At 40.9% G+C, this 288,358-nt stretch overlaps 10 protein-coding genes and 1 long non-coding RNA gene across 17 annotated transcripts in view; 3 read left to right on the top strand and 8 right to left on the bottom strand.

Annotated features, from left to right (window-relative positions):
* Positions 1–85,825, bottom strand: part of LOC137294749 (TNF receptor-associated factor 3-like) — a 136,567-nt gene extending 50,742 nt beyond the window's left edge. The window contains exons 1-11 of one of the 5 annotated variants that reach the window (XM_067825849.1): positions 85,745–85,825; positions 85,349–85,487; positions 69,976–70,003; positions 14,232–14,343; positions 10,370–10,432; positions 9,434–9,530; positions 8,426–8,530; positions 6,123–6,290; positions 2,970–3,050; positions 2,444–2,518; positions 1,828–1,947 (exon numbers count right to left, since the gene is read on the bottom strand). In XM_067825849.1, coding sequence (XP_067681950.1) covers positions 1,828–1,947; positions 2,444–2,518; positions 2,970–3,050; positions 6,123–6,290; positions 8,426–8,530; positions 9,434–9,530; positions 10,370–10,432; positions 14,232–14,335 — 813 coding nt within the window. In that variant the 5' untranslated portion in view covers positions 14,336–14,343; positions 69,976–70,003; positions 85,349–85,487; positions 85,745–85,825. Of the gene's footprint in view, positions 1–1,827; positions 1,948–2,443; positions 2,519–2,969; positions 3,051–6,122; positions 6,291–8,425; positions 8,531–9,433; positions 9,531–10,369; positions 10,433–14,231; positions 14,344–14,523; positions 14,610–55,930; positions 56,045–61,667; positions 61,803–69,975; positions 70,004–85,348; positions 85,488–85,744 lie in introns of those variants that run through there. The other 4 variants (XM_067825852.1, XM_067825851.1, XM_067825850.1 and 1 more) reach the window with 4 other exon arrangements.
* Positions 7,121–11,381, top strand: LOC137294755 (uncharacterized). The gene is made up of 3 exons (XR_010957536.1): positions 7,121–7,272; positions 8,029–8,155; positions 11,044–11,381. It is a non-coding gene; the product is annotated as an uncharacterized lncRNA (long non-coding RNA).
* Positions 22,596–28,085, top strand: LOC137294751 (uncharacterized). The gene is made up of 4 exons (XM_067825856.1): positions 22,596–22,913; positions 25,327–25,759; positions 26,168–26,431; positions 26,681–28,085. The coding sequence occupies exons 2-4, from the start codon at positions 25,579–25,581 to the stop codon at positions 27,670–27,672; spliced, it is 1,437 nt and encodes a 478-aa protein (XP_067681957.1). The 5' UTR covers positions 22,596–22,913; positions 25,327–25,578; the 3' UTR covers positions 27,673–28,085.
* Positions 27,778–30,762, bottom strand: LOC137294748 (uncharacterized). The gene is made up of 3 exons (XM_067825847.1): positions 30,278–30,762; positions 29,814–29,940; positions 27,778–29,603 (listed from the first exon to the last, which is right to left on the bottom strand). Exons 1-3 carry the CDS (start codon positions 30,748–30,750, stop codon positions 28,344–28,346), a joined length of 1,860 nt encoding a protein of 619 aa, XP_067681948.1. The 5' UTR covers positions 30,751–30,762; the 3' UTR covers positions 27,778–28,343.
* A 10,104-nt stretch (positions 85,826–95,929) lies between the features above and the next one.
* Positions 95,930–181,393, bottom strand: LOC137294747 (ninein-like protein). Of its 2 annotated transcripts, XM_067825844.1 has the most exons (32): positions 181,216–181,382; positions 168,321–168,497; positions 167,885–167,969; positions 166,610–166,809; positions 124,334–124,415; positions 121,679–121,836; positions 120,833–121,131; positions 120,184–120,256; positions 119,308–119,447; positions 118,569–118,709; positions 116,442–116,474; positions 114,455–114,629; positions 114,104–114,220; positions 113,672–113,758; positions 112,613–112,796; positions 112,096–112,194; positions 110,937–111,094; positions 110,296–110,468; positions 109,525–109,797; positions 108,849–109,143; positions 107,082–108,408; positions 105,988–106,166; positions 104,528–104,725; positions 104,135–104,314; positions 103,258–103,362; positions 103,003–103,116; positions 100,790–100,903; positions 100,136–100,243; positions 98,548–98,604; positions 97,527–97,719; positions 96,579–96,700; positions 95,930–96,203 (listed from the first exon to the last, which is right to left on the bottom strand). In XM_067825844.1, the coding sequence occupies exons 2-32, from the start codon at positions 168,489–168,491 to the stop codon at positions 96,006–96,008; spliced, it is 5,838 nt and encodes a 1,945-aa protein (XP_067681945.1). In that variant the 5' UTR covers positions 168,492–168,497; positions 181,216–181,382; the 3' UTR covers positions 95,930–96,005. The 2 variants fall into 2 exon arrangements, with proteins under 2 accessions (XP_067681945.1, XP_067681947.1); XM_067825846.1 differs by lacking the exon at positions 116,442–116,474 and having other exon boundaries at positions 181,216–181,393.
* Positions 152,365–157,119, bottom strand: LOC137294752 (galactose-3-O-sulfotransferase 2-like). Its single transcript, XM_067825857.1, has 2 exons — positions 156,860–157,119; positions 152,365–156,313 (listed from the first exon to the last, which is right to left on the bottom strand). Exon 2 carries the CDS (start codon positions 156,296–156,298, stop codon positions 154,958–154,960), a length of 1,341 nt encoding a protein of 446 aa, XP_067681958.1. The 5' UTR covers positions 156,299–156,313; positions 156,860–157,119; the 3' UTR covers positions 152,365–154,957.
* A 7,974-nt stretch (positions 181,394–189,367) lies between the features above and the next one.
* LOC137294111 (retinol dehydrogenase 12-like) lies at positions 189,368–200,549 on the bottom strand. Its single transcript, XM_067825065.1, has 8 exons — positions 200,289–200,549; positions 198,145–198,245; positions 197,277–197,417; positions 195,388–195,579; positions 194,455–194,613; positions 193,776–193,895; positions 192,355–192,577; positions 189,368–191,174 (listed from the first exon to the last, which is right to left on the bottom strand). Exons 2-8 carry the CDS (start codon positions 198,227–198,229, stop codon positions 191,069–191,071), a joined length of 1,026 nt encoding a protein of 341 aa, XP_067681166.1. The 5' UTR covers positions 198,230–198,245; positions 200,289–200,549; the 3' UTR covers positions 189,368–191,068.
* Positions 200,550–202,514: 1,965 nt separating this feature from the next.
* Positions 202,515–210,298, bottom strand: LOC137294753 (retinol dehydrogenase 12-like). The gene is made up of 7 exons (XM_067825858.1): positions 209,996–210,298; positions 208,028–208,168; positions 207,291–207,479; positions 205,949–206,107; positions 205,072–205,191; positions 204,660–204,879; positions 202,515–204,309 (listed from the first exon to the last, which is right to left on the bottom strand). The coding sequence occupies exons 1-7, from the start codon at positions 210,087–210,089 to the stop codon at positions 204,084–204,086; spliced, it is 1,149 nt and encodes a 382-aa protein (XP_067681959.1). The 5' UTR covers positions 210,090–210,298; the 3' UTR covers positions 202,515–204,083.
* A 5,463-nt stretch (positions 210,299–215,761) lies between these two features.
* LOC137293529 (N-acetylated-alpha-linked acidic dipeptidase 2-like) lies at positions 215,762–237,193 on the bottom strand. Its single transcript, XM_067824132.1, has 19 exons — positions 236,819–237,193; positions 232,857–233,189; positions 231,236–231,521; positions 230,791–230,916; positions 229,637–229,820; positions 229,224–229,320; positions 228,951–229,040; positions 225,679–225,764; positions 224,685–224,804; positions 224,211–224,296; positions 222,911–222,974; positions 222,557–222,624; positions 221,797–221,909; positions 220,859–220,949; positions 220,205–220,294; positions 218,261–218,426; positions 217,650–217,731; positions 216,865–216,957; positions 215,762–216,301 (listed from the first exon to the last, which is right to left on the bottom strand). The coding sequence occupies exons 2-19, from the start codon at positions 233,144–233,146 to the stop codon at positions 216,094–216,096; spliced, it is 2,340 nt and encodes a 779-aa protein (XP_067680233.1). The 5' UTR covers positions 233,147–233,189; positions 236,819–237,193; the 3' UTR covers positions 215,762–216,093.
* Positions 237,194–242,167: 4,974 nt separating this feature from the next.
* Positions 242,168–285,854, top strand: LOC137293527 (N-acetylated-alpha-linked acidic dipeptidase 2-like). Of its 2 annotated transcripts, none has more exons than XM_067824131.1 (19): positions 242,168–242,445; positions 272,714–273,023; positions 273,491–273,776; positions 274,450–274,575; positions 274,771–274,954; positions 275,188–275,284; positions 276,149–276,238; positions 277,602–277,687; positions 278,627–278,746; positions 279,675–279,760; positions 280,136–280,199; positions 280,385–280,452; positions 281,047–281,156; positions 281,652–281,742; positions 282,283–282,372; positions 283,363–283,528; positions 284,170–284,251; positions 284,823–284,915; positions 285,056–285,854. In XM_067824131.1, the coding sequence occupies exons 2-19, from the start codon at positions 272,725–272,727 to the stop codon at positions 285,261–285,263; spliced, it is 2,346 nt and encodes a 781-aa protein (XP_067680232.1). In that variant the 5' UTR covers positions 242,168–242,445; positions 272,714–272,724; the 3' UTR covers positions 285,264–285,854. The 2 variants fall into 2 exon arrangements, with proteins under 2 accessions (XP_067680232.1, XP_067680231.1); XM_067824130.1 differs by lacking the exon at positions 242,168–242,445 and adding an exon at positions 270,197–270,498.
* On the bottom strand, positions 243,488–262,231 carry LOC137294142 (N-acetylated-alpha-linked acidic dipeptidase 2-like). Its single transcript, XM_067825121.1, has 18 exons — positions 261,903–262,231; positions 260,152–260,437; positions 259,701–259,826; positions 258,144–258,327; positions 257,747–257,843; positions 257,438–257,527; positions 254,277–254,362; positions 253,195–253,314; positions 252,715–252,800; positions 251,466–251,529; positions 251,098–251,165; positions 250,418–250,530; positions 249,825–249,915; positions 249,188–249,277; positions 247,073–247,238; positions 246,465–246,546; positions 244,836–244,928; positions 243,488–243,942 (listed from the first exon to the last, which is right to left on the bottom strand). Exons 1-18 carry the CDS (start codon positions 262,190–262,192, stop codon positions 243,735–243,737), a joined length of 2,340 nt encoding a protein of 779 aa, XP_067681222.1. The 5' UTR covers positions 262,193–262,231; the 3' UTR covers positions 243,488–243,734.
* Positions 285,855–288,358: the final 2,504 nt, after the last annotated feature.

Raw genomic sequence — 288,358 nt, 5'->3', positions numbered from 1 at the left:
TACAATCCTTAATCATACAACATCAGTGCTGTCTCACACTGTTCTCTAGGAACATCCTTTACGGATGGAACCCCTGAAGGTCCCGGGGCAGAATAGCCATTCAGCAATCCATGCTTGCCATAATCGACGACTACGCTTGTCGTAAGAGGCGACTAACGGGATCGGGTGGTCAGGCTCGCTGACTTGGTTGACACGTCATCAGTTCCCAATTGCGCAGATCAATGCTCATGTTGTTGGTCACTGGATTGTCTGGTCCAGACTCGATTATTTACAGACCGCCCCCATATAGCTGGAATATTGCAGCGTAAAACTAAACTCATTCACTCCCTCCTTTAGGGATGATGAAAAGACTCCTTTGTCCATGGCATGACAGTTTTCATTAATGGCTTGAACACTGTGTGATCTGAAAGTCTGTATCACGTCAAGGGAATTTATGGGCATTCCACTGCTTATGTTAGTGTCATATATAATCTGATAAAATGAATTAAAAATTTTACCATTGCTTGTGAGACTCCTTGTATTGCCAATATGACGGATGATATTTCTTAAGTGACATTTGCTCATATCCCAAGGAGCATATTTGCACTGTCTTCCAACAAAGCTGGTTATGTTGTGAATTATGTCAAACTCCCAGATTACAGATGACTGTGATGGAAACATATGAATACGTGTGGTAAATATTTATGGTTTTGGTGAAATAAGCTTCATATCTTCTGTGCATGTAAAGTCTCTCAGAATTCCTTAACACTGACAAACTGGAATGAAGTTGCATCCTTTCTGATAGCCTCTGACTAGGTCCACTTAAAAGTAGCTTGGTTGTATCTGTGCTGAATGTCAGCCTGCTACAGTACTGCGGCAACTTGAAATCATACACCAGTAACATGACACATTATTCAATGAACATGTGTGTCCGGTTTTCAGTCCCAGCTCTCCACTTCTAGGAGACATTATTCATTCTGCTCGCTGAAGAAGTGCAATTATAGAGACATCAAATACTAGAAAATGACTTCTTTCATATCAAATGTTATGAGTCTATATTTGTCAAATTTTAAAAGACAGTATAGACTGTATGGTAGTGGTGGTAAATCAAATTTTATATAATCAAAGATTGGTTGCTACTAGCAATGACTACATGACCAAGCAATCAATCGTTTTCCCATAATCTAACACAAACAATTCTGGAACTCTTGTTTGCATTAACTATAATTTGGTTTTGTCTGTTACATTTCATGAGTACTACAAGATCATTCCAAATCATGTTGAATTTGTTTTAATGACTTCTGGAAATTAATTGCCTAACATACTAGTCATCCTTTGAAAATGTGAAACTTGCAAATGCATTTTGTGAAATTTGCAACAAACCCCATCCCTACCCCCGAAGAGTGAGTGAGTTTTAGTTTAACGCCGCACTCAGCAATATTCCAGCTATATGGCGGCGGGCTGTAAATAATCGAGTCTGGACCAGACAATCCAGTGATAAACAACATGAGCATCGATCTGCGTAATTGGGAACCGATGACATGTGTCAACCAAGTCAGCGAGTCTGACCACCCGATCCCGTTAGTCGCCTCTTACGACAAGCTGAGTCGCCTGTTATGGCAAGCATGGGTTGCTGAAGGCCTATTCTACCCCGGGACCTTCACGGGTCCTACCCCCGAAGAACTAAATTTTTTCTCCTGTATTTTTTGTGCATTAACACACATAACCTGGAAAATTTGATAAATAATACAAACCAATTATTTTCTTTGATTGCTTGATTATAATGAAAAAATCATCAATTATAAGATTCTAACCAATTCCCAACACTAATTCAGACATGTAACTTACTCCAAGTTCAGTTCTGATCTGCATGCTCTGTAGGTCCATATTTCCAGTATACATTGTCACAAGTTCCAAATGCTGTGAAATATCCCGCTTTTCATGCTCTGCAATGTCTTGTGCACTGCCCTGAAAACATGAAATGACAAGTTCATCACAATCACATATTTCAGATGGTGTTCCAGGACCGTATTTATTTTCATAGATGACCGTAGATAAGGGTTCTTTTCATGTTTATCAAATTCTCAAGCTCAGTTTAAAAAGGGACAAAAAACTAGAGTTTGTTTTTGAGAAATCAAAGAATGGGGTTAATTGCTGCTCATGGTATTAACCTTTTGGTCCATCTGTGAGGCAGTCTGATGTGCTCACTGCAACACACATTTGAAGCTTCTTGACTTTCAGTATACATACTTCAGGGTTTTGTCTTTGAATTCTACCTGAACACTCAAATTCCATGGACTCATATACATCCTGGTCATAAATTCACAATTTCTTGAAAGTTTTTTGTACTTGGGCATAAAAGTTAATACTTGCTGTTTATATTTAATTGTGCATATAAGCCAGTGACCTGAATGTAAGTACACTGCATCACAAAAAGGATTTACAATTGCATACATTTACTTACAGCAAATGTACACCCAACAGACTTGAATTTGCATTCCTGCGGTTTCTTCTGACAAACATTGAGATGATGCTCCAGCTGAAATTAAAAAACAGCAATTAAGTGTCTGAGATGAACTACCAAGTGAAAGTATTCAGAAGAATCTTGGTCTAGAAGCGTCAACTCAAAACAAAACATTGCAATTAACTTACAAAACAAACAAACAAGGACAGGAAAGATTACTGAAATGATTATTTGTAAATGACCAAGTACTGTTTATTTCATCAATATATATTTCTGTAATTTGTCCCAGAAAACAGACTGAACCCAATGTGTTGCTCACAGTGACCTTTCTGGAAAATTGCTGATGCATGTTGCAATGTCATTATACATCAAAGACCATGAATTTGAAATGAGTCTTAGTTTCTTGGAGGTTGAAACAGATTCAGGTGAACTTACTGTTATATACAAAACAGGTGACATGATGGTGTGTTTTATCACTATTTAGCTGTTAATGTTAGATAGTTGAAGTCAAGTGGTAGCTACAAACCTCCTTCCTCTTCATCTGAGGTGCACCACACTTGTAAGGACATGAAATAGTTGATTCTGGGCAGTCCGACTCCTTGTGTTTCTATTCACAGACAATCAAAAATATATTTAAGATCCAGCATATGATTAGCAGTTAAATCAAAGTTCAGAATCAAGAATAGTTACAAAAGTTACAAATTATGTGGTAATGTTATACACACACACAACAAAATACAAAAAAGAAACCATATGACAAACCAAGAAAGTACATAACAGAACAAAAAATATGCATATGAAATACTTCTTCTAAAACAGCAAATATTCTGTATTTGTAAATGGTGGGTAAAAGGTGGGTGGGTGGAACAAAATTCTTGTGAAAATTCGTAATCCATACAATGAATAATAACAATGAAGAAACCCCTTATCCTACCCATCCCCAACCATCCTTATTCATATGTTTACTTTAACTCTTATACAGCCACTATTCGTTAACAATTCTTGGTGACCATTATCTCTGCATTTGAATTAATTCGAACAAACCTGCAGAGGTTGATGATTATCTGAAGAGAGTTCTCCTTGGGGTACTTAAAATCGTTTTCATGTCCATTAAAAATAACTACAACAATTGTAACTATATTTTGAATAAAATATCTACAAAAACAAAAACTACTTTTTTGCCTTATTGGACCACCCCAATAACCTTTGAATTAATTCGAACAAACCTGCAGAGGTTGATGATTATCTGAAGAGAGTTCTCCTTGGGGTACTTAAAATCGTTTTCATGTCCATTAAAAATAACTACAACAATTGTAACTATATTTTGAATAAAATATCTACAAAAACAAAAACTACTTTTTTGCCTTATTGGACCACCCCAATAACCTTTGAATTAATTCGAACAAACCTGCAGAGGTTGATGATTATCTGAAGAGAGTTCTCCTTGGGGTACTTAAAATCATTTTCATGTCCATTAAAAATAACTACAACAATTGTAACTATATTTTGAATAAAATATCTACAAAAACAAAAACTACTTTTTTGCCTTATTGGACCACCCCAGTCTAAGTATACTTCGTCTCAGTGTATTTCGTTACACTCCACCACTGAGTCTAACAAAACCTAGTAGAAGGTCGCGTCAGGTAACCTTTGAGCAATCAATGACAGTCCAATCAAATGCGAGACGGTTAAATAGATTTAACCAATCAGACAACGGCTACTATTTAGGGATCGGAGGGACTTTCAAAATATTCAGGTCACCGACACAGATCTCTCCACAAACAAAAGTCAGCACATAACACAGTTATTTGACCTGCAGTATATATGCTTTGGGGGTTTCTGTTGACATGGTTACCATTAGCTATTATTTCCACAAGATAACATCCTTGAATATTGTCAAAAATACTATTTTCAGCGACTGTTTACTCACTGTTGTCATGGCAGTATGTACGCCATGTGCATCACCCGGAAGCGATCGTACGCTAAATATCATTCGGAATTGTTCGGGTACGAACTCTAGGCATCTCTTGTGTCAAAACAGAACCAATGGTAGAGAGAATGAAGCTTATCCACCACTGGCCTCCATATAACAACATATTGTTAATAAAAGACAACATGTTTTCAAGGTAGCAATGAGTAAGTGACCGATCATAATTCTTGGCTGCAGGTGGTGGTGATTTTAAGTGGGGTCACCCATTTTGTTCTTGGGAGATGAAATGCAGGGGAGGTCACATACTTTGTACATAAATTTTCGGGGGACTATTAACATTGTACATGCTTCTCCACAAAAATCATCTTCATCCCCATAGCAATAAATTATGAATGGTCCCTAAAGGCAATGCAAATATGAATGCAACATGTGCAAAATGACTTTACACAATGATTGCACAAGGAACCATGTAATACATCTTACACCTTAGTGCCATGTGGAGCATTGTGTGCTTTTAATGAATCATCATATCTACAGCAGAACAAGTCAGAGTGTAATTTTTAAGAGTGCAAATGCTCTTTGTTTTACTTAACCTCTTACTAATTGCTTATCACTCATTGGATTTAAATATTTTGTCAAGAAAATGATCTTACTGCAAGACTGCTGAATAGGAAATTTCACCCTTTTCATCTTTTAGACTGACAAAAAATCAGAGAAAATCCACAGAATGTTGTTTTGCTGAAAACAAGTCTTTAAAGTAATACTGTTGAAAAAAATCACACCCATCACACCTTATGAGAGATGAGCGACAGAGAGGGTATAGTACCCCAGTTGCACAGATCAATGCTCAGTATGTTTATCACTGCATGTTCAGGTACACACATAATGATAAACAGACTGACGTCCTGTTGTTCAGCATTACCTAGTGTGGTGTTAACAATGAGCAAAAGGACTTCCTGAATCAAACAGGATGTGAAGTTGGGTGTCACTATTTTTAGAAAAGTATTCAAGTGATATCATGCCATGTCAGTTACAATGGGAGGAAAATTCATGGTGATATTTTATCTCACATGTTCACCTGTACTGACCTAGAAGCTCTTTCTTGGTATCATAAACTCTTAGTAACTATGTACTTCCTGGTTTCATTTTACAGCGTAACAGCGTAAGGCTCTATCTGACAAACTGCTGATACTGGTATACACTACCCAACCACAATAACTTTCATAATGTATAATACTGATAACAATGAAAAGTCATACTGACACAGAGATTGTGTGCAATGATTACAGTAATTATTATTACTAACACTGCGTCACAGTGACGCTTCATGACCAGATGATGTGTGATTTAAGTGATAATAATCATAATACTTTTAGAACTCAAAGTAGTCGTCAAACATCAAATATCAGGCACCATTGTACATGCCATAAGGTGTGCCCTCAAACAAAGTGGGCATGGACAAATTAAAAACTTGGTTTTGCTGAGTGTTGGTAGGAGGTTAGGCATTGGAGTGTGATAGTATCGTTACTTGGGTCCTGTCTGCCACATAAGGTAGAGGAACAGCTTGACACATCATACCCTTTGTTAATATGTATGGGGGTGCGGGTTAGGATCACGGCTTGTTGGACCATCTGCATCTTCAACACAGTGCCCAATATATGTCACAAATCTCAGTTGCTGTTGTTGTGTATCTTTACTTTCATGGCCGTGTGGCAATAAGTACTCTTTATTTCAACTGCAGCTGCATACCTGTGCCATGGCTATTGGGATGGGCTGTCTACACTGGTCACACTGAACTTGGCGATATTGACACTGTTTCACGTGGGAGTCTAGGGATTTCTGGGGGAGGACTTCTTTACATCCATTGTGCCTGTTTGGGCATTCAACAGGCTTGAAGGTACATGCACTCACATGTTTCTGTAAAAAAAAAGAAAAAAAAAAGAATAATGAACAATGGCTTAAACAATTCTGAAAGAGGCTGTGACATTTTTTGTCAAACATCATTGTTCACATCAATCAACGGTTTTATTTCTCTGTCAGAGCTGTTTCATTCCAGCTATATGGGTGTGGTGTCATCACAGGTAGATAGGTGTGGTATGATCACAGGATACTTCAGACAGTAATGTTTACTGACTTAAAACCTATACCATTAAAAGCACATCTACAAAATTGTGGAATGCTACTACATACACACACACCAAAACAAAAAAGCTTTCATGAAACTTGCTTAAGCACAGCAAGTTCTGCTTGAGCACAGCTTTGAATCCTACATCATTAATATCACAGCATGTCAGCTCAGTTTGAAAGTGATGCTGGAGCAGACCGGCACAGGCTGTCGGAATGCGTCAAGCATGACTGTATCTGGTGCATTGAAAGGTGAGCTGTGAGCTTTCTTTTTAACAGAAACTTGACCTTTGCCTGACAGGTATCGAAACTTCCCCCACTCTGAATAGTTGTTTTCACTATGTATTCAGAGGTAATTGAGGATAGTGGATAAAACACCCAAGTACTGACACTGGCTATTGAACAGTATGTTGCAGCCTGCATTAGCCAGTAATTCATAATCATAACCTATATATTGATATTGCCCACACTAATTATGTGTGATAGTCATTCTAAATGACGTCACTGATACAGCTGTTTGTAATGTTGATCAAACATCATTCGTTTTTGTTGAGGCTGCACGGGAGAAGGTCCTTTAGCCAAATGAAGAACTTTTAACATATGGTTAAGATTTTATAATGCAGGGATTGCACGGATCTGGATGGACAGTAAGCTGGCAACAGTTCCTGAAGGTAGAAGGATGGATCCAAGTCATGGCAGCACTTGTAAGCAGTTAGAAGGATTGTGTAGTCTGCTGAGAGTGACTGAGAGCCAGTGGAGATCATTCAGTGGTGGAGTGAGTGGATTTGTGCATTAAATGTTGGTGATATAAATATGATTCTAGCAGTGTAGTGGAGTTCTGTATGGCGTGACGTCTGCTGATACAGTCTTTGGTTATGCTGGTGGATCAACTGTTATGATTCATTCTGGATAGAATTATGGACATGTCAACTATTATGGTGAAATCTCTATTGAGGTAGAACTTGCATTTTCCTAGTTTGTTTTGAAAGGAGACAGTCTGCTAAATGGCAGGCCCAAGTAACATGGTGATGAATGGTCAAACTAAACTTCTGGGGTCTTTTCTGTGCTTGATGACTGCCTGATGGATCCTTCTGTGTTTAGATGTCCTATGTCACCAAGGGCTTCTGAGGCTCATTTAGGACTAAATACAAACATTTCTCGTCCTGGTTTAGCACGGACATATATACTCAGAGAAATAAATAAAGGAACATATGAAACTACAGGTGTTCCTATATTTATTTTCAGAATTTTACTCACAGTGCAATACATACCTGGAAACCTGGAAAAGCATAAAGGAACACTTGTACTTTCATGTGTTCCCTTATTCGTTTCCATGAGTATCTGAAGTCAGACTTCCCTTAATGAAAACAAACATGCAAGTGACTGGGTGAAGCATGATCATCCTCAGCCTTGACCATCCTTCCCATCAGAATAGTAATATCAGTTCATGTTCATACTGCATTAAATGTAAAAATCATACTGCCATAATCACTTTGCAGCATATAATAACATGCTCATACTTTAATTATAGCTCATGAAGAGGCCATAAAGTTTCTGAGTTCTGTGCTGGAATTCGAACCCCAGACCTTCTGATCATCTGAAGTTGGATGCCTTGTCCACATGACCACAGGGGTTAACCCCGTCAGCAAACTAACAAGGTAAGGATGTCATTTGTAGGATGACTCCACGTCCTGTTCATTCATACGGAACAAAATGCTGTCCACGAGATACAACCCTGAGAAGTTAACCAATTTCCTTTACCATAACAGCAGTCCAGCGTGAAACTTAATCAAAAGAACAACTACACAAACACTCCCTAACTCCCTCCCAAACTTGATTTGATTGGAATAATCAGATATGTGACATACATATACACATAAACACTGTCAAAATGTCAGGCAACATCAGTGGCTTTGTACACTTCTTACATTAAGATCTTTCCATGGCACCTCTTTTCCACATCCCAAGTTCTTGAACGGACAGTAGACAGGCAGGCTTCTTATCTCTCTCCTGGCACTAACATCAGGGAAAATCTGAGAAATAATGAATCAAATGAAGTCAATATTTGAGCATTTTTATTTAAGGAAATTAGCTGCAGGCTCAGGATTCAAAGTGACTTCAAAGGTCCTCTTTATCCTCAATGGTAGGAAATCGGACCTATAAAAACATATTGCTGTTCTAGGGATGGCTATCTATATAGATAATAGAGACAGTTAAATAAATTTTAATCATAATGTGATAGATATCGGAGAATAACTTTGAGCAAAAATGAAAATATCTAAAGAAAGCAACATATTTCACATAACTGGTGAAAATGAATTGTGTCACATTTTAGATTACTGACAAACACCAGCATTTAAAATTCCTGTCTGCCTGACCATTCGGGATGGTCTATTTTCATCTCGGAAATTTTCAAAAGTGGTCAGTCCGGCGCAACAGATTTCTAGTTCCTAAATCAGGCTATGTACTTTAGGTTTAACATTACAGGGCATGCAGTAAAGTATTCAGAAACCTGATGTTTTGTTTATTTATTGTTGAAAATTGGGCAGGCAAGTTTGTATCCAGATTGGTAATTTTTGAAAGATTGGCTTGGAATTTGGGAATTTTGAATGCTGCAAAAACGGTTCCGAACATAAATTTAAAAGAACCCCAAGAATACAAACCTAACTTTGTACATTGTCTGAGTAAATTAAAACTCTATTTCATGACAATAGTTTGTGTATGATGCTATCCATGCCACAAATGTCATAAGGACAAACATTAATCATTTTTTCCTATCAACAGCATTTCCTTAATCCTTTTGGCCAGTCCTTGTTTTTTCATGTACCAAAGATTTATCTAAAATTCCAAGCAAACTGCTTTTGGCAAGCAAAATATTTCATCAAACATTAACCTATTTAATTTACTATCTAAATTCATGAAAAGAGTTATATTACGTCATTTTTCATGAGCTTTTCACAGTACTCATCAGCTTGTGGACAAGTTACTGGCTCGCCCGGCCGGAAAAGTACTTCAACGCAACCTTCACACAATCTGGAAGAGATATACAAAATTGATCAGTTAAAATCACACTAACATTTGTGTAGAGGCGTTTGCATTTGAAACTGAATCTTCCCTACCTTGCTTCCTTTTAACAGTAACTCGATCATATAGCATACAGTAGGTGTCTGTGAATGACAAGCAGGCAGTATTCACTGATGTTGTAGATGAACAAACATGCAGCAAACCATTAGTTTATGGCCCAGAATCTCAATGTTCTGTCACTTAGTGGTATATAATCTGATAGATTCATTGCTCTCAACTGAAAGTTAAAGCCACTGGTTACAAGACATATGGATAAGAGAGAGTGAATTAAGTTGTACGCTGCACTCAGCAATACTCCAGGTATATGGCAGCAGTCTGTAAATATTCGAGCCTGAACCAGACAATCCAGTGATCAACAGCAGAAGCATCAATCTGCACAATGGGAACTGATGATGTGTCAACTAAGTCAGTGAGCCTGACCACCCAATCCCATTAGTCGCCTCTTACGACAAGCACATTTGCCTTTTATGGCAAGCATGGGCTGCTGAAGGCCTATTTCATGCCCTTCATGGGTCTCATATGCATGAGAAACTAAAAATACATACTATACTACCCAGACAAAGTCAAAGAATTATTAAACTATTATGATTAAACTGTTGTTCAACAACAGATTAGTCATATATAAATGTCTTGTATAATTTACCATCAACTGAATTTGAGTAGTATTTATATTGCTATTGTTTCTGAAGTGTTATCTTTTTCTGGTCTCAAACTTTAAGGAAATCTGCTCATATTCTTCATGCAAAAAATGAACCAAAATCAAAATAAACAAGCTTTTTCTCACTTACCTATGACCACATTTTGTCTGAACAGGATTCTTTAAGATGTTATGACAAACAGCACATTTGTACCTGAAATGAAATCAGTTGTTTTGTATTCCTCTTCTTGTGTTTTGGTTACAAACTGAGAGCAAGATAATATAATAAGATGCCAACTTATGCTCCAGAAATCTGTAATGGAACATTTGCTGAAACTTCTTCATAGGAACCATCCTCTTCTGAAAACAAATGAGACACTCTGTGTGAGTAACAAAGGCTGAACAAAGGGCAGTGTTGTCAAGAAAAGTCTGCAAAATCATTTGCTTAAAAATGTGCTTATCCCCTAAGGCTCAAAATGATCTGTGACCATCACGAGTGAGTGAGTTTAGTTTTACACCGCACACAGCAATATTCCAGCTATATGGCGGCATTCTGTAAATAATCGAGTCTGGACCAGACAATCCAGTGATCAACAACATGAGCATCGACCTGCACAATTGGGAACCGATGACATGAGTCAACCAAGTCAGCGAGCTTGACCACCCGATCCGTTAGCCGCTTCTTACGACAAGCATAGTCGCCTTTTATGGAAAGCATGGGTTGCTGAAGGCCTATTCTACCCCGTGACCTTCATGTGTAGACCTTCACGAGCATGGTGACATGGTTAACAAAGGATTGCTATTCATAGGAATACTTTTCTCCAGTTTCAGATAAAGCAACTGAATCATCACAAAAAGGACAAATATCCATTCGCCGGACACATTTCAAGTTCAAGCGATGAGTAAGGACATATGACGATAAGTAATATTTTCTTGGTTTCATCAAGGCAGCTAGCACACGAGTGGATTTTTGTATCAAGTTATGACTTCATGAGCTGTGAGGTGTGTGACAGTCAGTGTTTCTTAAGTGGTTACCTGAGTTATTACTTGAATGGCAAACAAGTGATTATTAGATGCTACTGTCGTGTAGCTTTCACAGTATCACTGCATGAATCTGGTCATTGTACACAGCTTTTCTATCAAAACATGTCGATCATTCCAAATATTACTTTTGCTTTTACATATTCTGCAAGGCATATTATTTCTTTTACTAGGAACCAAATGCACCCGCCGAAAAGGTTCCAGGGTAATTAAGTGAATATGACATCAGTCCAGCTATGGTACAGGATGTCTGGAAGCAAACTGAACGTGAGATTGCTTCTAGATACACTTCAGAAAAGTACTGGAAGAGTGATGTTTACTATTTAATCCTGTCTGATCACATATCCCAGAACATTTCCTCATTTGTTCCAGTTTAGAAGCACAGTATTCTGTGTAAGTTCTTTCTTGAATCTGATGGATTGCACAGGAAGTACATGGAACTGCAACGAAATACATCTGAGTAACATATATCTGAAATCACAAACCTAATTGTAAAGACATATGACAAGGCATCATGCCTGTTAGCGAATGAAGAAAAGAAAGATAATATTCAAATATTCATGTTGTGTCTTGCACAACTGCTTTACACTCATTCAGTGCAGTGAGACATGTCAGAACTTGTCAAAGTCAACAATCTTAAATAGGTGTGTTTAAAATTGACTTCTGTTGATAACAATACTGCTGAACTGCCAAACAAGTGAGTAGCAATCTTTTTTCAGTAGACCTACTTATGAACAACACTGATGCAAACTGATTTTGCTTTCATACATTGTCCAACACGGTTAAAGTTGCACTTTAATTTCTTGTTCTGCTCTGGTTTAAGTTTTTGTAAGATGAACTGTTTTTTAATTTCATGGTGTATCAGTCATGCCAATCATTTTCCTTAGTACATGCAGAGTGGAACAAAAACAAATTGATATCCTCTTGCATTTATTTCCAATTGGCTTGCTCAGGAAACGAGTTTAACTGGTTGCTATCACATTTCGCCCCTTAACATCCTCAGCTACCCTATTTACTGCAGTTAACTTGACCTGCCATTTGTACCATTCAACCTACAATACTGTAGAACTGTCAGTCATGCATATGCAGAGTAGCTCAGGCCAAGCTGAACAAGCTATAAAGATGGGCATGAAAAATGGGGTGAATTTCAGCCAACAATTTTATTGTTGAGACCTTGCAGACTGAATGTGTGGAGCTCGAAAATCTACTTAAGTTCAGTGGAGCGTTTAGTGGTGGTCTTACGCTCGGGGTGTGCCTTGAGTTGAGTGATGACAGTGTATCTTAAGTCACACTTGTGGTGATTTGGAAGACTGAAATGGTGAGCGACAGGTCTGTCGCTCTTGTGTGTGACATCTGCAAAGTGTTCAGACAATCTGGTTCTGAACGCCCTTTTAGTTTCACCAACATATTGTTTCTTGCATGAGTTGCAAGTGAGTAGGTACACCACATTGCGACTTTCGCAGTGGTGCTCACGGGTCCTGTACCTCCGGCCCGTGTGGGTACTATAAAAGTACCTGCTAGAATTGATATTTCTGCAGACTTTGCACGTATGATCATGACACGGATCGTCAATGAACTCGACTGTTTTGCCCGTGACCTGAGGAGGTTGAAGGGGATATGTGATGGCAGCTCCGACTAGGATGTCTTTCAGAGTTTTGTTGCATCGAAAGGCTGTAATTGATGGAGAGGGGAAGATTTCATTGCATGTTTCCGCTGAGTAGATGCCAGCGTTTCTGGATAATGCATATAAGCTCTAGGTTCATAGGATTGTAGTTGCAAACTAGCACTGGTTTCGTGTGTGAAACTGGTGCCTTCGTCCCTTCGAACTAGATATATGAATTCCATATCCTCTTTTAAATTTGTACACACACCTGGTCTTGTTACAAGATCTTATACTTTCGATGTTTATTCTAACATTTGTGCCTATAACTCCATACATTCAGCCGCCATATTGGCAACCACGATGCCTAGCTTGATGCTACTGCTATAGCATCACCATTTTTCCTTTTATAACGCCCACTTTAGGCTCTGCCGGCACACCACTGGCAACCACCTGCTACAACCAGCCACCACCAGTGATGCCAATGGCTACCACCGACTGCCATCCACACTTTACAGGCAGCAGGTGGCGTTTACATTGTTCCTTGACCAAAACACCAGACCCACCTTGAACTGGCGACCAACCCCTCCAGCTCCACTACAGTATGTATATACCCCCAGTCACCGCTAGCTTCTCCGTCTGATGAGTCCAAACTGGACAAAACTAGTCACCTTAGTGCTAGCCTCACAGCCCCTCCTCGCCCACTCCGGTCTCTATCACTTCTCCTGTTAAGCTATAAAGATGCTCCAATATTTAAATGTTTTACTTTATTGCATACATTGTGTGAACAGATGTAAAATAAGAAGTGAGAATTTACATATCTTAATTATTCCTGTACACCTACTTACACTGTACCTTTCCAAATGTATTGCAACAGTTACATTCCCATACCAAACAAATCACTCGTTTTTTATAACCAGTTGTTGACATTTGGATGAGTGAGTGATTTCAGTTCTATGCAGCACTCAGCAATACTCCAGCTATATGGCGGCAGTCTGTAAATAATCAAATCTTGACCAGACAATCCAGTGGTCAACAACAGGAGCATCAATATGTACAGTTGGGAACCAAGTCAGTGAGCCTGACCAACCAATCCCTTTAGTCGCCTCTTATGACAAGCATCGTCACCTTTCGTGGCAAGTTTGGGTAGCTGAAGGCCTTATCTACCCAGGGACCCTCACGTGTCTGTTGACATTAGGACATGAAATATTGTCAAAATATACTTTTAGATTTACTTTTCACTTGAAATTCACTTGTGTTTAATCTGGCAGCATGTGGAGCAGATAATGGCTTGCTCAGCAAAAGAATATGTTGGTTGCTATCCGTTTACTACCGGAATATTACGGTGTTGAACTTTCAGTTTTTGTCTTACCTTTCGTCCACATTTATGAAGTTCGGCTCATCTTCGGGAGGAGTCAGGCTGCTCTCGGCCAGAGATGAAAAGGGGCTACTTGTACCTGAAGACGTTGATGCCATCTGCTCGTCTAGAAAACACTGCCTTATTATAGCTGGGTTTTCCAACCACGTGTCATCATTAATCATTTATCATGATGAAATGGATGTAAACACATCGTTTATCGTGTTTAACGTTGTCTAGCGAACACTAGAAGAGGTGAGTAGCCAGTACAGTATCTTAATATAACATTTTCATTCAAATACTTTACCTACTTTTCCCCAAATGTATAAACACTACAACATGACCGTGGTCTATATTTCTATATCCTGTTTCAACTAACGGCCATCATGAAAACTTGGAATGGAGCAGAAGCGAAAAATGTGTTAATACATCACAGTCTTAAAGGTCACATGCAACGTAAAACACAACTTTACGGATTCTGATACCATTCGGCATACACGTACCGAAACACCGAAAATGCCAGTTCAAGGTATAAAGTTGAAAGAAAACCGCGATGAAAACGAACCCGCGAAATTCAAACTGCAATGATAACGTGGTCGGAACCAATTGTAAGGAGCTAAGATCATTGTAGTCAGTAGCAAAATGGCGTTCACGTTGGTTTCAGTTTCACGCAAATAATTAGGTTTACGTTTGGGCATTGCTTTTATATTGCATAAAACTGTAAAACAGGTCTATGATTCTTTTCGATCATAGACCTGTCAATAATCTACTGTTTGTTAACGTACAAATTTATGTTTCTTTCTGACGTGAGAATTGAGTTTTAATCTATGCATTTTAAATATAATACAAGTATTCTTCAAACAGGAAAATACACTTGCTGAGGCATGTGAAATTTGCGTAAAAGGTTTTTAAACAAAAAGAAAAAAAATAATTATCAACAAAATAGAGTAAAGCAATTAACATACTGTAGATAAGTATTTAACAACACATACAAAACACACGGAATAATAACGTTTTCATATTTCCCTGTCATGCATTTTCCACAACACTCCCACTTTCATGTCACACTTTCATATCTTTACACATCTAATGCTTGTGGGATATATTTGGGATTTTACTCCAAATAACAGCGACAAACTCAGATTCATTGACAGCCATTGACAAATCATGGTACATATAGGTGTTCTATCATAAGGACATTTTGTTCATAATTTATGTTATCTTTTAATTTTCATGAGTACTAGGTCAGTAAATTTGTTAATGTACTTGTTTGTATTTCAATATTTTATCATAAACGTGATATTTCTGTTGTTGCAGTATGACATTCTTAGCTCATAAATAATATAGAAAAATCAGAGAATAGCCCACGAGGTACGAGTTACCATACATGTTATTTTCCACGTTATCATTACAAAGATATGTTGGGTTTTCTTGCTTGTTTTCTTTTCTTTCTTTTTTTTTTTTGCTTTGCTTTGTTTTGTTTTCATGAAAAATCTGCAAGGTGCGATTAAGGAAGAAATGTCAGTTGCGTGCAGTAACCAGTTCCACGTTTTATTTGCGCTGCATGCTATGCGCACTTGAAGACAACTGTAGACAGGAGTCGAGTTTAAGAAATTTCTTCCTCCAACGTTGAAGAGTTCGATCTTAGTTAAGATTGCGATCTTAAATCCATGCTGTCTTAAGATCGTGTTTGTGCAAGTGGATTAGAGCAATTGTATGGTGATTGTAAAGTTGATTGTAGGGGCCTAAGATTGATTGTAACTAAGATTGCTCTGTGCAAGCGGGCCCTGAAAAACATCGTTATTTGCCGAAGTGATCAACATCATTTTCGAGTCGATATCATAAAAGTACAATTCTCACCTGATTCAGTGTTGGAAAAAGTATAGTAACGAAAGGTGTCTGCATGCGATTAGCAGTGGCCATGACCTTTTCAATAACACAAGGGCAGCTAATCTTAGTTTTTACACAATATAGGAGTAGTTTCCCTTTGCGTATTATGCCGTTGCCGTAAAATTTGTCATGCCCAAATACAATGTATGTTATATTGTGACATCGCAGATCTCCACATATGTTTCTTTTCGATCATAGACGTGTCAATGGTTTATCATTATAATAATCTACAGTTGGATAACGTACAAATTTATGTTTCTTTCTGACGAGAGAATACAGTTTTAATCTATGCATTTTAAATATAATACAAGTATTCTTCAAACAGGAAAATACACTTGCTGAGGCATGTGAAATTTGCGTAAAAAAGTTCTTTAACAAAGAGAAAAAATAATTATCAACAAAATAGTGTAAAGCAATTAACATACTATGGATAAGTATTTAAAAACACATACAAAACACACGGAATAATATCGTTTTCATATTCCCGTGCCATGCATTTTCCACAACGCTCCCAGTCATGTCACCCTTTCATATCTTTACAAATCTAATGCTTGTGGGATTTTCTCCAAATAACACCTACCAGATGCCAAACTCAGATTCATTGACAACCATTGACAAATCATGGTACATTTATGATATGATGATGATATGTGTATTTATAATGCGCTGAATTCCACACATAAAGCATGCTCAAAGCGCTACATTAGGTATTTTCCCTCGATCACCGGATGTCAATCTCAACAGCACATCGTATTTCAATCTCAACTCCATTTATGTGTTGTATCATAAGGAAATTTTGTTTATAATTTATGTTATCTTTTAATTTTCATGATTACTAGGTCTGTAACTCAAAACCCAAATTTTTTAATGTATTAGTTTGTATTTCAATATTTTCATAAAACGTGATATTTCTGTGGTTGCAGTATGACATTCTTAGTTCATAAATAATATTAGAATGTAGAAAAATTAGAGAATAACCCACGAGGTACGAGTAATCCCACGTTATCATTACACAGATTTGTGGGGGTTTTTTTGCTTGGTTTATGTTTTGTTTTGTTTTTGTTTTGTTTTCATGAAAAATCTGTAGACAGGAGTCGAGTTTAAGAAAGTTCTACCTCCAACGTTGAAGAGTTCGATCTTAGTTAAGATTGCGATCTTAAGGCCATGCTGTCTTAAGATCCTCTTTGTGCAAGTGGATTAGGGCAATTGTACGGTGATTGTAAAGTTGATTGTAGGGGCCTAAGATTGATTGTAACTAAGACTGCTCTGTGCAAGCGGACCCTGTTCATTACTAATGTAAGCGACCTGTCGGTGTAGGTGCTGATGCATTAACACGCAGGTGATGTACAATACTGAAGGCAAGACTTATACACAAGGGATGTTTATCACGCCAACTACAACTCAGCTCCTATATTTCCACTTAGGTATTTTTGTCACCAAGAAAGCATGTAAAATGGGCCCTTTATTGAATAAAATCTGTCTGATCTTCAGAAGTAATTAAAGAGATTACATATTTTGTCACTATTACTATATAAATTTCCCTAAACCAGAAGTGTGTGTAGTCGAATATTTAAAATATATATTTAAAGGAATGTATTATTATATTTTCGGTTTATATACTTCATACTTATGGACAACATTTGAAAGCAGTGAGTAATTTCCTCGACTGCGCCCATCACCAAAATTCTGTAATCCAAAACTGACATAGCTTGTTTTCGCTTGTTTGTTGCTACACTATGCAGTATTTTAGTCATGGTTACTACCATGATACTTGTAATTCTACCATGCCTATGTGAAATGCTCGAATTTGATTGGTCAATCAATAAAATCAGACAGTGTCATTACTATCAATTTGGATGGAAAATGCGTCTGATTTCACGGCGCTTCACTGCCGCACTACTTTAGTTTGATCACCATCATGGCTAAAAATATCAACACAACACACGTAAGGTAAGTGTTTATAAAACATTTATTAAATTCGAGAGCAATGTCCACCACCTACATTATTTGGCTGTCCGGCAAGATCATAGAATACCGGATATCTCCTGCCATCTTTGCGTTTGAAAGCAAGCAAGTTTACTTTTGGTTAGGGTTAGGGTAAGGTTTAGGGTTAGGGTTTGTCATGAAGTTTGTCATGAAGAGAAGGATCGAGTAAACCTATGTGAGTATAGAACCTTGTGTCGAGTTATTTTTCCTTGTATGTCAGAGTGCCAGTACATGACGGCTATGTGCTAGTTCGGAGGTCCGGTCGTCAGACCACTCATTCCTAGATGTAGTAGCCCCGATGGATCAAGCGGGCGTGCAACCAGAGCTTACATCACCCCCGACAAGGCAGAACGGCCATCGTCACAGGTAACTGGTAATGGGGTCTGCTAACAGACAAATCCCAGTTACGACAACTCTAACTGCTAGTTAGTCCAGGAATGTTGATGCTATTGATGACAGACAGAGCATGGAATAACGAGGTCAAGCTACTATAAAGGGTTCAGTGAATTTCCCATCTCTTTCGAGCGGACTAAGAGGAGGATTTTTAAGTAAGCGAAGGTTCGAAAGATCATTAAAGAAAAGTTTTTTCAATAAGTCTCACACCATCATTTACCATCATAACTATAGCCTTCTGAGATTAGGCACAATGTCTCAAAACCTTTTTTTCATTCTTAAGTATATGCGCCTTGTATGCCTACTGCCTGTTACAAACACTACCCACATTTAGGCATCTCATTTCTTATTTAATAATTTGCACAATAACCCGATGGAAAGCAATAAATGATCATTACTGGCAACTCTAATATGATAATGGCAATAATATTAACACAACATTACTTGGAGGCCAACATATTGTAAAAAGCAACCCACTAACTGCTTAAGGGAAAATGAACTGAAAGGGGAGAGAACTTGAAATGGACCTGTTAACTCTGACATCATCAGCATGGTATTGTTTGAGATGGTATGTTACTGAAAATACCTCACCATGATTTACAGATCATCGCTCTATTTATAATGTCGTGAGTATGTACATTATCCTGTATATTTTTCTTGCATTTCAAAAGATATATTCTCTGAAAAGTATGAGCAATTAACGTACAAGTCTCTTACAAACTCTAACATGTATCATAACACACACATATTATCAAAGTTTTAGATCCACAAAACAAGTTGAATTATTATACTTACATAACCACCCAGAATGGATATAAATTCATGAACAAGCTGATTATGGCATGAATCAATTTACCATTATCCTTTGTCATTTTAAAGAAACTCTTTACTGTATTATTACATAAAACACTGTGCAGAGACGGCCAGTATTGCCCAAATTTAGAAACAAGTTACTATATGAAAATTACACATTTTAGCATAATTATTAAACTGTAAACTCAAATGCAATTCACATCATATATTATATGGTTCTTTTTGTATACGTGCACATATCTTGTTAAAAGGAATGATTCACTATATTATAAAGTATCAATCAATCAATCTTTATGAACAAAAAATATCCTTGAATGACAGACACTTGACACATAAATCCAGCAACAACAAACAGGGACATTTATTGGCCTCTTCATTATGGTAAGCGGGAACCCGCACACACTCAATGCCAAGATATGGTAATTGCAATAAAGCGCATGAAAAATAGTTCTATTTCGTTTCCGTTTCACGTGTTTTATTTTTTACGCTGCTGTGTTTAGCTGTTATGGCGGGCGTTAACCATGGTCGTCGCTTAGTAGTTAAAGCAAAGGACACCAGCTGTGCAGCTGGTTTTGCTCTTAATAACTGTTTTTCGATTAAATGCATAATTGAAAGCAACACGTATAATTCTCGATGGTAGTTATTCCACTTCTGGACGCTACAAACGCCTCCGCTGTTCATGCTGGAAGTACTGGTCCGATGTGTCAAGCCCATTTCTTGTGTCCCACTTAGCCAGCGAGTCAACATTCAACATGCCGTCGTTATCGACTGCACGGGTTGTGATGAACGGTTATGTTTAGTCAAATCCTATTTGTTTTATTTTTAAACCTCAACAAAACCATGCTTGAATGACGAATATATGACACTTTGTAAATTTAGATCCGCACGTTTGTGTTCTGTTAACTATAGATTGACTGAAACGGACTATATACGTAGAACCTAGGTGATTTCCCTTGTAGCTAAATTTAAACGGGGAAAACCCCGCTTGCTAAACTAAACTGGGGAAAACCCATATGTCCGATCCGAGCATTGTGAAACACGCCACCGCTAAAAATAATTGCGATCCGAGAAATACAAGAGACACGATCGACGTTTTGAACTCATTACAGCGAAGTAGATACACGCAGGCATGCAAATTATAATATCCCGGATCTTCACGGATATTGTGTTACGTATTAGGTGATGCATTTATGTAAGAAAAATGATTATCTGCATCACAAAAAACATGCACAGTAAAATTCGTCACTGACATAAATGTATACTATTCGCTCTTTTAAGACAAACCTTATTTATGCCCTTATTAAACACCTATACACTTTTAACATGAAGAACAGAAAATTGTTCCCCGGTGTCCTAGTAATCGTACGATGTTGTGCTAAATATAATAACACGATGTGTCATATGAGGAAAAAGAACAACCGAACGTCGGACCTATAAATAGTTGGTTTTCCAGTCCAAGAATAGTATTTTTCCTTTCTCTTCGTTGTTGCGGGGGCTTCGTGCGTCCGTGCGTCCGTATACTTTGTCCGAAGCATATCTCCTAAACTATTCGTGATAGCTACCACACTTGGTAGACATGCCAAACATAATCCCTAGATCTGCCTTTTGGAGATTAGGCTCAGATATAATTTTTTTTTTTAGGTTTCTATGAAAACATGACCTAGGCTCTCTCTATTAGAGTGCCATCTTGTCCGGAGAAGATCTTTACAATACTCTCCTTCCAATCTGCCATATGTACACCAAAGCACTGACATGCTGTAATCATAACATACTGCAGACATAATCACCCCCTCTCTGAATTTACTAGAATTTACTTCTGTGAGAGGCACTTTGACTTCTTGACATCCTGTCAATAGCATACTGAGCATAAATATAAGTAGTGTAGCGAATGGTTGTGCTCACTGGGTGATCTAGCATAACGTGCCTTGGACAATATGTTTACACATAATTTTAGATCCACATCATGTTTTGTTCCTCCTCGTAGTTCAGTTATATGGCCACGTTATTGTTAAATGGCAGCATGTCCGAGAAGTAATGACGACTAAAATAGCCCCGCATCATGCATTTTCATTTGTTCACTCACTGTGCACTTGTGCATGTGATCACAACTGTCACGTGTGTTACACAGAGCCGTAATGACATCAAGGGCATGTGGATCCACCCCTGCGTTCATGTCTGATAGTTCCGGTCCGCTGAAGTCTGGCCGTTCCCGTTTGCACAGGTAGTCACCAGAAATAGCCTTGTTGTGGGAGCTATAAGAATAAGCACTAAAAGCACAACCCTTACTTTCTATGGCCCTTACTTTATACGGCAAATACTTTCGTGTAATGTTGTGGTGGATTAATAACATGAGCAAGTATGACCAACAAGCCAACATAGAATGACGTTATGTGATATCATAGTCTTGTGGCAACTCCAAGGTAAAGGAGGCCTGCAACAGAGTACATGTGCAGACTAAATAGGATTGATCAAATACCAAAACGGTCTAGATGACGTCTCTCTCTCTCTCTCTCAAGATAGTACATTGAAATTTCAAGATAAAAAAATAAATCTGATGGCCCTAAAAGGCTTCCGTAGGTAACTGTAAGTATCCCATATGGAATAATACCCTACTGTTCCTTCACTCCATTGACCTGGAAGGGGGAATGCAGGCGAAGAACGGTCTGATATACCGAGAGTTGCGCTTAAAATGTTGAATAAAAATATTGCACGTGAGTAATTGTTCATCATAGGGTTGGAGAAGAAGTGAAGTGTGAAGAAATGGGTGCATACCTTTGATGGTGGCGATATCTCATTTTGACATGAAAAATATTTTTCGACCCGAAGCGAGGGAAGTGCGTTGACAACCTTTGCTCGCTTCGCTCGCATGTAAGGAGACTGGTCATTTTCTCTATGCTGCGCAACCCCACTTTCGCTACAGTTTGCATATGCTTTACGAAACCTGGGCCTGCTCGAAGATGAGAATTTGCAAGAATTTCCAAACTTTCGCACATGTGCAAAATCATTACCAATTAGATGACAGCACACAGTAGTATAACACTTCGCAAATGTTACAAACACTAAAACAGGCATTACTGGAAAAAAACACACTTTCTATTTGGCATCTTCACACAGAGCACACAATGCATTCATTACCATCTAAACTAGAACTCTTCCGACAATATATCGATACCGACAATCTGTTCGACAATCTCAGTAATATCACAGCCGATTACACATCGGACAACAGTTATACTGTCAGTCCATGTAGACAACTGTCATTCAGAAATGACGTCATCATGCACACGGGGATTACCCAGTGTTCAAAACATGGTTCGTCTTGAAACATGACAGTCTTCTGTTGGACACTATAGGAGACAGACGCACGCAGGCCAAACGGTGCCATATACGCAGGCGGTTAGGCACTGAGGAGAGGTCATTCCCCATGAGGCAGGCCTCTTATCTGTCTGTGGATACTCACGATCAGTTCATCATGATTCTCACCGCTTTGACAGTTGGACAAGAAGATCTGTGAACTGAACAAGCAAGCCTCGAGCTTCTCTATGTTGGATTTACATTTTAAGTAAGCGCAATTCTAAAGGGATGTTACCTGTGTAGCCACACAATCACCAATAGGTAAGTGAAAGCGATTTCTTTGTTACTACATTGCCTTACAGACCTGAACTCCCGATCTATAACACGTTGCCTCGCATTTGGCAGAGAATTATATGAATTATTTCCATCGGTGATTCCTCAGTCCCTTATCACCCATTCTCCTTCCAAAAATACACCCACTTTGACAGTGCCAAAATCATCCTGTATCAGCCGAATATTAACAACGATAAGTATTTTATGAAGACTAGAGATAGGCCAAACGACTCGTAACATTTTCCCAGATTTATCATGTGCGGGGGGAAGGAATGTTGTGTCAGCTTTTATACTCCACGGAGTGATCGGTGAGTCATAGTTTCGTACACAAATAGAATCAAGTCATGTTCGTTCATCTATATTGCATGCATATGTGGTTCTGAAAGGTTACACTCATGCTAGAAGTTTTGGCAGTAGTGACAATTCACAAGGCCACGTCTATACCAAGTCATGTTGGTTTCTATGCGACACCTTCCTGTAACTCTTGTAGCAGGAAAGTTCCTCTTTTTATAATATTTACTTGACAACAACTACTAAATTGTTAGACATATTCAAAGTTATGCTAATCAGGTATAACGTCAATGCCCTTCCGTTTCATGAATCTATGGTCTGTGACTCTTCGAAGGCATTCCATGGTGGCAAATGCTGCATATTCATGACGCCACCGTAATATGGCCTTTCGATCATTGTAGGTCGACACACTTGACCCATTGTATTGCCGTTCACCTTTGTATCCTAATCCTGTACATTCCAAAGGTTGATTGTTCTAGTCATTGTACTTTATTTTGCTTGTTACTGATCCTGTACATACAGATTTTAGGTTAACTTTCAAGGTATCTTAGTTACACATTCTGACTGCAGGGTTCGTGGATATTATTCTATCTAAGCCAAGACAATTGAAATTTTTCAATTTGACGGTTTTTCGAGTTCACATTCTGCCAACTTTGGCTTGTGAATTTTCCATTTTTCTGTCCGTCTTGCAGTTGTTTTCTTGACCACATAATTTGATACATTGTAAGGGATTTCCTTGGCAGATGAATTGCTCTGTTCCTTATTGTTCTTATTCTGGTCCCTGATATGGAGCCCTTGGCACCCGTTGACAACTGGTGGAGAATCCGGGTATCTGGAGAAAAGAATATTCATATTCTGACTTCATTCTGTATCTATATAAGTAATCAATGTTCACATGCTCGAAATACAATATGGTATAGACATAAAACGGTAGTAATGTACTGGTCTATGATCAAACATGCCTTGGTTGCACTTAGCAACAATAACACATTGTATATCCTGCACTCAGTTCATTTAAGTACACACAGATAAGTAAGTCCTAATGAGCTGTCTTGTACACAATGTTCATGTTGAAGATGTTCATAAGGTGGCTTCTGGATGACTACACGATCTCCATGGGAGAGACGCACCTACTTTCTTGGTCTGTCATATCTTGCTGTTCCATCCTTAACTTGTGGGTTGTCCATTAGGTGGTTGCTGTATGGTGCTCCATTCAAGATGGCAGTGTTGAGGGACAATGCTCGCTGGCAATCTCTTCGTTTTGACGTAGAACTTGGGGAATCGTCCTTGATACATGATGTTAATGGTAGGCACATAGAGAGGTTTCAAGATCGGGAGTAAGCTAAAAAGTTACTCTACCCGGATTCTCCACCAGTTGTCAACGGGGATCCTATGTCAACGCGTAGTATGTGATTGACGTGATTACATACATGCAATACTTTGACGAAATGATGAATGAATACGTTGATGAAGACGAAGGCATAGTTTAGTTCGAACTTCTTTAGTTGCTTTCAGAAGACATGACAAACGAGTATACATGAATGAGGTGAGCGGACTTCCAGCTCAACCCCAGGGCCTTTCCTGCGAGCGGCATAATCCTGCTCGCGGTCGTCCCCACAAAGACTGTCGGCAAGCCGGTCTCCACACTCACATCTAACTTCTCATCTCTCACGTCCAGTATAGATGTGAGCATACATATATATAGTTTTTAACAACAATAGACAGGCAAACATTCAACAATGGACAGATAGAGAAGCTAATAGCACTTCCTTCTACAGCTGATGTGATGACAGACACAGCCAAGGGGGATGACCAATAAAGGCCATAAATGTCATATACAGTAATTAATGGAAGTGACAAAGAGGAACAAGGTAGCTGACAAAACAATGTACTCTGCGGTAGTGATAAAGATCGAGATTGCAGATTGAATAATAATAACTAAATATCATATAGCCTGGCCACATAGTTTTTGGTCAGTAGAAATATTTGGACATGGCTGTCCTGAAGTAGACACTATAACACTATTATCAGCAAATATGTCTTATAATTAGTGGGCCGCTCGTTTCTGATAACATGCGGTCGTTTTAATGATAATTTCTATCCATTTTAGCTATAACACGAAGCAACTCGCACCGAATGAGTTGCTATTGGCAGCGGGGTGTATAGGAGCTGCCAGCGTGACGTCATTGTTTTGATCACGTGGTCTCTAAAACTTCCGGTAGGCAGGAAAGTGTCAATACAACAGCAGACAACGCACTAGCCGAGAAGACGAGAAGACGTTCTAGCATTATATGCGAATAAGATAAATTTTCGTGAATTATTTACCACTTACACGATTCGGGGGCCACGATTCTACGTAGCGATGGTCGTGTCATGCGTGGTAGTTGGTTGCACGAATAGATTTAAAAAAGGTTCAGGCTTGAAATTTCATCGAATTCCGACTGCCGATGAAAGAAGACGCAAGTGGCTTCAGGCGATCAACCGCAAGAATTGGACGCCCGATCATGATGGTGATCGAGTTTGTGGAGTTCACTTTGCATCAGGTTTGAATATATATTAAATATATGTACATATTTAGGCAATCCTCACCCCTAAAACTTTATATTTTCATCATCGTGATAATCTTGGGTAGACATTGTGCCAAATGGGTTATGGTTTCATACTCATTATCTCATGTGAACCATTTACAAAATTACGAGGGAATATAGTAATGAAATGATAATGACCTTTCTCTATTTATTTTCTAAACAAGGTTATATTTTGTTTCTAATTTAGCCCCCAATGCAGTAATATGTTTGATGAAACTGTCTAGTTTTCGATCAGAACAAAACTCTTTAATTTGATGAGCAAGTACAAGGCTATATTTTAGGAAACCTAAGTGAGGTCAGCTCAACGTTTTCTCTTTTATATAAATGTGTGATTTTCAGTGAAGGTTATAAAATTATTTCCAGGATCTGCAAGCAGTGATCCAAGTGATCCTGATTATGTTCCTCATGTCAACATGGGATATAAGACTACAGCCATGATGACACCTGAAGGAAGAAGGGATCGCTTCAAAAGGGCACAGTGCAGAGAAAGCACCAAAAACCAACAAGCCAAGGATAACCAAGAAAGGAGTAATGCTGCCTCCATTCTGCTGGAGCTGTCCCTCAGGTCCTCTGCAAATGAGCAGAGTGAACAATGTGTTGAAGAAGAAGAAAATCAGCCAGCTCGAGGTATGTGAATAGTTATACTTCATGAATGGAAATAGTTGTACATAAAGTTTTGTTCTTCATGTCTTATTTGATACAAAGAAACCTGATATAATGGCCTAAAAATTTAAGTTTATTATCTACTGTTCACTTATTATCTCAGTTCGCTCTTTTCCCCAGTGCGTTATAAACACTGAAAGTAAGTGAACTGATTGGATTCTTATGAAACACCCTCCCGTGAATGGTCACCTTATCATACAATTTGTTTTCTAGACTTACATGGCCCCTGCATTGAAGTCATCATGAGATTGAAAGCTGAAAAGAGACAGCTCCTCAAGGAGATAGAAAACCTACAAGCAGAATTACAGGAGACAAAACAACAGCTTCGATCTTGTAGGTTCAGTGACAAATTTTTGGACGGAGACAAGAAGGATGCAAAGACATTGTTTTTCACAGGTATCCCTAATCATGCCACCTTCTTGTGGCTAGTCCAGTTTTGTGCACACATACTTCCTGTTTCAATGGCTTTAACTCCTGCCAGCGTGCTCATGATGGTGTTGATGAAGCTTCGTTTGAATCTAGTGGACCAGGACTTGGGCTACAGATTTGGAGTGTCAAGACAAAGTGTTAGTGACTTGATAAGTAAGACCCTTCCACCACTTGCCAACCAGTTAGCAATGTTAATCCATTGGCCTGAAATAGACGACATATCAAGAAATATGCCTAAAGTGATCCAACAAACTTACAGAAAGTGTAGGGTCATTATAGACTGTTGTGAAATATTTATTGAGAGACCTGGTAATTTCACAGCACGAGCAATGACATGGTCTAATTATAAAAGCCATAACACTATCAAGGTTCTGGTAGGAATTGCACCATATGGAGCTGTCACCTTTGTGTCAAGAGCCTTTGGTGGAAGGGTTTCGGACAAGGTCATCACACAACGCTCAGGATTTCTTCAGCTTTTGGAACATGGGGATCTGGTACTTGCTGATCGTGGGTTCCTTATTTCCGATGACCTGGCTGCGTGTGGTGCGCAGCTTGCTATACCATCATTTACAAGGGGGAAATCTCAGCTGAGCCCTAAGGAAATTGAAATGGGAAGGAGACTGTCACGGGTCAGAATACATGTTGAAAGGGCCATAGAAAGAGTTAAAAACTTTAAGATTCTGAGCACCACCATGAAGATCAACCTTGTGCCTAAGTTTGACAGTATTATGACTGTGTGCAGTGCTCTGTCAAACCTCCATCCCAGTTTGTTATAATCAAGATGGTAACTGATGCTTATTGTTTATTAACTGGTCAATATGACCTGTCAAGCATGGTGATAAGAGTAATAATTGTCTCTCAAAGTGAGAACAAACACAGAATTAAGTGGCAACTTTAGTGTGTATTTTTTTCTATTTGAAATGGCATTATGTTTGAGTTTAGAACAGCTGCTTTGAAATCCAGATATGACATGCATATTATGAAATACATATCTTATTTAAAGACTATGATATACCTTCCTACTAAGATAAACTTTTACAACATGACACAAATTCTATTTTCAAAATATTTTCTGTTGACATTATTCAAATTATGTAACAAAATAAAAGCGTTAAAACAATTGTCATCCATTTTGTAGTTCATAATACAATTCAGTGAATTAGACATGACACATAACGACATCCCATGTTGTGAGCGAGTATACTGTTACACATCAGTGTGCAATAATCCCTCTATATAGAGGTGGAAAAGTGTCATAGCCTTACATAAAACATACTGTGTTTGTGGAAAAGATCATGTCATCACCATTATTTAATGCCTAGCAAGATAGGTATAATGCAACATTCAGAGCACACAGGCATATACACCTAACAATCCAACTCATTTAAGCAATTCTAGCTAGACTGATTTAAAGTATGGTTCATAATCACAACTGCTCTGCAACACTTCACAGAAAGTTCTCATGTGAGGTTACTTTGTTACATGTGTATGGTAATGTGAAGTTTGGATTCCATGAAAATGTTATTAAATTTATCCCATTATACAACTTGGACAATGGTTTTCGTCGAATGTTGACACACTGATAATGGAACCAAGTGTACGAACAATTAGCTCCTTCACACATGATCATGCGACCATATTCCTCCTGCTGGCACAGGCACCATACATCTGTGTCAACAGTGTCTGTGACAGCTTTGCTTGAATATGGTTTTGTATTTTCAAGTTTCCTGGAAATAATCTCAGGCAAAATGTGCATAAAGAAAAAGCTTTCACACTTTGTAATAAGTGTTGCACAGAAAGTATCGTCCCTTGGCACACGAACAATTGCCATGTCCTTATTTGTGAAGATGACGAAATCACAGTAACTGACATCATGCACATACATTTGAAGCTGAATCTGAGAGAAATATTTATGTCCTCTCTTCAGCTGTAGGTCCTTGCCCAAGCAAAAAGTGTTATCCTCTACTGCTGTAAGTATGTCATGGTCCCTGTGCTTGTATGGACACTTTATTTCTAAGCATCCCCTTCCACAGCATGTGCACACAACAGTTCCATCACTAGATGCTGCTACGTAAGGTCTTTGACAGCTTATCAATAAACCTACTGCTCTGCACGCAAACTGAGTATGTTGTGTTGACTGGTGTTTCACATACTGTTTACGTGCCCTGGCCTCATTGTCATTGCCCCAGGCAACTGCAGATTTCTTGGAGATGTCCTTAGTGTTGTAGCCCATTACCTTCATGATGGTGTTCTTTGGATCAGTGGTTTTCTTCATCACCAAGATATCATGGGCTTTGGTTCCTGTGATTCTCCCTTTTCGATGTTCAAACCAAAGTGGGCTGATAGCTTGGTTCTTTGTAGCTTCCTCCAAGTTATTTATTTGTGTTGAATCACAGTGATAGGCCTGCCACTGCTCTTTGCACACAGACTCAAGATCTTTCTCAGTGATGCTGTCCTCACACACAAGACTAGTCATTGTTGGGGGAAACAAATATGTCTCTCCATCTTTTTCAGCACTGTCAGTTTCCTCATCATCCAGGGCAGGAATACACTTGAAAAAGACTGCATTAGGACATACTTCTTTCAATGACTTGAGGGTGGCAATATCAGGAAGTGGAGCTTTTCCTGTCCCTGCCATAGCTGTTGTGGTTGTTTTCCCACGTCTGCCGAACAGGTGCTGAACCTCACTCAGTGGTGTTGGCTGGAGCTGAAATATTAAGGTAAAAGTGAGTGACTGTGTTTTATGCCCAGATCAGCTGACGCTTAATCCAATAGGCTACCCCATCATTCCTATAAATTTCAGAGTCAAATTGATAATGATTGATAAATCCCCTATCTGTAATTTCACAAGGAAAGTACTTAAACCTACTGAACAGTATGATAAATAAATATGTTACATAAAAAGTGAGAACATTACTTCTTTTCTGTAAGCAGCATTCCACTTGCATGCATCACTGGTGCAAGCTTTTGAGGTTAATCCTGCTCTCACAGCAGCATCAACCTTGAAGAGTAGGGCTGCAACATGACTGCATACCTCTCCAAGTCTGAAATATCCACAACATCTTGACATTTGTATAAACTGAGAAGTACGTTCACACTTGAAAATCGTGAAAAAATGTTGGACTGAATAGATTTAATTGTAAACAACACCTTTATACAATCTGAAAAAGTAGTAGCACAATGATATTATTAATATCAAAATTAAATAGAAACAATGAAATATGGTATCTGGCACATAAATACAACCACTGCATTTATACTTTAATCTACATGTTAGACATTTCAATCAGAAAAATCTCTATTTACCACTTATACACTTTCGTTTGGGTAAAAGTAAAATTTATAGGCCCCTGTATATATGTTATAAAAAGCCTTACTTACCCCGCCATACATGTGCAGTGTGCACAAAACACTGTCCCATCCGACTTCTTGACACAGACCCATGGCCGATGTGGTTTGTCACGAAGGCGCTGGGATGGAATCACCTTCGTTTTCAGAAAGCAGTAAGGTGACTTGTCGTTAATTGCATTGTAAAAGATAGGGTGCACATGTCCACTTTCCACATAATCGTACGCTTTCAGGGATTTGTACGCTCTCAAGCTGTCGTGCGTGAATTGTCCCGGCGTATCCACAAGATAGAAATAAATGTCTGTAAATGTTATGGCCGGCCACAAGGACGGGTCGTCAACCCAGCCGCTCGCCAAACAATAGGGATCTTGCAAACTACAAGTACCCACAGAAGGTGTTAGCTTTGTAACGTACCGCTCACGATCTTCAACTGATAATTTCAGCACATAATCTGACCATTGTTGAACATCCACGGTAGAGCGATTCGCATTGTTGCTGGTGGCCATTGTTCCTTTCTGCCTACCGACGCGAGCGCCACCTAGCTTCGTGATGTCACTTCCGAAAACAACTAGCAGTTCCTATTGCAATACACCTCGCATGTACACGGGGTGCATTGAAAATAATAGAAGGACGTTCAGCCAGTCAGACAGCGACATTTATGTGTGAGGTAATATTATAACTCTTGCATCTTCTTCAAGACTCTTTTACTTTGATGATTCATTGTACAACGAATCTATTATGCGTTACTGTATGGTTTTTTACAACTGGCTGATCCGATAGGGCATCGGACGTATATTTTTCGGCAAGTCAGGGTGAGCGAGTTTAGTTTTACGCCGCTTTAGCAATATTCTAACAATATCACCGCGGGGGATACCTGGAGTGGGCTTCTCACATTGTGCCCGTGTCGGGAATCGAACCCGGGCCTTCGGTGTGACGAGCGAACGCATTAACCATTAGGCTACCCCTCCGCCCTCTGCTAGTCAGAAAACAGTGGTCAATTGGTCAACGTGTCCTAAACAGGTTTTAATTAGGCAATGAAATACCTTAGATGCCCAGTAGTATAGGGAATGACAGTCCGAAAACACTTTTCAAAAAACCCCTCTAAAAAGCCTCATTTACTAAATGAGGCTTTGGTGGGACCATTAGCTCTTGCTACTATTGCCCCTACTACAAAGCCACGCCATCACGTTTACCGTGACTTGGCAGGCGGTAATACTGTGCCGTACGGTACGATCAATAATTTGTTGTAAGTTTTGACTGACCATATAGGATCGGTGGCTCGCTTACGGCTATGTTATGTTTATATCAATGAAACAGTTTAACGTGAACCGCCTACGATCTCTTTGGTGTTCATAATAAAGGCTTGCTGGGCTTTTTGTATTCCCTGTTCTATGTACTTTTTTTTCTCGTCCTCGCTGATAGCAGACTTACGAGACTTGGATCGAATATCTTGTTTCATTTCGTTATATTTTTTGAGTTCAAATAGGATTGAACGAAACTCCTCTTCTGAGATTTTACTGTCAGAGAGTGCCGTGGAAATACGCTCACTAACTGTGTTCAGCTTTGCTTCGGCCAGAACCCTGATCTCATCGTGTTTCAATGCCTTACGATGCAGTCTGCGTGATACCAACTTAAGCGTCAACCCTAACACCCCCGCTATCCCAGCTGTTATTTCAAAACCTAGAACTATAGGTGCAGCCACGATGGTGGTTAACAACACAACTCCTGCCGCCCCTAGTCCCATGCTGGTTGTCATAAGGGTAGTGTCAGCCCCGTCCACGATATTGAAAGCTCTATTATATTTTTTACATAATGCTTTCCGCGTGTCACGGTCTTGTTCTAGTTGACGTTTTACATCACATAACTGCCTCAAGCGGAACCCATCTACGGTTTCCAACGTCTTCGCTACTTCCTCTACGACTGGGTACAGACCCATCCTATAATATATATTTTGAAAGATATTTTAATTGGGTTTCAGTTAATACTCTATTAATGTATTTGAAGTCTACAAGATCTAGACTACTAGTCAGGGTAATAGGTGAGAGGTAAATAAAATTTCCTGTTGTAATAGAAACCCCACGGAGGTTTATTAAGTGGTTTATAGTACCCCCGGGGGTATCCCATTGTATAACAATACGGCAATATTGGTCTCGGTGTTCATCAAACCATTGTATTGACACCCCGGGTAAAATTTGGTGTACTAGTGAGGTGTTTTCATCGCCTGAATACTCAAAGAAGACTTCTATGATGAGTGTGCAAGGGGATGATATGTGAGGAAGATATTCGCTAAATGTTAATTTATTGTTTGGATAAGCACCTAACCTTTTTTTTATATGACCAACATGTGGTAAGTGTGCTAATTCCCTCTCCGGAATGAAATCCCCGATCCAGATGCCGTTGTTCCTAATCTTAGAGATTGATTTATATTTATCTCCTTCTATTGTGATATAAGGTGAGGTGAGTGTTAAGTTGATCAACCATTTAGGCTCTTTAAAATCTGATAACGACACCCGTTTGTACACGTTGTCTTTGAAGTGTAGGATGTATAATTCATCTTCCTCACCAGGCTGATCGAATCCATCTGTATCTCCCAGGTCGTTAAGTGTAGTGTTGGGATGATGATTAGTCATTATTATACTATTATGATATAATTTCCAACTGGTTTTCTGATAATAATTCAGGGGTTAACTTTATACCCATGAAGTGTATGTTGTCAGGCAGGAAGATATTGATTAGTGATATCTTGTTTTCTACGATCACGTTGACCCCCTGCAGACTGGTCTTGGAGTCGACACCCACCCGCACGTAAACGTTGCAAACTTGAAACTGGTGTCGTTTCACCCACCCGAGTTTGATCCCCTTCACGATCTCGACATCATTCCCCGATGGTTCCCCTAGGTAGACTTTGATGAACAGTGTTGAGTTTGCCGGTAGACTCTCTAGTATCTTAACCACGCCTTCGAATTCAGACACCAACTGCAATTTCACGTTTTGCATGGCCGGTTTACTCGATAGCATGTGGGCTGCTATAGTGTTGACTGGGCTGACGACTATACTACGTCTCTGAGTTGGGACGTAAGCCACGAGCAGGGTTCCATTGTTTACGACTTTGTTTAGGTGGTTGTCTTTGTTATCCGTGAACACGTAAGGGGAGACGAGTCTAATATTGAGAAACCATTTGTTATCGGGTAACAACACCCACTTGTCATCTTCGGTGAAGACGAGCATATATGGTTTGTTTTTGACGACGGTAGTGCTCTCAAAATCGTCTAAGTCGAACAGTTTACCTCCGAATGATGGGTATATTCTCCAGTTGTCATCACCGGTGTTGACGAGGGCGTACTTAGTGTTGGCTGTTGCTCCTGTGGTATCTATCATATCACTTAGGGCTCCACCGGAGGGGATTTCAACGCGTTTGTAAATGTTGTTTTTCAGTTGCAAGGCGTACGATTTACCATCTACTCCGGGAGCGTCGAAACCGCGTGTGTCTCCGAGGTCGGAGATCCCGATATTGACGCATTTTTTCACTCCGGGCCCTTGTGCGCTGGTCATGTTACGTGAAGCGTTAAGCTGAGGTATCCTATATTTACAGGATTATGATTTATATCTAACACCGATATTGTCAGCTCAGGTATGTTGCCCTGGGTTAATCTCTTATACTGCCGTGGTGAAAATGACTCGGTTCTACCGTCGTTGAATTTCTCAGTTTTCACCGGCACTGCTCTCAGTATAGTGGAAGGGTGACCTCCTTGAATGTTATACGTTGTGCTCACCTGACCGAGATGAATGTATAGCTCTCGGTACGGTACTAGGTCGGGTAACTTCGTGCCTGTGACGGTTGTTGTTGGTTTTATCTCGTCAGGAGACATACCGAGTATCCTCGCTAATGGTCGGCCGAGCCTCAAGGAGGTTCTTCCGTTGTTGATTAACACCACTGTACCGTTTGAGTCGTTTATTTTGAGTTCGGCTCCCAGGGGTTTGAAGACCTCGTCGTTTAGAGAGCACACGCTGTAGTAGCCGTCAGTTATTTGACTGCGAGTTCCACTGACGAACAGCTTATTGTTGCTGATATTAATGTTAGTCCATTGTGGTAGGTAGGTGATATCGCAGAGTGCGACTTCGAGTTGACCTGACGTGTTATCGATCGCGTGCGTCAGCTGAACGGCCTCACCGCTCGTTATTCCAGGAAGTGTTATGTACATATTACATATATATTTATTTATATAATAGTTTTAAAATGTATTCCCCTGGTGTGTTTTACCCTAAACTGGATGTAGATTTCTCCCCCATGAAGATCGTGGTTGCTCCTGAGTTGTATTTCAATACCCAGCTTTTAGATGTGTTCGATAAGTATAAGCTTATGGTGACTAACATTGAGGCAGTCCACGCGTGGTTCAACAACCCTATGCAGTTCTGGCAGAATCAATTCAACTTTGCTGTGTGGTGCGCTACAACGGGGTGTGGTGTGGCATTGGCCGACACTCGGCGTGGACCGCTGAGTCAGTCTGTGTTCAAATTCCACGTGTACTACCAGGTCAGACGTATCCTTAAAGAGATCAGTGCCCCCCTCCCACAGGATAAAGCGTGGGACGCAACAAACAACCCATACGATAGACGGGCCTATGAACGTATTTGTAATGAATTCGAAATAAACCCGAAGACGGATTGGCGTTTGCCGGGGCCGAACCACGGGTTGGGTATTCCTTCTGATGGCGTGCGATCAGTGAAAGAACTCAGTGATCTTATACTGAAACAAGGTAAACTACGCCCGGACTTTGCTTTGTCGAGTAATGAATGGAGGGATGATCGTATGAACTTTAAAGGTGGTGTTGCTTTCACAGTCCAGAAAGTGGAGCAGTCAACCGCAGACGGGTGGAAAATGTTCATGCTGGACACGTCGAAAGGATTCACTCGTGCTGGTACAATACGCTTGAACGACTCGATTCGAACGTACGTGTGGGCGCTGTTGGGTGCGCAGTCGATGACGCGTTCCAACATCCTCGGTAAGGGAACTGCTTACGACGCTCAGAAACAGTTCGTTTCCAACGTTGAGGATGCTATTAATTCTCCAGTTGATCTCCCGCGGGCCATCGAACGCTACCAAAACGTGTTAGAATACGCCAGATCGAAAGTCAATTACGTGTTCGGTGTGGGGCTGTATATGTCTCCGAGTGATATGCAACTGAGAGTAAAAAAAGTGGTGGGTTATAACAACGAAATAGTCATAGCCACGAAGGATCAAAAGTTGGGTATCAACCCCGATATTAACACCCCACATATCCCACACATCCAACCACGTGAAAAGGGTATAGTGGCGCCACCACCGGAGCCTAAAGTTCATGTGGAGGTGCCCCCGGGGGTTTCCACCACCTATCAGCAGCATATTGATAATAAAACAGCCCTAGTGGTTGGCGGGGTAACTTTGGGACTTATTTGGTTAAAGATTTCTTAGCCGCTACGTACACCAGACCCGCCACGGCGACGATGGCTGCCCACAGGTTTTGACTGAGCCACATGGCAGTTTTAGACAGAGCGCTCAACAACCACGAGACGATGCTACCCAGGATGCCGGGAAGGGCTTCGGCGGCTTTACCAGCCAGTTTAGCTAGGCCTTCCCCGAGTTTTTTGATCCAGTCTTTAACACCACCACCACTTGGAGTTCCCCCGCCGGCACTTGGGGGTGTGGGGGTTCCTCCCACCAGTGACACCACCAAGGTTGATATGATGAAACCCAATGCAGTTAGAATGCTGGCGATGGTGATCCCTTGCTCCCGGAACAATATCCGAATCCTGTTGGCTAAAGTTGTATCTTCGTTCAGTATTCTATCGATTGTTTCCCGAATGCGACTGATCTGGGATCGAAGATGTTCACGATTCGAGGAAGCGGCTTCCAATCGTGTACGTTTCTCGTCTTCTAAATCGCGTAGTCGTTCATTGATACGACGCTTCATATCATCGTCGTCAGTTTCGGTGAGTTTGGTTTTTTCCCTAGCGATGTGCTCGTCGATTTCGTTCAGTTTCCCCATGTTGTTCACGAGTTCTCCACGCACGCGTTTCACGGCTTCGTCTAAGCCGCGCAGTTCCCTTACTGGAAAGTCAAATCCCGGTAACGGTTTGTCCCAGTAGGTGCTCAACAGTTTTTCTATGCTGTCCGAGGCTTCTGTAGCACGCTGTGGTGTCATTTCATCTATAGTGGTGAGGTGGGATCTGGTAGCTTGCAGATCTTCTTTAACGGTCTTAGGTATTGCACCACCGTAATCACGCATGTTTAGATGTTCACGGATAAATTCAGCACCACCATTGCGGCTGGCTAGAGTTGACAAGGCCAGTGGTTTTTTAGTGATCTTGTTAAAGAGGTCAACCTTTGGGGCAGACTTAAGACGTAGAACACCCTTTGTATCAATAAAAAAATCCTTATGGTATCGACCCTGGGGTTCAACGTAGTTTTTATCACTTTTTAAACTTTCGTAATAATCATTTACCGTTGTTTCTAAAAGTTGTTGGCTCAATGGCAAACTAGTAAATGAGGTCTCCTGCTCATCATCGAATGCCTGGGCACTATCGCCCCACATATCATCCATAGGTATGTCTTCATCCATTAGTATTAAAAATATATTTCTTTTATATAACAATGTACGGTAGAAAATTAGATCCTTTCAGAAAATTGAGAGAGCCATTAGGTGCCAGAGCCGTGCGACAGTCGGTGACCATCACCAACAATCCCAGCAAGATAGACCAGAACCAAACTCTGTTGGTTAGATTTCCAAACCTTGGTGAGAATGACCTCATTGTACCAGGCACTGTTCGACTGGCGTTCAATATCACGTTGACCTCCGACAACGACAAACGCGAGCTAGTGCGGAACGTGGGTCGAGCTATCATCAAGAAAACGACCGTCAAGATCAGCGGTAATGAGGTGCTGAGCATCGACGACAGCGACGTGTTTCACTGCTACAAGGATCTCTGGAAAAGCGAGAGAGAACGAGTCAATGATGTGTACCAGGGTATCAGCAAATCAGCCCGGGCGCGCATAGGGTATGTCTTCACGACAGACCAACAAGACAAGCTATCGGACGGTGAAAAGGCCATCGCTCTAGCATACGGAAATCGATTCTGCGTGCCGCTCGACTTCGAGTTGCTCACGGGACACGCGCCGTTTTACCAGGCCGCGCTGGGTGATAGGCTCGAATACGAGCTCACGTTTAACGACTATAGCAAAGTAGTGCGTACGCCGAACGGTGATGAGGCCAGTTATGCCATAGACAACATCTCTCTGGAGTTCGACATGGTCACTAGCCCGGAGCTGGCCAGGCAGGTTCGAAGCCAGTACTCTGGGAAGATGGCTATCCTGTACGATCGCGTACTGAGGCATAGATCAATCATGCGAGATAAGAGCGACACTGTGTGGAATATCAACCTGAACGTGCCGGCGCGATCGATGAAAGGTATCCTGGTCGTCCCCGTGGAGGATTATGATCCATTCCGGAGGGACAGCGAAAAGTTTTTCAACCCCGAGATTGAAAAGGTGGAAGTGACTATCGAGGGCGTGCCCAACCAGCTGTTCAGTCATGGTATGAGACCACACCAGCAGTGGGATGAGATAAAAAAGCTACCAGTGGGGGACTACATAACAAAGGACCTGGACCTCGGCTCCGTGCAGATCGGTGAATACCTGACCACCAAGTACGCCCTATGGTTGGACATGCGATCCACGGATGATGATAAACTGCACGGTAGCGGGCGTCGTATAGATAACGGTAGCGAAGGGATAACCATCCAGATTAATAAGAAGGCCCAAACCGCTGGTAAGTTGAAATTATATCTGTACGTTATTATGGACGCGCAACTTAATATAGACAATGGGAGATTCGTGCAAGCCATCTACTAGTGGGGGGTACCCCCTCAATAAACTACCAACCTCTGGGGGGTGTGGGGGTCTCCCCCTCCCCACTGACCCACACTGCGCTATCATATGCGGGCAGACTGGCTGTGGGAAGACCGTTTTCGTGTTGGATATGTTGGAGGGTTACTACAAGGATGTGTTCGATAACATCGTTATCATGTGCCCTACTCTGAGCATGAATAAAACGTACGCGCGACCTTGGGTGATGACGGACCCGGACGTACACAAAATCGACCCTGGAACACGCCTGCAGGACTGGTTGAAAGCTCTTCACGAGAAATTTAAAGGGGAACCGACGCTGTTCATACTGGACGACTGCAGCGCTAATCGCGAGATAACAAAAAAGAGAGACATGCTATCGTACCTGGCCTTCTCCGGCCGGCATGCAAATCACAGCGTTTGGGTGCTAACGCAGAAGTTCAACTCGGTGTTGAAAGACCTCAGGGAGCAGACGCGATGGGTGGCCTTATTTCACTGCAAGGACAGGGATTCGTTCGAGGAGTGTTTGAGAGAGAACGATGTGATGAGTAAATTAGAACGGGAACGGGTGAAGAAACAGCTCGCTGAAACTAAACACGCTAAGCTCGTTCTAAAGACAGACCAACCAGTAGCATATATAGTTTGCTAAGCAAAGCTAAGCTAAAGCTAAGCAAAGCTAAGCAAATGCTAAGCATAGCTATGATATTTGAAGTATTTGTCGTGTGCAACTTAACTTTCATTTCTCTGTGTTTTGTTTGTATCGGGTATTATATAGTTAAAACTAAATCTTACTTGTTATATTATAAGATGGAGTGTGAGGAATTGCTCGAACAATTGTCTGTGGAGGGTTCCCCAACTGGGGATTCCCCCAAGCGAGAGAAACTGGTGGCGTTGGCTGTTGGTGGTAAAGCCAAACATTACTTTGGAGACTACACCCCGGATAAAATTCACAAAATATCAGCCGAAGAAATCGATAAGCTGTACGCTAGATACGAGGCCCGGCTCGGAGCAGAAATGACAAAGACAATAGGATCGGCTATGACCCAGATATACACCGGTATTGTATCACAATTCCTTCCCATTCCACCAGAGCGCCGACTTTACCTGTGGGAGGACCTAGATAAAGACCCTTTTATCGAACACGCCGTGAGCTCTATCAGCTGCGGGCTGTACCACAAATATGGTATGTTGTTGGCTCCAGTGACGGCGGCGATTATCACGGCAAAACATTGTCAATTTGAGAGAAAGAATAATAATAATAGTATAGATGTCCGAGGTGACGGAACCAGTGAGTCCCGAGGTGACGGTGGAGACCCCAGTGGAGGAGACCCCACCCCCACCAGTGACGGTGGAGACCACTTCAACAGTAACCAGACAGAAGAATCCTAAGAGAGTAGCTGCCGGTAAAAAACGGTGGTGTAACCAACATAAAGTGACTAACCCAACCCGACTGTTGTTGGCTGTAGGCGTAACTGCTGCCGTGGTTATAACATGGTTATACACCTCCCACAGTGAGCCACAACCCAACAGTGAGAACAGTGAGGGTATGGGGGTATCCCCCACTATTGACCCGCATATCATGTTATAATTTAAAATATTTTATATCATATACATAATGTCTGAGGGGAAAACGTTCGTCAACGACGCATACCACGCCACAGTGGTAGCCAGTCTAGCCGTAGGGTACGCTCGGTTAACTAAAATGGTGCTTAAACAACCAACTATCAAGCTAGATTTCAACCTGCAGGATATGGGTATGCTCATAATGAACCTTGGTATGGCGATGGCCACAAAAGACATCCTAGTAAAACAAGGAATAATACCTGATAATATAATGAAATAAATATAGGGATGGCCACGATAGCTATGATGGTTGGTGGGGCGTTAGTGAATGCCCTGGCATTTTCCGGGAGTAATTTCCTCTTCTCGAAACTACGAGATGATCACGCGGCTGAAATACAGGAAGAAAGGAAGCGACACGATCTCGCTACTGAGAAATTACAAAGAGCACAGGCCGAGTACGCTAAAAAACGCCTCCAGAGGATCGATTTTATTAACGAACAACTCACGCGTGAAAACCATGCCGTTCAAACATTCAACGATGTTGATGAAGCAATGAAAGAATACTATCTACTAACTGGTAAACAATTGGAACCGCTCAATAAACCCACACTCGCTCAGTACTACACACCATCCAAGGGACAAATGAATCGTGAACTGGGCTTCATAGTGTTGGGTATAGCAGCTACTGCGTTGGTTGCTAAGCAATTAAACTAAAATACCTATATAAGTAAACATGAGACCCGCTCCATACCGATGTGAATATATACTTATGGGGAAGACCGAGGCCTGTGGTAGGAAATGCAGGAATCAGGGGTTCTGTTGTTTCCATATGGGAAGTCCTAACTACACGTGTTCTGTGTGTGGTATCGGGGTTAAAGGGCACTACTGTTTATGTAAAGCTCACGGAGCGAACGTAGTCAGACATCAACTCATATACGAGAATAAAAAAGACTACATAAAAGAACGTAGGCGACTGCTCAAGATAAAATCCAATTAGAGATTGGTTCTCTTAAGTGTAAACATGTCTAGAATATGGAAGCCTATCTTACGGTAAAACAATTAAAAGCTATAGCAAAACAGCTTGGATGCCGGCGTTATTCAAACCTGGGGAGAGCCGGGTTAATCGAATTGTTATCAAATAACCAAACACTGATCGATGCCTACATAGATTCACACAAGCTGTTGGAAGACTTACGAGAATTGTGGCCAACAAACCGAGTTTGGTTAATAAGTGATTAAAATATTTTTTATCAAGAGTGGAGGAGTTACCTCCCCTTACTGTGAACCAATTAGACATTAGTTCTCTTAGGTGTAAACACAATGACTACTGTGCGCGAGCTCAAGAGGGTCGCAAAACAGAGAGGTGTTATCGGGTATTCTAGAATGCGGAAGCCAGCATTGTTGAGATTACTAGGTTTAGAAGTCCCTCCTACGGTAAAACAGTTAAAAGCTCAAGCGAAACAGCTTGGATACACGGGTTATTCAAAACTGGGGAAAGCCGGATTAACTGCATTGTTATCACATACCCCCGTAGCACGTCCCACTGTAAAACAACTGAAAGCCGAGGCACACGATTTGGGTTTAGGCGGGTATTCCCGTATGAGAAAACCACAGCTTGTAGAATTATTACGACAGAATAGAGCTATTGACCTACAGTTCGTGCGCACTGAGCACGCCGTAGGCAATTATTTGAGAGGTTGGCGCATGCACATTGATAGAAACATAGACATTACAGATATCAAGCCTCTGATAGCTGATAAGGTCAACCAGGAACTAAATAATCTAGGAAGTATCAAGTTTCAGATCACAGTGAAAATGTCGCTCGATAAGCAGGTTGGGAGTACCACTGAGTATTTTCAACCTTACTTCCGAGGTAAACAAGAGGTCGTCACACATGCAGAGACCATTGACGCATCAATCGATACAAGTTTTCAGCAGATACAAGAATACCTAGAACGCTACACGCACATGGGGTCCGGGTGGGTTGTAGATAAAATCGATAACGTCTATCTAGACATAGCTAAATACGTGCCGTTCAGAGGTGGGTCATACCTAGACTTGCCTCCCTACTATAAGAACAAACAAGCCATAGTAAACGTTAAGAATAGAGGAAACGATTGCCTGAGGTTATCTCTCAGGTCAGCCATATTTCCAGCTGCCACTAATCCGAACAGGCCTTCTAATTATCCACAGGATGATGGGCTCAACTGGGATGGTATAGATGAACCAACCCCAATAACCCAGATTACTAAAGTAGAAAAACAGAATAATCTGGCTATAAATGTTTTTGGTCACGAAGGTAATACAACAATAATACACAGGGTCAGCCCGGTGAAGGATTGTCAAGTTATTAATTTATTCATGATTCAAAAAGGTGAAAAGTATCACTACACGTGGATAAAACATCTCAGCCGGTTGTTACACGACCAGTCGAAACACGATGGGGAAAAACACTTTTGTGTACGATGCCTACACTGTTTCAGTCGGGCCGATTTATTAGAATCCCACCTGGAGGATTGCCAAGGTGTTGGGCAGACGGCCATACGAGTCGACATGCCTAAGGAAGGTGAAAATATCCTAAAATTCGACAATCACAAGAATCAAATGTCTGTGCCTTATATTATATATGCCGACTTCGAAGCCTTAGTGGTTGTGGAATCATCCACTAGTGGGAGTTTCACACACAAAACACAAGAGCATAAAGCCTGTTCGTTTGGATACATTGTCGTCCGTTGTGACGGGGAAACGAAAGCTCCGGTAGTGTATAGGGGTCCTGACGCGGCTGAAAGGTTTCTAAAGTGCTTGCAGGAGGAAGAAAAAATTATTAGGAATGCATTGTATAGAATCGCTCCCATGCGTATGACCAGAGCCGACAAGATAGCTCACACCAGTAGCACTAACTGTCATGTGTGCGACTCGCCACTTAACGGTGATTCGGTGAGAGATCACTGCCACATAACTGGTAAGTATAGAGGCGCCGCTCACAACGCGTGCAACCTCAAGCTTAAAATCAATCCTAAGACAATAAACATTCCCGTTGTCTTTCACAACTTGAGAGGATACGACTCTCACTTGATCATGCAGGCCATCGCGAAAATCGATGGTAATATAACATGCATCCCCAACAACATGGAGAGATACATCTCCTTCAGCTTAAACGGACTTAGGTTCATTGACTCGTTTCAATTCCTCCTGTCGTCACTCGACAGTCTGGTCAAGGCCAACAATACCTTCCCTATCACAGATCGATACACAGACGCCGAGACTAGACACCTGCTCATGAGGAAGGGTGTGTACCCATATGAGTACATGGATAGCTGGGCTAAGTTCACAGAGACCAGACTACCTCCTATCGACTGTTTTTATAGCAAGCTGAATGAGGCGTCCGTCTCACGAGACGATTACTCGCACGCGATTAACGTATGGAATAAACTTGGTTGTAAGAACCTTGGCGATTATCACGACCTGTACTTGAGGACAGATGTACTGCTGTTAGCCGACGTGTTCGAGACGTTTCGGCAAACATGTTTAAAGCAGTATAAACTCGACCCCGCATGGTATTACACCAGCCCAGGTCTGTCGTGGGACGCCTTGCTTAGAAAGACCGGAGTTAATTTGGAATTGCTCACAGATTACGACATGCACCTATTCATTGAGAAAGGCTTGCGAGGTGGGATTTCCATGGCATCCAAACGATACGCTAAAGCAAATAATCAATACGTGAAAGGTTACGATCCTAACAAACCAACCAATCACATTCTATACCTCGACGCAAACAACCTGTACGGCTGGGCCATGAGCCAGTATCTACCTACAGGGGGATTCGAATGGGTACCAAACGTTGATGTTATGAGCATTGCACCAGATTCGAATAAAGGGTATATCCTCGAAGTTGACTTAGAGTATCCCAAGGCATTACACGCATCGCACAACAGCTATCCCCTTGCACCCGAACGTATGAAGGTTAACACAGACTGGATGTCTGAGTACCAACATAACTTGTCAGGTGGTCGTGTGGCGGACGTTGAAAAACTCGTGCCTAACTTAATGAATAAGACCAAGTACATAGTTCACTATCGCAACCTACAGCTGTACCTGTCATTGGGTATGAGGCTGACCAAAATACACAGGGTGCTCATGTTCGACCAGAGCCCATGGATGGAGCCCTACATCAGAATGAACACAGACCTACGAAAAAAAGCCACCAGTGATTTTGAGAAAAATCTCTACAAGCTCATGAACAACTCGGTGTTTGGTAAGACTATGGAAAACCTTAGGAAACGTGTAACCGTGAAACTGGTTAGATCTAGTGAGGAAGACAAGCTCAGGAAATTGATAGCCAGTCCGGCATTCAACCGTAATAAAATATTCACAGACGACCTAGTTGCCATACACATGAAGAAAAGCCACATAAAATTCAACCGACCTGTTTACGTTGGGATGAGTATCCTCGATTTATCCAAACACCTGATGTACGACTTTTACTACAACGAGCTTAAGAAACAGTACGGCGACAGGTGCGAAGTGCTGTACACTGACACGGATTCCCTGCTGATGGAGATTCGAACCGAGGATGTATACGAGGATATGAAAAAACACATCGATTTATACGACACCAGCGACTATCCTAAGACCCATACCATGCACAGCACGGTAAATAAAAAGGTCCTAGGTAAGATGAAGGACGAGTGTGCTGGCACGCCAATAGCTGAGTACATAGGTTTGAGACCTAAGATGTACTCCATATTGAAAGCCGACAATAGTGAGATCCGGAAGGCTAAGGGGGTTAAGAAGTATGTGGTGAAACAACACATCAAACACGCCAGATTCAAGGAGGCTCTGTTCAAGACCCGTACCTTTAGGCATAAGATGAACACGCTTAGAAGTGATGGACATAAGATATACGGACTGACTATAAACAAGACGTCCCTATCGCCTATGGACACGAAACGTTGGATAGCTATTGATGGTATAAACACATACGCGTATGGACATGAAAAAATTTGAGGCTATTTATTACAGCCCGCGTGGATATTGGAAAGGAGCTAGCGCAGTAGATAAGCTATCTAAAATGGCACGAGTATCACCAGAGAAAACCAAAGCGTGGCTTGAAAAACAAGCCCTGTGGCAGATCTATTTGCCGGCGCCACGCTACGTACCTAGAAGAAGTTTCGGAATTAACATACCTAATAGCATTCACCAGGCAGACCTACTGTTCCTACCTCATGATAAGAGGTACAAGTATGCCTTAACCGTAGTGGACGTAGCCAGTCGTTACAAGGAAGCCGAACCCTTGACCACGAAAGATTCGGCCAAAGTAGCCAAAGGATTAGAACGCATATACAAACGCAGCCCGCTGACTTGGCCAACAGAGCTGCAAGTTGATCCCGGACGGGAGTTCATGGGTGCCGTTTCACAACTGCTAGCCAAACACGATACAAAGGTCAGACGTGGCACGGCCGGAGCCCATCGCAGCCAAGCTATAGTTGAGAGATTTAATAGGACTTTGGCTGAGCGCTTGTTCGGCCATCAATATGCTAGGGAGATGACAACCACTGGAAAACGATCGACCGAATGGGTAGCGAGGTTACCCGAGGTGGTGTCGGCAATCAACCATGAAGTCACCCGTCTCACCGGTAAGAAACCGGCAGACGCTATCAAACTAAAATCAGTGTTAGCAGAGTCGTCTGCTCCATTGCGTGGAAAGGAGAAACAGATACCAGATAGGGCCTTAGTTAGGTATCTATACCAGCCGGGGGAACACGAGGGCGATAGCCGTAAGCGAGCCACCGATCCTATATGGTCAGTCAAAACTTACAACATAGATAAAGTGGATATGAAAGCCGACGAACCTAACTTGTACTACTTGAGGGATGGGCCGGGTAGGGGGTTTGTAAGAGAAGAATTATTGATCGTGCCGTACGGCACAGTGTTACCGCCTGCCAAGTCACGGTAAACGTGATGGCGTGGCTTTGTAGTAGGGGCAATAATAGCAAGAGCTAATGGTCCCACCAAAGCCTCATTTAGTAAATGAGGCTTTTTAGAGGGGTTTTTTGAAAAGTGTTTTCGGACTGTCATTCCCTATACTACTTGCCCTTACAATTTAGTTATTTATGTGATCATTGCTTGAGTTGTATATTAAAATATATTTTCTTTAGGACACATTCTTTGTGTGTTGACGGTGGTTCATTTGTATCAGCATGTATACTTGCTCATTTATAATATAGCAAATGTATAGTTTCTATGACTGAACTTTGTTATGCGTTTGTAATAATTACATACTCACCGCCAAAAGAAACTCGAAATGCGTCAGTATCTACTGTGACGTAAATCCACAGTGCTGAATAGGTTTTTGATATGTAATTGATTCCGTATAAACTGTTTTTCACGGCAAAAAAGATATTATGACGTCACACAGATGACGTCACACATCACTAAAATGTGAACTCAATGGTTTTCAGTTTGCACGTGTAGAAACAAGTCGTGAAGTTAGAAATGCATTCTTTGCATGATATTTATGCCCTTAAGATGCTGCTTAAGGAACGGATTCTGCTTAACGTCTGCGCTCGCAAGAATGAGCATGCCACGTTTAAGTGCTAACGAATGTCAGAGAGCAAAAGGGAATATTGAGAAAGGTTGGAGCATCCAACGCTACGCCTAGCATGATGGAACATATCAGTCTACATCTACAGACTGCTTGACCGCTATCAGCAGACAAACACCGTCTCTGACCACCCTCGTAGCGGACATCCACGTATAATTATATATAACATCATACCGACAAGAACGCTACATTGTGAACTCTCATTTGCGAAATCGTGTGGGATGTGATGGGATGACTTCACCAACAGAGAGTACGTCCACATAACTTGAAACGAATGCAACGGAGTGTTGTTGACGGCTAATCAACAACATGGGGAGGAGATGTGCAGCTGTTGCTGATGCCAATGGAGGTCAAATCCGTTAGTGCACATTAATGTTTGCTTACCTTTTAAAGAGAGTACCTAAAAGCGTGCGTTATGCGGTTTCTATATTGACTGACTGGATTTTCATGTCATGTTGAGAATAAACACTAAGTGCTTTCTTTCAAGCTATTGTTGTCTCTTTAAAAAGTTAGTAAAAAAGGTCAAGTTTTCACTCATTGTCAGTATCATCATATACAATGCAAAACTTTTTAGGAGAAGCTACAGGATCTAACATAAACCGGTGTCTGACAGTGAAAGTATTTGCATCATATGGTAAGGAACCGTGAAGTTCCGGGTTAGAATAGGTCTCCAGTAACCCACGATTGTCGTATGAGACGACTGACGAGACAGGCTGGTCAGGCTTGCTGACTAGATTGACACATGTCATCATAACATATTTCATTATATCGATGCTAATGTTGTTGACCACTGGATCGTCTGGCCCAGACTCAGTTATTCACAGACCTCGGCGTTACACAACAAACATAAAAACCCCAACAATTTGAATGTCACGAATTAAACTTAGTAAATGCCTCCCTCATAATCCTCGTGTTCTCCATATGAAGCACATTATGACGCAGCAATGATTCATTTTTCATATTTATATAGACATAGACATAATGTATATTCAACAGCTATGAGACCTATACAAATAACAGCACCACTTGCATAAAGTATGTAGACGTTCCACCAGCAACCTGACCCCTCAAAACCCAACTGAGTAATCATTCGAGATTGGCAAACATCGGTTGTCAAGGGTTTTTAAATAGGGTATTGTTTATGCGTTCGTGTTATCAGGTGTGGTGAGGTAACATCCTTTAAGCTGCATGAGTGTTATACTTTTATCTTTATGCTTCTCTATCCTTCGGATTGTATTACTACCAGTCATTTTGGCTAGAACAGAGTTTTGTATGTATCAGATACAAATGCTATTTTGGGGTACACATCAGGTCTCTTTCAATGCATGTGATCATGACAAAGTCGCTCTAAATAGTGAAGTTATTGTTGGGTCAAGGTCACACCAGTCTCACGGTGATATATAAGTTAACCTACATATTGTAAACAAATCGTTCCATGGTTTCACACTCCGACCTCTGACGTCGTGTCTTGTTCATGATATATATGTTCAAATATTACTGTAGAAATCGTGCAACATGCAAGGGAAAATACAATATGCAACACATGTTTGTTGTGTAAACAAAACATGGTGCGAACTTTCCTCCGTGTCTGATATATTTATAGGCATTGATTATTTCACCTCCAGTCTACAATCCCGTTATTTACTTCTTACAAGATAACAATTGCTGAAGATCATTCTGACCCGGTTCTTCATAGGATGGCCAAACTCACACGCACTATCATGGTGATATATAACTTAACGTACATGTTGTAAACAAATCTTGTCCACTGTTTCCAGCACGTATGTTCACCTCCAGTGCACTGACGTATGTACTCGCTGGACAGGAAAACGACGCGGTTTCTAAAAGGAGTGATGTGATCTCAACTAGAACGCAGTTCATCACGAATAAGAATATTTTCCTGACAAATGCATCCCGTATTGCGTCAGTAACCACCAAGCGAAACCACATTTTTGGTGGACATGGAAAAGTCATTGTGGCAGCTATTTTCGCAAATAGATATGTTTGAAACAATGCAGTGCATACTATTTAGCATAGGAATAGCTTAACTTAAACTTTGGGTATAACGATGATTTGATATCGTCCAAAGTCCACTAAATACATACTTCCCTTTCACCGACTTATCCACCTAAATTTGAAACCAGTGAGACAAGTTAGACTGGCTCAATTGTTTCCTATTTAGATCTATCCATAAAGATTCAGAGTGATAAAAAAACGAAAACTCTCCACAAGGCTGTATGACAAAAGGGATGATTCCAGTCTCTGGTGTTTACATTTCAAACATTTTCAGAGACAGTGGACCACACCATTTTTACAAAGCTTCAGAGACTCATGCTACTCTTGCTTAGAAAGGACATTTCGATTTTTAAGCGCCAGTGACAAAAATGATGTCATATGCAATTTCGTAGTTTGACTCCCACCACAAATTCCCCAATAGACTGGTCCAGTCTGTCAATCAAACCCGGCGCATGCGTCAATTTTGGCCAATCAGCAGTTCAGGCTCGCTTTTTGTCAGACTTATTTCCCGGGTCAAACCATGCCTCTGAAGTGATGTATTCGAATTACACTCATTATATCTATTATACATCGCTGCGATTTGATGTGTACCTTCAACAAAACCAGTACGATCAAGACAAAACCGGACGGATCAAGAAATGCTATAGGCCTCACGATCAGTTAAATATCGACAGCACCCTTCACGCACAGGCAAACTGTAGCGCAAATAGGGTTGCGCAGCATAGAGAATATAACATGTCTTCTTGCATGCGAGCGAAGCGACCGAAAAATATTTTTCATGTCAAAACAGAATATCGTCACCATCAAAGTTACACCCCTATTTCCTACTCCATGTGTAATAATTTCGTGAAATATGTTTTATTCAACATTTTAAGCGCCATTCGTGTTATTTAGATCGTTCTTCGCCTCCATAACCCCTGCCAGCTTCCGGCTGAACAGAGTGACGGAACAATAATAAGCAGAAATTAAAAAGAAATACCATATTGCCTAATTTCATCACGAACCTGTTGGAGTGTATTTGACATATCTGTCGTCTCTGTTGGTAGAATTTTCGTAACATTTATTCTATGTGAAAACACTTCTGGCGTAAAGAGCGAATGAAGCAGATAACTGTAAGTATTCCATATGGAATAATACCCTAGTGTTCCTTCACTCCGTTGACCTGGAAGGGGAAATGGAGGCGAAGAACGGTCTGATATACCAAGAGTTGCGCTTAAAATGTTTAATAAAAATATTGCACGTGAGTAATTGTTCATCATAGGGTTGGAGAAGAAGTGAAGTGAAGAATGTGTGTATACCTTTGATGGTGGCGATATCTTATTTTGACATGAAAAATATTTTTCGACCCGAAGCGAGGAAAGGGCGTTGACAACCTTTGCTCGCTTCGCTCGCATGTAAGGAGACTGGTCATTTTCTCTATGCTGCGCAACCCCACTTTCGCTACAGTTTGCATGTGCTTCACGAAACCTGGGCCTGGTCGAAGATGAGAAATTGCACGAATTTCCAAACATTCGCACATGTGCAAAGTCATTACCAATTAGAGTAAACCAGTAATTAAAACTGACATTATAATTAAATAATTGGAAATAACAGCAAGGCATGTTTTCAAGAATCTTGCATCCTTTAATAAACGTAGAAAAGTCATAAGATGTATAATAAACTATTCAATTATAAATAATTATACTTACTTGACTGATATAATAGATTCACGTGGTTTTAAAGCAGAGCTAGGCATTCAAAACCCACATACTCATCATGGCAGAACAATCACTTGGTACTGACTTAGTTTCTTGGCTCCAGATTTCCTGCTTTAAGATATCTCTTTTTTGAAATAATAATAATAATAATGATATATGTACTGAAAATCTTTCGGTGAACATTACTAGTATCATTACACATAAAAAATATTTCAACATCTAGAGAATTTGGAACCACAAATGGTGTCCTGGTCACACCCTGGTATGGCATTATTCAGTCTTGGAACAAAATAATTTACAAAATTCTCAGTTGACTATTCATGTCACAGGAATGAATATTGAAACATATATTCAACCCAAATTTGATCTGACACGTCTTAGAAATCATCGCCTTTTGAGGAGGAGACCAATGTTTGAAGATTGCGGCAAAGTAGTGTCTATCAAGATGTTGGGTTTTGGAGAAATTGTTAAAGTTTGTTGATAATTAATTGGAAAATGACCTCCATATTGAATTAAACAATGGTTTGCAGGAGTTGAAAGCTTTAGGGCATTTTCATGTGTGTTTCCTAAACTTTTGTTATGACTTTCAGCACATTTTGAAACAACTTTGATATATTTTTCATGACACTAGTAGGTATCTCAGAAAAGGAAATAGATCAGAATTAATGTTTTGTCCTCCATGGGTATGGTCTCAGATCTAATAAAACAAAGATTACCATTGATTAATATAAGGGTAACGCTATATGGAAGGAGGGCAGTTGAAATGACAGAGTCGGGCAGTTAATGAAAGACCTTGGGCTTCTGCAAATGATAATGCCCTGAAAAATATAACGTATTCGTTATTATAGCTTAAATGAAGGCCTACCTTTAGCACCACGTCATAATACTATTTTACGTAATTGCAGGTGATTTTGTTCAAAAGCACGTTCTTGAAACAATGCCCTATGACGCTGTCATAGCAACAAGATCGTCAAGCTCAGCGAGTGCACGTGCGTGTAAGCTCCGCTCACTGATGTTTCATCTCTACCAGCCATGTCATTACAGAAACCCAACGATGTTGCAAGTAGCCAGTAGTAGTTCCCGGCGGATGCGCAATTTTTCGCAAGCACCAGTTTTAATTATATATTTTTTTCTTTTTGGACTAATATGCTCATATGTCTTTGTATTAAGAGGTGCTGGGGTGTTATAATTTGTGTATTTATATATTTTGTATTTTTAAATATCTTTAAGTATTCTATATTTCGGTTTCAAACGTAACTGTTTGGATCAAATGAATTATAACTGTAACCTAATATACATGCATATCTTTGTCATTCAGTAATTTGCACCATTCCAAGGAAATATTTATTTTTCGAAGCGGTAAGAATTCATTTCAATGGATACGTCAGCCATTTTCGTTCCGGTTCGGTGAGCGTATTCTATTTATTAGAATTATTCCAAGGATTGGGGTTGGGGTTAGGGTTAGGGTTAGGTTTGGTTTTCGGTTTAGGTTTAGGGGTAAGGGACCTAATCCAGTATAGTAGCTACATGCATGAGTACCAATTGTTTTCCTTTTCCATTTTTAACACTTTGTTTACAAAGAAAAACGGGAGACCAAAAACGTCAAAACTTAAATAAACGTTGAAATGGTTTAATGTCGAAATTTAGGGCTGATGGAAATCGGCCTTCAGCAACTTTCACCTCTAGATCTACATATTTTCAATAATGATTCGAAGTCTAACTCACCCTCGTGCCGTCACCAAACATGCACATGTCTCACACATTCCTTAGCGCTATCCATATTATCCTTACTGGGTTCCCTACAACACTTTTCTGTCACGAAAGCACAATGATTTTTATACAAGTACGTCATTCATGCGTGCACTGTGAAATCAACGTCTGACGCCTGACGTCAACAACCGTTTTCAGTTCGAACCACACCGGCTCATTCAACCACAGGCAAACTGTTGCGCAAATGTGGTTGCGCAGCGTAGAGAAAATGACCAGTCTTAATATATGCGAGAGAAGCGAGCAAAGGCTGGTAACACACTTCCCTCGCTTCGGTTCAAAAAGTATTTTTCGTGTCAAAATAAAATATCGCCACCATCAGAGGTACACTCCAAATTCCTGACTAGTTTGTAATCTCCAACCCCATGATTAACAATTAGTCGCGTGAAATATGTTTTATTCAACATTTTAAGCGCCAGTAGATTGAAAGCACGAGGCACCAAGTCTACCCGTAACCTTCGTAATTGTCTACAACCAGTTCGACTCTCTCCGTTCATTTCCGTGACGTCACAGGAATGACTAGCTAAATTTGCACATAGTGCAACATTGTGGACAGGCTAACAATCCGAAGGTCGCGGGTTCGCGTCCTATGTGACCTACGGCTGAGAATGTCCTCACGAGAAATTATGGTGCTGAATCCTAAAGGTGTTCCGAAATGAATAGAGGTTTTAATAAAACATGAATAAAAACAACGGCATCGGTTCAGAAGCATGTGAGTGTGAGAAGAATGTGAGTCAGATATATGGTCAAAAAATGAACCCAAGTTCAAACGAGCCGTAGGTGATTGAACTTCAACAGCTGAGCTACTTATGACGTCACCTATCAACGGGCTTGATAATGGCCCGTCGTCAAGCATTTTGCGGGAGTTATCAAGTTACAGTGATAACGTGCGGTCGTTTTAATGATAATTCTATCCATTTTAGCTATAAGAAGCAATACTGACCATATGCAATTCTATTGACAAAATGCTTTGAACTTAGTAAATATTCTTTGCACCATAGGTTGATAAGTAAATTAGCAGTTAAATATCTCGGAAGAAAAAGAAGTTTAATTTATTCAATGTACTTTTATTTCACACCTATTAATTGGGTAACCTATTAATTGGATAACTGTGCATCCTCTGTTCAAAGAATTTGCATCACAGATTTCCTATTTCTGGAAGGTGGGTCAGTGTACAGGTGCAGATTGTATAAAACGCCTTTATTACTTAAAAGAATGTTCAAATTTAGTTAAATCAGTAATGTGAAAACATGGGTTTCCACCTTTTAATGAACAAAGCATATATGTATATGTATATGTATGTGGTTGTAAAATTACGATGGGAATTTAAGAGGAACAACATGATTCATTTACCCTTACCCAGCTGGTATCTTAGACGGGCGGGAATTGTCAGATTTTTTAGTTCGTGAGAAAATACGCTTCCCACTCTCAGGCAGCAGCTGGTAGGGACGATTTTTCATCGGGCATGTAACTCCAATTACAATTACAATTTGTCAGCTAAGTTATGTTAGAAATAAATTAGGAAGAACATTCATCTTTAAATATCACTCACAAACGAGGAATACCAAAGTACCACCAGCAGAATTCATCAACACCGTTCTCAAGAACGGACGTTTCGACGGCGGTGACGTCATTGTGATTAGTCAGTGGTTGCCCTGCTAATGTCAAAAACGATGCGGGTGGGGCTTATCCGCCCGGACTGGATCGGTCTAAGTAGTATAAATAATGGTGGTTCTGGACCACCCTATATAACCTATGATATGAAGACCTATCCTTCCCTCACTCATCTTAATTTATAAACATAATAACATAACCACTTTTCATCTCCCATGTAAAAGTTTACAATTATTGATAAAAATGCACTATGAGCGGTTCTGGATCACACTATATAACTCATAACATATATAAGATCAATTTAAAATGTTGACTTCAGCGAAACAGTTTAAGGTGTATCTTCTATTATGTCGTTGGTTTTTGTGATAAATGTTTGTTGAGTTTGTTGTATCCCAAGTTTTATAAAAAAAAAATTCTCGTTCTCTTTTATTGCAGAACTTTTTTTTATTAATCTTTGACGTAATATCTTCTTTCATTTTCTTGTATTTTTTTAGTTCATCTAGTATCAAACGAAACCCTTATTTTATTGTTATTGGGTGCAGTGGAAATATGATCTTCTATAATGTTTAACTTTGTCTCAGCAAGTATTCTAATTTCATCGTGTTTCTTTGCTTTAGATTCAATTTGTGTGATACAAATTTGAACACCTTCCCAGGTGTTCCTGTAATTATAGCTGCAAATTGAAGTCCTGACACCACAGGTGCGGCTACAATTATTGTCAGCAACCCAACTCCTGTTGCTCCTACTCCCATACTAGTTGTCATTAGTGTGATATCAGCACCATCTATATAGTTTAAAGCTCTATTGTATTTTTTATGTAGTGATGCTGGAATATCACACTCTTGTTCTAGCTGTCATTCTATTTCACATATTTGTTTAAGTCTAAACCCCTCTACACTTCCGTTTACATCTAGGACTGGATACAGCCTCATTCTGTACACCTATAATATATTTTATATATTATATTTAATTATCTGTCATTTAATTTTTGATTAATATATTTAAAGCTTATGAGGTTTAGATTATCGTAAAGGTAAATGGGTGAAATATTAATAGATGTGTTTTTATCTACAGTACAAACCCCATCTGGCTGTATTAATGGCTCATAGCCTTGCCTTATTGTGATTCGGCAATGTTTATTCTCATGTCTTTTAAACCAAATTATTCTCAGTCCATCTAAAAGTATTTTTGGCTCGGAAATCTCTGCGAGATATACGTCTATAATTAATGTGGTTTTTTCTTTCATACCATAATTTGAATCCCCCCAAAAATCACGTTTGTGATCGTAAATACTGCAAATGACTAAACTGGTATTCAAGTTGGCTGGAGCTAAAACTTCAAATGCTGTTGTGCGTACATGTCCTCTTTGAGGGACAATTAGTTTATGCTATTTCAACCACCCTAGAGGGTACATTTGCTAAAATTCTAAGAAGTTTTTATATTGGGACTACTATGTATAAACTCGTTCTATGTACACCACAACCTATTAATCAGATCCATCGCTTTTAAAACCCCAATGACTAAATGTCACAGTGAATCATCTCCCCAAAGTATACAGTGAACCGGATTTAGTGTGCTGTGCATTCGTGCTTTGGTTGATACATATGCCATCTGAACAGGTATGCTGGATCCTTTATTTAAAGGCAAATAGAGTATACTATCTCAATCAAATAGGCTACTCTACAACATTAGATAACATGTTGCTGACGGTTTTTCACCTTTTAGGCATCAAGCCAAATTTTATAATGTGTGTATCAGTTTTCATGAATGTGCGGTTTTTTTGGTTATAACCTTATCAGTGAGTTCACTAGAAACAATGAAGCATCACTATAGGGGAATACAGCCATTATTGTTGGAATAGCTAAATAACACCCTGACTGAAAAGTGGGCTTTAAATTTGACATTTTGGACACATTCAGCGTATGTATTTATTGCACTACTATATCTTCATAGTATAAATGCTATAGACGAATTATAACCCTTCAGATACGCGAGTTCCTTGACAGGCACCAGAAAGTTCCCTTGAACAAATTTAGCCCAGTTCTCCCAAAATGTCTGGTAACCTCGCTGTATCTCATCAGCACGGTGCTGTAGAGTGAATACCACATACCACTTCAGAAAACAACATGAATGCAATATTGGCCATGGGAAATGAATAATAAATTTTTGAAGGGACTATTTGTGTGGAGTTAAGAAACGTGACCGACTCCTTTAAGTTATATAAGGCAAATAGAAGCGAACCTATCATTTATTTTACTGAACCTAAAGCATGAATTGACAATAGATGATAAAACGGTCCTTTGAAAGTACCGTCTATAAACCATTGCTGACTCCTGGTCAGCTGTTTCAGTTCAATACAATAGAAGGATGTGCCTCTTCCCTCGCAGGAAGCCAGTAGGGAGGAAGTCTTCAGCAATAACAATTGACGTTACCAAAATGTTCATTTAGAAGGCGCTCAATCCAAACGTGAACTTTAAAGATATATACTTGCATTCATGGCATACCGCGGAAAGCACTGTAACTGAATAATAATAATAAAGTACCTGAAATGACAACTCCTTGGGCTCCTTTGGTTTGAGTTTCTCTCGGGTTCTGTTTGCCATCCTGATGAGTGATGTCAGTTCTTTATACAGTTCTTTAACAGCTTGGCCTTTTACCTTTTAAAAGAAAAAGACTAGTTACTCAATGAGATGAGTAAACGGGTAGCTAATCAATGCAACGAGCTGCTACTGGCAATTAGAACATGATTAGGTAAATCAGTTTACTCTCCTTAGGTAGTATCGGTAACTAATCAATGCAATTAGCTAAACAAACAGATCATAACAGCCTCAGCTCTGACCCTAATGGCTGTAAGTTGACCAGGTGTTGAAGGATCACAGTGCCGATGGATGTCATCTTCAAACCTCTGACCAGTCTATATGACAGAGGCTGAACAGGTGGATTAGACACAATATGGCGACAGGGGTAAAACGCATGAAAGACAGCTGCGTGTTGCGGTGTGATTTATTTGAAACATACAAACCTGAAACTTGTATGCTTTCTTTTGTGAACAGAACATTCACGTACGTGATGTCCAACTAGATTTCGAGAATTATATCAGAAATTATGCCTTTGCAAAGAGGAGGACAGAATAGGAGCATTAACTCGAGCAAGCAGAGACCAAAATGAAGTAACAGTGAGAAGAGAAAGCCATCATCTTCTCCACTTGATGCCATGTCGCCTGAAACTCCAGAGAACCTTGTCCAGAGGACGTTGCAACTGCCAGAGGCAGCTCACGTATTCACACTTGGAAGTTGCAGCACTCCAATATCAACAAACAAGTCAACATCACAGGACAAGATGGCGGACACAAGGCAAAACGGGTCAGGTCATAACATCTCATATCCTTCAGCGATCTTCAACTACATCAACGAAGTATCGGTAGATATACTCATCGCTAAGTTGGCAAAGGTCATGATGATGCCGGCACTACAGGACAAGTTCAACGAAATGTTCACAGTCATTGCGAGGGATATTAATAAAGGCATTGTAGCTGACGTCGTGACCCAGCTCAACCAGGAGATTCAAGATTTGAGGCAGGAATTGGAGGAAAAGACTGACGAACATGAGCAGTATAGTCGGCGGAACTCCCTCAGGATCAGTGGTATCATGGAAACTCCAGATGAAGACCCAGAAGTTGCAGTCTCTCCCATTCTCAGGAAAGTGCACTCGACTATTTGCACTGACAATATTGACAGATGTCACAGAGTTGGAAAGAAAAAGCCAGGAAACAGTCGACCCATCTTAGTGAAATTCGTCAGTTACTATGACAGGAACGAGGTTATCAGAAACAGGCGATTGTTGCACTACAACCAGGAGACTGAAAACGTGTACACCAACGAGGATCTCACACAGAGAAGGAGTCTCATCTACAAGAATGCCAGAGATCTGAGATATCATAGGAAGATTCACCCCACATGGACAACGGATGGTGAGGTCTACATCTTTGAGCAGCCAGGGGGATCGAGGGATCAAGTGTGATTCAGATGTGGACAAGTATAGAGAGTGATTTGAGCGAACCCAAGTAAAGAGTTAGTATACTGAAATATTTGTGTTGTTCACAAGGAGACACCAAGGAATGTGTAAGTAAAAATGTGAATATATGTATAATCTGAGGATAATACCAACTGTACCACATGAACACACAACTAAGATTTTGGTCTCGTGTTATCCTCATGTTTGTGCCATATTGTATATATTGCTTGTACAGATTCTTGTGTATCTAACAACTATCCTTTCTCGGTTACTACTGTTTATACTGTGTGTATTGTTTAGACAGCATCAGTCAATGCTTTCATGTAACAGAGACAACTTACAGCCACTCGTTGCTATGCACATTTTATCCGAAATATCCAAATCACCTCATGTTAAAACTACCCCATCGCTTTTCACGCGTTGCTTAATTATTTGCATTGTAAAACATCCCCGTGGGTACCGACCGTTGTCAATATCGTGTAGCGATTTGTTTTGTTTTTTTATTTTAAATTTTTACATGAAAGGAGTCTTTAAAAATTCTACTACAACACTTTCATTTACTTCTCATGATGTAATGACTTTGCTGCTGAACGAAGGAAAGGTCGTATCTGATATATTGTTAGTTAATCTGACTGCATGTAATGTAATCGTGTTTCTTTGTTTTCTTCAAGCTAACTCAGGTAATCACAACGCTATGCTCACTATGTTATTGTTACTTCGGCTTGCGGGTGATGTTGAAACAAACCCAGAGCCAGATCATGAAAAATGTAACAATAGTTAGGACTCCGGTATTTCCATTTTTCATTTAAACACTAGGAGTGTTAGAGGTAAGCAGCAATTGCCAGACTTTGATATCATATGTTTTACTGAAACACATTTGGATCAAAATGTCAATGATGTTAATCTTGAGTGGAGTAACTATCACTTGCCAATTCGTAAAGACGTTTTGGAGGTGGATTAATGGTTTATGTGGCCAAGAAATTAATTTTCAAAAGAATTATCCATCTGGAAAATTTATATGATGACTCAAGTTGGTTAAAGATATTTCTTCCACAAAAGACACTTATGCTTTGTACAGTTTTATAGACCAGAGCACAACTCAGTTCACTTTTGGAATCGCCTAGATCCAAGTATTGAGAGAGCATTGGACATATCCCACAAAATTACAATAATTGGTGATTTGAATGAAAAATTATAACATGAAAGAGTTGTCATTTGAAGAATATCCTTGAACGAAAACAACTAAAAATGTAATTAAAGACCCTTCAAGAGTAACTGAAACAACGAGCACTCTGTTGGACCCAATTATAGTAAGTGATGATGTAAATGTCAGTGATTGTGGGGTGACTGACTTTGATAGAAGCATACCTGACCACAAGGGAACCTTCATATCAATCAATGAAAATTTAAATGCAAAAGAGTCTTACAAAAGAGAGGTATGGTGTTACAATCAGGCACATTTTGCCACTTTGAACAGTCTAATAGATGGTTTAGATTGGGATGAATTGTTTGACTGTTATGGTAATGTAGATGACATGTGTACTATTTTCTATGAGAGGCTAGATGAGATGATTAGAAAGTGTACTCCAACAAAAGTAGTTACCATACGACCAAACGACAAAGCATGGTTTGATTCAGAACTTCCATGTGAATGTAGACGTAGGGATAGGTTAAGAAAGCACCCAAAAGCACTCGTAAACGAAAAACAGAGAGACCGAGTAAACAAATGAAGTATTATGCCAAGGAAAATGTTTATGGAAGTTTAGATGAATTACTCACAGAGTTATACAGTTAACAAATCATCATATTGCAAAATTCTACACAATGTAGTTAGAAAATCAGAAGTGACGTCACATATTTCACCTCTCAAAAACAAGGACAATGATGAAGGGCCATCCCTATTCACTTATTTTGAAAAAGCAGCCAGGTTGAATGAATATTTTAAGTCTGTATCCAGGTTAGAGGATGGCAATAGAACTTACTTTGGAAAACGCACTGATGATGAGTTATGCGATATCGTTTTGACTCTAAAGGGAATTTCTGATATTATTAAATGTTTAGGTTAGGAAAAGGCTTGTGGTCCAGATAGAATAAGCCACAAGCTAATCAAGAAAACAGTTAATGCAACAAGTAAAGTTTTATGTCACTTATTCAATTACTCATTGCAATCATCTACTTATCCTACTTATGGGAAAGTAGCACATGTTATGCCATTATTTAAAAAAGGTGATCTTTCCACTGTTTCAAATTATAGACCAATAGGTACGTAAGTTATGAAGGGAAGTATTTGAAAGGGTAGTCTATAAACATCTGTATAATTATTTTCATTGTAATATTTTACCAGTTTTCAAAAATGCCACTCAAGTGTACATCAATTGCTTGAGTTGTATAATCAAATATGTCTATATGTGGATAATAAGGAAGTATTTTGTATGACGTTTTGTGATGTTTCCAAAGCCTTCGATCATGTCTGGCATAGGGGGCTTATATGTAAATTGTAAATGTATGATTTAAACGAAAGCACACTCCCGTGGTTATCAAGTTATGTAACCAATCGTAGTCAGTCAGTTTGAGAATGAAACAGTATACAAGTCGGTATATTTGACAGCTGGTGTTCCCCAAGGATCAGTATTGGGTCCGTTTCGTTTTCTTGTTTTCATAAACGACATTGCCGATGAATGAGATTGTTTGACAAGGCTGTTTGCTGATGATACATCACTTGGATTTTCGTCAGTTGACTATAGATTGCCTGAGTCTACTTTAAACTCCAACCTACAGAAATTGAGCTCTTGGAGAAAATATTGGTTGGTTAAATATAAGCCAAATAAAACAGAATATGTCGTTTATACTCTCAGGAAACAAATTGATAACATAACTGTATACTTTGATGGTTGTGAAATTCGTAAAGTAAATGAACATAAAGACTTAGGTCCAACGTTTTAGGCAGATGGGAAATGGAATAGGCATATTGACCAAATAGCAATATCAAGTTCTAAGATGATAAATTTCATGCGCAAATTGAAGTTTCTACTAAGTAGGCAAATTGTGAATAAGATTTATATTACGTTTATCAGACCACATTTTGAATATGCCTGCGAGGTTTGGGATGACTGTAATTATGAACAGTCATTGAGACTAGAACACCTACAACTAGAAACAGCCAGTATTGTTAGTGGTTTACCAAAATATACACCACATAAACATCTCTATTTTGAAACTGGATAGGAAAAATTATCTGTACGTAGAGAAAGAAGAACCTTAACATTATATGCTGTACATTATAAAATGAAATGTGGTAATGCGCCTTCATACTTTACTTCTTGAGACTGTTGGTGAGTCTACAACTTGTGATCTTAGAAACTCTCAAAATTTTGTAAGACCATCGTATAGACTTAAACACTCCTGTCAATCTTTTATCCCATCAACTGCAGTATTATGGAATGATATTCCATTAAAATGTTACCATCTGCAGAGACTTGTAAATCATATTTGAAAAAAACCTATTGACATGGCACCATCATATTATGTTACAGGTATCCGCAAAGGAAATGTTCATACTCGTTTATGATATCATGTAAGTGAATTGTATAACCTTATATTTAATTTTGTCATTAAGTCAGATTCAAAATGTATATGTAGCTATATCTGTGAAAATGTTTATCACTTCATGCTTGAGTGTTTCCTTTATAATGAACACAGAACGAAAATGTTTATCACTTCATGCTTGAGTGTTTCCTATATAATGATCACAGAAGGAACATGTTTATCACTTCATGCTTGAGTGTCTCCTATATAATGAACACAGAACGAACATCTTTATCACTTCATGCTTTGAGTGTTTCCTATAATATAATGAACACAGAACGACCCTGTTTACCACCTCATGCTTGAGTGTTTCCTATATAATGAACACAGAACGAAAATGATTATCACTTCATGCTTTGAGTGTTTCCTATATAATGAACACAGAACGAAAATGTTCACCACTTCATGCTTGAGTGTTTCCTATGTAATGAACACAGAACGAAGATGTTTATCACTTCATGCACTTCATCCCTTACTTCACTGAATAAAATATGTTTAAATCATAAATCACAGGTGGTGGTGGAATTCCGGACACGACAGCGCCAATACACTTTAGGTCCATAGATTTTCTGAAAGTTGTTGTTTGAGTGGAATCAGTGCTAACAATTAATCAATGGCCGAGAACTGAACTAGTGAGTGGCTCTTATATTCAGACATGAAGCAATAAGGCATGACTAATACCTTCATGAGAGCCCACCAGTTTCTCCTTTCCCTTTTGTGAGCAAGTGTCAACCAGTATGTAAGTGCCCTCGGTGATGTCAGATGTGGAGGATACCTATAAGGTACCATCACGAAGTGATCTGCAAGCAATAATATACCATACAGTAGGGTTCACAAAGTGTTTCCACATGATTTCATTTCTTTCTTACATGTGAGTCAGTATTAAAAACTGTTTAGGCCAATACATATCTAACAATGTTACTGTTGAAGAAAATACAATTTACAAAAATCAGTATTCGTGTAATGTTTATGGCTTACTTCTCCAGCTCATTCAGTTCATCTTCAGAAGTGCCGGTCAGGAAGATGTTCCCCTCCCTCTGGTACGTCGGATTCAAGACTTCTGTTCAAATTGCCGAATGTCTCATTCCCACTGATTGACTGGTCATCCTGTGCCATGGGTCGTTACTCTGGTGAACGTGACCATGGTTCAGATGTGAAGGATATACCTTCTTCTTTTTCATATTTCCTTGTACCCAAGTGCTGAAATCCCAGTGCCGCAAAGACGGTGTGTCCTTCCCAGCTAATAGCGTGCTGTTTTCTTTCCGGATGGTTTTGTCATTGTGAATGTACAGTAACCATCTATTTCCATCAATATACACTGTATATCTTTGACACAGAGAACACTATTCCATAGTCTTGAGTTCACAGACTTATATTTTACCCTGTTCATTCATGTACTATTGCTAATGACTGTCAAACACCAGCTCTGTCAGGATTCACTCGACAGAGCAAGTGCTACTTCAGTGTTGTTTCAATGACTGTATGTGCGACTTCATGGTATGGACATGTTTTAAACAATTTGAATTCTGATTCTCCACTGATTTATTTGTCAAACTTAAAATCTAGTGAATGTTGTTACACGATCTGTACATTATTCACTTCGTTTGATTCATATCTTCCACATATATTATTGACCTCATGGCCATTTAAACAGAACAAAATCACGATGAAAATGTCAAAGTTAATTAATTTCATAAGTAATTGAAAAATATGCGTTTTGATCTATCATTTATGACTAAGGACATGCTTTGAAATAAAACTGATTATTTGGGGGCCATTTGGGCATATATGGGGCCGTTGTCATAGGGACCATTTCATTCGGGGCCGTTTTAGCCAATTTGGACCCGTTCTGCAGTGAGGTCGTTTCAGCTATAACCCGACCAAACACACTCCCCTTCCTATCACATTTATTCTTTTTCTTAAGGGGACTGAATACTTCAATATCTGAATGCTTGATGACTTTTATTTTGTTGTCATTACAAACTACAATGCGCTTTCCTTCCTTTTCCTGGTATAATTTTTGAATGTTTTGTTTGTAGATAAGATTTTTGGATTGTGTCGTCATGATTTGTATTTTAATTCACTGGATGCTTGATTGCAGGAAAAAAAAGTCCTCAGTTAAATGGTCCTCTGTTGAAAAAATCCCTCTGTAAGAAATGTCCACGGTAAAACAAGTCCTCAGTACAAAAGACCTCCGTGAAAGAATCCTCAGCAAAAAACAGTCGTAAGGAATTCCTCGGTAAAAAAGTCTCGGTTTAAAAAGTCCTCGGTAAAATACAATCCTCAGTCAAAACGTCCACAGTAAAAATGTCCTTAGTAAAAAAAAGGCCTTTTGTAGTATAAATGGATTTTCTCTTATTTAATAAAAACAGGAAGAAATCTCATATAATAACAGATAAAGTTTTTAAGTTGTTGTTTGATCTTTTGAACGACATTTAAATAAACACGATGTGCTCACGGATTAAGTATCGAAACTGACTTCTGATCTGTAGCAAACAGATCACAGTGTGTCTCAGTGTGTAAGCATCTCACCCAGAGCCAATTCCTGGTATCCTACACCATTAGTACCAATTCCATCAGGAAGTCATTCAGACCAACAAACATGCAACTCGAAAATCCAAGATTGTTTGAAAATGCAGGCGCAAGTCGTCATGTTAGAAGATGAATAGGGGACCTTTTCCCCCGAGGACTTTTTTACCTACACAAATTTTAGACTTTTTTAAGCGCTACTTTTTGTATCAAGACCTTTTTAACCGAACACCGACAATAATACAGTGGCCATTGATACTTTTGAAAGAAGTAGTCCGCAAATGACAATAATAGCAAACTGAAGGGTCCATTTTGTCCACCTGATCTGAATTCAGCAATGTCTTAAGAAAATAACGCAAAATGTTTAATCAAGAACTTTAATTAATTTGAAACTAATGATGTCATGAACTAACTGGAAACCGTACAGTGACTTACTTTAAAGTCAACCAAATGTATTAGCCACTATCAGCTTGTATAGTGATGATGTTTAGGAGGGTAACGTTCAACTCTCGTGTAAAGAAATGAATTCTCTATGTTGGGAATATTATGCACCATTTGAAAGATTATTGATAAAATATTTCATATGTTGTAAGCTTTACCAAGAAATTGCAAAGGTATGGAATAAAAGGCAGTATTTTCGAAGTTTTCTGGGAAAATACAAAGGAAGGAAAATAAATCGGTGATGTGCTTTTTATATTTGAAAGAACATAGAGGTTTATTATTCAGACTGACAGAGAATAGTAGACTATATTTGAAAATGTATTTCCCTCATTTTAGTACTTACATTAATATCAATAAAAACAGAAAAAAGGGGGCTATAATTTTAATCATTGCTATCAACCAACACACAAACGTGGGAGCGATGTCCGGTCTGCACTGTATGAGTTCATACACTGTGAATGATATGGAATATTGTTACAAAGATACTTCATGGTCGAACCGCTGAAATATATTGATCCACTGTGTAACTGCCTTCTCTGAACCCAATATAAGTTTATTGTTGCATCCGCGCTGCACAATATGATCAATGAGTGTATATTCATTCGTTCGTGAGTTGTTGACATCAGTGGTTCTACATGCTGATGGAGCCTTCTATTGCCGTACTTTGGGGACATGAGAAAGAATCTGCCTTGAAAGATATGGCCAGGAAATTAACTGTCTCTGATGGTTTGTAAAATGGGTATACTTGTGAAAATTACATTCATCTTCTTATGCTGATAAATCACAGCTTACCTCAAAACAGTAATTTAAAGTTAATAACCTGTTTGCTAAAAAGCTGTTTTTGTACTTGTTAACCATGTGTTAAATGTCAAGATCACGTACTTTAAGCATTTTGTAACAAAGAAAAACGAATCCAAATGCGCTAGTCTAAAACAATACCAAACACATCCGCTGAAATATTCAACAAAAAGATAAAATAACTGACCTCACCAAGAAAAGTACGAGATTATGTTTTCTTGCTGGTTAACACACATATCCTTCGAAAATGACTTTCGTTTCATATTTTCTCTAAAAATACATCCACACAAACATTACCATCAAATATGGAAACGCGTAACTAAGTTTGGATGAACAATGGATGAACATTTTATAATACAACAAGGAAAACATATTAATCTGGCATGCGGCTAATTTTCTACATGAATAGAATTTAACAATCCATGGTCATTAAAAACGATGAAAGTTTGAAAAATCAGAGTTGCTCTCAGATATCGACTGATGGATACTCAAAGTTGGACGCACGCATTTCAGAAAAAAATACCCGTCAGAATGTTTTTATACAACACGGAATTGTGTAGAGGAGAGCAAGAGACGGAATTTCCAGTCATAACATACTATCAAAATAATTTCTTTTCAAAATAGAATTGATAGAGGAAAACTTCTACACATTTTGCCAATCAGAAAGGGAAACAAAATCCATCCTAAGATTGATGGATACACCAAACAACTGACAGTGTGTATTCATAGATGAGAACTGATATCAGTGTTTTATGAGGTGCCATTCTAGTTCCAGCGTAAGTTTAGATCTGTACATTCAGCAACGTCATACCCAGAGTTCTATGCGGCCACAGGGATTCCTGTGATCTTTTAACGGATACCAATGGTCACACAACCAAACTCAACCAAACAGCACTGAAGAGAAAAATATAGCGGACAAATGATTATAGATTCGACCACTGCGCATAGCCATCAGTGTCCTTAAGAAGGAAATTGTAAAAAGTCTAACGAAAATATCTGACACTAGTGTTGGACTGTTACTCTCAAACAGTTTATGTCAAACAAAGTTTGTTCGGTCATTGCGGGGTCAAAGATCGCTGTAAATTCAAATTGTAAATGTTCATCGGATTCCTTAGAGTCGATCGATCACAATAACAGTCCAACACTTATAGTGTTTAACCGACCTTCCTTGAAAGACTCTAACTCATCATTTGTCAATTTATATGTTCTCAAAACAACTGAGTGATAATAAAATGTGAATGATAGTACCAAGACATTGAACAAAACAGGTGTTGACTACAAACTTTCGGTGCAGGGCGGTTTATGTCTGTAGAAAAGACAAAACACCTCCGACAGTTTGCCTGCGTGGGACGCAGTAACGCTACCCGTTCGTAGGATGTCATTAATGAGTTAGAGTCTTTCAAGGAAGGTCGGTTAAACACTATAAGACCATTATTTGTGGCAATCTTATTGAATATGCTTATAACGCAGAGGTTGAACTGTCCACATAGTCGTAGATATACGAAGCAGCAGTTTGTCTAACATAAATCAACTCATTGTGAACACGTAAGAAAGCAATTACTAGTATTCAAATGCCATCACCAGTATTGCCCAGAGTGACAGAAGGTACCCGTGGTGATCTCACCGTCAGTCTGTGAATTGCTAAATAATGATTCACCAGTCACGACAGAGAGTTCATGAGGAATACGTTCAAATCTACAAAGGTTTCAGCATTGTTCGAACAGTCCGTCAGTACATCAATGGGCATGTCTACGTGGGCACCAGGTACAGGTAACGTATTAACCTTGTTCCACTTCCCCTTGTAAATCTTCATGAATTCATGGCTCTGATGGTTGATTTTGTCAAGGGAATGTTGACATAATCTGTTCAAAGATGATCGTCAAAATTAGTGGTCTACAGTGATTTATCGACCTTCGTGAAAACCATCAAAACCAAGAATGACACTCTATAAACATGTATGGGGCTACTGCGTTGTGCGTTGTGTTTTGGGCTTGTGATAAAAAGAACTGCGTTCATAAGATATCTGTCTTTGAAACGTTCGTTAACGCTTATATTTCATATCCAAATTACCAAACTACCGGTATAAGTGGAAAAGAAGCCAAAGAGACCTCATTTCCACTGCACAGTACGTTATGTTTTGCTGCGTGAGTTTCCGTTCGCGACCGACAAATCACGGATGTGAGCCGAAAAATCTCTGAAGACGGCCGAGTGTGTTTCAAGTATTACCCACATTGCTTCCGATATGGCCGATGTGTTTCAGTTATTACCGCTAAATTGCCGATATGGCTGCAATTGTTTCGCGAGTGGGCTACGTTTGTTTACATTTGAGATGCAATTCTTTCAGATTTGCTGTAATTCCTTCAATTACTTAGGGGGGCCTGTTAAAGACAAATGTGCATGGACGCACGGACGGGGTCCATTTTAATACCCATGCAAATCGCGTTGCGAGGGATAAAAATGTTTCAGTGCCAGATATAAATTTACTTTTGATAAAAATCTTTGACAGTAACCTTTAATGCAGAATGAATGCCCATACCCTTGTTTTCCGTATCCCTAACTTGACCCTTTTAGGCTAAGGGGATTTTCCACGAGTATACATGACCTGGTGTTTTCTCCTTGATGTGTTTTTTCCATGCGTCTGTCCGTTATCATTTCGTTTTCTGGAGCATAGCTCTAAACCGGTTATTACTTTTCAGCATAAATTGGAATAAATATGGATCAGAGTCTAAAGTGGTGCCTTTTGCTATTTGCTGATTTTTTTAATTTTTATTTTTCTTGGTTTTTACGGAAACGTTTGGACTAAGTGAAAAAGAGCAGGGTTAGTCAGTCTAACTTGGAAACGAAAGTCTCCACACAATCCTTTTAATTTTTTAAGATTGTATGAAATTTTGTTGTAAACAAACAGCGAAGTGTGGAACACGTGTGTTACTATTTTAGGGAGGAAATCCCTTCGCGTGACGTGATTCAAAATGGCGCCGCTCATATGCGAGTGATCGCTTGAGATGTTTGATGGCTTGCAAATATTTATTTTGGAATATTTTGATAACGAAACTAGGGCGCACATGTAGGTATAAGTACAAAGAAGCCATTCACATAAGTTTGTCGTGCGCTATTGTCGTCACGAGTGCGCGAAAGTGCGACAAAGGATTTCCACCATTGCGGCCTATGGAGGTGCGGTGAACGCTATGTATCTTAGCTAGGACATTGACTACCACTAGAAGCTAACGTTAAATTCAAACTGATGATGATGATGATGATGATTCAAGTGGAGTCGTTGCACGTTGGTGTCGAGTGGACATGACGGGTGGATGAAGTGAGCTGGAAATCACTTGGACCCGAGACCCTTATCATAATAGTATCGTGAAAAGTATTACTGAGATGGTGAATTGTATACTGCCACAGACCGTGAACCGCTATTCCACCTTCACTATAATTGAAGTTAGAAGTACTCAGAAGGAAACAACAATTTAAATTTGGTATGGAATAAATGTGGGTTTGGGAGGGGTGGTGCGTACGTGCGCTTAGTGTGTGATTGGTTATTTTTGTGACGTATATGAAGGTATTTATAGTATTCCCAGAAATTATTGAGAATTATGTTGCGTCATGTAACTCATTACGTTTAACTTCTGGCGTTTTACTTACATAAACATGTTAAAACATCATCCTTTTACAGTCTCAGTCTTGTTTTAGTACTTTGTTAGACCTCCTCGCTCAGCAATGCATGCCGGAATACGCCTAGGCACACTACCCATCAAAGTTTGTAGGTAATCGTGTGACAGGGTATCCCAATATTGGACCACCTCGGCCTTCATATCTTCAATATTTCTCAGTCCCTTTTGGTTTATTCTGTCCTTCATGACTCCCCACACATTCTCAATTGGGTTCAGGTCTGGGCTGTAACTGGGCCAGTCTAAAACTTGAACATTTTCGCCCGACAACCACTGTTTTGTGTAGCGCGCAGTGTGTTTTGGGTCATTATCATGCTGGAAAATCCAATCATCTTCATACAATGTTTGTGCTGTCGGAAGAAGGTGACCATTTAGAATGTCAACGTATCTTTCTTTTGTCAAGTTTCCCGTGAAAACACACAATGGCGTCATTCCGCGAGCCGATATGCCACCCCACATGTGAAACTTCGGGCTATGTTTTGGTCGCTGGTAGATAGGTTTGACAGTATCTTTGGTCCAAATTTTCACACAATTAGGGAAAAGCCAAACAGAACTTTCATCCGAAAAGAAAACATTATCCCAATCTTGATTTTCATGAGCCCGACACCAGTTTAAACGTTTTTCCTTTTGTGCATCTTTCATCAACGGCGAGGGAATTCCACGTTTTTTCACCCAATTAAGTCTCTGTAATTCCTGCCTAACTGTTTCATTGCACACCTGAGGACTTCCTCTGCTAATCATTTCATTTCTGATGTTCTCAACACTTTTCAATTTGCCCCTACTCACAATCTGCCCAGGTCTTCGGCGATCCACAACACTGAATTTCCTAGGCCGACCTGCCCCTGCTTTGTGCTCTATCCCGGTTCCTGTTTGAATATTCTTCAAAGTTCTGTATACTGTAGACAGAGGAATACCATGTCTACAAGCTAACGCTTTAGCATCAGCCTCACCCCTTTCAAAATCATCTAGAATGAGCTTTCTTTTCTCTCTTGCTGTAAATTCTGCCATGTCAACACAGGAAGCCGTCTGCTCGGACAAGGGAGATAACTCTTGACGTAATGAGCTGCCTTCTAAGCCTTCAAGAGTTGTCTCCCTTATTTAGTATGCTTAGTGCATAGTGAAAGCCCTTTTTCCAATCTTAGCATCATTAGAAAAAAAACCAAAGATTTTCTCAATAATTTCTGGGAACACTATACATACAGAGGGGTGTAATAATGTAATAAATTGTTTTTGTAATCCTGCATCTGTTCTGGTTTGTGAAAATAAGTCATCTGTAGGTTTTCTGAAAGGTTATGTATACAACCAGCTCATAATGATTACGCTATGTATACGCTCAGCATTGCAAAGAAACAATGCTAGTTCAATGTATACCAGCGTTTTAGATATTCTGATACGTGGACGTGTGATACGTCCTTAATGATTGCCTCGAGACTCTCTCCTTAGCCCTGAGCCCAAGTTGCTGTTGCTGAGAGCCGAATTTGTCTTTAATATAGCTAATAGTCACTGCCATCGTGTGAATTTGAACTGCCGAACATTTTACAAAGGTCACTTACCTCACAGCTCTGTAGTTAATGGTGAATCCTATAAAAGGAATTTCGAAAAAGTTAAATACAATACACGACTAGGTAATATCTCATCACCTGAATGCTTCATATCCAGTACATGATTGTGTTCCATCCTTTGTAAAGTATACATGGTATATCTATGCCAGCGGGGGTTATAGTCAAGCCAATGCGAAAAAGTATTGACAAAAGTCGTTGCAATGACCCTTTTGTTTCAAAGGTGAGGATCCCTAGTTTTGTGTCATCTGATAACTGAATCACTTTCAAGCAAATTTGCTCGACTATAGTTTGGCATGAAATGCATGTGGACCCGGTTTTTTTTTGCAAATAACTCTTCATCCAAAGATCCAGTCGATCCCAAACTTTGCAAGTGGATGTTTTGTCAGACAACCTAATCACATTGAGTAGTATAGGGAATGGGGGTTTTAAAACACTTTCAAGAAAAGTCTCTACAAAGCCTTATTTACTAAATAAGGCTTTGGTTGGGTCCTTAGCTCTTGCTACTATTACCCCTACTACTTAACGTGTGTTGGAGGTAACACTGTGCCGTACGGTACGATCAATAATTCTTCTCTTACAAACCCCCTGTCACGTTTATATCGATGAAACAGTTTAACGTGAACCGCCTATGATCTCTTTGGTGTTCGTAATAAAGGCTTGTTGGGCTTTTTGTATCCCTTGTTCTATGTACTTTTTTTTCTCGTCGTCGCTGATAGCAGACTTACGAGACTTGGACCGAATATCTTGTTTCATTCCGTTATATTTTGTGAGTTCAGAGAGGATTGAACGAAACTCCTCTTCTGAGATCTTACTATCAGAGAGTGCCGTGGAAATACGCCCACTTACTGTGTTGAGCTTTGCTTCGGCCAGAACCCTGATCTCGTCGTGTTTCAATGCCTTACGATGCAGTCTGCGTGATACTAACTTAAGCGCCAACCCTAACACCCCTGCCACCCCAGCTGTTATTTCAATACCTAGCACTATAGGTGCAGCCACGATGGTAGCTAACAACCCAACGCCTGCCGCCCCTAGTCCCATGCTGGTTGCCATAAGGGTAGTGTCAGCCCCGTCCAAGATATTGAAAGCTCTATGGTACTTTTTACATAGTGCTTTCCGCGTGTCACGGTCTTGTTCTAGTTGGCGTTTCACATCACATAACTGCCTCAAGCGGAACCCATCTACGGTTTCCAGCGTCTTCGCTACTTCCTCTACGACTGGGTACAGACCCATCCTATAATATATATTATGAAAGATATTTTAATTGGGTTTCAGTTAATAGTCTATTAATGAATTTGAAGTCTACAAGATCTAGACTATTAGTCAGGGTAATAGGTGAGAGTTTAATAGAATTTCCTGTTGTAATAAAAACCCCACTGAGGCTTATTAAGCGGTTTATAGGACCCCCGGGGATATCCCGTTGTATAACAATACGACAATATTGGTCTAGGTGTTCGTCAAACCAGTGTATTGACACCCCGGGTAAAATTTGGTGTACTCTTGAGGTGTTTTCATTGTCTAAATATAAAAAGAAGACTTCTATGATGAGTGTGAAAGGGACTAATATTCTATCAACAATGCTATAATGATTATTGCTAAATGTTAATTTATTTTTTACTACAGACTTTAACCTATTTTTTTCGTTAACAATAGTTATCATGCGTAATTCCCTCTCCGGAATGAAATCCCCGACCCAGATACCGTTGTTCCTAATCTTAGAGATCCATATATCTGCGCCTAATGTGATATAAGGTGAGGCGAATGTTAAGTTGATCAGCCATTTGGGCTCTTTAAAATCTGATAACGACACCCGTCTGTACACGTTGTCTTTGAAGTGCAGGATATATAAGGTGTCTTCCTCACCAGGCTGATCGAAACCCTCCGTATCTCCTAGGTCGTTAAGCGTAGTGTTGGGACGAATGACTGGCCATTGTTATAATACTACGATATAATTTTCAACTGGTTTTCTGATAATAATTCAGGGGTGAACTTTATACCCATGAAGTGTATGTTGTCAGGCAGGAAGATCTTGGTTAGTGATATCTTGTTTTCCACGATCACGTTGACCCCCTGCAGACTGGTGTTGGAGCCGACACCCACCCGCACGTAAACGTTGCAAACTTGATACTGGTGTCGTTTCCCCCACCCGAGTTTGATCCCCTTCACGATCTCGACATCATTCCCCGATGGTTCCCCTAGGTAGACTTTAATGATCAGTGTTGAGTTTGCCGGTAGACTCTCTAGTATACTGACCACGCCTTCGAATTCAGACACCAACTGTAATGTCACGTTTTGTATGGCCGGTTTACTCGATAGCATGTGGGCTGCCATAGTGTCGAGTGGGCTGACGACTACGCTACGTCTCTGAGTTGGGACGTAAGCCACGAGCAGGGTTCCATTGTTCACGACTTTGTTTAGGTGGTTGTCTTTGTTATCCGTGAATACGTAGGGGGAGCCGAGCCTAATATTGAGAAACCAGTCGTTATCGGGTAACAACACCCACTTGTCATCTTCGGTGAAGACGAGCATATATGGCTTGTTTCGGGCGACGGTAGTGCTCTCAACATCGTCTAAGTCGAACAGTTTACCCCGAACGATGGGTATATTATCCAGTTATTACCGGTGTTGACAAGGGCGCACTTAGTGTTGACTGTTGCTCTTGTGGTATCTACTATATCACTTAGGGTTCCACCGGAGGTGACTTCAACGCGTTTGTAAATGTTGTTTTTCAGTTGCAAGGCGTACGATTTACCATCTACTCCGGGAGCGTCGAAACCGCGCGTGTCTCCGAGGTCGGAGATCCCGATATTGACGCATTTTTTCACTCCGGGCCCTTGTGCGCTGGTCATTTTACGTGAAGCGTTAAGCTGAGGTATCCTATATTTACAGGATTATGATTTATATCTAACACCGATATTATCAGCTCAGGTATGTTGCCCTGGGTTAATCTCTTATACTGCCGTGGTGAAAACGACTCGGTTCTACCGTCGTTGTATTTCTCAGTTTTCACCGGCACTGCTCTCAGTATAGTGGAAGGGTGACCTCCTTGAATGTTGTACGTTGTGCTCACCTGACCGAGATGAATGTACAGCTCTCGGTACGGTACTAGGTCGGGTAACTTCGTGCCTGTGACGGTTGTTGTTGGTTTTATCTCGTCAGGAGACATACCGAGTATCCTCGCTAATGGTCGGCCGAGTCTCAAGGGGTTTCTTCCGTTGTTGATTAACACCACTGTACCCCGGCTCCCAGGGGTTTGAAGACCTCGTCGTTTAGAGAGCACACGCTGTAGTAGCCGTCAGTTATCTGGCTGCGAGTTCCACTGACGAACAGCTTATTGTTGCTGGCGTTGATGTTAGTCCATTGCGGTAGGTAGGTGATATCGCAGAGTGCGACTTCGAGTTGGCCTGACATGTTATCGATCGCGTGCGTCAGCTGAACGGCCTCACCGCTCGTTATTCCTGGAAGTGTTATGTACATATTATAATATATAAATTATATATTATAATATGGACTTAGCACACTTGAAAATCGTGGTGGTAGGTAGTACGGGGTTTAAAACAACCTTTATTAATATCTTTGAAAACTATATCGTGACCGTTAATAAAGCGCAGGCGGTGGTAAACTGGAATCAAAACCCAATGCAGTTTTGGCAGAACCAACTCAACTTTGCTGTGTGGTGTGCGACGACAGGGTCGGGTGTGACACTAGACTACGGTATAGACGAACTGAGTAAGGCAGTCATTTTGTTTCATATTTATTATGAAACGAGACGAATATTGAAGGAAATAAGTGCTCCTCTTCCCCAAGATAAAGCGTGGAGTATGACGAATAACCCCTATGATAAACGCGCTTATGAACGTGTTTGTGGGGAGTTTGAGATTCCAACGAATAAAGACTTTCGCCTTCCTGGTGTTAACCATGGTCTCGGTATAGTTTACGTGTACTTCTACAGGTCCGGAACATATATAGCCGGTTCTGCAGATGGTACATACAACCCACACCGTCATACATTTACAGGCCCCACAACGAATGAACAGATCCATGTCAGCTACATAAAGCAAACCAATCCTGATGCAGCCACAGCCTGGACTAAAATGATCTCAAAAACATCGAAAGAATTCACTCGTGCTGGTACAATACGCTGTTGGGTGCGCAGTCGATGACGCGTTCCAACATCCTCGGTAAGGGAACTGCTTACGACGCTCAGAAACAGTTCGTTGCCAACGTTGAGGATGCTATCAATTCTCCAGTTGATCTCCCGCGGGCCATCGCCCGTTACCAAAACGTGTTAGAATACGCCAGATCGAAAGTCAATTACGTGTTCGGCGTGGGGCTGTACATGGCTCCGAGTGATATGCAACTGAGAGTAAAAAAAGTGGTGGGTTATAACAACAAAATAGTCATAGCCACGGCGGATCAAAAGTTGGGTATCAACCCCGATATTAACACCCCCTATATCCCACACATCCCACCACGTGAAACGGGTATAGTGGCGCCGCCCCCGGAGTCTAAAGTTCAACCAACACCACAGGAGGTGGCCCCTCATATTCAGGCCTCCAATCAGCAGCACATCGATAGTAAAACGGCCCTGGTGGTTGGTGGGGTAGCTTTGGGACTTATTTGGTTAAAAATTTCTTAGCCGCTACGTACACCAGACCCGCCACGGCGACGATGGCTGCCCACAGGTTTTGACTGAGCCACGTGGCAGTTTTAGCCAGAGCGCCCAACAACCACGAGACGATGCTACCCAGGATGCCGGGAAGGGCTTCGGCGGCTTTACCAGCCAGTTTAGCTAGGCCTTCCCCGAGTTTTTTTATCCAGTCTTTAACACCACTTGAGGTTCTGCCACTTGGGGTTCCGCCGCCGGCAGGCCCCACAGTACCCCCTGTCAGTGACACCACCAGGGTTGATATGATGAAACCCAATGCAGTCAGAATGCTGGCGATGGTGATCCCTTGCTCCCGGAACAATATCCGAATCCTGTCTGCTAACGTGGTGTCTCGGTGGAGGACTTGATTGATGGTTTCCCGTATACGGCTGACCTGGGATCGAAGCTTTTCTTTGAAGGAGGATGCTGTCTCCAGCCAGACCTTCTTTTCCTCTTCCAACTTACGTATTCGTTCCTCGATGGTGGCTTTCATAGACTCGTCCTCAGTTTCACCGAGTTTGCCCTTTTCATAGGCGATGTGGTTGTCTATCTCACCAATTTTGGCCGTGCTTTTCCAGAGCTGTCCATGAAGGGTTTGCATCAACCGGTCCAACCCCCGCAGTTCCCGAACGGTAAATTTGAGCCCCGAGAAGGGCTCGTTCTCGTAGTCGACCAACAACTTATTAATATCATAAGTCATGTTTTGATCTGATGTGGCGTCCCTGATGTCTTGCAGAACTTGACGGACATTCGGAGGAAGCTTAGGTCGCGCGCCACCGTAATCTATGAAGCCTAGTTCATCGCGGATCAAGTCACTCCCATGTTTACTGCCCAATGTTGATAAAGCAAGCGGTTCTCTCGTGCGTTTATTCACGAGATCGATCTCCGGGCGAGCCTTCAAACGCAGCTTGCCATTGCTATCGATGGTAAACTTGGAATAGTCCCTTACCAACGGCTTGAGTTTGGATTTATTTTCAACTGCGTTGTAATAATCGTCGACGGCGCCCTTCATGAGTGAGCCACCTTGCGAGAATGAGGTCTCCTGGTCATCATCGAATGCCTGGGCACTATCGCCCCGCATATCATCCATAGGTATGTCTTCATCCATTAGTATTAAAAATATATTTCCTTTATATAACAATGTACGGCAGAAAATTAGATCCTTTCAGAAGATTGAGAGAGCCATTAGGAGCCAGAGCCGTGCGCCAGTCGGTGACCATCACCAACAATCCCAGCAAGATAGACCAGAATCAAACTCTGCTGGTTAGATTTCCAAACCTTGGTGAGAATGACCTCATTGTACCAGGCACTGTTCGACTGGCGTTCAATATCACGTTGACCTCCGACAACGACAAACGCGAGCTAGTGCGGAACGTGGGTCGAGCTATCATCAAGAAAACGACCGTCAAGATCAGCGGTAACGAGGTGCTGAGTATCGATGACAGCGACGTGTTTCACTGCTACGGGGATCTCTGGAAAAGCGAGGGAGAACGAGTCAATGATGTGTACCAGGGTATCAGCAAATCAACCCGGTCGCGCATAGGGTATGCCTTCACGCCAGACCAGCTAGACAAGCTATCGGACGGTGAAAAGGCCATCGCTCGAGCATACGGGAATCGATTCTGCGTGCCGCTCGACTTCGAGTTGCTCACGGGACACGCGCCGTTTTACCAGGCCGCGCTGGGTGATAGGCTCGAATACGAGCTCACGTTTAACGACTATAGCAAAGTAGTGCGTACGCCGAACGGTGATGAGGCCAGTTATGCCATAGACAACATCTCTCTGGAGTTCGACATGGTCACTAGCCCGGAGCTGGCCAGGCAGGTTCGAAGCCAGTACTCTGGGAAGATGGCTATCCTGTACGATCGCGTACTGAGGCATAGATCAGTCGTGCGAGATAAGAGCGACACTGTGTGGAATATCAACCTGAACGTGCCGGCGCGATCGATGAAAGGTATCCTGGTCGTCCCCGTGGAGGATTACGAGCCATTCCGGAGGGACAGCGAGAAGTTTTTCAACCCCGAGATTGAAAAGGTGGAAGTGACCATCGAGGGCGTGCCCAACCAGCTGTTCAGTCATGGTATGAGACCACACCAGCAGTGGGATGAGATAAAAAAGCTACCAGGGACAGTGGGGGGGACCCCACATTATATAACAAAGGACCTGGACCTCGGCTCCGTGCAGATCGGTGAATACCTGACCACCAAGTACGCCCTATGGTTGGACATGCGATCCACGGATGATGATAAACTGCACGGTAGCGGGCGCCGTATAGATAACGGCAGCGAAGGGATAACCATCCAGATTACTAAGAAGGCTCAACCCGCTGGTAAGTTGAAATTATATCTGTACGTTATTATGGACGCGCAACTTAATATAGACAATGGGAGATTCGTGCAAGCCATCTACTGATGGGGGGTACCCCCCACTGCCCCACCTCCCCACTGACCCACACTGCGCCATAGTGTGCGGGCAGACTGGCTGTGGGAAGACCGTTTTCGTGTTGGATATGTTGGAGGGTTACTACAAGGATGTGTTCGATAACATCGTTATCATGTGCCCTACTCTGAGCATGAATAAAACGTACGCGCGACCTTGGGTGATGACGGACCCGGACGTACACAAAATCGACCCTGGAACACGCCTGCAGGACTGGTTGAAAGCTCTTCACGAGAAATTTAAAGGGGAACCGACGCTGTTTATACTGGACGACTGCAGCGCTAATCGCGAGATAACAAAAAAGAGAGACATGCTATCGTACCTGGCCTTCCCCGGCCGGCATGCAAATCACAGCGTCTGGGTGCTAACGCAGAAGTTCAACTCGGTGTTGAAAGACCTCAGGGAGCAGACGCGATGGGTGGCCTTATTTCACTGCAAGGACAGGGATTCGTTCGAGGAGTGTTTGAGAGAGAACGATGTGATGAGCAAATTAGAACGGGAACGGGTGAAGAAACAGCTCGCTGAAACTAAACACGCTAAGCTCGTGCTCAAGACCGACCAACCAGTAGCATATAGGGTGTGCTAAAGCTAAGCAAAGCTAAGCTAAAGCTAAGCTAAGCTAAGCAAAGCTAAGCAAAGCTAAGCAAAGCTAAGCTAAAGCTAAGCAAATGCTAAGTATAGCTATGATATTTGAAGTGTTTGTCGTGTGCAACTTAACCTTCATTTCTCTGTGTTTTGTCTGCATCGGGTATTATATAGTTAAAACTAAATCTTACTTGTTATATTATAAGATGGAGTGTGAGGAATTGCTCGAACAATTGTTGGTACCTGGGGGTGTGGGGGTCTCCCCCACTGATGATAAGCGAGAGAAACTGGTGGCGTTGGCTGTTGGCGGCAAAGCCAAACATTACTTTGGAGACTACACTCCGGATAAAATTCACAAAATGTCAGCCGAAGAAATCGATAAGCTGTACGCTAGATACGAGTCCCGGCTCGGAGCAGAAATGACAAAGACAATAGGATCGGCTATGACCCAGATATACACCGGTATTGTGTCATACTTCCTTCCCATTCCACCAGAGCGCCGACTTTACCTGTGGGAGGACCTCGAGAAAGACCCTTTTATCGAACACGCCGTGAGCTCTATCAGCTGCGAGCTGTACCACAAATATGGCATGTTGTTGGCTCCAGTGACGGCGGCGATTATCACGGCAAAGCATTGTCAATTTGAGAGAAAAAATAATAATAATAGTATAGATGGATACTGCACAATCCCCCAGGGAGGAGGAGGAAACCCCCACAGTGAGGGAAACCCCCACAGTGAGGGAAACCCCCACAGTGAGGGAAACTCCACTGGAGGAGACCCCTTCAGTGGGGGTACCCCCAACAGTAACCAGACAGAAGAATCCTAAGAGAGTAGCTGCCGGTAAAAAACGGTGGTGTAACCAACATAAAATTATCAACCCAACCCGACTGTTGTTGGCTGTAGGTGTAACTGCTGTCTTGGCTATCTCGTGGTTATATACACGTGAGGGACGTGGGGGAAACGTGGGGGTACCCCCCACCCCAACACAATTAGAGGTCGACCCGCATATCATGTTATAATTTAATATTTTTATATCATATACATAATGTCTGAGGGGAAAACGTTCGTCAACGACGCATACCACGCCACAGTGGTCGCCAGTCTAGCCGTAGGGTACGCTCGGTTGACTAAAATGGTGCTTAAACAACCAACTATCAAGCTAGATTTCAACCTGCAGGATATGGGTATGCTCATAATGAACCTTGGTATGGCGATGGCTACAAAAGACATCCTAGTAAAACAAGGGATAATACCTGAAAATATAATGAAATAAATATAGGATGGCCACGATAGCTATGATGGTTGGTGGGGCGTTAGTGAATGCCCTGGCATTTTCCGGGAGTAATTTCCTCTTCTCGAAACTACGAGATGACCACGCGGCTGAAATACAGGAAGAAAGGAAGCGGCACGATCTCGCTACTGAGAACTTACAAAGGGCACAGGCCGAGTACGCTAAAAAACGCCTCCAGAGGATCGATTTTATTAACGAACAACTCCAGCGTGAAAACCATGCCGTTCAAACATTCAACGATGTCGATGAAGCAATGAAAGAATACTACCTACTAACTGGTAAACGATTGGAACCGCTCAATAAACCCACACTCGCTCAGTACTACACACCATCCAAGGGACAAATGGATCGTGAACTGGGCTTCATAGTGTTGGGTATAGCAGCTACTGCGTTGGTTGCGAAGCAATTAAACTAAATACCCATATAAGTAAACATGAGACCCGCTCCATACCGATGAGAATACATACTTATGGGGAAGACCGAGGCCTGTGGTAGGAAATGCAGGAATCAGGGGTTCTGTTGTTTCCATATGGGAAGTCCTAACTACACGTGGTCTGTGTGTGGTATCGGGGTTAAAGGGCACTACTGTCTATGTAAAGCTCACGGAGCGAACGTAGTCAGACATCAACTCATCTACGAGAATAAAAAGGGCTACATAAAAGAACGTAGGCGACTGCTCAAGATAGACTCCAATTAGACATTGGTTCTCTTAGGTGTAAACTATGACTACTGTACGCGAGCTTAAGCATATCGCAAAACAGAGAGGTGTGACCGGGTATTCTCGAATGCGGAAGTTGAGATTACTAGGTTTAGAAGCTCAAGCGAAACAGCTTGGATACACGGGTACACATGATACCTCGCTGAAAGAAGACTTACGAGAATTGGTGACGAAAATCCTCACCTAGTTTTGATTGGCGGCTCTCTTAATACCAAATAAAATATTTACAATACTATATCCAAAAGTGCGAGTACTGGATTCACTATATTTTTTATCAACTCCCTTTACTGTGACCCAATTAGACATTGGTTCTCTTAGATGTAAACACTATGACTACTGTACGCGAGCTTAAGCGGGTCGCAAAACAGAGAGGTGTGATCGGGTATTCTCGAATGCGGAAGTCAGCATTGTTGAGATTACTAGGTTTAGAAGCCCCTACGGTAAAACAATTAAAAGCTCAAGCAAAACAGCTTGGATACACGGGTTATTCAAACCTGGGGAGAGCCGGGTTAACCGCATTGTTATCACATGCCCCCGTAGCAAAACCTCCCACTGTAAAACAACTGAAAGCCGAGGCACACGATTTGGGTTTAGGCGGGTATTCCCGTATGAGGAAACCACAACTTTTAGAATTATTACGACAGAATAGAGCTATTGACCTACAGTTCGTGCTCACTGAGCGCGCTGTAGGCAACTATTTGAGAGGTTGGCACATGCACGTTGATAGAAACATAGACATTACAGATATCAAGCCTCTGATAGCTGATAAGGTCAACCAGGAACTAAATAACCTAGGAAGTATCAAGTTTCAGATCACAGTGAAAATGTCGCTCGATAAGCAGGTTGGGGACCTCACTGAGTATGTTCAGCCTTACTTCCGAGGTAAACAAGAGGTCGTCACACATACAGAGACCATTGACACATCAATCGATACCAGTTTTCAGCAGATACGAGAATACCTAGAACGCTACACACACTTGGGGTCCGGGTGAGCTGTAGATAAAATCGATAATGTCTATCTAGACATAGCTAACTACGTGCCGTTCAGAGGCGGATCATACCTAGCCTTGCCCCCCTACTATAGGAACAAACATGCCATAGTAAACGTTAAGAATAGAGGAAACGATTGCCTGAGGTTAGCTATCAGGTCAGCCTTATTTCCAGCTGACACTAATCCGAACAGGTCTTCTAATTATCCTCAGGATGATGGGCTCAACTGGGATGGTATAGATGAACCCACCCCCATATCCCAGATCACTAAAGTAGAAAAACAGAATAATCTGGCTATAAATGTCTTTGGGCACGAAGGTAACACAACAATAGTACACAGGGTCAGCGAAGTGAAGGATCGCCAAGTTATCAATATATTCATGATCCAGCGAGGTGACAAGTATCACTACACATGGATAAAACACTTTAGCAGGCTGTTGTATGACCAATCGGCACACAGAGAAAAGACCCACTTCTGTGAACGATGCCTACATGGCTTCACACGAGCTGATTTATTAGAATCCCACCGGGAGGATTGCCAAGGTGTGGGGCAGACGGCCATACGAGTCGACATGCCTAAGGAAGGTGATAATATCCTAAAATTCGGTAACCACAAGAACCAAATGTCTGTGCCTTATATCATATACGCTGACTTCGAAGCCTTGGTGGTGGGGGATTCCCCCACACACCCCAGTGGTGCCGCCGGCGAGGCTCCCAGTGGTAGCTTCACCCACAAAACACAAGAGCATAAAGCCTGTGGGTTTGGATACATTGTCGTCCGTTGTGACGGGGAAACGAAAGCTCCGGTAGTGTATAGGGGCCCTGACGCGGCTGAAAGGTTTCTAAAATGTTTGCAGGAGGAAGAAAAAATTATTAGGAATGTATTGTATAGAATCGCTCCCATACGTATGACCCGAGTCGACAGGCTAGCTCACGCTAGTAGCACTAACTGTCACGTGTGCGACTCACCACTTAACGGTGATTCGGTGAGAGATCACTGCCACATAACTGGTAAGTATAGAGGTGCCGCTCACAGCGCGTGCAACCTCAAGCTTAAAATCAACCCTAAGACAATAAACATCCCCGTTGTCTTTCACAACTTGAGAGGGTACGACTCACACTTGATCATGCAGGCCATCGCGAAAATCGATGGTAATATAACGTGCATCCCCAACAACATGGAGAGATACATCTCCTTCAGCTTAAACGGACTTAGGTTCATTGACTCGTTTCAGTTCCTCCTGTCGTCACTCGACAGTCTGGTCAAGGCCAACAATACCTTCCCTATCACCGATCGATACACAGACGCCGAGACTAGACCCCTGCTTATGAGGAAGGGTGTGTACCCCTATGAGTACATGGATAGTTGGGTCAAGTTCACCGAGACCAGACTACCCCCTATTGACTGCTTTTATAGCAAGCTGAATGAGGCGTCCGTCTCACGAGATGATTACTCGCACGCGACTAACGTATGGAATAAACTGGGTTGTAAGAACCTGGGTGATTATCACGACCTGTACTTGAGGACAGATGTACTGCTGTTAGCCGACGTGTTTGAGACGTTTAGGCGGACGTGTTTCAAGCAGTATAAACTCGACCCCGCATGGTATTACACCAGCCCAGGTCTGTCGTGGGACGCCTTGCTTAAAAAGACCGGAGTTAATTTGGAATTGCTCACAGATTACGACATGCACCTATTCATTGAGAAAGGCTTGCGAGGTGGGATTTCCATGGCATCCAAACGATACGCGAAAGCAAATAATCAATACGTGAAAGGTTACGATCCTAACAAGCCAACCAATCACATTCTCTACCTCGACGCAAACAACCTGTACGGCTGGGCCATGAGCCAGTATCTACCTACAGGGGGATTCGAATGGGTACCCCACGTTGATGTTATGGGGGTTGCACCAGATTCGAACAAAGGGTATATCCTCGAGGTTGACTTAGAGTATACCAAGGAATTACACACATCACACAACAGCTACCCCCTGGCCCCCGAACGTATGAGGGTTAACCCAGACTGGATGTCTGAGTACCAACATAACTTGTTAGGTGGGCGTGTGACAGACGTTGAAAAACTCGTTCCTAACTTAATGAATAAGACCAAGTACATCGTTCACTATCGCAACCTACAGCTGTACCTGTCGTTGGGTATGAGGCTGACCAAAATACACAGGGTGCTCATGTTCGACCAGAGCCCATGGATGGAGCCCTACATCAGAATGAACACAGACCTACGAAAAAAAGCCACCAGTGATTTTGAGAAAAATCTCTACAAGCTCATGAACAACTCGGTGTTTGGTAAGACTATGGAGAACTTGAGGAAACGCGTGACCGTGAAGCTGGTTCGGTCGAGTGAGGAAGACAAGCTCAGGAGATTGATAGCCAGTCCGGCATTCAACCATAGTAAGATATTCACAGACAACCTGGTTGCCCTACACATGAAGAAAAGCCACATAAAATTCAACCGGCCTGTTTACGTGGGGATGAGCATCCTCGATTTATCCAAACACCTGATGTACGACTTTTACTACAACGAGCTCAAGAAACAGTACGGTGACAGGTGTGAAGTGCTGTACACTGACACGGATTCCCTGCTGATGGAGATTCGAACCGAGGACGTGTACGAGGACATGAAAAAACACCTCGATTTATACGACACCAGCGACTACCCTAAGACCCATGCCATACACAGTACGGTAAATAAAAAGGTCCTAGGTAAGATGAAGGACGAGTGTGCTGGCACGCCCATAGCCGAGTACATAGGTTTGAGACCTAAGATGTACTCCATACTGAAAGCCGACAATAGTGAGATCCGGAAGGCTAAGGGGGTTAAGAAGTATGTGGTGAAACAACACATCAAACACGCCAGATTCAAGGAAGCCCTGTTCAAGACCCGTACCTTTAGGCATAAAATGAACACACTTAGAAGTGATGGGCATAAGATATACGGACTGACTATAAACAAGACGTCCCTGTCGCCTATGGACACGAAACGTTGGATAGCTATTGATGGGATAAACACATACGCGTATGGACATGAAAAAATTTGAGGCTATTTACTACAGCCCGCGTGGGCACTGGAAAGCAGCTAGCGCAGTAGATAAGCTAGCTAAAATAGCGCGAGTACCCCCGGAGGAAGCCAAAGCGTGGCTTGAAAAACAAGCCCTGTGGCAGATCTATTTGCCGGCACCACGCTACGTGCCTAGAAGGAGGTTCGGTATTAACATACCTAATAGCGTTCACCAGGCAGACCTACTGTTCCTACCCCACGACAAGAGGTACAAGTATGCCTTAACCGTAGTGGACGTAGCCAGTCGTTACAAGGAAGCCGAACCCTTGACCACGAAAGATTCGGCCCAGGTAGCCAGAGGATTCGAACGCATATACAAACGCAGTCCGCTGACGTGGCCAACAGAGCTGCAAGTTGACCCCGGACGGGAGTTCATGGGTGCCGTGTCACAATTGCTAGCCAAACACGATACAAAGGTCAGGCGTGGCACGGCCGGAGCCCATCGCAGCCAAGCCATAGTTGAGAGATTTAATAGGACTTTGGCTGAGCGCTTGTTCGGCCATCAGTATGCTAGGGAGATGGCCACCCCTGGAAAACGATCGACTGAATGGGTCACGAGGTTACCCAAGGTGGTGTCGGCAATCAACCATGAAGTCACCCGTCTCACCGGTAAGAAACCGGCAGACGCTATCAAACTAAAATCAATAGTTGCAGAGTCGGCCGCTCCATTGCGTGGGAAGGAGAAACAGATACCAGATAGGGCCCTAGTGAGGTATCTATACCAGCCGGGGGAACACGAGGGTGATAGCCGTAAGCGGGCCACCGATCCTATATGGTCAGTCAAAACTTACAACATAGATAAAGTGGATATGAAAGCCGACGAACCTAACTTATACTACTTGAGGGATGGGCCGGGTAGGGGGTTTGTAAGAGAAGAATTATTGATCGTACCGTACGGCACAGTGTTACCTCCAACACACGTTAAGTAGTAGGGGTAATAGTAGCAAGAGCTAAGGACCCAACCAAAGCCTTATTTAGTAAATAAGGCTTTGAAGAGACTTTTCTTGAAAGTGTTTTAAAACCCCCATTCCCTATACTACTCATTGCAAACCATCGATTTTATGCATTTGTATGAAACAATCTGCCTATGTAACTGTCAACGAAATAAACAGCAGAACGCTGAGAGCTTGCAGAGGGAGGGAGACAATGACCTGTAACAGCGGCAGTGTTGGGTCAGAAAGGTCAACGTTTGTCAATGTAGGTCAGCTCTGCACATGACAGGTATGCAGAGGTATCACAGATCGTGAATAGGGTAAGGTGGGTGCCAACTGTTAACCATCATACAGAGTTTGTTTCTCAGAGTTGTTCGACATGAACAACAAAACCCACAATGTTAATGTTATGTTTTGGTATGCAGTACCTAAGTGGAAATGCACTTAAAGAAAACAAAGTATATGTACACTAAATCATTAATCGGACCACCTATGGTTAGACCTCAACAACATTTAAAGCCCCGTTCCCTCGGACACAAGCACACACAGTCATGCACATGTATTGAAGAAAATATACAAAAGACAAAAGTGTTATGTTTTGATGTCGTTCACATTCCAAATCAAGTTACTATAAAGAATATAAGTTCTTTTCACAAGGTATATCCAATGCAGTATCAAAACACTTACCTTTACAACTGAACAATGATATATCCATATAGTTTTCAATTGTAACTGTAGTAGTTACACAGAACGATGTTCATGCTGTTGATCCTTAGATTGTCTGGTCCAGACTGTATGACGGTATTTACAGACCGCCGCCATGTAGCTGGAATATTGTCGTGTGTGACGATAAACAACAAACAATATCAAGTTCGTTGTCTATACTACCAGTTGTCAGATTTATACTGCGGCAACAGAATGAGTGTGGGTTCAAACCCTGATAATTGTACTCGACCCAAATCAGTTATCATGAGTTGGCTTTCTGACTAGGTATGTTATTACAAAGAGGGCTTTTGTCAAATTTACTTCGTTAAAGGCAATAGTGAATGTCTGTTACATTCCGTAAATATAGCAAACAATTACCTTAGGGCGACTTCATGAGTACATCCGTATGCCTGGAATATCATTCAAGCTGTGCTAAACGAATCATGCACACGCAGTTCTAAACAACACATCATATATCACGTGACGCAGTGGAGCAACATTTCAGGATGACCTATATGAGAGATTTTACGTGCGCCCGTGTACCACGAGTGTCAATCATTTCAAACTTTAAACCCATTCATACAATACATATTTTCTGTCGATAACTGTTGTCATTCGTAGCACCAAGATAACACAAAGGTTGAAGTTTATTGTTTTGAAACATTTTTTCTTATATAACCGTGTGTGGTCACTTGATGCATGTTATTAAATGTTTTCGAGAATCAATAGCCTCTTCTCTGGATCCCTAAGAACGGGACATCTTTCACTTGATTAGACAAAGGATCCCATGTAAGAGAAGAGGAGTGTGTTTTGCCCTCCTAATCACAACACAGCAGTAAATCACCTCAGTTGGGTGCCTTCCTTGTATCAATGATCTATCGATTCATGGCACTTTTTCGTCACTATTTTTAAGGGGGCACCTTGTCGGTCGTTTGTTTGCCTTCTGTCTTGGAAAATTAGTGTTCCTTCTTGGATCCATCTTTTATTAGTGTCAGGTCACCTCGAATTACAACTACCGGTCTTTTATCCGATTAACCCGATCAATGCTGGATCTCTACTGGATTTTACCGAAAAAGGGGAACCCCCCAAATAGATGTCGGCTGAATTTCCATCGGAACACTGAAATTTTCGCAAAATTGGGATCAGATGGGCTTGAGATGAGGTTCCGATGGTTCACGGAATGGGTGCAACACATGTCGGGATTATTAAAATATTTTACTGATGTTTAAGTACCATTTAGCTGCAAATATGTTGGACATTTTATATCAGGCCATGATATGGCGTGATTGAAAAAGAGTATCACAACTTTACAAGTCCGAAGATGGGCAGCTTAACAAATCCCCATCCGGAGCATGTGACAGGCTCAACTACTTACCCACGTGACTACGTACCTGTGTGTCCGGCAACTTAGCAGCCAGAGCGTAACGAATTCCACTGGATTCAGAATGACACACTTCACTGACGTAATTGCTCCGTGGAGTAGATGCCCGCAATCGTCGAACACCTCTGCATCACAATACAAGACGGTCCCTCTAAGTCTACCAAACCACAGCTTGGTGACAGTATCCTAATGCCTTGGTAATGATACCAATGAAATTGTTCTAAACCCACAAGAATAGAGAAACAAAAGACTGACATAATGTTTATGAAGACATTGACATTTATTCGGTATATACTAGGAAGCAGTAACCCAAACGCGGTACCGTCCTTCATCTGCATTGGTGGCCCAGTGTAAGCTGCTGAACCAGTAAGAGTGGTACAAACTAGTGTAATCCTTGGACATCCGTGGCAGACATATCTCGCAAGTAATATGAAGACAAGACACATGAAGCAACCCTCCATGAATAAAGTCAAGGAGCAGTTGTTTTGGGGAGCCATGCTCGAGGCTAGTGCGCGAACTTTATATAGCTTGACCAGAAAATATTGAGAATTCAAAGATTGAATTTTTTTTTTTTTTTTTTTTAAAATAAATCACTCTTTACATGTGAATATTAGCAAAACATAACTCCAGATTCAAAGACAGGTGAACAGTTAGTATTTTGTCAAGTCACCATGGGCAGCAATAGAGACTTTACTACGGCGGGGCATACCACTGATCAAAGAAGTTAGAAAGTCGTGGTCCGTACTGTCCCAATAACCCCTTCTTCCATTTCAGCAATATTTGTCAGATTCTTCTTATTGACAATTTAGTTCATAAGTCCCCTAACAATTTCTATTGGATTTAGGTCAGGGCTATAGCTTGGCCAGTCTAAGAATGTCCTATTTTGAATCCAAAACAAGGCCTGTGAATGCTTTGAACTATGTTTTGGGTCGTCATCCTGCTGGAAAATCCAAACATTTCCATAGAACCCATGAGCATATATCGAAGTATATGTCCCTTTAGAATATCGGTGTACAGCTCACTGTTCACATTCCCTTTAAATTGAGATGGGCGTTGCCCCTAACACAGTTATGTCACACCACACGTTAAATTTCGGACTGCACTTTGGGTGCTGATGCAAAGGTTTTTCAGATTGTTGGCCCAGATTTCAGTGTGTTAGTAAACAGTCACACAGAACTTTCATCTGAGAAAAAGACATTGCCCTAGTTGATAGCTTAACGTTCGCTCCCTCTGTGCAGGTTTCATTACCCGTGATGGACTTTTCTGGCAACTAACTGCATGCAGTTCAGTTCTAATTGTCTCCTTACAGACAGTCACAGTTCCTCTATCAATCATGTCCAGCCTTAAGTGTACTAAACTCCTTCGTTTGTTTTTTAGGAACAAGAGTACCAAGCCGCCTCCTCTCACCGACAATTGATTTTCTGGGCCTACCTGCGCCTGTTTGGTGCTCAGTGTGCCATATCCATTTGCAACATTCTTCAAAACACGATAAACAGTGGACAAACGGATGCCAATTCTATTTGAAATCACTTCAGCTTATCTTTTGTCCTTGATATAATACTCTAAAATCAACTTACTCTTCTCTCAATCCGTGGATCACCTAAAATATTGTCAGCAAGCAAGTACACAAAGGGAATAACTCTTCACAAACTAATGAAAAAGGATTAACGGTGTTGTATCTCTTGAATGAAACCAAGCACAAAATACATGATCAAAGTTGGTTATACGAGAAATCCAATTAAACATATTCCTAAAATTTTCAATATTTTCTAGTCATACTATATGAGGATTAGGGGCGGCTGGAGAAGGTAAACGTGCAAAGGTATAAGCTCACGGGATCATGGAAGGCAACCAGAAGAACAGGATAGCCCGGAAAACCTCAGACTTAGAAGCAGTCAACAAAGGTATGAAGAAATAATTCCTTAACCTTTGACGGTCTTTCGAGGCAGCAAGAAACAATGCATAGAGCCCTAACATGGCAGACAGTCAAGTCTTTGATATCATCAAGGGGAAGGATTGTGGACAACAGGTGTATGATGAACAATTGATGCGGTTGCCCTGGCAGCTAACTTCGCAACGAAGACCACGCCATGTTTCTTCTGCTTAAATCTCACACGATATTGAGAAATAGGAGTAATAGTAGCTAAGGCTAACAGGAAGGAAGTCTTGAAGGTTCCTTGGTCTGAATATTTGTCCTCCAGATTGACATCAAGCGTGTGAAGTATGTAAATATGAGCATCAGTAGTCAAAGCTACAAGGAAGAAAGTGTTGACGGTCCCTTGCTCAGAAGGCTTGTTCTCCAGAGGCTCGTAGTCTCTGGAAACAAGATGATGAAGGACAACACAGAGGTTCCAGGCCGGAGGTCTGTAAGAGCACATCATGTACTGGAGCTAGCGATTGGTGGAGAACTTCATACTCGTAGTAGACAAAACCTCAGGGTATTGCCAGTGCAATAAGATCCCATGCCAGAGGATCTCGGATGGGAGAACCACCTTATGACGAACACTGAGTGCCCAGCCCCTGACAGACGCATAGACGAACAGATAATGAGTCAGTGCGAAGGGCAGCACACAGACTGTAGTGCAGATGTTGCATACGCTCAACCACCACTTAAGGTCTGTACAAATCACAAACAGAAGGCAAATGAGCTCCTTGCAGATACGGGCACAAGAATCGCTGGAGTTGGACTGTATATTAGGGCTTGAGCTGACATCGGAGCAGTAGAAGCCTGGTGTCACAGGTGACAGACTGAGGGTCAAGATGGCATGGTTCTCTTGGAGTGTACCCAATGTGACCTGCAAAGTACGGAGCTGGTCCAGAGGAAAGCTGCGGCAGGTATAACATTAGAGGCAGGTTCATGGTAATCTGGAGACAGGAGAGCAGCGTACAGGTCGTTGAGAATGGTCCAATTCTGGGCAAAGATAGCACAGCCTACTTACCCCTTCCGCAGTTTGGGGGAATAAAAAAGGGGTCTTTGATGGGCATTTAGAAGTGAAATACATGAGAATGAAGATTTTTATGGATATCATAATAAAGAAGTTGATACCCATAAAAATCTTCATTCTTAATAAAAAAGGGGGTCCTCTAAAATGGTTCTTATATAAAAAATGTTCATACAAGTATATATGTAACATGTTCCATGAGTGAAAATAAAAAGTTCAGCTAGGTTTTAAACTTGAAGAAGCAGTTGCACTAATTATTTGAGTCGCATTCAGAAGTTAGGAAGTATAGACAGATTTTAGTTATAACGACTTTCTTCTACTGTTTAAGTGGGATGTTTCAGTACATATTTGTTCCATTCAATGTAACCTCCTCTTCTCCTCATGTTACACTCCTACTCCGCAATGGTACAAGAACCTGTATCAAAATGTCACTCTTAAGAAATTCATTAATTTGTTAACCTCACAGAATTTCATTTAAAATCTCTTTGAAAGACATATTCAGAAAATGTTTCATTCTACGTTCACAAACTAAATTTAAACAGGAGTCACATAAATTTGATGATACGTGATCAGACACATTCATTTCCTTCTTAAATAAATATATATGATATGGCAGACTATACATAAACAAATGACAATTCATGTCATGCTATTATAAATGTATAATTTTAAAAAGTCATCTATGATTCTGTATCAGCTTCTTTCACACATTACCAAATTATATGTAACTCAATTCTTATGCAGAAAATGTAAATCATGAAATTAATGCATCACGCAAATGATTGAGTGTTAACTTGTAGTCTAAATGTTTAATGAAATCAGTGTGATTAACAGTGCCCCAGTACAAAACTAATCAGGAAATGGCAACACCAACTTCAACTGTCCAACATGAAATCAATAACTTATTAACGAACTCATATTCAAATGACATTGAGATTTGTATATTCACCAACACAGCTTCGGCTTAATGGGCATCATTACTGTGCAGGTGAGTATGATTAAAATTATGTGGCAAATTGGTTGCTAAAAAGAGGCAAAAGTCACCCACAGTCAAAAGCTTTAGAAATTTGTGTACAGTGATTACACTTGGTAAGGAAGCTGGTGAAGAGTGAGTATTGTTTTATCTTGCTTTTATCAATATTCCAGCTAGAACCCAGTCTTCAGCATGATCATCAAATGCTAAAACAACTTGGCTACCCTACCCCCTCACCTGATGAAGACCACTGCTTAAGTCTGACCCTCAAATACTTTACTTAATGATCATGAGACTTTTATTTTATTTACCACAGTTCCCTGCTATGCACTTCCCTTATGAAAGCAAGAGACACTTATATTTGTTGCCTTAATTTCATGATTTACAGTAAGTGACTTACAATCATGTAATGTATATGATTATTACATATATTTCATGAAAATTATTAAAACAAGACAAGCAACACAAGGCTGACAAGAAAATATAATTTATCAAACAGGTAGTAACTTGACATATAAATAATCTCCATGACATTCCACTTCTGTTGTTGTAGTAGAAGCAAGTAGCCAAGTGGGCCAAATCGCTGCCTTTTTTGTTCCCTGGACCTCCACAGGCCTATCACAGAAGTAACATCAAAATGCATGCAAGAAAGACCACCTTTTGCGTTGATAAGCATAACAAAGCTTACACATAATTAATTCACTTTTATTTTGTTCCTTTACAGGCTTTGATTACAGACGTAAAATCAACAGCAGACATCACAGTCAATTTACAGAGTGGCTTACCAGCATAACAGACTCAACACTTGATAACAGAGAATGGATGAAGAAAAATTTGTGCCAGTTCCTTGTTAGTTTATCTTATCTTTTTCATACATAAATATATCTCAAACTGAAATCCTGACATCCTGTTTGAGTAAATCATGGAGACAATAAATATACTCCATTTATACAACTCTTTATTTCAAAAATGTCCTTACAGGTACATATGTAGCATTTTCCATGTATGAAAATATAAATTCAGCCAGGTTTGTTACTCGAAAAAAGTAATTGCACTAATTCTTTGAGTGGGATTCTAGAAGTTAGGAAGTACAATAATGACAAATTTTAGTCAAAACAACTTCTTTTACTGTTTAAGTGTGATGTTTCAGTACATATTCTTCTTCCATTCAATGCAACGTCATCTATACCCTGCTCTACAATGGTACAAGAACCTGTATTGAAATGTCACTATTACGAGATTCATGAATTTGTTATCCCTACAGTTTGTCATTATTTTAAACTTCCTTGAAAAAGATTCTCAAAAAGTGTTTAACTTTACGTTCACAAAGTAATTTTAAACATGAGTCACAAAAATTTGATAATACATGATTAAATACATTCATTTCCTTCCTTCATAAATAAACATAAATGATATGACAGACTAAAAACATGTAAATGCCTGCACAAGACCAACACATATCATGCTAGTAGCAAAACGCAATACCCTATAATTATGATCCATACATACGATCCATGCCATGCTAACATAAATGTATAATTTTCAAAAGTCATCTATGATTCTGTATCAGCTTCTTTCACACATTACCAAATTATACTTAACTGAATTCTTATGCAGAAAATGTAAATACTGTAAATCATGAAATTAATGCATCACCGAAATAAGTTCAGTGTTAACCTGTAGTCTAAATGTTTCATGAAATCAACGTGATTAACAGTGCCCCTGTACAAAAACCAACTGTCCAACAATTAACAGTTACCAAACTCATATTCAAATGACATTGGTCAGGTCACCCACAAAGATAGAACAGATGCAACGCATTGCTACAAAAGTTCACAAAATCCACATGAATGAGATTTGTGTATTCACCATCTCAGTTTTGGCTTAAATGGGCATCATTGCTGTGCAGGTAAGCAGTGTTTTGCATTCATAAGTTATCAGATTATGTGGCAGGTTGGTTGTTAAAAACAAAGACAAAAGTCATACATGGTTGTGACTGTCAAAAGCCTTCAAAATTTGTGTTAAGTTATAATACATGGTAAGGAAGCTGGTGAAGAGTGAGTGAGTATTGTTTTACATCATATCACTTTTAACAATATTCCGCTGTATCTTGGCAAAGGACACAAAAAATGGGACTAGAACCAGTCTTCAGCATGATCACCTAATGCTTAAACAACTTGGCTACCCACCACCCCAACTGATGAAGAGCAGTGCTTAAGTCTGACACTCAAATACTTTACTTAATGTGACTTTTATTATATTTACTATGGTTCTCTGCTATCCACTTCACTTATGAAAGCAAGAGACACTCCTATTTGTTGCCTTAATTTCATGATTTACAGTAATTGACTTAAAATCATGTAATGTATATCTATGTTACATATATTTCATGAAATTAATTAAAACAAGACAAGCAACACAAGGTTTACATGAAAATATAATTTATCATATAGGTAGTAACTTGACACATAAATAATTTCCATGACATTAATTAAATTCTTCTACAGTGTGAATTCAGCTGTACTCTAAATTCAAACTTTCAAATTGTTACATACATGTACAAAACATTAAAACAAGGAAATATAAAGATAGTTATAGCACCATAACATTTTGATTCTCAAGGTTGATAATTGCTTTTAGAGATTCTGTCAACAGATAGCAGTTATAAAACTGCATCATGAGAAGATGAATTATATTCATTTTAACCATTTGATAAATGCTGCATCTGTTCTCATTTATATGCGGTTCAATTAACAATGTGGACAAGCACATTATACCTGTGAAAAACAACTTTTTAGCCACAAATGTTCACTATGGAGCATTGTTAATTTGTGATTCTTTCACAGAGATAACCAAGATACAATATGTGTCAAATACATTAGCATCTAAACAGCAGTACAGTGAACATATAAACTTGAGTGAAGGAGTACAGTTTTTTTCTGCTTTTAGCAATATTGCAGCAACATCACGACCAGGGAAGCCAGAAATGGGCTTCACACATTGTACCCACCTGGGGAATCAAACCCAGGTCTTCTGCATGATGAGCAAACACTTCAACCACAAAGCTACCCCACAGCCTCATAGAAACTTGAATACATCTTGGTATCCACAGTTAAAGGACAAAGTGAGTGCCAGTTTGAGATATCCTGCAGGTGCTATGAAGCCAATGTGGCAAAATTCAGTTTAGTGTTAAAGGTGCGAAATGCCTAAGTCTTTCAGATGCATGAGTCTGCTTAAGCCACTTCTGCCTTTGGCAAAAGATGTGGTTTACAAATAACTCCATTATACTATAATGTCTTGAGTGAGTAAGAATGGTTTTATGACACTTTTAGCAATATTCCATTAACCTACAGTGGGCAACTTCTCTTAACCAGCTGTGAATGTTGTTTCACACGTGACTGAAATACAACGTTCTATTAATGTTAACAATTGAATTACATGAAACAAGACAGTGAGACCTCATTTTAATGAAGCCTATGGAAATGAATGGTAAACAAAACTATTACATTAGTGAAATTTTGAAACTGAACATTTAATTTTTTTCTGATTGTGTGCCGTAAAGGTCAGCAAAAAAATCAATTCCGAATTTGGACTGATGCATAGAAGCATACATAATGGCAATCTAAAAGTGAAACAAATATTTAATTTCTGTACCCTTTGCATGCTGACTTGGAATGTAAAGAGTCATAATGACTTGAGTGTGTACAATGAGTAATGCTTATATAAGTCCAATAAAGGAATGCTGTCAAACCAGAGAATGATATAGCTAAACTTTACTCACGCACACTCATCAAAGGTGTATAAACTACAATTCAAAATTAATCACATCACCGCTGATGATATGTCACAGCAAGTAATTTGTTTTAAACATCTTTCACACAAGAGCAAGCAGGGGTTAAAAATCCCATTGCCTGACACCCGAGACAAGTCAGTTTTCATTACCGGCAATAAAATAAGGGTATCTTACTTGTCTGTGGGCTACTACATAATTTCCAAACTTCAAATGTACCTATTAAATTTCGCAATATCATGACATTGTGGGTTATCATTCTTTGCTATTTATCACTTTTCGATAAATAGTCTAGTAAACATTAACATCAAATACCAGGTTGATTCATTCTTCCGGAACTACATCATCATGATTATGTCATAAAAATCACGGCAAGTGGAAAATGAGCCAGGACAAGTTACTTTCTTAAGTCTTCTGGCCCCTGGCAAGTGGCTTTTATAAAAACTATCTGAATCCACCACAAATGTTTATAGATAGTGACAGATGGATACGGTAGTTGATGGCAATGACTCTGCTTTCAAATGTGTACCCTTAATTAATCAAATATAAAATACTTCAAGAACGATATACTCAGATCTATTTCAAGAAGCATCAGACTGGAAAATAAAATTTACCTACTCATATGATTCTTCACTTATCATTGAGAATATATTATTTGCTTTAAAAGACCCTGTGTCTTCTTTTTGACATTGAGGCAGACAGTGACTGTAACTTTTGCACAGTATCCAAAGACGTTATCCAAATACAGACCAAAATCACAGATTTTCAGAAATATACAAACACTATGAGTGGAATGTTTATCACACCCTGTAAAGACATATCTACCCTTGAACGCGAATGCACGAGTGAGTGTCGGGTTCTATCCTAAAGTGTAGCAGTCATGGTGCCTAGGCACGGTCTTCAATTACGAAGTCTGAGCCTGTTCTGCTGGGAGTGGTAATAATCTCAATAAAAGGTACACATGATCAAGGAGCACTAAAATTATTAATCTGTAAAATGGCAGGCAATGGAAGATCAAGGTCAGGTACAGCCCAGAGGAAGAAGTGACACATAACAAACCACGCACATAGACACATGCTGGAATGGATGACATCAGGATGAATATTCCACTCATCAATCGGTAATTGAGGTATTCAGGACAGATTAAAGTTAGCACTACATAATACTACAGAAGGCACAAATCCTCAGAAACAAGAAAAACATCTGCTGAACAGGCAGGTCTTCCTGAGGGAAGTCATTACAACAATACTGCACATAACACAAACAGTCCACTGTGCCAGTGGTAATCTCATGTATCACTTATGGTCATCTTGAGGCAGGAGCATCCAACAGCGGAGGCTGCATCCAGTGACAAATGTCCCTGCATCCATCAACATCTTGTATGAGGCACATTCACTTTATCACATTTCATGGTCACAGCCAAGGTCAGTAAGGCATAAAATGTCTTTCCGTTAAGAAAGTAAAAAAGTATCTGTCATCACATTTCTTTAACAATAATCTCTGGAAATGAACATTTCCATTCTCAAAGCCCACATATTTCTGTAGAGATTTAATCATGCATAGGCATGTGTAATGTTTTGACAAGCCTGGTTGATTACTTTCTGCAGTGATGCACACTTCCGCTCTACGTGTAGACACCGCTTTTCTGCTTGTCGATGCCGCTCTTCGGTGACCTTCACCTTGCTGACAAGCTGAAGGTTCTCCATGTGCAGATCATTGACCATCATGTTCCTCTCAGACAGAGACTCATACTGAAATGATACAAATACATACATTAGGTGACCAATATCAAAGACAAGGGGATTTCCTAGTGAGTGAGTAACTGAGTTCACTGCCTTGGGAAATATTCAAGTACTGTCATGGTGCGGGAAACAAGAAATTGACCTTACATTTTCCTTTCCTTTTTTCATGATTCCATTTAGTTCTTTGCTACCCCATCACTGAATGATTACATTTAGCTCTTAGCTACCCCATCATACTGTTTCAAAGGTAAGCGGGCGTGCAGAAAATATACCACCAATCACCATGATCTAGAGTAATACCTGAAATGAAGGCAGTCAGAGTCAGTGTAATATCTGTTTTGTCAGGTATAACTGCCCCAGAGGGTGACAACAAGACAGACTTACAGTGGTCATGAGTTTCTCGGCCTGTTCCTTGAAGAGGTTGTGATAGTACTCCACCTTGGTGTGGAGGTCCTTCTTGTCAGCCTCAAGCTGCTTCACACGTTTCTTATGGCCCTCCTTCAGGTCTGTGCAGTCAAACAGTCAGTGTTAGCTTCAGCCCAATCATAAACATCAACCAGGGATGATGTAAACAAGTCCCTCTTTTATGAATCATCCATACTGCTCAGGCATTCAGTTGTTACTTGCTCATCAAATATTAATAGTAACTGCCCTCTTAAACAAACCTAGACAACAGTGACATACTGTGTCCCAAATCCCCAAATATTCTAAAAATCCTTTCTGATAATTCCATCATTGAAACAATCAACACATACCCAAACCTTAATGATGTAAATCTGTCTGAAGTTCACTTGTGTCTGACATATAACTTACTTCCATAAAAGTCAACTATTTTTAGAGCAGATTCAGCTGCTGTTTCAGTTCAGGTCCAGCTTCTCCTGTATAGTTGCCTGAAGTTTGTTCATGTGCTGGGTATACATTTACCTTCTATTAGGTCCAGCTTCTCCTATACAGTTGCCTGAAGTTTGTTCATGTGCTGGGTATACATTTACCTTCTATTAGGTCCAGCTTCTCCTGTATAGTTGCCTGAAGTTTGTTCATGTGCTGGGTATACATTTACCTTCTATTAGGTTCAGCTTCTCCTGTATAGCAGCCTAAAGTTTATTCCTGTATCTGGTAGACATTTACCTTCTATTAGGTCCAGCTTCTCCTGTATAGTTGCCTAAAGTTTGTTCATGTCTCTGGTAGACAGTTACCTTCTATTAGGTCCATCTTCTCCTGTATAGCAGCCTAAAGTTTATTCCTGTATCGGGTAGACATTTACCTTCTATTAGGTCCAGCTTCTCCTGTGTAGCAACCTGAAGTTCGTTCATGTATCTGGTAGACAGTTACCTTCTATTAGGTCCAGCTTCTCCTGTATAGCAGCCTGAAGTTCATTCATATGTCTCTGCTGCTCCATGAGCCCAAGCTGAAGATTGGTGAACTGTTCCAGATCCACCATGTTCTTTGTGCGGTCTTTCCATCGACTGATCTCCTGTAGATGTCGAGACTGCGCTACACTCAGGGCGGTGCTTGCTTCCAGTAGCTACAAAAGTAATTCAACATTCCAGACACCAATCAGACTCCTCATCACCACCTACAGGGAGCTTCTAAAGATATCCAAACATAAAACAAGGCACAACCACCTTGACAGATCAAGCAAACAACATAATACATACTACCGCATACAGAAAAAACTAAAAAAACACATCTATGCCACATTCATATGCATTTTGCCTGCCATTATAACAAGGGTTACGAAATGAAAAGCTATCATTGCACTGATTGCCTACACTTGATAAATGTGCAATGCAAGATACAGGAAGTTCCAAATTCGTTCACTTTGATTTAGAGTTGTCAGCCTGTTACATCTTAAACTTAATCTGGGTTTCAAGTTTCTTGTCAGTTATTAAAAGCGACTGAAACTACATCAGCTTGTTTTTATTTCATATACACCATATGTTACGAGAAATGACTTCAAATGAGACAATTCATGATGAAAACACCTATTGGTGTATTGCAATTGTATTGCAATAATCGGTCACAAAAAACTATCAGTATCACAAGTGTATGTTGTAATAGACTACTGCTTTTGCTTCAGCTGTCACCTCCAGTGAAAATTTATATTGTGAGTGGCATAATGAGTGTCATTGATTCCCTTAATTTCTGACTTACAGTAGCACGTATTAATAAAGTAGGATGCAAATAGTTGCGAATGGGACTGGAGAATAAGGTCAAGACCTTTGTACATGGTCCAAGATAACAAAGTTCCACTGTACATCAAATGGTGTTACAATTAACAATCAGGATGCCCTCACATATAACCTTCATAAATCTGAAGCTGATTTGTTTTGTACTCATATCACATCTTTACCTTGTCAGACACCTTCTGTAACTTTTTCTCAAGCAGCTTTTTCTCCTCGTGAAGCTCCTTCAAAACACAGAAGACAATATGTTCACAAATATTCATCAGTAAGAATCATTTCCTTGAACCACCAGGACAGTCAGTGAATGAATGCTGCTTAATGCCCCTGTCAGTAGTTACAGTAGTCTAACATTAATCTTTTCTGATTAGGACAAACAAGCGATTGAAAGAATCAGAGGTGCTATCAACAATATTGGCAATTGCCCTGTGGCAGGGTCAGATGGGCGATCAACAATACTGGCAATTGCCTTGTGGCAGGGTCAGATGGGCTATCAACAATACTGGCAATTGCCTTGTGACAGGGTCAGATGAGCTATCGACAATACTGGCAATTGCCTTGTGGCAGGGTCAGATGAGCTATCACCAATACTGGCAATTGCCTTGTGACAGGGTCAGATGAGCTATCACCAATATTGGCAATTGCCCTGTGCCAGGGTCAGATGAGCTATCAACAATACTGGCAATTGCCTTGTGACAGGGTCAGATGAGCTATCACCAATATTGGCAATTGCCCTGTGCCAGGGTCAGATGAGCTATCAACAATACTGGCAATTGCCTTGGGGCAGGGTCAGATGAGCTATCAACAATATTGGCAATTGCCTTGTGCCAGGGTCAGGTGAGCTATCAACAATACTGGCAATTGCCTTGTGGCAGGGTCAGATGGGCTATCACCAATACTGGCAATTGCCTTGTGGCAGGGTCAGATGAGCTATCAACAATACTGGCAATTGCCTTGTGACAGGGTCAGATGAGCTATCGACAATACTGGCAATTGCCTTGTGGCAGGGTCAGATGAGCTATCACCAATACTGGCAATTGCCTTGTGACAGGGTCAGATGAGCTATCACCAATATTGGCAATTGCCCTGTGCCAGGGTCAGATGAGCTATCAACAATACTGGCAATTGCCTTGTGACAGGGTCAGATGAGCTATCACCAATATTGGCAATTGCCCTGTGCCAGGGTCAGATGAGCTATCAACAATACTGGCAATTGCCTTGGGGCAGGGTCAGATGAGCTATCAACAATATTGGCAATTGCCTTGTGCCAGGGTCAGGTGAGCTATCAACAATACTGGCAATTGCCTTGTGGCAGGGTCAGATGGGCTATCACCAATACTGGCAATTGCCTTGTGGCAGGGTCAGATGAGCTATCAACAATACTGGCAATTGCCTTGTGGCAGGGTCAGATGAGCTATCAACAGTATTGGCCATCACCTTGTGGCAGGTTTCAGACAGACTGTCAACAATACTGGCCATCACCTTGTGGCAGGGTCAGGGGGGCTATCAACAATATTGGCCACTGACTCTGGGCAAGGAGAGATGTAACAATGAAAACCTCAGATCTACTGAGGATGAAGTAAAAGACTAGGCTGTATTGCACCCATTACAGTGATTTGCTATTTCTTCTGGGCAATATCTACAGATACATGTGGTATGTCCTGATGCCTGCACTAAACATTTGTAACTACTTCTAATGAAGTGTTCTATGATATACATAGACAACCATCAAACGTCCACGACCAGCTCATGCGGTACCTTGTCCTCTCTGTGTTTGGAAGGTCTTGATTCCTGGATGTGATCCTTCAGTGAGTTCACCTTTTCCTGGAGCTCAGACTTTTCACGTTTCATATTGCTCAAATCAACCTGCAGCAAAGGGGAAGTCTTATCATGTACTGTAATAGCTCAATAGTTCTACTTTCAAGTCAGGTTTATCTTTGAAAATAAAATGTTTAAGGTGGAGGTCTCATTCTGACACACTTGTCTCCATCTGCACAAGAGTGAGTTGGGTTTATGTCGCTTTTAGCAATATTCCAGCAATAGCATGCAGGGGACACCAGATATTGGTGGCACCCATTGCACCCATGTTGGGAATCAAACCCAGGTCTTTGACATGACAATATAACACTTTAACCACAAGGCGACCCCACCACACATTATCCACAAGAATACTTCAGTGGAGAAAACTATGTGATTCTTACACCATAACAGGTGACAGGATGTGCATTTAACACTTAAAAAAAGTATGTGCAATACTCCAATTCCAGACACTTGATCTTCCAGAGCAATGCCAGGGATTTTCCTATAAGAAAAACTATAAAGAAGACGTTATATTCATCTTTCTAATATTAAAGGTTCACATGGAAATTTTGTCCATCAGGCTCGGATAAGACACCACACACTGAAGCTCACCTTCAACTTTTCAGTCTCTGTGCAAGCAGCATGAGAGTACTTGAGTTTCTCCTTCAGCTCCGTGACCTTGGATTGAAGCTGGTCCCGTTCTTTCAGCAGTTGGGTCTGGGTGCTCTATATGCAACAGGCAGAACATGGGGATAACAGAAGTGGAAGCACAGACTTGGACACAGTACTGTTACTATGTGTCCCAGTTGACTCAGGTGTGAATGGGTACCTCAAAGACACATTAACTCAATGACCCTAGTGGCTGCACAAGTTGTATGATCCTCAGGGAGTTGAGATTTAAAATATGTGCCGTTGAGATTGACATCCAATGATCGTGGGAAAAACAAAGCACTCTGGGCATCCATGATGAAGCAATGGACAATAGCACTATATAAATAACCATATAATAAAATAAACATCATAAAGGAGAGGTCTTTGGTGTCTGGATACTGAGTACACTACAAAGAATGTGGCATAAAAAACTGGAGAGAAATGGGTGCAACTGCAACCAGCACTAAAACAACATAAGGACAACAGATATTTAAATACCAGTCAGTTGATAAAACCAGTGATTGATAGTGTGATCAATATCTTGTGATCAGTTCTATTGCATACTCACAACGATCAAGACTTCACTTTGTACCAGATATTTACCCTCAAAGATGGGTAACCAGAATTTCGACAAAACTCTATCTCAGTGAAATTAGTATAGGTCATTTACTCAGTTTTCATCATGTTTTCTTAAAGATAGTTTACTTTTCTGCATTCTGAAACCTGTACACTTGCTCACAGGACAACTTTTTTGTGAGTGAGTTCAGTTTCATGCCACATCCAATAATATTTGATCAATATGGCAGCAACCAGGTCTGGACAAGACAATCCACTGATCCACAGGCTGAGCTCAATCTGCGTAGATGGGAGCCATTGACATGCCAACCAAGTCGGCTAGTCTGACCACCCAATCCCATTAGTAACCTCTTACAACAGTCGCTTTTTGTGGCAAGCATGGGTTGAATGAATGAATTTCCCCCAAACAAGGAAGGATAATCAGCACATGTCAAAAGGACATAAAAAGTTGTTCTCTCTGCTGGGAGGTTTCATGAAAACCAAAGGAATAACACACTCTGCAAGGCTACATAGAATCTCTGGTTATTTTAGAATATTTCCATAAAAAAATCTCTTAACGGAGGACACCAGAAGTGAACTTCTAAATCCAGATCTTTATCATGCTCATGCTTAAACCATTAGGGTAGCCCACCATCCCATGTGAACACCAAAAGGTTTATTAAACCTTTAATCTAATCAAGTACTCTGAAAATTAGAAATCACCACTTCTTGTAACACAATATATCTAGGATTACACTTCCTCAGTAAAGTACAGATTCTAGTACTTTTGTTGGGTTTAGTTCTGACCAGGATTCAAAGTCACCATGGATTCCCTCTTTGTTATGTCATGATGATGTTGCCGTTAACAAACACAAAGAAAACCAAACAGACTTAAAAAGTAAAGCAAATCTATGAACAAAACAATGAGTAAATGTATGAACAAAACAATGACTCATGTCTCGCACTCAAAATGATCATTGTTTGCCAGTTGGACACACAGAAATTTGCTGAAAAACTTATTCAAAACCATGCAAAGTTTTGATTCAGTTTAATGCTTCACAAACAAAAGGGGAAAAACCATTTGCAAATATCGCTACACTTCACAATATTCCAGTAAGATGGCGGCGTTCTGTCAATAATCAAGTCTGACAATCCAGTGATCAACAGCATGAGCATCAATCTCTGCATATTGCACTATGATGACACATGTCAATGAATTCAGCAAGCATGATCACAACCCCATTCCTTTTCATAACCTCTTTTGGAGTGGGTGGGTGGGTGCATGAGTGCATGTATGCATGTGTGCATGATGACATGTGTCAATAAAGACAGCAAGCATGATCACAACACCCCATTCCTTTTGATAACCTATTTTTGCATTTAAGCAAGATGACATGTGTCATAAGTCAGCATGCTTTCTGGTTTGCGTGATGAACATCAACTCTACACAGCCACAGGTAGCATCTGATTATCTCAATTCATGACTCTAAGTCCACCCCAACACACACACCAAACTCCATGTTTCCACAAAAAAAACGTGAATCCACATACCCATAAATGAATCACAGCATGTTGGGTGTCTTCTCAGTGGTAAGATTATTTCAAACATGCAGTCTCACCTCAAAGTTTTGTATCATGCTCATTCTTGACTCCAGTGTTGCCACTGTTTGTTTGAGGTCTCTGATCTCAGCTTCACAGGACTCCTTTGCCTCAAAACACTCCTCGTACTTCACCTGAAAAATATAATACTGAAGCAGTGAGAGAAAAGACAGTGAGTCATCCATTTCTGGCTTTCTGTAACAAATTCCTCAGAATACTGTCAAAGACCTGGAATGTCATTTTGAAGATGTTCCATCATCTTCTCTTCCACGTACCTTGTATTCGAGAAGTTGAATTCTCTCTTGCTGAAGCCTGGTCAGCTGGTCCTGCAGAGAGTCCATCTTAGACGTCATCTGGGTCATCTCTTCTTGCACCTTTTCCTGCATACAAAGCAAATGCAAGGTAGGTGAGTAACTGGCTAAAAAAACATAGTAAGGAATCTTCATGTGAAACCAAGTCTTGAAGAGACAAGAGGCAAGAATACACTCTTCCATACTAGTCACTTAGTCCTGACAGTGGACAAATACTGGCACAGGTATGAGAAGTGTTTCCAAATTACAGCTTCTTCAGCTTGATCTGAGCTACTCTACATATGCATGCCCCAAATGGCACAAACGGCAGGTCGAGTTAACTTTATTAAATAGGGCAGCAGAGAATGTTATTAATGTTGCGTTCGTGCAAAGCCTGCATACATCAGAAACATTTAACCAACTATAGAAACTGCAAGAAAGTTAGGACATTGCTGATTGCTTCTGTCTCTGAGATTTACTGAGTTTCAGTGCAATAAAACATTGTCAAAAACAGCGAAAAACAAGGGTGCTGAAAGATACCAGCATCATGTTTGATTCTAACTCCCAAAGTGTGGTAAAAGTGCCCATTATCCACACAAAACACTGCACTTACCTTCGAGCATAAGTGATGACCTCATCAGGTTAACATATGGCTATCATATTTTAGAGTGTTCACATACATTCTATTTGCAGCATATTTAAGTATCCACCATCTGACAATTGATGTGATGAGCATACATCACTTTGAGCAATTTGGGTTTAAAACCACTTTGATAAGTACTAAAATATCACGCAGATAGCTTGAAATGTAAGGAATGACCAAAGTGCAGCAAGTCTTGACCTTTAGTGAGATTTTTCTGACCTTCTCCATGGAATGCGTCTTATTTGTCGTTTCTACCGCCTCTGCTCTCACAGCTGTCACAGCCATCTCCCTGTCTGACAGAAGCTCGTCAATCCGTTTCTCCAGATTGCTCTGTGTGGCTGCCTTTTCCTGTTCCACCTCTGTCAGTCTCGTCTGGAGACTGTCTCTCATGTCTTCAACCTGCAGTACCACCACGCAAATACTGTACTGACAGCAATCCTACCAAACATCACTGTTTATATTTACCCATCTGGACCTATGGTCTTATTGATGTGTACAAACATTAGCGCCATTATGTACTGTGCTGATTGTCAGGATCAGGATGCCCTCACAAGTAACCTTCATAAATTTATAACAAGCAAGCCTTAACTCCAGTAAGCATGGAGATCCTACCTGCTTCAGCTGGTCTTGTAGTTGGCTGACAGATGACTGGTGTCTGTCTTCTGTTTGCTTCCCACGATCCTGTTCAGCCTTCAGTTCTAACTGCAGATCAGTTATCTCCCCTTCCAGCATCTGACTCTTCTCGTTTAAAACTTGGCGCTCAAGACCAAATGTGTCCTGTAGTTCCTCAATCTGACGTACAAAGTCCATCTAAAAACACAACAGTAAATAAATTAGTGAAAAATTGGGAAAATGTTGGAGTTGTTAATGGCTCGATAAACACAAAACCTAGTTTTAACTCTGTTTGCAGATGCAGCGTCCAAAATATCTGTATGCCTGTGTGTGTGCCTGCCTGCGTGCCTGCCTGCGTGCCTGCCTGCCTCCCTTCCCACAAGTTATTTTCAACACACAGCTTCTCAAATTCAGTTTGTTCTTTTTTCACACTAATTTTCGACTGGCTCTGCAAGACATGGTTCTATGCTTTAGTGATAGAGTAAATATACTAGAGTAAAGAAAACTAAAATCACCACTGCCCTTCCTGAGCATCCCTTTCTCACGAATAAATATATGAGATTTTTTATGCAGTTCCCACGAAAATCGGACATCAGTTATTGAAAATATGGATGCAAATGGATGCATATATTCAGCTTTGAACAGTTGTCAGACGTAAAATTATCTTTATAAAGCTTTTATCTAGAGTGTATTTACAGTATCAATACATACACACCAAACTGGAATTTGGCCAGAGAGTATTTTACACACTCTGTGCATGTACACAGCAAGTAATGTGAAACCACTACACTGACCTGCTCGGAGTTAAGGTAAAACAGACCTGTATATTAGTATGTCTTATTTCTTATTGGCAGGTAAGTTTTGGTCAGGAATGGCAAGTTTCACATGAAACCGGCCCAGTGGTCTGGCTGAAGGTTTGGGGAGTTTCATGCCGTGGCAGATCTGTATGCATCACAACAATCAGGTCCTGAGATATGTTTGAAGGCAAATGGTGACATATAAAATTAATGGCAGCATTGGACTTTACCACACTGATATGTCTGTCTGTCAATGAATTTTAGAGATCTTGAATATTCAAAGAAAATACATAGTGCAGATACTAAGAAGGCAAATCAGTGAATTGATAATGTTAAGAAGATACAAAACCAGGTTGAATATCGAAAAAAAAAGATGTGACTAGGATTTTAAGGGTTTACTATCTTCCAAGACAACTACTTTTATGTGTCTATGTGTCAGTCCAGGTCAACCTGCTGTGTCAGCACCTGTAGCATCTGTCCAGGTCAACCTGCTGTGTCAGCACCTGTAGCGTCTGTCCAGGTCAAAATGCTGTGTCAGCACCTGTAGTGTCTGTCAAGGCCAGCAAGTATATGAAGTTTGAGTCTAACAGAGGTTTCTATATTCCACCTGTCTGATTTGCACGGGCCTGTCAAGGCCAATCCATATAAGCCTTGTGCATGTACCTGCAGCTCCTCCCTCAAGTCCTGTTCCCTTTCCAGCTGGTCCTGCTGATGCAGTTGCTCAAGCTGGATCTTCTCTGCCTCCAGCTTCTGTCTGATCACAGACATCTGCTTCTGCATGTCAAGAATCTCATCTTGGTACCGCTCTATCAGAGCTGTCTTTTCTTTCTCATATGATGAGCCTTGAGAAACAACAACAAACTACATTACCATGTTTCATGTGAACAAACAAAAACTTGTACATGTATTTATAATGCACCTATTCCACACCCTCAGACATGCTCAAAGAAGTGCATAATATTCACAATGGAGTATTTGCCGCTAAAATATGAAGTTGTATGCTGTAAAAAGGTGGGTTTCAAGTCTGGATTTAATAATAATTGCTATTTATGCTGCGCCTTTTCCACACACTTGTTGTGCATGCTCAATGTGCTGACACATTATTACTCCCGATAACCCAAGCTGCCTGTGACGCACTAAAAGATTATTAGTTTCCTCCGGTAAACATTTTCAGATGGGTGAACAGAGGCAATTGTGAAGAAACTCATTTGGATGAGGCGAGACCAAATGTATGTCACATGTGCTTCGTTGTGAGGCAGGACCGAAGTCCTAGGAACCCTCAGGAGCTGCCAAACAGGGTCACCCATCCAAGAACTGTCCTCACTCAGCTTTACTTAACTTTAACCTGAGCTCTATGCAGAGTACCACACACCACCACAAACCTAAATATCAATTGTGCAAGTGCTTTTAATGGCACAAGGTAGAGAGTTCAAAAAGCACAGATGCAAAGTAAGAGAACACTAAGTATCCAAAGGATTTCTGATTTTAGGATGGTATCACCAGTAGATTTTGTGTGTTTGAGCATGAGTTGTGTATGGGAACATACAGAAAAGTTGGGGGAGTCAAACTATAGCAGTTGTGAAATAATTAATGATTTCCTGTCAAACAAATGTAAGTTAGTTGTCAGACACACCATGTGGTTCCAGATTTTCATGGTCAAGTTAATACCTCTGCTCAACATCAATATACATTTAGCTTTAGAAATTACATCTTATGGCTGTTTTCTAGTCTCCATGTAAAAAAACAAACATACTCACACAAGGTGTCCTTTTGCCGATCAAAGTCTTCCTTCAGTTGCTGTTCCCTTGCCTGATGCTGAGCAGTAAGGGTCTCCACTGACAGCCTGTCTCTCTGAACATCACCCTCCTGCACTTTCAGTTGGTTCACAAGGGTAGAGTGTTCCAACTCCATCTCTCTCTGCCTCAGTATCAGTTTCTCCTTCTCAACCCGCACCTCCTCCTTTTGGGAATGAAGGTCCTCCAGGAGTGAAGACGTAGCACTGTCAAACTCCTCTCTACTTTTATCCAGCTTCTCCTTTTCTGCCTGAAGGGCTTCCCTCTGAGTCTGGAACTCCTTTAGAACAGCTGCATGTTCCTTTTCAAAGTCTCTCTGCCTCTGGAGAAGATCATCCTTCTCATCACTTAACTTCTGTTTTTGTTCTTGTACCTCCTTGAGGGAAGAGGAATATTCCTTCTCAATGTCTCTTTGCCTCACCAACAAGTTATCCTGCTCCTCCTTTAGCAGGCTTCTCTCCTTATTCAGATTATTAAGAGTTTGCTCTCTCTCAGATTCCAATGCCACTTTCTGTTCTTGTAAGACAAGCATTGATGCTTCAATTTCCTTTTCTTTCACTTGCATCTTTTCCACTTGTTTCTCTTGCCATGACTCAAACTTATCCTTCTTGTCATTAAGAAGGGCTTCTTCAGCTTCTAATTCAGTCAGTCTCTTTCGCATGTCTGAATTCAAACTGTCCTGCTCCTGACTGAAATTGTCTTCATACTGTTCCTTTTTCAGTTCAAATTCAACTTTACTCTGCTCTAGAAGATCATGCTCTGCCTGCAGCTCTTGCTTTCTCTGATGGACCTCCTCCTCAAGCCTCTCCTTTTCTTCTTCCAACTCTTCCTGTCTCTTTCTTACATCTTGAAGACCTCTCTCCAGATCTTGTCGCTGAGTCTCAAGATTAACTTCAAGTTTCTGTTTTACTTCCTCAAAGTCCAGCCTCCTCTGCTTAATCTCATCTCTAGCACGCTCACACAGAGTTTCTTGACGATCTAGCTCATCAAGGATATTATGACTCTCGACATCAAAATCAGCCTTCCTTTTCTCAAGAGCTACACTGTCTTCCTCCAGAGCATCTCTTTTCTGTTGCAGTTCACTGAGTATCCGCCTTCTCTCACTTTCATTCTCACTTTCTCTCTGTTCCAAAAGTTCCATCTTAGACCTCCACTCTGCCTCCAGCTCACCCCTCTGCCTACTCAGGTCTTCGTACATGGCCGCCCTTTCAGCTTCTGTAGCTTCAGTCTTCCCCTGTTCCACCAGCATATCAAAGTCCTCCTTTAATTTGCCTTGCAACCCACTCACTCCCTGAATGAATGAATGAATGAATGAATGAATGAATGAATGAATGAAAACATTATTTAGGGAGCTGTTCTTTCTGCTTACTTGTGGATGACTGTTTCACTCTCTACTCTTTATATCAGACATATCTCTCCCAAAATAAATGAGACATGTATGCATGAACCTCAACCTCATACATGACACAACAGGGTAGCCCAGTGAATAAAACATTCCCTTGAAACACAGACGTGTGAATCCCATTTCTGGCATCCCCAGCCATGATATTGTCCTAATATTGCAAAAGGTGGCTTAAAACCCACCTCATTCACTCCTCATACAAATTTACATGTTATGCAAAGATAAAGGTGATATCATTTCCAAGAAGCACTGCACTATTGAATGAGCAGTTCAGCAACATTGCAAGGATCCTGCTCTGCTCTTCCACTTTCTTCCCCTTTTCCACCAACCTGTTCTAACATATTCTCATACTCCAGCATCTCTAGCTTGTGTTTAGTCTCCAGTTCCTTCATCTCCAGCTGGTGCTTTTTCTCCAAGTCATCCCTCTGACGATCACACTCAGACTCAATCTCCTCCTGCTGCAACTTCAGCTTGAGGTCAAGGTCAGCAACTTTCTGTTCAAGGTCATGCACAAGTGACTGATCCTTCACAGATGTACTCAGCAGACTTGAAGTCTCCTTTGCATGATCATCACGGGACTTCCCTAATTCTTGATAAAGTCTCTCCTGGTATTCTGCTTGCAAGCTAAAACAAAGTAAAACTAATTCAAACTACCATGTTAGGGTCATTTGATGAGCCAGTTGTTCCAGTTATGCATGAGGTCTGAGAGATCTGAACCAAAGATATCTCTAAGACAAGGTTCTAAGCTCGCTATGGTGATTGTAGGAAGAGAACTACATCGTTCACCAAACATTTCAGAAAAATAGAAATTCTCTGGTTTTTACTTTATAATCTTATTATCAGAAACACCAACTGCAAATGTTTCTCAAGAAAAGTCAAAGCATTCAATGCAAAATAGATCTAAAATTTCCAGAATGGTGTAATAAACTGGATACTGCATCACATCTTGTACGTTACAATCTGCATGTTACTGTGACCCTTGCACAGTTGCATCTACAGTCTCACCGGTGGGTAAGCTTTTCCCGGTCCCGAACCTGAGCTTTTCTCATTTGTTCCTTCTCCTCCTCATGTTTCTCGTAGTCCTTCTCCCTCAGAGCCTCAGCATCCTCACGCTCGGTCTTCAGTCGTATTTCAAGGTCAGTACACATCTTCTCAAGGTCACGAATACCTGTGCGATCTATTCCACGATTTTCTTCCAACCTCGATATCTCCTTGTTATAATTCTCTTTAATTTTACCAAGACGTAACTCAAGGTCCTTTTCATACTCTTCCTTTAACCTATGATAAATATCAGAGAGATGTGATATCAGCATATTAAAGTTATTACGTTAAGTTATCGAAGGGAAAATGATAATAGAAGTACTGCTTGACAAGTATTAGATGACCTAGCGCATTGAACAAGCAGGCAGGGCAAGTAATCTGGACGGATACACTTGGTTGCTACAGATAGATTGGCGACTAAGCACATGCAATACATGGTGACTGTGGCATGAAATCAATACCACTACTGTTTAACACGTGTCTCGAAGAACAATTTAGTTCAGCAAAACACCATCACAACACGATTCACACAAGGAAATTGAACTTTTCAATATTTAGATGACAACCTTTTTTTTTTCAATATGAAAATATCAGCCTCAGTAAAGACACGGCACATACTGATTTACCTAGACTCGATCGATAATTCCCATATTAAAAATCACTTGTGATGAATCCTCTATTCAGCATCATTTCAGTCAGAGTAGCAGCCTCATCACAGCATCATTGTTCACCCACCTTTTGAGTAGTTCCTCCTTCTCCTGGTCATGTTCCTGGTTCAGCAGATTCTTCTTGGACTCGTACTTCTGGAGAAGGTCCTGTTTCTCCAAGGTGAAGACATTCAGCAGCTCCTTCTGTTGCTCTGCTAGTCTCTCCTGTTGGCTCCGCTCAAACTCTGCTCTCAGCTTCTCCTACAAGGGGTGGAAGTGAATGAACGAGTGTCACCAGTGTGACCAGCAGACGCTTTAACCACTAGGATACCCATCCAAAGGGGAAAGGATGGCATTGAATAGTATCAGCTGTAGCACAGATGCCAACAAAGGTTAACAGACCAAATGTGTAAGAGCAGATCAACACTATAAGGGCACAGGTCTAAATCAACCTGGTTATTTGTCAGAATTGTCCCTGCATTCAACCCTGAAGAGTCCCTATGGACAGCCATTTTGTTGTACCCCTTCCATACTTTATGCAACCACAAGATTTAGGTACATAAACCTATTTCAAACCATACATGTAGTTCCTAGAGGCACTGTCACATTATACTGAATATTTACTCAGAATAGCTCTGTCAGTGAGCATTTCTCCCTCAACATTAACAGAAAGAATGATTCTGAATCATTAAGATATTTACTTTTTTCTCGAACTGACTGAAAACTGACCTTTTCTTTCTCAAAATTGGCCATGATTCTTTCCTTCTCTGCCTGGTGGCTGTCCTCCAGCTGGGCAACCTCTAGCCTGAATGAGTGCTCAATTTGCTGGTGGTCCTTCTCCAGCAGGTCCAGTTTCTGCGAGTTGGACAGGCTGTGCTCACTGCCACCTGGAACACACACATTGTAGACACACACACACACATCCCAAGTGAATGAACTTTATCAGCACCACCTTTATCAATGAGCGAGCATACTTTAAGCACTACTTCGGTTAAGCACACAAATTTAATTTGAATGATTATGAGTTGCAGGGTCATTGTGAGCAAATGGCTCCACTAGCGCCATCCACACATCTGCCTTGTGTTGACGTTCATCAGATATGCATGGCATGCTATGGCTAAGGCCATTCTCATATTATCAGTACTAAAGGCGAAAGGTCTGTATATAAGCCAGAAATATCATGGCATGGGTACCTGAATTGGGCTTCATATATTGAACCCGTATGGGGATTCGAACACAGGGCTTTGGCATGATGAGTGAGCACTTGACCCACTAGGCAACACCACCACTTACCACCTTGAACAGATTCTTACATAAATGACATTGTCAGCTTACTATGAACTGGAAGATATTGATGCAGAAATCAGATGATCACACAATTAGCCCATGAATGTTTGATTCCGGCACATCTAAGTGACATAGTTCGGCATAATGAAGTGCAGCAGCATTTATATGAAGGGAACCCAAACATTTGCAGTGGAGGTAAAACACAACATTCTTTTAATCAGACAGACTGCCTCAACAGTGCAAATCCTTTAGGCTGAAGCTCTTCTACTTGCCTGACATCCACGTTTAGCGCTTGACATGTGGCACAAACTTTAATTCACAAGAAGAAAATAACCATTAAACTAATAAACTTGAAAAAAAACCCCAAAACAACATACTGATATGTGAAACTCTGACAAAGAATGTAATTCTGATAATCTAAAATGGAAGAACCCTGTTATAATCACCAATCTAAATACCACTGGTCAGTCATACTGACAAGATGATGGTCTGGGATTCAAAAGGGGTACTAGGCTGGGCAAATAGCACAGAACCCACCGACTCAACTGCTTCACTTGAATTTTACTTCCTGCTGAAGCTTTTAACATAACTCAACACTCACTATCATCTTCCAATGAGGATCTTCCAGGCGGTTTTCTTTTAGCTAGTTTTGATCTTCTTGCTTTTGTCTTTGAATTGTCCAGATCATCCACCTCTGCTTCTGAAACACAATACAAAGAATCAGTGAAACATTCAGCAACCTTTGTAGTATGCAATGAGTAACAGTCATGTACCACAGTTCAAAGTGATAGTTCCATGGGCGCCATGATGTCAAACACAACACCATATTGTATAGTATGCTTATCCAAAACACATTTACTACGCATCAAAACAGGTACACTTCACACAGTCATACTATTCAGCAAAACTTATCATATGATTTTAACAATATGTCCAATCTTTAACCATGCAAATAATATACAGTGATAAACGAGCGAACGCTTTAACAACTAGGCTACCCCACCAGCTCCTCCATAAGAAATATTCTCCTGAAGTTAAGCATGCAATAACACTGTAGCTTAATTTTGATTGGTTGATTTATCAAATTTTGTTCCGATAGTACACCACATAAATCCTACCAGTGGATGACATGGATGCCAGGGATGACTTCCTCCTGGTGGGGTCATTCAGCTGGCTGCCCTCACGGATGGGGATCTTGGACTGGGAGCTGGAGCTGCCCCGAAGTTTGCGTTTACACGAGGCCAGCTGCTGTTTGAGATTCTCTAGTTCAGCTGTCAGTTCATCCACTTTATCTTTAAGATCCTGAAATAGAATGCGGGTCAGCTGACATTTTGTGGAAGAATTTGTAGTGTGTTAAATCCTGTGATGGCTTGTAGACTGAGCAACTGGGTAGAAGAAACCTTAGACTGCTTTACACAAGCATCATAAGTATGTCCGAGCAAATAGTACTGAGAACCTGTTCTAAAGTGAGTGAGTGAGTGTGAGTTTCGTTTTACCCAACAAGATCCCGGGAGACACCAGAAATGGGCTTCACACATTGTACTCACTGTTCTACAGAAAGAGCATCATACTACTGGAAATCTGTTTTACAGATGGACTATCTTTGTGAAAAACACAGAATAATGGAAACCTGTTTTACAGACGGACTATCTTTGTGAAAAACAAAGAGTATTATGAGACAAGCACAGACGTTTAATTTTAGTGAGTCAGTGAGTTTAGTTTTACTTCACACTTAGCAATACTGCAGTTCTATGTCAGCTGTCTGGAAATAATCAGGTCTGACCTGACGATCAAATGAGCACTGATATACACAGTTTGATATATGATGACATGTGTGAGCAAGAATCACCAAGTGATCCTGTTAGTTGCCTCTTATGACAAGCATTTTTTACTGAAGATCAATTCTAACCAGGATCTTCATGTGTCATCTTAGTCTATGAAGCCTTTACACTCACAAAATCTTGATAAAACAACGTCTTTTCTTTCAGACATGGCAATATTCATCAAATGACAAGTCAATATTCATAATCTGACGAGTCAAATCTGACATGATTTGAGAGTTTACCATGAAATGTATTGTTCTGTCACATGGTACCCACTTACAAGTAACTGCAGCATTCTTAACAAGGGTGTCTCACAACACAGAGTGTGACTCTGGTTGTCCAATAAGACAGTACCTTGTTGACTTGCTCCAGCCAGCTGATTTTGCCAAGATAGTGCTGTCTCTCCTCACTCATATCTGGCGTCTGCTCGTACTCAGTCAGCTGCAACAACATCACCTCCATTGCATAGTCATATGTACAAGTTCGGGTGCAAAGTGACACGTAACAAAGAAGCAACAATTAGTTGTGTATGTTTGTCTTTTGTTTAACAGAGTATTCAGAAATATTCCAGGTACACTGCACCTGAATAAGATAATCCTATTATTGATCATGTGAAAATGGTCATGTTTTTGAGAATAAAATCAATTTGGCCACTTCAGGTTGCTGGGGACCTATTCCTGGCTGTGATTCCGAACTGGGTTTTTGTGTTATGCATTAAAGTGTAAACATCTTGTCCTCCTAAGATTACATGAACTGTTTGTGACATCAATGAAGACATTTCCCTACCTTCTTGCGGAGATCATCAAGATTGCCTAGCTCCTTCTGCAAGCGGATGTTGTGTCTGTGAACATCATCGATGTTCTCGCATGACCTGGCACACTCTAGCTGGAGACGGTCCACCTCCTGGGAGAGAAAGGCACCAGTTTAACATCACTGAATATATCTTGTCATGGCTCACCATCTTAACAGAGACAAATGCCTGGAAACTTGGATGCTTGGATAGGAGGTTTAAGCTGCTGCAGATGAAAGCTGTTATCTTCTATCAAAAAGACATGAGGATGTGATTCTATCTATCATCCAAAATCAATCTTCCTACAGTTTTGAGTTTGTAAACAGCAATAACCACCCCCAACATACCTCCTGTGCGAGAGCAAGGTTTTCCTTCAGTTTGGTCTCCTGCTGTCTCAGTCCCTCCATCTCGGTCTCCAGGTTCTGCCGTAGCTTAGCAGTGTGGGCCGAGTGGGTCTCACGCTCTGACTCCAGCGCCCCTTGGAGGCTGCGTATCTGATCCTGATACCTCTTCTCTATTGTTCTGGACAAGAAGACAACTAGAGATGTGAACACGGAACAGATTATGGAAGAGCTTCTGAAAGTGTTTCTTTAATTCACTGGTCTGGAATTCAGCTAAATAGTAGTTTAGGGAAATCAAGGGAAATGTTTTATCAATGTTTTCTGCTACAATATCTTACACATCTTCAAGCTTTAACTTTAACTTTATAAATTTGATCGAATGGATGTTCACTTTTTTTCTTAGACATAACATCTTCAAATTGGCATCATATTGCCAAAAAAGCTCCCCAGGCTTCAGCTTAATGGCAAAAATGGAGGACAAAAAGAGTCTATACCCACAGACATGCGGACCAATGGAGCTAAAAACTCTACACTAGATCTACAACCACGATACCCAAAGCATACTTGAAAGAAATGGTATTAGACCCACTATCCACAAAGGTGGAATAAGCAAAGCCATGTTTAATGTCTCTATAGTTACAACTGTAAAGAAAAACTTATTTTTCAGTAGTAAATAATAAAATCCAAACAGGCACTCCCATGTGTCTACAGTCCATGGAGGTGAGATGTTCAGATTCAGCTACACAAGTAACACCAACCACCAGTCTTCATATAAATAAAGATGATTTTAAGGGAAATAAAAGTGGAGCAAGACCTGATAATAGTGACCACCAGATGAGTGAGTGAGTGAGTTCAATTTTACGCAGCACTCAGCAATAGTCCACCTATATGGCGGCAGTCTGTAAATAATCAAGTCTGGACCAGATAAGCCTGTGACCAACCACATGAGCATCAATCTGCTCAAATGGAAACCGATGACATGTGTCAAGAAAGTCAGCTAGTCTGACCACCCGATCCCATTAGTCGCCTCTTACGACAAGCATAGTTGCTTTTTATGGCAAGCATGGGTTGCTGAAGGCGTATTCTATCCCGGATCTTCACAGGTCTTACCACCACATGAACTTTGTAAAGCTACATAGTTCATGCAAATATCATCATCATCATCTTTTCATTGATTGCTATTGTGATATACTGTCTGTGGTTCAGCTAGGATTGTTGTGAGTATTGCCATTTGGCAGCTTACTACCAAAATGAGTTCCAATGCAGTCACGACTTTTGCCATCCATGGAAACCATGGCATAGAACATCTGTGGATTATGTTGTTGTGCCAATAGGTACACACTAGCATTGAGAAAAAAAAGCATATTTTTTAGCGTGAGTGCACAATGGCGCTGTCTGGTTGAATTACTGTACTGCACTCAACAATATTAAAGTGTCTGAGTGAGTTTAGTTTTACGCCGCACTCAGCAATATTCCAGCTATATGGCGGCAGTCTGTAAATAAACAAGTCTGGACCAGACAATCCAGTGATCAACAGTGAACAACATGAGCATCGATCTGTGTCAACCAAGTCAGCGAGTCTGACCACCCGATCCCGTTAGTTGCCTCTTAACAATATGAAATCTATATAATGGTAGTCTATAAGTGTAGCAGTCACTACCAGACACACCAGTGTCCATCTGATCCAATATGTTGGTACGATAAACACATGTTTTGTGGAACACAGGGTAATAACCAGCATGAATGTAAATTTACACTGGGTATTACCGTCACTTTGACCATGAATTCAGCCTACTACTTCTTACATCCAGCATGAAGAAATTCTACTGCCCAGGAAACACCACAGGGATATAAACACAACCCAGGAAGTTGATAAATGGGTTCCGTACTGCACCCAAACCATACAATAATCTGAAATCCTTCTCCATTATAGAACATAACATGAACCCATAATCCCACTTGGAGTGTGTCTACATCAGCCATGAGTACTCACATGTAGGTGTCTTTAATGGCACAGATTATGTCACTGTGGGAAACAGGGTGTTTAGTACATCAAAATATTTCATATTAACAGCGAGAAGGTAAGACTTTTGGCACTAAGGTTAAATGGTACACACAGACCTCTTTCTTTAAATAACATGATTATTATAAGAATATGCTCAAATGGTGGAGAAAGAGCCTTTGTTTTTCAAAATAATTCCAGCTGTGACAGAGAATGTTTTTCACAACATGTTTTTATTTCCTTTATCTTTATCTTTCAAGAAAATCAGTTTGAGTGTGAGATTTAAATATTTAAAAAATGTTTCTACTCAGCAATGTTCCAGCTATCTAGAGGCAGTTGGAACCAGGCAAAGTGGTGATCAACACCATGAGCATCAATCTACACAAATGGGATATGGTAACGTATCAACCAAGTATGCCAGTTTGACCACTAAATCCCATTAGTTGCATCACACGATAAGAATGGGTTACTGAAGACTAATTCTCACCCTGATCTTCACATGTATATTTCAAAAGGAATTTAATCTTACTTATACATCACAAGTTAGTGTGAGTACAAGTACTGCAAAAGTTGAACTTTAATAACCTTCCCATTCCTGTGAACACCTCAACTTCTAAGGCAGTGCCTGCTTTGATTACATCCATTTTTCTCATGCCAATTAACACTTATCAGAGGCCAAAGCCTGCTGTCTAGACTACCACTTGTCCAACTTTCATTTTTGTGGAAGTCGTGGTGGCTGAGCGGGTTAGGCAGCTGAGTTTGTGTGCTGGCGATTAGGTACCTGACTCGGAGGATGTGTGTTTAAATTCCTGATGGGACTCAACTCAAAAAAGTACTAGAATTTGTACTTTACTGTGTAATCCAAAATATAACATATGTTACATGTGCCTGCTTTGCTAATTTTTTAAAGTATAGTCTTTGGGCCAAGTTGGGTCTATAGAACACTAAGTCCCTTAAGAAGTAGAAAAACTCACAATTTTTATCATTCATTTTGTCTCGTAGAGGTCTTCAATTTGGAATCTGAGGTAAATATCTATCTCCTATGTACACTGAAATGAGTGAGATAATATTTAATGTCACACTGGCAATATTTCAGCCATATTGTGACGATCTATGTACACTGAAAACATTAGTAGGTGCACCAATATGTGATAAGTGACCATATAACAACAACACAAATGACACTACTGCCAATGAAACTATCACAGTCCTCTTTTACTTCAAGCTTGGCCATGAGATTCAAATGAAGAATGGTGTTAAAGAGTTCACATTAGATGCAGAGGCAATTGGTCTTTTCATCAAGAAGCAGCTGTTTCATGCATACAGATGCTCATTTTCACATAAATGGCTGCCAGTGCAGACAGTTTAGATATCAATATCATAAAGAGGCAGGTGCACAAAGTTTTCAAGGAAATGAATTATGAAATGGCAGTTAGTACAATGTCCAACTGAGTCTTTCATGAATCCTTGTGACTGTTGATATTGGGACATTTCTGAACACAGATTTGAGCAGAGCAACTTGCGGTAATGCTCTCTTAACCAACATTCTCATGGCAAACATGTTCAGTTAACTTGTTGGAGTGTGTGAGTCATTTTAACTTTACGCAGCCCTCAGCAATATTCAAGCTTTATGGCAGCGGTCTGTAAATAATGAGGTCTGGACCAAACTAACCAATGGTCAACAGAATGAGCAACAATCTATGCAACTGGGTTACAAGACAAGTGTCAACCAAGCCAGCAAGCCAGACCATCCAATCCTATTCTACCCCGGACCTTCACGAGTCTGAACTTGTTAGAAATATAGGGAGTGGTAAAAACTGCGAATGATGTACTATGAATACAACTCTTACACCAGTTGTCTGCAGGCTGAATATACACTTCTGGCTGTAATTCCCCAATCTTCAAACATTGTTTCAGGTTACTTCATAAGCTATTATGTTTGTGGTATAAGGATGCATCCAGCGGCATTCCATCTATATGACAGTGACCTGTACACAATCAAGTCTGGACCAAAGTCAGGGGCACCTGTTCTAATCTGGAATCTATATGGGCTTTTATAATCTGAGTTAACCAGACAAGAATCAGCACAGGAAGTGAATTCTGGTCATGTCAACTCACAACAACTTGGATTCATTTGATTTCTCCATGTGTGCGTGCCTCTCGTCTACCTCCTTGGCCAGCAGTGCAGCTCGGGCATTTGACTCCTGCAGATCCAGCTTCAACTTGTCCCGTTCACTCGTCAAAGCATCCACACAGGACCTGAAAAGAACAACGCCAGAAAATTCAACAATGAAAAATAAATACACTGGCCAGCAACTGCTTGAAAGAACTTAACCTCCACAAAGTTCATTTATAAATTACCACATCCAAATATATGTGAGTTGTTTTGTTTGTTTGTTGTTTAACACCACACTCAGCAATATTCCAGCTATATGGAGGTGGTCTGTAAATAATCAAGCCTGACCAGACAATCCAATGATCAACAGCATGAGTACTGATTCACACAACTGAGATATGATGACGTGTCAACCAAGTCAGTGAGCCAGACCACTATCTATATTAATACTATTTAACTGTTCTACAGAAAGACAAACATGTTTCAAGTAGCATCTGTGAAAAATATGACAAACACAGACACACGGACATGCACTCACAGACACGCACTCACACACACTCACAAAACTCTAAACTGCACTTGATTCCCTGTAACTAACTCAATCTCAGAGTCCTGTTACCCTATAAATGCCTGTTACAAGCTTACATGACAAACAACATCCTGTAACCTGGGTCTGGAATATTCAGACAAATCAATAACATGAGCATGCATTCACCAAGGACGATTGATGATGAAGCTGACCTTAGATGTCTCAGTTCCTGTTGGCATGAGACCAGTGCAGCATGGGAGACATTGTCCAGATTCTCATTGGCTAAAGCCTGCTCCAATGCATATGACAGCTCAGAGAGATTCAGTTTGGTGTCATGGTCAAAGTCAAGAGCCTAGAGAACACAAAGTAGTCAATACTATCACATGCAATATTATCTCCTGTCTCATGAATAGAGTCTGGTTCGGGTGTTAACATTCAACCCAAGGGATTCAAGTGCAAGAATATTGTCATATTAAAATAACAAATGAAATATATTGATGTTTGGGTTTACTTTGTAAGAACAGCTAGTTAGGTCTATGTATCATGGAGTCACAGGTTTTCCTTTATGACTAAAGGGAGACAACTCTTGAAGCAATACATGCCATATGTCTTGCATGCAAAACGAAACCTATATATTAGAGAGTACCTGTACTGACAATCACTCCTTCAGCCTTACTTGGCAAGTTGTCATATTAATTTTATGGAAGTTAACAATACATTACAATACATTCTTTTTTCAGATGAATAACATTTTTTAAAAATACATAACCAGTGAGTGAGTGATTTTAGTTTTACGTCGCACTCAGCAAAATCAACGCTATATGGCGGTGGTCTGTAAATAATCGAGTCTGAACCAGACAATCCAGTGATCAACAACATGAGCATCGATCTGCGCAACTGGGAACCGATGACATGTGTCCACCAAGTCAGCGAACCTTACCACCTGATCCTGTTAGTCAAAAAAATACATAACCAGACTCACTATAACATGTATGACATTTTTTCAAATAAATATGAAAGAGAACAGCTGACTGTCATTTGCAACAGTTTCTTGTCAGAACAATCTCTTGCAGCAACAAAAAACATACCGAGAGAATGTCTGCTCCATTCATTATGTTGTGCTTCTCCCAGAGATCGATGACATCTTCTGGCTGGGCAAATCTGAAACATCATATTAACAAGACTAAGAACATTGCTCCTTTCAGCCAGCTTATTTCCTCAGTTTTGAGACACTCAGTGTACACAAAAATACAACAGTTAATTGTGGTATGGATCCTTATAAGGCAAAGCAGCTGCTGATCCCCATTTTGGCATCTGTACAAGAATGTCACAAAGTGAAGGGCATCTATTCTGTTCCGGAATAACAAGGGGTAAATTTCAGCTGTTTGTTTGCTGTCAAACAACCCAATCACCAATATTCCTGTTATACGAAGGAGTCCTGCAGTCTGGACCAAACAATACTGTGATAAACATTGAGAACAAAGGCGCATGTTAAAGTAAGAACAAATCTATAGCTGTATCAGTTGGTTCTCTCAGCATGCAGGGGAGATGAAAAAGGTTTGTTGTATGATTGACATGGAGTGGAATGCATAGCAGCATGTTTTCACGATTTCTGCATGACACTGACCAAACAACCAGGTAAGCACTTTATCCAATGAGCCAAAGAAAAATATCAACAAGAATTGTGAGATACTGGCAACTCACTCCAACACCAAGAACAACTGAAGTACCACATACCCAGTGTGCCATGGGTCCAGAGCTGTGAAGAGACCTGTCACCTCACCACTTGTCAGGACCACTGGAGTGACACTCCGCTCAGCAGGGGTGGAACCAAGTCGCAGTTTCCGCTGAGCTGACAGAGATCGGATTGTTGGTGTGCTGACAGGCCTCTGGGACCGCTGGATGCTCCTTGATGGACGCGGGGAAGGGGTCAGTGATCGGGCACTTGAGCTCTGGCTGAAACTCTTCAGTAGTTCTTCAAAGCTGACTCGGCCATCATTATCATTATCCAACTTCTTGAAGAGCTTCCAGACCTCCTGAGGAAATCATTACCCAGATTATTACTTCTTCAATTCTATATCAGTTATTTCACTTGGGACAACCAATATCATTTAGATTTTCATCTTTGCAAGGTACTTGAGGAGATATAAACATGACAAAATATACACATTGTTGGGTTATTTGAGAATAATTATCTAAAATTTTTACAATTAAATCTTTTTTCAACAGGACATTACAACGTCCATAACACATTAAAAAGATATTTTTGTTGAATTTTTTAATGATTAAAAAAATGATGTTTATTGAGTATGAGGCAAATGATTAAAAGAAAAAAGGCACTGGTTCAACGTTTGTTATTTAATGCTGTGCTCAACAAATATTCTAATTGTATAGCAGCAGCCTTTGAACAATTGAGTCTGGAACAGACAATCCAGTGATCAACAGCATGAGCAATGCTACCTATGCAACTGGGACACAATGAAATGTGCCAACCAAGTCAGCTAGCCTGATCATGCAATCAAGATCAAGTATGGTTAGCTGAAGATAAATTCTAACCTGCATATTCATGACACCACAACTCACCTCTTCATCCATCTCCATCTCAATGTAGTTGCAGACAGTGCGGAGCTCAGACAGTGTGAGGTAACCATCTTGTCCCACCCCAAGTGTCCTCCACACCTCCAGCAGCTTGTCCTGCCCTGACTCCACGTCAGTGTCAGTCATCGTCTGGTTCATCTGACCTGCAATGGAAGAGATAGAGGTTTACACGAAAGTGTTTTAGTCATACGACAAGCATAATGATGCTTAAACATTAACAAAGATATTAAGGAACATGTGGCTTCAAGGTTACTGTTGCTTGATTTAAATAAGAAACTTGACAGTATAACAATGTGCACAAGAAAGGGAAGGTACCCCCAACATAATTCACTCCTTGTAAACATGGGACTTTTAGCATGCCAAGCATTAACTGCTTCACTAATCAACACATGAGGACACTATTGGTAAGAGTTCCTCCCATTCCCCCAAATCCCAAATAATATTTACTAATTGATATCTACTAGAATTATTAACACAACACAACACAACAATTACTAGAAGACTCACAAAAACAACTAAAAGTAAAAAATTAAGTACAATATATAGGGTTGAGCCACTTAGTGTTACCTCTGTTAATCTCAGGAAGGAAGAGTATGGGGGAATAGAAGTAACTCTTTCAACACTATCTTGTGGACAAAATACTTACAGTAAAATGTTTTTAAAGTTCCAATAAAAAATTAAAATTTCCAGTAGTAAAATATCCCAGACATGGTGCATGTGGCCTAGTCCTCATCAGACATGAGTGGAGATGTGCTCCAGCCATGTTGATGTAACCTAAGCCAGCTTACATAACACAGACACCAATTATCTTACCAGTATTGTTTGTGGGGGTTACACAACCCAACAATCAGCCAGCAAGATAATCAGGAAGCATTATGTCATCACTGCTTTAATGAGATTATAGTGACACCATAATTGATGCTGAACAAGCATTTCTTCCCTTGCACACATTCATGCTTCTACAGACACGCTCTCACTTTCAACCTGCAGCAAAAGGAAGACATCTGACCATGTCTGATCACTTCACCACTATTATTGATGAAAACCCTTTTAATTAAATACGGTGTGACGTTAAATTAACTCACATTTAATTAAAAAAACTTCAAATATACCATTCAGCACTTATTAACTGGTAGTACTGACTTCCAATTGTAATGTTGTTTAACCTGCATCTTTGTTGTCTTATTACTTCTGTTTTCTTACATGTACACACACATGCTCTCTGCCAAATTCCATTTATTCACCTCATGAAGGAGAAAGGATATACTCTGAAACGTTGTGTTCCTCATAATAAAGAAGTTGACATCCATGAAAAATCTCTTCCTTATGTGTATCACTTCTAAAAAAGATAACCATTCAAAGACCTGAATATACTATTTTTTCCAATTACAGATTAAGTATGTTAACTGGCGGTTCATCAACTCCCTTGGCATTAGACAATGCCAACATAAAAGTGTGATCGGGTTTGTTTCTTGAAGTTCGTGAGTACAGAAGAGAAATTACAATTTCTGAATGATCGTAATAGCAATACAAGGTCTGCATGGATTGCAGCATTATCACTGCAGCTTAATATGGCACTTTCCAAAAAACTGCTATATTATGTTGCATAAATGAGATAAAGTTGGTCGCAAAACGTGGGTATATTTTGTCCGGAATACCTCGTTATGGTTTTGGTTTTGCTTGGGAAGCTCAAGGAGTAGGCAACAAGGAACAGTTTGTGAAAGATTTACATTTAAGAGTTAGTGATTGTCAAAAGCAATTCATATTTTCAGAAATGCACAAATGCTCATCGCTTGATGTTTATTCCAGTATTAAAAGTGTATTTTGCATTGAGACGTATTTAACAATTTGGAAATCTAAAGATGCGAGGCATAGAATTACAATGTTAGGAATCGGTGCACTTCCAATATATAAAAATACCGGTAGATTTGATGGAGTTCCGAGGCACCAAAGACTTTGTAATATTTGTAATGATTATTTTGTTGAAAATGAATTTCACTTCTTATTTGAAATAAAAATGTATCATGACTTGCGCTGCAAGTATTTTAAAGCACTACCACACTACATAGATCAGCAATACTTTCTCAACACATTATCATGCACTAACTTCTCAACAACAACTAATTTGTTCTTCCTACAATATGGAAGCATTGTCATTGCGTTCTTTATATATATACATATATGAATCTGACTGTCAATTGCCACTATCTTACAATTACACTTATTTATTTTGTATTGTGCGTGGGCCTAAGGTCTTACTACGAAATAAACTTGATTGATTGATTGAATATGGCACTGTGATATACATCAAAACATTGCCAAAAAAGAGAAGTAGCTATCCATAAAATTAAATGTTTTTTCATGTCTGGTCTCAGAAACAAAGTGAGTAGGTTCAATAATGCTTATAGCAATATTCCAACAATGTGACATGGGCCACCAGAAACTGGAATCAAACTCAGGTTTTCTGCATAACAAGTGAATGTGTAATCCACTAGGCTGCCCTATCGTGTCTTGTGGAAACAGAGCCTTGGTGATGGCAATACTAACTTAGGGTACACAACACATAAAAACTACATCGCATGTCCTTCACACCTTGCTAATTGCCATCTCATTCAGATAATCTCACTAGACAATGCCTACCTTCAGCCTCAAAGGTCTCATCCTGAATCCCACGGGACCGAGGGGCATCTTTCCGTCTTCTTTTGATGTGGAACTCATTGTCCTGTAAAACAAACAACAAAGGTAAGCTTTGAAGGAACAAACAGCTTTATGGACAACTTCTGGTTTATTGTATCATAAGTCGCAAGTCAGGTTTGTAAAACTATCACTCCAGCTGAAAAACAGTGTATAATGACAAAGGTAAGCTCACAACTAATTCATTAGTCCCTTCATATTGAACAGATCTAGCATGATGCTTTGAAATACATAACTAACAGAGGTTCCGGGGGCCAAATATTGTTAAAGACTTTGCGTTTCACAGAACACAGTTGTTTCACCTTGTTGCCAGGATCTACTAATTTGATAGGTTTTATGATGACTTGTCAGCACCAAACTTATCGCAACTATAGATGAGACAAACATCTATGACCTGAGTCACGTTAAATGTTTGGCTCAAATATATCAAATGTAAAAATATAATATAGAGTAGTATAGGGAATGATAGTTTTAAAACACTTTCAAGAAATGTCTTTACAAAGCCTTATTTACTAAATAAGGCTTTGGTTGGGCCCCTTAGCTCTTGCTACTATTACCCCTACTACAAAATTACTGTGCCTTGGTAGGAGGTAATACTGTGCCGTACGGTATAATAATTCTTCTCAATAATTCTTCTCTTACAAACCCCCTACCCGGCCCATCCCTCAAGTAGTATAAGTTAGGTTCATCGGCTTTCATATCCACTTTATCTATGTTGTAAGTTTTGACTGACCATATAGGATCGGTGGCCCGCTTACGGCTATCGCCCTCGTGTTCCCCCGGCTGGTATAGATACCTCACTAGGGCCCTATCTGGTATCTGTTTCTCCTTCCCACGCAATGGAGCGGCCGACTCTGCAACTATTGATTTTAGTTTGATAGCGTCTGCCGGTTTCTTACCGGTGAGACGGGTGACTTCATGGTTGATTGCCGACACCACCTTGGGTAACCTCGTGACCCATTCAGTCGATCGTTTTCCAGGGGTGACCATCTCCCTAGCATACTGATGGCCGAACAAGCGCTCAGCCAAAGTCCTATTAAATCTCTCAACTATGGCTTGGCTGCGATGGGCTCCGGCCGTGCCACGCCTGACCTTTGTATCGTGTTTGGCTAGCAGTTGTGACACGGCACCCATGAACTCCCGTCCGGGGTCAACTTGCAGCTCTGTTGGCCACGTCAGCGGGCTGCGTTTGTATATGCGTTCGAATCCTCTGGCTACCTGGGCCGAATCTTTCGTGGTCAAGGGTTCGGCTTCCTTGTAACGACTGGCTACGTCCACTACGGTTAAGGCATACTTGTACCTCTTGTCGTGGGGTAGGAACAGTAGGTCTGCCTGGTGAATGCTATTAGGTATGTTAATGCCGAACCTCCTTCTAGGCACGTAGCGTGGTGCCGGCAAATAGATCTGCCACAGGGCTTGTTTTTCAAGCCACGCTTTGGCTTCCTCCGGGGGTACTCGCGCTATTTTAGCTAGCTTATCTACTGCGCTAGCTCCTTTCCAGTACCCACGCGGGCTGTAGTAAATAGCCTCAAATTTTTTCATGTCCATACGCGTATGTGTTTATCCCATCAATAGCTATCCAACGTTTCGTGTCCATAGGCGACAGGGACGTCTTGTTTATAGTCAGTCCGTATATCTTATGCCCATCACTTCTAAGTGTGTTCATTTTATGTCTAAAGGTACGGGTCTTGAACAGGGCTTCCTTGAATCTGGCGTGTTTGATGTGTTGTTTCACCACATACTTCTTAACCCCCTTAGCCTTCCGGATCTCACTATTGTCGGCTTTCAGTATGGAGTACATCTTAGGTCTCAAACCTATATACTCGGCTATGGGCGTGCCAGCACACTCGTCCTTCATTTTACCTAGGACCTTTTTATTTACCGTACTGTGTAGGGCATGGGTCTTAGGGTAGTCGCTGGTGTCGTATAAATCGAGGTGTTTTTTCATGTCCTCGTACACGTCCTCGGTTCGAATCTCCATCAGCAGGGAATCCGTGTCAGTGTACAGTACTTCACACCTGTCGCCGTACTGTTTCTTGAGCTCGTTGTAGTAAAAGTCGTACATCAGGTGTTTGGATAAATCGAGGATGCTCATCCCCACGTAAACAGGCCGGTTGAATTTTATGTGGCTTTTCTTCATGTGTAGGGCAACCAGGTTGTCTGTGAATATCTTACTACGGTTGAATGCCGGACTGGCTATCAATTTCCTGAGCTTGTCTTCCTCACTAGATCTAACCAGCTTCACGGTCACGCGTTTCCTCAGGTTCTCCATAGTCTTACCAAACACCGAGTTGTTCATGAGCTTGTAGAGATTTTTCTCAAAATCACTGGTGGCTTTTTTTCGTAGGTCTGTGTTCATTCTGATGTAGGGCTCCATCCATGGACTCTGGTCGAACATGAGCACCCTGTGTATTTTGGTCAGCCTCATACCCAACGACAGGTACAGCTGTAGGTTGCGATAGTGAACGATGTACTTGGTCTTATTCATTAAGTTAGGAACGAGTTTTTCAACGTCTGTCACACGCCCACCTGACAAGTTATGTTGGTACTCAGACATCCAGTCGGGGTTAACCTTCATACGTTCGGGGGCCAGGGGGTAGCTGTTGTGCGATGTGTGTAATTCCTTGGGATACTCTAAGTCAACCTCGAGGATATAACCTTTGTTCGAATCTGGTGCAACCTCCATAACATCAACGTGGGGTACCCATTCGAATCCCCCTGTAGGTAGATACTGACTCATGGCCCAGCCGTACAGGTTGTTTGCGTCGAGGTAGAGAATGTGATTGGTTGGTTTGTTAGGATCGTAACCTTTCACGTATTGATTATTTGCTTTCGCGTATCGTTTGGATGCCATGGAAATCCCACCTCGCAAGCCTTTCTCAATGAATAGGTGCATGTCGTAATCTGTGAGCAATTCCAAATTAACTCCGGTCTTTTTAAGCAAGGCGTCCCACGACAGACCTGGGCTGGTGTAATACCATGCGGGGTCGAGTTTATACTGCTTTAAACATGTCTGCCGAAACGTTTCAAACACGTCGGCTAACAGCAGTACATCTGTCCTCAAGTACAGGTCGTGATAATCACCCAGGTTCTTACAACCCAGTTTATTCCATACGATAGTCGCGTGCGAGTAATCATCTCGTGAGACGGACGCCTCATTCAGCTTGCTATAAAAGCAGTCAATAGGGGGTAGTCTGGTCTCGGTGAACTTAGCCCAACTATCCATGTACTCATAGGGGTACACACCCTTCCTCATAAGCAGGGGTCTAGTCTCGGCGTCTGTGTATCGATCGGTGATAGGGAAGGTATTGTTGGCCTTGACCAGACTGTCGAGTGACGACAGGAGGAACTGAAACGAGTCAATGAACCTAAGTCCGTTTAAACTGAAGGAGATGTATCTCTCCATGTTGTTGGGGATGCATGTTATATTACCATCGATTTTCGCGATGGCCTGCATGATCAAGTGTGAGTCGTACCCTCTCAAGTTGTGAAAGACAACGGGGATGTTTATTGTCTTAGGGTTGATTTTAAGCTTGAGGTTGCACGCGTTGTGAGCGGCGCCTCTATACTTACCAGTTATGTGGCAGTGATCTCTCACCGAATCACCGTTAAGTGGTGAGTCACACACGTGACAGTTAGTGCTACTAGCGTGAGCTAGCCTGTCGGCTCGGGTCAGACGCATGGGAGCGATTCTATACAATGTATTCCTAATAATTTTTTCTTCCTCCTGCAAACACTTTAGAAACCTTTCAGCCGCGTCAGGGCCCCTATACACTACAGGAGCTTTCGTTTCCCCGTCACAACGGACGACAATGTATCCAAAACCGCAGGCCTTATGTTCCTGGGTTTTGTGGGTGAAGCTACCCCCACTAGGGGGTGTGGTGGAATCCCCACCCACAACTAAGGCTTCGAAGTCGGCGTATATGATATAAGGTACAGACATTTGGTTCTTGTGGTTACTGAATTGTAGGATATTATCACCTTCCTTAGGCATGTCGACTCGTATGGCCGTCTGCCCCACACCTTGGCAATCATCCCGGTGGGATTCTAATAAATCAGCTCGACTGAAACCGTGTAGGCATCGTACACAAAAGTGTTTTTCCCCAACGTGTTTCGACTGGTCGTGCAACAACCGGCTGAGATGTTTTATCCACGTGTAGTGATACTTTTCACCTCGCTGGATCATGAATATATTGATAACTTGGCGATCCTTCACCGGGCTGACCCTGTGTACTATTGTTGTGTTACCTTCGTGCCCAAAGACATTTATAGCCAGATTATTCTGTTTTTCTACTTTAGTGATCTGGGATATGGGGGTGGGTTCATCTATACCATCCCAATTAAGCCCATCGTCTTGGGGATAATTAGAAGGCCTGTTTGGATTAGTGTCAGCTGGAAATAAGGCTGACCTGATAGCTAACCTCAGGCAATCGTTTCCTCTATTCTTAACGTTTACTATGGCATGTTTGTTTCTATAGTAGGGAGGCAAGGCTAGGTATGACCCGCCTCTGAACGGCACGTAGTTAGCTATGTCTAGATAGACATTATCGATTTTATCTACAGCCCACCCGGACCCCAAGTGTGTGTAGCGTTCTAGGTATTCTCGTATCTGCTGAAAACTGGTATCGATTGATGCGTCAATGGTCTCTGCATGTGTGACGACCTCTTGTTGACCTCGGAAGTAAGGCTGAACATACTCAGTGACCCCTGTGGAGCCCTCCTTATCGAGCGACATTTTCACTGTGATCTGAAACTTGATACTTCCTAGGTTATTTAGTTCCTGGTTGACCTTATCAGCTATCAGAGGCTTGATATCTGTAATGTCTATGTTTCTATCAACGTGCATGCGCCAACCTCTCAAATAGTTGCCTACAGCGCGCTCAGTGCGCACGAACTGTAGGTCAATAGCTCTATTCTGTCGTAATAATTCTACAAGCTGTGGTTTTCTCATACGGGAATACCCGCATAAACCTAAATCGTGTGCCTCGGCTTTCAGTTGTTTTACAGTGGGAGGTTTTGCTACAGGGGCATGTGATAACAATGCGGTTAACCCGGCTCTCCCCAGGTTTGAATAACCCGTGTGTCCAAGCTGTTTTGCTTGAGCTTTTAATTGTTTTACTGTAGGAGGGGCTTCTAAACCTAGTAATCTCAACAATGCTGGCTTCCGCATTCGAGAATACCCGATAACACCTCTCTGTTTTGCGGCCCTCTTGAGCTCGCTTACAGTAGACATCGTGTTTACACCTAAGAGAACTAATGTCTAATTGGTTCACAGTAAGGGGAGGTAACTCTTAAGTGGCTATCTTGAGCAGTCGCCTACGTTCTTTTATGTAGCCTTTTTTATTCTCGTATATGAGTTGATGTCTGACTACGTTCGCTCCGTGAGCTTTACATAAACAGTAGTGCCCTTTAACCCCGATACCACACACAGAACACGTGTAGTTAGGACTTCCCATATGGAAACAACAGAACCCCTGATTCCTACATTTCCTACCACAGGCCTCGGTCTTCCCCATAAGTATGTATTCGCATCGGTATGGAGCGGGTCTCATGTTTATTTTTATAGGTATTTTAGTTTAATTGCTTAGCAACCAACGCAGTAGCTGCTATACCCAACACTATGAAGCCCAGTTCACGATTCATTTGTCCCTTGGATGGTGTGTAGTACTGAGCGAGTGTGGGTTTATTGAGCGGTTCCAATTGTTTACCAGTTAGTAGATAGTATTCTTTCATTGCTTCATCGACATCGTAGAATGTTTTAATGGCATGGTTTTCACGCTTGAGCTGTTCATTAATAAAATCGATCCTCTGGAGGCGTTTTTTAACGTACTCGTCCTGTGCTCTTTGTAATTTCTCAGTAGCGAGATCGTGTCGCTTCCTTTCTTCCTGTATTTCAGCCGCGTGATCATCTCGTAGTTTCGAGAAGAGGTAATTACTCCCGGAAAATGCCAGGGCATTCACTAACGCCCCACCGATCATCATAGCTATCGTGGCCATCCCTATATTTATTTCATTATATTATCAGGTATTATTCCTTGTTTTACTAGGATGTCTTTTGTGGCCATCGCCATACCAAGGTTCATTATGAGCATACCCATATCCTGCAGGTTGAAATCTAGCTTGATAGTTGGTTGTTTAAGCACCATTTTAGTCAACCGAGCGTACCCTACGGCTAGACTAGCGACCACTGTGGCGTGGTATGCGTCGTTGACGAACGTTTTCCCCTCAGACATTATGTATATGATATAAAATATTAAAATTATAACATGATATGCGGGTCGACGGTGGGGGTACCCCCCACACCCCCAACAGTGGGGGTTACCACCTCAGGTACCACCTCACGGTGAGGGTTTCCCTCACGTGTATATAACCACGAGATAGCCAAGGCAGCAGTTACACCTACAGCCAACAACAGTCGGGTTGGGTTGGTCACTTTATGTTGGTTACACCACCGTTTTTTACCGGCAGCTACTCTCTTAGGATTCTTCTGCCTGGTTACTGTTGAAGGGGTCTCCACCGTCACTGTTGGGGGTGGGGTCTCCTCCATCACTGTTGGGGGTACCTCCACTGGGGTTTCCTGTGCAGCATCCATCTATACTATTATTATTATTTTTTCTCTCAAATTGACAATGCTTTGCTGTGATAATCGCCGCCGTCACTGGAGCCAACAACATACCATATTTGTGGTACAGCCCGCAGCTGATAGAGCTCACGGCGTGTTCGATAAAAGGGTCTTTCTCGAGGTCCTCCCACAGGTAAAGTCGGCGCTCTGGTGGAATGGGAAGGAAGTGTGATACAATACCGGTGTATATCTGGGCCATAGCCGATCCTATTGTCTTTGTCATTTCTGCTCCGAGCCGGGACTCGTATCTAGCGTACAGCTTATCGATTTCTTCGGCTGACATTTTGTTAATTTTATCTGGAGTGTAGTCTCCAAAGTAATGTTTGGCTTTGCCGCCAACAGCCAACGCCACCAGTTTCTCTCGCTTGTCATCAGTGGGGCCTGCGGGCGACAATTGTTCGAGTAATTCCTCACACTCCATCTTATAATATAACAAGTAAGATTTAGTTTTAACTATATAATACCCGATACAGGCAAAACACAGAGAAATGAAGGTTAAGTTGCACACGACAAATACTTCAAATATCATAGCTTTTGCTTAGCTTTGCTTAGCTTTGCTTAGCTTTGCTTAGCTTTGCTTAGCTTTGCTTAGCTTTGCTTAGCTTTTGCTTAGCTTTAGCATACTATATATGCTACTGGTTGGTCGGTTTTTAGAACGAGCTTAGCGTGTTTAGTTTCAGCGAGCTGTTTCTTCACCCGTTCCCGTTCTAATTTACTCATCACATCGTTCTCTCTCAAACACTCCTCGAACGAATCCCTGTCCTTGCAGTGAAATAAGGCCACCCATCGCGTCTGCTCCCTGAGGTCTTTCAACACCGAGTTGAACTTCTGCGTTAGCACCCAGACGCTGTGATTTGCATGACGGCCGGAGAAGGCCAGGTACGATAGCATGTCTCTCTTTTTTGTTATCTCGCGATTAGCGCTGCAGTCGTCCAGTATAAACAGCGTCGGTTCCCCTTTAAATTTCTCGTGAAGAGCTTTCAACCAGTCCTGCAGGCGTGTTAAAGGGTTGATTTTGTGTACGTCCGGGTCCGTCATCACCCAAGGTCGCGCGTACGATTTATTCATGCTCAGAGTAGGGCACATGATAACGATGTTATCGAACACATCCTTGTAGTAACCCTCCAACATATCCAACACGAAAACGGTCTTCCCACAGCCAGTCTGCCCGCATATGATAGCGCAGTGTGGGTCAGTGGGTAGTGGGGGGTACCCCCGGGGGGTGTGGGGGTCTCCCCCACTAGTAGATGGCTTGCACGAATCTCCCATTGTCTATATTAAGTTGCGCGTCCATAATAACGTACAGATATAATTTCAACTTACCAGCGGTTTGAGCCTTCTTAGTAATCTGGATGGTTATCCCTTCGCTGCCGTTATCTATACGACGCCCGCTGCCATGCAGTTTATCATCATCCGTGGATCGCATGTCCAACCATAGGGCGTACTTGGTGGTCAGGTATTCACCGATCTGCACGGAGCTTAGGTCCAGGTCCTTTGTTATGTAATTCCCCACTGGTAGCTTTTTTATCTCATCCCACTGCTGGTGTGGTCTCATACCATGACTGAACAGCTGGTTGGGCACGCCCTCGATGGTCACTTCCACCTTTTCAATCTCGGGGTTGAAAAACTTCTCGCTGTCCCTCCGGAATGGATCGTAATCCTCCACGGGGACGACCAGGATACCTTTCATCGATCGCGCCGGCACGTTCAGGTTGATATTCCACACAGTGTCGCTCTTATCTCGCACGACTGATCTATGCCTCAGTACGCGATCGTACAGGATAGCCATCTTCCCAGAGTACTGGCTTCGAACCTGCCTGGCCAGCTCCGGGCTAGTGACCATGTCGAACTCCAGAGAGATGTTGTCTATGGCATAACTGGCCTCATCACCGTTCGGCGTACGAACTACTTTGCTATAGTCGTTAAACGTGAGCTCGTATTCGAGCCTATCACCCAGCGCGGCCTGGTAAAACGGCGCGTGTCCCGTGAGCAACTCGAAGTCGAGCGGCACGCAGAATCGATTCCCGTATGCTAGAGCGATGGCCTTTTCACCGTCCGATAGCTTGTCTTGCTGGTCTGTCGTGAAGACGTATCCTATGCGCGCCCGGGTTGATTTGCTGATACCCTGGTACACATCATTGACTCGTTCTCCCTCGCTTTTCCAGAGATCCTTGTAGCAGTGAAACACGTCGCTGTCGTCGATGCTCAGCACCTCGTTACCGCTGATCTTGACGGTCGTTTTCTTGATGATAGCTCGACCCACGTTCCGCACTAGCTCACGTTTGTCGTTGTCGGAGGTCAACGTGATATTGAACGCCAGTCGAACAGTGCCTGGTACAATGAGGTCATTCTCACCAAGGTTTGGAAATCTAACCAGCAGAGTTTGATTCTGGTCTATCTTGCTGGGATTGTTGGTGATAGTCACCGACTGGCGCACGGCTCTGGCACCTAATGGCTCTCTCAATCTTCTGAAAGGATCTAATTTTCTACCGTACATTGTTATATATAAATAAAATATATTTAAATACTAATGGATGAAGACATACCTATGGATGAGATACCGGGCGCTAGTGCCCAGGCATTCGATGATGAGCAGGAGACCTCATTTACTAGTTCATCATTGAACCAAGAACTTTTGGCAACAACGGTAGATGATTATTACGAAAGTTTAAGAAGTGATAAAAACTACGTTAATCCACAGGGTCGATACATTGATAATTTTTTTATTGATACAAAGGGTGTTCTACGCCTTAAGTCTAAACCAGAGGTTGACCTCATTAACAAGCGCAATAAAAAACCACTGGCCTTATCAACTCTAGCCAGACGCTATGGTGTTGAATTTATCCGTGAACATCTAAACATGCATGATTACGGTGGTGCAATACCTAAGGCCGTTGTTGAAGATCTGCAAGCTACCAGATCCCACCTCACCACTAGAGATGAAATGACACCGCAGCGTGCTACAGAAGCCTCGGACAGCATAGAAAAACTGTTGAGCACCTACTGGGACAAACCGTTACCGGGGTTTGACTTTCCAGTAAGGGAACTGCGCGGCTTAGACGAAGCCGTGAAACGCGTGCGTGGAGAACTCGTGAACAACATGGGGAAACTGAACGAAATCGACGAGCACATCGCTAGGGAAAAAACCAAACTAAACGAAACTGAAAACGATGATATGAAGCGTCGTATCAATGAACGAATACGTGATTTAGAAGACGAGAGACGTACACGATTGGAAGCCGCTTCCTCGAATCGTGAACAGCTTCGATCCCAGATCAGTCGTATTCGGGAAACAATCGATAGAATACTGAATGAGGATACAACTTTAGCCAACAGGATTCGGATATTGTTCCGGGAGCAAGGGATCACCATCGCCAGCATTCTAACTGCATTGGGTTTCATCATATCAACCCTGGTGGTGTCACTGACGGGGGGAACCCCTGTGGGTCCTGCCGGCGGAGGGGGAACTCCCAGCGGTGGTGGTGGTGTTAAAGACTGGATTAAAAAACTCGGGGAAGGCCTAGCTAAACTGGCTGGTAAAGCCGCCGAAGCCCTTCCCGGCATCCTGGGTAGCATCGTCTCGTGGTTGTTGGGCGCTCTGTCTAAAACTGCCATGTGGCTCAGTCAAAACCTGTGGGCAGCCATCGTCGCCGTGGCGGGTCTGGTGTACGTAGCGGCTAAGAAATCTTTAACCAAATAAGTCCCAAAGTTACCCCACCAACCACTAGGGCTGTTTTATTATCAATATGCTGCTGATTGGAGGCCTGAATATGGGGGTGTGTGGGGGGTACCCCCACATGAACTTTAGGCTCCGGAGGTGGCTCCACTATACCCGTTTCACGTGGTGGGATGTGTGGGATATAGGGGGTGTTAATATCGGGGTTGATGCCCAACTTTTGGTCCGCCGTGGCTATGACTATTTTGTTGTTATAACCCACCACTTTTTTTACTCTCAGTTGCATATCACTCGGAGACATATACAGCCCCACACCGAACACGTAGTTAACTTTCGATCTGGCGTATTCTAACACGTTTTGGTAGCGTTCGATGGCCCGCGGGAGATCAACTGGAGAATTAATAGCATCCTCAACGTTGGCAACGAACTGTTTCTGAGCGTCGTAAGCAGTTCCCTTACCGATGATGTTGGAACGCGTTTGCGACTGCGCACCCAACAGCGACCACACATACGTTCGAATCGAGTCGTTCAAGCGTATTGTACCAGCACGAGTGAATCCTTTCGATGTGTCCAGCATGAACATTTTCCACCCGTCTGCGGTTGACTGCTCCACTTTCTGGACTGTGAAAGCAACACCACCTTTAAAGTTCATACGATCATCCCTCCATTCATTACTCGACAAAGCAAAGTCCGGGCGTAGTTTACCTTGTTTCAGTACAAGATCACTGAGTTCTTTCACTGATCGCACGCCATCAGAAGGAATACCCAACCCGTGGTTCGGCCCCGGCAAACGCCAATCCGTCTTCGGGTTTATTTCGAATTCATTACAAATACGTTCGTAGGCCCGTCTATCGTATGGGTTGTTTGTTGCGCCCCACGCTTTGTCCTGTGGGAGGGGGGCACTGATCTCTTTAAGGATACGTCTGACCTGGTAGTACACGTGGAACTTGAACACAGACTGACTCAGCGGTCCACGCTGAGAGTCGGCCAATGCCACACCACACCCCGTTGTAGCGCACCACACAGCAAAGTTGAATTGATTCTGCCAGAACTGCATAGGGTTGTTGAACCACGCGTGGACTGCCTCAATGTTAGTCACCATAAGCTTATACTTATCGAACACATCTAAAAGCTGGGCATTGAAATACAACTCAGGAGCAACCACGATCTTCATGGGGGAGAAATCTACATCCAGTTTAGGGTAAAACACACCAGGGGAATACATTTTAAAACTATTATATAAATAAATATATATGTAATATGTACATAACACTTCCAGGAATAACGAGCGGTGAGGCCGTTCAGCTGACGCACGCGATCGATAACACGTCAGGTCAACTCGAAGTCGCACTCTGTGATATCACCTACCTACCGCAATGGACTAACATTAACGCCAGCAACAATAAGCTGTTCGTCAGTGGAACTCGCAGTCAAATAACTGACGGCTACTACAGCGTGTGCTCGCTAAACGACGAGGTCTTCAAACCCCTGGGAGCCGAACTCAAGATGAACGACTCAAACGGCACAGTGGTGTTAATCAACAACGGAAGAACCTCCTTGAGGCTCGGCCGGCCATTAGCGAGGATACTCGGTATGTCTCCTGACGAGATAAAATCAACAACAACCGTCACAGGCACGAAGTTACCCGACCTAGTACCGTACCGAGAGCTGTACATTCATCTCGGTCAGGTGAGCACAACGTATAACATTCAAGGAGGTCACCCTTCCACTATATTGAGAGCAGTGCCGGTGAAAACTGAGAAATTCAACGACGGTAGAACCGAGTCATTTTCACCACGGCAGTATAAGAGATTAACCCAGGGCAACATACCTGAGCTGACAATATCGGTGTTAGATATAAATCATAATCCTGTAAATATAGGATACCTCAGCTTAACGCTTCACGTAACATGACCAGCGCACAAGGGCCCGGAGTGAAAAAATGCGTCAATATCGGGATCTCCGACCTCGGAGACACACGCGGTTTCGACGCTCCCGGAGTAGATGGTAAATCGTATGCCTTGCAACTGAAAAACAACATTTACAAACGCGTTGAAGTCACCTCCGGTGGAACCCTAAGTGATATAGTAGATACCACAAGAGCAACAGTCAACACTAAGTACACCCTTGTCAACACCGGTGATAATAATTGGGTAATATACCCATCGTTCGGTGGTAAACTGTTCGACTTAGACGATGTTGAGAGCACTACCGTCGTCAAAAACAAACCATATATGCTCGTCTTCACCGAAGATGACAAGTGGGTGTTGTTACCCGATAACAAATGGTTTCTCAATATTAAACTCGTCTCCCCTTACGTGTTCACGGATAACAAAGACAACCACCTAAACAAAGTCGTGAACAATGGAACCCTGCTCGTGGCTTACGTCCCAACTCATAGACGTAGTATAGTCGTCAGCCCAGTCAACACTATAGCAGCCCACATGCTATCGAGTAAACCGGCCATGCAAAACGTGAAATTGCAGTTGGTGTCTGAATTCGAAGGCGTGGTCAAGATACTAGAGGATCTACCGGCAAACTCAACATTGTTCATCAAAGTCTACCTAGGGGAACCATCGGGGAATGATGTCGAGATCGTGAAGGGGATCAAACTCGGGTGGGTGAAACGACACCAGTTTCAAGTTTGCAACGTTTACGTGCGGGTGGGTGTCGACTCCAAGACCAGTCTGCAGGGGGTCAACGTGATCGTGGAAAACAAGATATCACTAATCAATATCTTCCTGCCTGACAACATACACTTCATGGGTATGAAGTTAACCCCTGAATTATTATCAGAAAACCAGTTGGAAATTATATCATAATAGTATAATAATGACTAGTCATCATCCCAACACTACGCTTAACGACCTGGGAGATACGGAGGGATTCGATCAGCCTGGTGAGGAAGATGAATTATACATCCTGCACTTCAAAGACAACGTGTACAGACGGGTGTCGTTATCAGATTTAAAAGAACCCAAATGGCTGATCAACTTAACACTCGCCTCACCTTATATCACAACAAAAGAGGGGTGGAGGTTTATCTCTAAGATTAGGAATAACGGTATCTGGCCCGGGGATTTCATTACGGGGAATGAAGCAACAGCCGAGGTATATTTTTATGAAGGAAAAATTGGATTAATTTCTGGAATAGAAAGTAAATTAACATTTAGCAGTAGTTATTTACACGAAAGGCAGCTTGAGATATTCTCCCCCTACACAATCATCATAGAAGTCATGTTTACGTATTTTGACCAGGAAAACTCCTCGAAAGGACGTCAATTTTTACCCGGGGTGGTATTACACTGGTTTACCGAACACTTAGATCAATATTGCCGTATTGTTATACAACGGGATACCCCCACGGGTTCTATAAAACGTTTAATAAGCCTCCCTGGGGTTTTTATTACAACAGAAAAGTCTATTGGCTTAACACCTATTATCATTAGTTATGATCTACTCCTTATAGGCTTCAAATACATTGATAGACTATTAACTGAAACCCAATTAAAATATTTTTCAAAATATATATTATAGGATGGGTCTGTACCCAGTCGTAGAGGAAGTAGCGAAGACGTTGGAAACCGTAGATGGGTTCCGCTTGAGGCAGTTATGTGATGTGAAACGTCAACTAGAACAAGACCGTGACACGCGAAAAGCATTATGTAAAAAGTACAATAGAGCTTTCAATATCGTGGACGGGGCTGACACTGCCCTTATGACAACCAGCATGGGACTAGGGGCGGCAGGCGTTGGGTTGTTAACCACCATCGTGGCTGCACCTATAGTGCTAGGTATTGAAATAACGGCTGGGGTGACAGGGTTGGTAGGGGTGGCGCTTAAGTTAGTATCACGTAGACTTAATCGTAAGGCATTGAAACACGACGAGATCAGGGTTCTGGCCGAAGCAAAGCTGAACACAGTGAGTGAGCGAATTTCCACGGCACTCTCTGACAGTAAGATCTCAGAAGAGGAGTTTCGTTCAATCCTATCTGAACTCACAAAATATAACGGAATGAAACAAGATATTCGGTCCAAGTCTCGTAAGTCTGCTATCAGCGAGGATGAGAAAAAAAAGTACATAGAACAGGGGATACAAAAAGCCCAACAAGCCTTTATTACGAACACCAAAGAGATCATAGGCGGTTCACGTTAAACTGTTTCATCGATATAAACATAACATAGGGGCGATAGCCGTAAGCGAGCCACCGATCCTATATGGTCAGTCAAAACTTACAACATAGATAAAGTGGATATGAAAGCCGACGAACCTAACTTATACTACTTGAGGGATGGGCCGGGTAGGGGGTTTGTAAGAGAAGAATTATTGATCGTACCGTACGGCACAGTATTACCTCCTACCAAGGCACAGTAATTTTGTAGTAGGGGTAATAGTAGCAAGAGCTAAGGGGCCCAACCAAAGCCTTATTTAGTAAATAAGGCTTTGTAGAGACATTTCTTGAAAGTGTTTTAAAACTATCATTCCCTATACTACTTATAGCAAAGAAAATTACTACATAAATGTAAGAAAGAGCTTCACCATTTACTGAGAAAGGGTGATATCCTAAATATATCACATGCTGTAGGTACAGTATTCTCTCCAACAAAAATCTTTGCACTTATTACATGAACAAGTGGATGCCTAGAGGTAGAGAGACTACAGACTGATGTGATAAATCAGGACCCTTTGTTTCTAGGCTTTGAAAGATTCAGTGGATACTGGTAAGTAAAATAAATCCCACACATCCAGTGCTCATAACAGAGCTGGTGCCTGTAAGAGATCCATGGCTTAATGTCTTGTACATGACTGTTGTTTATTTAACGTCAATGCCTTTAATGGCACAGCAGCAACTAGGTTAATTTAGGGGACCTTCTCAGATCTGATATCCACACTGGGTAAAATGCATGAAAGACCTCAGCTTGCCTGGAATGAACACATGGAGACACACAGAATATAGGGGGATATCCACAGAGCGAGTGGGTGAGTTCAGTTTTATGCCACACTCCGCAATATTCCTGCTGTATGTTGGCTGTCTGTAAATATTATTGAGTCTGGACCAGACAACCCAGTGATCAACTCAGGCATAAGCACTGCTCAAAGCAAATGGGAACCCATGATATGTGTCAACATAGTCAGCTAGCCTGACCACCCTATCCCATTAGTCACATCCTACAACAAACATGGGATACTGAAGATCAATTCTAACTCAGATCTCTATGGGTTGATATCAACAGAATGTACAAACATGAGGTATTGGGGATCTCCACTTCCTTGGCATCAGCACAGGGGTACAAGCAGGGCACCCAACCCCTTCTCCGCCCTGCTATCCAGTGAGGGTGACAAACAACAGTTATACAAAACACTCTGATGTATTTTAATCCAGTACAAACAAACAATATCCTTTAACAAAGGACAGGGTCTGCTGAGAATGAACTACAACCTGTAAGCTCAGGTAAATAATTAGAAGTTCATTTACACCATACAATAGGACTTTAGCGTAGTCTCTGGTTCAGGACACAATTCTGACATGTTATTTCAGCATGTTTGTTATTACATCTGTTTTCTCAAGTACTCATTGTCATTTCAAGGCCCTAACCTTGACAGATGTTTGATTATCATCTATTCATGAAAGTCAACAGCATTTTCACAAAAACAAGATCATTCATCTGCGAACCGTAAGTTACGTACTGCTGAACTAGGGTGACGGGATACAAAAGCATCTGAAAAATTCAAATATTAATGTTTAGAAATAGACAATGATATCAATATTGATTCCTAGAGATAATATTGACTCAACAACAAGTAGATGCAACACGTGCACTAAGAAATCTAGTACACTGGTGATACATACGGAGCCACGTGAGCCTTTCTTCATTTTACGATGCATTTTAAAGTAATTTCCAACTCAAGGAATGTGTCAGCATTGATTGGCCTTAAGCTGTTGTTATTTGTTGGTTGTTTATTGATTGCACCAACATGGATGACGATATGGCACAGATGGTCATGTTGCCGGAACGTGTTTGGACAGTGATATATACTAACTTTATAAATCATTATCTACATCAATACATTTCAAATGTGCACCTTCTTGGCCTAGTTGACAAAACGTTTCCCTGCAGTGCATATTGTTTGCGGTTCAGTCCCCAGCCTCATCTTAACACCATGGTTTTCGGAATCAAAATCAAGAATCAAGCCAGAGTTAAAGTGAGAGAACAAGTTCAGTTTTACACCGCATTCATCAACATTCAAGCTATATGGTTCTGGTCTGTAAATAACTGAGCCTGGACCAGACAACAGCAAGAGTATCTATCTACACAACGGAATACAAAGACATCTGTAAACCAAGCTGGTGGGCCTCACCACCCAATCCCATTTATAAGTCGCCAAGTTTGAGACCAGCATGAAGAGTCATCATCAGTTCTAACCTGGATCTTTATGAGTTGCGAGGTAAATTAAGCTACCACAAGAAACATACATGCCTACAGTATAACCCTAAAACAGTAACATCTGTCCAGGAAGATAATGTCAACCAGGGTGGTGCTATATGCACAGGGAAACCATTCTGATTAATCAAACCCAACTCATATGTAATTACATATACATCATAGGAACTACTGTAACAGAGATCTTGATCCATTCAACAAGCTCATCAAGTACAAGGACATTGCAAAGTACTTTGTAAGACATCGTCATCCTGGATTTTGTTGTGATGATCATAATACATTATAACAGTGACTGAATTACAATAATATTACAACAGAGTAATAATAATGGTAATATTTAAGTGTCTTGGACCCCCATTTTGTAGTCCATGACTCCAGGAAATTAAGAGTATGAGTAACCAGAGACCCTCCAATGCTGTTTTCAAAGTAAATCCCTGAGTCACACTACAGTTTGAGTCCTGCCAGTTGCATGCCAAAACATCAAATGATACACACACTTTGGGTCTGAGTCAGACCAATATTTTCTCTGAATACACAATTAGAATACGCGATTTAGAAAGTGGTTAGATTTAAACATGACTAGACAGAGGAGTGTTGCTAACGTTTCTTGTCTACCCTACCAGAGAAGGGTTGTTAGCCTCTCCGATAAGCCCAAAAGACGGAGGGATGTTAGCTTCTTCCATAGCTCAACCAGACAGAAGAGGGGTATCAGTCCCTCCTATAAACCCTACTAGATGGAGCAAGACAGGGGACAGTTGTTTGCCTCTCCTTCCTACCCTAACAGACATAGGAGGGTGTTAGCCTCTGTTTCCTACTGTACCATGCACAGGATGGCTGTTAGCCTCTCCTTCCTACTCTACCAGACAGGGGATGGTCGATAGCCTCTCCTTTCTACTCTACCAGATAAGGGATGGTTGTGGATGGTTGTTAGCCTCTCCTTCCTACCAGACAGGGGAGGGCTGATAGCCTCTCCCAAGGGCTATTTTGCATAGAACATCTACAATAATCTAGTCTGTACAAATTGAAAACCTTTGGATGTTGTTAGTCTCTCCTTCCTACCCTACCAGACAGGGGAGGGTTGATAGCCTCTCCTTCCTACCCTACCAGACAGGGGATGGTTGTTAGCCTCTCCTTCCTACCCTACCAGACAGGGGAGGGTGTTAGCCTCTCCTTCCTACCCTATCAGATGGGGGAGGGTTGCTAGCCTCTCCTTCCTACTCTATCAGACAGGGGATGGCTGTTAGCCTCTCCTTCCTACCCTATCAGATGGGGGAGGGTTGCTAGCCTCTCCTTCCTACTCTACCAGACGGGGGATGGTTGTGGATGGTTGTTAGCCTCTCCTTCCCCACCAGACGGGGGAAGTGTTGATAGCCTCTCCCAAGTGCATATTGCACAGAACATCTATAATAATCTAGTCTGTACAAACTGAAAACCTTTAGATGTTGCTAGCCTCTCCTTCCTACCCTACCACACAGAGGACGCTAGTTAGCCTCTTCTTCCTACCCTACCAGACAGGGGAGGGTTGATAGCCTCTCCTTCCTACCCTACCAGACGGGGGATGGTTGTTGGTCTCTCCTTCCTACCCTACCAGACAGGGGGATGGTTGATAGCCTCTCCTTCCTACCCTACCAGACAGGGGAGGGTTGATAGCCTCTCCTTCCTACCCTACCAGACGGGGATGGTTGTTGGCCTCTCCTTCCTTCCCTACCAGACACGGGATGGTTGATAGCCTCTCCTTCCTACCCTACCAGACGGGGGATGGTTGTTGGCCTCTCCTTCCTACCCTACCAGACAGGGGATGGTTGATAGCCTCTCCTTCCTACCCTACCAGACGGGGGATGGTTGTTGGCCTCTCCTTCCTACCCTACCAGACACAGGATGGTTGATAGCCTCTCCTTCCTACCCTACCAGACGGGGGATGGTTGTTGGCCTCTCCTTCCTACCCTACCAGACAGGGGAGGGTTGATAGCCTCTCCTTCCTACCCTACCAGACGGGGATGGTTGTTGGTCTCTCCTTCCTACCCTACCAGACAGGGGGATGGTTGTTGGCCTCTCCTTCCTACCCTACCAGACAGAGGAGAGTTGATAGGCTCTCCTTCCTACCCTACCAGACAGGGGAGGGTTGATAGCCTCTCCTTCCTACCCTACCAGACGGGGGATGGTTGTTGGCCTCTCCTTCCTACCCTACCAGACACGGGATGGTTGATAGCCTCTCCTTCCTACCCTACCAGATGGGGATGGTTGTTGGTCTCTCCTTCCTACCCTACCAGACAGGGGAGGGTTGATAGCCTCTCCTTCCTACCCTACCACACAGAGGACGCTAGTTAGCCTCTCCTTCCTACCCTACCAGACACGGGATGGTTGATAGCCTCTCCTTCCTACCCTACCAGACGGGAGGGTTGATAGCCTCTCCTTCCTACCCTACCAGACGGGGGATGGTTGTTGGCCTCTCCTTTCTACCCTACCAGACAGGGGAGGGTTGATAGCCTCTCCCAAGTGCATATTGCACAGAACATCTATAATAATCTAGTCTGTACAAATTGAAAACCTTTGGATGCTGATCATTCTCTAATGTATCGGCACAAGTCCAGAACATTTTTCCAACTGAGTTGAAGACTTTTACCATCAGTGATCCAATTCAAACATCAGCCCTAGACATTCTTATTCAACTAGCACCGAATGTGCTGGTTATAAAAAAAAAATCATAGGAAAAAGAGTCATGGAAACAAAGTCATGGAGGAAAAAATAGTTATCAGTAAAATAACTAACATAAAACATCCCGTTCTCAAGTTATTTCCTTTGTTTATACTGTATTTTGTGAATACTATTGCACTTCATTCTCAGAAATATAAACATCCTGGGGTTTAATAAATACTATTTCGCTTTCATCACAAAAACTAACTCTACAAAAAAAAAAATTTAAAAACAGTCCTGTCCTCTATTTACATGTACTCTGCTCATACTATTTGTATGGCCACTGGAAAGGTGCCATCATGCTTCAAAGAGGCAGTTATCAAGCCACAAATCAAGAAACCAGCTCTTGACGCTCAGACCTTGAGCAACTACCGCCCGGTATCCAACTTGACATTCATGTCAAAGATTCTAGGAAAAGTTGTTAAAGCACAGCTCGTGGAACATCTTCAAAAGTCTAATCTGATGGACAACTATCAGTCCGCATATAGAGTGGCACACAGCACTGAGACGGCTCTAAACTGTGTTATGAATAACATAAAAATGTCTGTCGATTCTGGAGACATCGCCATGTTAGTCCTGTTAGACTTATCAGCCGCTTTCGACACCATCGACCACGCAATGCTCCTGAGTCGTTTGGAACACGACTATGGCTTGAAGGGCACTGTCTTGGAGTGGTGTTCATCATACCTTACAGATAGGAAACAGTTTGTCCAAATAAATAAAGCTATGTCCCACAGTGAAGTTCTGGCCTGTGGTGTCCCTCAAGGGTCCGTGCTCGGTCCGATCCTTTTCACCATGTACACAAGACCTTTGGGACACTTGATATCAGAGAAGCATGTGGCTCATCATTTCTATGCTGATGACTCGCAGCTGGTAGACAGTTTCAGACCCACCTTAGCAAGTCAGATGGAATCTTTGCATAACATGGAAAGTTGTCTCAACAATGTCAAATCCTGGATGTCAACCAACATGCTTAAATTAAATGACGAAAAGACAGAGGCCATCATCATCGCTCCACCTTCTAGACAGCTAAAATCCCGGCTAACCCACCTGCAAATTGGACAGTCTCTCATACCTTTCTTGCCTCATGTAAAAAATCTTGGTGTTTTTATTGACTCTTCTCTTACTATGGATAAGCAAGTGGACCATCTCTGCAAAGTATGTCACTTTCATTTGAGAAACATAGGATCAATCCGTCATCTTCTTACAGCTGAAACCACAGCCACTCTGGCTAGATCGCTCATACTTTCTCGTCTGGATTACTGTAACAGCTTACTGGTGGGAATATCAGGAGATCAGCTGAACAGATTGCAGAGGATACAGAACAGGGCTGCCCATATAATAACCAGGACTAAGCTCCATTCTCACATCTCCCCAGCCCTAAAGTCACTGCACTGGCTCAGGATCCGTGAAAGGATTGACTTTAAGATCCTTTCTTTAGTCTACAAGTCTTTTCAAAACACTGCCCCGTCTATCTTCAGGACATGTTTGCCCACTACAAGCCCTCTAGAAATCTCCCATCAGCTGACCAACTGCTCTTGACTGTACCAGTATATAAACTGAAATCTATTGGGGCTCGATCCTTCTCACATGCAGCTGCCTCATTATGGAACTCTCTCCCATTTAACCTCAAGAGTGCATCTACGCTATCTTTGTTTAAATCTGGACTAAAAACATATCTCTTCCAACGCTACCACTAACTGTATCCACTGTTGTCCGCCCTGTGCATATGCACAGATGTCATACACGCTTTGAGCATGTCCCTCAGTGATGTGGAACTAGCGCTTTATAAATACCCTTATTATTATTACTATTTCACCTTCAGGGCAATTATTCCCTTTGGTATAATGTTGTGAGCAATTGGATCTTAACAACAAAGAAGAAATGAATATTTTATAAGAAATTTAGTTCTTAAAGGATTATGGGTTGATCTAGTGCTATTGTAGATGATAGTGTTGTGGTGTGTTCATTCAATGATTTCACATATGAATACATCAATTTAGGATACGGTAGAATGTTATGATAAGGGTCTTGGATCCAGGAAGTATCTGGTGAAACCCCTATTCTAACTGGGGTGCTGGTCTGCTTGGGGGAATTAGCTCAGCAAAGAGTCCGTGTTTGGACATAACAAACACCAAGGAATTCACAAGACATGCATATGCTGAGTCTACAAATCTCTATTCTTGTACACAAACATAACATTAAAATTCTGAGTTTATTACAGACATTAGCTAGAACAAGTTTAACAATCATAACAATCTCAACAATGTACAACTTAAGAATATTGCAATTAAAATCTAAATAACTTAGATGCCAATTAATCTGCCTTAGTCATCAACATGGGGCCATTTAAGGGAATGTTCTCAACTGAATCTACACCTGAATTATCTGAAGCTTGATTTCAAGGTGATAGTTTTACATTTACCTTCCATAGTGACGAGAGTGAACTGAAGACCTGTATACCAGTCAAACTTTTAAACATGATATGTTTGTTTTGTTGATTAATGACCATCAAACAATGTTGATTTGCAGCTAAGAAGGTTGAATCAACCAATCAGTGGCTGAGCTGACACTAAGTGAGTTCACTAATCATGTTGTTAATTGGGTCGGGGGGTGTAGTAATTCAGTTTGCTATGTCTAGTAATTCACTACTCACGAGTTCATTATTCGCATATAGTTTTGATGATATTATAAAGGACTATTGACGGGGCTTTTAAATTTGTTCGTTTATAATACCTGTGTTCGCTATATCCCCTTGTACGCTATATCCAGGTTCTACTGTAGGTTCAGACCCGTGAAGGTCCCGGGGTAGAATAGGCCTTCAGCAACCCATGCTTGCTATAAAAGGCGACTCAGCTTGTCGTAAGAGGCGACTAAAGGGATCGGGTGGTCAGACTCGCTGACTTGGTTGACACATGTCATCGGTTCCCAATTGCGCAGATCGATGCTCATGTTGTTGATCACTGGATTGTCTGGTCCAGACTCGATTATTTACAGACCGCCGCCATATAGCTGTAATATTGCTGAGTGCGGCGTAAAACTAAACTCACTCACTCACTACTGTAGGTTCAAATGTGGTTCGAGGATATTTATGAAGTGCTATTGATGCTAATACCGTTATGAATGAATATATTATCAATACTGACTTTTTTTCCCCCCATGACTTTTTGTCCCATGACTTTTTTCCTACAATCTATGTTCCACGTACGCTTCTCTAACATGTACTCTCCAATCTCCCTGTAACATACATGTGTATGGACGTATGTGTTATATAAGCAACCATATAATTATTATTATTACACAGGGATTTATGATGTACATTGTTCAGAAAATCTGGGTCCCCAAGACAATTTTCATTTGCAGTATTTTCAAGATTATTTCTTCCACACAATTATTTTCCAAACTCCTGTAATATATGTCATATTTGGGATAAGCTATCAGTAGGGTACACAGTGTATGTCGCCGACACTTCCAGGTATCCGACTTACATTTTTTATTCCAAATATGAGTGAGTGAGTGAGTGAGTTTAATTTTACGCCGCACTGAGCAATATTCCAGCTATATGGCGGCGGTCTGTAAATAATCAAGTCTGGACCAGACAATCCAGTGATCAACAACATGAGCATCAATCTGCGCAATTGGGAACCGATGACATGTGTCAACCAAGTCAGCGAGCCTGACCACCCGATCCTGTTAGTCGCCTCTTACAACAAGCATAGTCGCAATTTGTGGGAAGCATGGGTTGCTGAAGGCGTATTCTACCCCGGGACCTTCACGGGTCCCAAATATGACATATGTTACATTTGACCACTTTCTAAATGGCATTGTGTAATCACATACTCCTGTAGTCATTTTGCTCTCAGCAAAACATTCAAATGTAACAACAAAATTTGATCCTATTTGAGATATTTCACCTAAGTTTATTATACAATATGAAACTTCAGACAAGAGCGATGGAATATTAAGAATGGTCTCGAGCTCATTGCACACAACAAGAGCCATTCCAAGTGTCTACTTCAACTCAAATCCTGTTTCTTTTCCACATACACTGCATGTTTCGATCATTCATGGGGGTAGACGATCAGGTGAGTGTTGAGTGTTATGTCACACTGTACTGACCAATATTACAGATAGCAATATATCCTGTATACAACCAGCCCTGACAACACATACCCAACACTGACAGCATGCCCACAGGGTACACCAGTTGATTCATAATAATATCTAATTCTCATATCTGTCAGCTCTAACAACTTGCCAGGGGAGATATATGCTGGTATACTCAGCCCCAGAATCTCTCAGGGTGAAGTAATGGTTGGAAACTACAGCTGCCACTCACAAACCTCAGATTAGGATTCACATGTCAAACCTTTAGTATTGACATAAAACCTCACATCACACAACCACACAATGGTCCTGTCAGTGAGATGGAAAAGAAAACATTATCTTGATTATCAATATATGGACATTTTGATTTCATCTCTGAGTGAGTGAGTGAGTCTTCTGTCAAACTGCAGTCACAATTACGCTACTCAATGGATGTTAAGACCCATACAATTCATCAATACTACTTGAATATTATTAAGTGATTACTACATGAACGAATCAGGTGGTCCTGACTATTTACAGCAGTACATATGTCAGCCCATAAATCATAGGAGACAAACAGCTTCACACTTCAAACACTTATAAGTATAGCATTTTCCAACAACATCTCAAATTACTGGAGGTCTCTTCTGTCCAGGAATCACAGAGAAAACCACAAATCACCTCCAATAATTGACAGATCTGCCTATAATATCATTGTTTTTTCATACTATATTTATATCTGCAACTATTTAAGATCAACTACAAAGTGTTCATGATTCCCTTCAGAGAATACTCACAACCCACAGTGTCTTTACAGTTCCCCTGGAGCCTCCCTTATCTGGGCCATGGTGTCATGAATGAAGTAGGATGTTGTTACACACACCGGAAGCTCATTAACAATGCTTCCCCAACATGCCCTGCTCACAACACAACATAGGAAGTCATCTGCACCAATGTCCAAAGGTTGTTACACTAAGCAGTCATGCTATAATTATCACTGAAACCTTTGTGGTGTTTAATAAAGTGAAAACGGAAATGTTACCTTGAATTGTTTCTGTTTTGACACATTTCATTAACATGTCTAACAGGACAGTATAGAGAGTGCAGGAGAGTGGGGCTTATGACTGCTGTAAGGAATATTTCACTTACATCTCAGCATGTATTGGCTAATGTCAGTGGACAGCCTATGGGATACAGGTCTTTTACCTTCTTGAACAGCTACAACTTGGACTTGTGAATCCAGTTTTGAAGTAGAAGGACAAAGGAGCATATTATAAGCTGTTCGCTTTTCCTGAGGTGAACATAGGTTCATGTACCTTCAATTCATGGGTCCTGAGGGACCAGTGAACAACCTATTTATCTTATTGAACATCTCAATGTTAATTTTGAATTGTTTGCAGCACAGGTTCAAAACTTTTTATAGCCATTGCTTGATTTTGCTGACAAGAAAAACAGATTTAGAGTTATCTCCCTTCCACAGATTTGCATTGCACAACTGGTAATTTATGTATATCATACATGAATCAGTGTTATTCGAGATAAAGAATAGCTATCATGAGGTTACTAACCAAATGAGTTCAGCGTTCCCAGCCGGGTACATAGATATACTGAAAACAACAGAAGAGGGCTCAGCCAATTAGAAAACAACATTTATGTGTGAGTTTAGATAAATATATATATATATATATATATATATATATATATATGCCTTGGTGGACAACATAGCAAACCAGAATCAGAAATAAACATGACAGGGAGGACAATCTATATTATGCACATTCAATGCAATTCTCTGCTCTCCAATCACTCTCATAACTCATCAGTACTATTTACGTTACATTCTGTATCACACCATTTCCCTTCACAAACATTCTGAGATATGTGCTTGTCATACTAAAACCAAACTTTCAATAATTTTCAAAAGGATGTTTGCAATTTGAATTTAAGTGTTATTTATCAAAACAAAATATGGCAAATGGTATACAACTGGATCAAAATGGCCTCCTTGGATTTCCATATCAGTTTTGTTACGCAAATAAACAAAATTTACTACCTTGGACCCACTACATCAGTAATCAGAGATCATACAACAATGGTTACAGTTACATATCCATTTTAACAAGAAATACAAAAGACCAGAGTGACCGCCTTGTTGGTTTCACATGTAGATCTAAAGTTCATGAAGACTGTGACCTAAAAAAGTGTTCCAGACTGTATGACAAGAGTGAGAGTGAGTTTAGATCTACTTCGCACTCAGCGATATATCCAGCTATATGGCGGGAGTCTGTAAATAATCGAGACTGGACCAGACAATCCAGTGATCAACAGCATGAGCATCAATTTGTGCAATTGGGAATCACTGACATGTGTCCTAGTTACCGCTTTGTATCAATTAAAACTGCCTTGGAAAATTCAACTTCACAACCTTGAAGTGTAATCAAGCATGTTTTGGAAGTTTTCAGAGAACTCTTTCTACAAAACTGTATGAATAAGATTACAATATGTTGAGATAATTTTAAACTTTGATGTCTTACGCATTTCTCTATTAACTTGTACCAAGACATTTATTCTATGAATATTTAACTTTGCAAGTGCTTGTATAGCATGCCACCAGCAGGGTTGGATACACATACGTTTACAAAACCTGCTGCAATCACCACTGTATGCTGATGTTTAAGCATTTCAGACAATTAGTTCTGCTTGCTAGCATTCTCTTGCAATTGTGTGACATCTGTTAACAAAGATCAATTATTTTGAAAGATCTATTAAGTGACTATGTGCTATCTGCTGATAAGATCGATAATATTACATAAAGTATTGTGTGACATTTATAATAATCTGCACAGTATTACTCGCCTGTGTGCTACCCCTTGCCGCTGAGGGAGATTGACGGTCCTGTACAAAATGCTATGTGACTGTGATACCTCTGCTGATGAAGGATATCGATATTCCTGTACAAAGTATTATGTGACTGTAAAACTGCTGATGAGGGAGATTGATACTCCTCTGTAAAGTATTATGTCAGACTGTGTGATACTCTTGCTGAGGGAGATTGATACTCCTGTACAAAGTATTATGTGACTGTGATACCTCTGCTGATGAACGAGATCGATATTCCTGTAATAAGTATTATGTGACTGTAAAACTGCTGATGAGGGAGATCGATACTCCTGAGTAAAATATTATGTGACTGTGTGATACTCCTGCCGATGAGGGAGATTGATACTTCTCTGTAAAGTATTATCTGACTGTGATGCCTCTGCTGATAAGGAAGATCGATACTGTACAAAGTATTACGTGACTGTGTGATACCCTTGAAGATGAGGGAGATCAATAGTCCTGTGTAAAGTATGATGTGACTGTCTGAAACCCCTGCTAATGAGGGAGATCGATATTCCTGTACAAAGTAATTTGTGACTGTGATATCCCTTTGATGACGGAGAGCAATACTCTGTCTAAAGTATCATGTGACTGTGATACCCCTGCTGATTACAGATCAATACTCCTGAATAAAGTATTATGTGACTGTGACATCCCTTTTCATAAGGGAGATCACCAGCCCTTTACAAAGTATTATGTGACTGTGATACCTCCGATGATGAGGGAGATCGATACTACTGTATAAAGGTTTATGTGACAGTGTGATACCCCTGACAATGAGGGAGACTGATACTACTGTATAAAGGTTTATGTGACTGTGTGATACCCCTTCTGATGAGGAAGATCGATACCACTGCATAAAGGTTTATGTGACAGTGTGATACCCCTGCCAATGAGGGAGATTGATACTACTGTATAAAGGTTTATGTGAGTGTGTGATACCCCTGCCAATGAGGGAGATTGATACTACTGTATAAAGGTTTATGTGACTGTGTGATACCCCTGCCAGTGAGGGAGACTGATAGTCCTGTATAAAGTATTAAGTGACCGAAGGGAAATGGGGTTAAATGTTGATTTTAAATATTATTTCATTTATAGAGTGATGAGTATTAGCACCTGACTGGTAACACTGTTCTACCAAAAACTGGTCTGTCAACACTGGTCAGCTGACACAAGTCTGCCAACACACTTATATTCCATGCTGCAATGGGTTATAACCATTCTGACATATATAGACCAGTGAGCCATTGATGCTGAGTACAGAAAAGGTAATAACACATTTTAATACCTTTTCGTATGAAGCAGCTGATTTCTGACTGCCAATCCTGGAATCTCTACCTGATGTAGGTGACTTGTTGACAAGCAACATAAAAAATCTCATAAAATGCATTATGTGAATTCTGCAGACATGGGACACATTTACTGTGTCAAAACAGTCCATTGTGTGTTATGATGATAGTGCTATATGTACTTAGTGACTTACAGTTAGCTTATTACCTTAATGATCACAATTCTTAAACTGGAGCTGAAATTGGAAACATATGAATTAAGAATAACAACATACTTGATATGTTTTGGTAAAATCAGACATTTTATTCCCTTATTGCACTTTTTCAAATGGCTTCATTCATCGATAAACATATTGAAAGAAAAACATTCCAAACAAAAAGCTGACTGTAAATTTCATTTAGCTGTGAACGAATCACAATGAACATTAAGACTCCATCACCTGGACCATGTCAAAATCAGTCATGCATGATAATACATTTTTTTTTAAGAATTGATTAATTTTATTTGCATCCACAGAGGCATAAACTTTAATCTGGTGTGTGCGCACTTTGTTTAGCAACATGGTGCATGAAAAATCAATCCAAAAGTTGGTAGCCATTTTGGCCATGTCATTCCAGCCTGTAAGTTGAAACCTGTTTTAAGAGCACCTTAATATTTTGATTCTGGTTCGAGCCCATCCAATGGTAGCACAAGGTCACCAAATGGATCAGATGATGAGTGACTTAGTTTAGTTTTACACTGCCTTCAGCCAATATTCCAGCAATATCACAGTAGGGGACACCAGAAATGGGCTTCATGTAATTTGTACTCATGGGAGGAAATGAACCCAGGACTTTGGTGTGATGAGTGAACATTTTAACCACTAGGCTACCCGACGACCCTCTCCCTCTACCCCAACCTCAGATCGAATGATAAGGTGCAGAGATTTGATTACCCCAGTATGGAATTTTGTTCACAATATCGATCACTATCAATGAAATACATGGTCACCCATTCATAACATTAGTTATAACCTTATCAATATAAATGGGTCAACTTTTAATCTAAAACAGGGGATTTAAGTAACTTTTGCTGCAGATTTGTACAATATGACAAGAAACAACAAACAGAAGATTCAAGTGCAGTCTCAATACTATTAAAAACACATAACCAGGCCCTGATTTCTCGAAACAAACTTCAGTTTTTACTCATATCACCAACTGAGTTTAACAATTTGAAACAGCCCAATTTTGAACTCAACTGTATTTTTAAATATAAAAGCCCAAACAATTTAAGCAATCTCTATCCCCCAACCTCAAATTGTCTGCTACAGTTTGAGTTTTATACCAGTTCATTCTGTGAAATGCGTTCTCTCACATTTGAGTAAAAATTCAAACTTAAGTCAAAGCTCAGACTTAAATTTGTTTCCAGAAATCGTGTCCTGGGCCCAGATTTTCTAAGCTCTCTTAGCACTAAGATAGTCGTAAGTTAATGTTAATGTATGGCACATACGACTATCTTAGCGCTGAGAGAGCCTCGAAAATCTGGGCCCTGTACTTTGGAATTTGAATTTGACACAGGTCATTGCTACTTTGGTGAAAACCATGAGCATGTGAATGGAGATGACAAACTGAGCAATATTTTCATGGAAAATCTAAAATTCGTTCTGTCAGTTGTTGTTCTATAACGACTCTGACATGTAACTCAACACCATGAAGTGGCACAAGACAGCCACACCCTTTTCAAATTAACAAGGTTTCGCTTTACATACTGAACAGAAAATTCAGGATCATTTGAGGACTATTTTTGGTGCTCAACACTGAGTACCTGCACTTAACTTCATAAAATCATCATAAAAAATATTCATGTTCACTGACATTTATGTGTCTATTAATAAAACCCGAACAAAGCTTAACACCATGAGTGAGTTTACTTTTACACTGTTAGCAATATTCCAGTAATATCATGGAAGTAAACACCATGACAAATTTCACACATGGTTTAACCAAGACCAGCACAATAATACAATACTAAAAGAAAGGTTAACACTTTCAGGCGTACCAAAGACAGCTTTCCCACTGTGCAGAAAAAACACAGAAAAGTCCACACCATTAATGGAAATAGCAACATAAAGATATTACCTCAGTACTGAAACAGTAAAAACAGCAATGAAAGACATGAAAATACATTTTTACATCAGCAAATAGACTAACAGCTAGTCTCTGAAATGAACATATTTTACTGAAAAAACGTCCATAGTGAAAAAAAATAATATAATGAAATAGAGCCCTGAGACTTTCTCCTGAAGCTATGGAAATCTAGACTTGCCACATTTTCTAGACTTGCGTGGGCTTTCTTGGATATTTATACTTCAGGGTCTGTACGACAGATTAATCAGCAAACTTTAATCTCTACTGCACATGCGCATTACGATCGATGTTTCTGTCAAGTTTCCGAGCAGCCAGGAGTTACCTGACTTGAAAAAGTATTGATTATGTTGAAATAATTACTGTCAGACATTTCAAACGAATGGAAAGTAAACTAAACAAGTGTAGACACAAGCATGATAATGATAAATGCCAAATAAAACAACAGTAATATTTTAAAAACGGAATGTAACATTTGTACAAACTAGGAAATAGCAATATGCGGTCAAAATGGCGCAATTTGCGCAAAACTGAAGTTGCAGACTTTCCAGTTTTTTATCCAGTTTTAGCAATTAAAACTGTCCATATTTACTGTTTCAGTAGAAAGGTAATATGTTTCTGTTGCTATTTCCATGATTACTGTTGACTATTCTGCATTTTTCTGCACACTAGCAAAGTTTTCTTTGGTAGGCTACATTTACTCCAGACCAACACAATGATAACACAATACTAAAACACATTAATTAAGACTAACACAACGCTTGAGGCTTATGGAGATTACCGCCCGCCATATGTTCCTTCTTCAGGAGCACCTGCTCATCTTTATTATGACGTGCTTGGATCCGTCTGAGCAAGTCTGGCCACAACATCTTACAGTCATGTCTGACCATGCTAAAGCCTGGACTCCACCTACTCGTCTCAATCTTCAAGACATTAACCCCTCCATAGTCACAGAAGGAACTAACTTGTTTCTGCACTTGGTCAAACGCAGCTACTTCATCAAAGAAATCGCTACTCTGCTGGTGAACAGTTTGCCAGAATGTTTTGTTAAAATAATCATAAAGCTTATAGTCTGCAGGACTCCACTTCTTGTAAATGGCCACCAACTCAGGGTCAGGTTGCGTGTCCTTGTAGGTATAGTTGCCGGTGTTGACAGACTTGTAAAGAATATCCTGGAATGTCCAGCACATTTTACGTTTCAACAGTACAAGCGATTCATGAAAATATTCGACAAGCATCATGAGGTAGAACTCCTTCCCAAGGTCCTGTATGTACTGGTCCACAGCAGCAGGATCCCCCGATATGTCGTCCCTACCTGGGGGAAAACCCAACGGCATTCCATGACAATGAGACATCAGGTTCTTCGTCATTGAAAACCCATCAGGGATACAAAATCGGGGTTGATGTTTTTCAGGACTTTTATAAATAACTTCATATTTTTCTAAATTATGTAAATATTCACTTATTCCATTTTTACTTGTAATGTCTAAAATCTGCAGCACTTTGAAATAGTTTATCGTTGACTTGACATGACTGAATGGCTCCCGTACGATGGAGATATACACAGTGTCTTTTGGCATTAGTTTCTGCATGATGGTCCTATTGTAGATTGAATGTTCCATGATAATGTTATAACCACGACTAGATGGACGATAGTCATACTCTGTCATCAAATATGGCCAGCCAAGATATAACTTATCCCTCACTGGCGTCACAAAAGAAAGATTTCGGGTGTAACCAAACCGACGAATAATGGTTGCCATGGTTTCTGTAGCACATTTCATGCACTTGATGAACACAAAGTTTGTTTTTTCTTTGCAAGTTTTTGAATCCAAATGTAAATCTTTGACATTGTCCACTTGAGCCCCACCATCATTTTCTCTCCCATTCTGTGCAGCAGCTCCAGGTTTTCCATCTGCATGTTCACCATGACCATCATTGTTGGCAACGTTGTAATCTTCAATGGGGAGAGCTACCTTTTCCTCGGTTTTCAAATTTGACGTCACAAATGTAAGTGTCAAGTACAAAGTCACAGCAATGCCGCACACAAAAAACAGACGGAATCTGCACCACTTACGCCATAACCTCATGCTGCTGATCTCAATCTGCAGTTATCAAGGAAGATATAACTTCAGTTATTCCTGTATACACGGGCTGGTCCTGCCTTATCACAGAGGTGTAATATAATGCTCTTATTCATATGATTTTTATCTATTATGAACAATAACAACCAGTGCAGGACACTAATGAAAAAATATCTAAAAGTTCTCTTCTTTCAAAGAGATAAAAGTGACTGGTCCCTCTAAGCTAAGTAAACGATCAAGTACGAAATCCAAGAGACTGTGAAACAATTTCTTGACTGCTTGTAATTTTCATATAGACAGTTTCATGTTTTAGTAATAAGATACATCACAAACAGCTGTAGGCTTACTATTTACACATATCTTCATTCAAAACAGGCTGTGAAGCTCCTGTAGCTCTAATGACAGAATTCACAATAGAGATGTGTTGCAGCTAAACCTAGATGATTGAGATCTCACGATACATTTCTCAATAGCACAGAATCAATTTTCCTATTCCATTCATGATAAGAGCTTCATTGAGAGTTTCACCATTGGACATATTACCCAGAAACACAACTGCGGGTGTACCTTTAGACTACAGAAACATCAGCCACTGCCTGTCCTCACAGCACAATCCTCACACTTGATGAGGAAGTAAGTCAAAGTTTCAAGCAGGAAAACAGCACAGAATTAACCCTTAATCTCCTGCAAGATCCCTGGTACAAAGTCTGAGGGTCACTTGTGTCTTCACACCATACAGTGTTAATCACTGAAGTGACCGTGACACACTGCCTGTGATAAAGGACCTCGATGCACACCTCTGCTCTAGTCCCTCACAGCCCACTATTGTTGATCACTGGACACCTGCACGTTGTCACACACGTATGAAGACGGCAATGTCTGAAACTATTGTTATGCAGGATTTTGATTACCCAAAACATCCATGGCAACAGATGTCACTGTGTTGATCAAAATTTATTGATCTGGAATAAACCAAGCAATGAATTCCTCAAGTATGGTGTCGTGTCATTGGTCTCACATGACTAGTCCGTTTCCTCAAGCTCGGCTCACTGAAATGATTACCTGTAGCTTGTACCTGTAGACAGGTGTTGCCTACCTGAATTATCTCAAGGCACACTTCTAGGCATTAGGCTAGGGTTAATTTACAGCACCTGTAAAGCTTTGACACGGGTAATTGCACTCGGTACCCGACAACTAGACTTCCTAGAAGTTGTTTACACAAATATACTAGGGATAAACAAATACCACATCATAGTCTAAACCATAAGTTCCAGACTAAAACCTTCAGCAAATTTTCAAATTTACTTCTGGTATTAATTCAACTGGGAGTGCACACACTCAAAGTTTGGGTTACAAAAGGTAGATGACAAACAGCAAGTCTAGCATCCCCCGTAAGCAAGCTGAGTCTTGTGAGCTATTTATACTCAATAATAAGCTGGGGTTGACACAGCTACCTGCTGAAAAGAAGACAAATAAAGGCGGTTCTCCCCTTACGTTCTGGGTTTTACAAATACATCAGTGCATGTCACTATACACTGGTTGAGAATTACATCTATATGAAACTTTGCATGACAGTAATATTGTCTGGATGAATATTTAGTCAATAATTACATAATTTTATATTTTGTATACTTTACAGATATTTCCTTAGTCTAACAAAGGGACATTGTTTATACACAGTTGTACTTACTGAACTTAAACTTGATTAAACTGAAATTACATATTACATACTTCAGTCATTACAGTTCAGCAAAGCATCAGTATAGGTGACAACTGAATGTCATAGTGTTTATTCCTAATTGATTCAGCTCTACAATGTGTCTTCGAAACAGAACAAACCAAAAGGGGCAGCAAGGTGTGCAAGAAAGAACGGACATAGCACACCACCGGTTAATGAGTCAATAACTTTGTCAGTTCTAGTGCATGTGCTTCTCGAACAAATGACTGTCCCTTTATCTGCACTCTCAATCCCTGGTAACTAATCATAAGTGAACTGTGTCAGTATCACAATGAAACTATTAGGACATAAATTCTGCAAACCCTGACAGACTTGGTCAGATGTTTTGATTATAATGAGCTTCTCATTTAGTATTACATATGTATTAGTTTTCGAGTTATGATGGCAATTTATCGGGCCACGTTTGAGCCAAACAGACTTGAAGTTGTTTTTTAAGACCAGGAGACAGATTTCTCAAAGCAAAACATGATCTTATGACCATGGTATCATGACTTGACATTTAAATATTGTAAGGTGCACATGACTGTACAAGTTGGATGCTTTGATACCTGTGTTTATGCATGAGCCTGAAGCCGACAGTGAATGCATGGGTACATAGGATTGCAAAGCTTCACTTGCAGCGTTTGAAATAACCGTCAACCCGCAGACCCAGCGTGCCGGATGTTGCTGCATATGGCCAGCGGTTTCAAATATTTGCAGGCCCTTGTGGCATTCAGTAAATTATCTGTCTGTTTTTAAAACTGGAATCTCTTCCTATAATTGTTTTCTTTATTTTTCTTCATTACCGTATGGGAATCATCCATGATCCATGATGTTGAAAACGGTAACTTAGTTTCACATCCTGGTATTTCACTGCTTTGTGCATATGCTTGTCAACACCAGTCTTTAACAAATAAAAACGTGTGTGTGTCACAGGTTTCATTAACTGATCTTGTAGAAACAATGTGAAACTCTGTACAATGCAGTCTGTTGGTTTGACTTTAAAGGTTACAGGCAACTACAAAATCAAAAAATTAAAACACAGTTATCACTTAATCATGATATATAAAATGCACTTCTGATTAAGTAAAACAAATGAACAAAATAATAATCGCAAATCAAAAGTGCAATATTTTGTACTTGGGTTTACATCCCTTGACACAAAGCAGCCACAATACCCAACCCTGTCAGAGCCAGTGGGTATGTACTCAAGTGTAACGAAGCTTTTTTCATTGACCACTAGTTCATTTGCCGAAATGCTTAGCCGGCTCTTTGTTCATGGCTTATAAGCCCAATAGGTGTTAATTGCATGTGGTCAGTGATTGAAGTTGTGCATTGCACACTGTCATTAGCACACAGGCAGGCAGGCAGACATGTAAGTGTCAATAAACCAGACAGTGAGTTGTAAGAGTCTGCTTATCACAATCAGCATGTTTTTTTATGTAACAAGTAGATTATGTACTTGTTTGTGTACACAACCAAGATTAGACTACTGCTCACAACCTCTTACTCCAGGCAGGCATACTGTTTCAAGCTTCGCGAACCTATTCACTGTACATGCATTATGAGTGCAGCACAGAATAGCTGTTGAAACCAGTTTTTTCCCCTAGCACACGGTCAAACTTCACATAATATTGGAGCCATCTCATGCATGGAGCACTCCTTTCAAACATGACCATTCTAATCCACACTAGCACCTGACTATACACGTCTTTGTCTCTTTATCATGAGGCAGTTGTGTTGACATTACTACTCAGAATGTAGTTCAACTTGATTTTAATTGTAAATTTCTATTGGTTTGTATGGTAAAATAACAATTGTCATACACTCTCAACTAAATAACCTCATGTACTCACACTTCCTGACAAGGCCCTAAATTAAACACCTGAAGATAATCTGCTTTTGTTAGTTGTTTAATGCCACACTTGGCAATATTTCAGTGTCTGCATGCGACAGTCTGCAAATAGTTGAGTCTGAACCATACAATTCAGAGATCGACATAATAAGAATCAGTCTACACAATAGGGATACTGAAACGTCTCAATCAAGACAGTGAGTCTAAACGCACAATCCCATAATTCCCCTCAGATGAAAAGCATGGGTGGATGAAAACCAACTTTAACCTGCATCTACAAAGATATACAATCACAGTTCCTACCAATAGCTGGTGTATATGCTTCACAATTAATTCACAAACATGCCTTGTTTGTGTTGAAGAAATGCTGTTAATTAAACTGTTCTCTGTCCATGATATCAGGTGCACAGAACATCACTCAAGGGAGATTAGCAGGTAATATGTTTCAAGCTAAACTAAGCCTACAATCAACAAATCATATTGAACCTGTAACTGTGTTCCGGTTATGGCTTTACTTAAGGCAAGATCGTTAATCTACCCAACAGGTGTTATCAGCATGGTATTAATGAACACATGTCAGATTTGTGGCCTCTAGGCGATAAACCTTTCATCATCACTTTTCACTGTTGAAAGTGCAAGATCAATCACTTTCAATGACTTTTTCGCTTTGCATTTCAATGAAACACTTACTTCTTAGTGGGTTTACAAAATGTTTGGCCAAATTAAATGCCTGTGGTGCACACAAATACATGGAACAATTTCAAATTACAATAAACAATATAAATTACTCAGATTAAGCATGAACAGTAATCTGCTTTTGCTTGTAGTGTCTATAACGCTCTATGGTTTTACACCTGTCTCCAGGTAACATGCATACAACATCAAACAGTGACTCCATGAGGTTAATGATTGTTAACCCCAAAGTTCCTCAGTGCTGCACTCAGTAATTTTACAACTATGTAATGGTGGTTTGTAAAAATATTAAATCTGGACCAGACAGTCCAGTGATTGACACTAATCTACACAATTTTGATACAATGACATGCATCAGTGAAGTCAGCAAGTCTAACCTCGCTAATCCTGATAGTCCCCTGTCAGAGTGGGTAGCTGCAAACAAATTTAGACAAACCTGTAGAGGTTTCCAATTCTTTGAAGAGAACCGTTCTTGGGGTACTTATATGCATTTTCTGCTGCCGGAAAATGTCACGTGACAGTTGTAACAATGTTTTAATAAAATATTGTACAATAAACAAAATGTCTTTTTTGTTCATTATACGGCCCCTCACCATGCGCAGGCAACCCGGTAAGCATCCAAGCCCGTATCATCATTCCTTCTGCCGATATATAAATCAGTGAACAGAATTGCGGGAAGGTGGGTGGTCCTACCCCAAGGACGATTCTCTTCAAAGAATTGGAAACCTCTATAGGTTTGTCTAATTCTTTTTCATAGAGATCGTCCTTGGGGTACTTATATGCATAACACAGACTCCCAAAGACCGGAGGCAAGGGAGGAGAGAATTCTGGTACAGTATGGGAACTATAGCAAAAATTAAAACACGCAACAAATACTCACCTGTGTCATACTCCCAATGAGCTTCCGCGAGAGGCATTATGGGAGTGAACCAACAGGGAGCAACTGCACAGAAAACCGACTCAGAGCGCATGATCGATCTTCAGACGGTAAGAATCAGGAGGGGGAACACTGATATGGTCAGGATGAAACACTGTCAGCGCTGGGTCTGCAGACGTGGCATGTAAATTGCCAACCCTTCTCCCAGATTTTACCGCCACCAGAAATACAGCCTTCCATGTTAACAGCTGAATGGAAATAGCTGATAGACGTGTGAAAGTGGAACCGGACAGCCAATCAAGCACGACTGACAAATTCCAAGATGGGTTAGTTCGCCTGACAGTAGGTCGAACCCGATACACGCCAGCTAAAAAGCGCTGTACGAGAGGGTGCTGCCCCAGAAAAGCACCATCGACGTGTGTGTGAAAAGTGGAAATAGTGGTGGAGTTGCCACGAATGGTCGAAGCCGCCTGGCCTTCTTCCAAATGAGCTTGCAAGAACTCCAATACTCGGACTAAATCAGCAGAAAAGGGATCTGCAATCCCCTTACCTGAACACCAGCACGCATAGCAGGACCACCTATCCTCATACTGAGCGTTTGTCGAATCCCACCTCGAAGCCAGAATTGTGTCTGCAACTGCTGCAGGAATTCCGCATGCCTCGAGGCTACACCTGACAGAGGCCAAGCCACCAACTGAATCCGTGGATTGGGGTGTGGTGTGCTGTTCTGAGTGAGAATGTCCGGTCGCAAAGGTAATAGAACAGGAGGCTGAGCCAGAAACCTGAGAATTAACGGAAACCAGCTTTGTGATGACCAAAGCGGTGCCAGAAGCACAAGAAGCCGAGCTGGTTGAGTGGACAGCTGGGAGAGGACACAGGGAATCAAGGGAAGTGGCGGGAACGCCCACAGAACCCGTCCTGTCCAATCCAGCAGAAAGGCGTCGGACGCCAATGCCAACGCCCTCTGGACAGGTATCCGAGAGCAAAACACGGGTATCTGATTCGTCCCGCCAGACACAAACAGATCCACCTGGAACAATCCATACAACTGGGAGATAACTCCGAATATCTGCCGATCGAGCATCCACTCGTGCGGGGCCAGGATCTTGCGACAGAGAGCGTCTGCTGGCACGTTCTCCAGCCCCAGGAGATAAACCGGAATCACCTGATAGTCGTACTTGTCGCACCTTGCTTCAGGATGTAACATGGCCGTCCGGTTGTCCAACTGAAGACGAACCATGTGGCCCCTGACATTATCCACCAAGCGCACAGATTCCCGACATCGCTCCATCACTGAAGGTGAGGAGACAACCACCCGGGAACTGTGAGACACTTCTCCAGATCCTTGGAGTGACCCCACAGACTTGCCAAAGCTTACTTTATGGGGTGCATCCTCAACCGCGCCCGCCATACCACAGGATGGTCGCTGCCATGTGACCCAGGAGCCGAAGCCAAGTTCGCGCCGGGGCATGGGGCTGTGAGAGGAAGGAAGACTTCCGTACTCTGCTGACCTGGTCGGGCGACAAAGACACAAGATCCTGATTCGTTTTGAACCGCGCCCCGAGAAAAACCAAGTCCTGGGTGGGTACCAGGTTGGATTTCGTGAGGTCTTGAGTCTAGACTTGCTGGCTGAGATAGCGCACTGAGCAACCAGTCGTCCAGGTTAGAGTAACCAGCATTATCATGAGTTTGCTGAACACCCTTGGGGCCGAGGAGATGCCGAAGGGGAGCACCCTGAATTGGTAACACACCCCTTTTAAAGAGAACCGGAGGAACTGCTTGAACGACGGGCGGATCGGCATGTGAAGATACGCATCCTTCAGGTCGATCGACGTAAGCCAACCGCCGGGCTGAACAGCGGAGATCACCCAGAGAAGTGTCTCCATCTTGAAGGATGGAACCTCTAACATGCGGTTCAACCCCTTGAGGTTGAGAATAGGACCTCCTTCTTGGGAACGAGGAAGTACGCTGAGTAAAATCCCGCCTGTTCCTCGCCCAGTGGTACACGCTCTATCGTGGACTTGTACAGCAAAGGCTGAACCTTGTCCTGCAGAATACCCGCCTTGATCGGACAGTCCGGCACCGGAGTGCACCTTATGCCGACAAAGTCTGGCAGGCCTCGCTTCCACAGTGGTAGATGGCCGACACGAATGGTGGACAGCACCCAGGGATTTTGTGTTGCCTTCTCCCATTCCTGTAGGAAGGGGGAGAGGCGGCCCCCTACTGGGATATGAGGCAAGAGGGCATGAGTAGTCCTGTGCAGCACAGGATGTGATTGGGACTGCCCCGCGGGAGCAACCTGCGGAGTTAGCGGTGGGTCGGAGCAGACCCCTGAGCCCGCAAAAAGGCTGCTGAGAGCCGGACGAAGAGGTCCGCGGTTGCTCAAGCAAGGCTTTCGAGTCTTTAAAAGATGTCACAGCCGCTGAAGCCTCCCGAATGACCTGCTGTGCCCCCGGAAACAACGTCGCCCCCAGCCGAAACGGAAGGGCCAGCAAGGTCTGATGTGTTGCTGCCAAGTATCGAGACGTCGACAGCCACAGCCTGCGCATCCCCATGACCACGCACATCACTGTAGACGTTGCCAATCGCAAAGAATCGCGCATCAGGTGGGCCTGAACTTCGGACAATTGGCAAAGGAGAACTACATTTGGGGAAATGTCCCCAGTGTTCTCCCCCGTCTCCAGGGCCGACTTCTGTAATGAAGAAAGGTAGGCCGCATGGAACACCACCCGCACCTGCTGCATGGCATTTCGGTAGACTTCCTCATAGGTCCGGTATGCCTGCCGCAGGGGGCTCCTGACTGGGCAAACGGTGGAAGTAACCGCCCCTGTTTGGCAGCAAGAGCTGAACCCGAGGAAGCTGAGCCTCCCCCGAGGACGACCGAAGTCAACACACACTTGTCCACCACAGGCACAAGGAAGAGTGAATCGTCCCCCAGCCGGTAATGCCAAACAAGGTCAGGCAAATCAAAGTGCAAACGAGTACCAGCCAGGAGAGGATCCATCACATCCTGTAGTAATGACAGAAGAATGCAGAGCTGTGTCTGTGAGGGTTACCGAGGAGCAAACGCCTCACCCCGCAGGCGGAACTCAGTCGAGTCCGGACAGCTAGTCAGGACTGCGGCCTGGGGAATTGCCTGTGCAATCCGCTGACGCACCTCCTGCAAGGCCGAGGAAAAACAGAAGGCACCCTCGCATTCCTCCACCTCCCCGACATCCATTGCCTCGACATCAAAGCCTGAAGCCGAGGCAGAGTCCTCCAGAAAGGAAGACCCATGCCCCGACCCAGTGAACCAGTAGGGAGTATGTATCTTGTGGGGGAATATTGGTCCCACACGACATACACGCCGTAAAAGCCTGAAAGCCAAGTATTCAAGGCATAAGCTAACGGCGAATACAGCAGCACATAACTTTAATTATCACGTACAAAACATTGAAAATTACGTGAACACCCACAACATGAACTAGCAGGTACCAGATGCTATATTTCAACATGCAGAGACGCTGGCTTCCCGCCATGGGAAAGCAACACGTGCACAACCCACGGGAAAGCTGCTGTCAATTACAACTCTCAAAGACAAACATGGTAACGTTGGTTGAAATAAAATGTTCTATTTCTATTAACGAGTGAGTGAGTGAGTGAGTTTTAGTTTTACGCCGCACTCAGCAGTATTCCAGCTATATGGCGGCGGTCTGTAAATAATCGAGTCTGGACCAGACAATCCAGTGATCAACTACATGAGCATCGATCTGCGTAATTGGGAACTGATGACATGTGTCAACCAAGTCAGCGAGTCAGACCACCTGATCCTGTTAGTCGCCTCTTATGACAAGCTGAGTCGCCTTTTATGGCAAGCATGGGTTGCTGAAGACCTATTCTACCAAGGGACCTTCATGGGTCTATTTCTATTAACGAACGAAGAAACCATACATACAGTAGAGGAAGACTCCTGAGGCATCGTCTAGTATGTATAAGAACCTTGTAACAACTTTGTTTTCCAGCTTACGTCCGTTCACCACGGTGACAACAGAAGGAATGATGATACGGGCTTGGATGCTTACCTGGTTGCCTGCGCATGCGCGGCAGAGGGGTGACTCCACATGGTGAGGGGCCGTATAATGAACAAAAAAGACTCTTTGTTTATTGTACAATATTTTATTAAAACATTGTTACAACTGTCACGTGACATTTTCCGGCAGCAAAAAATGCATATGAGTACCCCAAGGACGATCTCTAGGAAAAAGAATCTAAGGCAGATCTTCACACCGGCAACCTGTAAGTAGCTTTAAGGAACATTATTCGTAAAAGCTACAAATTATATCATTCATGATGTCTGTGAATGACAGTTAATGGTATGTATGATTCAAAGTCAAGCACACCCATGATCATCAGTGCAAAGCAAATGTGCGCCTTATCTAAATTTACTGATAAACTTGAAGCGTTTGATTAGACTACTTGGAAGCTTATTCGTTGCTGATGCAGGAATTAGCAGCATTCAAGCCATATGACAACAGCCTGTCAATAATAGAACCTGGACCATACAAGTTCATGATTGAAAATATCAGTAACATCCCACATCGTCAGGGCAAGATGACACACAATCAGCCTTGTCACCAAGCACACTGATCCATAATGTAAACTCCTACAAGACTGATGGCGACCCCATTTTGACCCAGGATCCACAGATGTATTACATGACAGTTTAAGCCCAGATACTTTCTGGTATTATAATGTTTTAATAACATCAAATCTGACATGGTTGCAAAAATACAACACCCACTATAGGTTCACTTGATGAACTGTTCAAGTAATGATCCTCCATATTGGATGCAAGTCAGCGTAATGTGTTCTAATTGGACAGAAAAAAAGAGATATAAATCATGTTGCTATCTTTTGCCATTAGGGGATTTTTATGAGAACTGGAAAATATGACCGTATTAGAAGATACTTTACGTATGAAGATATGACTTGAGTAACCTCTGTGTGCAGAGAATGACTTTCTACATCTGTAAGTATTTTTGGAAATTGTTAGCTCAGTCCCAGTCCAACAAGTTTTTTCCTTGTAATGTGGTTTTTCACCTACCCCTACTTTACCATGAGTGGCCATGGCATGGATGACGGACAATGCAAGTTGCACTGATATCTCTAAACTAAATATCTCTGTTAATAACTTACCTCGTTCTCTGATCCAGGGGAGATAATCCGTCCTCCTTGTTTGAAGACAGGACGACCAGTGGTGGCAGAAGTTTCAATGTCCAGCAGTTCTTTATCCTCAATGGATAGTTGATCCAACTGACTACCGTTGAAGACATCCGGCTTGGAGCGGCGTCCGTAAGTCTTGCCACCCAGCACATACTTAGGTGTGACGCTGACATCTGGCAATGAAAATACTTCATTTTATGGACATTTTAGAGATGTCACATAATAGCGGGATCTAATACTTATATTATCAGGGCATCATATCATTACTTACATATTTACACTGTGTTTTGAAAGGATGTACAGGAATTAAATAATGTAAATTCGGTATTTCCTGAGGCACAGACGATGGAACCATGGAAATTACAAGGGTCTTACAGCGTCATACATCCTTTCAAATCATCACATGATGAATTAATTATTCGTAAGATCGCTTTATCTAGCTTACCTTTACAAACCAGCATTACTCTTCAACAGAATGAGACAAAAGGTTTTGCCATTATTTTCTTCTTGAATGGCCATAAAGGGAGGTAACTCTTGATGGCTTAGTTTATGATTAAAATGATCAATTTTGAGGTTTTGTTGAACGACAAGTGAAATACAGAAACGTTTATATTTTTTAACATTTTTATGGATACAGACAAATAAGAAATTACGGAAAACAATTTTATTCTTCTGTTCATATTCGTGTTTGTTAATACCAACTCAAAAATTTTGAAGTGGTCAGCTTTTTGCCATCTCATTTTACATCTGAGATGAATGCCATTTGTACAATGAGTGTTGTGTATCACATGACAAATTTGAAGGGGTGTATGGTTTGTACACCCTGCCAAATCCACCTACACGGTTCCATATGCTTTGGGCACTGACCACAAAATTCAACAAACTGATCATAAGGGTAATTATTTATGTTCATAAAGGCTGGCAAATAAAGCACTTTTCAAACAAGGAAATCGATTATTGATATACATGCAATATTTCTAAGTGACAGTAACAAATGTTACATCGCCTGACAGGCTCTCAAAAATTTGGGTATCACATGAACAGATGCAAATCATAAATAACCATAAAAAGATGGGAAGCAGCATCATATTTCCTACAAAATTTTAAAAATAACAAATAAACTGGAACCACAAACTATAATTACAAAGTTGACTTGATAACATATGAGTAAATACTCAAATAATTTCTGAAGCCCTCATTATACACATGCACATGTAGTCATAGCGTGAATGAAAGAAGATATCTCACCAGATTTTTTGTCATCATCAATGTTCAGTGGAGCCACATCCTGCAGGATACCCACAAAAGCTTCTTTGAAGTCATCAAACTTCACCTGCAAAAAAGAATAGGTTTCGGTTATAAACAATATGTCACAAAACTTCAAGCTTTTACATAAATCACACTTATTTTATTAGTAGCTCAAGTTGAAATGAACACAGAGTAACTATTATCTGATCACTGTGCCTTCAGTTCAGGGGCAGTTGGGTGGTCTAATGGGTACAGTGTTGTCTTGTCACTCCAAATACCTGGCTTTGATTCCCAACATGGGCACAATGTTTTGAGCTCAGTAGTATGGGAAAAAGCAGCACAAAACTGCACCATAAAGAACTGCATATCTCCATGGTTTATATTTGTTGTGTTGGAACAGATAACATTAGATAAAGTAAGTGTGTTGTCCAGTTACCTTTTTCTTGTCCTCAAGCACCTTGTCCAGGAGCAGGTCTGAGTACTCCTCCAGTTGTAGGCCCTTGCACAGCTCCAGTAGGGCCTCTCGTCCCAGGGCACCCTCACCTGTCTTGTCAAACATGTCAAACACATCTCGCAGCTGGGAGCTGTATTCCTCCGACTCTGCCATCACGTCCTGCAATATACATATATATATATACTCACTCAATAGATGACATCAAGTCCTCCAACATTTATATTAACACACTAGACAGAGGCCATCACACATCAAACATCATATATGCCAGGGCTGTGCAATATAACTGGTTTAATGGTATTTACTGGTTCAGACAGGAAAACAATACGTATTGCAATACGCTGATCGAAAACTGCTGTTTTGACATGCATTCAGAAAACTTCGTAACACTCGCAAATCTTCTTATTTTAATTGGTCTTTTCTTTGTTTTATTTGTTACAAATATTATTTACACTTTCATTTTGTCGCGATTAAATGTTTCTGTTAAAGTTTACCCGTGAAGGTCATGGGGTAGCACAGGCCTTCAGCAACCCATGCTTGCCACAAAAGGCCAGTATGCTTGTCGTAAGAGGCGACTAACGGGATTTGGTGGTCAGACTCACTGACTTGGTTAACACATGTCATCGATCAGTTGCACCGATCAATGCTCATGTTGTTGATCACTGGATTGTCTGGTCCTGACTCGATTATTTACAGACTGCCACCATATAGCTGGAATGTTGCTGAGTGCGGCGTAAAACTAAACTCACTCACTCACTTTATTAAAATTAAAAGCTTAATCAAGCATAGTGATTTTTATGTTTTTGCTTTATAAATCAAGCAATAACTCAATCATAAGGAGTTTTTGTAAAAGAAAAAATACATAGAAATACATATCACAATATATGCTTTTGCATTGCAATATATTGCAATATGAAAATTTACACTGCACTCGGCAATATTGCAGTTATATGGCGGCAGTCTGCAAAATATCTGAGTTTGGTCCAGACAATCCAGTGATCAACATCAGCAATTGGGAACCAATGACATGTGTCAACCAAGTCATCGAGTCTGACCAACCGATCCTGTTAATCACCTATTACGACCTATTCTACCCAGGACCTTCACGGGTCTCACACACTAGATAGATGGTATCACATCCTATAAGACATACTCATACACAAGACAGATGGTATCGCATCCTGCAACACAAGTACTCACACACTAAATGAATGGCATCACGTCCAGAGACATATGCCCACACACATAATAAATAAAACATTGACATGCTCAGTCTTGTTGTTCCACAAGAAATATACTCATACACTAAACAAATGCAACAATGACAGGCTCTTCCATCATGAATATACACTGTACATCACACATCAAGTGGTAATATTCAATGGTAGTTTTTGTTTACAATCCCCAACTTAACACAGTCTAATTATACTTAGTCTCAGTGTATTTCATTACATTCCACCACTGAGTCTAACAAAACCTAGTAGAAGGTCATGTCAGGTAACCTTTGAGCGACCAATGACCGTCCAATCAAATGCGAGACAGTCAAATGGATCTAACCAATCAGACAATGGCTACTACATGTATTTAGGGATCGGAGGGACTTTCAAAATATTCAGGTTTCTCCACAAACAAAAATCTGCATATAACACATTTATTTGACCTGCAGTATATACGCTTTGGGGTTTCTGTTGACATGGATACCATTAGCTAATATTTCCGCAAGATAGTATCCTTGATTATTGCCAAAAAGACTATTTTCAATGACTGTTTATTTACTGTTGTCATGGTTGTACATACACCATGTGCATCACCCAGAAGCAAGCGTACACTAAATAGCATTCGGAATAATTTGAGTATGAGATAAATAGTTCTAAAGATATGAGCGAATGTGCACTTTTGCGATTTGGTAAGCTGTGTTCTGATTGGTCAATCTCAAAGGTTACCTGACATGACCTCCCATAAGGTTCTGTTAGACTCAGTACACTAGAATAGTAAGTGAGTATGGTTTCACACCGTTTTTAGCAATATAAGAATGGGAGACAAAAGAAATGGTCTTCACACATTGCATCCATGTGGGGGATCAAACTCGGTTGTCTGTCATGACGAGCGAATGCTTCAACCACAAGGCTACCCCTCTGCCCTGGATCAATAAGAACATGATACACTGTCCATGACCTTGCTGTGAACAAACATGTAAGCGTGACATATCAATAATCTCTACAGTATACTCACTCTTCCTGATTTTCCTATACAGTATGATAGGACCATACATACCAGTCTGCAGTGTTAAAATCTTGTTATAGTGCTGGACACTTGGACAAAATTGTAATATCACTGTTAAAATAACTTCATCTTGGAAAAAAAGGAAGCACTTAAATCCTATTTGTTAACAAAGTAAAGAAGTAACTGAACAAAAGCCTGTGTTATTCTTGTACTTTTGCAACAGTTTAGTTTTACGCCGATACATTTGCACATATCAACTGTCAAAACACACATAAAATAAAAGTATGATCCATAAAAGACACCTGGTGATTCAGAAACTTCAAATGGTATCATCCATCTCACTGTAAAGGAACAGGACAAACTTTCCAAGCAGAAGTTATTCTGATCCTGCTCTAATATGGTTGAAAGATGCTCCTTGTGGTCACACGCGAATTCTAAACGACATTCCAGAACATAATTGTGTGTACCCTATTGCACACTTGAAAACAAATGCATTTCGATCCCTAATCTGAAGCTATAAAAGGCCATGAGGAAATCTCTCACAGTCGATGTAGCATGACATAGGAGGGACCTTTTTCCTGATTATTTTACGATAACCCCATAAAAACGTGCACTACACAGCAGAGAACTCTCACAAAGAATGACACAGTAACAACAGCTTGTCCTCAATAAACTAGGAAAATGGGTCTCAATAACTTCTCCTATCCAGTTTAAATAAACACTGTTATTCCTCCCTCAACATAAACCTTTCTTTTACTTTTTCACACTAGAGTCTTATCAGAACAATTTCACCATCAAAGGTTATCAAGCATTTCAGATTGACACCTATACTATACCACCAGGGAAGTCATGTATTCAGTGAATCAAACTGCATCTGTTCATGAACTCAATTCTGCCATCGCCATTACCAACAGCGAGTCAGTATGGTTTTACTCAGCTTTTAGCAATATCCCAGCAATATCCCAGCAATATCCCAATCAGGGAAACATGATATGGGCTCACACACTGTTCCTATGTGGAGAATCAAACGTGGGTTTTCAGTGTATTCAGCAGACCCATGGCTAGGGATTAATATTTAATTTAATGAAAAAAGAAACTGCTTCTACAAGAGTTTAGGTGTTATTTAACTGATCCAAAATGGTATATCCATGCCAAACGAGATAGTAGTCAAGATTCATGCATATTTCATTTGACATTAATGAGATGACTGGTCAATGTGGTCAAAAGAAAATAGCATTGTCAATAGGGCTGCACAATATTATTTACATATATTATATATTATTTATTATATAGTATATATTATTATTAGTAGTATATATTATTAGTAGTAGTATATATATTATTGGTGTATCACAATACACTTTTCAAATTTTATTTTCTGAGTATCAGCACATTGGGTAAAGAACACATATGAAGTATACATGTTTAGGGACATATAAAGTGGAAAATAGGATTGACATGCTCAATTAGTGTCACTCACTGTCAAACACTTCAGTTCATATTGCAATATGTAATGCAATGCAAGGCCTCAATCACTATATACTGCAGTACATTTTACATACAGCCAATACACAGCCCTAGCTGTCAACAGGATCAAACAGGTCCAAGAATGTATTCTGATATTGTCTCACTGAAGGTTGGGTTGCAAATGGTCATTGTACAAGTTCCAAGTGTTGTAACCTGAACAGTCATCTGAATGAAGACGCCATTTTATCATCCAAACCTGTGTTCCACAGGAGATATCGCTTGTGTGAGATTAGACGATATCTCCTAAGAGATATTGTTTTGACAGATTTTGTACAATGCCCTGCTATGACATGGCTGCACTGCAAATTTAATGGCAGTGCTGTGTTCAGAGATGTATATTTTTCATTCGAAAACTAATGAAGAATGATTTTCGATGATATATAGAATCACACCCTCATGTCTACTGATATCAATTATATCAACACGCATTGATAAAGGTATAAAATCTCCTTGGCAAGTCTCAGATATTTGTTACTTTATTAACTCGTGTTGATATATTTGATATCACTAGACAGTGGGTCAGATTCTGTATGTAACATGGCGAGAAGCACTGTTTCTATCTTGTTCTTTACTCAGAGAGTAGTATTTTTCACATAATTTGATGATTTACAGAGCCTGACAGAACATGATAAAAATATACATAAATACCAAAATAGTTGAAAAATTGTGAAAATGAAGCTCTCATAAAATCTTCCCAGCAGACTCAGAAACAAATATATTTATCTTGACTTGTTCAAAGTCAGCATACTGCCCCAAGTCAGCAGCAGGTCAAATTATATACAAAAGTCAGAAATTCATTTCAAGTGGCGTAAATATAAAATGACAAGGACATACAAATTGGACAAAAAAATAGGTTGCTCTGATCTGAGACCTCACCCTTCTACGCAGGACCATGACACCAATATGTAACTGACAACAGAACCAATTATGAGGAAGACACTATGGGTTTCATATGTAAAATTCATATATAAAACCCTGCATAAGTGTTGCATAAGTAGGGGATTTTATGAGATAAGTAAGACAATGGCAAATTGATGAGAATGTCATTGGAGGCTTATAATGCAATATATTGCCAACATCTTATCTCCACTCTGACTTGTAATTCAATTAAACTTTTCCTCTTTGGAAAATATCATAACCAAGAGGCTTGACTGCAATGGTTTTTCAAGGAAGACCACTCAGCTTCAAACTACAGTGGTGTACTAGAAATACTTTTCTATCTTATATGAGTTGTACAGATTTTGATTTATTTTGACAAAAGAAGTATTTATATATGCACTTTTTTCAATCTACTTTCCAATTTAACATATTTATATTGTCCCACAATACATACATTTGATAGTTTGGATCAGACTTTACCTCTATGAGGTATTACAGTGCAGTTGTAATCGACAGGTACACTTTTGGCATTTTCTACATATTAACAAATCACTGTAACTCAATAATGTTCTGTGATAAAACAAGCATTGTCACCAAGGTAAAATAATCCCCCGCCACAAATTATCCAATTAAAGTTAATGAAAGTGAAGATCGTTGTTTAATATGAAGTTAAAAGTCAACAAAAACACTCCCTGTCAACCTCTCTTGATATCTTGCTCTGTAGTTGTTATAGAAATAACACAAATATTTTCAAGACTCAGTGTGACCTGGACATGAATGTCAGAGTTTATGTAATAAGGACAGCGCTTATCAAAATACCTTCGCAAAAGTCTTGAAAGTCTATGAAGAGAATCCAATAAACTGTTCTAGAGATACCTCACTGCCAATCCTAACATGCAGGTTTACATGCTGAAATCTTGTGTGACTGTGACCTTGAAAATTATGTGAAGGTCACCAAAATCGACTGGGACCTGCACCTTCCCTAGATGAAGCTTGGTGTCAATTATAAAAAAGGTCCAGTGAATGGTCCTTGAGATATCTTAACATGCAGGATAACATGCTGAAATCTTCAAAGTGGCATTGTGACCTTGAAAATCACATGAGAGTCACTACAATCAACTGGGCCCTGTGTCTTCCCTAGATGAACTTTGGTGTCAGATATTAATTCAGTGAATGGTACTTGAGATATCTCGCTGACAAGGGTAAACCGTTAAAGTCCCCTTTGAAGATTATGGTCACCAAACCTGACTTGGGCCTTTTTCATAGTGTGATAAACCTAGGTACCAAATTTGAAGAGAATCAAGTCAGTGGTTGTTAAGATATTCCAATTTCTACATACCTACATACAGATGGAGCCCAACACTATATCCCGCACTTCAAGCCAAACACACTGCTGGGGATAATATATTTCTAAAACACTGTTCTGTAAGTAATGACGAAGTAAAGAGTTTGAAAGTGTAACTATTTTACACACAGGAATGGCAAGTCTTTACGGATGATCAACTTCTTTAGCGTACAATATGAACATCTTGGCATAGCTACTTGTGTTATTTTCAAGCACGAGGAGATGAATGGATACAGTCCAATATATAAAAAGTACAAGAGGGCTATTTTACACATAAAAGTACACAGACCCTTGTATTGTTACAGCACAAACAATAGTCTTGTTCACTTGAAAGTCTTCAGAATTTCATTGGTTTGTATACATCTTGATTGCAAAGGTAAGATAAATGTTTATATGAACGTTTCACCTCTAAATAATGGAAGAAAAACAAATTCACATATTTCCATCAACTGAAGTGTAAATGTCTGTGGGTAATTTAAAGTTCATATCATGAAGTGGGTTAAAAAATAACCTTTGTATTTTTCTTTACATAAAAGTAATTGGACAATACTCTTCATAGAAACCTGTCGCCATATTCTTTCCAATTAACGAAACAGATTATAGAGTACTATTTTCTTTATCGACTGTCAGTGATGAACCTTGGTTGAGAGCTACTTCCTGTTGACCGATACACGCAAAGCAAACTAACATTTGATTCAGGAAATATGTGGCAGACTTTGTCTGCTTTGTTTAAATTTTGACTATGGAAAATAAAAGTGCATTCACGGGTAATGTTTTATCCGGATAAACTTTCCCAAGGGATAACACACCTAATGTTCCACAGTGACATCACAAACTCATATTTGTCAATATAAATAGATATTTTTAGTGTATACGATACACAACATACAATACTCAAACCAGTACCAATTCATGTAACAGAACGGCAGAGCTTCCAACCCCCCAAAGTAAAAAAGCTTGAGAAGCCGGGGTTCAGGGGCTGCAGACCCAGGTCAGGTCCAGGTCCAAGCCCCCCTGACTCTGAAGAAAAGTAGTGTTTTTAACACCATAAAAGTGCTTTAAAATTACCATGCTGAGGAAAAATAAGAACATAAATGTTGGAAAATACAATATCCTTTTTAATAGGTACAGTGTTCCCAGAAATTATTGAGAAAATCTTTGTTTTTTTTCTAATGATGCTAAGATTGGAAAAAGGGCTTTCACTATGCACTAAGCATACTAAATAAGGGAGACAACTCTTGAAGGCTTAGAAGGCAGCTCATTACGTCAAAAGTTATCTCCCTTGTCTGAGCAGACGGCTTCCTGTGTTGACATGGCAGAATTTACAGCAAGAGAGAAAAGAAAGCTCATTCTAGATGATTTTGAAAGGGGTGAGGCTGATGCTAAAGTGTTAGCTTGTAGACATGGTATTCCTCTGTCTACAGTATACAGAACTTTGAAGAATATTCAAACAGGAACCGGGATAGAGCACAAAGCAGAGGCAGGTCGGCCTAGGAAATTCAGTGTTGTGGATCGCCGAAGACTTGGGCAGATTGTGAGTAGGGGCAAATTGAAAAGTGTTGAGAACATCAGAAATGAAATGAATAGCAGAGGAAGTCCTCAGGTATGCAATGAAACAGTTAGGCAGGAATTACAGAGACTTAATTGGGTGAAAAAATGTGGAATTCCCTCGCCGTTGATGAAAGATGCACAAAAGGAAAAACGTTTAAACTGGTGTCGGGCTCATGAAAATCAAGATTGGGATAATGTTTTCTTTTCGGATGAAAGTTCTGTTTGGCTTTTCCCTAATTCTGTGAAAATTTGGACCAAAGATACTGTCAAACCTATCTACCAGCAACCAAAACATAGCCCGAAGTTTCACATGTGGGGTGGCATATCGGCCCGCGGAGTGACGCCATTGTGTTTTCACGGGAAACTTGACAAAAGAAAGATCCGTTGACATTCTAAATGGTCACCTTCTTCCGACAGCACAAACATTGTATGAAGATGATTGGATTTTCCAGCATGATAATGACCCAAAACACACTGCGCGCTACACAAAACAGTGGTTGTCGGGCGAAAATGTTCAAGTTTTAGACTGGCCCAGTTACAGACCAGACCTAAACCCTATTGAGAATGTGTGGGGAGTCATGAAGGACAGAATAAACCAAAAGGGACTGAGAAATATTGAAGATATGAAGGCCGAGGTGGTCCAATATTGGGATACCCTGTCACACGATTACCTACAAACTTTGATGGGTAGTGTGCCTAGGCGTATTCAGGCATGCATTGCTGAGCGAGGAGGTCTAACAAAGTACTAAAACAAGACTGAGACTGTAAAAGGATGATGTTTTAACATGTTTATGTAAGTAAAACGCCAGAAGTTAATAAACGTAATGAGTTACATGACGCAACATGATTCTCAATAATTTCTGGGAATACTATATACACAGTATCCAGGTTAACCATCAGTGTCTCTAACTGTCAGTCTATAAATTGGTTCACTAAAAACAAATAAATATACAGTTGGCAAATACTGTCAACTATCTTTTCAGTGCAGTAATTGTTGTCATTCATCACAAACCAAAGTGTATGTATACACATCACTCCACAGTATCTATGTTAACTATCTATAAACAGGTTCACTAAAAAAGCATTTACATTAATTTTTTTTAAAAAGCGTGAGATTATCAATGTCTGCCATGAGAGCGTGACAAATGCTTAAAACCGACCGTGAGTCTCAAGCCAAAGGCGTGAGAGTTGGCAGGTCTGGAACCAGTAACATCTTATATTTCAAAATTGCATTGATTCATACGTGAAACCTCAATCAATCCATATTTGAAACCTGTATCACTTCATATTTTAACCCTGTATCTATTCATATTTTAACCCTGAATCAATTCATATCTGAACACCCACTATTTAACATAATACACTCAATCATCCAATAACAGAAACTCACACAAATAACATGACACTAACTCATTAAAGTAATGATGACATATCAATAGCATGATATCAATCACGGAATTGTCTGGTCCAGTACAAAAATCTATCATAAGCTGTAATATGCTAAGTATGGCATTTAACAACAAGTGTTTGCCACTAATATGGCAATGTCTAAACAAGAATGAAATATTTATAACATATTCATTGCTTTTTACTCTTTGGCCACAAAAGGGCGGTGGGGTAGCCTAGTGGTTAAAGCGTTTGCTTGTCACGCCAAAGACCCAGGTTCGATTCCCCACACGGGTACAATGTGTTAAGCCCATTTTCTGGTGTCCCCCCTCGTGACATTGCTGGAATATTGCTAAAAAGCGGTGTAAAACTAAACTCACTCACTCACTCACTTTGGTCACACACAAGTTACATGAAATGACTGATGTCTGCATAATCACCCAATGTTGACTGGCGACAAAATTGAAGACTTTTTGGCTGTAATGTTTAAACATAAGTTTGAAAAGTGGTCAAAGAGTCATGGTAACATTGAAAATAAGATCATGGGCACAAAAATCAACTGATGCCTGTGTAATCCCCCAATGTAAGCTGTCACCAAATTTGAAGACACTGGGTACAACACTTCATGAGATATCATGTTAACAAGAGTTTGAAAAGTCATCAAGGAGTAGTGTAACATTGAAAATAAGGTCAAGGTCACCTAAATCAGCTGTTTGGCAGCACTGTGTAAACACGACCATGCATCTAAAATCAATTTAGCAACTGAGTACTCAATGGTTTTCACCATCGACCAATATATTTTAGGAATTATGCACCGAAATACCTGCTTTCATCATAACTTCATTTAAACAAACTTATTCCTCAAACATGTTCACTGACAATGACTTAAGTAATTGTGATATGATTTATTATTCATATCAAGATTTACACAGTAAATGTCAGTTTACCACAGTAAAGACAAACTTTATATTGAATTTCCTCAAATTATTTCTGATGTTGATACCAACCTACAAACCTATATACCATCTAAGTATCAGTGTAGGAAAGATGTAGAAAATCTAGCCTGTCCACAGGACTTGCTGGTCAGCATTTTAACCAGTCCTGCTAAAATCTAGCCGGTTCTCTAAATATAGAATATAACACCATTTCAAGACCTACAACTTGTTTGTTCTATTTTAAGCTATCATTTAATATGCACACACTGAGCTTGGAGTGGAATCTCTTCTAGTGGAATGATCTGTTACAACATTTAAGAACTAGTCTTCAGCCAAATCATCAACATCTCCATCAAGATCTGAACACTGACCCGACATGAGGAACGGACTAGATTTCTTTTTAACCCGTCCTCCACAAAATTCACTCCACCTGTCCTACACAAAATTCACCCATCTTGGACCTTGGGACGAGCTATCTTTCATGCACTGACAGCATCATTCATTGCAACACAACTAGTAAAATAACTGGCAAAAACCCACTCAAACCCACAGTTCCCTTGTCTCCAATTGTTAGAGTCAAAGAGAACCCTTTTCTGGAATGATATATTCCTGGGTTTGGTTCATCAAGGTATTTAAATTATGTGATTCATAATATATCTTGAAGCTCATACATATTTAATCTCATGTTCTGTTTTGGGTTTTTTATTGATTGTTGCTTCATGCATGTGGTTGTGCTTTTAGAGTGATGTCCCTTGGACTAATTCTCTATGGTATTTTAGTTCACCTCATCAGTGCATATCAGACTGAACCAGACAATCATCATATAGATTTGCTTATTCAAAATCTCTTGTAAAAAACATTCATTATGTATAATGTACAATAGAGATAAGGTTGTTAGTTTCTTGCCAAGTTGTTGATACGATGCATAGGAAATTTATTTCATTCCAGCACCAATGTTAAAAACAAATAATAATAATAATTTATTTATATAGTGCCAAGTATCCATGTGACTAGTTGCTTGCAGGATGCTGTTATCTGAATCTGACTATAATTACCCCGGATAACCTAAGCTGCCTCTTGGGCGCATGACTTATCTCACCAAGTACCCATTTTCTGCTGGGTGAACAGAGGCAATTTTTAACAAACTCACTTGCCTAAGGTGACACCATATGCATCACATGTGTTTTATTGTGGGGCATGACTGAAGGCCCAGAAACTCTCAGGAGTCAACTTGCCAAACAGCTGATATCTCAATATCATATCATTGGGCTTTGGCTTCATGTTATCCACATGACCAAATGACCATTAAAAATGAAACATCAAGATCACTACTATCTCAATTTAACCAGTGGTTGAAACATTTTAACAATACATATCCTCCATGACAGTCAATGATAGTCCTGCAGCAATGTCAAGAGCAAGGGGGTTTCTTTTCATTGATACAATAGTGGTGTGCAGAATCACTTGACAATGCTTTTATCAAAAAATTACCACAGCAGGGGACAAGTCTAAATAAAAATTAAGACACAGGTAGGGGTATTATTAGTGACAAGTGCACACTTTAAACGTCAGACTACCTACCCTCCCCATTTGTTTTGTATCTCATTAGCCACAGGCTTACTTGAAATCATTGTAATTAGTACACAGCAAAAATTATGTTGATTTATATTGAATGAGAAAACTGTCGTTAACACATTGTCATTGTGCATCCAGCACATTTTTATTATTCTCCCTTTCTTCATAACACACTCTCCTCTTCCACCCCTCTCCCATCCTATCTGTCAGTGAACAATTTGGGCGGAGCCTCTGTTGTCGTCATTTTCACATGAACTGTCCCATAACCTCACTACCTTCTCCCTACCTCATTCTAAATGACCACTCCCTTCTAGAAGAACAGTAGGTTTTATATTACCTTAGATTATGAAACCCAATCAAAGGCACAGTACACAATAGAATAAGGTTCAGAAATTGTTCAGGTCATTGCTCATGCTGTTGATCACTGGATTGTCTGGTCCAGACTTATTTACCAGCCATCATCACATAGCTGCAAAACCGCTGAATGCAACAGTAAACAACAAACAAAACAAGATTCTATGTGAAATACAGGTTGTTCCATAACAGCCTTGCTAACATCAATGTAATTTATATACATTTATATGAAAGAAATGTTTGAGACACTTCTGTACCTGTTTGTATATTTTAATGGTCATCATCACTGATTTGATTATCTTTATGACATTTATAATATATTGTCAGATAAAATCATAACATCAGTAGGAATATGCATTGTAGAAATAATCTAAATTGACACATAAATATACTAATAATCAATAAATTATGGGTATATAGCTTAAAACTTTATGAAACATTGTATCAAGTCACAGGTAAATCTGAATGTGTTTTACAAGATATTTTTGGAATTATTCAGTAATTAAAATGATTATACAAATTAATCAAAACATTATGTTAACTATGAGACCCATTTTTAATTTTATTTTCACATTTACAGAAAAAAGGCTTAACACTAACATTGTAAAATTTGAAATACATTAAAATTGATCAATTTGAAATTACAACACCTATAGCTAGGGTCATTTATGGACATCTGAACTGCTTATAAATCAGAAATTATCGAAACACCAAATCAAAAATAATACAAATATCTATATAAACCTGCACAAATAACCTAGTTTGAACGCCAATAATAATTTTATACCTATCCAATGAAGACCCACACAACTGCTAGTCCCAGATGTCACCTGCGCGAAGTATCCATTTTCTCACCGACATGTTTCCCATACACCACACAACCACAGATACGGGAGTTGAGCCATACAGGCACAAGACATGCGATACTGGGCTAATACCACCTTACCCATCAAACCATGCATAAAACCCATTGTATATTGGCCGTTACTGCATGGAATAATTATGTCGGCAGTACTGGCGCCTGTGCTGTCAAACGTGACGATTCTTCGACCGACCTCGTCACTAACAGAAAACATTACCAGTTGCTGTTCACGAACAATACCTGTTTATCATTCTCTTCCACTGTATTCTGTTTGGGGCTGGTGGAAATTCACACCATTCTAAGTTGCCAATGCTTGTGAATCATGTTTTGAAACTCCAAAATCAGCAGAGTTCATTTCCTTCCGTCGCCCATGTTTTTCGTGATATCATCCGAATACACGCGCGGCTGGCGCTGCGATGAATTCAAATGAGTTATCGTTCTTGCTGTGACATTCAATATTGATTACTATTGTTGTTATTGATTCAGGTTCTATATTTACCACGATCGATCATAAAACAAGCTCGGTTGCACACATCAATATTGACAAACATTTACATTAAATTAAAATATTCTGTGTATCTGTGTGCATGTACAGAGATTTTCATGGGTGATTTAAAGAACGTTTTCATAAAATAGGTTTGTTATGATTAGAAAAACAAACATACTCACAAAGGCAAAAACTAATATAAGAATCGGTGAGGAGGTGAACATCTGTGTTTGTACTTGTGATTGACGGATGTGGACAATTTACATCCGATCTGACCGGCAAATGGACACGAATGATCTATAAGATGGAGTAAGATGGATATGAGATGTCCAATCATGAGTGATCTGTTCATTAAAAATACAAATAGAATATAAATATTCAGTAAAGGTTAACTGAGGGAGGTTTCTTGTCGGTGTAAAATATCAACTGAAGATGGCTTAATTCCAAAACCTGTTCACAATATTGATATGCGATCGCAACAAAACATACTGGTTTCAGGCATAAAATAAATTGTATATACCACTTGTAAGTATGATCGGTAGTGACGAAACGACAGATGACGTTTCACAATAGCCACCTTGACGTCACAACGGCTCTTGTTTGTTCTTTGCAACTATTGAGGCATTTACAATGAACATTTGAGAATTCTGCTGTTCATGATAAAACCACAGATAACATCTTTTGTAAAACTAGTATGCACAGATGTATGTGTAAAATAATCGCGGTTTATTTGATCATCAGAAAGTTGGTGGTCCAGGGAAAGGAAACAGCAGAACCTCGTCGTAATAAACGCCGTGTTATTGACGGTATATCTTGAAAGGCAAAACCTGGAATTTCCTAAAACGATCGCCCGCCTTATCCGTGTATAGTAAATATCCAAATAAATAGGACCAAGAACATGTCTCATGTACTAGAATTTGTACTTTACTAAGAATGTGTAATCTCAACTATAACACACGTGACACGTCACTTTTACGTTGTTAATAATGTTATATATCGAACTGGCATTTTGTTAACTATTTCCTGCACCTCAGTATACGGGGGTGGGGGTGGGGTGGGGAGGGTTCACTTTTGCCAATGAAGATTAATGTTCGCTACCATGTGGATGTGAATATGCGGAAGATAATGGCCGTGAGACTTAGAAAAATGTCACATTTGCGTTGTACAGCTAAAATCCACTGAGTGACGTGCAGAATCTGCTGACAGGGACGCCTATATTTGTACTGTACACATGTCGAGTATCGATCCCCACTATCGGACCTTCATACTGTTGTCAGCGTTGTTGTGGGTGCATATGTATTAAGATTTCCGGCTGTGTACACATATGTTAAATCAGGTTGCTGCGCATCAGTTGATGGAGCAAGTCCCGCGATCAATAAAGTATGTAATGTGCCTATGTCACGGTGAGTGCATTTATCCAAACTAACAGATGTTTCATCATGCCAAAGGGCCGGGTTCGAATTCCATATATGTACTATGTGAAAGGTCATGAAATGGAAGTCCTCACAGTGATGTTGTTTCAATATTACCGGCGTAAAATCACTCACTCACTAACGATCTTTCGCAAGAAACAAGCAGAGGAGACTGCTGTCAGAGAAGCTAGATTATTCTAATTAGTAATAATTATTGTAAGACCTTGTTCATCGACATCAGCAGCTACAGAGTTTCGCCATGTATAGGTTTTTGACAGGCTGAGTTTTGGAAATTATGATATTTAGCGGCAAAATCAGCCCAACGTTTGTTGGAGGAGCCGAATAGAATTTTTTACGAATGTTTGGTCATATTTGCTCGTGCTTTCAATCACGGGTCTTTCTGGTCCAGAGTCGACTTTTGGCAGGACTATGACTGTGTATAATGTCAATCAGTGCGTCAAACTACAAACATGTCAATACAGTATGACCGTGTTATCGATACTTGGATGAAACGCTATATTTCAGGTGCCGTTATATTGATAGCATAATGGCCTAGTTTTACCAGGGTCGTTTGTCATTGAATACACAGATGGCACACAATAACTGACAAGATAATCCGCAGCTGGGATAGTACCACCTGACTGTATACTGCATATAGACTTAACACTGATGAAGGCCATTATCAAGTGGGAATGTGCGAGTTTAGTTTTACGCCGCATTCCAGCTATATTTCGTGAACACACTACCATCCGTGAACATCTGTTAGTTGGTTGATTTGTTGTTGAACTGTGCGCTTTGCAATATGCCAGCTATATAGCAGTGTCTCAGCGAACCTGGACCAGACTGCCCAGTGATCAACAGCATGAACATCGATCTACGTAACTAGGATATAATGGCATGTGTCAGCCAAGTCAACGAGTCTGACCACCCGATCCCATAAGTCGCTTCTTGTAAACGGCAAGCATATGTTACTGAAAGATCAGTTCTAATCAATAAATTCACAGGTCAAGGCTATGATCAGATCTTTGATCAGGAGGATGTCGTTTATTGGGCATGGGCGACAGGAGGTTTGGGAAGAGTGCTGTCCTCTCACTTGGCCGAACCACAATTTTTCTCTTCCGAACAGCCCTTTCTGCGATGTTAAAACCCTAAATGAAGACAGCCTTCAGATTCTTTGAACGGCTTTTTGAAGTAATACACAAAAAGAAGAAAATATAACGATACCAACTTCATTATTTTAAGGAACAGGCCTTTTCAGCCTGTAGAGTTTCTCGTGAATTGCCCACTAGATTTAAAAAGAAATGAGACACTGTGTTTCAGAGACATACTTTCAGAGACAAGCGTTAGTCAACTCCTTCACAGGCATTCCCAGTAGTCAATGAACCGTGCTTACATTGACAGTCTCCATGTGAAACTGATCAATATTGCTGGGCTATAATTGTTCAGTGGGGTTGTAAATGTACATATTCAAGCCCCACAGAGTAATGAAAAATGCTCTAATTGATCCATTATAGTGTGTAGCTAATGCAATATTATATTTTTCATTACCCTAGGAATGGGTCTTAACAGACATTAAAAACGGCTGCGTCGATGTATATGATCGTGGTGTATATATAGTGCCTGTATGTACCCTTCGGAACTGACCTATTATACCTACGACTGTGCTTTCAAGAGGTACATTACGAATTGCTTCATATAACAGATGATGCAAAGTCACACAATATAGTGAGTGAGTGAGTGAGTGAGTTTAGTTTTACGCCGCACTCAGCAATATTCCAGCTATATGGCGGCGGTCTGTAAATAATCGAGTCTGGACCAGACAATCCAGTGATCAGCAACATGAGCATCGATCTGCGCAATTGGGAACCGATGACATGTGCCAACCAAGTCAGCGAGCCTGACCACCCGATCCCGTTAGTCGCCTCTTACGACAAGCTGAGTCGCCTTTTATGGCAAGCATGGGTTGCTGAAGGCCAATTCTACCCCGGGACCTTCACGGGGCACACAATATAGTAATGTAAAGTGTTACAGGTGAGACAAACAATATCAGAAACATGTGACTTTTCGTTTGGCGAAAAACCTATTCTGAAATGAGACAATAGTGAGTGAGTGAGTGAGTGAGTGAGTGAGTGAGTGAGTGAGTGAGTGAGTGAGTGAGTGAGTGAGTGAGTAATGCTTAACGTGGCATCGGTAATTTTGTACAAAAATGTTATGTACCGCTTATTGTACATTTCCGAAGTTAGCAGTAAAACGTAAAAACCTGACTGAGCATTTTATAAATTTCATATCCTGTATATCATAATATGTGTAACCATGACAGTTGTTTCAAGTATTTTCTTTCATTCTTTGCATCTTAGGCAGTCGGGTAGCCTTGTGGGTAAAACGTTCGCTCTCACGCAGAAGACCCGGGTTCGATTCCCCATATGTGATACAGTGTGTAAAGCTCATTTCTGGTGTTCCCCGCCGTGATACTACTGGAATAAAACTAAATGCACTCACTCACTCACTCACTCATTGCGTCATATGAGGTAGTGCTGAACGTCACTGAAGAAACAATCTCAGTGCATATTGCGAGTGCCTGCGATGACTGTCAAAACTGAAACTGCAATAAGTAGGTACTTAGAAAAGACGGATGAAATTAAAATCAAGAAAGGGTGGTACACATTACAATACAGATAGAATGTGCTGAATCAGGCATTACATATTCACATGCTCACATTAACAGTTTGATCACGCTACTGACGCTTTGATGTGTTAGACCCCCAAGACAACCTACACACAGATCAGTCTATCACCTTTGTTGTTGTTGGGGTTGCTACCCAGATCAGATGTAATCAACCAGAGTTGAATATCCCTTATACAGAGGCATGGGCTCAAAGGTCTGTGGAATTCCCGACCTACGTCCTCTCTCCATGCCACATGGTAATGTGTGGATCCTAACTTCTCAGAAGATAAATATATTTTCCAGCCTGTCTCACAGTCCCCAAATCACATTATTTACCCTTCTGCCGAGCCACTCTGCTGTGTAAGAAACACTAAATGGTGCAACTCTAGATTTTCCTCAGGTTCTAAATTTCCCATCTCATGCCTGCTCTTTTTCAGTTAATATGGACATATTTGTTTCCATCAAGTTTATATTGTGTATTTCAGCAACAGTCATGCATAGTTAGCCTGCACTGTTCACATCCATGAAGATACAGGATAGAGTTGGCCTTCAGTAACTGACTAATTGGTTCAAACTGACCTTCAGTAACCCATGTTTGTCGTAAGAGGTTACTAGTGGTCAGACTCGCTGACGTGGTTGACACATGTCATCATATCCCATCTGTGTAGACTGATGTCCATGCTGTTGATCACTGGATTGTCTGGTCCAAACCCAGTTATTTTTATTATTTTATTATTAATATTTATAGACCACTGCTATATAGCATGTACATTACTGAGTGCACAGTTCAACAACAAATCAAACAACCATCATATGTTCATGAATAAAAAAACATGGTGGCTAAATGCTGTTCGGACCATGAATATGCATGACTTTCACTGAAATGTCCTGTGCTCATATACACTCCTATGTTCCCGAAATGATCATTCATTATGGAGATTGGTGACTCAGACATTACTCATTCAGGAAAGGTCTAAAATGAGAAGAGAGACATGTTCCATAAAGCCATTGTTGTGCTAAGTTGATCATACCTCAAATACTGTTCTTATGACAATCATAGCACTACACTCAATCTCTCTCTCTGCAACAGTCGGACACTTCAGGCTTGCTGCTTAAACCTGTCTTGAAATATTTGTACCATTGCCCATAAACTACTTTAAAAAGCTATCTGAAAGTCATGTGGTGATGTGAGGCCTTGTGCAGAGTCCAGGTCACAAATCTGGTGAAGTTCATCATGCATCATCAGAGTTCTTGGATTGGTGCTTTGCAGTCCTACCCCACAATGAAACAAAATTTATGTGGTCTCACCTTATGCAAGTGAGCTTGTTCAAAACGTTGCCTCTCTTCACCCAACATAAAATGGGTACATGGCAGGCAGTGTTTCCCCTAGACATGAAAATTTAGGAGTCATTTTGACTCCTTGGTGTCATGAGAGGGAGTCATGGACATGTCGTGGAGAGTCAAATTTCAGTATGGAACTTTCTCCAAGACATGAACTGGGATTGTTAAACAATGATAAACAAACAAGGTAAAGCTGGTCAGGTATTTAATCAGCACTGAGCAGTTACTTGGCACTGCGTGTTTGATATAATTTGTGCATCAAATAAGCAGGTTTCCTGTCAGGGTACATGATAGTTGATGCCATTTGTCTGATGTGTTTCCTGACTTTACTACAAAATAAGTCCATGAGACTTCTAATCATCAATGAAAACAAAAACAACAATGTTTCTGTATAATTTAATACAAACTATTAGAAGCAAAATTAACTCACACAAAGTAATAAATTTAAAAAGACAAGTTAAATATGAAACTACTGACCTGGATGAGAACACGCAATCAACCTGAGACAGCGTTATGGTTGCCACAACCTGAACGAAACTGACATGTCACGTCTGTCACTAGCACTGCAGGCAATCTGATCATAAATAGTAATTTATTCCATGTCAATAACCTTTAATGCAGACTTTCATAAATAAAGCATCGTCAAATGTCATATGCAAGAAAACATGTCAATTTGATCAAGTACAAAATCTGTATCTTGTTAAACATACAGCAGGTTTTCAGTTGCATTCAAAAGTGACATAAATATCTAGCAACAAATGACACAGTAATGAACTGAACTATGAAACACTGTTCAGCTTTGAAATTGGTTTTGCAGCAGTACCCATTCCCTACTGTTACACAATTAATGATCAAAGTCAGCATATGTCAATGAAATATGTGACCACATCATTGTGGACATGTGGTGGTTGTTGACCATGTTCACAAAATGGATGACACACTGTATATCACTAACTCTGCACAACCTTCATGCATAATATACACCTGGATGACAAACTGTATATCGCTAACTGTGCACAACCTTCATGCATAATATACACCTGGATGACACACTGTATATTGCTAACTCTGCACAACCTTCATGCATAATGTACACCTGGATGACACACTGTATATCGCTAACTCTGCACAACCTTCATGCATAATATACACCTGGATGACAAACTGTATATTGCCAACTCTGCACAACCTACACCTTTGATAAACACCTGGATGACACACTGTATATCGCTAACTCTGCACAACCTTCATGCATAATATACACCTGGATGACACACTGTATATCGCTAACTCTGCACAACCTTCATGCATAATATACACCTGGATGACAAACTGTATATCACTAACTCTGCACAACCTTCATGCATAATATACACCTGGGTGACACACTGTATATCGCTAACTGTGCACAACCTTCATGCATAATATACACCTGGGTGACAAACTGTATATCACTAACTCTGCACAACCTTCATGCATAATATACACCTGGGTGACACACTGTATATCACTAACTCTGCACAACCTTCATGCATAATATACACCTGGATGACACACTGTATATCGCTAACTGTGCACAACCTTCATGCATAATATACACCTGGATGACAAACTGTATATCACTAACTCTGCACAACCTTCATGCATAATATACACCTGGGTGACACACTGTATATCGCTAACTGTGCACAACCTACAAGAATGATATACACCTGGCTGACAAACTGTATATTGCTAACTGTGCACAACCTACAAATATGAGCTAGAATTTCACAACACATCAACATTGTTTCAAGAACCCAACAGGCCATAACAGACCAGCCTTGATACCGGATAACGCAATATGACTGTACACAGCTTATGTGCATTGAAGGAAAATTTCCATAAAATCCCATAACTTGAATACTGTGTAAATGTATCTGATCTTTGCAAAAAGTCGCACATCAACACAAACTCCATCAGTATCTTCCAAAAAGCCTCAGCATTACAGGATGAGGTCAAGATCCACAAAGGGTTCTTTATGATACAACATATTGGAACTTCATACTTTATCACCTGTTTATGAATGGCATACCGCTATGAGCATTTTGTGGATCTGGCCCATGGGCTCTATCAATATTGCTCTGGATGTGAAAACAGACATTGCCATTTTTCGCCATTAATTTGAAGAACATGTGGGTTGCCTGCATGAACCATGTTTGGTAACTAAGAGAAATCTGGAAACATTTAAGTGTTGTTGTCCTTGTTGTATTTCAAAACATTCTCGACACGATTAGTATCAGATTTTAGTCAAACATATTTACAAGACTATACTAATTTAGCAACATGCACAACCTTTGTCCAAAATTTTGAAGATGACCCCAAATTACTCATGTTAATGTAAAAAAATTTTTAAAAAATGAAAAAAATGCAAGATTAATGGATTTTGACCTCTCATGCATTCGACTTCTGAATGTTCTTAAAAAAAAAACAATTTTCAAAAAATCATTTTTTTCCAGAACTATCATGGTGTCACATACTGACGTCAGCATCTACATTTTCATTAAAAAAACCCAAATCACGTACATCATATTGCATTCAAATGAAGACGGACAGATTACATTAAACTGGGTATTATTGTAAAATAAAACAAACCACATTTTGAGGTAGTTATACTGTAAATAGATGATCCTGTGTATGGGATATGTAATGATCAAAGTCATGATCAGAGAATATTTACGATAAGCGTACAATTATAGACAACCTCTAACACTCTGACAGTGTTCAGTTGGTAAATGACACTGGGTATTAAAATTTAACAAATCAACTTGAATGTGCCTGTGGATACATGTATATGTGGCCTGCTGTTTTATCCCTCAACAGATACATAGTGCTTTAATGTGTGTCGAAAAACACCACCAGCTGTAGTGACAGTCATCATTAAAATACATGAGGGAAGGGAGATTACTCAAGATGGTCAGTGTGTTTAAAAATGGCTGCCTTTACTTTAAGCTGATCCTAAAGATGCAAAAGCCCTGAGTCAGATTGCAAGTGAATTTTGGAACTGATCAGGAGTGTGCAGCTAAACAATACCCTGAAGAAAGGGAGGAGGACCCCAATTATAGTTTTCAATGTCCAACAAGGACAGTCTATTGTAATTATACAATACACCAACAATTCAGATTCCAAGCAATTTCCTCCAGTAGGGAAGTTCAATCAAAATCATCCCAGTATCAAATGTAGCTCCAAAGAAAAAGCATGGCTTCTAATAAACAAATGCTAACATTCACATCAAACGCTTGAGCTAAACATATTTTGTAGTCATAAAACACTGTAAAGACACTGTAAAGTAATTATTGAACACTGAAAGTAAAGACAGTAAAAGTATATTCATTACTGAGATTGTGGAGAACAGAGGTCTAGCACACTCATTACACACCATAAAGTGGAGAAAAGAAAGAATAGGCATGGCCACTGAATATATGCTGAAATAATTCTACATACATCAACTTAATTCTTAGAATTCTTATTCTGAATTCTGCAGCATAACTTGGCAAATTTATAAATTTCTTGTGAAGTTCTATTTGATTTGAGGAAAAAAACAAATATATGTGAAATATTACTCCCATTTCAGAGAGAGCAGGCAAACTTAAAACATCCTTGTCAAAATGGAGGAGACCCAGAGTCTAAACATCAAGCTGCATTTCAAAAACAGCCAACAACTACTCCATCAAAAAGTGCTCCAGTGTCTGACACATTGTGACACAGCAATATGTTGCAATGATAACACACTTGGAGTCTGACATCATGCAGAGAGCACCAAACAAAACTAACCTAACTATATTAATAAAAATTCAAAAGATTCTGTCTGTAGACAAGTGCTTATTACTAAATATACACAAAAACATACACTGTAGAAAAATATTTGCACATTCAATCTGTACCTTTAGGCCAAAATATGTGAATGCATCACGTCAACTGTAAGCTACAGAATGACAATGCAATTACATGTAGTCAGCTATCTCACTTAGATATTTAAATATATTTCTCCAATCAAAACTATTGCCAAGTGACACAAGTCACGTAAATAATATTGTTATCAACTGTGTAGTGTAGTAGCATAGATCACACATCTGGAAGGAAGACCCTGAAAGAGACAAACTGTCCAGAACTGTAGTTGTGGCCTGTAGTTGTGGAGGTCCATGTCGATTATTCCTGTTTCCTTAGTTTGACCATCTCCTCACTGATGTGCCACAGCCTCTCAGCATCATCAGCATCCATAGCATGAGGGAGCAGGTCACAGATCCGACTGTCACTGCAACACGTGGATCTATACTCAGAGTGGATATTCACAATGGTAGCCCAGCGGTGAAAGCGTTTGTTCTTCATGCTGAAGACATAGGTTCCTTTCCCCACATTGTGTAAAGCCCATTTCTGGTGATCCCCTCCCCCTACCTGCTGTGATATTGCTGGAATATTGCTAAAAGTGACAAAAAATCAGAACTCAGTGACACTTAGAAAAAAAGAATGAGTGGGTTAAGTTTATATGAGAAATATGACAGCAATATCTGCGTACAGCGGGGAACACCTGTATTGGGCTTCATATAACTATATATCCCATATGGGGAATCAACCCAGGTCATCAGTGCAATGAGCAAATTCTTTAATCATTAGGCCTTCCAACCTTTCAGTGACAATTTCACTGAGATTAGGTCCTGTTTGTACTAAACCTACATTATTTAATGGTTCTATACATTCCTTATGTCCCTTTCAATGGCAGCAATAACATAGGTTATTGAAATCTATCTTATACTAAAGATGTTTCATAAATAAAAATATCAATAATGTATCATTAAATCAGGGGATTCCTTATCATTTTTTATTAATTTCTGCCTGAGTTGATGCATCACTTAATTGGTATGGAAAGTCTCAAGTGTTAGTTACCACCTTCTCTCTCTCCTTGTGATGCTTTTACCTATACTAACAAAATACACTTAACAGTATTCGGTATTCTACCATGACTTTAGTAAATACTGGATTGTGATTGGTTAATCAAAGTCATTCAGAGGTATAAAATCACATTATATACCTCTTATTTTCCAACACATTATGCATTTGTTTAATATCTGAATAACGTGTTTATGGTAGAATGGAGATAAACGTAACACCCACCTGGCACTATTGTGTGAATCCTACTATTGTACCCCTTCAAGGATACTGCTGGACTATTGCTCAAAAACTATGATCAACAACTATCCATTATTAAGAGGAGTGGAGTTGCATGTGGTTAAAGTATTTGCTTGTCACTCCAATGTTTCAGTTCCCTTCCTGAGTAACATGTGTGAGGCCAACTTGTAGCTTCTGCTGCCATGATATGATATATAAAACCATACTTACTTACTTACTCAAGGTATTCAGTCAATTAATAATAAAGAGGCCTGAAAAATTGTTACAAAAAATAAAGAAGTTAGTATTATAATGTTTTGTCTTCTTACGAGAGAAACTTTCCTGAGACATTCTCCATCTCTGGGGCCACAGCACAGTACACAGTGGTGCGAGCTCCTTGTTGGGGTGTATTGGCAAAGAGGTAGTACAGAGCTTGACCCACAGTGTTTAAGAGGAACTTGACAAACCAGTTGAAGTCAATCTTGGTGACGTTGCGTCCGATCTCCGTGTACACAACCCCTGGATGCAGACAGTTGACTGTTACACCACTGCCTGAAAGGAAAGATAGTGGATATGGGTAAATGACAGATATGCTGCACATTTCATATCACATATCACTGCAACCTATTTGATAGTATAGTATACACTTAATACATATATAATATATACATAACTATCTATATACATAATCTTGATAGAAACAAATAATTCCTTCTAAATTGAACAGAAGCACTTGAGAGTTGGAAGATTCTGAACCTGAGGAAAATCTAATCGGCCTTCATTTAGGACTTCAGCATTGCAGAAAGGCAACAAAGAAAATAAAGCGGTACAGGGACAGTGAGAGAGATTACATGTTTGATGATAAACGTTAGTCTTTGCAGGACTTTTCCTGAATGAAAGCTGTGAATGAAAACTATTTTCATTTGGAATTTTCATTTGGAAGGCGAGTTTCACAAATAGTGATTTGTGTGAAGGGGCCTCATGTCAGGCAAACAATCATGGCAGACATGCTTCGTGGATCACATTGATTCTCAAGCCTTGAACTCAGACCAGTGGCTAAATCAAGGTAACTGACTAGAAAAACAGATTGAAAAGTTTAAAGTTTGAACAGTTTAATTAATATCTTCATTAGAATTGGTCTTCAGCAACCAGTGCTTGTCAAAGAAGGCTAACACACTTGGTTGACTTGAGGCATATCAGTGTTCGATCTTCATGATGTCAGTCACTGGTTTATCTGGTCCATACTCATTTATCGAGGAGCTGCTGGCATATAGCTGGGAAATTGCTGAGTGTGGCATACAAAAATAAACAATCTCTCCTCATGCAACTGGCACCGGTTGCAGTGGATCAGTAATCATGATAACATGGAATCCCTGTTAGACATTTAGGAGATAAACATACTGTGTTGGAAAATCAGAGGTATATAACGAAATTATAATAACTCTAAATTGATTTAAAACCGAACGTGTAGCGAGAAATTATAACTATATCATAATTATATATAACAAAATTATAATAGCTCTAAATCTGATTTAAAACTGTGTGAACGTGTAGCGTGATTTTCCAACAGAGTATGTTTATCTCCATTCTACCATAGCCGCGTTATTCAGATTTTAAACAAATACATAATGTGTTGGAAAATCAGAGGTATATAACATGATCAGATACCTCAGAATGACTTTGACCGACCAATCACAATCCAGTATTTACTGAAGTAATGGTAGAATCAAAAGTACATCTCAAAGCTTACCTGTAAGTCTGTTGCTCAGTTCCCTAGTAAACAACACATTGGCCAGTTTGGTTTTTGCGTACACATCAAATGCTTTGTATTCCTTCTCACTGTTGATGTCATCAAAATTTACTCTTCCCACTGTAAATACAACAAGTGTTGTTTCCATATTTTCAAGATAGCATATGTCACAAAGGGCACAATGACAGTAATGTTACAACTCACCATCTCAGTCAAGGGGAGATAATCTGGCATACTATGTAACAATAAAGGTGGGGGTTAAACAGTACAATCTGCATTATGAAACATGTGCATGCAGTTGTGCTATTTAAAAATAGACATTGGATATGATGACCCTGATTTAGAATATTTCAAACTTAGACTACACTTTTATATAAATCATGTGATAATTTAGTGAGGATTGCTTGGAATGTGGTACAGACATACAGAGCTCCGAATCATCTTGATGGGTGAAAATGGAGATGGTGTTGGGTCAGTAGAAAGAGGCATAGGTTATTAAGGGTAAGGAAAAATCACTGTCCACTTGTACAAAGTGATCTTACCCCTAAACTCTCATACATTAACACTGACTCACAACTGTAATAATGTTAAGATAGTGATGTGTATGTGGATCCAATTACAAATTGTGTCCAAACTTGGACACTTTTCTAAAAAAATTCTCATCGCCCTACTGACTTACGTTCATAGCCTTTGGATGACACATTGATGATCCTACTGGGTGCTGACTTCTTCATCACATCCAGCAGCAGGTTGGTAAGGAGGAAGTGTCCGAGATGGTTCACTGCAAACTGCATCTCATAGCCATCGCTGGACTCCAGTCTTGGGCCTATTGCCACCGCTGGAAAACAGATACGTTCATGTGAAAGACAAATATTATGGATGACAACTTGAACTGACCTGACAAAGAGGCAAGGAATAGCCCAGAAACGTTGGGACATAACAAAGTTATCATACATAATATTATCTGTTCACTTGAATACCAACTAATATATGAATCTCAAGAATCTCATGTTGGTCATATTGCAACAAGTACATGTTTCAAAGAATTTTCGTGGTCAAAGATGAGTACAACCTTCTTCAGAGACAGTGGGGGTAAAATAGTTTACTTATATCACTGATTACCCTGGTTTCATTCCCCACATTTCTGGTGTCCCCCACCCCACCTTGTTATTGCTGGAATATTGCTATAAGTGTCACAAAACTAAATTCACTCACTCACTCAACCTTCTTCACAAATTAACGGTATAATAATGATGATTATCTTAAGTACGTCTCAGGGAGTACACAAAGCATGTGATCTAGATAAACAGTAATCAGATTTCCATGTTTGTAAAGCCATGGTGGGTAAGCTCACTGACTTGTGTGTTGGCGATTAGTGGAGTGGGTATGGGTTTGAATCCTGGATAGCTTATCTAGTAGTGTCAGAACACTGATAGGTTTGTATGGTGGAAGTTAGATGTAAGACACCAGGGAGTCACGATGACTCCTATATCTTATCCCCAGGGCAAACACTGGAGATAGAACTTCTTGCTGAGCCAAGTATAGCACCGCTGACTTAAAAACATGTCGAGTGGGTGGGACACAAGATGTGAGAGAGAGTTTTGGTCTGAACCTGCATTGTTAATGAGGACATCCAGCTTCTTCTCCTCCTGCAGGAAGCTGTCCACAAATGACCGGATGGACTTGAAGGAAGAGAGGTCAAGCAGCTTGCAGGTACCATTTTTCTGCCGAGTTGCTGTATGGATATCCTTCAAAGCTGCAGCTCCCTTGGCGACATCACGGCATGCAATGATCACTCGGGCCCCTAGACAAGACAGACACTTCAGTCAGGGGTTCATGTATGCTCCCAACAATGTTGCAAACACAGATGGAGCAGTTAAAAGATCAGCCTTCAATTCTGAAAAACACATATGTACAGGGAGACACAAAGATATATTGCAGTACTAATTATAGCATTGTTGCTATGAGGTGTTCTGACACAAGTTTGGTGGATTACTACGGTGTGTTATGACACACGATTGGTGGACTAGCATGAACACAATGGTAGTGTAGGGGTGTGCTGACTCATGGGATGATGAAACTACAATGGGTCATTGTAGCACGATGCTTTGATTACTGTGGGGTGTTCTGACACAAGGGCTGGTGGGATTACTGTATGGTGTTTTGACACAATTACAATTGGGTGTTATGAGACAAAGGCTGGAAGAATTACAAGTGGTTGCTCTGACACAAGGGCTGGTGGAAGTACAATTTGGGGTTCTGAGACAAGGGCTGGAGGATTATTGTGTGCAGGAGAAACCAGGACTACAAGGGTGTACCAGAGATTGTGAACTATAGAGGAACATACCAACTCTCATGGTTCACAATCTCTTGAAAACCCGAGTAGGAGTGGTTTCTCTGTTTTATCAACAGCTTTTGTGTAAAATATCTTTCAAAATAATACATAATGATCCATGTCAATACACTCCAGTACCTTATAGTAGATCTCCATGGAATGCATGGTATAGCATGTGTTGATATCACATGACTGTAACCTAACCAATTTTCATGAGTAGCTCCTGCACTACATACACTGCTGTGAGCACATGGTTAGAAAACAAGCAAGATGTCCGACAATCAGAGTCAGACAATAAACTTTATGTAAACTCTAACTCAGGATAAACCACCATGCTGAGGATACAATTTATCAGCTGTTTTAGATATAATCTGTCTGAAAAATAAACAAACAAAATGTTTACATCACTGCATAGGGGATATCTACCTGACACATGGTGTAACAAGTTTGTTCGGCCCTCAGGATTTTCCCTCCTTTGCATGTTTACCAAAACTGAGGAGAAGTGTTTTATCCAACTTGTGAATTGTATGAATATGCATTATTTTAAACTTGTGCAAATGTTTTGTGTACATGGACTGAGCAGATCAAAATTGATGAAACAGCCTGCAAATGTTGGAACAGTCAGTGTCAACTACGGTGCAACTGGCAACGCCTTGCCTTTGCGGAATATACATGCTCTGCCTGCACAATCCATGTCCTGCACATGCGCGACCCTCAGTAACACATGGTTTACACTGACAGATGATCTCATCCTTCACAGTGATCCCTCATGGCCTAGAAGATACAACCACCAAGGTAGAGAACAAAGGGTTGCAGGTTCAAAACCAAGTATCGCCACAATATATTTGAAGTTTTCAATAAAGTGATATTTTACAAACAGTGACGGGAAGACAAAGTTATTTCAGTCTTAAATAATGGTTGTTTCAAAACCTAGGTTTGAAAATTATCTGTGCAAAGTCAGAACTTTACAATTCACAACACAGGGGTATACTGTACACATCTCTGATTATATAGTGTAACCATTGGATACAATCTTGAAAAATCTGTCTGAGACGATTTGTTATACATGAGTCAGGTTGATAAGGGGTATTCTGACAGAGAGAGAGAGAGATTACATTTGGGTGATCTGCCTCCAGGTTGACTGGAGTATCATGGTGCACATCTACCTCTCTTCATCAGCTCTTGGGCTGTAGCTTTCCCAATGCCTGTGTTCCCTCCAGTGATCACCACCGTCTTCCCATCCATCCGTGCTTGGCTCCTCACTGGGCTCCCAGCTAGCCACTGACGCAGCAAGATGTATCCAAACCCTGCAGACACAAAACTGTTGTTTATATCTCTAAGACTACAGATACAGCACAAACAGAACCTTCATAAACATTGACTTGGGACTCATATGTTCCTAGCAAATATTACCACACTTGGAAATAAAAATGATAACTTCCTAAACAGCACAGCAGCATATCTTTATTATACTAACAACTTATTTGTGGAAATTACATCAGTTTTCCAAGAGCTGTTCCTTTTTCACTTGAACTGTATGTTGAAAATGCCACAGGAACAGTCAAGATTCCATTTGTAGAAGTTACATAAATATATCATCAAATATGTACCATCTGCACACATGCCGTCACTCCGCCATACCACATTACTTACAGAAAATTGATAAATTATAAACATTAAGTAAATAATGTATGTGCTCTTAAAGAAAAGAATGGCCTGACTATCTTTGTCACTAGTGTTGATGTGCACAGACCTCAGGTCACAAATCAGTTGAAATTAAACAATGTTGGCACAGAGAGTCCTTGGATGGGTGACCGTGTTTGGCAGCTTGGAATTCAGTCCTGCCCCACAAAAGCACAATTGCTACAAGTGGTCGCACCGTAGGCAAGTGAGTTTGTTCAAACCCCTGTTCACTCAGCAGAAAATGGGTACCCAAGCTGGATAAGTTATGAGACTCTTAACCATCTAGTCCCTCACTGATTGTGTTATCCAGGCTAATTACAAATGCCTTTATTATTATATGGCAGAACTCACCGACTCCGAGGACAGAGGACATCAGGATGTGATGACTGTGCGCCATTTCCAGGAAGGATCTCCACACCTCCTCCAAAGACTGCATCTTTTGGGATATTCACCTGCAAACAGCAGCGTCCATCACTTGTAATGAACAGGTATCAGAAACGGTACAGGATTTGAGGTCAAAGTTGTGATTTGTCATGATTGTGTTTTCGTTTTGTTTGTATATCATTAAAGTCCACACTCAGCAAATATTCCAGCTACATGATGGTGGTCTGTTAATAATTGAGTCTGGATCACACAATCCATTGATTGACATAACGAACACATCAATCTACACAACTTGGATACGGTGACATGTGTCAACCATGTCAGTAAACCTGACCACCAAGTCCTGTTAGTCGCCTCTTAGGACAAGCATGTGTTGCTGAAAAGCTATTGTAAAACAGATCTCATGATTAACTTTGGTTATTGACTTTGCTCTCTGGATGTGATGACAGCACAAAATGTCTAAGCAGAGGCTCAAATAGTTGCCTGTCTGTCTTGTGGCTGTTAACATTAGGGTTAGGGGAAATATACTCCAACCTTGGAGGTGGCTCTCAAGAACCTTATTCCTTCCTGCCCAACAGAGCTGAAGGGGTTGTCAGCACTGCTATCACAGACATGTATCCTAGGTACATTTCTGTATACAGAAAGGTACCCTCGTAAATAAAGCAAACTACAGAAATGTACCTGGTACCCTACACAACGAACGAGTTTATATTCTGCAACCCAAAACCAAATCCATATGTACAGTTGTACCGTTCAACCAAGTTCGAGTGGTATTGTGTATCATCAAATATTCGTTAGTGTGTATGATCCTGTCTCATTTAAGACAATCAAATGCATCTAATACGAGACTCTATGACAGTTCCAATCAAGAAAATGACTAAATGCGGAATGGAATTGTCCTAGGACATGTTTCAGAATTCTGATTTTGGCTCGTATACATTTCTGCTGATAACAACCCTTCATCACCAGTAGTACCAGTAAGCTGCATTGCTACGCTGACAGTTACGACTTTGAATTATTAATTGTGACTCACTTACCTGAGACCAAGAGCTAGCTATGAACCTGTTCATGTTAAGAGGTGTACTGGCTACCAAACAGTTATCGCCATATTATGGCGGTATTTACAAAAGTACTTGTTCCATTAACTGATGAAACAGGATTAATTATGATATTTAATTAGCTATTCACCAAATTTGTGTCCATCCTGTTCACTGCAGCAGATCATGTTTTTATATAACACGGCAGAAGGTAATCATGGTAGTGTGAACAGATGCTTTCTCACAATTAAATGACTGTGAAATAATATGTATTGATATCATACAGTAATCCTGGATAAATAATTGTGTGACTATTTGAAGCATTCTTTGACAACTGATGGATAGGGAATGAAACAAGTAATGACTTGTGAACTTGAACATGCTCAACTACGTTAGATTTTTTTTAATAGGCTCATTATTTTCCTCTTATGTTACCTCAATAACATGAAGGAATTTCTTTGCTCTGTCCTCTATCGTTATCAAATACTGGGGGAGGGGGGGAAATACCGAAATTGTAATTGACTTGAACTATGCATGTATCATACTGATGTATTGGCAATAACTGTTATGCAGCAACAATTTGACTGTCTGCAAGCCAGTAAAGTAAATGTTTGGTAAGTGGTCCATAGTCACTTCTGTATATGTAGATGTATTCACAAATATAGGCCAGCAAAGATCACGATGACCTATCTGTATTGTGACTCACCATCCCGCTTGGCTTGTTACAGAAACAGTTATTACAGAGCCCGCACAAATGCCTGTCAGTTTCTGCCATTTCTTGAGCAATACGATTAAACTCCTGATACCTCGATTGTGAAATCAAACATTGTTGGATGTTTTCTAACGAGCTCTTGGGGATTTTTTCTCTCTATTATCTAATACGTCAAAAGTTGTTGTCAAATATATGTAATGTGTAAATTGTATACTGCAAGTAATGCTGGTACATAGTGAATAAAATTGGTACTTGATGCTGACTTCGTAGTCAATAGTAATGTGTTAACTTCGTGTAAACTTATTCAAGGGGAAGTAATTCTTGTAATCATCGACATTACCAACAGGTTCAACCGAACTCACTGTCTGCCGGTACAACCACTGTTCAACGTTCTTGATGACTCCAAAGATCACACAGAGAAATAACCAGTTATTCTTCAAACGCCGTTTCAAGCCGCTGCTGTCGATATTATCCTCACTGCGTGTGCTTAACCGTTCAGTGTTTTTATCATTGTGAAATGCAATCGTAACTGGTTGAGGTGTCTAATGAATGGCTGGCTGTCACAAATGTTCGCGACTGATCTAACCATGCCTTGACAAACTCAACTTCATCCTAACAATAGTGGGATCTGGGGCAAAGTCCACGATAAGCAAATGTCGATCAATTTCTTTGAACAACTGGGAAGGGCCGCTTCTCGATCGTCCCTCAATTTATCTCGTCTGAAAGGGAGATAACTCTTCGCCAATGCTGACGATTTATATTTTACGTTCGCTTTCTTACACTTTCATTAATGGCGAGCTTACTCTCCATGCACACATCAATTATTAACGTAAAAATACCTTATGATATCCACACCGTGTTTTCAAATTTCAAATTTCATAAACAGACCTCACTCGTGTATTATCGCTTTCATTACGTAACAAACTTGGTCATTTAACTTTATGTTCATTTTCGATTTCGACCCGTGAAGACCCGGTTTAGAATTGGTCTTCCGCAGTCCATAAAAAGTGACTAAGGGTCAGGTGGTCAGGGTCGCTGATTGACTTAGTCCTTACCAAAAACAATTTGGTTTGAAATGAAAGGGATCCCTAGTGGTAAGGGAGATTCATGACCTATACCCGAGGAAATCGAGACTTGCGTTATTAATGGTTTAACACTTCCTTCTAGAAAGGGCTGAGTGTAAGGGAAAATAATTCAGTTCATGGACCCTGTGATATACTAAGAACATTTTGACAAACCCAAACATGTAATGTGTAAATAAGGACTGCAACACCACCCTAAACTTAATTATTATCTGACTGCTAGAAACACTTCATGGTTTATGTGGATATGCAGAAAAATGGCGTTTAAGTTTTGCTTTCCACTGTAAATAATCCATGAGCATGGGCACAAGGTGATCCGGGATGCATCTGCAGGGACGTAGCTACCATTATTAAAATAGGCCCGGTATTACATATGATTGTTGTGGCAAAAAGGTTGGGCAAACCCACAATGTCATCTAAATATAAAGCTTTGCAACCTATCGGGCATACACAAAAGAAATGGCTTGCTACGCGCCTGATCTAGAATTCAAACCAAAACCCAGTGGTTAACGCATTCGCTCGTCATACCGGAGACTAAGACCCGGGTTCGATTCCCCCCATGGGAACAAAGTCTGAATCCCATTTCTGGTGTCCCGGGTCGTGTTATTGCTGAAATATTACTAAAAGCGGCGTAAAACCCAACCCACTTATTGAATCAGTTTCACAAACCTGCCTTTACCAAGGCAACCACCAGCACAAGTAAGAATGGTACGATGCCCTTGTTCAGAGTAACGAGACTTTGTACACGTGGACCATTGAGAATGACAATCGTAAATGGTACCTGGACAGTTTTTAGACAAACGTGTTTGCGACTCGTAACCAAAATGAAATGCTGGACAACCCATACTTAAACAGATGTATGGCATACCCTCAAAAAGAAAATCCGTACAGTTGGAAATAGATGTGTTGGTGTGAAAAAGACATCTGTAGCAATATACAGGGTATATGCATTCTGATTTCTACCATGGAGTACATGTGTACGAACCAGTTAATATGATTTCGAAACTTCGAATCATATTTAACCTGGGTACGAGTTGTCCAAATGTGACGGGTCGACCAAAGTTGTCCGTCTAACATGAATATGCTTTAACATTTGCTTACGGTCGTCGTAGTGCAAATGTAGCATACAATATAGATATTGAAATATTTGGTACTTCATCCACGGGGCACAGATATCAAGGCATTTTCTCTGACAGTAATTCCCCACCCATCATTTTCATTTTGCTAAATCAAACTGTACAAACCAACATACTCGATAACAATTAATTAATATTGTTGTCAGATTGTCCGTCAGGTAACATACATTTATCATTCAAACACACCACACTTAACGACCATCTTATTTTTCCATCACTTTTGTTAATCTGCCGTGGGTGGACAGATTAACTATATCACTATTTTGTAATATTATACATACACCAACCCAAACTGCTTTGTTTGTTGGTTTGTTCCATCAAACACGATTTCACAAGACATTTCGGGCCGGACTGAAAATATGACAAAACGTCAAAGAATATAATTTTTATTTCATAAAAAATACTTTGTTCAAAACATGAATGTTTACACACGTGTCATAGACACCAACAGACAGTGGTCATAAGCATGATTATGCAACATATAAATAACAGCTGCAGGTGCTTGTGTCTGTGTTGTCCCACCATGCAGCTGGAAAAGTGCTAAAAGCGGTATAAAACCAAACTCAGTCAAAACGTAGTCGGTCTCACAGAAAATAATACAGATGCAGCGGTTTCTATGTTTTTCTACATATTATCTATCATTGTCAAGAAAATTGTTTTCCCTTTTCAGTTTTTCATTTTCTGCAATTATTTTACAAATATTATATTCCGATGTGCTGTGATGACTAATATCTCGTTAACCACATCAACCGCATATGTGAAATTTTGGATATAGCTTTTGAACTTTGGATATGTTTCCTTCATAACTAAATGGAAGCTTATTATAAACACTGGACATCTAAAATGTAGTTTGGATCACTACCTTTTGACAGCCACTCGTACCAAGGAACCTACAGTGCCACAGGTCGTGGAAAATATGATATGTGTATTTCAAACTCCACCTAATTCCAGGTAACGCCTTAGCCTATAGTAAGTGTAATGCATACAATATACTTATATATTTTACTGATACTTAAAACACTACTAAAGTTACATGACAGGAAGCACCTTTATGTAGCACAATGTACACAACTAATGCCAACAAACGTGCACTATTGTGCATACTTGCCGGATCAAGTCTAATCTCCTCTATATAACAATTGTGGCTGTATCAGAAGCTATATGGACCTGGAGTGAGTGAGTGAGTGATTATGCTTAGGTTTAAGCCGCGTCTAGTAACATTGAAGCAGTATCACAGCGGGTGACACAGAAATGTGTTTCACACATTTTGTGAACGTTTTTACCACCTGGCTGCATGGTCCGGCCTCCGCCCCTGGACATTGAGCGAGGGTGTGGTCGGTTTGATTTGTATAGAGAGTCAGCATAATGTTGAGGAATGAACACCAGGTAGCAGATACCGAACACTTGTTTAAAGCCCCAGTCAGCAATATTCCAGCTATACGAGGGTTCTCAGTAAATATAAGAGTCTGGACGAGGCATACCAGTAAGTCAGTTTGGACAACAATGACATGACCAACCACGTCTGACCACGGTTAGTCGTTTCTAGTGACAGTCATGGGCTGCTATAAAGAAGAGATCTACCAAGTAGTTACGTGTAAGGTGCTGGCAGATCAAAGATTACAGTCTGAGACTTGAACCAAGACAAACGGGGTCTAGCAACACAAGGATACATCTATGCACCGCCAGGGGTTCGAGACCTTATTATTATGCGTTTCACCTAGTCATGTTATTTTCTTCCTTGAGCGAGGTATATCATTGAGTAAATAGTCTTCATATCCATCCACGTGTTCGTTCCGTTACTTGCATGCACCTATACCATGATTGATCCTAAGTCGCTCAATGCGTAAGAAAGCGAATTGTTTTTGCCATAAAATCCTGATGCATCCAGATTTTCACTAAAATATCACCGTCAGACGAAGACAAACTAGTATCAACAAACTCAAACAGTCGTCTGTTTCGATCCAGATTTGGTCTCAGTTTCATGGCTTGCAGCTTCAGTTTTCATGTCCTCACAATTCGGTTCTGCACAGTCGGACGTTGATTCGCTGCCTTTGTCGGAGTTACCACCTGTTCCAAGGCCGGTCATTTCCTCGCTCAGCCTCCACAATCTCCTGGCTGCATCTTCGTCCGTGGCGTGAGGCAGCAGCTTCGTCTCTGTACAGTCGCTGTAAGGAAGAAATGACAGGATAATACAATAATGAATCTTTGTACTTGTACTGTCAATTTATGTCTCGTGTGATTATGGCAATGTATAGTGCCCGTAAGTAGTGAGTATGAGCATCAATATACGTCAATGGGAAACGGTGACGTGTCATCCAACCTGACCATCAGTCGCCTTTTATAACAAACATTGGACACTGACAAACCAATCTGACTGTTGTCATCGTATCCATATCGGCGTAATCATATGGATACAATGACATATACCAACCAAGTCAGCGACTCTGACCAGCAAAGTGTCAGTGAGTTCAAACAGCGGACACACCTCACTGGACTATACAGTCACCGTACTTACCTGAAGTACTTGCCAGTCACTCCCTCCAGTTCCTCTGCCACTGCGCAGCAGATGGATGTCTGGGCGCCCTGCTGGACTGTCTTGAAGGTGAGCGCCTGCACCAGGAGGTACAGCGGCCTGATGAAGAATTGCAGGATCCTGGGAATCCTGTCTTCGATGTGCCTGGTCAGGTCACTCGCAATCACGCCAGGATGGAGGGAGTTCACCGTTACACCTGTCCCTGGAGCATAAAAGCCCGAAATACCCTAAACAGCATGACAAAGTACAAAGTGAAAATCATTTGTCATCAAAAGACGGGTTTGGTTTGCTGAAAATGTAATGCCAGCAGTTCACCAGTTCAGCAGCTCCAATGGGAACAAGTGCATGGTAGTAACAATAGTAATACTGGTAGTATCAAACAGCGTTCACATACCTTTCAGTTTCCTGGCAAGCTCATTTGCAAACAGAATATTTGCAACTTTACTCTGGGCATAGGCACCGTATGGGCTATACTCTTTCTCACTGTTGATGTCGTCAAAGTTGATGTTTCCTCCTGAAAACAACGTATGCTTAAATGGAATGAATGAATAAAGTTTATTTCAAACAAAATGTTTGGTGAATCGAAGTCCTTTCTTTTTATGGGAGTTGGGGTGGCCAAGTGGTTAGAGCTATGGCTTGTCATGCTGCAAGGGTACAATGTGTGGAGCCCATTTCTGGTGTCCGCCGCCATTGCTACCCTCCCGTCTACACTTGACTCTTTCCTTTTGCAAAGCTAAATAAACCTGGAATTTGATGTATTGGTTTTGTACCTAACTACCAGAATTCTAAGGCCCCAAATCCTCACACAGAAAACGCTGTCTCGCCTTTTATTTTATTTACCTCAGTGATTTCTTTGACTTTAAAAAATATTCACATCTGACATCTTGCTATCTTGACCTTGTAACTATTCAAATATATCTCAATATGTAGACGATCCGACAGTGGCTTTTAAATGCCATTCAGACATGTTCTTTCTGGAGATTGCAACAATGTTTATGACCGCATCTTGAAAAAGTGAGGTGATAAAGTGGCTTAGTGGTTAAAGCATCCTCTCGTTCGCTGAAGACCCGAGTTCGATTTCCTACATACATATTAGGCACAAAGCGTGAAGCCCATTTCTGGTGTCCCCTGCCGTGGTATTTCCTGGAATATTGCTAAAAGCGGGGTAAAACCACACTCACTCACTCACTCAAGTTCCCAGGAGATTGCTTGTGGCAATACAGACGTGGTGATCAACAAGGAACTAATTTAGGGAAGCGCAAGGTACTCACTTTTATATATACCCGATGACACAACGACGATACGACTGGGGGTCGACCTCTTCATGAGCTCTAGAAGGAGGTTTGTGAGAAGGAAGTGACCGAGATGGTTGGTAGCAAACTGGAGCTCATAGCCCTGTTTGGATAGCATCTTGGGGCACATCATCACACCTATAGAGAGGACAGTATCAAGATACATACAATCTGTACACGAATACATTAGATATATTATTGATGTGTTCAGACCTGGTAACTATTTTGTTGTTTTCAGCCTTGTAAACGATGTAAACGACTGTTCTTTTTAAACAAAGAACATCATAACGTCTTTTAGCGGCATTTAGAAGTTGTCATATATGACCAAGCTCTTTCATATATAAACCTTCTTTAAATTCTTTGACACTCAACTTTTCGGGGTCATTTCACAGCCCTTCTTCAGATGAACTGATGAAAGGGTCTGAAATGACCCCGAAACATTGAATGTCAAAGAATTAAAAGAAGATTTATCCATAAAAGAACTTGGTCAAAGAGTATTATGTTTAACATTACATATTCGGAAGACATTTTACGACCTTGGATGTTGCTCACAGGAAGGAGCAAAAATTATTAAGATTTGAAATTGAGAAAATAAGAGCTGCAACTGAAACTGATGACTGTTTCCTGCGAAACGGCAGAGTGAAAAGCCAATTCTGGCATCCAGTGTCTACCTCGGTAAGTATCTAGCGGAAATCAGCAATATACGCTCACAGACGATGACTAAATTCGTGAGTGAGTGAGCTTAGTTTTACGCAGCACTCAGCAATATTCCAACTATATGGCGGCGGTCTGTAAATAATCGAGTCTGGACCAGACAATCCAGTGATCAACAACATGAGCATCGATCTGCACAACTGGGAACCGATGACGTGTCAACCTAGTCAGCGAGCCTGACCACCCGATCCCGTTAGTCACCTCTTACGACAAGCCTAGTCGCCTTTTATGACTAGGGGCGGTGGGGTAGCCTAGTGGTTAAAGCGTTCGCTCGTCACGCTGAAGACCCGGGTTCGATTCCCCACATGGGTACAATGTGTGAGGCCCATTTTCTGGTGTCCCCCGCCGTGCCATTGCTGGAATATTGCTAAAAGCGGCGTAAAACCAAACTCACTCACTCACTCATTTTATGACTAAATTCGTGACGAAGCAATTAAGTCTTAGAGCGACTTTCAACAGTGCTAATTATAAGTTATAATAATAAGGTCATTCATAATTGTTTTCATGGGAACCAAAATAGTAGCATGTTAGGTTTTCCTCTGCACTAGCAATGACCGCCCTGTCCTATTCTATACATATCTTGAATGTGGTGTTGGTGTGACGCTACCTGCATTGTTGACGAGTATATCCAACTTCGGCTCATCGGCGTTGATATCCTTCGCGAACTGTCTGACCGAGTCTAGATCCGACAGATCCAATGTCTTCACCATCAACTTCTGTCCAGACGACTTGAATATATCATCTGCGGCAGCCATGCCTTTCAATGGATCTCGACACGCCAGCAACACACGGGCACCTGTCAAAAGTCGCTGATGTCGGTAACATGGGCTTTACCTTTTCACAAATACAGCTGTAAAACCTCACACTAACTGATAAAAGACAATTTTACCTTACAATCTAGCCACCATCTGGGTGTTTGCAATGTCTTTGTGGCGTAACAAACCTCGCTATAGCGCTAGTGAACACTCCTCCCAAAACGCATCACATAGGAAAAAATGCATAGCCCAAGGATACCGTGTGCATCACGTGACTTAGAACCCACAAAACAAATTTGAACGTGAACATGACTGGAACATGTTTGAGTTCGTGAGGAAATTGGATCTAACGACGCTCCTGAACATGACTTTAACTGTATCACTGCGCGTCCTTTCATTAATACAGATACATAAAAGTACATGTGCAGAGATGCAAGGTTCGTTGTTCCAGGGATCTATTATTGTCATTTGGAAACGAATGCTGAGATACATGTACCAAAGTGACAACCATCACGATTTATAACGATCGGCTTTAACCTGCTGAACTACTTTGAACGTATAAACATGGAATGCCATTTAGGAATCCTACCTCGCACAGCCAGGTTCATCGCTGTCTCCTTCCCAATGCCGGTGTTGGCGCCGGTGACGATGGCGAATTTCCCGTCGAGACGGGCTCTGCTGCGACATACTCCACCGCTGACCAGTTGTCGCAGCAACGCAATCCCAATGCCTGTGGGCATGACAGACACTGATAGTGTCACGTTAGTATATCAACAGCAATGAATTGATCTTGAAATTGCAACCTTTATTACTAATGTTTGCATGCCATAGGATCCCAGGTCGAAATATGTGCCCCCGCTCTGTTCTGTCAATCATGTGGATAAAGCGCCCTCTCGTCACACTGGAGGCTCGAGTTCGATTCTCCCCATAGGAACAATGTGTGAAATCCACGTCTGGTGCCCCACGTGATTTTGCTGGAATATTGCTAACAACGGCATAAAGCAATAATCACTCACTCACTCACTCACTCACTCACTCACTCACATACCCTGGACCCATGCTGATCACAAGACAGGGCAAGAAGAAAGTATAACATTACGTAAGAAAGAAGACAAGGTAAAGTCCAAACAAAACACGTGATTATCTACTGTAACTGGAAATTTGCAAACTGAGCGCATGTCATGAAACATCTGGCCATTATGGTATAGATAACGATTATGAAATCTGTTGTCTGTGAACCTATACGTTACTATAGATCGACCTACCGATGCCCGCCCACTGATGTCAATAAGCGGGGCGAGATTTACTAAAAAACATGTACATTTTGTAGAACAAGCCAGCGGTTACCACTCAATTAATCCAACTACACATATACCGTGTATCAGCCTTGACACATAACTTGGAAGCAAATTTTGAAGCTTGCGAAGTCTTTCCCGATTACTATAAATTCCGAAATAAAATATTCATGTTCTACAAAATCCTTGAAATATAGAATGCAGAAGAATACAGTGTTGACCTATGTATATAGTCATTAGGGTAATGTAATCATAATACCTTATCCGCCTCTGTAGTAGGCCCCTCGTTGAAAGGCTCAGTAAATCCATTCGCACGTGATAGAAAATCCATAATTAATACGGTCGTCATTTTCTATATCATGCGATACAAATATGCCTACTGTATGTATTAAGACGGATTTATGGAAATGAGCTGCGCAGATCATGGCGTGATAAAAAATACATAACCTTAACAAAAGTGGAGTAGTATTAAAAAAATAGAAAAAGGCGACACGAAACTATTTTCCGGGTGAATACATACAGTACCCCAGCCGTTACCATGGTTTCTATTGTAAATTCATATATGTCATTGTTGTTTGGCTTTTCATCACACAGTGTTAATGTATTGAGCAGCTCACGAGCCGGTGATGTTAGATTATTAATATGTCCTGCATACCGCGTGACTGGTAATTTAATACATCAACTCCGCCCTGTTTCCTGAATACGGATTTAAGCTTGGCTGGTCGTTTTGAACGCCACACAACAGACATAGGTATAATTTTAACGTTCTTACGTTGGCGGGGAGAGTACTGCCTGCATGATGAACAGATATACTAATTTGGAGATTTTTAGGGATTGGGTGTTTTAAATAAAAAATAAAATTTCTGGTCACTTATTTTAACAGGTAGAACGGTGTAAGACACAATATAATGAGCGTCAATGTGTTTTCTAGTGATGCAGCAACAAAGAAATAAAGCGATGCATACTACATCCCGCCTAATTTTAATGACACCGTCTCTACTCATCTTATTCAACATCCACCGAAATAGAACGTACAGACAAGATGCATGCTGTATGATTTCCCACGCAGCGAAACTCGCCTAACGTAAACTCACAACTGATGCCCGAGTGCATGTACCGATAGTGCATACATGGGAAATCTACATTTCGCATGCATTCATGCAGAGCAATTCTGATTCGTGCGATACCTCCACTTCGTATACAAGCATACAGGTTATGTATAGTTTCCCACTCAGCCCCTCTCCCGCCTCTCCTACACTCACCCACGCTGACGACCCCGGCTATGGCGATGTAGTTCCCACGGGCGGTGTCGAGCACCCTTGTGACTAGGCTCGCACCCCCGTCAGTCGCGGCCATGGCGAGGTCTTCTCAGTGATCAATGTCCACAACACCGCCTGTCGGGCGATAACTCAAGCTACTACTTGTACACGGGTCACGCTTCGCTGACCTCAAGTCGACTGACCCAGTGCTAGGAAGAAACCGTGACTGCATATACATAAACTCGCCTTGTGTGTTTCCGGAAATATACAACGAGGAGGTTCACGGCGGGTAGTAGCCGTATTACTGCAATAATCGCGGATTGCCCACACGTGGTTACCACGTGGGCGTGGCCACCCATAGTAATACGATATGTAAGCTGTTGTGGTGGTGTTATGCGGGTCATATATAGTGTGTGAGCTTTGCAGGAAGCTGGTATGTTTCTTGAGAACGATTCACGTTTTGCGGTAACAGCTAGACTCGCTAAGATACATATAGCGTTCACTAACATAAACTGCACAGTGAACGATACGTGTATCTTAGATAAAGTTAGACTAACGTTTAGTCAATATAACCCTTATTCCCATAATATTACGTGTATACCCACTGATGCCAGATAGAAAATTTCCTCTAGATCAGAGATTTTTATAATGCCCTTCATTAGTGCAAACTTCACAGCAGTATTCTTGTTTAGGGGCAATATCACGGGGGCTAACGAGAGGCAGCTTATTTGCTCAGGTGGCCAGAATGGGTTATTTTGTTGATTATATACTATTGTTTCCCAAAAAGGTGGATCGATACCCATATCAGACAATAGTCTGGAATTGAGCTCTGGAGGTGTGCTAAACTACACGTGCCACATTTTCTAGACATCTATGTGTTGTGTTGGCAGAGACAATGCGTATGTCGGGTCTTTGTCGTACGTGTATATGGTGGAGGGTAGGGGGTTGAGGTGGGGTGGGGAAGGAGGGTTTGGGTGTGTGTTAAAGTGTTCACTCGTCACTACGAAGATCCGGGTTCGATTGCCGAAATGAAGCTATATCTGTTGTCCCGACGTGATATTGCTTGAATATCGCTAAAAGCGGCGTAAAACTAAACCCACTCCTTCACATGATGTTTATTTTAGGGTCTGGATGACAGACTAAGGATTATGACAGCTCAAAGGCCAGTCTTATCACACAGTGTCGTCAATAAGAGTGACGCCCCTTGGGCCAGGTGGACGGTTGCTAAAACTGGCCTCAAGTCAGTTTTATCTACATGTACAATCTACATGTAACGGATCTAATCTCTTCACGGGATTCTTCCGTGATCCCGAACTGACCAGACAGCGTACAATCACGGTAATTGACACCAGTTTCATAACAGATAAAGTTTGATAGTGTACATAGTTTACGCGAGACGAAAATGGATTTGTGCGTTGAATAGATCTTACAAATACCGTCATAGTATGACCTCATTGTCGCAAACTTGTGGATGACCCTATCCATTGGTCACGTGCTCAATAAAAGTGACGTTCTTGACTTTGTAAGAGAGGAGCACCGAAACCCTATTTTGCCCAAGCCTTATGACACATTCCTGCTTAAATAGATATCAACATATGCTTCATGTATTAACTTAATGTATTATGCTTCATGATTAAGTTTACAGAATTCAAGTTACGTAGTTGGCTAATAGCCAGACGGATACGCTACAGACTGGCTACAGGGTCCCTTTCCTTTGTAAACATGTGATGTTCAGAGTTCTAAAACGTAACTGAATCGGACATAAAATATTCCCCAAACCCACCCTTCCCTGAATCCGATCTTTCACCGCCAGTCGGATGGCGATGTCAGTACCATTAAGTTACTACAGGAGAGTCGACTGTGATTAAGTAAGCGTCCGAACTGTATACAGACCTTAACACACCGTGTCTGGCCCTACTAATGATTGATAATACGAGCACGAAAACACACAAATTATTGACTGAATTCAGCAGATATCTTGATTCCAAGTTACTGAAAGCACTGCTTCGTGAAAACAATGCTACTCTGTATAATTACGTTCATCACGTGGATCGTATCAGCCGCTGACCTCTGTTTATCACGTTGTCAGCTTCAAGCAGTGTTAAAGCTTGTTGTGTTATTGGTAGCAGGATATATAACATTCTAAGATGCCTCGGTGAAAGATCAAAGTCACCGACAATACTTTATCAGACGATAACGTGCACTTTTTGCATTACGTTACAGTGTATTGGCGTATCGACGCATGTCAGTTGTCATCGCTTCATACAGCCACCTTGACGAGAGCGTTCTCGTCCCTTAACTATACTAGGCTCATAAAGGAACTGTGCATACACAAAATTACAATTTAAATTTATCAAACTACATAAGGATTTAAACTCAGAGATTAGTGACATGTATCCAACATGCACGTGCCACGTTCCGTAAAGTCAGTGGTTTCGTCCTTGAGACATGCAATACGTTGTTGCACGTGCATTCCGTGAAATAGAAACAGAGCAAATGAATGCCACACAATACTGTCACTTTGGAAAGCTCAGCCCCTGCCCTTGCGATCGTTGAAAAAGGTATAACATGCCAAGGCTAACGTCTGCACAACGTCACTGGGATGGTCCCTTGGGGAATGTCTCGACGAAAAGTGGCTGCACATTTCCACTGCCACCGGAACACCATTTCCGCACTGGTGAGACGCTACCAGAACACAAATGACGTCACCGATCGGCCACGTTCTGGACGTCCACGTATTTACAACACCAAAACAGGACAGATGGATAAGAGTTACCCATTTTCGCCATAGGTTTCAGACTGCAGGGATGACTGCCCGGACCATCCCACCCCAACAAACTTCGCCAGCGTTTACGTCACCACGAGATCAGGCCACGTAGTCCCGCCATGCGACCTATCCTGACACAACGTCATCGACAAGCTCGTCGAATGCGGTGCCGAAATCATGTCCACAGACCCTTGTTTTGGTGGAGAAATGTTGTTTTTTGCAGATGAGTCCAGGTTTAACATTTCCCATAGTGATGGACGTCAAGGTGCCTATAGACACGAGAAAGAACGTTATGCACAGGGCTGTGTCTTAGAGAGGAATCGCTTTGGTGGTGAATCCGTGATGATTTGGGGGTGGAATAACAGCGCGCCAAAGAACTCCTTTGGTGATTATTCAGGGCAACTTTACAGGTGTGGACTACGGGGATCAGATTCTTTGACCTGTGGCAGTTCCTTTTCTGCAACGTCATGGCCCTGGGTTAACATTCCAATAGGACAACGCCGGCCCTCATACGACAAGGGGTTCTATGGATTGCTTGCAACACGACAACGTTGACTTCCTGCCCTGGCTTGCAAATTCACCCGATCTCTCCCCGATTCAGCATGTTTGGGATGAGATGGATCGACGTCTACGCCGTCTTCCCCATCCACGTCCTTGACCTTGCGACAGATTTTGAGAGAATCTGGCGTGACATCCCACAAGCCTTCCTTGCACGTTTGCTAGGCTCTATGCGTCGTCGATGCACTTATATATATATATATATATATGACGTTCTCAATGCCGAAGGTGGACATACCCATTATTGAGCTTGTGACATAGTCGTTTGACCCCTTTGATTTACATTTCAATTGAAATTCTCCCGACGTATATGGTCTCATGATCCCTCCATTAACGTTCATATGTACCTTTGACATTGTTATCGTACTTATCAACAGGGATAATATTTTGACACTGCGCATGTGTCTAGTATATAATAGTTCAGTTCCAATGTGTGCTTTATTACACTATACATGGTGGCAGAGCGAACTCTATTTCTTAAGTATATGTGTGAATATTTCTGAGATCATTGTAATCATTATGCAAATAATTTTGTCTCGCGTAGCCGAAGTCAATTATTACTGAACCCGAAAAGTAATAAAGCTGTAAATAATTATAAAATAATCATCCATTTTCTGCAATGAATAGCAGGATACGTTAGTGTGGTGAGTGGTGAACTAATCACCGAGAAGCGTGTTCCCAACTTGCCTCCTACACATTTTAGTTCCTGTTACTCTCGTTATAGAACCTACTTCCTTGTTAAATATTCCTGTTTGATTTGGCAACATCACTTTGAAGGCTCAAATGCACCCGTGAAGATCCGGGATGGAATTAGTTTTCCACAATCCATGCGTAAAAGCGATTAACGGAACCTGGTGACCAGGCTAGTCGTAAAAGCGACTAACAGGACCTGGTGACCAGATCCCTTATTCTCGAAACGTTCGTAGCCCTAAGAATTCTTAACTTTGATCGTAGCCAATGTGTTAATAATGGGCTTAAGAAGTTCGTAGGGCTACGAACGTTTCGAGAATAGCTAGTCAGGCTCGTCGTAAAAGCGACTAACGGGACCTGGTGACCAGGCTCGTCGTAAAAGCGACTAACAGGACCTGGTGACCAGATCCCTTATTCTCGAAACGTTCGTAGCCCTAAGAATTCTTAACTTTGATCGTAGCCAATGTGTTAATAATGGGCTTAAGAAGTTCGTAGGGCTACGAACGTTTCGAGAATAGCTAGTCAGGCTCGTCGTAAAAGCGACTAACGGGACCTGGTGACCAGGCTCGTCGTAAAAGCGACTAACAGGACCTGGTGACCAGATCCCTTATTCTCGAAACGTTCGTAGCCCTAAGAATTCTTAACTTTGATCGTAGCCAGTGTGTTAATAATAGGCTTAAGAAGTTCGTAGGGCTACGAACGTTTCGAGAATAGCTAGTCAGGCTCGTCGTAAAAGCGACTAACGGGATCTGGTGACCAGGCTAGTCGTAAAAGCGACTAACGGGACCTGGTGACCAGGCTCTGTGTCTTGGATGGCACATATAGTATACCATGTGCGTAGATCGATGCTCATGCTGTGATCACTGGATTGTCTGGCCCAGACTAGAATACATATAGACTGCCTCCATGCAGCTGGAATATTGCTGACGGTGTGACGTTAAACACCGACCAAACAACCAACCAACCCACCAGCCACGTTCTGCCTTCCGTTCATCCCACTGCCTGTGTAGAATCAGTTCCAGCCTTTTTCTCACCATTACATAACATACCTTGTGTGTGTGTGTGTGTGTGTGTGTGTGTGTGTGTGTGTGTGTTAGCTCAGTAGTTTAAGCGCCCTCTCGGCAAACTGAAGACCAGGGTTCGAGTCCGTTCCTGGTGTCGAAAGTTGCGATATTGCTAAAAGCGGCATAAAACCACAATCACTCAATCACATATCCTGAACACATACGCTTGCACGGTCTTTGTCTCGGCGTGCGTCTTGACTAATATTTGCTTGACTGCCACGAGCAAAGGGTTGAAAGTGTCACTATAGCTCATGTAAGTTTCTGTTTGAAATCCCGATGTAAACTTAGCAAACATTCGTTCCGTCATCTGAAAGGTTGTGCAAATATATATACCCCAGCAACTATGACCTGGGTCGTGATGACAGGACAATGTACTCGTGCAGAAAAGTACTTGTAAACTCATAACTTCAAACGTGAACGCCTGTTTGGAGATATCTTAAACTGTACTGTAAAGTAGGATAGCTATCAGCATTAACTTGGTGCAAATAGAAACTCTCATACTCTCCCGTGAAGCATCAGTACATCAAACCTGCCACAGGAGATCCTAATCTAACAATACATGCATGAGTTCATACAATCGTGTATTGCATTGATCGGTGAAACGTTTTCAGACCTTTCTATCGGGGATTAATTATTGATATTGTGGAGCATTTAACACGTTTTATGTTTTTCTATAGAAAATAAGAATTATTTTAACAAGAGCTTCTTTAATTGTAACATTACATACCTGAAATCATGCATATTTCTGCTTTTTAAAGAATATGGGCAGTTTTGTCTTAAAGAGACATAGCCAGGGGCGCATAAAGTGTTTGGAGACAGAAGAAGGTGGGGTGGGTGGGGTGTAGGGGAGGAAGTGGGGGTGCACAGCTCATTTTCACGAGATTTTCAATGACTATGTAATAAACTTTCAGGACAATGGGGAGCTGCGCACCCCTCTCTGGATCGGCCAATAATAGCCGAGATCGAAATAGTACTTCGAAACGAGGAATAAATCTGAAAATATAATAATTAGAAGATGATTATTAATTTTCTGGAATGAATCGTATCACATCCCGGAGTGTTGATGCTGCCGAGTCGATGGTGAACAGAATTACTGAGAAATGTCTCTTCACACGTTCCCAACGAGCCTCCACATCCGGGTCTTTCTCTATCTCAAACAGGAGGTCAACGAGGCCAGGGAAACTACTTCCGGCGTAGGAATCTGTGCTGCTTTCAGCCAGGAGAAGATGCCTGAAATTATGAGTGAACAAGCATGAACTACATGTATTTTAATGATAACAGTAGACGGTCTGTAAATAATGGAATCAGGACCAGATAATCCAATGATCAACAGCATGAGCATTGATCTGCGCGGTTGGGAGCCGATGACATGTATCAACCAAGTCTGCGAACCTGACCACCTGTTAGACGCCTCTTACGATAAGCATAGTATATGTAGTCGCCTTTTATGGCAAGCATGAGTTGCTGAAGGTCAATTGTACCCGGACCATCACGGGTTCAAACTGAGGAGTAGATAAACTGCCTAATATTATGAAATATTTACTATTGTGGTAAAAATATCTAACGGACCACCGGATCGACAAGCTACTTTTGAAATTTGACAGTTCGAGATGAAAATAAACCGTTTCGGATGGTCGAGCCAGCGGGAATTTTGAATGTTTGGGTAACAGAATTAACTCAGAATCGCAAAGATCGCGACATAAAAACGAACGAACATCATATTAACCCATCCATATAATATTGAGACTGCATTTCCAGCTACATGTATATGGCGGGCTGTGGCATTTTCTTACTTTTTCGTTGATCTATCTGGCAGGCCCTCATTGTCTAGGAACGCCTTCTCGAGTAGCGTCAGCTGGTCATTCACAGCCCGAATAGCCATAGGGCTGTAACACAAGCAGATTCAATATACATTGAACTCAGTGTATCATTGCACAGTGTCAGTTCTTAAACACAATGACATACATCTTCGACAATATTTGGCCTATATAATTGCTCCAAATGATGGAAGTTTCAGATAACTCTAGCATTTGTAGGTATGCAATTTTCTGCAAATCTGTATTTGTTCATTCGTTGTCCGACCTACATGTATCTGTATAAATGAGACTTAAGATATTGGTATCATTTGAAAGCCCTTCCCAGACATTATATTCTGAAATAAGCCACCTAAAGATCTGTTCTTGTGTAAAAGCAGATCTAATGCAATATCCATGATGTCATGCATTTGAAACGTTTTTATTGCTGTGAAAATGGAATATTCCATTAAGCGTTTACGACTTTGATGTTATTTGTTTTCCATGTTCAATGCAAATTGTGTGCTTTAGCAAATTAATGGACCTTCAGTTACTTTTCAGCTTGTTTGTGACTTAAATGTAACGGCGAGGGTGTGTTCACAGTTCAAGTCATTTCTGGCTGTTTCGGGCTCACTGATAATGTACGGTAGGGTAAAATTGTTCATTGCGGATGTATGTATGCTTATTTATGTCTTTTGAACTATCTTGCACTTTCTGATTATGAATTTTCTAAGATCGTTTTTTGATCAAATGTGTAAGTTGATTTCAGCTCCATGTTTACTCACTCATTCCTGTTCATCTTGTTCACTCTGTCGTTAAACGCTTCCACCTCCGTACTGAAGTTCGCAATAACCAACTGGAGGTCGTCTGGAGATAAATTAAAGGTTTTACTGAGTTGCCTAACTTCAAAGAAAATCAACGAAACACTTTGAATGCACTTTATCCCTTAAAATAGTGCTCCCCAGTAGACAAAACCCGCAACACGATTACACGTGATAGATTTTCAACGTGCTGGGAGTAATACAACACGTGTAGTGGGTAGTATACTGACCAGCAAAGTAAATAACGCTTACTGTCGTGAGATTTCATTTTTTTCGAAACTCGCGTTTCCTTTAGTGTCCAGTATAGATCTAAGGCAGGCCAGGATAATAGAATGTCAATATCTTAGGTCACAGGTCAAACACGATGACACAAAACAGTATTGACCACAACACGTACTATTCATTCGTGTTACACGTGTTTCTTGAACGTGTTATGATAAGATCATACATCTACATTTTAGTTCTATGCATAAATGAATGCTAATGATTTAACCACATTACTCTTGCAGTATTTTCATAGAATTAACATCATTACACGAGGCATAAGTACGTTAGGTACAGTTCATGGTACTTACCATAATTAGAAATCTGGGGTCTCAGTTTGTCGCCGTAATTCTTGTCGAGGGCTTTCCTGTAGGAGTCGAGGGCCCAGCTGTAGTCGCTGACATTGAAGGGAATGATGAGGGAGTCGGACAGGGAACGTGCAAGCTCTGCAGCCATCCGGGATACAGCACGGTGGTACTGACGGTAGTGAAAAAGGATTGACATGAGTTTGAACGCCTCATTTGTTAGTTTTCACATATACATATTACAGTGTATAGACTTGGTGTGGACGAAAAGCCCAACTTTACGGTTAATTTTGGTTGTTTTCTTATGGTGATCGTAACTCTTAGTGTTTAAGGTTCAGCTAAAGTTCTGAACAAGTGAGCACAGGTCAATACCTGGGTACACCACCCGTTGCAGCCGTCACTTCTCGACACCGTCTTGGAAGGGATTGCTCAGGTCGTCGGATTTTTGCTTGGGGAATCTTTCGCCATTCCACCTGAAACGCGTTGACAGGTTCTGCTGGTGTATGATGACGACGGTTAAGTTGACGGATGCATCGATCAAGTTCGTCCCACAGATGCTCGATAGGGTTCAGATCAGGCGATTTGAAAGACCAGGGAAGGTCACTGACGTTTGCACTGGCGAGATAGGCACCTGTTACACGAACTGTAGTCGTGTTGATATAACTCCCATTGGCGGGTAAAAGGTGAGAGGAGGAGAGGCAGCAGGATTTATTCGATGTAGCAGTGTGCTGTAGGATTGCCTTGAACCACCACTAGCTCTGATCTACCCATGTAGGTCATGGCTCCCCACACCATGACCCTTAATCCATCAAACCTGTTCACCCGGTTCACCAAAACGTTAGTGTCGTCGTCAATAGGCACATTATCCTCTATCCCATCGTTGCAGGAGGAAACGCGACTCATTGCTGAACCAAACGCGTCACCTATTCCCCAGGTTCCACGCAAGTACCCTGCTGCACCATTGGACAAGTCATTGTCGGTGTAGTAGGGTCAGTACAGGTCCTACTTTTGGTCGATATGCTCGAATTCCCACTCTCTCAGACGATTCCGTGAAGGTTTGGTCCTTTCGGACCAGTAGCGGCCACTCTTGGTCTTCCACTTATGGGGCGATCTTGGGTAGAATGGAAGAGGGTATATCGATGTCATAATGGGACTCCCTGCTTCCTATATTTTGGTTAGTAGTACTCGATCTTGGGATTTGCGTCGTCAATTTCGTAAGGGAACGATGCATTTGATTTGACCTTTTATAGTCGAGGTCTCTACTCATGTTTCCGGTACAATGCACATGCATTACTAGGAAAACTTTTTCTGCATGTACTTTTATGTATCGTTTTCATGTTTAAGACAAACGGTTACAAACACATTTTGGGATACGTATTTGTGCGCAAAAAAACAACAACCACTACATAATAAACGGCATTCAAACATAAAAATTGTCTTAATTACAACTCCCGTCGAAACGCCTATGCCTATGTATTTGAAGCCTGAACAGTGTAATCACTTCAAAACCGTCTTATATCTCTGGACAATGGTCAGCCATTCTGAGATTCCAGCCAACATTTCCAGGCAGGGATCGGGCTAATTAAAACAGGGGGATAATGTGATTGCAATGAGAAATATTTCTATCCTATAGAATAGACATGTTTATCACATATAATGAGAACAATAATGAGATTATTTATAACGCGCATTTTCCAGGCTAGATATTGAACGAACTCACTTGCCTTAGGTGCATGAGTCCACATGTATGACAGGTGCTTCGTTGTTGGGCAGGACAGAATTCCAAGAAACTCTGATGAGTTAAGCTGCCAAACATGGCCACCCATCCAAAGACTCTCCGCGGCCAACGTTGCTATACAAACCACGTGCCACGGTGACCATTTACGACTTTAAGTTGGGGTTTTGACTGGTACATGTTTCCATGGGAACACGTATATTTCGATGGCTTACCTCAAACTCCTTGTCAATGATGTTTTTGACTGCATAGAACGTCTCGTACACAGAATGGTAGAGTGGATAGGACGCTACTTTGTATTTGTGCTGGCACAAAGAATCAAAATGATTAATAAGAGACGAACTAAATTAGCACATAAAGTAAACATTATCGGTTATAATGTCTGGATGGAAACCACTGATTTTAGTGATGTTATTATAATATCGTAGGCCGTGCTACGCATATAGATTAAACTACACAGCAGGTCACAATGACAAAAACCTGGTGATTATGACATAGTCATTCAATACTATACTGAAATATTTTATGTGATATTATCTAAGGGCATACCATTATCCAAGAGGTACCAAATGACAGATCGTTTCAATTTTCTTCAACTTTTAAAAGAAATATTAAACCCCAATGTGTTGTGATGACTAACATCTCGTTACCACATTACACACATATGCGTCTTTTTGGATATGGTTTTGATAATGATTCCTTCAAAATAAAATGGAAACATATTAAACATTGGACATCGAAAATGTAGTTTTCTCAATTTCGTTTTGCCCGTCGTATATCATTGTTATGAAATATGTTTATTTGGAAAAGTTATTATACAGAAAATGTTACGATCTATTTACTGGCCTGACCAAGCAAACTTTACATACCGTGTTGTACGTGTATCGAAAGTCTACAGCCGTCACGCCTGTTATTTGAAGCAGTGGGGCGTAGTCGCTGCCGGAGCCGAGAGAGTTAATCCTGTAGGTGACATCAACTAACAATTACCTTTATATCTCAACAATGGGTAGTGTTGATATGGAGTAAAGAGATGTAGAGACACCTCAAGACACCTGGATATCTAAGTAAGGCTTCGATCACAACAGGAATATAAACATCATCAATTACCTTTATATCTCAACAATGGGTAGTGTTGATATGGAGTAAAGGGATGTAGAGACACCTCAAGACACCTGGATATCTAAGTAAGGCTTCGATCACAACAGGAATATAAACATCATCAATTACCTTTATATCTCAACAATGGGTAGTGTTGATATGGAGTAAAGGGATGTAGAGACACCTCAAGACACCTGGATATCTAAGTAAGGCTTCGATCACAACAGGAATATAAACATCATCAATTACCTTTATATCTCAACAATGGGTAGTGTTGATATGGAGTAAAGAGATGTAGAGACACCTCAAGACACCTGGATATCCAAGTATGACTTCGATCACAACAGGAATATAAACATCATCAATTACCTTTATATCTCAACAATGGGTAGTGTTGATATGGAGTAAAGAGATGTAGAGACACCTCAAGACACCTGGATATCCAAGTATGACTTCTATCACAACAGGAATATAAACATCATAAATGGCCAGTGTTGTGTAATGAGAGAAACACAAAGTTGATATCTACGTGGCTTCATTCATTCATATGTTCGAAGAGTGGTGATATTGTGTTGTGTCAAACAGCATGTTTGAATAAGACATTAAAGATCTGATTACTGGGGTATGGGGCAAATTATTGGGGTGAGTGAAACTAGACATTTCTCCACACTCGCGAAAGCGCACTCACGCTCACACAAACATGTCTTACACAGGTATGTTCAAGGAATTGCCGTCTTCATCCTTCCAGGGGAAGCTGTGCAGCCAGGTGTCGTAGGCCGTGGGTCTCCCAGCTGCGACCTCGGCGTCGTTCGGGTTGGGAACCTGCAAGGGTAGTCAGGACCAGACTGTGAGTGAGCGAGCGAGTGAGGTAGACCCGAGGCCACGTTCAGGTATGCCAGTTTCTTGCATTCAGTGAAAACCTGGGATTTGGACGCGCGATTGGTGGATCCCGACACAGGTAAGCATCATACATCCCAGAGGAAGGCAGGTGTTGAAATGTGTAGATACTGGTAAAGACGACCCTTTACGAAACCCCCTTTTCAATCAAGCCAATGTTACAAATCAAAGTGTCCATGGTAATGCCAATACAATAATCACCCAATCAAAGGCAAATTCTAGCTTGTGGAGAGTGAGTTGTGTGTTAATTGTCCATTGATCAGTATTTCTAATATGACACCAAGCGTTCTGAGAAGAGGGAAATTCCACGGCATGCAAGTCTTAGACGTTTACCGCTTTGGTAAACCTACGTGCACGTCTATGGTGTTGGCAAACCTTGAAACACGAGCTTTGGAGTCTGAGATTCGAACCTTCAACCATACATTTCCCGAACTAGACACATTGCAGCGACAAGGGGCCCATCCTCCCATCAGTATTTGAGAGCACTGTTTGGAGCATCTAGCTACCAGACTGACCTAAAGTGGAAAGGCCACTGATGCTCATGTTATCAACCATTCGTTTTCTTTGTTTACCTTCTTTGCTGCTTCATAAGTGGCACGATACAGAAGCGGCGTTCCTAGGGCACGGATCGAGTAGTTTCCTAGCAACGACATGTATTGAGACAAGACATTGTACACGTATATTCACAGATACAACTCGGTAATGGTCAATATCTTACGCCGCGCTCAGCAATATTACAGGCACGTGGCCGCTCTCTGTAAACAGTCTAGTCAGACAAGACAATCCAGTGATCAACACCATGAAAATTGCTCTACGCAAGTGGGATACGATGACATACATAATACACATAGGTATTTAATAAAACGTTTCTGTTTTACTCATTGTCAAAGTAATATAAGAAATGGGTGTTCGTATTTAATGTTTACCTTGCATTGAAATGTCAACGTTGAGATAAGCGACAGCTCTTTCCCTCAGGTTTTTCCGGTATTGCTGAAAATGAAACATTCGAATGGTACAATGTCAATGAATCCTTGTAATGATATTTATCTTACCTCACACGTGAATGTCGCTTTCTGATTGGCTAAGCGCTATTCTATTCTTTTCAATGTACCCCGCTTACAGGAGATGTATTATTTTCAATGTTCGCTGGGAATTCCGAACTCTTCTGGTGCTTCATGGTAGTACTTCCTTGCATAGAATAACATTGAATCACGCATGAAGCACGGAAATAAACCGATGTTTTGCGATTGAATATCGATGGAAGGGAGATAACTCTAAATCTCTTTACCTTGTGTCGTCTGCAAAATGGCGATTCGCCTCGCATTCATCAGAAGTGCTCCAAATAGTTCAAAATTAAATTCAGGTGTTCGGTAAGATAAATACATTGTTCACTGGTCCCTCGGGTGCCATGGGCTCATGTACCCTCGAGGTTTGTTTATGTTCCAATCACCCTGCGGGCTCGAGGAACATAAACAAACCTCCGGGGTACATGAGCCCAATCGCCCTGCGGGCTCGAGGAACATAAACAAACCTCCAGGGTACATGAGCCCATGGTCCCCTCGTGACCAGTGAAAAAAGTATATTGTACGGACACCACGGATGCTAGAACATTAGTTACCAATGTACGGGAATATGTTCTTTTAATTGATTCTGAATGGACAAATGTTTGCTTTGGTTTTTCAGAGCAACTTAGTGCTTCACTTGCATCACAGAATTCTGCAAGTTTTTCCCTTGCCTCTGTCCGACTCATATCACCGTATCACTTACTCGACCCTACAGGTACGGTTCCGCTACACTTAATCAGAATTACATGCTCCCAGTGCGGGCACCGTATATAAAGAGACAGAGACATCTTACAGTTTTGATTGGATGAAATAGTGCAAGATGTTTATGTTTTCTTTTTTAAAGCACATCCATCAAGTAAATATTTAGTGCTGTCGTTGTTTTCAGCATAACCTATGCTTTTTGTGTGTACAGCTACTTTCCAGTAGGTGAGATTGGGTGCGAAACTGTGGTTGATTGTGGCCGGAAAATTGGCACTGTAAGTGAGCCGGAATTTGTGATTTATTGTAGTTTGAAAGGTCAGACTGTACCCATGTGTACATGGAATGGCTGTTGGAATGGCACCCTGGATGACTTTAGCAAAACATGTTGTAGGGTCAATGGGAAAATATTTGGTATAACCTAGAAGCATGTGCCATTGCTTCTGTGTCATGTCAAACTCACCTCCACCCACTCATTGGACCCCAGCAGACCGTATTCCTCTGCTCCCCAGCTGCAGAACATGACGGACCGACGGGGCCTCCACTTGCCTGGGACACAGGCATAGTGATATGTGGGTTAGTAATATTTTAACAGTATTTATCATGTTTGTTCGGCTAACATAAGACTGTAATGATCGGACACAGTCGACATGCACCTTAACTAACATTCCAGATCTCTTTATCAAATCATTCGTCGAGATGTTTCTACAGCGTTTGTATAAAAAGTATGCGGTGGGTATCCAACAAAGTGGAATATTATATCAAATTAACTTTGATAAAGCGAAAGAAACAAAGAATGCTTTTACAATTTAAAAAAAAATCAGTCAGTTACCAAAGACAAAATCTGTCAAAAGCCACGAGTAATTGATATCTAACAGAGCTGTAATAAATCATGGCTTGCAGTGAGGTGATTATATATTTTCTTCAGGTAACTGACCACTCTTGACCAGCTGCCCCATGACCCTTGCTGTCTCCATCATGACTGCTGTTCCACTGGACGGGTCAATGGCACCGTACACCCAGGCGTCTCTGTGGTTCCCCATCAGTACATAACGATCTGTAGACATGCAATGTATAGAGAAGTGTCTACTGATATCAAACATATCAACACGAGTTGATCAGGGCTTATCGAGGATATGTTTACCTTTATCAACGAGTGTTGATAGAATTGATATCAGTAGACACGATGGTGAGATTCTATTTATCATCCCAAATCATTCTTCATTAGTTTTCAACGAAAAATATACATCTCTGAACAGAACACTGACATTTGATTTGAAGTGCAAACATGTCATAGCATTGTGACGTCATCAAGTTCAAGACGTCATACCATTATCGGGGCATTGTGCAAAATCTGCTGTCAAAGCGATGTCTTCTAGGAGATATCGTCTGATCTCACACCCGGGGTAGAATAGACCCTCAGCAACCCATACTAGCCATAAAAGGCGTTTGTCGTAAGAGGCGACTAACGGGATCGGGTGGTCAGGCTCGCTGACTTGGTTGACACATGTCATCGGTTCATGCCATAGCTGGAATATTGCTGTGTGCGGCGTAAAACTAAACTCACTCACTCTGATCTTACACAAGCGATATCTCACGTGGAACACAGTTTTGGATGATAAATGTATAAACATAATCATCGTGATTACCACAAGTCAGTGAATGTGTGTAGGTTTACGCCGCACTCAACAATATTCCAGCTATGTGAACCAGACAATCCAGTGATCAACAGCGTGCATTTGGATCTACGCAGTTGGAATACGCTGACATATTTCAACCAAGTCATGTGTCTAACAAATCAAATCCTTTCGTCACCTCTTACGACATACGTGTGTTAATGAAGACCAGTTCTAACCGGGATCGTCACGGGTACGATCGTCAAAGAGGGCTGTCAGTGGCAATCTGACAGTACGTTCAGATGCACATCTTACCGGGTTCGATTTGTCCTTGAATAATGCCGATCACATTGTATGCAGTCTTTATTTGATTCCCTGTTGATATGTTCATTTGGATTTTCCTGGAAAATATCATATGCAATACAAATCCAAAAAGTTTTAAAACACATGAAATGCTGCATACATCTAATGATGCATAAGTATATATTTCAGCCTGTGTAACAGATAAGTGCCATAATTAACTAGGGGCAAATACCAGGCATATCAAGTCGTTTTGGCGTTCTGATGTTCCCAGCCCGCCACGTGGTTGTTGAAGGGCACACAACAATCTTGTAAATACCAGTTAACATAAGTGACCTGATGTGTAATGTACCCCTACGGTGTGGATCGATGCTCTTGCTATCAACCACACGTTTGCTCGTTTCAGTGGCCGATAATTGTCGGTTTATAAAAAAACCCAGTTCGTTTACTTGCTTACACATTTACGCGCACTCACTCAACCCCTCACTCACATATTCACCCATCTACCCACACCACCACCATTAATCTACCCATCCAACAACACACTCCCTCAACCATCCTTTCACCTATTAACCACTCATTCACACACCAAAACAGTTGGTAACAGATGAAAATTTAACGGTATAGAAGCACTTAATAGATTCAACATAAGTAAACGTACGTTCAGTATTATTTGTTTCGTTACATTTCTATATTGGATCCCTGGTAGAAGGTCGTGCCACCTAACCTTTGAGCGACCTATTACTGTCCAATCAAACACGGCAGAACAGATTTAACCAATCAGATGACGACTACTATCTAGGGTTCGGTGGGACTTACCAAATTCCCCGGTCGCTGACAAACGGAAATCCGTATAAAACACGGCATATAAAACACGGTATATTTGACATGTTGACTATCGCTGTGGGGTTTCTGGTGACATGGTCCGTATTAGCTTACATCTTCGCAACGTAACAGCCTGGGATATTGACAAATACGCTATGTTCAGCGACTGTTTACTCGCTCTTATCATCAATGACGTCCTCCCTGTGTATCACTCGGAAGCAATCGGCATGGTTAGAATACAAACGTTTTCGAGATAAAAGTTCAAACGGTATGTGCGTATGTTAACTTTCGCGATTTGGTAAGCTGGCTTCTGACTGGGTAGACTCAGTTTAGCAGTGTGACGATTACTGAGCTTATATTTACTAAGACTGATGAAACACTGCAGTCTGTGTACAGCATCGTGTCGCAGATTCGCCCTCGTTGTACCTCTCACGTCAGTCTTGTACACTGTCATATACGCTTTAAAAAGTGGAGGAACCTAAACTTTCAGTTTGGATAGGAAGTTTAAGCATTACCACACTTTTCCAATACGGACATCAACTGAACGCACCCCCATTTATCCTTATCACCACCCCAAACAAAACGCATGTCATATACGTGCACAGCGTAGTAGCCCCATTTTGACGTTTTTTAAGAAGGTCGATAACTCACTGAAGACCATTAGACAACCATCTTGCATCCGTTCATCACACAGGTGTAAGCGTTTGTTACTAGCCGTTTGGATTTGCAGAGCATTTAACGCGATGAACCTGTAATGCAATTGCCATGTTGCAGACAGGCACTACCAGCCTGAAGTGGCCAATGCCTGCAATGTTTCGAAGTCAGTCATTAGCAGTCCTTTGAACAGATACCAGCAAACTCAAAATGTTGACGATCGTCCGTCCAAGGTGAACAAGATTACGACGTCGTTTAATTTGGAGCCAGGTTTCAAGAAATGGAGCTACTGATGTTCCCGTTACGAGCCTCAGGTTGTGCCACCCTTGACTGATCGTTACATGGCTGTGAGAGGAAATAGGTGTGTGTCACATGAACACTGGAGGAGCCATTGTTGGTCACGTCTCATGCGTCGAATGAATCTAGATTCACTTTGGACTTCCTTGGCAGGCGTGGTCGAGTCTGGCGACTATGACATTCACACCGCGATCAATGTGAGAAAAAAACAATCCAAGTTCCACTACATTATCAAGAGTATATAACTAGGAGCTTCAACCCCAACCCACTCACTCACCAACAAAGCACAAACTATACTACATGTATGGCTTCAATAGAGCTACACTTGTATAGACGCACATTAAACCACTCACAAAGAACAATAACACTTTTACTCCTATGAATCCAGTATGGATCTAGGTTTACATTTATATAACGACCAGTTTATTTCTGATATATTTCTGTTTATGACACAAATGTTTGCCCTGAACAGACTCAGCTGTGTACATACGCCATGTTTTAGGTCAGACCGCCTGTTTACTTTCGGCATCTACCCAACTCCTGCACACACAGCCATGGACTTATCAACGCCGTTGTTTTTATGCTGGAGGTTGTCTTGCCAGCCCGTCTTAAATCCTGCTGGGGAGTGTTTACAACAGGAAATCTGATCTCGTGGTGTAGACGCATGTACACACACCCTTATAAATTGTGATAGTATTTCGTTCTGACCGACTTCTCCTGTCTACCCAATTCTGCAGTGAAACCCATCACCTCCAACGCGAAATGTTTGTACCATAATACAGTCTGATGACCCTCTCCCGACGGTCTAATACCGAAACTATGGTCTATTACTGACACAGTGATCCAATATCGACACTACGGTTCAATGTCGACACTCTACTATTGAAGCTCTGTACTAACATCCTAATGGGGATGTTAAACATGAAACAAACAAAGATGGATTTTTGGGCCTGAAATTTACATAATTTCGGCAGTTGCATAGTAACGCCCTGATCAGTGTTATAAGTGTCATCAAATATGAGCTTCCACGCTGCAGCGTCTTTGCCCAGGCATTAAAGTAAACAACACTTACTTTGGTGTACATAAGTTTCGCAGTGAATCTTACAATTCTGCATTTCCGACGTAGATGACAGGAAACCAACACTGAGTTGTACACAAACCTGAGTTGCACTAAAGACAGCATACTTCTGCAGCTCTGAACTTGTTTGACAAAGACGTAAATATTCTTACTTTCTTTCTTTCTTCATCCATTCATCCACTTTTTTCATTTAATTACTTATTTATTTGACAATGCATGTGTCCATTCACTTACTTATATATTATCTATTAATTTAATTCTTAATTAACTTATTTATTTAATCTCTGTGTGTGCGTGTGTGCGTGTGTGCACATCAGTTTGTATTGTGATGAGTTCAAATACATGATGTCACGAAACCATTAGCGAGTTTTACTAATGGTATTCCGGAGTAGTGTGCATCCATGGTGTAGATTCACGTGATGACTATACTCACCATCCTGTTTTCTCCAGGCCTGGCCCCAGTCTGTAGGTGATGTTGAGACCCCCTCTCCATGCAGCCGGAGCCTCATCTCCTCCCATCTCTCTGGGGGTGGGACAACATGAACAATAAACAGAATGTATGAATACTGTCCAAAGTATTCCCTTCGTGGTGATCAATATGTAAATATGTATGTCCCCCAACTAACTTCTGTTTTCTTCCTTGGGTAATTAAAAATGATGTTTCCAGATATCGAAAATAACCTCAAAAATTTCTAACAGGTTTTACCTGAGTATTTTGTCGGCAATGTCATATCCGATAGGATGTGCTGGTATTTTTGGAAGAGTGACTTCAGAAGAATTCTCAGCATATCGATATGCAGATTCTAAAAGAAAGTTAATACAAAATAATACAAGTCAATCCGAAGCGTATTTGCAATGATGTCACGCACAAAAACAGCATGTTATATGCTGTGTAATGATCATGATCAAAATGTTCACTCTGTCAGAGTCTAATGTTGTTGATTCGGTTTATATAGAAAGGAAAGGCTGCGCTTAAAATAATGCTAAGCTTTGCAAATGAAGAGATAATTACATGGTAAGGATGTGAATCATGTCGCTTTCAATGACTCGTTTAAGAATTTTTCGTCAATGACTCGTTTAAGAAGTTATTTTCTGTGTGCCCGTTTGACGTCAACCTACTGGTTGCGGGATACCCTGGTGTTAGCGGGTCGCCACCACCAGTAAAGATTGTCCCCCTTTGTGCTCCTGACCCTGGCAGCCACCACGTTTCTGGGTAGACACGTGGGTCGCCCTCCCACGTGTAGTCAGCTGGGTCTGAGAAGATGATGACACCAATCGCGCGGTGGTCCGCAGCTATTTGAACCTACATCGGAAGGACAACAATACAATGATATATCGTGAGTGGACATCATCATGAAGATTCTCTCTGTCATATTAGGATACGTGTCCGTTCCCGGTGCTATGTCATTCTGACTTTGTCTTAAATCTGTCCCGCAGTAGTTCGCAGCAAAACGAACCTGTATTATCAGAAGAACAACTAAATATAGTGATGAGCCTGTAGTGGTCAACTTCAAGGGACTCCATTCATGAAGCAACCTTTACTAAGGTTAACCTTAACTCCCATTCTTTAACATTGCACCAAGGTTATCTCACTGGCTTACAATCATTCTAGTACTTCGTGAAAGGAGATCCAGTCGGTCAGGCTCGCTGACTTCGGATCCCAGTTTGCCGATCAGTGCTAATGGTGTTGACTCGACCCGATGCATTTGCAGCTTGAATATTACTTATTGAGTGCAATGTTACATGTTGAACAACAAGTTATTAGCTTATAGTATGTTGGTTATGTCCAGAATAGCGTTTCCAACATATTTAATGATGTAAAATGGATAGATTGTAATATGGTGCTTCGGTTTGATCTGCTTTAACTCTATCAAAACACCTTTCGAGAAAAATGATTTTACGTGGTAGTCGGGTCATTAAAAAATTGTTGACTGTGAACAAAAGACACTTGTGTCTGTCGTGAGTGATCTGAAGTCTCATAAATCGGCAATGTGATTTCTGCGCATTTGTAAAGTGCCATGAACCACAAACAAAGTACAGTTATGTTGTAAATTAGTCAAGTATTGAGCCGTTGCACACCATGCTGAGTATTAAAGACATGACTCAATATAAACGTGTTATTTCTGTGGTGCATACAAAAGTGATACATTGTGATGTCGTGATACAGGGTGTTTCTCAATCGCAATCGTGCATTCAAAATACTTCGTTTCGTAAAGTCAGCATGACATATCCATTGACGCTGTACGGAGGTACAGTCCAGTACAGACACTCACCTTACTCCCTCTGAAGATCTTCCCGTATCTGACGATAACGATCTTCCCCGTGACGTTCATGCTGGCGTTCTTCTCCAGCCAATCATAGTCCTCGACTCGGCCATAATTTACATACACCATGTCGCCCTGGCAATAAAAATATCAATTGTTTCCTCACCTACTGCAAAAACATGGGAAACAATGAAACAATGAAACAATGCATGAATGAATGAATGAATGAATGAGGAAACCCATGTGCTTCAGACCTTAAATGTTTGTTATGTCAACAAAACACGCATTGTCTCTATGTACCGACAAACCCGGAGACATAATCATGACAAATCTAGGATTCGAACGATTTCTCTGGGCTCAGCACTGCACAGCAGGTTGGCAAGGGATTTCTAGAGGGAAAGATGATTACCTATTGACAGAATAGACAACAGGATGTTTTGTGCACTAGGCTCACCTCCACTAAGCCTGCCGGGGAGTAGGCGTTGTAAGGCGGCAGCGCATCAGGGTGATCTTCACCAGTCAGATTAGCTTCCTTCAATGGAGACTCGTACACTACTCCGCCAGTGTCGTTTAGGACGCGCACGACGTTGGGGTTGTCTGCGTCGGGGAAGGACAGAAGGACGTCATACGGCGTTAATTTGACGTCATCAAAACCCCATTCCAACCATTTATCCTTTATCCAGTTTGCAAGGTCAAGGTTAGTTTGAGAGCCCGCAACGTGTGGATTCAACGTGAGATATCTGCAACATATATGTCTGAAGGTGAGAGCAATACTCCCCGTGTTCCTACAGCCTGTCAAGTCTTTCTCATGTGTCTGACACAATAACAAGAAGCCAGAGCAAGACAAATACTCTATTCATTAACAGTTCATGGACGTGCTGTTTGTGAAAATCAACATACGTTTAAAAGCATGGTATATTTGTCTTTCAGCTGTAAAGTTTCAGAATGAATACAATACGAATTATTTCTCTGATTGCAACTTGACCAGGTGTCATTTGTACACACCCATAAAGATAATGAGCCCAAAAAATGGAAAAATGGTGGAAAAATGCAAATGATGTCTATCTTTGTTTGTTCTCCCTATCCAAAGTGAAAATTTAGGTTTCCCTCCTTCATATAGTGCATATGTGATACTGTATCACACATGTGATCGTACTTTTATTTCAAATCGTCAAGCTCTGTCGTGTTGGGGTTTATTTATTTGTAGTTACGAGATAACATATCGAGAGGAAATAACACATAAGGAATCATAAAAGAGTTTTTAACCTGAGAGTACTGACACTTTTATAACTAACGCTATCTTGTATGGCGCCCTGTACAGGGTCAAAACGTTGGCAGAAATTCAAAGAGTAGTTACAAACTTCAAAGATATCCAGCTAGAAAGCTTCAGTCCAAACAGGCCGTCCTACCTGTTACAAGATATTTGAATGTTTATATGTTGACAAGTTGACCTATGTCATTGCCTCGTTCCTGGTTGATTTGAGTTGAAACACGTCTGCATAAAACAGTAACTGGAACGCTTACCTGAACCAGGCACATGGACACACGCACACATACATAGACAAAAAATCCAAACAAGCAAAAAAAACAACAAAACAATAACCCCCCCCCAAAAAAAAAAAACAAAAAAAAAACCCCAAACAAACAAAACAAAAACAAACAAACAAAAAAACAACAACAACAAAAAACCCAAAACACATGCACGTATACAAACACATGCATATACGCAAGACCTAATGCTTTTGACAAAAAAACAGGCGTAATTCGGGACGTTTTGTTTCAAGTTTGTGTGTTATATCAATATCAGTAAGTGCATCTCCTTGGTGACCCCCTAGCAGACGTCAGTAAAGTTGACTGGCTGCACCACAATGACGTGTACATCTAGTGACAAGCATATTGTATATATTCGTTATTAAACAGCAAACAGAGTTGAGCTACCAATTAGACCATCGGCTGCCGTATTCATAAACCAAAACGAAAACACATTGATGGAAAATCAACCCAAAAGAAAATAGACACGTCAATGAATATATACTTTAAGGACATACCCAAACATACTTTTCTTTGCTATTTACCTGAGGTATTCTTCAATGTTCTTATTATTCACCGCATCTATAAGCTGTTTGCCTATTTCCGGGTCACCATCCTTGATTATTGCTTCTGGAATACCGGGCAAGAAGACCCCATCTTTCTCCGGCGTAGGTTCGATTTGTGATTGGTCACGGCATATTCCGTAACGACCAATGAGTATACCTACGCACAGTCCAACCAAGAGAACAAATATTCCAACGATGATGAGGTTGCGTTTTCGGTTTGAATGGTATTTTCCAGTGCCAGAACCGTCCATCATGTCAAACTGGGGCATGTTGGTGTGTGTCCTGAACCGATGAATATAATAACTCCTTTCTCTGAAGAGTGACGACAAAACAGAAACGACACATTTAATAAAACTCAAACAGCTCAACAAACTATCCTGACCAACTCGTATACTCCCAACGTATTCCACTTGTGACGTTATGTGACGCGCGTCCTGTAAATATTCTTGGACATGTGTGCAACCCTGTTCGTAGGGAATAAAATATGTCTTATACCCATTGAATCATCGGAATTGCCTTCATGCCAGATAATACTAATATAGGGTGGTGTACATAACTGTTGACATAATCCATACATTATTGCTGACCCCCATCAACATGTACTCGCATTGTTATTGACCTATATCTATTGGTCCATTATTGAAAGGACAATGGTGAAACTATTGAGGTCATGCGTACGTTATCCACGATGTAGTTCGTGCATCATTTTTGACGTAATATACAGCTACAAACGATTAATGAAATGCAAACATCATTAATGGCTTAAATAAATGTATTATTCATTGTCGATCTGATGCATCACCATTGCCTTAGACCTAATCCTTGTTCACTGGATTCGAGGTAATACAATATGTATTAATTCAGTCACTGTAATAAGAATAGGATTGTTGACCTTACGCATGCATCATTGTCGAGTGTCAGTGTAATAAGAAAAGCATTGTTGACCTCATGCATGCATCATTGTCGAGTGTCAGTGTAATAAGAAAAGCATTGTTGACCTCATGCATGCATCATTGTCGAGTGTCAGTGTAATAAGAAAAGCATTGCTGACCTCATGCATGCATCATTGTTGAGTGTCAGTGTAATAAGAATAGCATTGTTGACCTCATGCATGCATCATTGTCGAGTGTCAGTGTAATAAGAAAAGCATTGTTGACCTCATGCATGCATCATTGTTGAGTGTCAGTGTAATAAGAAAAGCATTGTTGACCTCATGCATCATTGTTGAGTGTCAGTGTAATAAGAATTGTATTGTTGACCTGATGTATGCATCATTGTTGAGTGTCAGTGTAATAAGAAAAGCATTGTTGACCTCATGCATCATTGTTGAGATTATCCATTCATGACTGTTACCGTGATGCATGCATCATTTTCTACGTCATCGGGCCAACAGCCTTAACGTACTGTATACATCATTGATGACGTAGTCCTTAAAACATTGTTGACATAATACACACAATAATTTTGACGTAATTAGTGCAGCAATGTAAATATAATGTACAGATCTATGGGGATGTACTACAAAAGGTATATGGCCGAATGCCTATACCATTGTAGATGTCAAACAAGCAATACTATATTAGTGTAAACTATGCAGTGTTTACGTTGCTGACGTAATTCAGCATTCGCCTTTGACTAAGGACACATTTGGATGTGATATATACATCCTTATTGACAAAGGCCTATACACAGTGTCGTCAGCGCTGTCAGCGTAAACCATACATCACTGCTGACTTTGTGCTAACGTCCCTGTTGTATGCGTCACTGTTGACGTAATACAGATATTTTTGTTCTTGCGATGCATGCATCTGTAATTGCAATGCATAAATAACGGAGTTGTTTTTAAATCACATAAAGCAGTCATTTCTTTGGACGAATACTGTCCAGCATTCGTTAGGCATTATGCTAGCCTTGCCTCAACTGGCCGCCAAAACTACACTGAATGCTAAACCCATGGATGCATAGTTGTTCTATCCTTTCAGGAAGAAAGTCTAGATAAACGAACAGTACATCTGTTATTTATATTTTTTAGACATTTTCCCCCCAAAAAAACCTATTAAGTGAAGCATAAAACAAGATAATTTGTCTTGTTTCATATAGTGTGAACAAGATTATATGTCTCTTATAAGTCTCGACATAACTGTTTGTTCAAGGTAATATATGTTCGGAGATCAGTGGGCTTAGATTCATCAGTACGTCAAGAAAACCTTAATACTAATCTAAATATTCTGTACATTTAATCGGTAATATGAACTTATACACGAATGCGACAAAATAAACCTTTTCCAAACAAACTAACAAGTCACATACAACACGATACAACTCGAAAGTGATGCATAGTCATGCTGACACCTCGTCCTTACAAGAAAAAATAGTAGCACGAATCTTCGTCGCGAGAAACTGTTTGTTCTCATGTACCTCTGTGTCTGTGTGTGTATGTGCTAGCACGTCTCTTTGGAAATCTGATCGAGGACCTAGAAGACGTGTATACTATCCTCTGCATAGTCGCCTGTCTGCCGTCAAGGATAGTGGTTTTTTTTTTTGTCAAGTTTGTTATATTTTTATTTGGCAAAACATAGTTTAGGCTGCACCTTTTGCGACTAGCTAATCTGCTGTAGAGCCCCTGAAACAAGTATGTCAAGAAAGCCCATGCAAGTCAAGATTATGTGGCAAGTCTAGATCTCCGGACTTATATTACCTTGAACAAACAGTTATGTAGAGACTTTCCATTTTCAAGTTACCAGTTTCAGTGTCTGAAAATAAAAGTCTCTTAGCTCCTTTTTCTATAATTTATGACCGTAATTTTGGAACTTTTTTCTGTAAAACATGTTTATTTCAGAGACTAGATGTTAACCGAGTGACTTGAGTGAAGTGTTTCAGATTAGCTTCGATTAGCATCTGCGCATTTCTCAGATTTGTTGTCACGAATATATTACCGAAAGGTTGAGTGAATTATTTTCGAACTAGAAGTAACATGCTACATGAGTCCCTATTTGACATAAATAAAAAATCAGAACCTTTTTCATTGTTATCAGATTATTCTGATACTTATCCCACCTATGTGTCATCTGACTTATTGGGCAAAATACCCTCATTCACCTAACCGATATTGCAAATTTCTGCAAAAATGTATACCCAATGTACATTTTGATCTAGCAATAGTCTTCAAGGCGTCCCATATGCCACCACCTTTGTCCCACAGAGACGCTATATTACCCACACAACCCACCCCCACCCCACCCCACCCACCCAACCAGCAGAGTGTGTATCTCGTTTGAGTGGGGGACGCTTTAGTGGTATGAATCAGGTACCTCCGTGTGTCATTGCTTAATGCTACTGTTTGCACATGCTCACAGGAATGCATTCGCTATCCAAACTTCCATGTGAACATGTTTGTTGTTAATGCCGAAAGCAGCACTATTTCAGTATATGACAACTGTCTGTAAATATAGATGTCTTGACCAGGCAGTCCAGCTCATGACATCAGGAGCATCGATCGGAAAACCTGTGATACCATTAAATGCATCAACCATGTCATACCATTAGTCACCTCTAAGGCAGACTGCACATTGTCAAATTTGTGTTGCTGGACAGCACACCAGTTGTATCACGGATCTACACTGGTCCCATAAGCAAAACAGTCTGACGTTAAGAAGTTTCAGTTCGTGTTCCTGTGTAAAACAATATCGACCACAGCGCACATTAACCACACAACCTAGCAATGGCGCATGAGCTCTAATTTGCATCAACACCTTTCTTATAGATATAACGTTCTCGTCAACCCATCAGCACGCCAGTAACAATTAAGATGCTTGTGTCTTTATAGAACATATTATTTAACAAAATGTTTAAGAAGTTTCAAATCATGTAAATACCATATATTTATGCATGCATATAGCGAACTCACGATGTAAATAGACAAGGTGTATGCGTGTGCCTACCTTGCGCCTGTCACGTCCTGGAGCTCACTGCGACTTGACTAGCATAACCTCATCTCTTGGTGACAACACCTGCCTGTCTTAACGCTTCATCCGCTTGGTGGCCCACTTGACAATAGGGGGAGGCATGTCGTAACATGTGGGTCTAACAAAAGTTGTCGACTGTCTTCATCTCGTCGTAATGTTTTTCTTAAACCACCAAAATTCACATGACGCTTGGCATTGTTGCTTTCCTTGACTGTTGTCGTCTTTATATTCCAAATGAAGGCTTACCTGTCCTGTTGTAAACGAAGGGTGGGTTAAATCACAGCCTGCACTGTTAAAGCTAATTGTGTAACTAACTACGTGTTTCTCCTGTAGATCCGGGCTTGTTAGCATGATCCGTCTAGTTTTCAGGCCACACAATCGGCTTAGCTTCACCAACACAACTTGTTAACGACGTAAAGGTAGGGGTAAAAGACAATTCGTTATCCTGACAGAGGAAACGAATCCAATTTTTAATAATAACCATAAAACTGTTTACAGGTTCGGACTACAATTTTACCTCAGCGGCTAACTTCTTGGGTGGCATTTAGTTGTTCGGAAGACAGTACAATGTCAACAAACTTGTCAAGTGTGAATTCCTACGTCAGTACAAGTACAATCTTCATCGAAACGTCGCACCCACGAAATACAGTTGTTATCCATAAAGTCTGTCTATATTGTTATTTGTTTTACGCCGCTTTTAGCAATATTCCAGCAATACAATGACACGGACACCAGAAGTGTGCTTCACACATGTAGAAAAGTTTCAGAATGCACCTCAGTGATTCTGATTCCCCATTTCAGCATCAACTCATTTCTCGTTAAATTTTTCAAAGGAATTTATGAATTATGACCGATCCCTAACAAACGACACACGCATAGATCAACATTAAACATCAACAATGGCCATAAACACATCGCCTTGTTGACTGCAATCGGACCATTGGAATGTGTGGGTTATGTTATGAAGAATGTCTGCTTATTCTCCTTTATGCTTGTCACACTTTATATATGTCCGAGGCAAACCATGTCTTTCTCTTACTGAGAACACATATCCATATTTCAAGTTGATAGTAATATCGGCACCTATATCACCACTACATGTATGTCCCGGTATAAACTGGTCACAACATATGGAAACAGTTAACATAAAACTCGTGTAATATATTCATGATTCGGTTTGGCCCTGCAAACAGCGAATAGAGTGGATCGCTCCTTTCTCGTTGCACACAAGTGCCCGGCCGGTGCTTCGACAGGCTACGAACCCGTGAAGATCCGGGTTTGATCTTCAGTAACCCTTGTTCGTCATAAGAGGCGACTAACGGGATCGGGTTGGTTAACACTCGTCATCGTATCCAAATTGGGCAGATCCATGCTCATGCTGTTGACCACTTGAATGTTTGGTCATGATCCGATTATTTACAGACCGCCGACATATAGCTGGAATGTTGCTGAGTGCGGTCTAAAACTAAACTCACTCACACACTGAGAGGTTACGGTCTTGGGCTGGCATTCTTAAAGCTTACATGCAACCCAAAACCACACATAATTAAATCACAATTATCATTTATTCCTGACTTATAATATACATTTCCGATTATGAAAAACAAATAAACAAAATTATGAGCATACAATCGGAAATCAAAAGTACAATACATGTATATTGTATTTGGGTTTACTATCCTCGAAACGAAGCAGCCGGCATATCGAAGTCAGATCGTGCCCTCAGATGTAACGGAGACTTTCACTGTCTTGTTCATTCACCGACACGCTCAGGTGTGTGTATATAGAGATGTTGTGTTTTGTAAATACATGCTCAGTTTTCTGAATCTGCGTACGATTCAATCAACAAATACCGCGTTTCAGGAAACTGTCGTTCGTCCAAATAGAAAGTAAGACTTGAAATAGACAGTCTGAGTTTGCTCCGGTTTCCGTCCGATGGCGTTATCCGAGGAAACTGGATGCAGTTTGTTTACATTCAAAAGGAATCATAATATGTCACGTGTTAGTTCAAATTGGATGTGGTCAATGATTGAAGTGTATTGCATATTATCTTTAGCGGACAGGCAGGCAGACATGTAGGTGTCAATACAACAGACATTGAGTTTTGTCTGTGACAGAGGCTGTTTTATCGCCTTCAACATGTTGGGGTTTTTATTTTTCCATGGAAATAAATTAAAACATTCCAGTTTTCAAGCTACACCTTCTTGAAAATTTGGTTTACAAATCCGCCAAACCCCTAAAAGCAAGATGTGGAAAAAATAAGAAAGAGTATGGAACCAGAGTATTTTAACTGCAAACCCAAGACATTTGTAATCACAAGAAACAATTTTTGTTCTGCAGCTTCGACCGGTGTAATGTCTTTTTGCCTGCACGTTACTTGGCCGCTTTAAGCGGATTAGGGTTAACGGTCAGGTACCTGAACAATTATAGTGACTCGTATTCGTGTATTTGCGGGTACTATATGCAATAAACACAAGTTAACTGTTTACTAGCTAGTGCTGGCAAACATAAACGGTGTGAGTGGGTTGAGTAGTGTAGCTTGTACGAATGAGGTCGGTTGTACTGAGGTATGTTTATAGGGATCTAAGGGAGGGAGTGTTGGGTGTGCGAGTAATGACCTTGTATTAGTTACTCGGATCTAGGGAATATTTGAATATGTCCTTTATGTCAGAAGAATATGTTGTCTGGTTTAGTTTTGTTTGTTAAGCAAAAACCTCTCCCATAACCCATAGCCATTGTAGTTGGCTAATACAACAACAACAACATCAACAACAGCAACAACAACAACATCAACAACATCAACAACACCAACAACAAAAATGTTATCTATTGTGTGTAAAGGATATATTTTAACTTTGTGTTGTGTTGGGAGAGATGTAAAATATTTAAACAACCTCCCTCTCTCATACTTGCATATCTACTATGGCTTTAATTCCCATTGTTGTAAGGATTAGTGCTTTTAAGTAATTTTAATCCCGCACAGGCAAAAAGAGTACACCACCTTCGACCACAGCGATAATACTTGCACTCATTACTTACTGTGTTTTTACGAGTAGCCTTCGTGGGAATAAACCATCCAAGCATCCAGCTTCGAGCCCCGCGGACCTAAGCACTCCACATTGCGAACCTAATCATTGCGTTATTTTTTTTAGCTTTCTAATTTGAATTTGCATTTTTGATAATTTGCTACCGTAAGTCCATACCGAAAGGTATCAGAATCTGCAGAATTGTGTTTTGCATTACATGTGATCTTTCACGCGTAGCATAATATTATTAACAGAACAATCTAATAAACGTCTGTAGTTTTTCTCTGCCATGTGATATTCTGTGATTTTAATGTTTATGATTAATAACAAGGGGCGGAACACACGTACACCCTGGCTTATGATGTACTCGTCGGAATAATATACGTAGGTACACAATGCTATAAATGCGTAAGAACGGACAGCGCGTCTTCACTAGACGACATCTTTGTTTATTTCGCTCCTTCTTCAGTCCGACTGTTATTCGATACTTTTGGAAACACAGTTTGACAGCTATGATATTCGTGTAACTGTTTGTGACGTGTAAGATGTCACTGTCTGTGATATGTGTGTAGTGAGTGAGTTTAGCTTTACGCCGCTTTTAGCAATATTCCAGCAATGTCACGGCGGGGGACACCAGAAAGTGGGCTTCACACATTGTACCCATGTAGGGAATCGAATCCGGGTCTTCGGCGTGACGGGCGAACACTTTAACAACTAGGCTACCCCACCGCGCCGATATGTGTGTAAACTGTCTTTTGTGTAAGGTGTGTAAGGCGTCCCTGTCTGTAACATGTCTACCCGTGACATGTGTAAAGTGTCACTGTCTGACATGTACAACGAGTCACTGTCTGATATATATGTGTAAGATGTCACTGTCTGTAACATGTGTGCAACATGTGTGCCTGTGACATGTGTAAATTGTTGCTGCCTGTGACATGTGTAAGGTGTCACTGCCTATAATATATGTGTAAGGCGTCACTGCCTGTAACGTGTGTAACATGTCTGTCTGTGACATATGCAAAGTGTCACTGCCTGTGATATGTGTGTAAGGGGCCACCACCTGTGACACGTGTACCGTGTCACTGCCTTAGATATGTCAGTGTTGTTGCTGCCTGTGATATGTGTGTGCTACCTTATACATAACTCCAGTAATGACTAGGACACCAGGACTAAGACGTGCACACGGTATGCCCTTGTCAAAATATAAATATATAAGGCATGTGTGAGAAATTTGTGTCATTGCCTATAAAGTGAAAACACAAAGTGCGACCTTGAGCTGAATGATACGAATCAGGACCCGTAAAGGTCAGGATTTATGGTTGGGCAGATGGTAAAGGGAGAGTAAATTTCGTCTGCAGACATTATATGGACCTAGATTTTTCACGTTTTGATATCATTAGTGACCCATGCATCTAATTGTATATCTGGGGAAGTTATAAATTCCCTGGTGTCGATTATGCCCTGCTCTACAGTAAAATCACCGGATTACATGCTATAACATCAGGTGAATACGATGACCTGGGGAAGTTCTAATTTTGTATCTGAGGCACTACTACAACTGTTTACAAACTGATTCAGACTTTTGCACCAACACAAATATTGCTATATTAAAATGTGGGTCATGATCGGATGCTCCGCTCCTGCTTAAAGCAGCGTAAAACGAAACTGTCACCCCCAAACTGCAAGTCTTGCACCTCCATGTTGCACAGTTTTCATGTTTGCTGGGAACATGATACGTTCAGATGTGTTTTCATTTACAATGTGAATACAGCACCGTGATATTTTCACATATGGAGTGCTTCTAAGAACATCCTTGTCAGCCGTAAATTACGCCACGCCCTGGCTTGCTAAGGGTCAGTGTCGTGAAGACTGCCTTTTTCAACTGATCGAGTTGTTGCAACCTTCCTCCTTTCGTGTGTGTCTGTTTATATTTTGCAATCGAATTTATTAATATGATAAAATAATGATCAAATGAATAACTAAATATTATGTTTCTATTTTCGATAACACACCTTTCACTCTTTAGATGGCGGACTGTTTCCTCTCCTATTAGTATAATTTAGGAGTTGTGGCAGCACTAACTAATATGCACATCGCAACCGTCTTGGTACTGACCGACGAAGATGTTTCAAAACGGGATTTTGACATCTATACCTTTTCCACCTGTCAGCTGAAACAGGTGACATGGGTATTGTATACAGTCACTTAGAGTAACCGGATCCGTCTCAGGTCCGAGTGGTGGACGGATGGATGGTTCTGCCACAACAAACTGGCTAATTTATAGGTAGAATGCAAGGATACACACAGCTGAGAATGTAGTCGACACACACACCGTGACTCCTCTACATCACTACAGGATCTACACGAAGTTTGAATCACCTCCATAGTCATAGTACAATTCAACACCAGGGTGCTGCTGTCTTTCAGCTATTTAAGGTCCAGTGAAGCATGTCGAAAGCGAGTAAACATAAAAAGCTTAATCTTTCTCCCTGTTGATGACCTACAGGCCAACAAAAGGTTGTACACATTGCCTTCCTCGATCACTGACGCAAACACAGGCTCGTCGGCAGCCTTGAGGTAAGCACAGTGTTAAGTATGATCGTAAGGTATGTTATTTGTTTCAGCATCTGTGGCTGTGTAACACGAAGACAGTTTTTCAATCTTTAGCATTAACCATGAAGCTGAGCTAACATTTGATCCGTTGTATAGATGCAGTCAGGACATATTTCATCGTTACAAGCTTCTGTGAAGACGCTGTCGACAAGATCTTTATTTATTCATCAAACCTCACAATACAGTTTGAGACCCATGTGTTGTTACGGAGTGCATCCGATATAGTTGGGGAATCGCTGTATGTTTTCAGACAACAAGATGAATATACAGAAAGTATGACTTTAATGTATACCCCAGTATTGCCCGATGTTTGCTTTTAGAAAAAGGCGTTCCAACATCGTCCACTTGAAGACAATGACGATGCAAGTACAAGCCGGTTTCACTGATGATTGGCGTTGATTCACTACCTATTGAAAAAAAGTTGATGAGTCAGCGCATCACCAGAGTGATGAAGAACAGTAAGGTTACACGGGGTACCTCATGAAGAATTCTGAAAGCCATGCCCATGACATGTTGATGATTTGTACACGAGCCTCAACACATAGCAGTGCTTCCTCAAGCGTGATATTACGACATGTCTTTATGACGGCGGCCCGTGTCGTAGATTGTCGGTCTGAAGTCAGGTCATAGCCTGAAAGAGATCAAGATCCGTTCATGCCATTGCCTGTGTAGAATCAGTTCCAGCCTTTTTCTCACCATTACATAACATACCTTGGTGCAAAATAGAAACTCTCATACTCTCTCGTGAAGCATCAGTACATCAAACCTGCCACAGGAGATCCTAATCTTACAATACATGCATGAGTTCATACAATCGTTTATTGTATTGATCGGTGAAACGTTTTCAGACCTTTCTATCGGGGATTAATTATTGATATTGTTGAGCATTTAACACGTTTTATGTTTTTCTATTGAAAATAAGAAGTATTGTAACAACAGATTCTTTAATGGTAACATTACATACCTCAAATCATGCATATTTCTGCTTTTTAAAGAATATGCGCAGTTTTGTCTTAAAGCGACATAGCCAGGGGAGCATAAAGTGTTTGGAGATAGAAGAAGGTGGGGTGGGGGTAGGGGAGAAAGTGGGGGTGCACAGCTCATTTTCACGAGATTTTCAATGATTATTTACTAAACTTTCAGGACAATGGGGAGCTGCGCACCCCTCTCTGGATCGGCCAATAATAGCCGAGATCGAATAGTACTTCGAAACGAGGAATAAATCTGAAAATGTAACAATTAGAAGATGATTATTAATTTTCTGGAATGAATCGTATCACATCCCGCAGTGTTGATGCTGCCGAGTCGATGGTGAACAGAATTACTGAGAAATGTCTCTTCACACGTTCCCAACGTGCCTCCACATCCCGGTCCTTCTCAATCTCAAACAGGAGGTCAACGAGGCCAGGGAAACTACTTCCGGCGTAGGAATCTGTGCTGCTCTCAGCCAGGAGAAGATGTCTGAAATTGTGAGTGAATAAACATAAACAATGTTACCGCATAATATACACAGAGTTACGTTTTAAAGTAATATCTGTGCTGCTTTCAGTCAGGAGAAGATGTCTGGAACACATATATTGTTGAGGCAGTGTTTACAACTCCCAAAATTCCAAGCCATACAGCCAGACTGGTAACTTTAAAAAATTACCAGCCCGGATACAAACTTGCCTATCCGGTTTTCAACAATAAACAGTACACGTGTTGGGATAGGTCATCGTAACATGAACTGTCCAATCGTAAGTAGTTTAACATAATTTTCATAAAACCTTAAACACCACAAAGTGACGTGTGAGCGTGTGAGTTTAGTTTTACGCCGCGCTCAGCATTATATCAGCTATATGGCGGCTGTCTGTAAATAATCGAATCAGGCCCAGATAATCCAGTGATCAACAGCATGAGCATTGATCTGCGCGGTTGGGAGCCGATGACATGTGTCAAGCAAGTCTGCGAACCTGACCACCTGTTAGACGCCTCTTACGATAAGCATAGTATATGTAGTCGCCTTTCATGGCAAGCATGGGTTGTTGAAGGTCAATTGTACCCGGACCTTCACGGATTCAAACTGACGAGTAGATAAACTGTCTAATATTATGAAATATTTATTGTTGGTGGTAAAAATATCTAACGGACCACCGGATCGACAGGCTACTTTTGAAATTTGACCGTCCGAGATGAAAATAAACCGTTTCGGATGGTCGAGCCAGCGGGAATTTTGAATGTTTGGGTAACAGAATTAACTCAGAATCGCAAAGATCGCGACATAAAAATGAACGAACATCATATTAACCAATCCAGATAATACTGAGAATGCATTTCCGGCTACATGTATATGGCGGGCTATGGCATTTTCTTACTTTTTTGTTGATCTGTCTGGCAGGCCCTCATTGTCTAGGAACGCCTTCTCGAGTAGCGTCAGCTGGTCATTCACAGCCCGAATAGCCATAGGGCTGTAACACAAGTAGATTCAATATACATTGAACTCAGTGTACCATTGCACAGTGTCAGTTCTTAAACACAATGACATACATCTTCGACAATATTTTGGCTTATATAACAAAGGACACTTATTGCACCACTTACAGATTGGTTGCCATGACAACCGTTTAATTTAGCATGCTATTTTGTCTGATAGTGCATATCTCTTTGAATATGGCATTCTTGTATTGTCCACGTGCATGGACACTGGGGGTATTTCGGGCTTGGACCCCGTGTCTGCATATGAGGACTCCTTAATTTGTATTGGGGATCACGATGGATTCAAACTGGGTCTGTAACCTTCATAAAACCAGGCCAGTCTGAGATGTAGGGGAAAATGTCATTGCTAGGGGCCCAGGAGCATATGGAATGTAAACGATTGTTCTGTACATCGAAAACTGTCGCACGTGGTGTTGTCGATGTTTGCCGAAATGGCATCACTCACAATCAGTGTTAGAAACAATTACATGTGTATAGACCCTACCCTAGCACTATGTAAAAGAAATCCTTTACACCTATAATTCTTTCTCACACTGTTTCTAAGCGATACACGACCCCGTGATCACCATTGCGTGTTGGATAATAGGATAGGCGTAGAGCGCCCAAAGGGACATAACTCTATGGGGTTTGCTTGAAATAATGTTCGGCTGGTAGAGAGCGCGAGAGTCGATTTAATGCAATGTTGCATTAAATAATTCGAACTGTTTAATTTGATATTATAATCTAAATTCATAATTACTTTGGGGACAAATTATATGATAGCTTCCCTCCGAGCTGATTTTTAGAGAAATGTGGTGTGACATTGTGCCTTCAAGAAGTGTACAAGCCATGTCAGTGACCCATTGTGGTGATGCCTTATACTTCCTGCTTTTAAAATCAGCATTAACAGACAAAACGTTTTGAACAATCACAACTTAAATATTTAGTCGTGATGCAAACGAAGTTTAAGATAACTCTAGCATTTGTAGGTATGCAATTTTCTGCAAATCTGTATTTGTTCATTTGTTGTCCTACCTACATGTGTCTATATATGAGACTTAAGGTTTTGGTATCATTTGAAAGCCCTTCCCAGACATTATATTCTGAAAAAAGCCACCTAAAGATCTGTTCTTGTGTAAAATTAGATCTAATGCAATATCCATGATGTCATGTATTTGAAACGTTTTTATTGCTGTGAAATTGGAATATTCCATTAAACGTTTACGACTTTGATGTTATTTGTTTTCCATGTTCAATGCAAATTGTGTGCTTTAGCAAATTAATGGACCTTCAGTTACTTTTCAGCTTGTTTGTGACTTAAATGTAACGGCGAGGGTGTGTTCACAGTTCAAGTCATGTCTGGCTGTTTCGGGCTCACTGATAATGGACGGTAGGGTAAAATTGTTCATTGCGGATGTATGTATGCATATTTATGTCTTTTGAACTATCTTGCACTTTCTGATTATGAATTTTCTAAGATCGTTTTTTGATCAAATGTGTAAGTTGATTTCAGCTCCATGTTTACTCACTCATTCCTGTTCATCTTGTTCACTCTGTCGTTAAACGCTTCCACCTCCGTACTGAAGTTCGCAATAACCAACTGGAGGTCGTCTGGAGATAAATTAAAGGTTTTACGGAGTTGCTTAACTTCAAAGAAAATCAACGAACACTTTGAATGCACTTTATCCCCTAAATTAGTGCTTCAGTGTAGACAAACACGCAACACGATTAAACGTGATAGATTTTTCACGTGCTGGGAGTAATATACACGTGTAGTGGGTAGTATACTGACCAGCAAAGGAAATAAAGCTTACTTTCATGAGATTTCCTTTCTTTCGAAACTCGCGTTTCTTTTAGTGTCCAGTATAGATCTAAGGCAGGCCAGGATGACAGAATCGCAATATCTTAGGTCACAGGTCAAACACGATAATACAAAACAGTAATGACCACAACACGTACTATTCATTAGTGTTACACGTGTTTCTTGAACGTGTTATGATAAGATCATAGATCTACATTTTAGTTCTGTGCATAAATGAATGCTAATGGTTTAACCACATTACTCTTTCAGTATGTTCATAGAATTAACATCATTACGCGAGACATACGTAAGTTAGGTACAGTTCATGATATTTACCATAATTAGAAATTTGGGGTCTCAGTTTGTCGCCGTAATTCTTGTCGAGGGCTTTCCTGTAGGAGTCGAGGGCCCAGCTGTAGTCGCTGACATTGAAGGGAATGATGAGGGAGTCGGACAGGGAACGTGCAAGCTCTGCAGCCATCCGGGATACAGCACGGTGGTACTGACGGTAGTGAAAAAGGATTGACATGAGTTTGAACGCCTCATTTGTTAGTTTTCACGTATACATATTACAATGTATAGAATGGTGTGGACGGAAAGCCCAACTTAACGCTTTATTTTGTTTTTTTCTTAAGGTGATCGTAACTCTAATCTTAGTGTTTAAGGTTCAGCTAAAGTTCTGAACAAGGGAGCACAGGTCAGTACCTGGTGACACCACCCCTTGCAGTCGTCACTTCTCGACACCGTCTTGGAAGGGATTGCTCAGGTCGTCGGATTTTTGCTTGAGGAATCTTTCGCCATTCCACCTGAAACACGTTGACAGGTTCTGCTGGTGTATGATGACGACGGTTACGTTAATGGATGCATCGATCAAGTTCGTCCCACAGATGCTCGATAGGGTTCAGATCAGGCGATTTTAAAGACCTGGGAAGGACATTGACGTTTGCACTGGGGAGATAGGCACCTGTTGCACGAACTGTGGTCGTATCCCACTGGCGGATAAAAGGTGGGAGGAGGAGAGGCAGCAGGATTTGATCGACGTAGCAGTTTGCTGCAGGATTCCCTTGAACCACCACTACCTCTGATCTACCTGTGTAGGACATGGCTCCCCACACCATGACCCTTAATCCACCAAACCTGTTCACCTGTCGAAAGCCTTTCATCACAAAACGTTAGTGTCGACGTCGAAAGGCATGTTATCCCACATCCCATCGTTGCAGCAGGAAACGCGGCTCATTGCTGAACCAAACGCGTTACCTATTTCCCCGGTTCCACGCCTGTACCCTGTTGCACCATTGGACAAGTCATTGTCGGTGTAGTCGGGTCAGGACATGTCCTACTTTTGGTCGGTATGCTCGAATTCCCACTCTCTCAGACGATTCCCTGATGGTTTGGTCCTTTCGGACCAGTAGCGGCCACTCTTGGTCTTACACTTATGGGGCGATCTTGGGTAGAACGGAAGAGGGTATATCGATGTCATAATCGAGGTGTGGTGCTGTGGTTCACGTTGAAGTGTCTTGCAACGGCAGACTCCCTGCTTCCAAACGTCCAGTGGCGATATTTTGGTTAGTAGTTCTCGATCTTGGGATTTGCTTCGTCAATTTCGTAATGGAACGATGAATTTGATTTGACCTTTTATAGTCGAAGTCTCTACTCATGTTTCCGATACAATGCACGTGCATTACTAGGAAAACGTTTTCTGCATGTTCTGTTTATGTATCGTTTTCATTTTTAAGACAAACGGTTACAAACACATATTGGGATACGTATCTGTGCGCAATAAACAACAACAAATGAGAACTGCTGTCAAGACGTCTATGCGTTTCTTTTCTTAAAGTGTGTATTAGATGCCTGAAGAGTGTAATCAGTTCAAAACTGTTTTATATCTCTGGACAAAGGTCAGGCATTCTGAGATTCCACCCACAATTCCCAGGCAGCGATCGGGCTGATTAAAATAGGAGGATAATGCTGTTCGTTTGTTGAAATGTGATTGCAATGAGAAATATTTCTATCCTATAGAATAGACATGTTTATCACATAAAATGAGAACAATAATGAGAATATTTATAACGCGCATTTTCCAGGTTAGATATCCAGCTCAAAGCGCACAATCTGATAATTATTTTACCCGGATCCTGTTTGGCCCCAGAAAGTTATTAGCCCTCACGACTTATTTCACCCATGTTTTTTTTTTCTGTTGGATGAACAAACGCAATTTTGAACGAACTCACTTGTCTTAGGTGAGTCCACATGTATGACAAGTGCTTCGTTGTTGGGCAGGACAGAATTCCCAGAAACTCTGATGAGTTAAACTGCCAAACTCGGCCACCCATCCAAAGACACTCCGCGGCCAACGTTGCTCTACAAACCACGTGCCACCATTTACGACTTTAAGTTGGGGTTTTGACTGGTACATGTTTCCATGGGAACACGTATATTTCGATGGCTTACCTCAAATTCCTTGTCAATGATGTTTTTGACTGCATAGAACGTCTCGTACACAGAATGGTAGAGTGGATAGGACGCTACTTTGTATTTGTGCTGGCAGAAAGAATCAAAATGATCAATAAGAGACGAACTAAATTAGCACATAAAGTAAACATTATCGGTTATAATGTTTGGATGGAAACCACTGATTTTAGTAATGTTATTATAATATCGTAGGTCGTTCTACGCATATAGATTAAACTACACAGCAGGTCACAATGACAAAAATCTGGTGATTATGACATAGTCATTCAATACTATACTGAAATAGTTTATGTGATATTATCTAAGGGCATACCAAATGACAGCTCGTTTCAATTTTCTTCATTTTTTAAAAGAAATATTAAACCCCAATGTGTTGTGATGACTAACATCTCGTTACCACATTACACACATATGTGTCTTTTTGGATATGGTTTTGATAATGATTCCTTCAAAATAAAATGGAAACATGTTAAACATTGGACATCGGAAATGTATTTTTCTCACTTTCTTTTTGCCCCTCGTATATCACTGTTATGAAATATGTTTATTTGGAAAAGTTATTATACAAAAAATGTTACGATCTATTTGCTGGCCTGACCAAGCAAACTTTACATACCGTGTTGTATGTGTATCGGAAGTCTACAGCCGTCACGCCTGTTATTTGAAGCAGTGGGGCAAAGTCGCTGCTGGAGCCGAGAGAGTTAATCCTGTAGGTGACATCAACTAACAATTACCTTTATATCTCAACAATGGGTAGTGTTGATATGGAGTAAAGAGATGTAGAGACACCTCAAGACACCTGGACATCCAAGTAAGACTTCTATCACAACAGGAATATAAACATCATCAATTACCTTTATATCTCAACAATGGGTAGTATTGATATGGAGTAAAGGGATGTAGAGACACCTCAAGACACCTGGATATCCCAGTAAGACTTCTATCACAACAGGAATATAAACGTCATAAAAAGTATATATCATGAAGTTATTGCTCATATGGCCAGTGTTGTGTAATGAGAGGATGACAGTGTTGATATCAACGAAGCTTCATTCATTCATACATTCGGAGAGTGTTGATACTGCTTTGTGTCAAACAGCATGTTTCAATAAAACATTAAAGCTCTGGTTACTGCAATGTGGGTCAAATTATTGGGGTGAGTGAAACGAGACATTTCTCCACACTCACGCTCACACAGACATGCCTTACACAGGTATGTTCAAAGAGTTGCCGTCTTCATCCTTCCAGGGGAAGCTGTGCAGCCAGGTGTCGTAGGCCGTGGGTCTCCCAGCTGCGACCTCGGCGTCGTTCGGGTTGGGAACCTGCAAGGGTAGTCAGGACCAGACTGTGAGTGAGCGAGCGAGTGAGATGGACCCGAGGCCACGTTCAGGTATGCCAGTTTACTGCCTTCAGTGATACTGGTCGAAAATAACTTAAAAACCTGTGATTCAGACGCGCAATTGGTGGATCCTGACACCGACAAGCATCACACATCCGAGACGAAGGCAGGTGCTGAAATGTGTAGATACCTGGATACTGGTAGAACACCAAGCGTTCTGAGAAGGGTGGGGGTGGTGTGTGTGTGTGAGAGAGAGAGAGTTGGCGGGGAAGGAATTCCACGGCATGCAAGTCTTAGACGTTTCCCGCTGTGGCTGTGGTAAATCTATGTGCACGTCTAAGGTGTTGGCAAACCTTGAAACACGAGCTTTGGAGTCTGAGATTCGAACCTTCAACCGTACATTTCCCGAACTAGACATATTGCAGCGACAAGGGGCCCATCCTCCCATCAGTATTTGAAAGCACTCTTTGGAGCATGTAGCTACCAGACTGACCTAAAGTGGAAAGGTCACTGATGCTCATGTTATCAACCATTCGTTTTCTTTATTTACCTTCTTTGCTGCTTCATAAGTGGCACGATACAGAAGCGGCGTTCCTAGGGCACGGATCGAGTAGTTTCCTAGCAACGACATGTATTGAGACAAGACATTGTACATGTATATTCACTGATACAACTCGGTAATATAAACATAGTTTGGCCTATTTCTTACCCCGCGCTCAGCAATATTACAGGCATATGGCCGCTCTCTGTAAACAATCTAGTCTGACAAGACAATCCAGTGATCAACACCATGAAAATTGCTCTACGCAAGTGGGATAAGATGACATATATAATACACATAGGTATTTAATAAAACGTTTCTGTTTTACTCATTGTCAAAGTAATATAGGAAATTGGGTGTTCGTATTTAATGTTTACCTTGCATTGAAATGTCAACGTTGAGATAAGCGACAGCTCTTTCCCTCAGGTTTTTCCGGTATTGCTGAAAATGAAACATTCTAATGGTACGATGTCAATGAATCGTTTTAATGATAATTATCTTACCTCACACATGAATGCCGCTTTCTGATTGGCTAAGCGCTATTCTATTCTTTTCAATGTACCTCGCTTACAGCAGATGTATTATTTTCAATGTTCGCTGGGAATTCCGAACTCTTCTCTTGCTTCATGGTAGTACTTCCTTGCATAGAATAACATTGAATCACGCATGAAGCAAGGAAATAAACCGATGTTTTGCGATTGAAAATTGATGGAAGGGAGATTACTCTAAATCTCTTTACCTTGTGTCGTCTGCAAAATGGCGATTCGCCTCGCATTCAACAGAAGTGCTTCAAACAGTTCAAAATTAAAATTCAGGTGTTCGGTAAGATAAATACGTTGTTCACTGGTCCCTCGGGGGCCATGAGCTCATGTACCCTTGAGGTTTGTTTATGTTCCAATCGCCCTGCGGGCTCGAGGAACATAAACAATCCTCCAGGGTACATGAGCCCATGGTCCCCTCGTGACCAGTGAAAAAAGTATATTGTACGGGACACCACGGATGCTAGAACATTAGTTACCAATGTACGGGAATGTGTTCTTTTAATTGATTCTGAATGGACAAATGTTTGCTTTGGTTTTTCAGAGCAACTTAGTGCTTCACTTGCATCACAGAATTCTGCAAGTTTTTCCCTTGCCTCTGTCCGACTCATATCACCGTATCACTTACTCGACCCTACAGGTACGGTTCCGCTACACTTAATCAGAATTACATGCTCCCAGTGCGGGCACCCTATATAAAGAGACAGAGACATCTTACAGTTTTGATTGGATGAAATAGTGCAAGATGTTTATGTTTTCTTTTTTAAAGCACATCCATCAAGTAAATATTTAGTGCTGTCGTTGTTTTCAGCATAACCTATGCTTTTTGTGTGTACAGCTACTTTCCAGTAGGTGACATTGGGTGCGAAACTGGGGTTGATTGTCCTCGGAAAATTGGCAGGGTAAGTGAGCCGGAATGTGTGATTTATTGTAGTTTTAAAGGTCAGACTGTACCCATATGTACATGGAATGGCTGTTGGAATGGCACCCTGGATGACTTTAACAAAACGTGTAATAGGGTCTATGGGAAAACATTTGGTGTAACCTAGAAGCAGGTGTCATCGCTTCTGTGTCATGTCAAACTCACCTCCACCCACTCATTGGACCCCAGCAGACCGTATTCCTCTGCTCCCCAGCTGCAGAACATGACGGACCGACGGGGCCGCCACTTGCCTGGGACACAGGCATAGTGATATGTGGGTAAGTAATATTTTAACAGTATTTATCATGTTTGTCCGGCTAACATAAGACTGTAATGATCGGACACTGTCGACATGCACCTTAACTAGCATTCCAGATCTCCTTATGAAATCATTCGTAAAGATGTTTCTACAGCGTTATTACAAAAAGTATGTTGTGGGTATCCAAGAAAGTGGAATATTATATCAAATTAACTTTGATAAAGCGAAAGAAACAAAGAATGCTCGTACAATTTTAAAAACAGTCAGTTACCAAGATAAAATCCACCAAAAGCCACGAGTAATTGATATCTAACAGAGCTGTAATAAATCATGGCTTGCAGTGAGGTGGATATAGTACTAGTGTCCATTTTCTACAGGTAACTGACCACTCTTGACCAGCTGCCCCATGACCCTTGCTGTCTCCATCATGACTGCTGTTCCACTGGACGGGTCAATGGCGCCGTACACCCAGGCGTCTCTGTGGTTCCCCATTAATACATAACGATCTGTAAACATGCAATGTATAGAGAAGTGTCTACTGATATCAAATATATCAACACGAGTTGATAAAGTAACAAATATACGAGGCTTGCCGATGATATGTTTACCTTTATCAACGAGTGTTGATATAACTGATATCAGTAGACACAATGGTGAGATTCTATTTACCATCCCAAATCATTCTTCATTAGTTTTCAATGAAAAATGTACATCTCTGAACAGAGCACTGGCATTGGATTTGCAGTGCAATCATGTCATCGCATTGTGACGTTATCAAGTTCATGACGTCATACAAGTGTCAGAGCATTGTGCAAAATCTGCTGCCAAAGCGTTGTCTTCCAGGAGATATCGTCTGATCTCACACCCGGGGTAGAATAGGCTTGCCATAAAAGGTGACTATGCTTGTCGTAAGAGGCGACTAACGGGATCGGGTGGTCAGACTCGCTGACTTGGTTGACACATGTCATCGGTCCCCAGTTGCGCAGATCGATGGTCTTGTTGTTGATCACTGGACTGTGTGGTCCAGGCTCGATTATTTACAGACCGCCGCCATATGGCTGGAATATTGCTGTGTGCGGCGTAAAACTAAACTCACTCACTCTGATCTAACACAAGCGATGTCTCCTGTGGAACACAGTTTTGGATGGTAAATGTATAAACAAGATCATCGTGATTACCACAAGTGAGTGAATGTGTGTAGGTTTACGCCGCACTCAACAATATTCCAGCTATGTGGCGGCAGTCTGTAAAATAAAAGAGTCTGAACCAGACAATCCAGTGATCAACAGCGTGAATTTGGATCTACGCAATTGGAATACGCTGACATTTGTCAAACAAGTCATGTGTCTAACAAATCAAATCATGCATGTGTTAATGAAGACCAGTTCTAACCGGGATCGTCACGGGTGCGATCGTCAAAGAGGGCTGTCAGTGGCAATCTGACAGTACGTTCAGATGCACATCTTACCGGGTTCGATTTGTCCTTGAATAATGCCGATCACATTGTATGCAGTCTTTATTTGATTCCCTGTTGATATGTTCATTTGGATTTTCCTGGAAAATATCATATGCAATACAAATCCAAAAAGTTTTAAAACACATGAAATGCTGCATACATCTAATGATGCATAAGTATATATTTCAGCCTGTGTAACAGATAAGTGCCATAATTAACTAGGGGCAAATACCAGGCATATCAAGTCGTTTTGGCGTTCTGATGTTCCCAGCCCGCCACGCCTACACATTTACGCGCACTCACTCAACCCCTCACTCACATACTCACCCACCTAACACACCACCGCCATTAATCTACCCATCCAACAACACACTCCCTCAACCAACCTTTCACCTATTAACCACTCATTCACACACCAAAACAGTTGGTAACAGATGAAAATTTTACGGTATAGAAGCACTTAATAGATTCAACATAAGTAAACATACGTTCAGTATTATTTGTTTCGTTACATTTCTGTACTGAATCTAAAAAACCTGGTAGAAGGTCGTGCCACCTAACCTTTGAGCGACCTATTACTGTCCAATCAAACACGGCAGAACAGATTTAACCAATCAGATGACGACTACTATCTAGGGTTCGGTGGGACTTACCAAATTCCCCGGTCGCTGACAAACGGAAATCCGTATAAAACACGGCATATAAAACACGGTATATTTGACATGTTGACTATCGCTGTGGGGTTTCTGGTGACATGGTCCGTATTACCTTACATCTTCGCAACGTAACAGCCTGGGATATTGACAAATACGCTATGTTCAGCGACTGTTTACTCGCTCTTATCATCAATGACGTCCTCCCTGTGCATCGCTCGGAAGCAATCGGCATGGTTAGAATACAAACGTTTTCGAGGTAAAAGTTCAAACGGTATGTGCGTATGTTAACTTTCGCGATTTGGTAAGCTGGCTTCTGACTGGGTAGACTCAGTTTAGCAGTGTGACGTTTACTGAGCTTATGTTTACTAAGACTAATGAAACACTGCAGTCTGTGTACAGCATCGTGTCGCAGATTCGCCCTCGTTGTCGCTCTCACGTCAGTCTTGTACACCGTCATATACTCTTTAAAAAGTAGGGGAACCTAAACTTTCAGTTTGGATAGGAAGTATAAGCATTACTACACTTTTCAAAGACGGACATCGACTGAACGCACCCCCATTTATCCTTATCACCACCCCAAACATAACGCATGTCATATACGTGCACAGCGTAGTAGCCCCGTTTTGACGTTTTTTAAGAAGGTCGATAACTCACTGAAGACCATTAGACAACCATCTTGCATCCGTTCATCACACAGTTGTAAGTGTTTGTTACTAGCCGTTTTGTTTGGATTTGCAGTTCGGAGCATTTAACGTGATGAACGTTTACGTGCAATTGCCATGTTGCAAACAGGCACTACCAGCCTGAGGTGGCCAATGCCTGCAATGTTTCGAAGTCAGTCATTAGCAGTCCTTTGAACAGATACCAGCAAACTCAAAATGTTGACGATCGACCGTCCTAGGTGAACAAGATTACGACGTCGTTTAATTTGGAGCCAGGTTTCAAGAAATGGATCGGAGCTACTGATGTTCCCGTTACGAGCCTCAGGTTTGTGCCACCCTTGACTGATCGTTACATGGCTGTGAGAAGAAATAGGTGTATGTCACATGAACACTGGAGGAGCCATTGTTGGTCACGTCTCATGCTTCGAATGAATCTAGATTCACTTTGTACATCCTTGGCAGGCGTGGTCGAGTCTGGCGACTATGACATTCACACCGCGATCAACGTGAGAAAAAACAATCCAAGTTCCACTACATTATCAACTAAGAGCTTCAAACCCAACCCACTCACTCACCAACAAAGCACACACTATACTACATGTATGGCTTCAATAGAGCTACACTTGTATAGACGCACATTAAACCACTCACAAAGAACAATAACACCTTTACTCCTATGAATCCAGTATGGATCTAGGTTTACATTTATATAACGACCAGTTTATTTCTGATATATTTCTGTTTGTGACACAAATATCGAAACTATGGTCTAATACTGACACACTGATCCAATATCGACACTATGGTTCAATGTCGACACTCTACTATTGAAGCTAGGCCTCCTCTTTTACTCCTATGAATCCAGTATGGATCTAGGTTTACATTTATATAACGACCAGTTTATTTCTGACATATTTCTGTTTGTAACACAAATATCGAAACTATGGTCTATTACTGACACACTGATCCAATATCGACACTATGGTTCAATGTCGACACTCTACTATTGAAGCTAGGCCTCCTCTTTTACTCCTATGAATCCAGTATGGATGTAGGTTTACATTTATATAACGACCAGTTTATTTCTGACATATTTCTGTTTGTAACACAAATATCGAAACTATGGTCTATTACTGACACACTGATCCAATATCGACACTATGGTTCAATGTCGACACTCTACTATTGAAGCTCTGTACTAACAACCTAATGTGGATGTTAAAAATGAACCAAGAAAGGTGGATTTTTCCATAGTTGACACATTTCACACAGTTGTATTGTTCTGTTTTGGGCCTGAAATTTATATAATTTCCGCAGTTGCATAGTAACGTCCTGATCAGTTTTATAAGAGTCATCAAATATGAGCTTCCACGCTGTAGCGTCTTTCCTCAAGCATTAAAGTAAACATTTACTTTGGTGTACATGTTACATAGGGAATCTTACATTTCTGCATTTCCGACGTAGATGACAGAAAAACAACAGTGAGCTGTACACAGACCTGAGCTCTACTCAAGAGAGCATACTTCTGCAGCTCTGAACTTGTTTGACAAAAACGTAAATATTCTTACTTTCTTTCTTTCTTCATTCATTCATCCACTTTTTCATTTAATTACTTATTTATTTGATAATGCATGTGTCCATTCACTTACTTATATATTATCTATTAATTTAATTCTTAATTAACTTATTTATTTAATCTCTGTGTGTGCGTGCGTGCGTGTGTGCGTGTGTGTACATCAGTTTGTATTGTGATGAGTTCAAATACATGATGTCACGAAACCATTAGCGAGTTTTACTAATGGTATTCCGGAGTAGTGTCATCCATAGTGTAGATTCACGTGAGGACTATACTCACCACCCTGTCTTCTCTAGGCCTGGCCCCAGTCTGTAGGTGATGTTGAGACCCCCTCTCCAGGCAGCCGGAGCCTCATCTCCTCTCATCACTCTGGGGGTGGGACAACATGAACAAGAAACAGAATGTATGAATACTGTCCAAGATATTCCATACGTAGTGATCAATCCAGTCATCTCTCCGTGGGTGGGACAACATAAAATATGTAAACATGTACGTCCCCCAACGAACTTCTGTTTTCTTCCTTGGATAATTAAAAAATGATGTTTCCAGATATCGAAAATAACCTCCAAAATTTCTGACAGGTTTTACCTGAGTATTTTGTCGGCAATGTCATATCCGATTGGATGTGCTGGTATTTTTGGAAGAGTGACTTCAGAAGAATTCTCAGCATATCGATATGCAGATTCTAAAAGAAAGTTAATACAAAATAATACAAGTCAATCCGAAGCGTATTTGCAATGATGTCACGCACAAAAACAGCATGTTATATGCTGTGTAATGATCATGATCAAAATGTTCACTCTGTCAGAGCCTAATGTTGTTGAATCGGTTTATATAGAAAGGAAAGGCTGCGCTTAAAATAATGCTAAGCTTTGCAAATGAAGACTCAGAGATAATTACATTGGAAGGACGTGAATCATGTCGCTTTCAAGGACTCGTTTAAGAATTTAGTTATTTTCTGTGTGCCCGTTTGACGTCAACCTACTGATTGCGGGATACCCTGGTGTTAGCGGGTCGCCAACACCAGCAAAGATTGACCCCCTTTGTGCTCCTGACCCTGGCAGCCACCACGTTTCCGGGTAGACACGTGGGTCGCCCTCCCACGTGTAGTCAGCTGGGTCTGAGAAGATGATGACACCAATGGCCCCGTGGTCCGCAGCTATCTGAACCTACGTCGGAAGGACAACAGTACAATGATATATCGGGGGTGGACATCATCATGAAGATTCTCTCTGTCATATCAGGATACGTGTTCGTTCATTCCCGGTGCTATGTCATTCTGACTTTGTCTTAAATCTGTCCCGCGGTAGTTCGCAGCAAAATGAACCTGTATAATCAGAAGAACAACTACATATAGTGATGAACCTGTAGTTGTCAACTTCCAGGGACTCCATTCATGAAGCAACCTTTACTAAGGTTAACCTTAACTCCCATTCTTTAACATTCTACCAAGGTTACCTTAATGACTTATGATCACCCCAGTGCGTTGCCAAGGGAGGTCCAGGGCCCCTTTCATGAAGCAACATTTACTAAGGTTAACCTTAACTCCCATTCTTTAACATTGCACCAAGGTTACCTTTATGACTTATGATCACCCCAGTGCGTTGCCAAGGGAGGTCCAGGGCTCCTTTCATGAATCAACATTTACTAAGGTTAACCTTAACTCCCATTCTTTAACATTCTACCAAGGTTACCTTAGTGACTTATGATCACCCCAGTGCGTTGCCAAGGGAGGTCCAGGGCTCCTTTCATGAAGCAACATTTACTAAGGTTAAACTTAACGCCCTTTCTTTAACATTGCATCAAGGTTATCTCATTGGCTTACAATCATTCTAGTACTTCGTGAAAGGAGATCCAGTCGGTCAGGCTCGCTGACTTCGTATCTCAGTTTGCCGATCAGTGCTAATGGTGTTGGTCATGGGATTGTCAGGGTCAGACTCGACCCGATGCATTTGCAGCTTGAATATTACTTATTGAGTGCAACGTTACATGATGAACAACAAGTTTTTAGCTTATAGTATGTTGGTTATGTCCAGAATAGCGTTTCCAGCATATTTAATAATGTAAAATGGATAGATTGTAATATGGTACTTCGGTTACATCTGCTTCAACTCTATCAAAACACCTTTCGAGAAAAATGATTTTAAGTAGTTGTCGGGTCATTAAAAAATTGTTGACTGTGAACAAAAGACACTTGTGTCTGTCGTGAGTGATCTGATGTCTAATAAATCGGCCAGGAATGTGATTTCTGCGCAGAAGTGTCATGAACCACAAACAAAGTACAGTTATGTTGTAAATTAGTCAAGTATTGAACTCGACCGTGAAAGCCGTTGCACACCATGGTGAGTATTAAAGACATGACTCAATATAAACGTGTTATTTCTGTGGTGCATACAAAAGTGATATATTGTGAAGTTGTGATACAGGGTGTTTCTCAATCGCAATCGTGCATTCTAAATACTTCATTTCGTAAAGTCAGCATGACAAATCCATTGTCTCTCTGTGACGCTGTACGGAGGTACAGTCCAGTACAGACACTCACCTTACTCCCTCTGAAGATCTTCCCGTATCTGACGATAACGATCTTCCCCGTGACGTTCATGCTGGCGTTCTTCTCCAGCCAATCATAGTCCTCTACTCGGCCATAATTTACATACACCATGTCGCCCTGGCAATAAAAATATCAATTGTTTCCTCACCTACTGCATTTTCCGTGGTGCGGAGGACCAAAAACATAGGAAACAATGAAACAATGCATGAATGAATGAATGAGGAAATCCATGTGCTTCAGACCTTAAATGTTTGTTATGTCAACAAAACACGCATTGTCTCTATGTACCGACAAACCCAGAGACATAATCATGGCAAATCTAGGATTCGAACGATTTCTCTGGGCTCAGCACTGCACAGCAGTTTGGCAAGGGATTTCTGGAGGGAAAGATGATTACCTATTGACAGAATAGACGAAAGGGCGTTTTGTGCACTAGGCTCACCTCCACTAAGCCTGCCGGGGAGTAGGCGTTGTAAGGCGGCAGCGCGTCAGGGTGATCTTCACCAGTCAGATTAGCTTCCTTCAATGGAGACTCGTACACCACTCCGCCAGTGTCGTTTAGGACGCGCACGACGTTGGGGTTGTCCGCGTCGGGGAAGGACAGAAGGACGTCATACGGCGTTAGTTTGACGTCATCAAAACCCCATTCCATCCATTTATCCTTTATCCAGTTTGCAAGGTCAAGGTTAGTTTGAGAGCCCGCAACGTGTGGATTCAGCGTGAGATATCTGCAACATATATGTCTGAAGGTGAGAGCAATACTCCCCGTGTTCCTACAGCCTGTCAAGTCTTTCTCATGTGTCGGACACAATAACAAGAAGTCAGAGCAAGACAAATACTTTATTCATTAACAGTTCATGGACGTACTGTTCGTGAGAATCAACATACGTTTACAAGCATGGTATATTTGTCTTTCAGCTGTAAAGTTTCAGAATGAATACAATGCGAATTATTTCCCTGATCGCAACTTGACCGGGTGTCATTTGTACACACCCATAAAGATAATGAGCCCAGAAAATGGAAAATTCATTTTCATGTGATTCCAATTTTTAATCATTAGTAATAAGCTGAAAAAATATTCCTTTACTTGAAAGTACTTAACAAAGTATCACATAGATCGTGGTCTGCTGTTATCGAAAGCCAGACTGGGAACAACAATGTGTACTCTTCAAAATAACGCAGGGAAACTTACGATTGGGCGATATATCGGAGAAATGGTGGTACGTACAAATGATGTCTATCTTTGTTTGTTTGTTTCTTCTCCCTATCCAAAGTGAAAGTTTAGGTTTCCCTCCTTTATATAGTGCATATGTGATACTGTATCACACATGTGATCATATTTTTATTTCAAATCGTCAAGCTCTGTCGTGTTTGGGTTTATTTAGTTGTAGCTACGAGATAACATATCGAGAGGAAATAACATGAGGATTGAGGAGTTTTTAACCTGAGAGTATTGACACTTTTATAACTAACGCTATCTTGTATGGCGCCCTGTACAGGGTCAAAACGTTGGCAGAAATTCAATGAGTAGTTACAAACTTCAAAGACATCCAGCCAAAAAGCTTCAGTGCAAACATGCCGTCCTACCTGTTACAAGATATTTGGATGTTTATATGTTGACAAATTGACCTATGCCATTGCCTCGTTCCTGGTTGATTTGAATTGACTCACGTCTGAATAAAACAGTAACTGGAACGCGTAGCTGAACCAGGCACATGGACACACGCACACATACATAGGCAAAAAAAAAATCCAAACAAGCAAAAAAAAGAAAACAAAAACAAAACAACAAAACACAAACCAAAACCAAAACACATGCACATATACAAACACATGTATATACGTAAGACCTAATGCTTTTGACAAAAAAAACAGGCGTAATTCGGGACGTTTTGTTTCAAGTTTGTCTGTTATATCAATATCAGTAAGTGCATCTCCTTGGTGACCCCCTAGCAGACGTCAGTAAAGTTGACTGGCTGCACCACAATGACGTGTACATCTAGTGACAAGCATATTGTACATATTCGTTATTAAACAGCAAACAGAGTTGAGCTACCAATTAGACCATCGGCTGCCGTATTCATAAACCAAAACGAAAACACATTGATGAAAAATCAACCCAAAACAAAATAGACACGTCCAAGAATATATACTTTAAGGACATACCCAAACATACTTTTCTTTGCTATTTACCTGAGGTATTCTTCAATGTTCTTATTATTCACCGCATCTATAAGCTGTTTGCCTATTTCCGGGTCACCATCCTTGATTATTGCTTCTGGAATACCGGGCAAGAAGACCCCATCTTTCTCCGGCGTAGGTTCGATTTGTGATTGGTCACGGCATATCCCGTAACGACCAATGAGTATACCTACGCACAGTCCAACCAAGAGAACAAATATTCCAACGATGATGAGGTTGCGTTTTCGGTTTGAATGGTATTTTCCAGTGCCAGAATCGTCCATCATGTCAAACTGGGGCATGTTGGTGTGTGTCCTGAACCGATGAATATAATAACTCCTTTCTCTGAAGAGTGACGACAAAAGAGAAACGACAATTTTAATAAAACTCAAAAATCTCAACAAACAATCCTGACCGGCTCGTATATTCCGAGACCCGTGTTGCCTTCAGCAACCTATGCTTGCCATAAAAGGCGACTATGCTTGTCGTAAGAAGCGACTAACGGGATCGGGTGGTCAGGCTCGCTGACTTGGTTGGCACATGTCATCGGTTCCCAATTGCGCAGATCGATGCTCATGGTGTTGATTACTGGATTGTGTGGTCCAGACTCGATTATTTACAGCCTGCCGCCATATAGCTGGAATATTGTTGAGTGTGGCGTAAAACTAAACTCACTCACTCACGCATACTTACGTAACGCACGTCCTGTAAATATTTTGGGACATGTGTGCAAACCTGTTCGTAGGGAATAAAATATGTCTTATACCCATCGTATCATCAGATGCCAGATAATACTAATATCAGGTGATGTAGATAACTGTTGACATAATCCATACATTATTGTTGACCCCCACCAACATGTACACGTATTGTTGTTGACCTATATCTATTGGCCCATTATTGACAGGACAATGGTGAAACTATTGAGGCCATGCGTACGTTATCCACGATGTAGTTCGTGCATCATTTTTGACGTAATATACAGCTACAAACGATTAATGAAATGCAAAGATCATTAATGGCTGAAATAAATGTATTATTCATTGTCGATCTGATCATTGCATCATCATTGCCCTAGACCTAATCCTTGTTCACTGGATTCGAGGTTTTACAACGGATTTGTTTTTAAATCACATAAAGCAGTCATTTCATAAAGCAGGCACTATGCTAGCCTTGCCTCCACTGACCGCCAAAACTACTCTGAATGCTAAACCCATGGATGCATAGTTGTTCTATCCTTTCAGGAAGAAAGTCTAGATAAGCGAACAGTACATTTGTTATTTATATTTTTTAGACATTTTTTTAAAAAAAAAACAACCCCTATTAAGTGAAGCATAAAACGAGATAAATTGTCTTGTTTCATACAGTGTGAACAAGATTATATGTCTCTTATAAGTCTCGACATAACTGTTTGTTCAAGGTAATATATGTTCGGAGATCAGTGGGCTTAGATTCATCAGTACGTCAAGGAAACGTTAATACTAATCTAAATATTCTGTACATTTAATCGGTAATATGAACTTATACACGAATGCGACAAAATAAACCTTTTCCAAACAAACTAGCAAGTCACATACAACACGATACAACTCGAACGTGATGCATAGTCATGCTGACACCTCATCCTTACAAGAAAAAATAGTAGCACGAATCTTCGTCGCGAGAAACTGTTTGTTCTCATGTACCTCTGTGTCTGTGTGTGTATGTGCTAGCACGTCTCTTTGGAAATCTGATCGAGGACCTAGAAGACGTGTATACTATCCTCTGCATAGTCGCCTGTCTGCCGTCGAGGATAGTGTTTTTTTAGTCAAGTTTGTTATATTTTTATTTGGTAATTTAGACTGCACCTTTTGCGACTCGCTAATTTGCTATAGAGCCCATGAAACAAGTAAGTCAAGAAAGCCCATGCAAGTCAAGATTCTGTGGCAAGTCTAGATCTCCTGACTTATATTACCTTGAACAAACAGTTATGTAGAGACTTTCCATTTTCAAGTTACCAGTTTCAGTGTCTGAAAATAAAAGTCTCTTAGCTCCTTTTTCTATAATTTATGACCGTAACTTTTTTCTGTAAAACATGAAGTGTTTCAGATTAGCTTCGATTAGCATCTGCGCATTCCTCAGATTTGTTGTCACGAATATATTACCGAAAGGTTGAGTGAATAATTTTCGAACTAGAAGTAACATGCTACGTGAGTCCCTATTTGACATAAATAAAAAATCAGCGATCAGAACTTTTTAAGTTGTTATCAGATCATTCTAATACGTATCCTACCTGTGTGTCATCTGACTTATTGGGCAAAATACCCTCATTAACCTATCCGATATTGCAAATTTCTGCAAAATTGTATACCCAATGTACATTTTGATCTAGCAATAGTCTTCAAGGCGTCCCATATGCCACCACCTTTGTCCCTCAGAGACGCTATATTACCCCACCCCAACCAACAGAGTGTGCATAAGTTTGAGTGGGGGACGCTTTAGTGGTGTGAATCAGGTACCTCCGTGTGTCATTGCTTAATGCTACTGTTTGTACATGATCACATGAATGCATTCGATATCCAAACTTCCATGTGAACATGTTTGTTGTTAATGCCGAAAGCAGCAATATTTCAGTATATGACAACTGTCTGTAAATATAGATGTCTTGACCAGGCAGTCCAGCTCATGACATCAGGAGCATCGATCGGAAAACCTGCGATACCATTATATGCATCAACCATGTCATACCATTAGTCACCTCTAAGCCAGACTGCACATTGTCAAATTTGTGTTGCTGGACTGCACACCAGTTGTATCACGGATCTACACTGGTCCCATAAGCAAAACAGTCTGACGTTAAGAAGTTTCAGTTCGTGTTCCTGTGTAAAACAATATCGACCACAGCGCACATTAACCACACAACCTAGCAATGGCGCATGAGCTCTAATTTGCATCTACACCTTTCTTATAGATATAACGTTTTCGTCAACCCATCAGCACGCCAGTAACAATTAAGATGCTTGTGTCTTTATAGAACGAATTCTTTAACAAAATGTTTAAGAAGTTTCAAATTTTGTGTATTTATGCATGTAAATAGCGAAGTCACGATGTAAATAGACAAGGTGTGTGCCTACCTTGAGTCTGTCACGTCCAGCTGCTCACTGCGACTTGACTAGAATAACCTCATCTCTTGGTGACAACACCTGCCTGTCTTAAAGCTTCATCCGCTCGGTGGCCCACTTGACAATAGGGGGAGGCATGTCGTAACATGCAGGTCTAACAAAAGCTGTCGACTGTCTTCATCTCGTCGTAATGTTTTTCTTAAACCACCAAAATTCACATGACGCTTGGCATTGTTGCTTTCCTTGAATGTTGTCGTCTTTATATTCCAAATGAAGGCTTACCTGTCCTGTTGTAAACGAAGGGTGGGTTAAATCACAGTCTGCACTGTTAAAGCTAATTGTGTAACTAACTACGTGTGTCTCCTGTAGATCCGGGCTTGTTAGCATGATCCGTCTAGTTTTCAGGCCACACAATCGGCTTAGCTTCACCAACACAACTTGTTAACGACGTAAGGGTGGGGGTAAAAGACAATTCGTTATCCTGACAGAGGAAACGAATCCAATTTTTAACAATAACCATAAAACTGTTTACAGGTTCGACCACCATCTTATCTCAGCGGTTACCTTCTTGGGTGGCATTTAGCTGTTCTGAAGACAGTACAATGTCAACAAACTTGTCAAGTGCGAATTCCTACGTCAGTACAAGTACAATCTTCATCGAAACGTCGCACCCACGAAATACAATTGTTGTCCATAAAGTCTGTCTATATTGTTACCGAGCAGAATAAAACCTTGGAGGAGTGAGCAAAGTTTTAAGCCGCTTTTAGCAATGTTCCAGCAATGCAATGAGGGTTGCACCAGAAGTGTGCTTCACGCATTGTATTCATGAAGAACACACGTTGAAAAGTTTCAGAGTGCACCTCAGTGATTTTGATTCCCCATTTCAGCATCAACTCATTTCTCAAGACATTCTTCAAATGAATGAATGATGACCGATCCCTAACAAACGACACACGCATGAATCAACATTAAACATCAACAAGGGTCATAAACTCATCGCCTTGTTGACTGCAATTGGACCATTGTAATGTGTGGGTTATGTCATGAAGAATGTCTGCTTATTCTCCTTTATATTTGTCACACTTTACATATATCTGGGGCAAACCATGTCCTTCTCTTACTGAGAACACATATCCATATTTCAAGTTGATAGCAATATCGGCACCTATATCACCACTACATGTATGTCCCGGTATAAACTGGTCACAACATATGGAAACAGTTAACATCGTGTATTATATTCATGATTCGGTTTGGCCCTGCAAACAGCGAATAGAGTGGATCGCTCCTTTCTCGTCGCACACAAGTGCCCGGCCGGTGCTTCGACAGGCTACGAACCCCTGAAGATCCGGGTTTGATCTTCAGCAACCCTTGTTCGTCATAAGAGGCGACTAACGGAATCGGGTTGGTTAACACTCGTCATCGTATCCAAATTGGGCAGATCCATGCTCATGCTGTTGACCACTTGAATGTTTGGTCAGGATCCGGTTATTTACAGACCGCCGACATATAGCTGGAATGTTGCTGAGTGCGGTCTAAAACTAAACTCACTCACACACTGAGAGGTTACGGTCTTGGGCTGGCATTCTTAAAGCTTACATGCAACCCCAAATCAAACATAATTGAATCACAATTATCATTTATTCCTGACATATAATATACATTTCCGATTATGAAAAACAAATAACAAAATTATGAGCGTACAACTGGAAACCAAAAGTACAATACATGTATTTTGTATTTGGGTTTACTATCCTCGAAACGAAGCAGCCGAAGCATCGAAGTCAGGGAGAGAGGTCGTGCACTCAGATGTAACGGAGACTTTCACTGTCTTGTTCATCTACCGACACGCTCAGGTGTGTGTATATAGAGATGTTGTGTTTTGTAAATACATGTTCAGTTTTAAGACTCTGCGTACGATTCAATCAACAAATACCGCGTTTCAGGAAACTGTCGTTCGTCCAAGTAGAAAGTAAGACTTGAAATAGACAGTCTGAGTTTGCTCCGGTTTCCGTCCGATGACGTCATCCGAGGAAAATGGATGCAGTTTGTTTACATTCAAAAGGAATCATAACATGTCACGTGCACAAGTGTCACATCTGCCTGTCTGTTTAATTACATAATGTGACAGAGAAAGAACTCAGGTGCTTGAGCCATTTATGGCGTATAGCCTGATAGTGTTAGTTCAAATTGGATATGGTCAATGATTGAAGTTGTGTATTGCATATTATCTTTAGCAGACAGGCAGACAGACATGTATGTGTCAATACAACAGGCATTGAGTTTTGTCTGTGACAGAGGCTTCAACATGTTTTTATTTTTCCGTGGAAATAAATTAAAACATTCCAGTTTTCAAGCTACACTTTCTTGAAAATTTGGTTTACAAATCCGCCAAACCCCTAAAAGTACGATGTGGGAAAAATAAGAAAGGGTATGGAACCAGTGTGTTTTTATCTGCAGATCCAAGACATTTGTAATCACAAGAAACAATTTTTGTTCTGCAACTTCGACCGGTGTAATGTCTTTCTGCACGTTACTTGGCCGCTTTAAGCGGATTAGGGTTAACGGTCAGGTACCTGAACAATTATAGTGACTCGTACTCGTATATTTGCGGGTACTATATGCAATAAACACAACTTAACTGTTTTCCAGCTAGTGCTGGCAATAATTTTAATCCCGTACAGGCAAAAAGAGTACACCACCTTCGACCACAGCGATAATCCTTGCACTCATTACATACTGTGCTTTAACGAGTAGCCTTCATCTGAATAAACCATCCAAGCATCCCGGTTCGAGCCCCGCGAACCTAATCACTGCACATTGCGAACCTAATCACTGCACATTGCGAACCTAATCACTGCACATTCCGAAACCTAATCATTGCGTTATTTTTCAACTTTCTAATTTGAATTTGTATTTTTGATAATTTGCTACCGTAAGTCCACACCGAAAGGTATCAGAATCTGCAGAATTGTGTTTTGCATTACATGTGATCTTTCACGCGTAGCATAATATTATTAACAGAACAATCTAATAAACGTCTGTAGTTTTTCTCTGCCATGTGATATTCTGTGATTTTAATGTTTATGATTAATAACAAGGGGTGGAACACACGTACACCCTGGCTTATGATGTACTCGTCGGAATAATGTACGTAGGTACACAATGCTATAAATGCGTACGAACGGACAGCGCGTCTTCACTAGACGCCATCTTTGTTTATTTCGCTCCTTCTTCAGTCCGACTGTTATTCGATACTTTTGGAAACACAGTTTGACAGCTATGATATTCGTGTAACTGTATGTGACGTGTAAGATGTCACTGTCTGTGATATGTGTGTAGTGAGTGGGTTTAGTTTCACGCTGTTTTTAGCAATATTCCAGCAATGTTACGGCGGGGGACACCAGAACGTGGGCTTCACACATTGTACCCATGTGGGGAATCGAAGCCGGGTCTTCGGCGTAACGAGCGAACACTTTAACCACTAGGCTCCGATATGTGTGTAAAGTGTCCTTGTGTGTAAGGTGTGTAAGGCGTCCCTGTCTGTAACATATCTGCCTGTGACATGTGTAAAGTGTCACTGTCTGACATGTACAAAGAGTCACTGTCTGATATATATGTGTAAGGTGTCACTGCCTGTAACATGTGTGCAACATGTGTGCCTGTGACATGTGTAAAGTGTCGCTGCCTGTGACATGTGTAAGGTGTCACTGCCTATAATATATGTGTAAGGCGTCACTGCCTGTAACGTGTGTAACATGTCTGTCTGTGACATATGCAAAGTGTCACTGCCTGTGATATGTGTGTAAGGGGCCACCACCTGTGACACGTGTACCGTGTCACTGCCTTAGATATGTCAGTGTTGTTGCTGCCTGTGATATGTGTGTGCTACCTTATACATAACTCCAGTAATGACTAGGACACCAGGACTAAGACGTGCACACGGTATGCCCTTGTCAAAATATAACTATATAAGGCATGTGTGAGAAATTTGTGTCATTGCCTATAAAGTGAAAACACAAAGTGCGACCTTGAACTGAATGATACGAATCAGGACCCGTAAAGGTCAGGATTTATGGTTGGGCAGATGGTAAAGGGAGAGTAAATTTTGTTTGCAGACATTATATGGACCTAGATTTTTCACGTTTGGTTATCATTAGTTACCTATGCACCTAATTGTATATCTGGGGAAGTTATAAATTCCCCGGTGTCGATTACTGCTCTACAGTAAAATCACCGGATTACATGCTATAGCATCAGGTGAATTCGATGACCTGGGAAAGTTCTGATTTTGTATCTGAGGCACTACTACAACTGTTTACAAAGTGATTCAGACTTTTGCACAAAACACAAATATTGCTATATTAAAATGTGGGTCATGGTCGGATGCTCCTCTTCAAAACACAGTGGGCAGCCACGGAAAAGAAACGCCAAGTCCCATCTGCACATATAGTATATGTTGACTTGTCGTAATCTAGTCGTCAAAGCAGGGGTTCCATTTCCACATGGATACAATGTGTGAAGCCCGTACCTGGTGCACCAACCGTGATATTGCTGGAATATTGCTTAAAGCAGCGTATAACGTAACTCAGTCACCCCAAAGTCTTGCACCTCCATGTTGCACGGTTTACATGTTTCCTGGAAACATGATACGTTCAGATGTGTTTTCATTTACAATGTGAATACAGCAACGTGATATTTTCATATATGGGGTGCTTCTAAGAACATCCTTGTCAGCCGTAAATTACGCCACGCCCTGGCTTACTAAGGGTCAGTGTCGTGAAGACTGCCTTTTTCAACTGATCGAGTTGTTGCAACATACCTCCCTTTGGGTGTGTCTTCTGTTAACAGGATGTATATTTTTCCATCGAATTTGTTAATATGATAAAACAATGATCAGATGAATAACTAAATATTATGTTTCTATTTTCGATAACACACCTTTCACTCTTTAGATGGCGGACTGTTTCCTCTCCTATTAGTATAATTCAGGAGTTGTGGCAGCACTAACTAATATTCACATCGCAATCGTCTTGGTACTGACGGACGAAGATGTTTCAAAACGGGATTTTGACATCTATACCTTTCCCACCTGTCAGCTGAAACAGGTGACCTAGGTATTGTGTACAGTCGCTGACAGTAACCGGATCCGTCTCAGGTCCGAGTGGTGGACGGATGGATGGTTCTGCCACAACAAACTGGCTAATTTATAGGTTGAATGCAAGAATACACACAGCTGAGAATGTAGCCGACATACACACCGTGACTCCTCTACATCACTACAGGATCTACACGAAGTTTGAATCACCTCCATAGTCATAGTACAATTCAACACCAGGGTGCTGCTGTCTTTCAGCTATTTAAGGTCCAGTGAAGCATGTCGAAAGCGAGTAAACGCACAAAAGCTTAATCTTTCTCCCTGTTGAAGAGCTACAGTCCAACAAAAGGGTGTACACATTGCTCTCCCCGATCACTGACGCAAACACAGGCTCGTCGGCAGCTTTGAGGTAAGCACAGTGTTCAGTATGATCGTAAGGTATGTTATTTGTTTCAGCACCTGTGCCTGTGTAACACAAAAGCAGTTTTTCAATCTTTAGCATTAACAATGAAGCTGAGCTAACATTTGATCCGTTGTATAGATGCAGTCAGGACATATTTCATCGTTACAAGCTTCTGTGAAGACGTTGTCGACACAAGATTTGTCGACAAGATCTTTATTTATTCATCAAACCTCACAATACAGTTTTAGACCCATGTGTTTTTTACGGAGTGCATCCGATCAGAGACCATATAATAGAGGTCTCTGATCCGATATAGTTGGGGAATCGCTGTATGTTTTCAGACAACAAGATGAATATACAGAGAGTATGACTTTAATGTATACCCCAGTATTGCCCGATGTTTGCTTTTAGAAAAAGGCGTTCCAACATCGTCCCCTTGAAGACAATGACGATGCAAATACAAGCCGGTTTCACTGATGATTGGCGTTGATTCACTACCTATTGAACAAAAGTTGACGAGTCAGCGCATCACCAGAGTGGTGAAGAACAGTAAGGGTACACGGGGTACCTCATGAAGAATTCTTAAAGCCATGACATGTTGATGATTTGTACACGAGCCTCAACACATAGCAGTGCTTCGTCAAGCGTGATATTACGACATGTCTTTATGACGGCGGCCCGTGTCGTAGATTGTCGTTATGAAGTCAGGTCATAGAATGAAAGAGAACAAGAAAAGAACCCTAAGCTTGTTACATTGTCACTCACACTCACGACAGGGACGGTTGAGTAGCCTAGTGGTAAACCGTTCAGTCGTCATACCAAAGACCCAGGTTCGATTCCTCACTTGCATTAGGAACCATATGGGAAGATCATTTCTGGTTTTGCGTATTAATTAACGTAGAAGCGTATGTTTTTTCTGAGCATATAGCTTTAGGGCTTTCAGAGTATCTTACAGCGAAACTGTCGTTTAGCATACATAATATAAATCAGAACAAGAAGAAAAGAGAGAGAAAATAAATCAATTGCTCTGATTTAAGTTACATAACTCAATGTTAGCTGATACCTAAAGAGCAACGAAAGGCCAAATGTGTGTCTATAAGGTCAGCAAAATAAGGGTTATGGAGGAAAGTTGTAGAGAATGGGTAAGTTTAGTTTAGTTTTACGCCTCAGTTAGCAATATTGCAGCTATATCCAAAACATCGAGTCTGGACCAGAGCACAGAGATCAACATCATCAGCATCGATCTACGCTATCGGGATACGATAACAGGTGTCAGCGAGCCTGACCACCAGATCCCGTTACATGCATTCGATAAATTTAGAATTTTAATGTTATGTCAGTATACAAGAATAAAGATTTGTAGCCTTAGCATATACATGTCTCTACATCTCTACAATCACAGATGGTGGTCAAAGGTGAATAACTTTCTTGGTCCCTTGGAATTCGTTATATCCATATTCTACTGTAGTTGCATCTTACGAAGGGCATATGTTACTGAACATCAGTGCCAACCCGGATCTTCACGGGAAGATTGTTATTAAACGTGTAACATGCCATAATGATGTTCACATTTGTGTCAGCTATCGCGTCTAACTCTTTAGAAATGTTCCGGTTTACAGTGTAAAAAATATGCATGCATGCCGATGGATGCGTGATATGTCAGTGTGTGTCTGGAGCCAGCCATACATATCAACATACTGTGAACAAAACTGTCTTGATGAACTTGAAAACACCTCAGACTTCACTTTATATTGAAGTGGGTGCGTCAATGAAGTGTGTATGGCCTTTAAAGAATGCTCATCGTGCCTACTTACTGTTTATTTGCCACGTCGTTTGTCGACTGTTTGCGGGTAAAATTACGCAAGATAGATTCTGACTCGAGACAAGGACAAGTTTACACTTGGCGTGATTCTATTAAGCCAGTGACCATTTTTGGACAGTAGCTGATGAGGACCGATGCCATATTGCATTTACATGGAGATTCATTTATGCAGACATCGGTCATTCCATGATTTTTGCTACAAATATTTGCGTCTAGGTAAAAGTGATTCGCTAGGTAATAATCAGGTAATTCCCGAGCTACGTCTCATGATGTATTTGAATCAACAATACAAAATTGTCGCAATAATTTGCTTCATTTGCGAAGGAAATATTGCATTCTGTTCAACCAAAAGCGGGCTTGTCACCAAAGTGTATGTAATCTTTGCATTTCTGTTTACAGAATCTGCAGTCATGGGCGAGTTTCAGTTAATGGACGATAGCAAAGACAGTAAACCTGGCACTACATCCAAACGAAATGTCTACATCACCGGGGTATTTGCCATACTTGCCGGACTGGGCATCGGGATCATCATTGGTCGCTACGCAATATGTCCTGGCCAATCAACAGCGGAGACACCGGAAGTAGTACCCGATAAAAATGGAGTCTTCTTGGAAGGTGTCCCCGAGACAATAATTAAAGAGGTTGATCCGGAAATAGGAAAACAACTATTGGAGGCAGTGGATAACAAACGAATTGAGAATTATCTTAAGTAAGGACCTTATTCTTGATAGTTATAAAGAAAAATTTAAAATCTCATTCTTTAGTTGTTAGAAGAGACTGGAATGTCATTCAAGCTCTCCTCGTCTCCTCAACACAGTGGCACTCCTGGTGAAAAGAAAATGTTTATGAAGACTGAGTCCTAATAAGATGTGAATATTACAGTGGATGCTATTATAGTATGTTTTACTCATGTTTAGTATTACGTTCACTGAGCTACCTAAGTCAGCGAGAGTATGATATGTCTAAACAACGTCGTGTGCATGGAATGCAATAATGCACACGCATGAAACACGCGTTTCATTGAATGACTAACTTGTCACTGTATCACATCTACCTAATGCCTCTGAAGCGACCACACGAAGAATATCATACAGAAACGGATAGCGACTAACCAACACCATCATCCCCTCACACACACGCGCACACGTGCAATTCATATGCGTTTCCACATTTCAGATTTCTGTCTAGCAAACCACACGTTGCAGGCTCTCAAACTAACCTTGACCTTGCAAACTGGATAAAGGATAAATGGATGGAGTGGGGTTTTGATGACGTCAAATTAACGCCGTATGACGTCCTTCTGTCCTTTCCCGACGCGGACAACCCCAACGTCGTGCGCGTCCTAAACGACACTGGCGGAGTGGTGTACGAGTCTCCATTGAAGGAAGCTAATCTGACTGGTGAAGATGACCCTGATGCGCTGCCGCCTTACAACGCCTACTCCCCGGCAGGTTTAGTGGAGGTGAGCTGTAGAGACATCAAATAACCATTTTCTTGTATCTGGTGTATTCTGTTAATGTAACGTTTCTTCATTTTCTTGAATGTAGAAATAGGGTTGAAGTATTTCAAAAGTAATGTCTCCTGATTTATTGTTTGCTCCTTTAGAAACTGGTTGGTATTTCGCTCAAAATCCCAGGTGTACAAGTCGTTTCAGTCACGTTCTAATCACTTATCAAGTGCAGTAAATCACGGCATCTTGCTGGCTACAAAGCATGTTGCAAACAGTGTGTATTTATCTGCCTTTGGGTATATTTCGAATACTGCCAAAAGCAGGCGTATCCTGTCCCAAAGATTGCATCGGTCATAGACACATGCAAAAACGTACAGTACTTCTTTATGAGGCAATCATGACACTAGTCACAACGGGGACATTTTAGTTAAATTTGTCCTTACCGTGTTTGCGATGCAACATTACGAAGCCATTATGAGCTATTGAAGCTTCTAACCCTCATCGTCAAATTGTTAGCGATGCCTGTATAATTCTTTGAAAGCCTCTTTGAAAGAGCATATTCTCTCAGAAAATGTGAAATGTAACTGCTTGAATATTTATGGAAACACGTCAGTCGGATCTTACCAGTTCCGCGCTGGAAATGCCTAGTGTCTGTGCCATGTACAAGTTAACCTTTGGTCACCAGGGCGACATGGTGTACGTAAATTATGGCCGAGTCGAGGACTATGATTGGCTGGAGAAGAACGCCAGTATGAACGTCACGGGGAAGATCGTTATCGTCAGATACGGGAAGATCTTCAGAGGGAGTAAGGTAGAGTGAATCACACCATCAACGCAAGTTACACAAAGTTCAATATGTCTGTCACAGCTTCAATAGCCGTTCCAAAATTTTTTAGTAATCGTATCTACCATCAACATAATGGCTTGACAAGGATCACAGCCTCACAGAAAACACCGAACTCTCCACTTCCGACATATCATCTATATAGTTGCCCTTTCGATGTAGGTTCAGATAGCTGCGAACCACGGCGCGATTGGTGTCATCATGTTCTCAGACCCAGCAGACTACACGTGGGAGGGCGACCCACGTGTCTACCCGGAAACATGGTGGCTGCCAGGGTCAGGGGCACAAAGGGGGACAATCTTTACCGGTGGTGGCGACCCGCTAACACCAGGATATCCAGCAATCAGTAGGTTTGACGTTGAGCACGCGTAATTCAAACAAACAGATGTTAAAACGAATTTTTCTATTTCGAAAGTTTTTTTCTGTGAGTATATATATATCAACGGAGTTAGACTATGGCATCATGAATATTGTCAGCAACGCTGACCACGTTACGGCATTAACATTGTAATCAGGATTGTACCATAAATAAACAGATAATGCTTGTAGATTTGAAATTGATTCTCTTGAACCCTCCAGAAACTGCATATCGGTATCCTGAAAATTCTTCTGCCGTTAAACTTCCCAAAATACCAGCACACCCCATAGGATATGACATTGCTGAGCAAATCCTCAGGTAAATATTACGCATCCAGTTTAACATTTACTGGACAGCAAAAGAAACGCAAGTTTCGAAAAAAAATTAAGTCAATTTCATAAAAGTAAACGTTTATGTTTATGTTTTCTAACTAAAACCTTTACAAAAAGTTGCGTTTCCTTTGTTGTTTTTCATGGTGAATCCCCTATTGTGTCATTGGTTGTTCTGATCCATTATCTTAATGTCATGTGTTCAAACTTTCGAGTATTTGCAAGTCACTGTCAGGAGAACTGGAGCTTGGTGTCATGCAGTAAATAGGTTGTGCGGAAGGTAAATATGACCAGCATTACAGAACACGTTTAGTATGTATACCCTTCCCACTTGTAACTGTGCCATTACTGTGTTTAGTGATCAATTCAAGCAATGTTCACCTCTACTTGTCCCAGTGAATCTGTTCCTGCACATGATTGGCACTGGCTATTATTTAGCGTTGATTTCTACCAGCCAGAAAGCATGGCACTGATTTCCTATATTCCTTTAAGTATATTAGTTTAGAGATCCTGACAATGATGTTCTATATAATTCCTTTTTAAGTATATTTCTTTATATATTCCTGTAGAGAGCATGACAAAGCTTTTCTATATCCCTCTAAATATACACCTGTAGAGATCATGACAGCGATCTTCTAAATTCCTTTAAGTACATACCAGTTGAGAGCATGACAAAACTTTTCTATATTCCTTTAAGTATATACATGTAGAGATCATGGCGCTGATTTACTGTAGTTCTTTCAGTATATTCCAGTAGTTAATCTGTAGATATGACTGGATTGATCGCTACTTATGGAATATCTTGGACAGTATTCATACATTCTGTTTCTTGTTCATGTTGTCCCACCCCCAGAGAGATGGGAGGAGATGAGGCCCCGGTTGCCTGGAGAGGGGGTCTCAACATCACCTACAGACTGGGGCCAGGTCTGGAGAAGACAGGGTGGTGAGTATAGTTCTCACAAAAACTGCGTGTACATCATGGACCGTCACTCTTTCTTGGGAGTCGTTGGGGTAGGACTTCGAAGACCCCTTGGTGTGCATGTTTCATCATCTCCCTGGTGGATAGTTGTCACTGAGTGTTTCAAGTGACAGGAAATGACATTTAATGACAACTCACTGTGTAAAAACGTTAAATGTCCATGCTGTTTTCATTGAGACACCAAGATATAATCAAAAGACAGTTTAAAGTGGCATTAGGCAAATTTCACCCACTCACTCTTACCGACGACTATATCTAGATTCTTGGGAAGCATCGATCCAGCTTTCATTAGTTGTGTAACCCGTTGTGCAGTTAAGGTACATGATAACGTTTACTAAGGCTTGACATGTTATAAATGTTAAATTGAGGGTCCCAGGTATTGCCCGCCAGTGTTATCATAATACGGCTCTACACTACCTTATTGAGCTAGTCACCGAGTACAGTCCTTCCAGAATATTAAGATCGGCAGGTGAACACCACCTCACAATTCCTGGAGAGCAACTCCATGCATTCGGATTTCGATCCTTCAGCTATGGTGTCGTGGAACCAGCTCCCCACTGAACTCAAAATTCCTCCCTACACTGACTTATTTAGAACGATATCACAGTCTATAACTTAACTTTCCTGATTTGTTTTACCCTTGTTCTAGCATAACCTTTGCTTTGCTTTGTAAATATTTTCTTTTGTTTCACTCCATGTGTGGAATTCAGCGCATTATTAATGCACATTATTATTTTTTATTATGAGCGTATTTTGGATTCTGTAGGAATTTGATTATCATTTGGAAGGAGTGCGACGTTGTATGGTTATTACGCCTTCAGGACACACCTAATGAGAAATTTAGAATGAAAGCGGTAGCTGATAACTTCTTGAAATGTGATAAGTACTATGGCTTGATTTGCTTTGCGTTTTATTCCTATTGCTTGTACGGAGTTTCTTACACGATTTTATACATATTGTGATTAGAGGATTTTAGCGGTAAACCAGGACACGATTCCATGGTCACGAGCACCTATCGTCATCACTTAGTTTCCACGACGCATTTGTACTCAGTTAACCGTTCTTGACAGTGTTGCCTTTAACAGGAGCATAGTATCATTCTGTAACTTTTTCAAAAGTGTCATCAAAACCAGGAACTCATATAGCCATTTCTTGGTTACGTATTTTATGTGCGCTTTCATTATTTAATGACAAATGATTGTATTGTTGGCCAGTGGTCTTCATAATGAATAAAACTGACTATTAATGTATATATAATGAATCATACGAATACTCAAATGTTCATTGTACAGCTACTCAAATGGTTATTTTCATGTGTTTTCCACAGGAAGATTCAAATGAACATATCAACAACGAATGAAATAAAGACTGCCTACAACGTCATTGGTATTATCAAAGGATTAACTGAACCAGGTGAACTATGAGACAGACACAGACACGCGGACACATATAGAGACACATAATTACACAAAATTAAACAGAGGTTTATGTTTGATGTCGGTTTGGCTGAGTACGTGCATCAAGTGTTCTGCTGAGCATGTATACTAACAGCAAAAGAAACGCTTGTTTCGAAAAAAATTGAAATCTCACAAAAGCAAGCGTTCATCTTTATGTGTTCTATTGAAAAATGGACAAAAAATAGAATTTTGTTTATTTTGTTGTTTAGTATGAGATGTGGTTTAACATGTTCCACATAGTGCGACGTTAGGCAAGATGCCAAACCATCTGTTTCAAGCACACAGAAATTACCTCCCTTGGCGACGCGACACAACTCACATGCTGACAATTTGTCCTCAGGCTGCATTTTGTGTGTCCAGTGCAGGGGTGGGACGGATCCAGGATATTAGAGAAGGGAGCTGCACATATATATAAATCATGTTTAACGGTCAGAGGGAATGCTCCTCGGGGAATTTTCTTTCGCAACCGCCTACCACTAGATCCGCAGCTGCAAAGAAACAGCAATTACTTATTCTGCAGTAATTGTTTTACTGTTATTGTCATTACCTTACCTTAATGTCACGTGTTGATTGTTTATAGCACTGATAATACAAGACATATGACAGAGTGTGCTATTATGTGACGGTGATGATTCAGGTTTATGGGAAGATGATGAGTGCGTGGCAAGCCATTTACTTCGTGTAACCCCTATAAGTTGCAAAGCTTTATATTTACAAAGCAAAAATATTATGGCAAAAATCATGCGAGCCCGGGCTATATTTTTATAATGGTAGCTTAGCCCCTGGATGTTGCGTGCTCTAACCTTGCATGTGTGTATTAATACATTTCTGTCACAGTATGTGTTTTAACTTTGCCTAAATTCACAAAAAAAAACATTTTAATTTGTATCTGCAGATCGCTACGTGCTCGTTGGGAACCACAGAGACGCCTGGGTGTACGGCGCTATTGACCCGTCCAGTGGAACAGCAGCCATAATGGAGTCCGCTCGAGTCATGGGGCAGCTGGTCAAGAGTGGTCAGTTTTCGCAGACATTGTCCAGCTGACGGACAAAATATACAAATACCAAATAACATTGCGCAGATCGATGCTCATGTTGTTGATTACTGGATTGTGTGGTCCAGACTCGATTATTTACAGACCGCAGCCATATAGTTGGAATATTGCTGAGTGCGGCGTAAAACTAAACTCACTCACTCACTTGAGCAATGCGATTGCCATCCAGAGTCCCAGGCCTATGGGATATTCTGTCTCTGCTCAAACTGGTTATAGCTACGGCTGTCCAGGCTTCAGGGGTCCAGGTAGGCTAAACACTTCATATCTGTATGCTTGCTCAATTGCCTGGCACTCTTCTGGATACTCCACACTTGAAGCCATACGCAAGTGGCCGATAGTTGTCTCCAGTGGCAAGGTTTCAGTCCAGGTTAGAGGGGTTGCCTGAAACTGGTGACGATCCTGTCGATTGCTTGGGCCACCTCTGCACGACTTCATCAAAGAACTGCGATGTTAACTATGTGTAGTTTTGGAACGATACCACAGACGTATCGTGTCGCAACAGTGCGATCGGTTCGTGATGAATGCATCGGGGCGAACTTGCACGTACCAGATCGTCCTAAATCAGTGACCGCGATCGTGATGATCTTGTCAGATCGTATCAGCCATGGACTCGATCGTGACAATCGCATCTGAAACCAGACCGTGACAGATCGTGTCATCGTAAATTGACCTATAGTGACAATATCGCATCCAAGCGCAACTAATTGTATCAGAACGTATCGACTCGCATCACCTCGTATCCAAATTTGAAATACAAGAAAATTTCCACGATCAGCTACGAATGGCTAATCGTAGCGTTCATAACCGATGGCACGACAGTGTATGTGTGAACATAGCATAATGATATGTATATTGTAAATGCTACATTCTGGTTATGCCTGTGTCTCAGGCAAGTGGCGGCCACGTCGATCCATCATGTTCTGCAGCTGGGGAGCAGAGGAATACGGTCTGGTGGGGTCAAATGAGTGGGTGGAGGTGAGTAAGATAGGGAGAGCGACTGAGAGAGATGAAGGGGGGCATAGACTTTGGGGTCCACAGATAGGATAGACAGGTATGCCCGGTCCAATAAGTTTGTTGCGAAGCAGGTCACACAGATTTTAGACGAGGTCCAGTGAGTGTATGTGTATTTAAATAACACGGGGTGTACAGTCTGGAGGAGTAGGTTCAGAAATGTTGTAGGTGTTGTAACACCCGTGTCTTGGGAAGCTGAATTCAATCCCAACATACTGAAAATACTCTAGGGGACTCAGATTTCCTGTAATTCGAGTGTCTACTAATAATATACATGTTTTAAATCCTGTGAATGTGCTACTAATGGCGGATTTTAATCATATACAATAATACTTCCAGCAATACCAGACAAACCTGAGAGAAAGGACCGTGGCGTATATCAACGTGGACATATCTGTTATGGGTAATGATATCCCAATATCTAAACAGACATGCAACGTGCATAATTATTTTGACACGAAGTATCATCACAGTTTCAAAGTAACTATGAACTATTCATCAAGGTTTATACGTTTGTGTCTGTTCATCACACCCAAAAAAAAAAATTTTTTAAAAACAACGTGCTTAAAGGAGTGTGTCTCCCCGCAGGAAACTATTCGTTTCTGGCCGCCAGCACGCCCCTGATGTACAGGGTCACATACGAGGCAGCAAAAAAGGTGAGATGTATGAGCAAGAAAATCAGTTCTATGGTTGCAGTGAGAGGGAGCCCGAGCTGATAGATAGTATCATGACACCAGAAATTGCACCCATGTGGGGAATCGAACCCGGGTCTTCTGTGTGACAACCGAACGCTGTTACCACTAAACTAATTCTTTACGGGTTGCTCCGATTTGATACATGTCGTGAGTGAGTACGGCTGTCGACGCTTTTAGCAACATTCCAGCAATATCACGGCGCCGACATTAGTAATGGGATTCACATATTTTACCCATGTGGGAAATGGAACCCAGGTGTTCAGCGTGACGAGCCAACGCTTTAACCACTAGGCTAACCCACCGCCCCGATTCAGGCCGAACATATGGCTACTTACTCAAACGTTTTGATTGATGATAGTCTTTCTTTGAACCTCTGAGACCAGACAATCCAGTGGTTGACATCATGATCATCTATGACACAGTCGGAGTCGTGCAGGCACAAGCAGGACAGTGCTTGGAACTAGGGCCACCCAAGCTCACATTGTAGTTAATAGTATTGCTTGATTGAAGTTCTTTCCACAATAAAAACATAGTGTTTCTGTACATGTGTTTCAGATTCCCAACCCCAATCCCGCCGAGGTGGCCGCCGGGCGAACAACCGTGTACGATACCTGGCTCCACAGCTTTCCACTGAGGCAGAATAATGTATCCATGAACATTCCAATGTGAGATTACCGTTTAGTCATCTTAGCTAACAATATACTGAACAGCAAAAGAAGCACAACTCTGGCTTTTTGTCAAGTTTTTAGACAGAAGACTAAAAGATGAACTTAGATTTCGTTTTGCTGTTCAGTACATGGTATTTAGGCACCAGTCGGCGCCGCTCTTACGAACGTGGACTTCGTACAACGGGCAACAATGGGATAGATTTGCTATATAGTTTAACTGTAGCTGACATTCCAACCGATTTCAACGTGTATTGTTCCAACTGTAACCCACTGACTGATTTAGGAAAAATATTGTATTGCAATCATCTAAGAATTATACAACTGAAATCTGGAGGTGTCAATAATTTGTGCAGCGAAAACAGTATCCACCCATTTCTTTCATGTTTGGTTTTCACTTTTTATGCAATAATGAGCACGTCGTAATGTAAATGTTTTTAATTGATGGGCGTTAAATAGATTTTAGTTGTATTCTGTTTGTATTGTTTCCACCAGGATAAGAGACTTAGGTTCTGGGAGCGACTACGCCCCTTTACTTCAGAAGGCTGGGATCACAGCTGTGGACATGTCATATGTTTACAATGCGGTATGTCATCATGTGATTTAGACACCACATGTAATATACTGAACAGCAAAAGAAATGCAAATTTTAAAAAGCATGAATTCCCATAAAAAGTAAGAATTCATGTTCATGTCGTCTATATGTTTTTTTAAAAAATGCATTTCTTACAATCCACTGATTAACGGCATTGTTTACCTTACCCTTATCACTATGCGGTGTAGGCTAGAAGTTGAATAGTTTGGTTTAAGAGTTCGATTCACCACATGGGTACAATGTGTGAAGCCCATTTCTGGTGTCCCACGCCATGATATTGCTGGAATATTGCTAAAAGCGGCGTAAAATTAAACTCACTCAGTCACTCACTGCTGTGGTCATTCATTATCTCTTAGATGGCATAAAGAGTCAGTGACAGAGCCCAGTTCGGGTTCAGTTCCCCACATGGGTACAATATATGGAACCCATTTCTGGTGTGCCCCGTCGTATACTGTCAGCAGTATACGTCCTGACAGACGTCAATTCAGTTTTCTGCGATTACACAATTTACTGACATTCATTTGTTTCCAGTATAAGTATAAGGTGGACTTCTATCCCCTCTATCATACTGTGTATGAGACGTTCTATGCGGTGAAAAACATCATGGACAAGCAATTTGAGGTGAGTAACAATGTCTGAACTTGACTACTGACTACACTGAACATCCCCTCAACGGCATCAAGGACCAAACTATCATGCATTTAACTTTTGTGAATCCCCTTCCTCAGAAATAGATTGTCTGTTCTTTTTGATGCACACGCTTTAACCGTTTCTGAATCCCGTTCCAAAGAAACAGATCGTCTGCTCCTTCCAATGTCCATGAATTAACAGTTTCAGAATTCCCTTCTAGAAATAGATTGTCTGTTTTTTTTCCGACGCACATGCATTAGCTCTCTCGGAATCCCCTTCGACAGAAACAGATTGTCTGCTCTTTCCGATCTCCATGCACTAGCCATTTCTGAATCCCCATCCACAGAAGCAGGTTCTCTACTGTTTCTGATGCCCATGCATTAACTGTTTTGGAATCCCCTTCCCCAGAAACAGATTGTCTACTGTTTCTGATGTCCATGCATTAACTATTTCTGAATCCCCTTCCATAGAAACAGACTGTCTGCTCTTTAATATGTATAGTCATTAAATGCTGTTTTAAATTCGACAATGCTCACATAATTTGCCACCAATCTCTTAGCTATATTGTAGCCTCGTTGATGATACCCTGGGGTTACTCTGTGAAACGTTTTAATAAGTTCGGTCTATCTATCGATGAGAAAATACGTGTCAAAAACCGGTTCACTTTTATTGTGACACCCAAAATTTGTGTTGAAGGGAATTCAGAAACAGTACTATGCTATGATGCTGTACTCCAGCAATGGCCGCTGTGAGTATTATTCTTCCCTTGATGCCATGTGTCATAATGGATACACGGTTTGATAAAGTCATGTGACTTTTACCTTAAGCGCCTATCAGGCAGCTTGGGTTATCCGAGGTAATAATAATCAGATTCTGATTAAGAACTGCGTGCAGTCACTTGGTGTTTGGAGACTGCGCTATAGAAGATGAGATGACACCGAAACTTGATGAATGATAAATCGCATTGTCTTTGCCCCTCAGTACCACCGTGCTGTGTCCCGGATGGCTACGGAGTTGGCACGTTCTCTGGCCGACTCCCTCATCATCCCCTTCAACGTCACCGACTACAGCCAGGCCCTCGACAGATACTGGAAGGCCATTGATAAGGCCCATGGAGAAAAACTTAGAGCCCGCATAACTAACTTTGGTATGTGGCATGGAGTTATGTAATATCATATGACTACGTGCGGGGTTTGTGGAGATGGCCGTCAACAAGTTTCTAATTAATGTGTGCTTCTGTATACATAAAAACTTGCTAAGTTAATTCATCGTAAGGATTTAGGGCTAAGTAATGGTCAAAGGCAATCTAATCTAGAGTGAGTGAGTTTACTTTCATAGCGCTTAGCAACACTGCAGAAGTATCACGGCGGGTGACACAAAAAATAGGTTTCACATATGGTATCCTTATGGGAAATCAGGGCCTAGATTTTCGAAGTTCTCTTAGCGCTAAGACAGTTGTAAGTGTGGTACATTAATATTAACTTACGACTATCTTAGCGCTGAGAGACTTTCGAAAATCTAGGTCCAGGACTTTAGTCTGGGTGATTTGGTTCATATCGTATCATTTTACCCGATGGACTGATGCTCATAGTATCAATCATTCGATTGTCTGGCCCACAGATGACAACTAATTTCAAGATTTTGGAAAACGGAGGGTATGGTTATATAACATCACATAGTGCAATATTCGTTTGAATAACTCTCCGAGTGTCCTGCATCATTCCTTTAGGAATCTCTATCCATTATGTAACAGTGTTTAAAATGACATTATGATGTGTATATTTCTAGATGACCTCGGCTCTGTGATTGCAAACTTCAGCAAGGTGGTTGATGACTTCAGTGAAAGAGTGGTTAAAATGAACAGGAATGAGTAAGTAAAATAGACATATATAATATTTTGCAATGCTACGGTTAAAGATGATTACCATACTGTATACAGAAATTTACCAATGCCAGCAAAGATGCATGCATTTCACCTCAAATGGTTCCGGTGCCATCGACCCTTGAAGATCCGATTAAAAACTGATCCCGGTTAGAAATGATCTTCAGCAATCCAAGCTGGTCGTAGGAGGGGACTAACGGGTGGTCAGGTGGTCAGACTCGCTGACTTGAATGACACATGTCATAGTATCCCGTTTAGGTAGATCGATGTTCATGCTACTGATCACTGGATCGTCTGGTCCAGACTTGATTATGTATAGACCGCCCCCGTATAGATGGAATACAGATGAAATGGGCATCAGAACTAAACTCACTCAGTGCCATCTCAATGTCGTGTAGACATGTTAAGAATTAGGACCGAACGGTATTACCGGTATCTCACTGTCAGTGACCTTTTGAACTCTAACCAAGGCTTGAACAGTTTGGCCATATGTACTTGGATACAGAGAATTCAAATTACTTTTATGTATGCCTGACAAAGGTCTGCTCTACTATTTCAGCCCGTTGGCTATCAGGGCTGTCAATGACCAGATGACACTATTGGAGAAGGCGTTCCTGGACAGTGAGGGTTTACCAGGCAGGCCGTTAAAAAAGTGAGAATGTATTCTTAGAATCACGTTGTCCTACCTTATAACGTAACTCTGTGTATACCATACGGTATCCTTGTGTTGAGGGGACATAAGGCGTCGTTGTTGTCATGAAAATAGTTTATGTTTATTCACTATAATTTCAGGCATCTTCTCCTGGCTGAGAGCAGCACAGATTCCTACGCCGGAAGTAGTTTCCCTGGCCTCGTTGACCTCCTGTTTGAGATAGAAAAGGACCCGGATGTGGAGGCACGCTGGGAACGTGTGAAGAGACACTTTTCAGTGATTGTGTTTACCATCGACTCAGCGGCATCAACACTACGGGACGTCATTCGATTCATTCCAGAAAATTAACTGCTTCTCATTCTTTTGTATTTACTTCATGGTATTGACGGGTTGTGGGGTAGCCTACTGGTTAAAGCGTTCGCTCGTCACCAAAAACTCCGGTTTCTATTACCCACATGGGTGCAGTGCATGAACCCCATTCCTGGTGTCCCCCGCCGTGATATTGTTGGAATACTGCTAGAACATTAGTCTCTCACTCATTAATGGTATTGAACGTTCAAATTGCTGGGTGAGCACTTTATAGTCTTTGTCTTTGCGCAGTTTTCTGATAAGAGTGTTTTGAGTTTTAGCCTATTGCATTCCTGTTACCCAGACAATATTATTCTCAAGTTTCTTTCACAGGACATGCTGCTATTGCACCTCATGTCTGCTTAATGGGTGTGAAAGAATTTGGTAAATGTTATTTATCTACTTATAGTAGCGATATATTGTCAGTTTACCTTTTCTTTATCACTTACCACTGTTAGATGCATTGTAAACAGCTATATATTGACGTACCGATCAATGTTCACCGTTACCATATGTACAAATGGTGATATGTGAAACTTCATTTGACCTAGCATAGAGATTTATTCGTTTATTAAACACACTACAATGTAACAACATTTCTTATCGTTTCACAGACCAAGAATCCTTTAAGGTGGAGAAGAGCCTTGATATCATGTTCAATACTTACTTCAGCACTGTTCCTTATCTAACGCACTGACAGTACGAATCGCGTCATGGGCACAGTACTAATATATCCTCCTGAGAGTAAGTCCCGAAACAGTCAAAGTAAATTTAAAAATTCAAGAGTCTTTATACATGGTATTTCTGTGGGTTTAATGTATGACTAATATCAGCTACGATCACCAACGACTGACGGTATGATGAGAATTTAGATAGAGTCCATGCAGGTTACAAAAATACTGCAAGTACCCATAGTCCCTAGTATGGTGATCTTCCTACGCGTATTTGCGATCAATAGGCCGTTTTCGATGACTGTATTGTCGACAAAATGTTTTCAACTTTTCAAGATCAATGAAAGCTAGTTTTAAGTTATTTTTGTGATAATCTAGTACTTAAAATGTCCTTCGCTGACTGGTGTTATATACCTACTATGTATGATGACTTTAGAATTCGTTTTAGTCACGATATGGCTGAAACATTGCCGATGGGACTTTAAATCATAACTTACTTACTCAGCAGTAATGTTGCAGTACGAAATGTCAAAGACAGCTGCGAGGCTGCCTGCTGACATAGCTGCAAAATGCCAAACAATGACGAAAAATGTATCAGTTCACAATCATGCGTTCGCCATTAGAAAACCATGTCGAAGCACCCATCATTTACACCAACTACACAAAGGAGCAAACATCTGTCTCATTTACCTTTCGCAATATAAAATATTTCTGCACGTAGGTCTCATCTTACCCAGAAAGATTCAAGGCGTTACGAAAACAAAATGCATGAACATACAAGTCTTTCAACAAGTAATTATCCTTGACATTTGACAAATGGGTACTAAAAACTGTTAATGTAAATCAGAATGCACGAAACTGTTGCAAGTCCTTCGACAAGTGATTGTCCTTGACATTTGACAAATGGGTACTAAAAACTGTTAATGTAAATCAGAATGCACGAAACTGTTGCAAGTCCTTCGACAAGTGATTGTCCTTGACATCTGACACCTTGGTACTCAGAAACTATATATATTTAAATTAAAATGAACAAACCTGTTATATGTCCTTCTACAAGAAATTGTCTTGAAATTTGACACCTGGGTACTAAGAAGTTATACATGTAAATTAAAATGAATGAAACCGTTACAAGTCTTGCAACACGTAATTGTCCTATACATTATATTGTATTATATTGCCTTGCACATACCCTCATACCCGCCAAATCCTAATGAACAACCTGAGTCACGCGCGTCCCTAGTGTTTTGATGGCTAATTGATCAATTCACATCAAATGTCTTAGATAGATTAAGACTGAATGCACTTAGTTGGGACGAGACACATACACGTACACGTGTGCACAGATCTTTCCGTCCGGATAACAGGATCATTTTTCAGTGGAATTCTATGGGAATTCTATGGGAAAGTTCGCCGTCCGGATCCGGAAGCGCGGGGTCCGGTTAAGCGAGTACAATTACTGAAGTTTCGTTTCACATAAAAATCGTCCGGAAGGTGGGGTTCCCGGATATGCGGGGTCCGAGTAAACGGGGTTCGACTTACATTAAGTCAAAGCTGCATGTTACAAAGTTGCAGATTTCCATGTATACATTTGTGTAAATTGCATTGTATGAAACTGTATGTATGTTGGTCCAATGGCCTTTGTACGGAAATAAAGCTTTGACTTTAGTAGAAAGTCGATGTCGATGAGTCGACGAGTCGTTGAAGACTGCACTGCTGGTTCCCGACCCTCGTAACTCTATTATTTACCACTATATAACTATAAATGTCGAACCGCCACCACCAGTGCGTTATGGATCTCCACGGATGCACAAGGGGAACTCTTTACAGGGGAAGTCTTTGCACCAGGCTGAAATAGGCCAGTGCCATGAACAACGCCAGATTGTCAGCTGAGATGTTATGAGTGTTTTAAGAGGAATTTGCGATGTATAGTCCGTTTGGTTCAAAAGCGGACTGATGAATTTCAGCGTAACTCGAAAACCGATGAGCATAACATAGTCAATGAAACCCTGATCATAATTTAAAACATCATACCAACTCTGTGAGGTTTTTGCAGAATTTTTGTCCTAATAATAAAGATGTTGTTTAACAAACTAGCATTAACATATTGACACAGTTCACTGTTTATTACGAGGGAGGAGTGCAGAGAAAGGCACAGCCAGGTGTTCGAAAATCACGTGCACGAGAAATTTATTTATTCAGTAACCTGTGCTGTGCTGTCTCCATGCTTTCTCGCACACCTGGTTGTCCCTTTCTCAGCACTCCTCCCACGTAACAAACAGTGAACTTTGTGAAACAATTTTTTTATCTTAAGGAAAAATATTCTGCAAAAACTTCACAGAGTTGGTATGATGTTCTGATTATGATCACCGTTTCATTGAGTATGTTATGTTTATTAGTTTTCGAGGTAGACTGCAATTCATCGGT

This window comes from Haliotis asinina, chromosome 8 (assembly GCF_037392515.1).
Source record: "Haliotis asinina isolate JCU_RB_2024 chromosome 8, JCU_Hal_asi_v2, whole genome shotgun sequence".
Classification (NCBI taxonomy): Eukaryota; Metazoa; Mollusca; class Gastropoda; order Lepetellida; family Haliotidae; genus Haliotis; species Haliotis asinina.
The sequence above is the reverse complement of the archived record's forward strand: the minus strand, read 5'-3'. Positions and strand labels throughout refer to the sequence as shown.

Excerpts from the sequence above, each read along its gene's own strand:
- LOC137294751 (XM_067825856.1), top strand. The coding sequence starts at position 25,579 with ATGGTCGTGTCATGCGTGGTAGTTGGTTGCACGAATAGATTTAAAAAA. Across the intron at positions 25,760-26,167 it reads TGGAGTTCACTTTGCATCAG|GATCTGCAAGCAGTGATCCA; the intron begins GTTTGAATATAT and ends AATTATTTCCAG. Across the intron at positions 26,432-26,680 it reads AGAAAATCAGCCAGCTCGAG|ACTTACATGGCCCCTGCATT; the intron begins GTATGTGAATAG and ends TTTGTTTTCTAG.
- LOC137294142 (XM_067825121.1), bottom strand. The coding sequence starts at position 262,192 with ATGCCCCAGTTTGACATGATGGACGATTCTGGCACTGGAAAATACCAT. Across the intron at positions 259,827-260,151 it reads CCCCGGCAGGCTTAGTGGAG|GGCGACATGGTGTATGTAAA; the intron begins GTGAGCCTAGTG and ends TTTTATTGCCAG. Across the intron at positions 253,315-254,276 it reads TCAAGGACAAATCGAACCCG|ATCGTTATGTATTAATGGGG; the intron begins GTAAGATGTGCA and ends GCATGTTTACAG.
- LOC137294747 (XM_067825844.1), bottom strand. The coding sequence starts at position 168,491 with ATGGCAGAGTCGGAGGAATACAGCTCCCAGCTGCGAGATGTGTTTGAC. Across the intron at positions 106,167-107,081 it reads TCGGCAAAAGGACACCTTGT|GCTCATCATATGAGAAAGAA; the intron begins GTGAGTATGTTT and ends TTGTTTCTCAAG. Across the intron at positions 103,117-103,257 it reads TTCAACTTCTCGAATACAAG|GTGAAGTACGAGGAGTGTTT; the intron begins GTACGTGGAAGA and ends TATATTTTTCAG.
- LOC137294111 (XM_067825065.1), bottom strand. The coding sequence starts at position 198,229 with ATGCAGTCTTTGGAGGAGGTGTGGAGATCCTTCCTGGAAATGGCGCAC. Across the intron at positions 195,580-197,276 it reads CCAAGAGCTGATGAAGAGAG|GGGCCCGAGTGATCATTGCA; the intron begins GTAGATGTGCAC and ends TGTCTTGTCTAG. Across the intron at positions 193,896-194,454 it reads GTCATCCAAAGGCTATGAAC|TGGGAAGAGTAAATTTTGAT; the intron begins GTAAGTCAGTAG and ends TTGTATTTACAG.
- LOC137294752 (XM_067825857.1), bottom strand. The coding sequence starts at position 156,298 with ATGAGGTTATGGCGTAAGTGGTGCAGATTCCGTCTGTTTTTTGTGTGC.
- LOC137293529 (XM_067824132.1), bottom strand. The coding sequence starts at position 233,146 with ATGCCCCAGTTTGACATGATGGACGGTTCTGGCACTGGAAAATACCAT. Across the intron at positions 229,821-230,790 it reads AGATCTTCAGAGGGAGTAAG|GTTCAAATAGCTGCGGACCA; the intron begins GTGAGTGTCTGT and ends CTTCCGATGTAG. Across the intron at positions 221,910-222,556 it reads CTTATGAAGCAGCAAAGAAG|GTTCCCAACCCGAACGACGC; the intron begins GTAAACAAAGAA and ends CTACCCTTGCAG.
- LOC137293527 (XM_067824131.1), top strand. The coding sequence starts at position 272,725 with ATGGGCGAGTTTCAGTTAATGGACGATAGCAAAGACAGTAAACCTGGC. Across the intron at positions 280,200-280,384 it reads CGTGGACATATCTGTTATGG|GAAACTATTCGTTTCTGGCC; the intron begins GTAATGATATCC and ends GTCTCCCCGCAG. Across the intron at positions 280,453-281,046 it reads CATACGAGGCAGCAAAAAAG|ATTCCCAACCCCAATCCCGC; the intron begins GTGAGATGTATG and ends CATGTGTTTCAG.
- LOC137294748 (XM_067825847.1), bottom strand. The coding sequence starts at position 30,750 with ATGGCCACCAGCAACAATGCGAATCGCTCTACCGTGGATGTTCAACAA. Across the intron at positions 29,941-30,277 it reads CACTGCACATGTATGGCGGG|ACTTGGAGAGGTATGCAGTC; the intron begins GTAAGTAAGGCT and ends TGGATATTTCAG. Across the intron at positions 29,604-29,813 it reads ATGCTGCTTACAGAAAAGAA|CTCCAGCCAACACCACTGAG; the intron begins GTAATGTTCTCA and ends TTAATATTTCAG.
- LOC137294753 (XM_067825858.1), bottom strand. The coding sequence starts at position 210,089 with ATGGCCGCGACTGACGGGGGTGCGAGCCTAGTCACAAGGGTGCTCGAC. Across the intron at positions 207,480-208,027 it reads GATGAACCTGGCTGTGCGAG|GTGCCCGTGTGTTGCTGGCG; the intron begins GTAGGATTCCTA and ends GACTTTTGACAG. Across the intron at positions 205,192-205,948 it reads GTCATCGGGTATATATAAAA|GAGGAAACATCAACTTTGAC; the intron begins GTGAGTACCTTG and ends CGTTGTTTTCAG.